General features: G+C 39.2%; 4 protein-coding genes, 1 long non-coding RNA gene and 1 other non-coding gene across 11 annotated transcripts; 3 read left to right on the forward strand and 3 right to left on the reverse strand.

The window, feature by feature from the left end:
• Positions 1–5,259: 5,259 nt before the first annotated feature.
• JAKMIP2 (janus kinase and microtubule interacting protein 2) lies at positions 5,260–193,021 on the reverse strand. Of its 5 annotated transcripts, none has more exons than XM_043913185.1 (22): positions 192,755–193,021; positions 70,205–70,480; positions 57,814–58,311; positions 54,178–54,387; positions 52,231–52,329; positions 50,590–50,736; positions 49,522–49,662; positions 47,387–47,443; positions 46,005–46,124; positions 44,677–44,805; positions 42,165–42,248; positions 41,425–41,487; positions 38,832–38,930; positions 37,534–37,632; positions 35,306–35,359; positions 34,179–34,244; positions 30,645–30,713; positions 27,993–28,070; positions 25,868–26,071; positions 16,325–16,390; positions 12,826–12,896; positions 5,260–5,794 (listed from the first exon to the last, which is right to left on the reverse strand). In XM_043913185.1, the coding sequence occupies exons 2-21, from the start codon at positions 70,331–70,333 to the stop codon at positions 12,846–12,848; spliced, it is 2,463 nt and encodes an 820-aa protein (XP_043769120.1). In that variant the 5' UTR covers positions 70,334–70,480; positions 192,755–193,021; the 3' UTR covers positions 5,260–5,794; positions 12,826–12,845. The 5 variants fall into 5 exon arrangements, with proteins under 5 accessions (XP_043769120.1, XP_043769122.1, XP_043769121.1 ...); XM_043913187.1 differs by lacking the exon at positions 192,755–193,021 and adding an exon at positions 87,192–87,316; XM_043913186.1 differs by lacking the exon at positions 192,755–193,021 and adding an exon at positions 72,027–72,039.
• Positions 22,774–23,928, reverse strand: LOC122700353 (zinc finger Ran-binding domain-containing protein 2-like). Its single transcript, XM_043913190.1, has 2 exons — positions 22,966–23,928; positions 22,774–22,891 (listed from the first exon to the last, which is right to left on the reverse strand). Exons 1-2 carry the CDS (start codon positions 23,890–23,892, stop codon positions 22,826–22,828), a joined length of 993 nt encoding a protein of 330 aa, XP_043769125.1. The 5' UTR covers positions 23,893–23,928; the 3' UTR covers positions 22,774–22,825.
• On the forward strand, positions 66,643–66,714 carry TRNAA-AGC. Its single transcript has one exon. It is a non-coding gene; the product is annotated as a tRNA-Ala (tRNA).
• A 156-nt stretch (positions 193,022–193,177) lies between the features above and the next one.
• Positions 193,178–196,001, forward strand: LOC122700997. Of its 2 annotated transcripts, XR_006342893.1 has the most exons (4): positions 193,178–193,265; positions 193,493–193,597; positions 195,365–195,497; positions 195,946–196,001. It is a non-coding gene; the product is annotated as an uncharacterized LOC122700997 (long non-coding RNA). The 2 variants fall into 2 exon arrangements; XR_006342892.1 differs by lacking the exon at positions 195,946–196,001 and having other exon boundaries at positions 195,365–195,732.
• A 31,958-nt stretch (positions 196,002–227,959) lies between these two features.
• SPINK1 (serine peptidase inhibitor Kazal type 1) lies at positions 227,960–234,885 on the reverse strand. The gene is made up of 4 exons (XM_043914021.1): positions 234,728–234,885; positions 232,866–232,897; positions 231,229–231,335; positions 227,960–228,082 (listed from the first exon to the last, which is right to left on the reverse strand). Exons 1-4 carry the CDS (start codon positions 234,780–234,782, stop codon positions 228,037–228,039), a joined length of 240 nt encoding a protein of 79 aa, XP_043769956.1. The 5' UTR covers positions 234,783–234,885; the 3' UTR covers positions 227,960–228,036.
• A 49,708-nt stretch (positions 234,886–284,593) lies between these two features.
• On the forward strand, positions 284,594–287,888 carry SCGB3A2 (secretoglobin family 3A member 2). Its single transcript, XM_043914022.1, has 3 exons — positions 284,594–284,745; positions 287,175–287,374; positions 287,765–287,888. The coding sequence occupies exons 1-3, from the start codon at positions 284,691–284,693 to the stop codon at positions 287,786–287,788; spliced, it is 279 nt and encodes a 92-aa protein (XP_043769957.1). The 5' UTR covers positions 284,594–284,690; the 3' UTR covers positions 287,789–287,888.
• Positions 287,889–288,358: the final 470 nt, after the last annotated feature.

Here is a 288,358-nt window from a genome sequence, read left to right on the forward strand (position 1 = left end):
ACTGAGCACGCACACACACACACACATAAAATGAAAACGTATGGACAATGAAGGTAAAGTTTTTAAAAATGCAGTTTTTTTATTTTTATATAAACTAAAACACCAGAGCTTATTGATTCCTATATTAAATACATAAATTATAAAATAACCATTCATAAAACTTTACATACAATAAGTTGGTTCCAATCTCTACGGTAATACATACAGTACATGTACATGTTCAGTGTACTTCAAAGGGTCATTCTGGTGAAACTCAGTTTATATTTTTCTTCCATTAATAAACAAGCACTGAAACAATCAATGGAGTCATGCTAATGAGATGGAGAGAAAGAACCCCAACTGAAGCAGATGATTGAATGAAAGCTCTGAGAAATCGACTCCCCTGGCTGTATTAACGCAGTAGATATCCGGGGAATTACGTATTCCTGTGCATGGTTGTACCACACCCTACTACCTAAGTCCTACTGAGTCCCTGCAAAATTGGATCTTGAAAGTTCAAGTGGGCATGAACCCTTTTTGGAATGAGATTGTTAGTGGATACAAATATGGGACTTTGGACTAATGTTAATACTGTAGATTGTGCTGGATTCTGTTGCTCTTTCCAGAAGACCACTGGCATTATTAGAAGGCTAGTTGGCAGGTCTGAGTAATTGGAAAGCCAAGGAGTAGTTCTTTGCTTCAGTCAGAAACAGGGAATAGTAGTAATGGACAGAAGGTGGAAAAAAGGGAGGAGAGACAAGCAAGGAGGGGAAGAACACAGATATCAGACGCTGAACAAAAAATGAGTTACCCAGCAGCCTCAGAAAACCACTTCCCAATTCCTCAGTCCTAGGACAGAAGTACACATTCTGTGAGCACTCACACCATCATACTATATACAGACTATATATGTGTATATGTCTACATCACATATTTATAAAAGTGTTTGGGTTGTGATCTGCCTCATTGTGGGAAGTTATGGTTAAGGGGGGAAAATAGGCACATTTTGTGACTTATCAATCAAATATAAGTGACTGCTATTACCACTGGATGCTGGGGACCTTGTTTTGGGAAACTGCTTCATCCACACTACAGTGAGATCATGGAGGCTTGACTGTAAGCAAATTTAGACTCCAAGTTGTTCATCTACAGCACTCTCACCATACAGAACTTTGATATCACAAGGATGGAAATATAAGCATGGGAAGAAAGACCTCAATGCAAAACTACAAAGATAAAAAGAGGGAACTTCACCCAACCAACTACCTGTACTTCTGAGTTTGGTATACTAGGTTGAATATAGCAAATTACAATCCTTCTATTTTTGCCACATTGCCCCTTGAAGTTTATCTTTAGCGATTTTGGCTAAACATTGGACTTAAACTCTCAATAATAAAAGACTTGTTTAGAAAGAACTAAACTGCCAAACTAAAGGCAGTAAAAGAATGCGAATCTGCTCTGCCCAGGATTAAAATGGGATCACAGAGAATGTTAACTCCAGCTTCTATTATGTCTGAATCCTCTTGCCACAATGCCTGAGGCTCAGTCTTAAGACAGTATATTATATAGAAATGACAAGGCAGGTGAACAGGATGGAAGTGTTTGGTGCTCAAGACCTTGTGCCCTACTTTCTTCCTTTTAGAAAGGGGGAGTCCACTTAAGGGGAGGATTGGGCCATCCTGGAAACATCAGCTCACGACAGTCATCCAAGACTTGCTCTGATGACTGATCTCTCAAGTTATACTGAACTATTTCAGTATAGTAGATAAGTATATATATACACATTCATATATATATATATGAATATATATATATGCTGTGCCATTCTTTGACAGATCAAGAAATACCATTAAATATTTAAAAAACAAAATGTCTATGCTGCCAATCTATTTTGACAGATAAAAAATGCAATTAAATATTTTTTTAAAATGTCTATGCTGTGCATCTATTTTGATGTAATATAACACACAAGATCCAGTTATTTTGCATCAGCACAGAACTGATGAATATTATTTTTACAATTTCCATGAAAACCTAGGAAGGTTAAAAAGACATGCTTCATTTTTAAAACAATGAACTTACGAATTAAGTTGAAGACATTGAATACATGAATTACACAATGGGCTTACAAAAAAAGTTGACAATCAATAGGCAAAAAAGAACAAGTTGGCCAGAGATTTATTTTAAACTAAAAATCACCAAAGTAAGTTGAAATAAAATACTGTAGCAAAAATCAGTTGGCAAAAGTTTATTTGTTCTATTACTAATGGAGAATACACTTGTTCTACTTCAGTGATGACCCATGAGCCCTACATCATCTCTGTCCTCCTGAAGATACACGCTGCCTATATGGGCAGTGTTTTTTTTTTTTTTTTTTAATACAAAGCAAGATTTATTCTTCTACCACTAAAACTTCACTATTGGCAAAAATTTCATTTATATGACATAAATTAAAAGGGATTTTGTAGCTTATTTTAGCAAATTCTAGTGTTACCTAAAACAAAACTTGGGTGGTGTTAAAAAAAAAATTAGACAGCCAATTCAGCATCTGTTGATACTTTCTGGTTTTATAGTCAAATATAGTCTTCAATTTATTTTTCCTTTCTTGTGAAACTTTTCCTGTTCTGAATAGTTATGCTAAATTGGGGCTTTCATTTTATCTCAAACTATTTTTTAATATTTTCAGTTATGTTTATTTTCCAAGAAATGAAGGCTTTAGGAAAAGTTAAGTAAAATGAACCCTGAAGAATGCTGTTCTGATTGTTCCTCATTCATTGGCCAAATATGTCAGGATAGCTAAGATGAAGAAATTAGGTATTGAAGATTGGAGTGGGGATCATCTGATCTCTGTAAGAAGTAGAGCCACAGTCAACCTCTCAACTGTTGAGACACTTTTTACTCTTGCTGATCATGACATGCAAGGGAAGCATTCATCTGGATATGGTCCATTTCCTTGGATCTACAAGTGACTGGAAAATACATGTACAATTTTGCTGATGGTTTTTATAATTGTGGAAACGCATTAACAAAATATTTAGCCTTACTCAAAGATTTGTTAATTTTGAAGGTCATGAGTAAAGTGTGGTAAAAATATCATCTGTTAGCTTAAAATCTTAGAGAAATTTATTAACCTCCTCGATCTTAAGCAAAAAGAAAGAATTCTTTTTTTTCCCTTGCATTTTCCCTAAACATATCTAAAGCTGCTTAGATGGTCATACTCATGGGGATTGCTCTTGTATGACTTTGTGTATGTGACACAATCCAATTTATAGCAGATAAGGTACCTGACTAAGCTACATTATTTCAATAAGTATTTCTGATCACCCGAACCATAATCAGTGCTTGAATATAAAATTTAACCTACAAGTTTCTTGGTGGGAAAGGCAAGATTAAGAGGAAGGAAGTAGGTTTGGTGGAGCAGATGGAGTCTGAATTTACTCAGATGCACCCTGGGATGGCCAATGGAAGAGAAAAGTCATCTAAAATATGGGAGAGTAATTTATCCTCTTCCATACATTCTGAGATTTGAAAGTGTTGGGTCACAAACTGTAGTAGTACCCTTTTTTACATTGCTTGCACAGTGAACGTACTCTTCATACTTCATATGGAAACTACCTATTGAACAGAGAATCCAGCAGAAGGATGGTTACACTGTACATCCCCAGTAGGACATTTACAAGACCTCCCCCCAGATGAAAGGGATATCCATCAGACTAATTATGTGATACTCTCAGTTCACTCCAAACCTTAATTTCATGGCTGGCTCTCTTATGATGAGGGAGGACTTCTGTATTTTGGCATGCATATGCAGTAAGGGGAGCTAGAAGATGCTTCTCGCTGAAATGACACATTCTTCTATCTTGTTAAATAGCATGAAAATGATTTATTTACTATAGGTGATTAGAGCTCCTAGTTCTGGATCGCTCAATCTTTATTGCTAGTAATTGACTGGAAAGCTTCAGTACCGCGGTGCTTAGAGTGAATGAAACTGAAGCACTATTTTATTACACAGGGGACTCTTTTTCTCAACAACCACAAGAAAGTCAGATATAGCAGTCATCATAATTACAAAGCACTTTGTGCTACTTTAAGCACCTCTTGTTCCAGAATTGCAAAAAAGAAAGAAAGAAAAACCTTATGAAAAAGCATTTTAACCTCATTTTGCAGATGAGGAAACTGAGGCACAGAGAGGTTAAGTGACTGGGCCAAAGATACCTGGGTCAGCAGTAAATATAAGAACAAAAAGTGGGACCCCTGCATTGTAGCTTTAATTGTACTTTTTTCAGTTACTGTTCTGGCTTTAAAAATGCCAGCGCCAAAACTGAAGAGTAAGATACTGAATCCACGTGTGGAAGGACTTGTGTAGCATTTCATAGAAAGAGTTTCTGGCTCCCTACACACATTCTTAATGCATGGGAATGCTAGCCCTGTAAATAAAATCTTGACAATTTGAAAAATTGAGGCTGTTTTGTTATCTACAGTAAATGAGGCTAAAATTAGCTTTTCAGGAACTTTTATTTGCTCTCAGAGCTGAATCTAAGACTCAGTATTACATAACTTAGGAAAAGTACCAGTCTTCTAATTGTCTATGGTAGAAAATGACCTTATCAGTAACACAACGTTACTTTTATATAAAAAAGTAGAGCTACCTTGTTGCTGTCATATCTCTGGGAAAAAAAATTATCAGTCTAAATGACAAGAGGTCAGAATGCTCTAAGCATATCAGGATACTTCTAAAAATAATCATATTTTCACTTAATAGTCACATCTCTGTGGAAAACTCATTTGTTGATAGAAGTTTACTTATCGCCTCTATTTGTATCAAATCACATGTTATTTGCAGGCAATTTTAAGCAGCCATTTGAAGACCAGTATTTTGGAAATGGAAAGATTCAGAGATGCCTCTGGCCCTATAGTCGGTGGCATTCTTAGACAGAACTAAGTCAGGGAGCTTGTGATCTAGAGCATCATCTTCTTAATTTTCAATAAGAATGAGATCACTTTGTTGTTCTTGGAGGACCACAGAAGGCCAAGGAAGCATCTGCTTTTATGCATCTTATGTTGCATTCGCCTGGATCCTTCACATTGGTTGCCAGTTTAGTCGGGGTCACTGTGATCCACTTCTCATCTGTCATGTGTGGAATGCATTCCACAAGCTCCACTGTTTGCAGAAAAACCGGACACTGTTTTTCTTCTCACTCACATTGCAGATGTCTCTGTTCCTGAGGTTTAAACAATAATAAAGACAGAAAAGCAAATCCCTGTAGTAAGAAACCAGACTTTTCAAATCAAACATTTTATTGTAAACAGCTCCTCATAGGTATTCCTCGTGCTTCGATCCCCACCCCCCCTTATCTTTCTGTTTTGATTTTTTTTTTAATGATGTTTATTTCAGGACTAGTATTTCCATGGGGTGTGGTGTTACATTAAAATGACCCCCCCTGCACAGCAGGGGTAGAATGTTTCTTTGTAACTTTGGTTCCATGCCCAAGACACATCTTTGCTTGATCTGCTGAAACTGTTTCCCTTGCTGAATTGTTTCTTTCACACAATATATGTCTATAGTTCTTTCCTTCTGGTTTGACATATACATGTTTCGTTAAATGCAGCATATATTGTAGATTTTCAACAGGGTCATGTAGGAACTGTCAAGTAAGAAACCTTGAATAATGGCTTTAAAATACACAGGTGTAGTCCTGGCTACAGGATGGGTCTTAGCTTTTGATCTCCCTTTCACTGCTGTAAGCATTTCTGCCATCTTTGAAGGTTTAGAAGTATTTGCTTTTCTGCGGTCTTATCCGTGTTTTCGGTTTCTCTGTAAAACAGAGGGAGAAATTCTTTAATCGTCATTTCAGTCAATAGCGGAAACAGGAAAAAAAGCACAAAATCTTTTTTTTTAAATTAAAAAAAAAAAACCATTTTTTATTCTTTACCACGTCTTGAAACAGTATAATCTTGTGCGTGTTATGTAAAGAAAGTCTCTAAGCTTAATTTCTTTCCTTTAAAATGAGAGAATAGAAATGTCTATTTCAAGGGTTGCTGCAACGTAATGCATGTAAAGCAATTAACAGTTCTTGTCTCATATTAAGTGGCCTAAAATATTAGCTATTATCAATATTGTCTTTTTCTCTGGGACTTTCTAAGCCAATGCCTTCAGAAGTTCAACTAAGATATTACTTTAAATTTAATCTTTAAAAATGTTATTGAAGTATAGTTGATTTACAATGTTGTATTAATTTATTCTGTACAGCAAAGTGACTCAGATGTATGTGTATGTATATCTATAATATATACACACATATATTTTATGTTCTTTCCCATTATGTTTTGTCACAGGATATTAAATATTATTTCCTGTGCTATATAGTAGGATCTTGTTGCTTATCCATCTTATATATAATAGTTTGCCTCTGCTAATCCCAAACTCCCATTCCTTCCCTCCCCTAATTACCAATCCCCTTGGCAACCATAAGCCTGTTCTCTCTCTGAGTCTGTTTTTGTTCTGTAGATATGTTAATTTGATTTGTATTTTAGAACCCACATGTAAGTGATATTACATGGTATTTGTCTTTTTCTTTCTGACTTACTTTGCTTAGTATGAGAATCTCTAGGTCCATCCATGTTGCTGCAAATGGCATTATTTCATTCTTTTTGATGGCTGAGTAATATTCCATTGTGTATATATACCACATCTTCTTTATCCATTCATCTGTTGATGGACATTTACATTGCTTCCATATCTTGGCTATTGTAAATAGTGCTGCTATCAACACTGGGGTTCATATATCTTTTCGACTTATAATTTTGTCTGGGTACATGCCCAGGAGTGGGATTGTTGGATCATATGGCAACTCTATTTTTAGAGTTTTGAGAATATTTTTACTGTTTTCTATAGTGGCTGTACCTATTTAAATCCCCACTAATAGTGTAGGCATGAGTGCGTACTGTTGCTAAGTCATGTCCAACTCTTTGTGAACCCATGGACTGTAGCCCGCCAGGCTCCTCTGTCCATGGGATTATCCTGGCAGGAATATTGGAGTGGGTTGCCATTTCCTCCTTCAGGAATAGTGTAAGAGGGTTCCCTCTTTGCCACATCCTTTCCAAAATTTGTTATTTGTAGACTTTTAAATGATGGACATTCTCATGGGAAGGAGGTGGCACCCCACTGTAGTTTTGATTTGCATTTCTCTATTAATTAGTGATGCTAAGCATCTTTTCAAGTGCTTATTTGCCATTCATATGTCTTCTTCGCAGAATTGTCTATTTATGTCTTCCACCCATTCTCAATTTCTTTTTGGGGAGGCTATTGCTGTTAAGTTGTATGAGCTCTGTATATTTTGGAAATTAAGCCCTTGTTGGGAAAGAACTGAAGGCAGGAGGAGAAGGGGATGACAGAGGATGAGATGGTTGGATGGCATCACTGACTCAGTGGACATGAATTTGAGCAAGCTCCAGGAGTTGGTGATGGACAGGGAAGCCTGGAATGCTGCAGTCCATGGGGTCGCAAAGAGTCGGACACGACTGAGTGACTGAACTGAACGGAAGCCCTTGTTGCTCACATGAAATATTACTTTAAAAGCAGGTCTGTCTACACCTTTCACTGACTTACTTGTATATCAAAATTTCTCTCCAACAACATTGTTTAATGGCAGACAGTCTCTATCCCAAAGTCCTGATCTGAGGATTCCCTGGGAATTTTGCTACACAGGTTTCCTGTTTGACCCCAGAGTATCTCTGAAAAGACATTTCCCTGGACTGGGCCAGTCAATACTTCTAGGTCCATCCCTCTTTAATTCTATGTATCTGGGTTTTTGCTTGGGTAGAAGCTTAGGACATAATACACTCCTCTAAGAAAAACCAGAAAATGGCACAGAGGACATTTTATCATGTACTGCATAAGGACGTGACCTTTAGAGTCTGAATGGCATGGATGGAGAAAATGGAATTTCCATGTAAAAGCCATTTAAGTTCTCCAAGGCTTAATTTCCCCATCTATAAAGTAAAGATACTAATTCTGTAGCAGAATTTAATGGTACCCCAGAAATGGTGGCCAAGATCCAAACTGGTGGAAAAGGAGGCATGTAGTATCTTAAGGATGCTTCCAGTTCACATACAGAGGCAAATCAGAGATTCAAAGAAATTTCTGCCATAGGTGCAAGTCAAAAGTATTTGGAACTCATATTTGCAGAATCACTTGGTTCATTCCCAAAGGCCAGATCAGACTGAGATGAAAGAGTGACCGAGTCACAGGAAAGTGAGTAGGAAGGAAGTACAGAGACTGGGATGAGAGTATACTGTGGGAGGGAGGTGTAGGTACCAAAAAGGCATAGAGATGGGTGGTGCTGGCACAAAGGAGCGCACGCTCAGTCACTTCAGTCATGTCCGATGCTTTGCAACCCCATGGACTGTAGCCCCCAAGTTCCTCTCTCCATGGGATTTCCCAGGCAAGAATGCTGGAGTGGGCTTCCATTTCCTGCTCCAGGGGATCTTCCCTACCAGGGATTGAACCCAGATCTCCTACACTGCAGGCAGATTCTTTACTGCCTGAGCCACCAGTGCAGCCCTATAATATTCCCATTGTCCTCAGTAAAGAAGAGAACTAATCTGAATGTGTTGGATGAAAGTGAGAGTGAAAAAGTTGGCTTAAAACTCAACATTCAGAAAACTAAGATCATGGCATCTGGTCCCATCACCTCATGGCAAATAGATGGGGAAACAGTGGAAACAGTGTCAGACTTCATTTTTTTGGGCTCCAAAATCACTGCAGATGGTGACTGCAGCCATGAAATTAAAAGATGCTTACTCCTTGGAAGGAAAGTTATGACCAACCTAGACAGCATATTAAAAAGCAGAGACATTACTTTGCAAACAAAGGTCTGTCTAGTCAAGGCTATGGTTTTTCCAGTGGTCATGTATGGATGTGAGAGTTGGACTGTGAAGAAAGCTGAGCGCCAAAGAATGGATGCTTTTGAACTGTGGTGTAGGAGAAGACTCTTGAGAGTCCCTTGGACTGCAAGGAGATCCAACCAGTCCATCCTAAAAGAGATCAGTCCTGGGTGTTCGTTGGAAGGACTAATGCTGAAGCCGAAACTCCAATACTTTGGCCACCTCATGCGAAAAGTTGACTCTCTGGAAAAGACCTGGGGGCAGGAGGAGGAGGGGATGACAGAGGATGAGATGGCTGGATGGCATCACCGACTGGATGGACATGAGTTTGAGTAAACTCCGGGAGTTTGTGATGGACAGGGAGGCCTGGCGTGCTGCGATTCACGAGGTCGCAAAGAGTCGGACACGACTGAGAGACTGAACTGATCTGAACTGAATCTGAATGTGTATAAAGATGCATTAGGTGTGCGCACCTCTCTTCTCTATAAACAAACTCATAGAGAAAGAGACTGGATTTGAGGTTACCTGAGGTGAGGAGTAGAGGGAAGGGATACTGGATGAATAGTCAAAAGCTATTATACAGACTACCAGTCATAAGATAAATAAGTACTAGGGATATTACAAACAACACGATAAATATAATTAATGTAATTATATATAAAAGTTGTTAAGAGAGCAAGTCCTAATAATTTTCATTGCAATAAAAACATTTTCTATTTCTTTAATTTTGTAGATGTTCACTAAATTTACTGTGGTAGTTATTTCAAAATGTATGTAAATCAAATCATCATGCCATACACCTTAAACTTATACAATGTTGTATGTCAATTATATCACAATAAAACTGGAAGGAAAAAATGAATGCATGAGCACATGGTATCTCCTGAAACTATGTGGGGTTCCCCTTTGCTGTGCTTAGTCACTCAGTCGTGTCTGACTCTTTGCGTCCTCATAGACTAGCCCGCCAGGCTATGGGGGTTCTCTGTCCACGGGGATTCTCCAGGCAAGAATACTGTAGTGAGTTGCCATGCCTTCCTCCAGGGGATCTTCCTGACCCAGGGATTGAACCCAGGTCTCCCTCTTTGCAGGCAGATTTTTTACCAACTGAGCCACCAGGGAAGCCCAAGAATACTGGAGTGGGTAGTCTATCCCTTCTCCAGGGGAACTTCCTGACCCAGGAATCGAACCGGGTTCTCCTGCATTGCAGGCGGACTCTTTACCAGCTGAGCTACCAGGGAAGCCCTTAAGGTAGAAGTCCCAACTAATGCATGGGACTGAGCTATTTAGTCAGCAACCACTGAAAGCAGTAAGGGTACCTTCTTGGGAGCCTGCAACAGCTTCTAGACCATCCCGGACAAAAATGACTTAGGTAATTGCTAAAAGGAAAGAAGCATAAGTCATTTCATTTTAAGGTAGCTATCTTTATGTATTATTTAAGTTAGTCTTTGGTTTAAGAACAGGATAGAATATAAATCATTAATAGGACAAATATTTGTATGGTTATTTACAGTATGCTTTTGCTACCTGCTAATAAGTGAAGCCCTTTTCTTCCTTACTTCCTCCTTCCTCTGTCTCGCCTGCTTTGGGCATATAAGTAGAATTAATCACTTGCCAGTAATGTCTTATTCACTTGTATTATTTAAAGCCAGATTATTCTCTGAAGAGAAAGATGAAAAGGTAACTATTCATTTTGGTTTAGTTCCTAAATTATTGTACTTGGCAGTACTAGAGGTTTTATTCTCAAACTTGTAAATCTGCAAACTCAGTACATGTGATAGCCAACTTTTTCATAATAATAGCTAAGAGTTGCTGATTACTGAAACATGTGCCAGTCAATGTGGCAAATCCTTTATAAGGATAATCTTATTTAATTCTTTCAACACAATACCATGATGTAGTTAATACAGTCACAATCATTTCATGGAACAGGAAACCTAATTTTGGTCTAAACCTACCATGACACGCTAGTATATGGCAGGATTAAAATTTAATAGTATATTTAACTTCAAAGCCATACATGTTAAACTACTCAGACTTTTTCCTGTATGAATTTTATATTATCCAGATTCATGATACCAGGAATTTGTTATACTATTATTATTAATTATAATTATATTTTTTTTTCATTTGATCATTACAAAGCATCAATTATGTGCTACTCTGGAGGAAAAGCAAATCAAATTTTGTATATCCCTCAAAAAAATTGGGAAAAGGTATGGGGGATGAGCATACAGCAATTTTAAATCCCAAGAACTATGTAGTAGTTAGTATACAGATCATAGAAGACACCTCTGATTGCTGCTATATATAAACCCAAGTGATGCTCAGAATGTGAGAGAAAGGCCTCTTTCACGTGTCAGGCACAACACGGTTAAAAGTGGTCTCTGGCATGTGGCTGCCTGGGTACAAATCCTACACCTGTCCACTGTAGCTATATGGTCCTAGGAAAGTCACATGCTGCAGTTTTCCAATTGCAAAAAAAAAAAAAAAAAGAAAGAAAAGCAATACCTACTTGCTAAGAGGGATTTGTGAGGATTAACGTATCTATTACTTAGAACAGCATCTAGCACGTAGCTGTTAGCCATTACTGATATTAATGTCCAAATTTACTCCTTTTCTAGCTAGTATTTACGAGTTTACGAGGTTTGATTTTTCTTCCCAACACCACGTAGTACTTGTGCCTCACTGAACTTCATTTGCCTCGTTGATTGATTGTTATTTGGGGGTGGGAACTGCTTGTTTGCTGATGCTCTGGCCATTTTGATCCTTTTCTAGAGAACCTTGCCCATTTTTCTTTAGATATTCTCATTCAGTTTAGGAGACTAAGTCCTCTTCTTTACGTGCTGCAAGGCTACTACTCTTTTTGTCAGACAAAGGATGATTTTCAGTCTTAAAAGAAAATCTTTTGGAGTAAGGAACAAGGCCAGGGAGTTGGTTCTATAAGGACACAACCTGCTGGGCACTTCTGCTTTACTTTTTCCTTGTGTCAGATCATGCTTTCCTGCTCCACATCCAGGTAACAAAGTTGATACCCAGAGACAGAAAGCATCTCTCTTCCATTTTTCAACTTGTTATAGAAAATGTTAAGTAACACGGGGTGGGAAAAGATCCTTGCATAATATAACTTAATAAGATAACCAAAGTAGACACAGACCATGGTAAATGGACTTAGAACAGCAGGTAGCCCTTCTTTATTTTTAAGTAATGGTGTTAAGGTTTGTGCTTTCTGTACCTGGGTAGATATTAGAATCACCTGGTTAGCTTCTTAAAAATATAGATCAATCTTATTTTCCACTTCTCTCATCCTCTGTCTCATCTCCATGTCCAATAATCTGTTTCATTAAATTGGTAGTAAGGCTTTAAATTCTGTATTTTTACAAGAATTGGGAATCACTCTCTAAGATTCTTTTTACTTACAAGAAATAGATTTGATAATATATTAATAGTGAGTCTTCATTTTTTTTCTAAATTGACATTGAAAATTATCTTATTTGAAAACAAGATCCAATTTTCCTCAATATCCTGTTTCCTGAATTCTGATGAAAATGAACTAGGAGAAAGGGTTAAAAAAAAATCAGTCATTTTAACTTGTTAGATTTATAGGAGCAGAATTTTCAAGCTGGAGGAGACACTGAAAACATACTCCTGTTTCTTCACTTTGTAGATACAGAAGTGACTCTTTGAGTGTAATGAGAGGCTACAATGAGAATTCAGAGATCCACAGACATCATGACTTTCCAAAGCAAGACACTTAGCTAGAAAAAGATTCTTGACTTTCACCATGCTTCATTTCTTTAATAATCACCCAAATGGACTGGATTGATTTCTCATTTTATGGTATTTAGGACTGGCATTTAAATACCAAATGTATTTTTTTTTTAAACATGAACATAGTAACATGCTAGCATTCTCATCAAATAAGTCTTAGAAGCACATTTTGAGAATTAAATGGAATCTTACCTGTAAGAGGCACCTTGACATCAAGGCCATAGAATAAAGGCAAGAGAGAAGAACAAGAATAGAAACAGAAACTGCAGAAGAAAAAGAAGAGGATTATGTAAATCTGAATTTCTGTAGTGCCATTCAGGTTGTACAAAACCTCAGCTTTTCCATATTGCTCAAATCTGATCATTTCTCACATACACACAAAGTACCTTTTATTTAAAAAAACCATACCTTTTATTTGTTCACTAGTAAAGCAATACAATGAATAACTGTTGTTCAACTAACATTGACTGATACATTTTAGAATTCTGAGAGGGTCTTACAGGTAATTGGTCTAAGCTCTGAATTTTATAAGTGAGAAAAATAAACACAGAGCAGTTCATCAACAGACTAATTGTATATAATTTGATGGTACAGTGAAGCCTAGAGCTTAGACCTCCCAAGTCCTACTCTGTGTTATTATCTCTATTTTTAATGTGTGAGAGTATAATTAAAAAATTAAAAAATGATCAAAGTGTATGCTTTATCACTCAATGCTATCATTATTTGGTTACTATGACAGAGCAGGAAGAATATTAATTTGCAGGGTAAACATATGATTGCTTATCCACGTTGGGCACTCCTGAGAGGGAAATGGAACAATTTTAGTAATTACATTGGGGTACCAGGTATAACCACAGTTTGTCCTGGGTGAGTGAGGGTATGTGGTCCTCCTACTGGTATGAACTGTGCTTCTACATCAGAGATAGCTTCAGATAGTAAATGTATGCTGTTGCTCCAGCTTGTCATGCTTCTGAGATAGATGTCTCCTTGTTTGACTCAAAGAAGTTAAACGGAGTCTGAGCTGTCTCTCTTTACCAAGAACCTTCACCAGAGAAGCAACAACTTGGATGGAAAACATGCTTTGTGTAGCACTGGTAGAAAACCAACTGTATACTAATTATAAAATCTTATAGGTCAGATCAGTTTTCTCAAATACTGATTTCCTTGGGGATTTACTCTTACAGAGTCATGAAGTCTTTTGAGTTGTTATAACCCTTCAGGAGCATTCTGTTGGATTTGATAGTTTTGAATAGGTCCTGTATGGCAGTCTCATATTAGGCATATTATTTGCCTATTTCCTTTAATGGAACTACTTACAAGGCTCTTGCTTCATGGTGGCAAAATTGCATGAACAAGTTATAAACATGGTGTGAAGAGCTAGGTATTAGTGATCAGGCTACTAGAATGAAAAGCAGAAACTCTCTTTTCTTTTTCCCATTCCTTGAAGATGGGTAGTGATAGGATGTCACCTGTAGTGAGAGTGGATGAAGGAGGGGAATGGAAGCCTTCCACTATTCCCACGATATGGTCAGGTGTCAGGGCTACCTCTCTGGGCATAATAGGTGCTCATCACTTGATTTACGATGAGAGTCAAAATTCCGTGCCACATGGTGGGCAGGCTGTGGGCCTCAGGGTCAGACACCTGACCTCTGCTTTTGATTTGCCATAGATGGGTTATATGATTTTGTGAAAGTTGTTTAATGTCTCTGAGCCATTGTTCCATTATCTGTATCAAAGAGGAACATAATATCTGCTGTGTCTGTCTCAATAATCAGGAGAATCAAATGAGATGATGACTTTGGCAGTGCTTTGGATAAAGTGAAGAGCAGCATGTGGGAAGCAATTCTGCTATGTTTGTTGCTATCCCCTGATTTACACTGTGCGTGGGAACTGGGACAAAGAAGGAATATTATATGTGTCCTGAGGGGGTGATCGTGTATCCCACAGGAAAGAATGAAGACTATCTCTGACATGAGTGATCGTTAGCCTTTTTACTATGCTTGTGGATAAGCAGTATTGAGGTCAAGTGAACAGAAGTCGCTTTATAAAGCATCTCTCATCCAAACCTCTAATCAGAAACCAACTGGATTGCCCTTGAAGTGGCTTAGTTTAGTACTACATATGGAATTTGCTGATTTAATAGCTAAATAATCCTCATTTTCTGTTAAGTACGTTAACCTATTATAAATATTTAGGAAGTTCAGACCTGTAGAATGAAAAGTACACTCACTTCAGCTAGGGTGGTGACATAACTAGATATAAAAAAAATTCCTTTTTCTGTTTTCTGTAAGTTATATGGGACTGAACTGAGTGAAGTTACTGGGGCAGAGCTGTCTTCTCTGCAATTTCCTCCCAGAACCACTCCAGGATTGTATAAGAATTAGCAGAGAGAGTGACTAGGACAAGGGTAGCCATTCAAAAACATGGAAATGGAAGGCATCAGTGGTGTCCTTTGATAACCACGGAAACTGTGGCCAATCCCTGCCTTCTGTGGGTCTTTCTGCCAAACACCAGGAAACTAGACTCAGCTTTCAGTTTATTACACTTTACCTTTGCCTCATTTAATCCCACAGAACTAAATAGAACACTTCAGAAATGAGGAAAATTCAAACTTACAAGCTTACATAAGATATGCACTTCACATTTAGAAATTCTAAAAATTATACTTTAATTTGAGTTATACTTTCTTAGTGTTTCCTAATTTTCATGTAAGTGACTTCATTTTTTCCCTCATGGAACAGATGAGAGGAGGTGAACGAGAGTGTTACCACCCCTATTTTGTAGATACAGCTTAGACATGGTGGGTAAAGTCACTTACCCAAGCTTAAATAAGTACATGAAGACTCAGCCTACAAAAGAATCTAGGGTCTGATTGTTTGGCTACTGGACCTTCCCAACTTCCTCTGAGAAGGACAACTATAAAAGCAATTTGGGATGAACCAAATTCTAATCGTTATCTTGGAAATAGCGGGTGGTTTACTATTTGCTCCTCTGGTGCCCATGGAAGATACTGGAAAACAACCATGATTTTTTGCAACACAGGGGTTCAGCAACTACTTCCAGTCAATGAGATCAGAACTCCAGAGAATGCCTCTTGCCATCTCTGCTGTGTCCCTCCTCAGGCCTAGGGGGCTCCTGGCATCCTAGGCAGGACAATTCTGTGTTAATTATGCAAGACTGCCGAACTCACTGCAGCCAATCAGTATCCCCGTGTTAGTCCTCTCCCTTCTTCCAGAGCACACACATTTCCAAATGCCATCTTTACTCCCCAAGAGTGTTGGCTGACTAGGAAAAAGCAGTTCTTCTCTCAGACCACTGGGGAAATGACATGAGGGCCAAATTTTCAAGTGTCAATCTAAATTTCTGAAGACATTATCTCAAAAAGGAAGAGGAAAGCAGAATAATGAAACTAGGAGAAACTTTTGGAAAAGAAGTGAAAATGGAAAAGGGAAAACTGAGGAAAGAAAACACTTACAGAAAAGAACAGGAATCAAAACAAAAGGCAGAAATGGATAACTGAAAGCAGATGCTTTGCCAGAACCCTGGTGCCTGACTACAGGGAGAGCTTAACTCTACCTGCCTACACACAACACACAATAGCTGAGAAGAAAGAAAACACAGTGAGTGAAACCAACACTACTGTCTGATCTAAAAAACAAAGATTGAAATACACGCTGAACTTCACACATACCTTTTCTTCTAGGTCCTTTATCTGTCTTTTCTGGATGTCTGTTTTATCTTCTAAGTCACGAATTCTCTGAAAAAAGGGGGAAAAAAACCTGAATGCTTTACAAGGTGTTAAGTTAAACAAGGTCATTCACCAACCTAAAACACAGAACTTCCCATAAAAACATTAGCATCTGGAAATGTCATGTATACATTTTTCTACACCCGGAGGGTTATTGCATATTTCAAAAATTGCCTGTACTCATATTCAAAATGATTGTCATTGACTGTATTTTAAAAATATTTGCCATCCTTTTTCTTCTGGGTCAATCTATCTCTGCAGACCTCTTCCCTGTGAGAGAGGTATGGTTCTCACCCCACTATCCTTGAGCTTGGTCAGCAGACCTGTTTTGGCCAGTGGAACATGAGTTGGGAGTGAGATGTGGGAAAGTCACCTCTTTGTGGAGACAGCTGTGTGTCCCAGAGCTAGAGAAAAAGGGACACACTTTGTTGTAACCCATTTGGATTAAGGTTTTTGATTGTTTTTTGCCTCATTAAAAAGTGGCTAAAAGTGGCTCACACAAATGCCATTAGTTGCTGTTCTACTTTTTTTTCTTCAATCTTATTTCAAATTTGTTTCAGGGTATGATCTTCTCATAAAGCCAGACAGATCAATTTTCATAAAACAAAGGTAGAGATTACACTTCAAAAAAAATCCAAAGAAGGAACTGATAACTTAGGGGGAGAAACAAACATTACAAGAATAGCACAAGCAATCCTGAAGATAAAAAAAGCTCAGAAATATCTTTGAAATTACCTGTAAACTATAACAAAATTTCAGTAATTTGAATAGCACAGATTTGAAATCAACATTACAGAGACACTAATTTGAAAGTGACAGAGAAGAGTGAAAATGTTGGCATAAAGCTCAACATTCAGAAAACTAAGATCATGGCATCTAGTCCCATCACTTCATGGCAAATAGATGGAGAAACAGTGGAAACAGTGACAGACTTAATTTGGGGGGGGGGCTCCAAAATCACTGCAGATGGTGACTGCAGCCATGAAATAAAAAGACACTTACTCTTTGGAAGGAAAGTTATGACCAACCTAGACCACATATTAAAAAGCAGAGATATTACTTTGCCAACAAAAGTCTGTCTAGTCAAGGCTATAGTTTTTCCAGTGGTCATGTATGGATGTGAGAGTTGGACTATAAAGAAAGCTGAGCACAGAAGAATGGATGCTTTTGAACTGTGGTGTTGGAGAAGACTCTTGAGAGTCCCTTGGACTGCAAGGAGATCCAACCAGTCCATCCTAAAGGAAATCAGTCCTGAATGTTCACTGGAAGGACTGATGTTGAAGCTGAAACTCCAATACTTTGGCCACCTGATGCGAAGAGCTGACTCATTGGAAAAGATCCTGATGCTGGGAAAGATTGAGGGCAGGAGAAGGGGATGACAGAGGATAAGATGGTTGGATGGCATCACTGACTCAGCGGACGTGAGTTTGAGTAAACTCTGGGAGTTGGTGATGGACAGGGAGGCCTGGAGTGCTGCAGTCCCTGGGGTCGCAAAGAGTCAGACACGACTGAGCGACTAAACTAAATTGAACTGAATTTGTAAGTGAATAAAAGTTTTCAAATTTCCTTCTGGCAAATTAAAGGCCTTATATGTTCATGGCTTAGGGTTACACAGTGTAGGCTTGTATTTTACTGCCTCTTTTGGGAATAATTAGAAAATGGAGAACGGGAGTCCAAGAAGAAAACAATGGGAGCTAAACGATGTGATAACATGAAAGACCAGGTTTTACAGTGCATTGTGGGGAGACAAAACCGTAAGCCGGAACAAACAACAGCTGAGCTTGGAAACTATATCCCCTCTCTGAACAGTGGTTCTCAACTAGGGGTGATTTTGCACCCCAGATGACATTTGGCAATACCTGGGCATTTAAAAAAGTTAAAGTGATTTTAGTATATTCACAAAGTTATGCAACCATCACCACTAATTATCCAGACAGTTTCAAATCACATGTGATCACCAGTCACAACTAGCATCTAAGGGGCAGAGGCCAGGAATGCTCTAAATATCCTGCAGTACACAGATCACTCCTCGCCAACTTCCACGAAGAAGAATCATCAGACCCAAAATGTCAGCCAGGCAGAGATTGAGAAATCCTCCTTTAAACGAAAGGGGGTGAGGTTTCTGCAGGAGAGGAGGGTGTGTGTTGTTAGAAGGACTGTGAAATTATGAGACAGTGAATGTTGATGTGTGTGACAATGATAAATAAATGTGTGTGATGTGTGTGCTTGCGTGTATTTCCACAGTGCTGCTTATGCTCCAAGGCTACACAGGGAAAGAATAAATTTGTTAGACATTTCTACCTCGAGTGTGCAAGTATTTCCTTGATACAGTCTGTTGGATGTGGAGACAAGCCTTACATCAATTAAATCATGGGCATGAGAGATGAGTGTAGTGTCTACTCAGCCTCCAGGTCTGTGCTTGCTGGGCGCCTGCAAGGATTGTGCTGGATGTAATGGCGAACACAGGCAAGGTGTCACTTAGTTACTGATCTCAAAGAACCATCACATCCAGATGGGGAGATAAAAATGGAAAATACAGGAAAAAAACCGATTATGTAGAAAGGGAAAACAGGGCAAAGCTAAGCAAATTCCATCACCAATCTCTAATACCTCGTACAGTGCTTAGTTGTACAAAGGAGCTGCCTATACATATTTATTAAGTGAGTTATGTATGCTCATTGAGTGCTGTGGGCTTCATTTCTTTCTCCTTCCCAGCTTTTCCCAGACTGCCATCTGATCTAACAGGAAACCCTGTAGAGTCCAAAGCAGACCTCTTTTCTACCAAGTAGGAAAGTTTCTACTGCTCCCAAGTGCACCAAGTTCCCATCAGAACTGTGAGAGGTTATTGCCTGCTCTTCCCGCTTCTGATCGTCTGCATCCTACAGCCATCTACAGCAGCCAGTGGGAACTCTTAGAACGTGAAATGGTAGGCTTCCTTGGTAGTCCAGTGGTTAAGATTCTGTGCTTCCAATGCAATGTGGGTTCGATCCCTGGTCAAGGAACTAAGATCCCACATGCCATGTGCCACAGCCAAGAAAATATCACACACACACAAAACAAAGAATGTGAAATGATCACAGCAGTCCTTGAGCTTTAAGGGGCAAGGAAGAGGAAGAACGGAGAGTCGGCCGAGTTGCTCTTAGAATAAAACCCAAACTTCTTCAGGCCCAGCATGATCTAGCCCTGTCTTACCTTTACAGATTTACCTCGCAGTCACCTTTCCTCAGCTCCACGTGCTCCTCCTGCCATGTTGGCCTTCTCTCTGCTCCTTGAATATCCCAAACATTCCCACAATAGAGACTTAGCCCCTGCTGATCCTAACTTCTGGCCACCTTGCCAAGATCTCTGTGCGGCTGATTCTTTGGGATTTCAACATCTTCAGACCAGCCAGTTTAGAGTGGTTAATCCTACTCCCAAGCTCTCTCTCTCACACACAACACACACACAGAGACAGATGCATGTATCTTCAGAGCACTCTCTGAAACTGCCTTGGCCATTGCTTGTTTGCCTTGCCTCTTTGCCCCTCTTCACCTGCAGGACACATGAGAGAAGTGACCTTTACGTCTTTGCCCGGCATCACATTCCCAGCACCCAGCACAGGCAGGCCCTCAGTAACTGGTCTTGAACGAGTGTATAAAAGGGTATGGGATATATATATTTTTTCAGTAGTAAGTGATCCATTGTCTTCATCTGGAAGAGCATCCTGCAGGAGGTAGAGCTTACACTGGGATTAGAAAAATGAGAACATTTGGACAAATGCAGCAGACTTTGAAGGACATTTGGGGGTCAGTAGTTAGGCAAACGAAGGCTTAGAAGTGGAAAATCATGGCCTCAAGAGTAAAGGAAGAGTTCTACACAAATAGAGGAACATAAGCTCTGGAGAGATTGTCTTAAATCCAATTTTTAGGGGAGGGGTAGCCAGCTACTGAAGGACCTGGAGATTTCTGCATGACTAGACTCAGCTGGAAAGTGGGATCATGGAAGCCTTTGAGGAAGAAGGTACCATCAGAAAAGGTGAGAAGGACAAGGAAGACCCCAGCGTTTTCAGTCTGATGCTTTGAGATACGGCAGTTCCACTAAACAAGACAGGCAGATGGGGAGAGAAGAGAGAAGCAAAGACAAGAACGTATGTTCAGGTGTGTTTTGCATGAGTTCACTTTGAAACATTCAAACAGAAATGTCTAATAAGTGGTTAGTGATAGGTTCTATAATTTAGACTGCCTTATAAACTTGCTGCTGCTAAGTCGCTTCAGTCGTGTCCAACTCTGTGCGACCCCATAGACGGCAGCCTACCAGGCTCTACCATCCCTGGGATTCTCCAGGCAAGAACACTGGAGTGGGCTGCCATTTCCTTCTCCAAGTATGTATAAACTTACATATGACAAATCCTGTCCAATGTCTTCTGGAATAACTCTCTCAAATCAAAGCTACTGATAGAAAGGGAAAAAAAAGTAAGAAGTAACTGGAAAGGCATATTCTAATGAACAGCTCTTTGAGAGACAGAAAATGTCAATGAAATTATGAGACTTAAAAATGTGTTGTTGTTCAGTTGCTCAGATGTGTCTGACTCTTTGTGACCCCACAGACTGCAGCATGCCAGGCTTCCCTGCACTTCACCATATCCTGGAGTTTGTTCAAGCTCAAGTTCATTGAGTTGGTGATGCCTTCCAACGATCTCGTCCACTGTCATCCTCTTCTCCTCCTGCCTTCTCTCTTTCCCAGCGTCAGGGTCTTTTCAAATGAGTCAGTTCTTTGCATCAGGTGGCAAAAGTATTGAGCTTCAGCTTCAGCATCAGTCTTTCCAATGAATATTCAAGACTTATTTCCTTTAGGATTGACTGGTTGGATCTCCTTGCAGTCCAAGGGACTCTCAAGAGTTCTCTCCAACACCACAGTTCAAAAGCATCAATTCTTTGGTGCTCAGCCTTCTTTATGGTCCATACATGACTACTGGAAAAACCACTGCTTTGACTATACAGATCTTTGTTGGCAAAGTAATGTCTCTGCTTTTTAATACCCTGTCTAAGTTTGTCACAGCTTTTCTTCCGAGAAGCAAGCATCTTTAATTCCATGGCTGAAGTCACCATCTGACTTTGATCACCATCTTTGAACACCATCTGATATTGTAACCCAAGATAATAAAGTCTGTCACTGTTTCCATTATTTCCCCATCTATATGCCATGAAGTGATGGGACCGGATGCCATGATCTTTGTTTTTTGAATGCTGAGTTTTAAGCCAGCTTTTCACTCTCCTCTTTCACCTTCATCAAGAGGCTCTTTCGTTCCTTTTCACTTTCTGCCATAAGGGTGGTGTCATCTGTATATCTGAGGTTATTGACATTTCTCTCAGCAATCTTGATTCTAGCTTATGATTCATACAGCCTGGCATTTCATGTGATGCACTCTACATATAAGTTAAATAAGCAGGGTGACAATATACAGCCTTGACTCACTCCCTTCCCAGTTTTGAACCAGTCTGTTTTTCCATGTTCAGTTCTAACTGTTGCTTCTTTATCTGCATACAAGTTTCTCAGGAGGCAGGTAGGGTGGTCTGGTATTTCCATCTCTTTAAGAATTTTCCACAGTTTGAGGTGACCTACACCGTCAAAGGCTTTAGTGTAGTCAATGAAGTAGAAGTAGATGTTTATCTGGAATTCTCCTGGCTTTTCTATGATCCAGTGAAAGTGAAAGTTGCTCAGTCGTGTTCAGCTCTTTGCAACCGCACAGACTGCTCCTCTGTCCATGGGATTTTACAGGCAAGAATATTGGAGTGGGTAGCCATTTCCTTCTCCAGGGGATCTATCCAACCCAGGAATGGAACCTGGGTCTCCTGCACTGCAGGCAGAGTATTTACCATCTGAGACACCAGGGAGGCCCTATGGTCCCATGGATGTTGGCAATTTGATCCCTGTTTCTTCTGCCTTTTCTAAATCCAGCTTGTATATATGGAAGTTCTTGGTTCATGTACTATTGAAGCCTAGCTTGGAGGATTTTGAGCATTACTTTGCTAGCATGTGAAATGAGTACAACTGTGCAGTAGTTTGAACATTCTTTGGCGTTACCCTTCTTTGGGACTGGAATGAAAACTGAGCTTCTCCAGTCCTGTGGCCACCGCTGAGTTTTCCAAATTTGTTGGCAAACTGAGTGCAGCACTTTAATAGCATCATCTTTTAGGATTTGAAATAGCTCAGCTGGAATTCCATCACCTCTACTAGCTTTGTTCGTGATGATGCTTTCTTTTTTTTTTTTTGGTACATCATGGCTTAAAATACTATTTACTTTTAATTTCACAAATAAACAGCTGTATTGTTCTGAAAAGCAATGAAAGGCATGCACCTCTACTAGCAGATTTAGCACTTCTGACCAAGTAAGACACCAACTTCTTACAAAATATGCTTCATGCATTATATTGGACTTTTTTTTAAGATGTAAATTTTAATACATTATTTCTTTTTTGAACTTGAACGGGAACCAGAATGGGATGATCCAGAAGGTGACCTGTGGTGCCTGGGTAAAGTAGTGGTGTTCCGAGGGGTTGGCCCTGGGCTCAGGGTTGTTTAGTGTTTTCACCAATCACCTGGCTTTCAGGTGACCGTGATCTTGTTCGTCTTTTTTTGCGATCACCAGATGAAGAAGATCTAGAACGACTTCTCTTTCTGTTCCTCTCAGGAGATGATGATGAACTTGAGTAAGATCTTTTTCGTGGGGAAGAAGAACCCCTGTGGGACCTGGAGCTGGATCTTGATTTCGACCCACGAGATCTCGAACGTTCTCTGGAACTGGAACGAGATCTTGACTGTGAACTGGAAGAACTTCTTGAACGCGACCTGGACCTAGACCTTGAACTGGAGGGGGAGGATGAGCGTGATGAAGATCGTGAATGTGAAGACCGAGACTTTGAGCGACTTCGTCTGTTAGATTTCTTTTTATTACTATCTTCTTCTTCACTGGCATCAAGATTATATTTTGAGAGATCAGCATCATCTTCATCCTCATCCTCATCTAATTTATATTTAGAAAGATCTTCATCCTCATCCTCTTCTTCTCCCTCAGATTCTTTATCTTCAACTTCCTTTAAAATAGATGCAGGACCAACTGCCTTCCCTCTGTATTTTTTCTTCTTACGTCCAAACTCATCATATTCACCATCAGACTCTTCTCTTTCTATGTATTCAACATTTTCTCTTTCATTAAAACCTCCACCATATCCTGTTCTTTCTTCCAATTTAGCATACTTCGGAGTATTACACATGTTACACTCTGATCTTCTGGCCCAATTCACATTACTGCAAGTTTTACACTGCCAGTCATTAGCACTAAATAAGCCTCGGCTCTTTTCTGCGAGTGTCTTTCCTATTTCAGTGCCCCCTGCTTTCATCATCTTAGCCTCAGTTGTTTTCTCTCGACCACATCTATTACAGCTAGTTCTTCTAGCAAAGTTTACATTTCCACATTTTTTGTCCGGGCAAATCCAGTCACCGTCACTGACTCTGAAATTCTTGGTCGACATCTTGGACGCCGCCACCACAACCACCCGCAGCTACGTCTTCCCGTGATGATGCTTTCTAAGGTCCATTTGATTTCATACTCCAATATGTCTGGCTCTAGGTTAGTGATCACACCATTGTGGTTATCCGGGTCATGAAGATCTTTTTTGTATAGCTCTTCTGTGTATTCTTACCACCTCTTCTTAATATCTTCTGCTTCTTTAGGTCCAGACCATTTCTGTCCTTTATTGTGCCCATCTTTGCATGAAATGTTACCTTGGTATCTCTAATTTTCCTGAAGGGATCTCTAATCTTTCCCATTCTATCGTTTTCCTCTATTTCTTTGCACTGTTCACTTAGGAAGGCATTCTTATCTCTCCTTGCTATTCTTTAGAACTCTGCATTCAGATGGATATATCTTTCCTTTTCTCCTTTGTGAAAGGCAGTGGGAACTTAAAAATATAATGCAAATAACAGCTCAGACCAGATTAAACAGAACCTTTGCTTTTGGGAGTAAAGTACCTTAGCTGATTGAAGATACACTTAAAAGCACTGACAAAATTTTAGTCATAAATAAATTTAGATAACTATTTGTCAATCTTAAAAATAAACACTTCTACAGTTCTATGATACACCTCCCACTTTGCTGAAATTAAATGCTATTGCATTCAAAGAAATACTTACCAAGAGGACAAGTTCATTCTCTTAGAGAAGCAATGATTCTGTTGAGTCTATTATTAAATCCTTTAAAAACTCTCTTCAGAGTTGAAATCCAAAATTTTATGATGGGATCTCAAGAAACCAATGCATGTGTTTATTATCTTTGGAACAAAATGGCTTCAGAGTTTCCTGTTAACTTGGGTAATTTATTAGTCTATAAAGATCCACAAAATTCTTGGCTACAACTGAAGTGTGATAAATGTCATGTTCCCCATAAACCATTCTTACCGGTGTCATAAAATAACCCCTGTTCCTTTTCCACTCACCTTGATCCCTAATGACCACATGATTCTCACCTCTTGTATAGCCCATCTGGATTTCATACCAGTTACTTATTACAGCTTATGAGTACCAAGTGCACTAGCCTGGAACTCTCAATTCTGGAATTATTACAGAATCTGCTTTTTGACCAGGACCCTAGTCTTTGCCTGCCAAGGAATGATATGAACAAATAGTTGAAATTAAGAATGCTGGCTATAAGTTAATCTGGGTATTTATTTTGAGCCTTGCTGGTCTAGGAAAGTCATATAAATGATAGATGACTCAAGCTGTAGAAGACAGTATAGTGCAACGTTTATGTGCACTAGCCTTGGAGTTGGGCTGATCTGGGTTGTAATTCTTGCTCTGTAGCTTACTATCTGTCATCTTGGGCAAATGACTTAAGCACTTTTTTCTTCAGTATCATGATCTCTTTAAGTTGCAATTATAAGAATACTTACAGCAGTGGGCTGTGGTGAAGATTAAATAAAATGATGGAAGGAGAAGCCCTTAATTTAGTTTCTGACCTACAGCAAATGCCAGTAAATCAGAGGTGGCTTCCAGGCTTTGTTGTTGCTGCCGCTGTTTATTCTGGGAATAAAGAGAAAGGCCCTTGTTCCCTTTTACCCTCTTCTGATGATTCCATCAGGCTTGGTTATGGACTGGGGTGAAAAACAGCATGATCTCTGTCCTGGAAAAAGTCCCAAAGAGTCCCTTCCCAGGAAAAGGGACATGGTCAGGTTCCATGAAATTCAAAGGGTATTATTTCATGACAAAGTTGTTGCAAAAAACAGGAGCATGACACAGTGCTTCTGAACTGCCAATTTTCTTCAGATTAATTCATTAAGAAACCATCACCCTGTTTCTGAGTGTCGGTGTGAAACAGCAGCTATTTATTTTACTCTCTGAAAATGGCTTCTAGCTCTCAGGATCCTTCATACCCCCATCAACACTCCGTGCCAAGCACCAGGTCCCAGGTGCTCCGCACCACCCACACTGATGTGGTACCTCCATCCTCACCTGGTGGGCCTGCTGTAGGAGCTCCATCCTCTCCTGGAGAATCTGACAGTCATACTCTCTGCTCTTCCTCAGCATCTGCCGCCGTAACTTCTCCACTGCTGTCCTCAGCTCCTCCTGCTGCTTTTCACTTAATAATTCACCAAATTTAATAACAGTTTCTTGCTGCAGAGCATTGTACAAAGTTGCTTCTAGTTCCTGGATTCTCTGGCAAATAGAAGTAGAAAACTTTGGAGTTTAGTATCTTACAGGTGGTGTATAAACATACACATGTGTGTATACGGGGAGGGATGTATTATTTTACCCTCACAGGACCATAGCAACAAAATAAATGTCAAAGCTTGTCCAGCTTAAATATCCTTTTGATGATTCCCTTTATAAGATGCCATAAGGGTCATCTAGCCAATATGTAAATTTCCCTGATGGAGGGGAATTTGTTCTTTTTCCTGGATCCTGTCTATTTCACATACTTTTCCTCTTTAGGAAGTCCTTACCTTGTTATAACTGTATATCCTTCTATTCTCAAACGTAGCTGAGAATAAATTTGTTCTCTCTTTCATTTGACAGATATTTAAAGATATCTATTGTGGCAGTATATTATTTAGAAATAAGCATTGCAAAGTGGTCCATGTTAGAATACTGGAAATTGGAGGTATTTCACACACACGTACACAGTGCCACCTCTCTCCACATGACACACCTCTGATGATGGCTTTATAGTCTCCATTTTTTTTCTTAGAAATTGGGAAATAGAGCCTAAGACCCTTTGGAATTGGACTGTTTTTTAATACTCTGAGATTTGTAGTTGCTGTAGCTGTAAAATGCCTCCTTGAGGCTCTTCTTTTTTAGATGAAGAGTCTACTGCTTTGTACAGCCCAGTTTTCTTTTCTTTCACATGCTTCATTCAGATACATTTACCACAATCTATAATCTTATCCCCATGACTCTGACAGAGGTGAAAGGACATGACCTGGAGAGGGATGTCCTCCAAGCTCCTGTTCTGGACTAAGTGGGCTGACTTACCTTTTAAAAGTTAATGATCAGAATGAGTCTTCAGTCCTGGGACTCACACACATCGTCTAACATTATCATGTGTAGGTAGAGGAGGTAAGGTTGAAAGGGTAGGAAGGGAGGGAAAAATCCCCTCCTTCTTTATTCTCTAAGCAGAGGGCAACTCTCCTTCCCCATCAGGCGGTGCTCAGAATCTCTTACTCAACTTGGAGGGGGAGTACCAATTCATCTTTGTTAATAGCTGGGGCTAAGTGCCTCACTCTTTTCCCAAAAGCAATTCAGGTTGCTTCCAGGAAAGCATTACAAAAACTTTTAAGTTTCCTCTTTTTGTCTTGAGTCAATACACTGCGCGGTGGGGGGCGGGGCAGCGGGGGCAGGGGGGGGGTGGGCTTGCTGGGCGGGGTGGTGCCCACCCAGAGAGAAGAAATCCAAGCTGCAGTCCAACATTAAGAATGATGCTTTATGAATTTGGTGCAGGGGAGTGGATCAAATGTGCTCCTGAGTCAGCATAATCTGGAGGAGAGAGAAAGGTACAGCCCATTTCCCTCATATAGTCTCACTCACTGTGGCTGGATTATGGTAGTTATGGCCACAATGTCTGGAGTCAAACCTAAGCATTACGTACTCACTTAGCAAGCTGGGTCAAGGTCTTCCTCTCTCTAAGTCTTCATTTTCTCATATGAAATATAGAAATAATAATATTCCCTATATCTCATAGGGTTGTTGTAAGAAATAAATGAATTGAAAATACGTATCATGTTACATACAGTATTATTCTACCCCGAGATTAGGATCCCCAACAATCAGATTTAATAAAATTTCTCTGTACTCAACACTGTCATCCAGTCTGTCTTTCATTTAAATATTATTTAACAACATAAGTAAACTGTTTGAAAAATGAATTACAATGAAATATTTATTAACTATTATAGTAGCATTACAACAGCAAGGAGCTAGAGATGTACATTTGTTCTAAAATGAGAACTGGAAGCCACTGGATAAGTGAGCTGCATGTTGTGGTCTATTCAGACACATGACATGACAAATTATACAGGATGCTTTACTACAGAGCATTTAACCATCAACACTCAGAGTCTTGAATGTCTCTTGTACCTACCATATATGCTTGGTCGAGGGCTTGTTTCCTGTAGTCTAGCTCTTCCTCCAGATAGCCTTTGATTTTGCAGAATTGTTCCTAGAAAAAATGGCCATGTTAGTAGATCGAGTCAGCTTAGTTAACAAGAAAGTGATATCTAAATTGTATTGATTAATGTTTTCTCTAATTCCACTGTAAGACAAATCACTAGTCTTTGTAGGGTCAGAGATCTTGTCTTTTAGGGAAATAGTTCAACTTTTACAATTTCACATAGGGAATGTAAAAATCAGTGGAAAGAAGCATAAAACGACAACACAGAATGTCTTAAAGGATTTTCTAATCAACTTAAGAGTATGCCACTAAGGATAGATTTTTTTGTTTGTTATGGCTTCACTGCATGACATGTAGGATCTTGCTTCCCTGACCAGGGATTGAACAGGAGACCCCTGCAGTGGAAGTCGAGTCTTAACCAACAGACTGCCAGGGAAGTCCCTAAGGACAGATTTTGGACAAAATAAATGCTATAGATGCTAACTAATAAGCATATCTGTGTAAATATACTATGATAGCATATTTTTTATAAGAATGTTATGAAATGTAATAGAGCAGAGTTGCATAATAAGAAAATTTATTCAAACTCAACTGTGTATCATTAGCAAACGCAAAGCTAGATAGTAATTCAGAGAGTGGGAGCGACTCTACCCACGCTGCTACTTAATGAGTGTCTGCTCTTGCTATAAAGCCAGGGTGATCCAGGAGATGTAAATCTGATGCTACCTTGCTTGTCCTCAGTCTGCGTGTGGTTCTCACACTGCAAGCATCCTGTCATTTGCAGTAAATAATATATCTTTGTACAGAACATAGCCCTAAGCATAAGTTAATTCTTTCTTTGTATGCTTAACCAGGAACAAGGATCTCTTCCCACGCTGAAGGTAAACTTGATTGCACCGACTTTTTTTTTCCTGTTTTTATTTTTGGCTGTGCTGGGTCTTCATTGCTGGGTCACCTGGACTTTCTCTAGTTGCGGTGAGCGCGAGCTACCCTTCATTGTGGCACACGGGCTTCTCGTTGAGGTGGCTTCCCTTGTTGTGGAGCACAGGCTCTAGGGCACACGGGCTTCAGCAGCTGCGGCTCTTGGACTCCAGAGCACAGACTCAGTAGTTGTGGCGCATGGGCGTACTTGCTCAGCAGTATGTGTAGAGTTCCTGGACCAGGGATCAAGCCTGTGTCCTCTGCATTGGCAGGGATTCTTATATTCTTATCCACTGCGCCACCACGGAAGTCCTGCATTGATTTTGAGAGAGGCTATGTCTGTATGCAATTTTGCTGTTGACTTCCAGCTGATTACATCTGAGCTCCAGTGCTTAGAACAGTGCTTGTTAACAATCTGATTGCCTAATTAAAATTTTTGTATTTAAAGTGTTCAAGGGTATTTTGAATATAGACAAGTTCTTATTAAATCTTTTGACTTTAGAGCCTAACCTGTTGGTAAAATGTAAGTTCTGTGTAAAATATAAGCAAATTGTACAAATTTGTAAGCTGTCACATGCTATAGAAATTCAAGTTGTTTTTATTATAAGATTCTCTGACCTCACAGGAATCACTACCTAGTTTTTAGTAATAGTGACAACAGTAATGACAGTACTATTATCAAATTCTATGCATTGCTCTTTGTTAATAAGGACCAATTCCCAGGCTGGGGGCTTTAAACAAAAGTTAACTGTGGCAAAATACATATAATATAAACTTTATAATCGTAACCATTCTAAGTGTATAGTTCACTAGGATGAAGTATATTCACAAGGTTATGAGACCAACCTCCTGGATTCTTTTTATCTGCAAAATTGAAACTCTGTACCTATTAAACACCAAGTGCCCATTTCTTCCTCTTAGCTCCTGACAATCATTATTGTGTCTTCTGTTTCTATGAATCAGACTACTCCAGGTATCTTATATAAGTAGAATCACACAGTATTTGTCTTTGTGTGATTGACTTATTTCACTTGGCTTATGTCCTCAAAGTTTAGTCATGCTGTAGCATGTAGGAGCATGTCCTTCCTTTTTAAAGGCTGAATCATATTCCATGGGTGTACATACCACATTTTGCTTATCCATTCATCCACTGATACAGAATCTTGGGGTGCTTCCATGTTTAAGTTATAGTGAATAATGCTGCTTTGAACACGGATATACAAAAATCTCAAGAGCCCACTTTCAAATATTATGGGTATATACCCAGAAGTGGTGTTGTATCACGTGGTGATTCCATTTTGAATTGTGTGAGCAATCACGAAGCATACTGCTTTTCATAGCAGCTGTACCATTTTATACATCCAGCAATACTGCATAGGGTTCCAATTTCTCCACATTTTCATCACTGTATGTTACTATTTTGTTTTGTTTTGCTTTTAGTAGCAGCCATCTTAACGGGAGCCAGATGGCTTGGAGATTTTTAATATCAAAGTCATACCCATCATTTCTGTAATGTTTACTATAATTATATATGGTAGAAAATTTATTTAGCCTAAGAAAAAAAACATCAAACTGGATTTTCTTTAGCATTAGTCTTGGAAATACTACAAAATTACAATGTGACATTTTTAGAGAATATAACTTGAAATTGAGGGGTATTTCAATTTTTCTTTGTTTTTATGATACTTCATCTTTACTCACCATGTCACTTTCCAATTCCATCATTTTCTGGTGCAGGGCAGCCTCTGCTCCTTCAATTTGCTGGATCCACTATGGAGTAAAGCAGACACAGGGTTTGACATGACTGCTTGATGTGGTCTAGATGGTACCTTCTCCTGAGCTGCTGTCTTTTCTGCTATCTCAGAAAGTAGACTAAGAACTGAAGTTCTTAGTGCATTTTATCTCTTAGCTCAGAAACAAGTTTATAATTTTCCACTCATCCATTAATTCACTCTTCATTCAACAAATGCCTTCATTGTTATCTACCATGTGTCAGGCAATGTGCTAGGTACCAGGGATGTGAGGGTGAATAAGAAACATATAATTTGCCCTCATTGGAGATTGCCATGAGAGGCTTTCTTGGAAATGACATTGCACTGAACTGTAAAAAATGAGTCAGAGATGACCAGGCAAAAGTGAGGGGCAAGTTCCAAGCTGAAGGTATGTCTAAATCTCCATGATTGGAGGGAGCACAAAGAAAGAAAGAACAAAAGGTGAGATGGAGAAGGGGCAATTTTTCAGTATACGAAACTGATTACAGCTACATGTTGAAGAATCACTTTGTTGAGTAGAGACACAATTTAAATCACACAGAGAATTTACTTTCTTAATAGTTAGAATATATTGTTCTGAGTATTAGATCATTAACATTAGATGGCACTAATATTAGCACTGATCAACACCCTGAATAAATTCAGATTTCGGATAATATAGTGTGAGCCTACCACATATATGGTTTCAGATAATAAATTATTATAATGGGTCTCTACGAAGTTAACCAACAGCTTATCCCCCAGGGAGGCAACTGGGCAAAATAATTAAGTGTATAGGTCCTAGAGGTCAACTTCGTTGTTGCTCAGTCGCTAAGTCATGACAGACGCTTTGCAACCCCATGAACTGCTGGGCCTCCCTGTCCTTCACCATCTCCCGGGAGTTTGCTCAAACTCATGTCCACTGAGTTGGTGATGCCATCTAACCACCTCATTCTCTGTCATCTCCTTCTCCTGACTTCAATCTTTCCCAGCTACCTTAGGTCTTATCCCAATCTTAGCTTTTCACAGCTGTGTGGGCTTGAAACATTACCTGGTTACTCTTAGGTCTCAACTTTCTTATCTGTGAAATGGGATTAATAATGATGTGAAGAGTAAAGAAGGTAATTAACCTAAGGCCCTATGCACAGTGTATTGCATCTACTAGGTACTCAACAGGATTTTAGTTTTTTTGGTTAACATTCATTGTTGTACTTCTGCACTGTTAGAAATTTGCCTCACTACTAGCTATTTTTTCTTGGTTTGTGATAAATTATGCAGTGTACTGAACATTTTTCTATATATTAAAGCCTTGATTTATGCAAGGGGCTGTCACATCTAACAGCTGTTTGGCTGTAAGGAACATGGGGAAATACAAAAAGACATGATGCTAGTCCTGGAGAGATGCTAGTCTCTCAACTCTTGAACATACACAGAACTTCCCTCATGAAACAAATTTCAGTCCAAAGTCATGGGTTTCTGGGCACAGCCTCATATTGCAATTGTGTACCACCCAGTTTTATTAAAATGCTTCCTCCGGCTTGCTGTCCACTTACCATTGAGAAACAAATTCTCTTGTACATCATGTTTTTAAGAGAACTGTCAAATCAAGTAGTCTCTGCCTTTCGTAGAAACTGTCCCAAGTTTTCTTTGTAGTCCTAAACTAAAGTGACTTCCTGCAATAAGGAAAAGCCCTTTACGACCCCAACTGGATGAGATGCTCTGGCTATCACTGCCAAATAAATGTAGCAGAACTGGTGGTAAGACTGTGTTTTCTCTATTATTGTATCACTGGAAGAGTGTCTTCATGAGTTCACTCATTCAGTAAATGCTGATTGATCTCTTACTAAATATGCTGGGCTGGAAAACTAGGAAAACAAAGAGTGAAAAACAGAATCCAGATTTGCCCTCATGGAACTCATAATCTAGTGAACAACAGCATAAATTTTAAAAAAAAGGTGTTTGTGTTATAGTTGTCAGAGAAAGAAGACCTAATTAGACCTGGGTGAGTAGGAAGGCTTCCCCATGTATGGGAGGGTCTGATGATTAATATTTAGCCAGACAAAGGTAAAAAAGGGAAGAAGGAAAAAAAAAACAAAAAAAAAAAAAAAAAAAGGGAAGAAGGGAAAATCTTGACAAAAGCAATGGTATAAAGGACCAAGGGGTAGAAATATGTACAGGCAGACAGAAAGAGTTAAAGAACAAATCCCAGATATTTCCCATTAAATACTTCAGGATGTATCCCTAATGCTTCAGGTCTTAAAAAAGAACACAACCACAAGGCCATTTCCACACTGCAAACTTAACGTTAATTCCTTCCATCATCTGATACCTGGTTCATATTGAAACTTCCCTAGTTGTCAGCAAAATGTTGCTTTCTTCACACTTGGTTTGCTTGAATCAAGATGTAAAGAACGATCGTTTCACTATTTCTTAAGTACCTTTTCACGTTATAGAAATCTTTCTACCTCTGCCATTTTTTTCTTGATGTCATTATTTTGTTTGAGTCACTAAACTAGGTTGGAGCAAGGTGAATGCTTGCTCATGGTTTCACTTAATTTACAACATGCTTTTTATGCATTTATGGAAAAAAAAAGTCTCAAGGAACTTATACTAGTTCTCACTTCATCCAACTGTGTGCACCAGTTAACTATGTGCCGATTTTCTTTTTTTTTTTTTTACCTTTAGATATTTTATTATATTTTCCTTAAAGGGAAAGAAAGTTGAATATAAATTTTCCTACATAAACACATGTTCATTATCATGCAAATTATAATGAATATTAGTTCTTATTATAATTTAATTAAAACTTCCAACTCATAGTCCTCCCAATTCCCCTAAACTACACAAATGATTTGCCTTTCTTGAGTCAGAATTTATCTAAAACAGACCCACAATTTTCATGACAATGATTTGTTGAAAACTAGGTCAGTATTTTCCTACAGCCGATTTTCAAGGTGCCCAGAATACAGCCAGTTACCAGGCTTCTTCACTTGGGTCTTTCCTTTTTTCTCTCCCTTGCATTTACCAGATTTAAACACAAGGGGGCGAGAGAACACTCAGCGTTGCCCTTCTGACAGTCCTCAAGTTAGGCTTTCTGAATGAGTCTGCAGGGAGCCACCACCAAGTTACAAAATCAGTTGGAACGCATCCAAGGAAAAACCCGTAGAAAGAGCCATGCTGCTCCAACTTTCCACCTCTTAACGGAAACGTCTTCCTTATTGGTTTCCCAGGTTTTAAAACAGTGACTTCAGTAATGTAATCCAGGTTTTGCAAGTTTACAGAAGTACATTTTTAAGAGGCTTCAAAGTACTCACCCCAAATCAGGGTGTAGACCTTATTTTGTATATTCTCATTCTAGCTGGGTTAAGACTAAAATATTTATTAGGTATTCAATAATGTAAAATCAGGTGCGAAGAGAATGTCCTTCAACCCCAGGTGTTAAGTCAGACACTGAGATGATTTGAATGTTAGTACAATTTATTACCTTTTCTGCCAGGGACAGCACAGTGCTGGCCTGAATTATAGCCACTTGCTCTTCATTTCTTAAATTCTGTGTGGGGTAAGGGGGAGAGAAAGAAAATAAGCTGAAGACACTTTGGACATTTACACTGTTAGAAAATACGACCTAACTTGCCTGCCACATGTACATGCATGGAACATTTACAGTCTATCCTATTTAGTAATAATTCTGAGAAAGAGTTCATTCAAAACCTGTAGAAAGTACATTAAATGTGATGCTTTTATATCTCTCTAGTTCTGACTTGATTTTATGTTTCACTGTAAACATACTTCATTAACAGTCATAAGAAAAGCAGAAACCAAAATGAAATAAAAAGTAATCTCTTCATAGCAGTTTGATACAATTTAATTGATTTTGTTCTCTGCTTTGATAATTTTTCAAGGGAAAAAATAGCATGACTACTTCAACCTACATGCATCATTCACCGAGTATCTCAATGAATGGTCCTCCCACTGAATTAATATGCCTTGACCCTGTCAGGAAGGTGTTTTAGAAAGAAAAAGGATTATAGTTTCCTGGTTCATTTTTATGGGGCTGCCACCAACCCTACTATTTAGCAGTATTTGCAACTGCATGACTGATTAATTTTATGCCGAATGCCTCCCAGCAACAGTTAGAAGGTAATTAGCTTTAATCACCGCTGATGTGGTCGGCATACAAACCTGAAACGTGCCCAAGAAAAGCACCTTCCGCTTTCCCACTTCTGCCACTACCTTGCAGAGACCCTTATAATCCTTAAACCGAGTGGCCTGATAAATTGTTGATTCTCTTCCAGAATCTGTAAGCTTAAGTGAACCTGGAGTCTCACTTGTCATTATTTTTTAAGTTTTTTTCAATTTAGGTATGTACGTAAGTATGTATGTATTCCAAGTCTAGTGGATTTACAATGTTGTGTTAGTTTCAGGTGCATAGCACAGTGACTTAGTTATACACATATATATTCTTTCAGATTCTCTTCCCTTTTAGGTTACTACAAATACTGAATAGAGTTCCCTTCACTTGATCTTATTTTACACATGTTACATTGGCAAGTATTTCTTGCTTCTCTTTAGACAAATTCATATTTATACAGCACTTTTTTCATTACTTACCCCATTATCACCTAAGATATCAAGCTGCTTTATGAGATCAGGGATATTCACATCCTGCAAAATCAAGGAGTTGCATTCAAGTCAAAGGCGCAAGAGTGGCTTAACCATTCTATCAGTGCTCTTACCTCAAATGAGAGAGGACATTTTAAGACCTGTACCTTCTTGAGCTGTTTTCAATCAATCACAACTGGTTTTACATTTCCATTCTGCTTTTTATGAGCTGTGTGAACCTGGCAAAACTCCTTAACAATGCATTTTCAATTCCGCCAATTACAAAATGGAGGTAATAAACACCTCTTTCACAGGCTGATTTGAGGATAAAGAGATAGTATATAAAAGGTCTAGGACGTATAAGAACTCAAAATTTTCTCAGTAGATTTTTTTTCTCATGATTATTGAAAATTTGTTCCGACTGTGGTAGATTTCAAGTATAAAGAAAAGTAACAGTAATAAATTTAAATAACCAGCCAGTTTCACTCTAATTAATGGGATCTGACCTGGTTGAGATTTTGACAGCTGCATAGAAAACTATAGTGCACTTTCATTTTTTGGGTATTTAGTATTAATTCCACTTATGGAAGACAGCTTATTTTTATTATATTGCCCTACCCCCGTCAGTTTGAAGCAACTGCACCATTTAAAGTGCTGCTGGGTATAAATTACATACATTGAATTAGGTTGTCTGTGATTTATTTAAAAACAAAACATCTAAGGAAAAGACAAGGTGATGTGCTTCTCATTTAGAGCTGAATCAAAAAATTGCTTTGGTTTACAAATTTTCATGCAGCCCAGGAAGGCCAGAAGTTTAAACAACATGAGAATGGTTTACAATGAAGTCAAGGAAGCACAATTTTCTACCCAATTTCCCCATTAGTACCACTTTCTCCTCTTACTTATGTTCAGATAACAGTGTGTGTATGTGTGTGTGTGTGTGTGTGTGTGTGTCAGATAACAGTGTGTGTGTGTGTGTGTGTGTGTGTGTGCGCGCGCGCTAAGCCGCTTCAGTCATGTCGGACTCTTTGCGACCCTATAGACCGAAGGCTACCAGGCTGCTCTGTCCATGGGATTCTCCAGGCAAGAGTACTGGAGTGGGTTGCCATGTCCTCCTACAGGGGATCTTCCCAACCCAGGGATCAAATCCAAGTCTCTTTAAGTCTCCTGCATTGGCAGACGGGTTTTTACACTACCTGGGGAAGCCCATAGAAAACAGTATAGCAGATCCCTGTTGCCAGAAATACAAAGTCTAGCTCAGTCTCAGAGGTAAAGAGGAGGCAACTAAAGCAGGTATATTTGGCAGTCAGAGTGGGAGCAGGAGGGGCCATGCAGAAGGCACGGGCAGGAGGATTCCGAGCCTTACATCTGGAACAGACAGTTGCTATGTGATTTTGTCACATGCAAGGACAATATATTTTCCAAGAGATGGAGCCACTTCCACTAGACCTTAACATTTAAAATGTATTCCAATATCACTAAAAATAAAATTATATACTATGTCTAAGTGGACAACATGTTATAATCCCTAAAGCCTTCTGAAAGGGAGTGTGTCAGCTGGTCAGTCATGTCTGACTCTTTGTGACCCCCCATGGATTGCAGCCCACCAGGCTCCTCTGTCAGTGGGATTTCCCAGGCAAGAATCCTGGAATGGGTAGTCATTCCCTTCTCTGGGGGATCTTCCCACCCAGGGCTCAAACCTGGGTCTCCTGCATTGCAGGCACATTCTTTCTGTCTGAGTCACCAGGGAAGCCCAAAAGGGAAATCCTACCTAAAACACTCACAACAAAAGAGATGGTGGTGAGATGATTTCTAGATTTCTTCTAATACTGAAATTCCAAGATGATGAATTCCACAGCCATCAGAGCAGCACAACAAATACCTTTTTATCTGGCATCCTTGAAATATGTTTCTATAAGTAGTGAATTTATTTAATATTTCTGCTACATGATCAAGGGTAATTATCTTTACACATATTTTGATTCTGTATTACTCTCTTTTAAATAATCATTGCTTCCTTTTTTTTTTTTTGCTGTTACCATTCATATATCTGTCACACATTTATTTGTGTACATCCTGTTAATTCTCCCATAGACGTGACTATTTTCAGCTCCTACATGGTTTGTATCAAAACGACACCCAGTGACTGAAAGACCAAACAGTGACCAGTAACCTCCCCTTTTCCAATTCCCAGCTCTTCTACTGTCTACAACACACACAAGGAAACATGTGCCTACCTTGACACCTTCTTTCATACAGTAGATCTGGAGAGCACTCACACCATCTGAGAATGGGTGAATTTGCAGATTAAATGGAGGGGATCGTCTCTCTCTTTCCTTGAAATACAGTGAAGAATACATAGGAATTGGAAAAAAAAAGCAACAACTGATTAATCACTAAACCAGTTGTCTATGTTCTCTATGCTATTTCAGCAGTTTATCAATATGCCATTTGGCAAAAAAAAAAAAAAAAAAGAAAATTGAACTCAAGATATTCAAGCTTGAATGTAATGGAAAAGAACTGATTAGTCAACTGAGAGTTGTGGGAGAAGAATTTATCACCGTGTCATCCAGGTTTGCAAATTTTTTGATCAGGGAAATTTGGGAAGTGGAGTTCCATTTTAAACTGCATGAATATTTAGAGCTTTCAGGTGTCACAAAGAATCTTCTTCTGACCATGAAGCTTTATGGCAGCTCAGGGCCTTTTGCATATTCAATTCACTCAAGCTTGATGAGTAAGATAAGTGGGCTACCAAAATGACTTACTTCTTCACTGAAGCATACCAACTGCAAACTCTATTCAAACCTAATGTTTGATATTATTCAAACCTAATGTGAAATATCTTCAAGAAGAAAATTGCTGGCAAAATAACAAATAAGTCAAATGGGAAATTTTCTTATCCTTTACATATCAGCATATTTAAACCAGACCCTAAGCCAGATTCTGCATGATACAATCAGAATCTGATTTGATTATGTTTTACTTTAAAAATATAGACTCTGAAACTTAGGTTAACCAGAGTATTTCCTAAAACAAATTACCTTGCTTTTTAGCCTTTTGCATAATGCACTACAGAATAAAAAGTTTACTTACAAATTCAAGAGTCTAACAATAAAATACTTTTGTAATATAGTACATTTTGAAATATAATTTTAAATATATAAAAGAAATTTTTCTGAGTCAGAAATGGAGGATGGAAATGCTTATGTAAAGGAAATGAAATATTTATGAAGTTTGAAATCTACTTAGCTATTTAAAAATTATTCATTAGCCTTGTTCATAAAGGCAACCATGTTGTAAAGTACAGTATCTGAGCAGACAATTCTGAGTTGCTTCAATGCTTCACCACTGACTAGTCACACGAGTTGGACAAGTTATTTAACCTCAGTTGCCTCATCAATCAAATCTTGGTTGTGGCTATGAGGTCTAGTGAGTGTATGTATCTGAAATGCTTAATTTGGTACCTCACACATAGAGTAGGATCAGTGTATGTTAATTGTTATGATTATTTTTATCATCATCATCATTTCCTTACTTCTAGTTCTAGGTTTCGAAACTCCAGCAGCTCATTCTGGTCTCTGGCATCCTGTAGTTCCTGTTGGAGCCGGTGATTTTCTGCCTCTTGTTTTTCTATCTAATAAAGTAAATCCTCAAGTTAGGTGGACATTGCACAAAAGCATCTACAACTTTGCAAAGCAAGCACGGACAGCATTCATTTACTCAGTGAATAAATCTTCCAGATCATGAAGAAAAAAATCCCAAGTACATGTGAATAAAATAAATCTTTGGCTTTCCTTCTAGTTATCCTTTGGTTGAATTGTTTGGGTCATAGAGGAAAATGCTGGAGGATACTCCATTCATTGGGACCAGGTCTAGGGACCCTGTGAAAAATGAATTTGTCCCATGTGGTCAGGGACAGTGTCCAAGAACTAGATTAAACGGTGCAAACAATGGAGACTGACACCTCTTATTTCTGGAGTTACAAGTTGCTGAAGAAATATTTTTTATAAAACAGCTCTGATCCTACACAAAACTTTGTTGAATTCTAGTTACCTTCAGAATAAAGTCAAAGTCTCAATATGGAAATAAAAAACTTTAATAATCTGCTCATCATATTTAGGTGTTATCACTGTCATGTCTACATACACACACTCACTCACATGCAATCACATGCACTTGGATCTAGAAACCCAGATCTACCCTATATTCTGAATATTCCAGGAGCTCTGTCGGCTCATCTTGGTCTGAAAAGGGCTCTTCCTTTTCCTTTTCTACGTGAGGAAATCCTACATTTCCATGACATCTCCTACCATAAGAGGCTTCCCCTGGCTTCTCAATTCAAAATGACACCACTCCTTTCTGTTTTCCCATAGGGTTTTCCTGTAGGATGTCTAGTATGCCATTAAGTTTGTTGTGTACAAACTTGCCTTGCCCTGTATATATACTGTATATATACACAGAACCCATGTCCACAAGGCCTCAGAACATTTCCATGATCGGCAATCGGTTTGGCGCTGCCTTCAATATTAGCTGTGTGAGTGGGCCTTCTGTACAGTAACTGTTTAAAATCTTGAATTTAGAAATAAAAAATCAAGGGCTTATTAATCTAAAGTAAATCTTACTTTCTCGAGTGTAAACACTTGAAGTAGAATGTTTAGTTTTATTGTTGCTTTGGTTTTCTTTTACTCTTAGAAGGCTGGGCTCAAAAATTCCCTTTATAGACCAAAGGAAATCAGACAGAGACATAATGGGAGTTATTTTTTTAGATGATAAACAGTGTGATAACACTTATTACTGGGCAGCTCGGAGACTACTAAAATTCTCTTTTCACTTAGCCTCTTGATATAGAAAAATAAATATAGGAGGAAGTGAGATACTATATGACATTAATTTATGTAGTCAACCAAGTTTTTTACACTAGATTTTTGTGGTTTAGTAAATGTTCGAAAGTTTTTATAAGTTGACTATTTCCTAGAATCTTGGATTGAGATCAGAGATGGGATATCTGGGGAGATTCCTGGATCTAGTGCTTAGCACTAGCCATCATATTAATGGTTCACAGGTGGCTGCAATACAAAAACCAGGGTCAGTGTCCATAAAGTTTCTTTATAGGGACCATTAACCTTTCTGAGAGTACCAGTCCTCAGTCCTGGAACACCTACCCTGCTTCTATACATCAGCTTTGTCTCTCATCATGCAGAAAGTAAGACACGACCAGCAGGAAGGGAGACGACCATCTTCTTTCCCCTTCCATGCTTACCAGGGTGTTGCAGTTAATTTTTATTACTTGTCAAGACCAGTGAATATTGGTATAAACAACCCTAAAATAATTTTTACATAACTCTGTGTCACCCTTCAGAATAACTTCCCTTACTCACATGCTCTTTCAAATTCTCTTTTTGTCAAGAATAATATAAGATTATTTTGTAATCATTTCACATAACCAAAGGCAAATATTAATACCAAAAGAAAAGCCATGCTTGAATGTAAAATGATCTCTGTTGTATCTCACTGTCCCCAGTCAAAAGCCTACATTCAGCTAACCTAAATTAATTCTATCTATTGGGCCAAAACCATGCCTCTGTATCTTGATTTGTTGAACAACTTCTGGGACATGCTCTTTTGTGCTTTGGATGTATCTTTTGAAACGTTCTTTCATAAAACAAATACATAAATAAGCAGCCAATATTAGCAAAAAATTAACAGTGAGAACCCAGTCAATGCTAGGTTGCAGCATCTCTTAGAGTCACTTCCTTGTACAAAATCATCAGTCCTATTCATAAGTGTTCTTATAGATGGACAACCACATAGGATGTGTGCACATATGGGTATATATATATGTACAGTAAATATACAGTATATATATATATGCAACAAATCAATAGGTTTCAGGGATCACATCTTTCCAATCGGCACGATGCCCAGCACAGAGCCATGCATACCACGGGCCACTCAACTGATGGTGATGGCGGTGACAGAGATGCGGCTGGGCGCGCAGCAGAGGGGAGCACAGCCGGAAGAGCCTCCCCGTCCCCGCGCCCCTGTGCCACTCCTGAGCGGACCCCTGCTGCTCCTGGATCTCTCATCAGTCTCTCCTCTGCCCCATTAGGGTGTTGCGCCCCACATACCTTTTCTAAAAGCTCCTGGTTTCTCTTAATGAAAAGCTGTTTATCTTCTACCCAGTGTGAATCCTGTTTGACAAAGAATATCGCGCAGTCAGCATTTCAGAGTGGCACGAAAGAGCATGTATTGTCAAACCACTTTGCCAGAGCTGTCTTCTCTCCACCCGGTCTGTTTGCCTGCCAGCGACCGGTAAACGTCACTCACCCCAGCCAGCTCCTCACTCTAAGATGTTGGGGCCAAAGTTGCCAGGAAAATTTAACCCCCCTTTTCATTGTCGCTCGCTATCCCTATCTTTTTCAGTCTGAATAATCCAGGACCAGCCTTCTGGGGACTCAGAAGTGACCACACAGGCAAAAAGTGAAAGGGGTCAGAATGCACACAGGCTAGATACGTATGGATGGAAAACATTAAAATGCAGAACCATCAATGTAGCATAGAGGCAAAGAATGCAGCTTGAGGGGTGGGTCTTGGTCTTAGCAGCTCATGATCACTCTAGGCTAAGGGTGCAGTGCTCCTCTTCCCTGGGCATTCTCTCTGTTGCCCAGCCTCATCCGCTCTTGTAGCTGGGTTCACGCTCTGGCCAGCAAAACACCAGGGACAGAAACAGACAGCTCAACATTCGGACACAGTTTGAGGAGATCACTGTGGACAGCCAAGCCGTGTCCTGAATGGGCACAGGGTGATCTAGTGGAAGGTCAGATTGAATCGTCTGCAGCTGCAGAAGTGAGAGCAACCAGATGCCTACCTGCCCTTTCTGAGCCAGAGTCGCTTCCAGATCTTCTATTTTGGCTTTATACCTTAGCACCTCGGCCTGGAGTTGTTCTTGAGCCTAGCGAAATCAAAATTCCAGAACTCAATAAGTAAAATGGTAGTTCTACAATTTTTCTTCCCACCATCTTCCCCGATTAGAACTCAACAAGTGAGAGAGAGGAAAAAATAATTTTCTACCATCGAAGAAACTTTTAAATCTATTTTTACATTCTAAACTCTCTGCATATAACTTTCAGTGGCTCCCTTTACCATCAGGTTAAAATTCACTGTACTTCTACACTTAGTTTGGTCTTATACTTCCAGTCTTTCCCCACCATCCATCAGGGCAGGGTCCACTCCTTACCGCCTGGTGATCTCCTTGTTTCCTAAATATGCCTTGTACTTCTCCATTTCTTTCTTTCTTTGAACAAGTGCCCTTCTGGAAAGTCTTCTCCCATTTGCCTCTCCAGAACATTTCCATTCTTTCAAAGCCAATTTTGTGCCTTATATGTAAGTCTAAATCCAAATCTATGTAAGTATTTATTTATGTATCTATCACCTGCTTTCTCTGTGTGTGTGTGTGTGCGTGTGTGTGCATGTGTGTGATGTGTGTGCACACACATGCACATCAGCAGTTTGGGACACTGATTTGTATGGAATGACCTTATCTCATTTGGTCCAGTTGTTTTTAAGATTCTCTTCTATTCTCTCTATATATGATCCTATTATCTGTTTTTATTTTCTGGCCATACACATATTACTTTCTTCATTGTCTTATGATCCAGATGGGTTCTTTGGTACAAAGTTGAACAAAATCAGCGATGGGAAGTATTATTCTCTTATTGTTCACTGTGAGGAGAATATTTCTTTGAACTGTTAAATATTATATTTACCTTTATCAGGTTAAAAATTTCAAACTTAGCTTGCTGAGAATTATTTTAACTTTGAATGAATTATTTTAACTAATAATTTTGTTAACTTTAACCTATTTATTTCTTGTATTGAAACGATTGTCTTCTGTTTTCATTGATAATTTTTCATTTTTATTAACTATTTTTGTATTTCTATTTTCTTTGAATTTATTACTCTTTTTCCCACATGTTGATTTGTTTTAGACTATTTTGCTCAGAATAGTAAGTTTTCTTACTTTAATGGCCATAAACAGTTCTAGACCTGTATTTCGATAGGAGAGTGAGACTAAAGAGAGAACTGGTTTCTACATCATCACCTCTCCAAAAAACAAGGCATAAGTTATTATTTTCATTGACTAGTCCTATGCTTATAAGAATGGGTAGTAAATGCTGATAAAAGAATCCACAACTCTTACAGTATTAGGGCATAGACATGAAAGCACACACACATCCTTTCCTAATGATTGCTTATCTATTTATTTCAGTTCACCATGGGTTTTTAAAAAATGTTTGCTCTTTTAGGTATGTGTGTGTGCATGTATGTATGTATGAATGCTACCCTTTAAACATATATAGTTATAATATCTATCCTTTCCCACTAACCAACTTAACGTAGTTTCCACAGCACTCCCCAGTACACTGTAGACCTTCTAATAAGGAAGTAAGATAAAATCACTGGATGGTCACATTCATTTTTGACCCATGTAAACTAACATATGAGGCAGTGATGGCATGGTGGTGATGATTGAACTCAGGAGGACTAGGTTCGTATCCTAGCTTTCCTGTAAGCTACATATCCTGGCTTTAATATAACTAAGCTACACTTAACTTCTACTAAGCTACTATTTCCTCCCCTCTAGAAAGGAGTTAATAATAGCATCTAACTTATAGAGTTGTTTTAGGATTATATAAGATAATGCATATAAAATACTCAGAACAATGCTTGAAATACAGCACGGACTCAGTAAATGTCAAGTTTAGTACTGTGTGCGGTTTTTTAAAAAGGCAGTTGCAAGATAATGGAAAAAAATAACTGACCTAGTAAAATATGACTTGGAATCAACAGTTTTCCATTTATTAGCTGTGTGATCTTGAGCAATTCAATTAACCTCTCTGAGCCTCAAATTCCTCTTTTATGAAATACCTACCTTAGAGGGCTGGCACAAGGGTTAAGTGAGATATTATCAGTGATAATTCTCAGTAAGCTGTCAATCTAATGCTGGGCACTTACGAACTAAGAAAAGGAACTGGCTACCACTGCTTTTGAAAGATGAGTTTTTTTTTTTCAAGCAAGAAACTAAAAAAAAAGGATTATCAAAATTCAACATTTTCTAACTTTGAAAGTGCAAGCTTTCAAATAGCATAAATGAGAACTAGGCACTCAACTGTCTTTAAAGGAACAAAAGCATTGATCTAAGCTGGTTCTAATGTCTCCAGATCCAACGTTTGTTGACATAAAAGATAAAGCAGTTCAAAAGCTGCATTGGAGAGAAGGGTACAAGGGAAGCTATCCTATTGATACTTTTATGTCCATGGTACTTTTATGCTGTGGCTGTTGCAAGCCCATTCGGGGCACTCTCGCAGATGTACACTAACCTTGGCTTCTCTTTCAGCATCAATGATGCCTCCAGTCTGCTCCTGCAGGAGGGCATATGCTCTTTGGAGAGCCTGGTATTCTTTTGTTAATTGTCGGAATCTTAGCTCAGATTCTTCAGCTGCCAAACTCTTGAGGTTAAAAAAAAAAGCCAAAAAATAATTATGTTATGTTCACATCCTGTGTCCATGTAAATTGTTTAAAGACAAATAAAAGTTTGCATGATTTTGGATTCTATGTAATTCTTAATTTTAAAGGATGTTACAGGCACAAACACTATAACACTTTTAAGATGCAAATTGCAGAAATATTTAAGTATTTATTAATAAAAGAAGCATTTACTTATTTATATATTTCTGGTTATTGCCCATTTGGGATTGGATTACAGAAAATTTTGGATTCAAATGATAAAAACTTATACCCAGATTTTGGATGCAAATTTGAGGAGATGATAATCAGAATTTTAGTCCCAGTTCCTTTCAATATATTCATATCTAACAACTTCTTCCTCAGGTAAATTACAAAAACACAGTTTTACAGCTTCAGGCCTCAAACTTGGGAACATAACACAATCATCAGAGAAGTTTGGGGATTCCACCCTCAAGATCTGAGTCAGGAGTTGTGTGGTCCAGGAACTTCCACAGTAACTGAACATCCCAGATAGTTCCAATGAAGGTGGCCTACAGAGCACACTTTGCTAAACACTGTCTTAGACTTGAATTTAAAAGTTTGTCTTCTTATGGTTGTTGGAGGGAAGGGAGAGGGAAAGGAATAGTTAGGGAATTTGGGATGTTCATGTACACACTGCTCTATTTTAAATGGATAACCAACAAGGACCAGTATATAGCACATAGAACTCTGCCTGGATGAAAGAGGAGTTTGGGGGAGAACAGGTACATATACATATGGCTGAGTCTCTTTTCTGTCCACCTAAAACTATTACAACAGTATTAATGAGCTATATCCCAATATAAAATAAAAAGTTTAAATAAAAAATAAATAAAAATAAATCAGAAAAAAAAGCTTGTTCTACGCTTGTCATTTGGTTCACACTTTCTCTGGATGAAGACTTTGGGAGAGTAATTATATATATCTTGAAAAAAATCTTCAAGCTACAGAGCTGAACTTCAGAGAAGTTTCTATAAGGGCTACATAACATAGGTGAAGCTCTTTTCCGAGAGGTAACAAAGCCAGGCAAGATCTCAAAACTGGTCACTGTTATGAGATTATGTGCTTTTCATAAAGGAGACAAAAAGTGAAACGCTTTTTCTCTCCCTTCAAGGAAAGCTGTGACAATATCAGAAAAGATAAGAAAAGTAAAAAAGCCTACCTCATCCAAGTCATCATCAGGAGTAGCTGGTGTCCGGTCTGTTCTAAATGAGGCCATGGATGATGTTTCTGAATCCATGGAGTCCTCATCATAGCCAATAAATGGGTCCAAAACAGGCCTCTAATGGAGGGACAGTACACATTTATCAAAAAAACTAAGGGGGGAAAGTCAACATATTATCAACACACTGTCAACTGCAGACATGCAAATGAACAGAGAACACATAGCTCCTTTAATGTTCCTTTGATAAAATAAACATATTAGGCATGAACACAATGATTCCAATAAATGTTTCTACTATGTTATTTCACTTCTGATATTTTGGAGGAAGATTCATTAATATTTGGCTCTGTTCATAAAAACCCTGGATCCTCTCTTATGTTACGTTTTATATCACGCTGATTTTATGTGATTTTTCTGTTGGGTATTTAAGCTACAATCAAGAAATTCTGAAAGTTCAGGTATCTATGGGAAGGGGATTATCAAATCCTATCATCTAATTCCACATTCAAATCAAATGAGGTAACTGTTTTCTGTGTTTTTAAGTATTATAAACATTTTCCCATATCTTTATTATTCAATGGCATCATTTTAAGTGGCTTTATAATTTTTACTTAATTACTATTTTTTATTTTTTAAAGTATAAATAATGTGATTAATATCTACTACATATATTTTGCAACGTCTATAATTAATTTTTTAGAAGACTTTATGATTAAAAAAATGTGTATTTGGGCTTTGGATACATCTCGTCATTCTATCTTTCTAGAAAGTAGGAAACATTTGTACATTTTACTAGTAGTAGATTCAAGCCCCCCATTTTTTTGCACCTCAATGTGTGTTATCAAATGAGGCAACTGTTAAAAAAAATCAAACAAATTGACAAATTAAATAGCAAAACTTTGTGGATTATAATAGGCTATACAGATATGAGAATTGGCATTATCAATAATATTGCCCAAGTGAATAATGAAAATATAATTTAATCAATTATAGGATGGGTATCAGATGCTAATATTATTCATGGGAGACATCAAATCATGTGTATCTCTTGCATGTTCTTGAAGCATGACTCTCCAGCTTGTCAGATAACCCTTTCTACTTCAAATCTAGTGGGTTCTTCACTCAGAAAACCTGTATTAAAGCAAACACTTTCAGCTTAAAATCCACAACACAATTATTTTTTCAACAACACAATCATTTTTGGACTTCTAAGAACTGTCAAGAGGAAAGATTTTCTTCTGGCAAATAAACCCCATGCTCTGCTGCAGCTCAGGAACATCTGATTTATCATGTCTTTGCAGGAAGATGCCTTGGCAAGCTTCACTCCTCTGGCTGTGCTTGTGTGTGGCAAAAGCCTGATAACCTAGTTTCCTCATTACCTTAATTGGTTTGGAACTTCTTCTATGCTTTCTTCTACGAATGAGCTTTTCCCGGTCCTGGAAAACAGATGAAAGGCTTTTCAGCTCTTGAGTTGGTACATATTTTCCTATAGCTTTTTTGTTTGTTTGTTTTGAAAGACAGAGTTGTTTTTTTCCCTGAGGCATAGACATATTTCTATTTAAAATAAGATTATGTTTTGTAAAATTTGGCAACTTTGGATTTGATACTTAGGTATTTTCAAAGGAAGAATATTTTACAACTTTTCATGATAATCTGTGTGGATCTGAGAGCCTCACAGTCAGGAAGTACACTGTGCTCCTAATGGGCATTCTTTGTTTTATACTTGAAATGAAGTACAAAGGAGCTATTCATTGTTCTCCTAAAGTAGGATTCTTCAGTTTCCTCAGATCCCTCCAGGCCAGAATACTGGAGTGGATAGCCTTGCCTTCCTCCAAGGGATCTTCCCAACCCAGGGATCAAATCCACGTCTCCCACATTGCAGGTGGATTCTTTACCAGTTGAGCCACAAGCGAAGCCCAAGAATACTGGAGTGGTTAGCCTATCTCTTCTCCAGTGGATCTTCCCAATCCAGGAATCAGACGGAGTCTCCTGCATTGCAGGTGGATTCTTTACCAACTGAGCTATCAGGGAAGCCCAGATATAATGACTGATTTCTTAATTCATTCTTTTTGTGAAAGGAGATACTCTGGGAATTTGGTGTCCACCTGCTAAGTATTTCATATGGTTATTATACACATTCAAAAGTAGAAGAAATAAGTAACACTTATGTCTGTCTGAAAGTCTGGTAGAAATGCCTCAACATCTCAAAATTCTGTAAGAAACTTAGCTTAAACTGAGGATACTCAAAGTCAAGCAAATTCTTAGACTAGTGAATCTGTGAGATTTATGAGTTATTAAGGATGTGGAACTGAAGTGAGGGGCATAGAGATTTGAAGGGCATGTTTAACAAATAACCTAGATTAAGCCAGTAGTATTAATTTCCCCCCACCTTTATAAACAAAAATAACTTGATCATCCAATCTCAATATATTTAAAACTTTAAAAATTTATACTTAGATGACTCTTCTAATGTGGCATATGCATTATAACAAACACTCAATATAGAAAATTTTAAAAGGGTAAACCATAAATAATTATAAGCTGAATTTATAATCCTTTTTTTCCTCAATAGCAGTAAATCATGTTGTTCACTCTACTCTGGAGACTACCGTCTGAAGTTCTCCCATCACTAGTTCACCTCTGTAAGCCTTGGCTGGTTGTGAAGTTAGAGTGATCACAGATGTCACTTGCAGAATAAAGACAGAGAGGCAAAGGGGAAAACCCAAGTGCAGATACAGGTCTCAGTCCAAAGCTGCTGGTAACACAGACTTCCCTTGTGGCTCAGCTGGTAAAGAATCTGCCTGCAATGCAGCAGACCTGGGTTCAATCCCTAGGTTGGGAAGATCCCCTGGAGAAGGGAAAGGCTACCCACTTCACTATTCTAGCCTGGAGAATTCCACGGACTGTACAGTCCATGGGGTCGCAAAGAGTTGGACATGACTGAGTGACTTTCACGTAACACAGGTCTCAGCCAGGTGCAGATGGGAGTAACAACTGCCTGACCTACTTCAGCAGGTACTGAAGTCCTCAGAACATCTGGACTGGAATTTCAGCTGTCATGTCATTGTGACATTGCTGTTCATTTGACAAATATTTATTAAACTATCAGACACTGAATCAGGTGTTGGGAAATAAGAGGCCTATAGTCTTGTTATTGTAGGCAAAATATTTAATCTCTGAGCCTCAGAATCTTGATACTAGAAGGTAATTATAAGATACAGCACACCATCAATCTACTCACATATAATACATTTCGGAATTCTTTTATTGTGCTCTGTAGCTATTATTTGAGTTAACAAATTAGTTAACAAAGGATTATAACTGAAAAGATATAAAACAGTTAAAGGATATAAAGGAGTTTTGGAATAGTCTCTTGAACCTATTTACATATTAATCACATGAACTTGGTCCTTTGCAGCTAATCCAAAATTATTAAGTGTTTCTAGCATATGTTGATTTCTTGCCTACTTGTCCTTGAGGACAGCTTAGAGTTTACAGATTAATCAAGACCTACCCTTGTGAGCTCATCAATAATGTTCTGTTGCTCAATGACCTGAAGTTTTAGAAACTCTGTCTCTTGTTCTTCATTAGCTTGATCGAGGTCATTTAGAGATTTTAATTTCTTCAAGGGTGGATGGGATGTGATTTTTTCTCTCTGGGTTAAAGAAAAAAAAAAAAAGAAAGTATAGGTGGAAACTTTAAAAATCCCAAACTTCAGTGGCTAATATAAACTGCCTGTAGAAATTTTATGAAGTTCCAGCTAAAGGTGAAAACTGTTTAGCTTCAATACATAGACACACACACCGACTAACACCCTCACATCTATTTTGTCTGCTATAATAGGTGGAAATCATTGGGAATGTCTGAAGATCTCTACAACTGGACTAGAAGTCTGTGAAAGAGGACATTAGTACATCACCTCTCTATATAAAGCAAATGATGGCATCTATTTCCAGTTATTATGCAAGATCTTAGAAGATGCGGGTATACTTACTACACTGTTCTATAAAGAACCCATCAGTAAAACTCTTGGAAGAGGGCCTTTTTTTAAAACATTTTATTTTTAAAAAATTTTAGTGAATTATATTTGATTTACAAAGTGTTAATTTCTTCTGTAGAGCAAAGTAAATCAGTTATACATATGTATACATATGTATTCTTTTTTAATATTCTTTTCCATTCTGGTTTATCACAGGATAATTGTGATATCATAGGATATTGAATACAGTCCCCTGTGCTGTAGTAGGGCCTTGTTGTTGATCCTGGAAGCAGGCTTCTATGGCTGAGGAGACAGGTTGGAACTCTGCTTCTCTATTTTGGAGCTTTTGGAGAGTGTGCAGATTTCTGGAAGTGCTCCTATCGTTCTGCAAAATTGAGAAACTCCATAAAATTCAGAGCCAGCAGCCTTCTTTTGATTTCTTCCTTGTGGGTTCTTCCTTGCTTACATAAGGGGAAAAAATCTAAATTTTCACAAAGAGCACTGTATAATATTTTAAAAATAAACTGGGAAAGACCAGGAAGTCAGGTTAGTGGCATAATAAAAACAAGGAAGCTGCACTTTTGCAGAGTCTGTGATACATACCATTTCTGAATTTTCCTTGGTAACGGCTTTTAGTTTATCTTCCATGCGCTGCAAAGACACCATCAGTTCATCATTTCTCTTGGCGAGGCACTTGTTCCTTTCCAGAAGAGGTTTACATTGTTTTTCAGCTTCCCGCACACGCTTTAACTGGGAAGACATAAAACAATGTGTCCCTTCTGTTTAGAGTCTGAAAATAACTGCATTATAGCAACAGCCACCAAAAAAAGTGTAAAATATATGGCAGGATATTTTAAACATAAACATCTAAAAATTATGTAAAAAATTCCTACTACTAATAAGCATATGAAAGTAGCACAAAAGGAAATAGGCAAAAGACAAAGGGTAAATCACACAGTATATCAAAAAGGCCACTAGATATTTGGAAAGTTATTCTGCCTCATTAGTAAGAAGGAAAATAAAAATGAAAATTCTATAATAAGAATACATCTCACACCCACCAAAATGACTAAAATGATCTATAATATTATTTTTACATGCTTACAAAGACAAGGAGAAAATGTAACTCATATATTATTGGAGGGGGTTTAATTGTCATAACAACTGTGGAAAACTGTTTGGTAACAAGTGCTAAAACTGACTGCATGCATACTCTATGATCCAGTAATTCTGCTCCTTGGTATAGTCCACCCAGACATGAACATATTTTCTCAACAGGGCATGTAGCAGCACCATTAACAACTTTAAACTATCATGGAACAACATATATGTCCATTAACAACAGATGAATATATACATTTACTTATCACATATAATTGTATATACATATTGCATCATATATTTTTATAATAAAATATATATATACCATATACTTTTATAATAAATGTATAATAATCATATAATTGAATAGGATGGAGTCGTGAACATGAATGAATTCTATATGCAACACAATGAATGACTCTCATCAATGTAACACTGAGCAAAAAGCCAGACGCAAAAGGATAATTATTGTATGATTCCATTTACAACACATTTTTTTGGTGGTTATTGGTCATACTGCGCAGCTTGTGGTATCTTAGTTTCCTGATCAGAGATTGAACTTGGGCCCTGGCCATGAAAGCGCTGAGTCCTAAGCATTGGAACTCCAGGTAATTCCCTACAACACATTTTTAAAATGGCGATAGACATCCATAGTAAGAGAATTCAGTACAATGGTTAACTTTAGAAGGCTGGTGATTGAGAGAGGTCTCAAGAAGGGGAAGTTTGGAGACGCTGGTAGTCTTCCACTTATTCATCCGGCTAGTAAGTTATATGAGTACTACACGTTGGGCATATTTACTGAATTGTACCTTTATTATTTGTACACTTTTCTTTATGATTCTGTACTATAACATCATATATACTACTATAGGGGCTTTCCAAGTGACTCGGTGGTAAAGAATCCACCTGGCAGTGCAGGAGACAAGGATTTGATCCCTGGGTCAGGAAGATCCCTGGAGTAGGAAATGACAACCCACTCCAGACTTCTTGCCTGGAAAGTTCCATGGACAGAGCAACCTGGTGGGCTATAGGCTATGGGGTTGCAAAGAGTTGGACACAACTGAGCGAATGAACATGGATATGCTACTGTGACAAAATGCCTAAAAAGTAATAAAATTTGAAAAAAATCTGCTTAGAACTCACCAGTTCATTTCGTTCATCTCCAAGCAAGGTATTCCTGTCTTCTAATTTTCTTATCGTGGCGTTCAACTCAGCTATTCTCTTCTGATTTCTTCGCAAATCCTACACATGAAAATTAAAATGGGAATTTCTTCAATAAAACTTTTCACAAAGTTTTAGAATGCTGCTCTTAAAAGTAATAGGCTTAGTTCCTTTCATCTGGTTTATGAGTTGAGAGTAAAATGTCCTCTTACTCAGAGGAGAGTAAATATTTACCTTATTCCAAACCCCCAAATTCACTGCTTGCGTTTAAGATCACACCTGGTTGAAACTGCAAATGAATTCTATGTGGCAGATACTCCCTGGGGCCCTGACTCCTGACAAAGAAAGTGGTAGAAAGCTGGATCAGTTTATGAGACCTGTGAGCTGTGAGATCAGGGTCATGCTGTGATTACATGAGGTTCAAGGAGCGTCCCTTATGTCATGGCTGCACAGTGCTTCCCACAGTTAGGTAGGTGTCCTGCTATTACATTTAGCCAAAGAGAGTGTAGAATAGGGATGGGATCTGCAAATTCCTGCATAACTTTGGAGAAAAAGGTCAGATTCAGAAGACTGGTGCATTACCTCCATATATGGGACACAGTAGATTAATGAACAGACTTTGGTGGTAGATTTTGCCCAGATCAGCTGGCTTCCACACTGGTGTAATAGTCATGGAATCACTTCACACATAGCAATCATAGATTAATTCTGTGCTCTGGAGTTCACAGGACCATTACACACTTACATGTCCATTATCATTTTACATTTTGATAGTGCTCTACTGTTGACAAAGCAGTTCCACACACATTATATCTCTAGATTCATAGTATTCTGGAAGATTTTGCAGAACCAAGAAGATTTAGTGAGGTCTAAGTTGTTCAAGGTCTCTATCGGTAGCTCAATAACTACCATGTATTGGATGCTATGCACCAGACACTATGCTCAATATTTTGCATATCTTTTCTCCTAACCTCAGACTAGCTCTATGGAGTACCACTACTGCCTCTGTTTTACAGATAGGGAACTCTGAGCTGTCAAAGGATCTGCGAAAGTCACACGACAAACAGCAGATCCAGAATTTAAACTAAAGGGTATGACTTCAGAACATATTCTCTTGACAATTTTGCTACACTACAGGTAGGTGTCAGTGATAGAACTAAAACTTACATCTGCTAAAATCTAGTTCAGTATTCTTTCTGCCACCTACTAGGATATATATATATATATATATGTATATATATATATATCTCAATTCATAAATTATTCATTACTGAGTTCTAAGTATTAGCAATACTTTGAAATCTATCTTTGTTCCTAAATAATACATTGTCATCTTTTTAGCAGATAAATACTTTGAGAGATAAAACATATGAAAGTAAACTATATACAAGCTGATTTCTATCACTAAATGTCTAAAAATAATTTCTCATATAGAATGACGAAAATACAGGAAAATAAGTGTCAAACTCAACCAGACTTGAAGTTTTCAGATGATGGTTACAAATGGTTTAGTCTTTTACACAGTCATACATTTTGACCTCTGTACATGATAACCGTTTTTACCAGTTTCCAATTCAATTGTTCATACAAGGGAAAATTCCCAGTCTTGGCAAGGGGCAAAGTATTTTCATCTAATTGGTGATTCTTAAAATACGCTGATGTCTGGACAGGTATCATTTGGCTAGAAAAATTCTATGAAGAATTTTAAAAGATCTGTAATTCTCTTGTGATCAGCTAAGAGCAGTGCAGATCACTTTGTTGTCTATGAGTATAGAAAACCCTGCTCCCAAGGTACTCCCTGGTTTTATAGCAGGAGATAGAATTGATTTCTCTGTAGTAAACAGGAAAAGAGCTTAAGTGAAAAGTAAAACTTAGGTACTAAATAAAAGATGACTCCTGAGTCTTTAACTTCAACTTGAACAGACTTACTGGACTGCTGCAGTGTTCAGAGCCGTCTCCTGCCCTTCCTGGGATTTCTCGTTTTGGACTGCTCATGTTACATTCAGCCTCCTTGACCAGAAAGAGCTGTTCATCCAAAGCCTCCTTCTGGAGTTGGAGCTTCTGTACATAGCCTGTTTGGGTCTCCAGTTCCTTTTCCAGAGAAAAGATGATCCTGTCCTTGGCTTTGATCTCATCCATCTGAATTAAATGACACCCAGGACATTTTGTTTAACAATGCTGCAAAGAAATGCATCTTCACAATGGTATGAGCTTAACTTCTTTCTGCTCATTGAAACAGGAAAAAAAAAATCATGAATACGACAAGTATATTTAATTCAGGAATAAGGCAAACTGGTGTCAAGGAGGGTAATTTTTTTTTCTCTTTAGTATACCCTGTGTAGATGCTGTGATTCAGTATATTGTTTGAAATAGTCTGGGTTGGTTGAATATAGAAAGCAAAAGTTAACTCGAAGACAGGTTATTAGTGTTAATTAAAGACAGATACTAAATATTCTACTACAATGTTTCCCAGGACAACGTGTGATGTTACTTCCTATTTGGGGGAACCATCTTTGAATTCCTTTTAAAAAGCAGTAACAACAATGAACAGGTCATTGAACCTGAAAAAGCTTCAGTATTTCTAGTAGCTTCATCATTTTCTAAGGCCAGTATGTTTGCATTCAGGTGATGAGTTTGTCCTTCCATGGTTCATATTATATGGCTCCTTTCATTCCTATCCATTTTCCAGGGCAGCTAGTTCTTAGCAACCATTTTATTATTACCATCAGAAAATCATGGTTGGGACAAGAACAGGAACAGAAAATACCTGGCAATATTAGCCACTGTTTTCCCACCTGTATCTGTGGGATATATTTATTGTTAAGTCTGAGCATGGTTTCAGAAATACTTCTCAACTAAAGGCCAAAAGCATTTGGTACCTGTTGATCAGATTTCCATCAGACTAAAAACTTTCTGCCATCCCTGGGTGAGGGCTAGTGAAATTATTGTCTATAAACAATCTTTGAAGAAAGCAAGCCTTTCTTCTCATTTTATTATATTCTATGAGAATATTAAAAATGAAAACAGGGTAGGTAAGTAGACACATTTAATATAAATAATATTATACTGTTCTCCTCTTTATAAGAATGTCTCCTTACACATAACAAATCACTTTGTATAAATATTTCGTTGCTGTGTTCCTAAGACCAAAATACATTTTTGAGTATATTTGGGACAGAAATTGTGTTATACAATCACATTTCCCCACATGTAACTATTTGTGAGCTACTGCCTCCAAGTCACACGATTAACTTTTAGATCATTTTGGGGAGGTCATGGTCCTGGGATATCATCTGATAACTTGGCAAGTAATCAAACACTGCCCTGTTAATTTGGGAGTAAACACATTGTCTTTATTTTTATTTCCTTGTAGGAGACTTGAGTCTAGTGTTATTCTTATCTAAGTAGCATGTTCATTTGCTAGATCTGTTATCTATGGTTTATTTACAGTTTACCGGCGCTATAGATCTGCATGTTCCTACTTGGTTTTGATGTACCCTACATAAATAAACCTGCTGGGAAATCACCTCATCACACCCATATAATCATTCTCATCATCATAACTGAAATTTATTGATCTTTTAATACATTCAATGCATTCAGGGTCTTACATATCTTATCTCATTTTAAAACAATCCTATTATGTAGTTCTGTTATCACCGCTTCACAGGTGATGACTGAGGACCCAAAGGGTAAAGAGCTTGATCATCGTCATATGGCTAATAAATGATGAAGCCTGATTTAAAATACAGACTTATGACCCTAGAGCCCATTCTATTAGGCACTGTGCTATACTTCTGCCAAGATTATCCTTCCAGCATTTTCTCAAAATGGTTTTCGGTAGAATATCAAGTAACTAGTGTCAAGGAGTCTCAATTGCATACTGGTTATAAGCATGGACTCTGGTTTCAGAATACTGAAAATCCTCCAAATTCCTAGTTCTTAAGTAGGGAGGGGGTACATACCAGAATTCCCTGGGGAGATTTTCTACACAAGATCACTCTGATTTCTCTCCCTTTCTGTTCCACAAATGGAACTGGGTATTGGGGTAAGAACAAGATTCGAAGGAAAAAATGAAGACCAGTACATCTGTATTACTGAAAAGTATCCCATTTTTCTGTTTGCACTCAATTTTTGAACTAATATTCAGAGAAACTAGATTTTACACTGTTACTCAGAGAGATATCATGTCTGTCTCTGCAATGTGCCAGTGAAAAGAAGTCATGAAAAAGTTATAACCATGGATGGGTGGATATATTTCTAGACTTATTCTGAAACCATTGACAAACAAAAATATTTAATGTAAAGCTTCCTTTTTATTTACCTACCTGCTGACTCCAGAGTTCACATCCTGATTCTTTCTTCATCAGCCACTGGTGTTTTAAAAACCAAAGGCAGGGCAGAGAACAATATTTCTGACCTGCCTTTGGTCTTTATTGTCAACCAATACAATAGCATGAATTGCAGATAAAAAAATTTGTAAAGTGTGGCAAAGGCAACATTTACAGTCACACTGTATTGCAGTACAAAGAAAATTACAAATTTAATTTTTTTCTAATATGTCCTCTGATAACCACTTTTTACATAAAATCGAAATCCTAGCGAGATCATCCAAGGGACATAATTAGAATTCTCAGAATATAAATGGCTAGAATCAGCAGATACAAGAAGGAAAGTGTTTCTTAAATTCTTTTCTAAGAAAATATTTTTAGAGAAGCACAAAGTATACTTGAACAGGTGATAGTTAATTTGATAATATATAACCCAGATATAACTGATGCTAAACATTCTGAATACAGATGCAAATAAACACTTCTAAGACAAGGTCAATCTGCAACATGATAGCTTTCACACAGTAATTCTATTTGTTTTACTTTTAAGCATAGTGAAAAGACTGATGTGGCTTTTGGTTATACATATTAAAAAAAAGCTTCAACTCAGTAGGGGCTGAAGTAAGTCTTAGAAATTGGTAATAGCAAGTAAGCTAGGTAGGAATGACAACCAGTTTAAGAATTATAATGGCCTCTATTTTGAATTGCCTCCATTTACTTTGGGAAAGAAGGAGATCTATTTGTAAAATGACTAGGGGTTTTATAGCTCTACTTCTTGCCTTCAGACATGGTTCCTGGGGAGAAAACACGTGAATCCCTCAGTATGTTCCCACTGGCTGCCACTTTCAGACACCTTGAAAGCCAGACAAAATTCCCCTGCCCCTGTAAAAACATTTTATAAATGGAAAGCCTACAACACATGCCGATGTTGGAAGAGTATATCATTCAGAAAATTTCTATATACACCCAAGGAAACAGGAGCCATTAAATAGATAACTCTCCATACGTGTGAGGCTAGAAAAATCCACCTTTTATGAGAAAGTTGACTTCAAAATCTTTTACCTTTTACAATGTCAATTTTGGCCTGGGTGCATCTATTTACCTGTCGACTTATTTTGTACTAGACAGAAGGAGGGCACTGTTTATAATCGACTCATGAAAAAACACCCAAAAAAGCAAGCCCCACGGCGCTCGGAAGCCTGGAAAGAGAACGGTTCTGCCCTGGGTTACTAACCAGCCTCCGAATATCCCGCTCCGACTCCCACTTGATCTTGGAGATGGCTTCCTGGTGGGACTGATGCTCACTCCTGAGGTCCCCAGCCTTGATTTTATCCGCTTGGATCATGTTGCTCAGCGCCTCGTCCACCTGCTTCTTGGCCGTTTTCAGGTCCGCAATCTCCTGCAAGAGCTTAAGGCGCTCGGCGTCGAAGAGCTTCCGGGCCTCCTCGCGGGCCTCGATGGTGAGCGCTGTCCTTACTTTGTCGCTGCTGCCGTCCCGCAGCGCGCACAGCGCCGACTTGAGCCTCTGGATCTCGCCGTCCCGCACCTTCACTGTCCGGGCCATCTCCTGCTCGTGCTGCTTGATGAGGTTCTCCCGCACGGCCTGCAGCTCCTTCATCTTTTCCTCGTGGAGCTTGGCTTTGAGCTCCGTCACCAGGACCGTGTGCTTCCGCTGCTCCAGCTCGCGGATCCGCTTGGCTTCTTGAGTCTTCTCTCGCTCGAGTTTAGATACCTGAGAGGCGAAGGGAGGCAGAGAGGTGAGCCTCGTCAGAAAGATGTGCTCCTAGGCAGGACTGGCAGCTCGGATCCCTGGGATCTCCTAATGCCTCACCTCTTTTCAAATTCCAGCCTACAGTGGAAGGAGGGAGCGAGGAGGGGGCCCGCGGGAAACCACAGGCCTTTTTATGCTGGGAGGACAGCATGGGAGGGCTTCCCTGACAGCTCAGTTGGTAAAGAATCCACCTGCAATGCAGCAGAATCCGGTTTGATTCCCGGGTCGGGAAGATCCCCTGGAGAAGGGATAGGCTTCCCAACTCCAGTATTCTTGGACTTCCCTTGTGGTTCAGCTGGTAAAGGCTCTGCCCGCAAAGCGGGAGACCTGGGTTCCATCCCTGGCTTGGGAAGATCCCCTGGAGAAGGGAAAGGCTACCCACTCTAGTATTCTGGCCTGGAGAATTCCATGGACTGTACAGTCCATGGGGTCACAGAGAGTCTGACAAGGCTGAGCCACTTTAACTTTCACTGTATGTGAAAGCAGGACGTATCTGAGGATGCTTCCAATACTTTGTTCAGACAAATATTTGATGTTCTGGGGCTTTACTATTTTGTACAGTCTTCAGGCAAGCAGCACAGGCATTACCCAGAGGCTTATCAGAAATGCAGGGGATCCATCCCAGACCTATGAATGAGAGCCTGTGTTTAACACATCCCCCAGTGACAGACATACACATTAAAATTAGGAAGTTGTGCTCTAATGTTTCTCATCTTGGTGAGGAGTTCAAAATAGATCATCTGGAGATCATTCTAGACTACATATCCCTAGTGAGGTCTAAACTGATAACTGTGCATGACCTAGAACACCCAGGATAGTCCATAGTTCAATATTTTGATCCGACTAAAAAGTTGTGCCTAAAGTGATAGCATAAAACATTTTCCTTTCTTTTTCTTCTTCTTCTTTTTTTTTTTTTTTTTCTTTTTTGAAGAGAAGATAACTGCTGCTAAGGGGGAGGTAAGGAATGAAGATGGTTGATACGTCCTCAACTTCACCTTCCTTACCATAGCAACTTGGTTCCACCCCCCCAAATTTTCACAGATACACACACCAGCAAAAACCCCTGCAGTACAAGGACCTCTGTGTTACAGGAGGTCAGTGGCTGTTATTTTGGCTACATGGGTGTCTGTCTGCATTCTTCACTATCTGAACTCTTATCTCCCTCTCTTCCCCATCTATGTCAACACTCTGGGGAATTTAATAAAGTATTGCTTCTAATCTTTTTAACTGCAAGGAGAAAAGAAAAAATTCTCCTGTGTTTTTTACTATTTCCAATGGTAATACAGATCTCTTTATAGATAAGCAATAGCACTGCCTTAATTTGGCTGTGAGTTCGTCTCTGGTTTAGTAGATGAGTGTGTGGCCTGGCATCTGTAGCTTAAAAAAGCCTCTCTAGGCTCTTGTACTGTCCTCCTCCTACTGTCATCTCTGCTGCCTTTCTTTGTTCCTCTGTCTCAGTCTTTTGCACACAATCACACACAGGCAGTAACCTAGAAAAAGGGAAAAACCGGGCAGCCCCAGGAGTAATATCTAGGTGAGTGATACGGAGTCTCTGCCAATTGTAAAATTAGAACAGTTTGCAAAATAATTGCTGAGCCTTTCCAGCTGAAAAATGGTAAGATCCAAATTCCTTATTGAAACAATTGTAATTATGACATAAAGTGTCTGAGATTTTACTTACCTTAATGGTTTACCTACCTTTAGCTAGAACAGGATTTTCTAAGTCCACATGTCATTCTATGAATATTTGATTTTAAAGGTACAACAATTATTCCCACGTAGGTTATTCTAAAAGGACTCGGGACACAAGGAGATTTGGCGAAATAAACAGTCAGGCATCCCCAAACAACTGTTCTCGGGTCTTGCCTCCAGCCCAGCCCCAGGTCCCCTCCCAAATGTCTGTTAGCTCACAGGTTCTAGAGCAGCGCTGTCCCACACGGTGGCCACTAGCCACAGCGAGCACTTGTCATACTGGAAAGTCTGAACTGAGCCTGGCCCCAGGTACAAAATACTCATCCCATTTCTAAGACTTAGTATGAAGTAAACATTAATATATCATTAATAATTTTTATATTGGTTGAAACTATAATATTTTGAAGTTTTTTTTGGCCTTGTGGCATGTGGGATCTTCCTCAAGCAGGGATCAAACCCATGCTCCCTGCATTGGAAGTGTGGAGTCTTAAACAATGGACTGCCAGGGAAGTGCAAAACTATATATAGTATTTTGGATAAATTAGGTAAAATAAAGTATACTATTAAAATTAATTTGGTTTATTGTTACTTTTTAAAATTGTAGTTACAAGAAGTTTTAAAATCACATATATGGCTTGCATTTGTGGCTTGCATTATATTTCTTTTGGACAGCATTACTCCAGAGTTCTTGGAGGTTCATTTACCAAACTGAGCTTTCATCACACTGCTGCGGACATTCTCTGAGCAAAATCCTGTTATGATCTATGTGCCGGGGCTTCTTCCTGTTGGGGAATAGAATCCCAACACTTCAACTGCCCCTTTCAGCTCTCAGAAGACTTGGCTGGACTTTCAGCCCCTATTTTAACTCCTCACTCGACATCTCAGGCATAGCGCAGTATTCTATTTTCTGCACACACCCTGAATCTCTACACCTCTGTGCCTGCCTCAGTTTCTTCTTCCCGATCTGCCCTTCCCTCAGCTCCTTTTGGGATCGTCTCATTCCTCCTGACCCAGCTAGATGCTACCCTTTCTGGTCATAACACCCTGATCACCCAGGACCAAGCTCATTTCTTCTGCATTTGTCTTCTCAGTGCAGTTTGTTAACACCTCCTTGCTGGTCTCTTCCACATTTTTCTTTATGCTGTATATATATATATATAATTTTTTTTTTTTTTTTGGTACACTTGTCTGTCCTCACTATCTCCTCTCCTACCTCACCTTGGTTGGAAACTCCTGGAAGGCTGCCAGTGAGCCTTGTTCATCACTGTCTACCCAGTGGTTGTCAGCATAACACAGAAGACAAAAGAGCATGCGTGAAATTAAAGAATGTAAGCCAATATGTTTCCCTGGCTAGCCTCGTAACCAGAGGCAGGAATAATGTATCCTGTCATACATTTTAGAGAACATAGGCTTGCACTGTTACCCAGAGCAGCCCTTATCCATCCCTTCCCTGTATAAAACAATAAAAGAAAAATACCCCCAACATATAATGTCTGCCTGTGCTCTGTTTGATATTTCTCCCAATGCTTCAGTAATGACTGCCTAAATCTTACTTCCCATTTTTTCTACAATGAACTGAAGACAGGCTTTCTAGACTATGAGTGGGCAAACAGTACCCCATGAGCCAAATCATTCCCGCCCCCTCCCCCTTTGTGAATAAAGTTTTATTGGAACACAGCCAGGCCCATCCATTTCCATGTTGCCTATGGCTGCTTTCACACTACAATGAAGTTGAGTAGTTTCACAGAACCTCTCTGGCCCACAAAGCCTAAAATATTTACTCTTTTGTACTTCACAGAAAATGTTTGCTGATTCTTCTTTAATATAATGTAATTTTTGAAAAGAGGGGCCTTATTTTTCACTGAGTTAGAATCTCTGATAATTTACCTTCCATCTAATTTATCTTGGGGAAATTAACTCAAGTGATAGGAAACTATCATCTTCAATTGAAGATGAAATTGATCATCTTCAATTTCAGCAGGATGTATTTACATTCCTTAGGCATTTGGAACAGTATCATGACCATAAGAGCAGATAGGTAATGGGTTATAAGGGGAATTTTAGCAGCTTTCCCTAAAACAATGAAAAGCTGTAGTAAAAATGGATAAAGGGTAATGAATTCTGGGTTTGTATTTTGATTTCACCATCTACTGTCTTTAAGAAAGTTGCTTTATCCTGAGGATCTTTGATTACACATTAAAAAATACCTGTAAAAGACATATTTTTAGGATTAAATTAGATAACAAATGGGAAAGTAGCTTAAATTGTAAAGTACTGTAAAATGTAAGGTAATATTATATTGAAGATAAGAGGAAATACTCATGACCTAAAATTATTTATGTGAAGTTCTCTGCAGATGTATTAGATTATACCAGTTTGCGATTCTGTAATTTCTCTCAAGTTATAAACACTAATCTTTTATGTGTAGACTCGAAAAGAGATGAATGAAAAAGAAAAAAAAAGTGAAAATACAGGTGTATGGAAAATATACTCCAGCATGAAGACAAAACAAATAGGAACACACACTGGCGTTTTTGTCCATCACTTAAAGGAATCCACAGAATTCAAAAAAAGAAAAAGAAAAGATATTGAATTACTTTTAACACTTTTTAATGTCTACTTATTTGGTTGTCATGGAAACTTTCATTTTTGGCAGTATTTCTAGGTACGGTTTTTTTTTTTTAAACTTGAAAAGAGTTTCACTGTGAAGGAGATACAAAGAGTGTGAGTGACATCTGGGAGGAAAAAAGAGTCAATAAAAATTTTGTAGTAAAAACATTTTCTGAAAATTATTTAAAGCTTAAATTGTACCACTAAGAAATAGATTTTATTATCTTAATGTAAAAAAAAATCTTAATGTAAATCATGAAAATGAGCATACAAAAAGATGAAGAACTACTCCTGAGTAATATGAAAAAATGTGAAGATAATACTTTGAACGGTAAAAGTTAATTAGTTGATTGAAGAGAGAATCAATTTTTACTTGTGGAAATGTTATATGGACAAAAATTTCAGCTCCACCACAAAAAATAGTAGGCATTTATCGGGGGCTTAACTTACTACGTATGAATTAGGCACTTTTTTAAAGGCTTTACACGTATCAAAACACTTAACTTCCTAGGTGGTTCTACGATGTAAGTAGTATTTATTACATCTGAATTTCTGATGAGAAAAGTGGGGAACAGGCTCTACAGAAGCACAACATAAAGAAGGCTGATCGGGGTCCAGGTGGGCCAGCACCCAGGTCAGGGCAGATCCCAGATCTAGTTTGCTCTGAAAGCTTTGGCAAGCTGGGGCCCCAGACTCAGCCTCAGTTTACTCATGTGTAAACTAGGATTGGTGATATCTTTCTCATATGATTGTTGCAAGGACTGACTTCCATAATCCAGCAAAGTCCTTTGGATAGGCTGGAAGACATGGGTGATTATTAACTATTAATACATGGTAGATATTAAATATTAATTTGATGAGCATTATTGCACATTAATATTTTATCATGCAATGTATACTAATACCATGAACAACATAAACCTAAATACCCATATTATGGTGGTAAGATGAGTGCTACTATTATTATATTATAAGACCTTAGCAACTATTTTCCTAATAGAGATGTTCAAAGATAAAATTGGGTTTCCTCAAGATGTCCTGAGTTTCTTGGTGGTATCTCATCTTAACTTGGAAGACACCTGTCTAATGTATACAAAGAAGTTATAGGGGGTAGGGTGGGACAGGGCCCGAGGGTGAGCACTGAATAGAGATTTGAATAAAAGACTTCCTATATCCCTTTTACTCCAGAGGTTTTATAAAAAAAAAAAAATCATTAGGAAAATTTAATGCTGCTTCCACTATGATAGAAGGAAGAAAATTCATGACTAGCTTCCCAGGCTTCCCATTATATTTTCTTCTTTTGTCCTAATTCTAGTTTTGCCATTGAAAAATGCCACTGTAAATTCTGCTAAGATAAAGAGGGTGATGTTTGAGCTTTAATGTGATCTTAGAAATCTAGGATTAAACATTGGACTGCCTATCAAAGGTAAGGAGGGTTGAGAGGTTATCAAGACAAGACAAGCCAGCAAAATGTTCAGCTTGGATTATCTGCATCAGATGTAGCCAGAGATCTAAACGCACAGTGGGCTGGCAGTGGTTTTCATGGGCACTAAGTAATTCTCCGACAGGAGATGTGAAGAGGGAAAGGCTGCCGCCATAGGAATGGGGCTCATAAGGGCTTCCCTGGTAGCTCAGCTGGTAAAGAATCCGCCTGCAATGCAGGAGTTCCCAGTTCAATTCCTGGGTTGGGAAGATCCCCTGGAGAAGGGATAGGCTACCCACTCCAGTATCCTTTGGCTTCCATGGTGGCTCAGTTGGTAGGATCCACATGCAATGCGGGAGACCTGGGTTCGATCCCTGGGTTGGAAAGATCCCCTGTAGGAGTGCATGGCAACCCATTCCAATATTCTTGCCTGGAGAATCCTGAAGGACAGAGGAGCCTGGCGGGCTACAATCCATGGGGTTCCAAAGAGTTGGACACAAACAAGCAACTAAGCACAACACAGCATAAGGGAGATTTTATACAACCTGGGGAAGTAGTAAAAGCTTCTCTCTTTTCATTTGTTGCTTTTAGCTACTTAGGTTTCCTGAAAACAAAACTAAATTTGCACAAAGCAAGAAGTACTGGATGCCCAGTGTGGGCCCTGAACCTGCAAACTCTAGAGCACTAGCCTGAGGAGAGAGAAGGTTGGCTGGCTTTCTGAGAGCACCCTGGAGGCAACAGAGTGCAGTGGCGTAAGAAAGCGCCACCTTGATCACAGCCTTAGAGAAGATGGGAATTCCCATTTTGGCTCCTCCTCTAGCTGTGTCACTGGGAGCACATGAATTACATAGAACTTGTGTTCTTTCTCAGCGAAATCAGAATAGTAATCAGATGCTGTCTTTGTCCCAGGCTCTCAGTGAGGACTGCTTTGCAGTCTAAAGGGCTGTTCTAAGGGTGGAAACTCCTTTCTGGAGCTGACTCTGCCCAAAGCAAGCATCCCAGGCCTGCCACCCTGCAAACTTGACCCTTAGAGGCCTGTCCTCTGCTGCTGCTTCATCCCCTCTGTGACTGTGGGCTTCACTGTAGCTGCAGGCTGCCTCTGAGGGAGAGGATGAAAGCCTGGGGAACTGGGTGGGTGGATTTCACATCGCACAGCAATCCCTGGTATGCTTACACACCCTGAGCAGCAGATCAGTGTCCACGGAGGAGACACACAGGAAAACAGCATGGCTTAATGGCTCAGTGCTGGTCCAAGAAGGACAGATCTGGTGGAAATATTTCCTCCACCCGAGTCTGGGGTGGCCCTCCTCAATCAATACTATAATATACTTATGCCATGGGGTTTTGGGAAATGTTTTAAAAAGAATCATGATAATTCACTCAACAAGTAGGAAATGTCTCCTACATGTCAGGCAGCACTGTGAACACTGGGGATCCCTTACTTAGGGGGTCCCTGAAGCAGACAAGGAAGCATACATTTCAATAGAGCAGGGACAGCAGGCAAGAAACCAGCAAACAAACAAATGACATAACTTCAGACAGTACAGAGTCCTGTGATTAAAGCACTACAGGGCGATGTGCTAGATAGAGTACATGGAATGAAGGGACAGTGGCATGTAACTTGGTGATCAGGGAAGGGTCCTGAAGAGCTAGAGCAGATTCCTTTCCCGACTATTTTGAAAGGACCTTAGCTCTTTTATGTTATCCATAATCTGCTCATTTCATAGATGCACAAATGCAGGCCCAGAAAGGTCATCCAGCAGAGAGACCTCACCTGTGTTCTTTCCTCTCCACCATAGGCCCCCATAGTTACATCCTTTTGGCCCCTATGATTGGAGTCCAGTCAAAATGACCTACCTATCTCCATGTTTTTTCCTATCAGTGCTTTACAAATCTTTCAGATAATTTCTACTCACCAGAAGTTGGCTGTGTCTAATATTTTAGTTTCATTTCCCTGCAGTGGAAATGCAGGCATCTATGGAAGAAGGATAGGGGCATATCCCCAACCCCTCCCCACCCCCACACACACTTCATTTCTTCATTTGAAATTTGCATAATAGTATAAAGAAAAGTTCTGACATTGTCTCTTCCTCTGTCTATGGTTTTCAGTATTTTCCAGACATTCACATGTTTTAAGTATTGCACTGGCCCTGCAAAACATGTAAACAACCTAAATGCCCACTGATAAATAAATAGATGAAGAAAATGTCATATATCACCTCCTATACACACACAATGAAATATTCAGCCATAGAAAGGAAGGAAATTCTGTCATTTGCAACACTATGCCAAGTGAAATAAGCCAGATAAAGACAAACACTGTATGATCACACTTACATGTGGAATTAAAAAAAAAAAAAATAGAGCTTATATATAGGGAATGGATTGGTGGTTACCAGAGGCAGAATGTAGGAGATGGCTAAGGTGGTTAAAAGGTACAAACTTCCAGTTACATGGTTAGTTCTGAGGATGTAATGTACAGCATGGTGATTATAGTTAACAGTCCTCTTAACAGTATCTGAAGATTGCAAAAAGAGTATATCTTAACAGTTCTCATCACAGCAGCTGGGGGTATAGCTCAGTGGTAGAGCGCATGCTTAGCATGCATGAGGCCCTGGGTTCAATCCCCAGTATCTCCATCTTCAGGGCTTCCCTTATGGCTCAGCTGGTAAAGAATCTGCTCACAAAGCGGGAGACCTGGGTTCAATCCCTGGGTTGGGAAGATCCCCTGGTGAAGGGAAAGGCTACCCACTCCAGTATTCTGGCCTGGAGAATTCCATGGACTGTATAGTCCATGGGGTCGCAAAGAGTCGGACACAACTGAGAGACTGTCACTTTCACTTCACTTTCACTTTCATCACAAGAACAAAAACTTTGTAACTCTGTGAGGTGATGGCTCTTGACTAAACTTATTGTGATAATCATTTCACAATTTATACATATATCAAATCATTATGTTGCACACATAAAATGAACACAATGTTATACATCAATTATATCTCAGTAAAACTAGGGGAAAACACATTCGAAAAAAGAGTGCAGATGTGGGAGGAGAGGGAAGGGGAGTTGAAGACCTAGCTCTGTCACCAACAAGCACGTGACTCTGAGTGAACTGCTTTATCTCACTGAGCCTCAGTTTCCACATTTGTAAAATGTGGATAATGACAGTGCCCGCCTCAGAGAATGGTAGTGAGGATGAAATGTGATAACTGAATTATAACACAACATGTTTGATGATATCTGCTCAAAAAATACACACACATAACTTAGGAGGTCAACACAACTATTACCCCATGCAACAAAGGAAGACATAGGTATTTCATAACCTGCTCAGGGTCACTCAGGTGCTAAGGGAAAGAGCTGGGGTTATGTGAAGAAGAAAAGCAGTTCTTACCATGTGTGACAGATAGTAAACATTCAATAAGGTCCAGCATGTGTGACCCTGCTCTATCTGCAATATTTTCTGCAAATGTCAATGGGATGATTTGTCTTTCTGGAAAAATGAGTAATATCCCATCACTCCAAAGGTTTCCACTCTTTAACTGGTCCATTCCCCTGAGGTTAAATTGTCATTTTATCATCCTAGCCTTGGAGTCAAACTGAGAGTGTGAATTCACATGTCGGCATTGTTCATGTTCTCTCTCTTAAAGCCTGGGCCTTTGGTAACACAACCGTATTTATTTTAATAAAACTGCTTTATGACTTGCTTGCCCTCTAAATTCCCTTTGCTCTTTGGGGAATGCTGCTGACAGGCGGTGAGGCTTTGCTGTCGTCCCTGTGCTAGGATTATAATTAACTGCCACGGAGAGGGAGTCTGGGGGAGGGGCAGAGGGTGGACGACAAGGGCAGTGCTTTCATTTCAGAGTCTGGCTTCTAGTCTCCTGTCAGAGGAGACTGAAGATCTCCTCTTGTCTGACCTGCTGGCTTAGACACCAGTGCCCAGCCCTGGTAAACAGGCAAGATAAACAGTTCTGTCCACAGTCAAGAGTTACCCCTTTTAAAAGGCTAGCACATGTGGGAAATGGCAGGGTTGGGATCTGCAGGGCCTCTGCCTCTTTAAAATCTCATGAGCTTGCTCTCTGTAAACCAGCGGCAGGTTATGGCTCCCAGTATCCAGACGGATAGCCTTCTTCCCATGAAGGTAGTTTGTCATTCTGTTGTTACTACAATTAAAGCTGCCTGCCTCCCTTGAAATGTTATGTTGCCCCAGGGAAAGTTAAAACCAATGAAATGTTCATAGCTTGTCGACCTGGAAGGAACTGTGGAGTGGAGTGTTTGTCAACATGAAGTCAAAGAACCACCTCCATGGGGACTGTCTGGACTGTGTGCTGGAATTGCAGTCCTGATCCTCATCACTCCTACTTTATCAGAATCTTTGGACTCTGGGCCCAGAGATCTCAATTTTTAATAAGTTCCCTCAGGTTATTCTAATTTCCAGTGACTCTTGAGAGACAAGGAGATGGAGAAACAGATTCAGTCATCTGAATTACAGATCAATACATTGAGAAATTGAAATTTGTCCCTGAGGAGAGAGAAAGGCAATATTCTGATTTTCTGACTCTTACACAAACATTTTGACTTTGTTTTTGTTTGTTTTGTTTTATGACACCACATTCTTTTTAACTTTATGGAAACTGAAAAATACCCTTCACAAACTTTACACTGGGGCATGCTCATCCAAGGTCAAGGCTTAGCTGAGACAGGGGGCCAGGAGCTTTGGCCAATTCAAGCTTTATTATTGTTCAAACCAGGAGAAATACATCTGGGAGAAAAGAACTAATTAAAATGTAACGGTAAAGTCAAAGAAGAAGAGGCAGTAAAAAAGAGTAAGGATATAAGTTGTTTGTGACTTGATCAAGAACATTTCCTTACTACACAAAGAGTTATCTCTTTAAGGCAATTTTACACTGACATGATTGTCTCTAGATTGTCTCTAGTCTCTAGCAAAAATGTCTTACGCCAGTCACGTATTTCAAAATGATTTCCTGTCCACGACTCTGTTTGATATCCATACTGCACTAATAAGAGAAGCATTAGCATATTCATTTAATGGATGAGACTCAGAAGCAAAGACACTTTCTTAAGTCTAATTAGCAACTGACTCAAGCATACCAGATATAAGAAGGGATATTACTATGAATTTTCTTTTCAGAAGTTACTATGTGCCAAGCAGCTCTCTGAGCATCTGACATGAATTTTCTCATATACCCCTCATCACTCCTTTATGTAAGTGTCTAATTTAAACCTCCCCCCAGCTCTACAGGATAATAGTAAAGTATAAGGATAGAAATCACCTTTCAGTCATTCATCTACTCATTCAACAAATACATGTTGAGCTTTTCAGTCCTGGACATTTATTTAAGCTCCACTGATAGGTAAGTGAGACTGCTGTCACAGTGATTACACTTGACTGGGGAGAGAGAAGCATTAAACAAGTAGTCAATACATAAATACAAAAACTGCGCGCTGAGATGAACCAGGAAAAGGCAAGCCTTAGGGAGTGTGTGGACCCAGGAAGTGCTCTGTTTTGGAGATTGTAGTCAGATGCTTGACTAGAGCTGACACTTGCAGGAGGCGTGGAAGGAGCATGCTGCTGGCTGGGGAAGAACAAGGGCAAAGGCCCAAATGTGATGGGCGTGTGTCCCCTGGTCCAGCGAAGAGGCTGGAGCAGAGTGATCTGGGGACAGCAGTGGTAGGAGACGAGTCAGATGATGGAGAGCTGGAGAGGGAGGTCCTGATGTGATGGGCAAATTTCTATGACTGAGAGAGACGGGCAGCCTTGGAGGGTTCTGAGCAGTGGAATGACACAATGGACATGCTTTACAAAGATTTCTCTAAATGCCTCATGGGGAATAACTGCAGAAGGCAAGGGTGGGACCTGATCCAGGCCACACGCTTATTCATTTATCCAGAGGTGGTGGCGATGGGGAGTATGGTCTGAATTTTTACATCTGGCTTCCTGGGCAGGCAGAGCTCATGAGGAGGGTTTTCTCATTTTGGGTGCTCACATCCCTTCTGCCACACACAGGGAATCTCCCCATGTCCAGGGGTTGGTGCCCCCTCTGGCAACCGGCAGACAAGAGCCCACTGAGGCAGGGTGGCAGGCGGGCCGCAGGAAGCCACACTCACCTTGGACTTCTCCTGATGCAGCTCTATCTGGATGTCTGTGAGCTTGGTCCTGAGGTCTTCGTTGGCAGCTTGAAGGGCGACAATGAGCGCCTCGGGCTTCTCGCCCTTATTTCGCCCTTTCTTGGACATTATTCCTTTCTGAATGGAGTCTGTTGGTGTTGAATTCCTCTCAAGCAGGGGCTGCCATGTTCCTGCGGCTTCTCCTGGGTGCCACGGCTCAGCAGCTACTGCGTGTTGCCCCTCGGGAAGGTCTCCTCAGCCACTGCCCTGGAAGCCCTGGGGGAGGCAGAGACAGTGGTTACTGCCACGACCCCGTCAGGCACTCAACCTGAGCTGCTGCGAGAGCCCCCTCCTAAGGGCTCCCAACCACTTGGTACATGAATTTAGGGCTGTCTTCCCAATGGGCTAGTCTGATCACGTCAGTGTCCCACTTAAAATCTTTCAAAGACCTATGAGTCCGTATACGAGTGTATCTTTCACATCTCAGAGTGCTCTTTACACCTGAATCTGCCCATTCTCCTAGGCTTACTTCCTCCACATCACTCACGTATATTCTGGGCGTAAAGATTCTTTCTCTCTTCCCATTAGGACTTTTCATTTCCCCCCATCCTTTGCCCTGCCTCCTCACACGGTCCTCAGCCTCACACGCTGCCACACAGACAGTTTAGTCTGACCAACCTTCATGACTCCGTCAGGTCTTAGCTGGCAAGTCAGTTCCTCCTGGAAGCCCCCCAGCTGACCCCACCCCGGGTGAATACAGGTCCCTGTTTTTTAAGTGTGGTCACCTCCGTGAGCCTGTAAGCCTTGTGATGGTGATGATGATGAAGATATATAGGTAGGGATAAAGGTTTGCTGTTTTTGCCTTGGAAAACTAACATTTTCAATTTCAACATATTGTACTGAGCATAACATATAGAAGCCTATAGGGATTTCCCTGATGGTCCAGTGGCCAAGACCCCTTGTTCCCAATACAGGGGTCCCGGGTTTGATCCTTGGTCAAGGAACTAGATCCCACATACCACATGAAGAGTTAGCATCCCACAACAAAGGTTGACAATTCTGCATGTTGCAATTAAGTCCTGGCAACCAACAAATTGAAAATCAAATTAAAAAAAAAGAAGTTTATAGTTTATAGTCTAATTAGTCAATAGTCTATACTGACTAAATAAATGAGTGACTCAATTAACCAACTATAGTAAATCTCCATGTCTCACAGTTTATCTATTGTATAATTCTAGGTCTTTTTATATATTGGATTTTCTTAAAGTCAAGTCTGTCTATGAGGAAACCATAAATCATCACATAGGTGACTTCCTTTCACAAATACTAAATTAAATAGCTGGAATCTTTTTTTTTTCCCCTAGTAGGTAACAAGGAAGCTATTGAAGCTCTTGGATGGTAGGTGCCCTAACAGAGCAGTGCTTTGGTGTGGTTGTTCTGGTGGCATAGCAGGGAGAGAATGAGGAAGGGAGACCAGATGGGCCACTAAACTTCCAAGGTGAAGGATGACGTAGACCCAACCAGAACAGCAGTGAGAAGAAAGAAATAAAAAAAAAATGATGTGTCTTGATTTACAAATCTTTAAATGTGTCATAGGAACAAGGAGGTAAGAAAAATATAAATCCTAAACTGTTAAAGTCAGTGTAAAAAGCACGGCTAGATAAAGAAGATACTAGAGAGTTTCCCATGCAACCTTTCAGAAAATTGAGCGTTTTGTATCTCTAGGTGCTTCAGTCCAGAACTAAGGGTAATTCCTACTGATGATCCATATGTTCCAGTAGCTGCTGCTCTATCGAGATCCGTGGTATTCAGCCTTGGGGACCATGCTGGGATCCTGGGCTTTCTGCCATCCACCCATGACCACTGGGGTTATGCCCTTTAGAGATTGTCTCTAGGGAAAGGGGATAGGGAAAAGTTAGGAAGTTAGATCAGTCTGTTGCCAGCAGTCATGGAACTGTCCACCATATTGTACCCTAGGCTAGATGTTGGAGTGGTCCTTCATACTTATTTTGCAAATGTTGCAAAATAATTAAAGTGTATGGCTGAGAGACTTCTAAGTGGTTACAATTCATTGCTTCTAGAATTGAAATGAATTCAACAAGCATTTATTGAAAATTTGTATGACAAATACCACTAGGCACAAAGATAAGTAAGATAGTATTTAACTCCAAGCAGATTTTGGGTGAGAAAACTCACATATATACAGTTAACAGTATCTCCTCTAGTTTGTTCTCTAGATGTTGCTGGTCCCCAAGGCTTTGTCCAGGTTTTCTCTACTGGCCCCATCTATAGGTTTTATGACCCCCTGTGTTATATTCATAGCCCTGACCATCCCCCAAACCCCAGACTTATATATTCAACTCCTTCTACCAAATCCACCCCGATATCCTATTGGTATTTCAAACCTAACCCAACAAATACAGATGCCCTTTTTGAACTAGTCCCTCAAAAACCTTATCCTCCCCAAGTTTTCTCATATCAATAAATGGCATGATCACATGTCCAGTTGTTTCAGATCTTAGCTTAGAAGTCATCCTTTCTTTTTTTTTATCCCCTATTTACCTTATCCAGTCTGCTAGGAAGTCTGGTTTCTTTTACCTATAAAATATGACTCACTTTATAGTCAACTTCTATCAGACCTTTATAGTGTTGTCACAGCACAGAGGAAAAAGCCATTTGGGAAAAGCTTCCTAGCCATATTGTTGTCTTGAATGAAGAATAGGCTTTTCATTTTCTCTTTTTTCCCCCATGCAAACAAACCTTTATTAGCATCTACAATTTACCTGCTATAGTAAACAGTGCTGAGGGCTCAGAGATTTATCATATAGCCCTGGAGGAGCTCACAGCTGATTGGCTTCATCAGTTAGAGTTGCAGCAGAAAAACGTAATCCTGCTCAACTGAGAATTTAATAATGGGACTATCTACCAAAGGGTGAGCAAAACTAAGGAAGCCTAAAAGGGCTGCAGAGGTATATATCAACTTTAAAAGGAATGAGCCATCTCAAAATGGCTCTATGTAGGTTAAAAGGGTAAGTGAAAGACAGGTATGTCCCACAAACATGTCTTGTCTTGAAGCTTAAAGTGACTGAGATTTATCGGTTAGTTTGTTTAGCATCATCAGTTGGAGGGGTCTCTCCCTTGTACCTGAATGAAACCATACTCTGTTAACCTTTCCAACATAACCTCAAGAATTCTGACCTCAGTGATCCTTAATTTCCTCTCATCATTGTGCTACCTGCAGACATCACTGTGATGAATCTTCCAATACTTTCCACCGTGGTTGACTTCATGGTAGGTGTTGGAGTGCATGTATATTGTGTGGGCCTGGGACTCTCTTCTCTTTCGAGCTAGCCCTCTTCAACTGCGCCTCAGCCCAGTAGATGTCCCAACTTTTGGAAGCCAGACGATCACCACTCCAGATTCCCTGAGCCAAGAATGGGCTGTTCCAATTGGAGATACTCAAATGGGGGCTACCAGGTGGCTCAGTTGTAAAGAATCCACCTGACAATGCAGGAAACTCAGGAGATGTGGGTTCAATTCCTGGGTCAGGAAGATACCCTGGAGGAGAAAATGACAACCCACTCCAGTATTCTTGCCTAGAAAGCTCCATGGATAGAGGAGCCTGGCAGGCTACAGCCCACAGGGTCGCAAAGAATTGGACATGACTAAGCGACTAAACAACAACAATAACAACATACTCAAACGACAGAGGCAGAAGCTTGAGAGAAACTTTGGAGTCACACAATTGATGTATGTAGAGAAGGTTGTAAAACTAGGAGAAAAAACTCCAGGGTTAGATTGTACAGGCTCTTGCATAATCGATGATTAAATTTAATTTAAAACGATTTCATTATGTAGAAATGGAGAAACATGGCAGTATGTGAATGTAAGTGCAATAATAATAATAACTTACACTGACCAATTGCTATAAGCCCATCATTGAATTCAGCACTTAAAGTACTGCTCAATTCTAATGCACACTAAAGATGGAGGTGGGGGGAATAAAACTATTTACAGAAAGATTAAGTAACTTGCCTAGGATGACTGAGTGGATAGCCAGTGGGGCTGAGATTCAAATCCAGGCAGTTTGAAACTGAGACCCAAGGTGTATACCCTGGACTACCCTGCCTCATGTTTGCATTTTAGAAAGGTAACTCTGGCAGTGTGATGGAGAATGAGTTACTAAGGAAGGAGAGAGACTGGAAGCAGGAAATCAGTGAGTTTGCTTCAATGGTCCAGGCGACAGATAATGCAGTTCTAAACGGGGCCACGGCCAAGGGGATGAAAAAGGAAGTGGCAACTCTGACACTGGAGACTTTGATGGAATCACATCCTACCTTTAGACATTACATTCTTCTCTCCTGTTGTAAATAACGAGAACCAGGTCTCTGTCATTGCTTGCAGCAAAAATGTGAGAAGCAACAGCCATATTTTACATTTTAATTTTCAATCCTTTCCCCAAAATATAAAATATGTGCCTGACTTAATACATTTTTAGTCTGGAAATTATTGTGAACTTAAGTCCCATAAGAGCTGGATAAAAGAATAGGATTAATAAATTAGACATGTTCAGGAGAGAAAAAAACGTCATAGGAAGTTGAGGATGGGATCAACTTATAGACATCTACCTTAATGTAAATTGCTGTTCATATAAGTATGGCCCTATATAACCCTCTACTGGAGGGCAATTTTCCAAAGTCTTTTCCAGTTGTGATGAGTGCCTGGAAGTCTTGTGATTCTCATACGTAATTTCACTAAAATGTTTCTGTTGCTTTGTGCTCCCCCTTCCCCTTTTTGGACAGTTTTATTGAGATATAATTCACATATCATAAAACTCATCTGTTTTTTAGCATATTCACAAGACTGCAAAACCAGTACCATAGTTGATTTTAGTACTTTTCATCATGCCAAAGAGAAAGCCCATACTTGTTAGTAGTCATTTCCCATTCCCACCAAACTCTCCCAGCCCAGGCAGTCATTAACCTACTTTTTGTCTCTATAGATTTGTCTATTCTGGATATTTGTGTAAGCAGAATCATAAAATATGTGGTTTTTTTTTTTTTAGTAACTGGTTTCTTCTACTTTAAAAGATTCATCCATAATATAGCCTGTATCAATATTTTATTTCTTCTTATTGCTGAATAACATTCCATTGCATAACTAAAACTAGATTTTATTTATTCCTCTGTCAGTTGATGGGCACTTGTGCTGCCTTTGCTTAAGCAGTTTGAGGTCAACCTTCCAGAGAGGCTGCCACATGCAGAGAGACACGGCCTCTCAAAGGAGTGTGCTCCAGAGCACAACGGAGAGATTGAAGACATCCCTGCAGACGCGTGGAATGTTTCTGGACCACTCTCAGAGCCTCTGCCATTGATAACATCTGATGCAACAGAAGATCTGGAGGAGGGACAGAAGTATTGTTCAATGATGGGCCGATCTGATCATGAAGGAGGGGGAGATGGCTTCTCCACTTCAAACCATTTGAAGGCATTTTAAATGAGCCCTAGGTTTCCAGCTTTTAGCTGCTGATGGCAATGCTGGCCCCAGGGATCATTGTGAGATATCAAAGGTGAGAATTTGAGCTTATACTCTGGTCCTACCCTGTCATTAATCAGGTACCTCCCATAGCCACCAAGGCTAAGTTTCCTTGTAACCAAGTTTCAGATAAAGATATTGGAAAATTTAGAGACAGGCTCCTATGAGCAGTTGCATTTTAAAATAAGGATCACTGCTTGAGAGCAAACCTTAATGAAGGAATATATTGTCAATGGAAGAGTTATGGCCATCATTCATTCATTCATTCACTCACTCCATAGACATTTATTGAGGAGGAAATACAGTGTAGTGTTTGAGAGTAAAGCTTCCCAAATTTTTGGTCTGGTTTTATTAAAATCTATTGGAGAACTTTAGTGATTGGAACTCCACTCTGGAGATTCTGATATAGTAGTTGCTGGGTGATTCTGACGCACAGGAATCTTTGAGAACTCCTGGTTAAGAGTTATGGACTATGGAGTCAGACAGACTTAATTTTAAATTTCACCTGTGTAGTAGATGTGGATCTTGGATAAATCATTAGTTCTCTGGTTCTCAATATCCCTCATCTCCAAAATGGGGGCGAGAGGTGCAGGAATATGTAGAACTATGGCATTGGATTGTTTGACAATTACATGAAAGAATGTAAAAGATGCTCTCACACAGCTCATGATGCATGAGAGGTAACATTTATTGGGTGTTTTCAATTTCAACTATTGGTTAAGGTGGTGGAAACAAAATAGCCAATAGGTGCTTTTCTCAAGATGCTTAATTTGAATAAAAATGACAGGGGATATTAAAAATAATGATAATTTAAGTGCCACACTTATGGAAGGCCTCATATATTAAAAAGCCATTCTTATTCTTGGTCCTCTACAGACTTATTTAGGCATTGGTACAAAACCCCTGAGAAAGAAACCACAGAGAGGGGGAGAGTGACAATAACATGAGTAGATGAAACTTTTTCTTTCCTCCCCATGGTTTTTCCTCAGGTACCACTTCTGGAGAGTAAAAGTGGGATGCAGCATTTGAAATAATCTTGGGATCATCTGCTCACAGCTTTAGCCTTTTTATGTCTTTTAGAGTTTAGGGAACCTCAATATCTATTTTTTATAACAAGATGTCCAGATTTTAAAATGCCCATTCAGCTGATTAGGACAGATGTAGTACATATACGCAATGGAATACTACTCAGCCATAAAAATAATGAAATAATGCCATTTACAGCAACATGGATGGACCTAGAGATTATCACAAGTAGAGTAAGTCAGAAAGAGAAAGGCAAATACCAATATGATATCACTTGTATGTCAAATCTAAAATATGACAAAAACAGACTCACAGACATAGGGAACAGATTTGTGATTGCCGAGGGGAGGGGTAGGGAGAGATGGATTGAGAGTTTGGAATTAGCATAAGCAAGCTATTATATATAAAATGGATAAATGACAAGGACCCACTTTGTAGCACAGGGAAATATATTCAATATCCTGTGATAAACCATAATGGAAAATAATGTATAACTGAATCCCTCTGCTGTACAACAGAAATTAACAGAACATTGTAAATCAACTATATTTCAATAAAAATGGATTTTTAAAAATCTCTATTTGGAGCATCATTGTTTTTAAAAACACACATTTCAAGATTAAAATCAAGAAATTGGAAACATTTATTGATATTAAATCAGTTCATCAATACTTAAATATGTTGAATCTGTGCTATTTCTCTTTGGTTATAATCCTGGTGACACAGTCTGTCCAAGAAAATAAAAATATCCTGGAAATCCCAATATGATGTCCAACTACATTTTCTATTGTCTCTCACATCCTAAAATACCACATAATTCTTTATCAGAAATGTGGTCCAGAAAGCATGGCCACTATTTATTGAGCACTGTTCCTGGTTTTTCATAGATGCAAACAATTGCAAGGATCATTCATTCCCACCTGCCAGTGGCTTCTGGATGGTATGGGGAGGCAAACATCTGTCGAGAGGAAACAAATTCTAGAAAGCAGTGAATGATACAGTTGGTAAATGCTACGGGAGCAGCTTAGAGCAGACTTCAAAAGCATGAAGACAACAGAGAAGGTGAGCTGAGCCTGATGATGAAGGTGAGCAGACAAGAATGATGCTGATGTTGAATACTGCTGCCTAATTTACTGAGTTCTGACTCTGGGCCAGGCACTGTGCTTAGGTACACTCATCTTAGGTACAGGAATTTATCCCAGTCAACCTCTTCAGATATTTATTCTTATTACTTTTTTTTAGGTAAGAAAACTGAGGCTTAGAGAAGTTAGTTAACTTGAAAAAATTTACACACCTAATGAAATGGCAAAGCTGCAACTCAAACACACATCTGTCAATCTCCAAAGCCTCTTAGCTATTATAATACGTACTTGGAGAAAGGGCTGGATTCTTCTGCTCTGGTTGTGAGTAGGCTCAAGAGATGGCAAAGGCATGAAAATATCAGTGGGCACTAACAAAATAGAATTGTGGGATGTAGTGGTTAGGAGCTTGGGATCTGAAATCACACAAACTGGTTTTGAGTCACACTTCCTAAATGTCTATACTTGAGAAATTAAACTCTCTGAACTTCTGTTACTGTAAAATGAGGAAACAAATATATCTACCTCACTGAGCTCTTGCAAGGAGTAAATGAACTAAAGTGTGTAAAATGATTAAAAATTATTATCATTGTTATCATTTTTTCCAGGACTGAACTACCCAGGAAAAGCCAGCTTAGATTTTAAGGGAAGAAGAAACAATTTATCATTCCTTTGTGCTAAAAAAGACAGACCAGGAAAGGCACAGAGATCCCTGAAAAGACTAAAGCAATTCATGCTTATGCTTTTGGCAAAATAAGATTTGCACTGGCAAGGTCAGTATTCCCAGGAGTCTTGGCTTTGCAGATGGTTCTGCCCTAAGCTATAAACTGAATAAGGTTGTTATTAATCTTAAGAGTTTCCAATAAGGCTGTTGCCTCTGAGTTATGATTTGAAAAGCAACTGTAATATAAAATTAACTAGAGTTCATGTGTATGCAACACTTCTCCATAATTAACATTTTGATACATCTACTGCACCAAAGCCTTGCTGGTTTGGCTATGCCCCTCCCCCACTTCTTTTCCAAAGATGATGTTTTAGAATTAAATGTCATAAGTATTTAAAACGGATGAGTTAAACTTACTTATTTTATTCCTAGTGACCTGCAGAGACATGTTAAGCCCTTGTTTATGCAGGAAAATACATTCATGAACTGTGCACTCATGAGCCTAGCACAGAAATTTAATATAAAGGAGGGGAACTGCTATATTTAAAATGGGTAATCAACAAGGACCGACTGTACAGCACAGGCAAACTCTGCTCAATGTTGGTACGTGGCAGCCTGGATGGGAGGAGGTATATGAATGGCTGAGTCCCTTTGCTCTCCACCTGAAAACTGTCACAACATTGTTTATTGGCTATGCCCAATATAAAATAAACAGTTTTTTAAAAGAAGGGGACTACTGTAAGTTATTCCAAACTTGGAGTTCTAGTTTCTTTTATAAAGGGAATGTGGTGGTGTGGCTATGGGGTCAAAATATTTTAACCCTTTATACATCTGTTAGAAGAAAATGAATCTAAAATGCTAACATTCAACATAGTATCAGTTAAGCATCTTTAGGACTGCAAGGTGTCAGGCTTGTATGGTTCTTTGTGTTAGTTTTTCTCTCTCCTGTTTTTCTGCCAATTTACCCTCTTTATCACTTATAATAATAGCAATTATTTTATTACTACAAATTATTTAGTCAACACATAAATTTTTCATATGAAAGAATGTAATAGAACCAAAAATCTATTGTTCCTGATGCATTTATTTTTTAGATCTCAGGTTTAAATCTTCATATTAGAAATATACCTCCTGAAATGCAGTAAAATCATTCTCAGCACACATACAAGAGATGTCTAATCTCTTTCAGGGGGGTTCAGGAAAGCTTGGTAGAAGTGATGTCTAAATTTAACAGCAAAGCAGGTAGGAGAATCCTTCCAGAACTAATCTACTCTGCAAACTCTGCTAATGCAGTTCCTTGTTTGGCTTCCTTTCTCCTCCTCAACTCTCTGGTGAACTCCATCCTACTCATCTTTTAGGGGTCAGATCCAGTATCATCACATATCACTTTCCCTCACACCTCTGCACCATTCCCTGGGTGGAATAAATTACTCCCTCATCTGGGTTTCCATTTGTACATTAAAGACACTTCTTAGAGCATTCATCACTCTTCCTTTAATTTAATGATTCATCAATTCATAAGTATTTATGAAACATCCAGGGGGGGAGTGTCTGCTAAGCAAGAGAGATAGGGTCCCTGTTTTTACCAGAGGAGGAATCAGCAATTTCATGCAGTCTGATAACTGCACTTTTTCCAGTGGTCATGTATAGATGTGAGAGTTGGACTGTGAAGAAGGCTGAGCACTGAAGAATTGATGCTTTTGAACTGTGGTGTTGGAGAAGACTCTTTCGACATCCAACCAGTAGTCCATCCTAAAGGAGATCAGTCCTGGGTGTTCACTGGAAGGACTGATGCTGAAGCGGAAACTCCAATACTTTGGCCACCTCATGCGAAGAGTTGACTCGTTGGAAAAGACCCTGATGCTGGGAGGGATTGGGGGCAGGAGGAGAAGGGGACGACAGAGGATGAGATGACTGGATGGCATCACCGACTCGATGGACATGAGTTTGGGTAAACTCTGGGAGTTTGTGATGGACAGGGAGGCCTGGCATGCTGCGATTCATGGGGTCGCAAAGAGTCGGACACGACTGAGCACCTGAACTGATAACTGCACACAAGATAAGAGATGGGAATCAGGAAAGACTTAGGCAAAGTAACAAAGGTCTGTAAGATGAGAAAGAGTCAGCTAGCTAAGAGAGTACAAAAAAAGCATGTTCTAGGTAGAGGGAGTACTGAGTAGGAAGGTCCAGGGGTAAAAAAAGAATATAAACGATGCTCTGGAGAAAAACATAGGCAAGATCTTGGTGAAAAATATGGGAAAACTTCAAAGATGAACTTAGAGAGGTAGACAGGGAACAGTTGGTAGAAAACAGTATAGATTATGTTAAAGGGTTTGGACTTCATTCCCACAGTAATGTGTAGTCACCAGAGTTTCATACAAGGGAGTGACTTATCACATTTTGGTTTTAGCGACAGAGGATGAGATGGTTGGATGGCATCATCGACTCAATGGACATGAGTTTGAGAAAACTCTGAGAGATAGAGAAGGACAGGGAAGTCTGGCATGCTTGCAGTCCATGGGGTTGCAAAGAGTCAGATACGACTGAGCGATTGAGCAACAAATAGTCCTTTGGCAATTGAGAATGGAATGGACTACAGGGGTCAACACAGACACTGAAAGAACATTTAGCAGGGGATAGCCATGACTCATTTACAGCAGTTATTCTTCAGGTGACTGAGCCCACATGAGGGTAAAACTGCCTCATTCATCTTTGCACTCACAATACCTGTCCCGAGGACCACCACGAAGTTCAGTTTAATTAACACTGGCCCAGATCCAAGGAAAACACTGAGAATGAGGAACACATTTCACAATTTCAACAAAGATGATTTATAATAGGAGTTCTTATGGAAAATTTCTTTTGCTTTGTGAAAGCGCCTGAATGACTGTTTTGATTTCAGGCAAAAGTAAAAGTTTGGTGCAACAGTTAAGTAAACAATAAAGTTAAGTAAGTTTTCATTTAAGCCATGCTCTGAGATTTCATGATCCTTGGTGCTATTCATCATATTCAAATAAAATCAAGTTTAATATCATTCAGCACTGAGTAAGTTATCTTGCATTGTACTACTGTGACTGGATTTAGAGGACTTTGAAGGATGAGTTCAGCAAAGTAAGTTACTCAGTGCCATACACTCTTATACGCAGTGTTCTTTCTTTCTGGATTGAAAGTGTTTTACAGCTACTGTAGAATGAGGAGTACCAATATCATTGGACATGGGGGAGAAATATCAAGCCAGCAGGAAATCACTGAGTTTTCAAGGTCAGACAGAGAAACCTCTGCCTAAAGTAGGCACTTGCTTCATCTGTACAGTATTAAAAAAAACTGGTATGCAAAATTAAAGAAAAATACCCAGATCACTAGAGGGAGTGAGCTTCAGAGAAAGTGTATTTATAACTGAGAGCAAGCCTATTTATACCTTATGCTATCGTTTCCTTGGTGACTGCTCTCAAAGGCCACGAATTTTAAAAAAACTATCATAAAAGCACCTTGCAAAGTATCAAACATGAGCAGAAATTTCTGTATATAGGATAAGAAATGAATAACCTGCTATTTAAAAAGAGGCAGGACAATTTCTGTATTAAGAGTTATTCAGACTAATATTACTTGAGTAAAAGCATGTAAAGTTTGAATATAATAAATTTTAGATATACAGTACAGTTCTGCTATAATATCTTCCCTATGTTATAATATGGTATCATGTATCAATAGTATAATAAACTACAGAATAGAAAAATGATTGTTTTTTTATCATTTAGATTCCTATTTTGAGTTCTGTTCCTGAGGTCAATGTCTAACTACATTTTTAAAATTGGTAAGGTCTTGGAAGCAAGACAGTGAAGTTGGCTAATGGAAATTAGTCAATCTAGCCCCAATGTGTAGCCATATGCTATAGGTAAATCACTGTAAACACAGATCAGCAACTATTTCTTGAACCACAACCATGTGCAAGCTATTCTATTAACATTGAAGACAGTACAATATGTATCTGTCAAGCAAGGCTGCGTATGCCACGTGCCAAAGGAGTAAACACGTGCGCGCGCACACACACACACACACACACACAGACGCAGGAGAATAAAAGGGACAGTAGCACGGGGGCAAGGACTAGGTCCGTCTGGCTCCTTGTTGAATCTCAGTGCCGAGTACAGTGGTGCCAGGCACAAAACACTCTGAATAAATATTTCTGATTAAATAAATGACTTCACCAGAAGAAAAGGCATTATGATGAGGCTGGAACATGAAGGATGAATAGGAGGGATTAAGAAAAGGCAGAAAGGTAGGACAAGTGAAGGAATAAATTGCAGACTACAATATCTGGTCTGGAAGGTTTATTCTGGGGAACAAATGAATGCAAAGGGATGGTGAATCATGATGTCTTGACTGCCTAGATACTGATTTTGCATTTTGTTAAAAACTTACTAGGAATCTGAGAAATATTTTTAAGAGAAGAGGCATGATACAATTTAAAAAAAAAGATTAATCTTGTCATTATATGTAAGGCAGAATGAAGTAAAGAAACTAGAGGTTAAAGGTCCAGATATGGATCCATTATCAATGTTCAGATACAAAGAGATGAGGTTTGGATTAGAATGAAAGAATAGAAGTGCCTTTTTCTTTCCTATGCAAAGAAAGGAAAGATGGGAAAGAATATCTTTCCCATCATCATTTTCTTCATCATCACGCAATGTCTTCTCTTTATTGAGCATTTAGTATGTGCCAACGGTAAGGAGTCTGCCTGCAGTGCAGGAGACTCAGGTTCAATCCTTGGGTCAGGTAGATCCCCTGGAGAAGAGAACAGCAACCCACTCGAGTATTCTTGCCTGGAGAATCCCATGGACAGAGGAGCCTGGAGGACTACAGTCCATAGGGTCACAAAGAGGTGGACACAGCTGACTGACTAACACTTTCACTTTTAAAGTGCTTTACAATGCAGTGTTTTACATGCATCCTTCCATTTCAGACTTAAAACAGGACTATGAGATATTCATATTTATTATTCCTTATTTATAGATGAGAGAATTGAGGTGATAGGAGGTCAAGCTTCTCACTCAAAGTCACAGAGCTAGGTAGGTGACATGGTCAAGATGTACTTGAGCCTGGAGTTTCTCATGGACTGAAACCACTACACTTCTCTCCAGCTGCTCTGTGATGTGTGAAGAGTCCCCACAGTGCTGATTGCTGAGAAGCAGTGAGAGAGAGAAGGGGAGGTTGAAGATGACACCCAATCCTTGTGCATGGGATGTCAGAAGAATGTCAGTATCATCAACAAACTCACTGGGATGAAAGGAATCACACGTGTACCCAAATATGCAGGTGTGCTGTTCTAAGTCGCGTCAGTTGTGTCCAACTCTTTGCGACCACATGGACTGTAGCCCGCCAATCTCCTCTGTCCATGAGATCCTCCAGGCAAGAATACTGGAGTGGATTGCCATGCCCTCTTCCAGGGGATCTTCCTGACTCAGGGATTGAACCTGCGTCTCTCATGCTTTCTGCATTGACAGGTGGGCTCCTTACCACTGTGCCACCTAGTAAGCCCCGTGCTTAGATATAACAAGAGTTAATATTTTCAGGTCCTTGGTATAACCCAGGCACTATGTTAAATGATACTCATTTTCTTATTTAATCTACAACATTATAAGTATTACAGAAAAGGAAAAAGAATCTCAGAAAAGAACTATGAATTGTGTGATATTATATAGGTAGTAAAAAGGCAAGTTAGGACATAACACAGATAGTCACATCCTAGAGTCTATAAATCCAGCAATGATTCTATAGCAGAAACACTCCAGTTTGTTTTTAGAGAAATCACACTTGAGGGACAGCAGTACTGTCTTTTTATTACTGACTGGTTGATTGACTTATCTATCTTTAAAATTTACTATACAACTTCTTTGAAAACAATTTCCAAGCACTTTATAGAAACAATAGACTTCAACAAAATAAGATTTAAGACATTTAAAATTAAGTAAATAGTACTTGTGTTAAAGTGTTAGTCACTTAGTGGTATCAGACTCCTTTCGATCCCATGGACTATAACCTGCCAGGCTCCTCTGTCCATGGGATTCTCCAGGCAAGAATACTGGAGTGAGTGGCCATTCCCTTCTCCAAGGGATCTTCCTGACCCAAAGATTGAACAGGGTCTCCTGCATTGCAGGCAGATTCTTTACCATATGAGCCACTTGCATACACATATATAAAGATAGGTGCTCAAAAGGCAATAGTTTAAGTAAATAGTAATGATGTACACATACATAGAGACTGATGTTCAAATGGCGTTAGTTTTCTTTGTGTGGTACATGGTAAGAGGTCTTAATTTAGACTTAAGTATGGTTTTTCTTCTTATTATTATTAATTGCTTTAATATACAATTAGTTGTATGTTCAGTTACACAATATAATATTTATTGAATACTTAATATAATCCAAATGAAATAATACTCCTGAGGAAAAAATGAAGAAGAATTCAGTGAGGAAAGTGCAGCAAAGAGAAATTAAGGGTAAATAACCAGCTGAAGCTAGGGGTGAAGCTGGAATACATTGTCATGCTTTCAACACACATCATGAAAAGCTGGAATTAATTCAAGCATAGAGATCTCATTTCTAAATCTGAAATGCTTCAAACTCAAACGCCCCCTCCTCTCCACTGAAGAGATAACCAGCCATTAGGCACTAAGAGTCACAGCACAATTTTCCACTCTGCAAATCCTGACAATGGTAATCAAACAGAAGGGGAACAAACTGTATGTAGGGCCCTCTCTTGTGAAGAACTCTTTAAACTCACAAAGTCTTAATGTTATTCTTCCAAAATATGAACTATTATAGGAGGAAGTGTAATTTATCATTGACTCAATAACAAAGTTATTTTTACCCCATATTAAACTCTGCAGCATATTAACAGTATCTAAATACTTAGAAATTTAAGCAAGATAATTTCACGTGTAAGCAATTTACATCTGAGAAACACACTTTTTCCCAGTATTTTCTTTGGCTTACAACCTACCCCATGGCACAGAAAGGAGCTACAATTTCTCACTTAACATTTCAAAGTATTTCAATATACGACTTTGTTAGGAAAAGCAAACTCAGCGCTCAAATTGTTTTTCTGCACACAGACCCACAAGGAAGGTTCTGAGATACAGTATTTCCTCTCTGTATGGTAAGCAATCTTTGATATTTTAAATCCTTGGAGTGCTGGCCTATAATATTCTAGGTCATCATAGATTTTGTACAGATAATTATTATAGTTCATCCACTTACTCACTTCATGCTGTGACAGATGAGTACTACTAAGACTACTAACCATCCTTCTCCTCATTACTGCTGACCATTTAACTAGGCTGGCTACTGTGCTAGGCTATTTACATGCATTTTATTTTTATGCTCTGAGGTGGGTGTAGAAGTCATCTAGCCCAGCCTCAAATGTGTGACTTATTAATTCTCTTTACAACTCTCCCCACTGGGAGGGACTGCCACGTGGATAATGAACTGCAGGCTTGAAAATGTAACGAGGTATAGGAGGAAAGCCGGGCACTGCCAGAGCGCAGAGAAGGAGATCTAATTCCCTGGGGAGGGCCAGCACTGCCAACAGAAGGGACGGCTGCGCAGAGTCTGGAAAGAAAGATGACAGAGGATTTGTCATGTGGTTGAAGAAGTGAGGAAGAGCTGAATAAATGTCATACGAGAAGATTTAGTAAGAATTACAGATATGCCAAGATTATTGCTTAACTGGAGTTAGGGGGAGGATGGAGGGGGAAGAGAGAATTTGGAAAGGGCTCATTTTTGTATCTTTACTGAGTTCATCTCTATTCTTACACCTCATTAAAACATTAAATTTTGGGGAGAAGGGTTCCACATGCTAAGCTATAGACTAAAAAACTGTTTAACAATAATTCTATTGAAATCTTTCTACAGGTCAAGCACAGTATGACCATTGCACATATAGTCTCCCTCTAAAACACACTCATGATGTTGATATAATTTTCCCATTGCACAAGAGGAGAAATTAAAAACTGAAAATTTGCCCAACTGTACAAAGTTTGTATGTCTATACCATTCATTGACTCAGTTGTTTCTCTAGAACCTACAATGTGTCTGACAGAATTTAAAATTAGGTCAGCCTGATTCAACAACACTCATTGTAACTAATACACAGCACTTGTCTTTCCTTTAGAATCAGAAAGGGAATATCTTTTTTTTTTTCCTTTTCTATAACTATTATTAGCTTTAAAATTCTCAAATGAATCAAAAACAAGTCCTGCTCTATAGAAATCAAAACATAAGGTTGCAAACATATTCCTTACCCAGAGCATTTAAAAGATTTAACAGGCGGTTGTGTATCATTATTGCAGCAACAGATAAATCTCATTTTTCAGGGCGCTTATAACCTAGCAGTTAACATTTTTCCTGTGTGAAATAGGGTAAGACAAGGGAGTACTTTACTCCTGGCAAACAGTGCACACAAAGTAGCTATTAAGTCTTAAATGATCACATGAGATAGGTAATTAAATAAGATGATATTGGAAGCCTGAATCTAGGGCTGTGGTTGAAAAACTTCTTATAATGTTGATCTGATTACTTCAGACAGAATCTGACAAGAAACAACCAATGGTAGTAATCAGTAATATTTCCCTTGTATTCATTCAGATGGACTAACGGTGACTTAGTGAAGATGAATGACTGACCTTCATTCAGCTCTGAGCTGGCAAGTACTGACGGGGGAAGATTTATTCCAAGATGTTTGACTGCAGAGCCCATGTCTTCACTCTATGATTCAGGCCTCCCTTGGAGGGCGGTAGTGAAAATTCCACAGAATAACGCAGGTGAAGTGTTTAGCAATGTATACATCAAGTAAGAGCTCTTTCTAAAAGTTGGTTTCTTCAACAAATGTCTATTGAACACATAATAGCTGCTGAACACTGGTCTTGGCACTGAGTAAATAAATGAAAACAGACACATGTCTCCAGGTCATGGAGGTAATGTATTAGTTGGGAGAGACACACAATAAGCATAATAAGGAAGTACTCTGCTAGATTATGACAAAGTTTTACGGGAAACAATAAAAGCATGGAAGGTGATGGGAAGTGTTCAGGTGGGTTGTGACTTTAGGTAACAGAAAGCCTAGACAAGTAGGTGCTATCTGGCTGAAGACTGGATGGGGTGAGCCACTCAGACGCCTGGGCAGAAGTGTTTCAGGAGTGCAGAGCAAGTACAGGAGCTCTGAGTGGGCACAGACATCCAAGTTCCAGGAACTGCGGGAGGCCAGCCGGGCTGGAGGGGATGAGCAGACTAGGCCAGCAGCCAAGTTGAGCGCCAGCATTAATGGGAGGGCAGTGTGTGCAAACCACACTGTACTTTTTAGGCCATTTTACATCGACTTGGGCTTTTACTCAGAGTGAGGTCCCACTGTAGGATTTGACAGGAGGGGTGCCCTCATCTGACTTCAGTTTTTAGCATCTCACTGACTCCAGTGGTTAGAGGAGAAGAATTTGCATAAGAGTGGAAGTAAGGAGACTGCCTCGGAAGCCTCTGCAAAAATCCGGCTTAAAGATGGTGGTGATTTAGGTCAGGGTGGGAGCTGTAGAGTTAGTTAGAGGGACCAGATGTAAACTGCTGTTAATCCTTTCTAAATTGGTGTTTGCTCAAAATTACAACCAATCAATTGCTAAGCTGAGTTGCAAAGTCACACAGGGTTGACTCAAGTATTAAAGAGTGCACTATATTATTTGTCTGTGAAATTTATTAAGCTCCCACTGGACTGGGAAGATCCCCTGGAGAAGGAAATGGTAACTCACTCCAGTAATTCTTGCCTGGAAAATTCCATGGACAGAGGAGCCTGGTGAGCTATAGTCTATGGGGTTGCAAGGAATCTGAAGTGACTGAGTAAGCACCCTAAGAAATGCATTATGCTAGGCACTGCAGCTATCCCCACCACTTGGAGAGCTTAAATCTATTAAGAGGACAGTACACCACAACTATAAAGTGAAAGCAGGGACAGATTTTATTTTCTTGGGCTCCAAAATCACTGTGGACAGTGACTGCAGCCATGAAATTAAAAGATGCTTGCTCTCTGGAAAGGAAGTTATGACAAACCTAGATAGCATAATAAAAAACAGAGATATCACTTGCCTGACAAAGGTCCGTATAGGCAAAGCTATAGTTCTTCCAGTAGTCATGTACGGATGTAAGAATTGGATCACAAAGAAGGCTGAGTGCTGAAGAATTAATGCTTTCAAATTGTGGTGCTGGAAAAGACTTTTGAGAGTCCTTGGACTGCAAGTAGATCAAACCAGTCAATCCTAAAGAAAATCAACCCTGAATGTTCATTCGAAGGACTGATGCTTAAATTGAAACTCCAATACTCCGACCACCTGATGGGAAGAGCTGACTCATTGGAAAAGACCCTGATACTGGGAAAGATTGCAGGCAAAAGGAGAAGAGGGTGGGAGAGTATGAGATGGTTAGACAGCATCACCAACTCAATGGATATGAATTTGAGCAAACTCTGGGAGAGAGTGAAGGACAGAGGAGACTGGTGTGCTGCAGTCTATGGGGTCGCAAGAGACAGACATGACTCAGAGACTAAACAACAACATATCTAGTCTATAAGCTAGTATGCAATAGTTATAACATACATATCTAGATATAATGACCAATGAGACTAGTTGCACTTTAAGATGTATCACTGAGTCAAAAAAGCAAGATGAATGAAACACAAAGTATAATTTTTAATAAACACACACATACACTTCTATGTGCACGTGTATGCATATGAAATCACAACACATTTTGGAAAGATATGGGTGAAGGGTTCCACCTTGTTTAGGAATCAACATGGCTTCCGATGGAACTAACTCCTTGGCCATCCAATGTTCAGGACTCTGTGCTCTCACTGCTGAGAGCCTGGGTTTAATCCCTGGTTGGGGAAGTAAAATCACACAAGCCATGTGGTATGGCCAGCCCCCACAAAAAGAACAAACAAAGACAAAAAGGTGTCCTACATGCTTCACATCATTTACTCCAAACCTTCTGGGCAAGTCACTCAACCCTTCCCTTCTCAAATGTGGGTTAGTCTGCAGGCCATTCCCCAGAGCTGTGTGGCAGTTTGGCCACTGCAAGAAATACTGTGTCATCCTCTGTGTGACAAGCCCCACCCTGGCGACAGCTCAGACAATGACATGCTTTAATCTGTCTCTGGGAAAGCTGAGACCCTGAGAGTGGACAGGTCAATCCTGGGTGAAAAAAAATCTCTTCTGTTTCTTTCCTGTCTCCTAGGATTTTCTGGGGGCGGGGGGGTTGGGGGTGGCTGAAGCCTCCTTCTGGCCTCTCTTCTCTCACTCCTTTGTCACCATCTTCTGGCCCAGTGCTTCACTCCACTCAGCATTCCCAAGAAGATAAACATGATGAACCACTCCTGCCAACATGCTAGCAGATAGTTTGTGTTTACAGACACTCCCATCCCCTATACATGAGTGTTATTTTGAAAAGGGGTTTAGGAGATGCAAGCATTGAGGGAGATTTTATAGGAAAAAGCTAGTGTTACCCATAAACCACTGTACATAAACTCAGTTATCAAAATGATTAATATTAACTCTCATTTATTCCTTTGTTTGCTTTTCCTACTGTTCTTTTTCCCTTGCAGTTAATCTTTAATGTATATAAATCTTTATCTATCTCTATTTAATTTTGAATATCTATTCTTTCTTTCCTTTCCCCTTAACATATTTGTTAGTTTTATTTTCATTGCTTTATTCCCCAACTGGCACCTTGCTTTAGTTTTGTTTTACAGTTTATGCTTTAGTTAGTTTTGTTCTGGTAGATATAATTTTTGGTTTCCTTTGTTCACTGGGTCGATCTGTTGTACTCTATTTTTGTTGGACTGTTCTGATTTTGCTTATGGGTATATATGTATTTGTGTACATTCTATTATTTTAATTATTATTTGCCTGATATTGTAATTGCCATTTGTCTGGGGTTCACCTTTGGTTTCTCATTTTTGGATATTTGTTTTAATCTCACTTAACACCATAACAAACCACTTGTTGAATCTTCATTCCTGACTAGAGGTCAAGCCCTGAACCTTTGGAGTGGGAGCACTGACCTAGACTACCAGAGAACTAACCCTAGGGAGTTTCAAATAGTGAGAACTCACACAAGGGAAACCACTTGAATAGAAGATCCCACATCACCCAACCACCAGTAGCACCCTGTGCGGGATGCCTCATCTAAACAACAAACAAAACAAAAATACAAACCCAATCATCAGCAGACAGGATTACCACCTCACTCAGCCTTGCCCATCAGACGAAAAACAAACAAAAACTCAGCACAATCTCACCCTATAGGAAGCTTACACAAACCACTGGACCAACCTTAGGAGGGCAGAATCCAAAAGGAAGAAAAAATTCAACCTTGTAGCCTGGGGAAAGGAGACCTCAAACACAACAGGTTAAAAAAAAAAAATAATGAAAAGGCAGAGAAATACTACGCAAATGAAGGAACAAACTAGACACACAGAAGTTTATATAAATGAAGAGGAAATAGGCAAACTACCTGAAAAAGAATTCAGGATAATGATAGTAAAGATGATCAAAAACCTTGAAAACAAAATGGAGAAAATGAAAGAATCAATTAACAAAGACCTAGAAGAATTAAAGAATAAACATAGAGACAAACAACATGATTACTGAAATTATAAATACTCTAGAAGGAATCAATAGCAGAATATCTGAAGCAGAAGAATGAATCAGTGAGCTGGAAGATAAAATGGTGGCAATAACTTCTGAACAGCAGAATAAAGTAAAAAGAATGAAAAGAACTGAGGATGGTCTCAGACCTCTGGGACAATATCAAATGCACCAACATTTGAATTATAGGAGTCCCAGAAGAAGAGAAAAAGAAAGAGTATGAGAAAATTTTTGAAGAGATAATAGTTGAAAATTTCCCCAACATAGAAAAGGAAATAGTCAATCAAGTCCAAGAGGCACAAAGAGTCCCATATAGGATAAACCAAGGAGAAGCACACCAAGACACATATTAACCAAACTAACAATGACTAAACACAAAGAAAGAATATTAAAAGCAGCAAGGGAAAAGCAACAAGTAACATACAAGGGAAACCCCATATGCATGAGAGCTGATCTTTCAGCAGAACCTCTGCAGGCCAGAAGGGAATGGCAGGATTTATTTAAAGTACTGAAAGGGGAAAATCTACAACCAAGATCGCTATACCTGGCAAGGATCTCATTCAAAATTGATGGAGAAAACAAAAGCTTTTCAGAAAAACAAAAGTTAAGAGAAGTGAGTACCACCAAACCAACTTTACAACAAATATTAAAGGGACTTATATAGTCAAGAAATACAAGAGAAAGAAAAAGAGCTACAAAATAAACCCCAAACAATTATAGTAACATATATATCAATAATTATTTTAAATGTAAATGGATTAAATGCTCCAACCAAAAGACACAGACTGGCTGAATAGATGCACCATACACATGCTGTCTACAAGAAACTCACTTCAGACCTCAACACATACAGACTAAAAGTGAGAGGATGGAAAAATATATTTCATGCAAATGGAAAGCAAAAGAAAGCTGGAGTAGCAATCCTCATATCAGACAAAATAGATCTTAAAATAAAGAAGATTACAAGAGATAGGAAGGACACTACATAATGATCAAGGGATCAATCCAAAAGGAAGACATATCAATTGTAAATACCTATGCACCCAACAGGGGAGCACCTCAATACGTAAGATAAACACTAACAGACATAAAAGGAGAAATTGACAGTAACACAATAATAGTAGGAGACTTTAACAGCCCACTCACACCAATGGACAGATCATCAAAACAGAAAATTAATAAGGAAACACGGGTCTTAAATGATACATTAGATGAGATGGTATCTCATTGGTATCTTCAGGACATTCCATCCAAAGGCAGAAGAATACACCTTCTTCTCAAGTACAACATTCTCCAGGATAGACCACATCTTGGGTCACAAATCAAACCTTAGTAAACTTAAGAAAATTGAAATCGTATCAAGCATCTTTTTCAACCACAACGCTATGAGACCAGATATCAATTATAAGAAAAAACTGTAAGAAACACAAACACATGGAGATTAAACAACACATTTCTAAATAACTAACAGGCTACTGAAGGAATCAAAAGGGAAATAAAAAAATTTCTAGAAACAAATGACAATGAAAACATGACAACTCAAAACCTATGGGATGCAGCAAAAGCAGTTCTAAGAGGGAAGTTTATAGCAATACAATCCTACCTCAAGAAACAAGAAAAACATTGAATAGACAACCTAACTTTTATACCTAAAACAACTGGAAAAAGAAGAACAAAATTCTTCCCCCCACCCCCACCAAAATAAGTAGAAGGAAAGAAATCATAAAGAAATAAATGAAAAAGAAATGAAAGAAACAATAGTAAAGATTAATAAAACTAAAAGCTGGTTCTTTGAGAAGATAAACAAAATTGACAAACATTCAGCCAGACTCATCAAGAAAAATAGAGAGAAGAATCAAATCAACCAAATTAGAAATGAAAAAGGAGAGGTTACAACAGACAGTGCAGAAATACAAAGGATTATAAGAGACTATTATGAAAAACTATATGACAATAAAATGGATAACCTGGAAGAAATGGACAGATTCTTAGAAAAGTTTAATCTTCCAAGACTGAACCAAGAAGAAATAGAAATTATGAACAACCCAATTACAAGCACTGAAATTGAAGCTTTGATCAAGAATCTCCCAAAAAACAAAAGCCCAGGACCAGATAGCATCACAGGAGAATTCTATCAAACATCTAGAGAAGAGTTAATGCCTATCCTTCTAAAACTCTTTCAAAAAACTGCAGAGGAAGGAACACTTCCAAACTTATTCTATAAGGCTACCATCACCCTGATACCAAAACCAGACAAAGACAACACACACAAAAAAAACTACAGGCCAATATCACTGATGAACATGGATGCAAAAATCCTCAACAAAATTTTAGCAAACAGAATTCAGCAACACATCAAGAAGCTCATACACCAAGATCAAGTTGGGTTTATTCCAGGGATGCAAGGATTCTTCAATATATGCAAATCAATCAATGTGATATACCATATTAACAAACTGAATGATAAAAACCATATAATAATCTCAATAGATGAAGAAAAAGCCTCTGACAAAATTCAGCAGCCATTTATGATTAAAATTCTTCAAAAAATGGGCATAGAAGGAAACTACCTCAACAGAGTAAAGGCCATATATGATAAGCCTACAGCAAACATTATTCTGTAATGTATAATAGTGAAATACTGAAGTGAAATAGTGAAAAACTGAAAGCATTCCCCCTAAGATCAGGAGCAAGACAGGGTATCCACTTTCACCACTATTAGTCAACATAGTTCTGGAAGTCCTACCTATAGCATTCAGAGAAGAAAAATAAATAAAGTGAATCCAGATGGGAAAAAAGAAGTAAAGCTCTGACTGTTTGCAGATAACATGATACTGTACATAGAAAACTCTAAAGATAGTATCACCTTACTTATAGTTTCCTTTGTTGTGCAAAAGCTTGTAAGTTTCATTAGGTCCCATTTGTTTATTTTTGCTTTTATTTCCAATATTCTGGGAGGTGGGTCATAGAGGATCTTGCTGTGATTTATGTAGGAGAGTGTTTTGCCTATGTCCTCCTCTAGGAGTTTTATAGTTTCTGGTCTTACATTTAGATCTTTAATCCATTTTGAGTTTATTTTTGTGTCTGGTGTTAGAAAGTGTTCTAGTTTCATTCTTTTACAAGTGGTTGACCAGTTTTCCCAGCACCACTTGTTAAAGAGGTTGTCTTTTTTCCATTATATATCCTTGCCTCCTTTGTCAAAGATAAGGTGTCCATAGGTTCATGGATTTATCTCTGGGCTTTCTATTCTGTTTCATTGATCTATATTTCTGTCTTTGTGCCAGTACCATACTGTCTTGATGACTGTGGCTTTGTAGTAGAGTCTGAAGTCAGGCAGGTTGATTCCTCCAGTTCCATTCTTCTTTCTCAAGATTACTTTGGCTATTCGAGGTTTTTTGTATTTCCATACAAATTGCGAAATTATTTGTTCTAGTTCTGTGAAAAATACCGTTGGTAGCTTGATAGGGATTGCATTGAATCTATAGATTGCTTTGGGTAGAATAGCCATTTTGACAATATTATATATAAAGATAGTATCAGAAAATTACTAGAACTAATCAGTGAATTTAGCAAATTTGCAGGATACAAAATCAATACACAGAAATCACTTGGATTTCCATACAATAACAATGAAAAATCAGAAAGAGAAATTAAAGAATAAATCCCATTCACCATTGCAACAAAAAGAATTAAGTATCTTGGAATAAACCTACCTAAGGAGACAAAAGAACTGTACATGGAAAATTACAAGATGCTAATGAAAGAAATCAAAGATGACATAAGCAGATGGAGAGATATTATATGTTCCTGGGTAGGAAGAATCAATATTGTGAAAATGACTATACTACCAAACATAATCTGCAGATTCAATGTGATCCCTATCAAACTACCAATGGCATTTTTCACAGTACTAGAACAAAATGTTCACAATTCATATGGAAACACAAAAGACCCCGAATTGCCAAAGCAGTCTTGAGAAAAGAACGGAGCTGGAGGAATCAACTTTCCTGACTTCAGATTAACTACAAAGCTACGGTCATCATGACGGTATGGCACTGGCTCAGAAACAGAAATACAGACCAGTAGAACAAGATAGAAGCCCCAGAAAAAAACCCATGCACCTATGGGTACCTTATTTTTGACAAAGGAGGCAAGAATATACAATGAAGCAAAGAAAGCCTCTTCAATAAATGGTACTGGGAAAACTGGGCAGCTACATGTAAAAGAAAGAAATTAGGACACTTCCTAACACCATACACAAAGATAAACTCAAAATGGATTAAAGACCTAAATGTAAGACCAGAAACTATAAAACTCTTAGAGGAAAACATAGGCAGAACACTCAGTGACATAAATCAAAGCAAGACAGTCTATGACCCACCTCCTAGAGTAACAGAAATAAAAAGAAAAATAAAACAAGTGGGACCTGATTAAACTTAAAAGCTTTTGAACAGCAAAGGAAACTGTAAGCAAGGTGAAACGGCAACCCTTAGCATGGGAGAAAATAACAGTAAATGAAACAACAGACAAAGGATTAATTTCCAAAATATACAAGGAGCTCATACAACTCAATGCCAGGGAAACAAACAACCCAATCAGAAAGTGGTAAAAAGACCTGAACAGACATTTCTCCAAAGAAGACATACAGATGGCTAACAAACACATGAAAAGATGCTCAACATTGTTCATTATTAGAGAAATGCAAGTTAAAACTATAATGAGATATCACCTCACACCAGTCAGAATAGCCATTATCAAAAAGTCTACAAACAATAAATGCTGGAGAGGATGTGGAGAAATGGGAACGCTCTTGCACTGTTGATGGGAATGCAAATTGATACAGTCACTATGGAAGATGGTATAGAGATTCCTTAAAAAACTAGGAATAAAACAAACATATGACCCACTGATCCCCCTCCTAGGCATATACCCTGAGGAAACCAAACTTGAAAAAGACACATGTATCCCATTGTTAATTGCAGCATGATTTACAATGGCTAGAACATGGAAGCAACCTAGATGTCCATTGACAAATGAATGGATAAAGAAGTTGTGGTACATATACACAATGGAAAATTACTCAGCCATAAAAAGGAACGCATTTGAGTCAGTTCTGATGAGATGGATGAACCTAGGACCTATAATACAGAGTGAAGTAAGTCAGAAAGAGAAAGATAAATATCGTATTCTAACATATATATACGGAATCAAGAAGAATGGTACTGAAGAACGTATTGACAGGGCAACAATGGAGAAACAGACACAGAGAACAGACTATGGACATGGGGAGAGGGGAGGAGAGGGTGAGATATATGGAAAGAGTAACATGGAAACTCACATTACCATATGTAAAATAGCGAATGGGAATTTGCTGTCTGGCTCAGGAAACTCAAAGGAGGCTCTGTATCAACCTAGAGGGGTGGGATGGGGAGGGAGATGGGAGGGAGGCTCAAAAGGGAGGGGATATATGTATACCTATGGTTGATTCATGTTGAGGTTTAACAGAAAACAACAAAATTCTGTAACGCAATTATCTTTCAATTAAAAAAAAAAAAAACTCTCGACCTTCTCCACTGTACACAGATTAAATGTTACTGTTATTATTAACCTTCTCACCTCCTCCATGGTATACAGACTAGGAAATGCTATTAATAAACCCCCCTTTCTCCAGCCCTGCTCATTCTGTCACTGGGAAGATATTTGCGTGAACTGCGCTAGGCTTAAAAGGCCAAGGACTTTTAATTGTCCTTGTTCCTGGCACTGCCTAGCATTCTTTCTTTTTCTCTTCTTCTTCTTCTTTTTTTTTTTTTTTTTACAAGTTTATAAGCTTACAAAGTGCTTGAACATGCTTTATTTCATTTAACTTCACAATGAGACTCTGAGATAGATACTATGCTCCCCACTTTACAGATGACAACACTGAGGCTAGGAAGCATGAAGTTGGTGCTACAAAGCTGGAATGTAACCTGAGTTGTCCTCTTCTAAACTCTGTGTTCCTGTATCACAACCCAAGCCAAGGCTTTCTCTCCTACAGCCTCTCCCAGAAGAGGGGAGTGTTTTCCCTCTTTCTGCTCAAGGATACTGGAGGCAGTGATTGAACAAGAGTGTGCAGGGGAAGAAGCACTGGAACTGCAGAAAAGATGGCCAGGCTGGGACTGTTCACACCTGTGGGAGGGGACTCCGCTTGGGAGGCTGTGTGCACCTGTGCCTCTTGAGTGAGGCACTGAGCCAGAAGATGGTGACAAAGGAGGGAGAGAAAAGAGGCCCGAAGGAGGCTCCCGTCACCCTCAAACCCCCTGTACATACACCTGTTTCTGTGTCCTTCTCTCAAGTAGAATTCTTCTTCTCCAAATAGAAAGCCCTTCCTGCATTAGGGCCTTTACACCTCCATTCCCTCTGTTAAGGTCCTCTCTTCTTTAGAGTCTAATGATATCAAGTCAAATGTAACTGACTCAAGGATGCTGCTGTAGGTTGAATTGTGCTCCCTAAGAAAGATATCATTTCAGTTCAGTTCAGTTCAGTCGCTCAGTCGTGTCTGACTCTTTGTGACCCCGTGAATCACAGCACACCAGGCCTCCCTGTCCACCACCAACTCCCAGAGTTTACCCAAACTCATGTCCATCGAGTCGGTGATGCCATCCAGCCATCTCATCCTCTGTCGTCCCCTTCTCCTCCTGCCCCCAATCCCTCCCAGCATCAGGGTCTTTTCCAATGAGTCAGCTCTCTGCATGAGGTGGCCAAAGTATTGGAGTTTCAGCTTCAGCATCAGTCCTTCCAGTGAACACCCAGGACTGATCTCCTTTAGGATGGACTGGTTGGATCTCCTTGCAGTCCAAGAAAGATATAGTCAAGTCCAAATGCCCCAGTACCTATGACTATGACCTTTCTTATGAAATAGCATCACTGCAGATGTAATCAATGAGGTCATGAGGGATTAGGGTGAGCCCAATTCAAGGACTAATGTCCTTTTCAAGAAAAGAAAAATTTACCCACAAACACACACATGCACACAAAGGAGAGAAGGCCTGGGCAATGGAAGCTGAGACTGGCGTGACTCCTCTACAAGCTAAGGAACCCCAAGTATTGGCAGCAACCCCCTGAAACTAGAGGAGACAGAGCCTCCAGAAAGAGCCAACTCTATTGATAACTTGGTTTCTGATTGCTGGCCCCTAGAACTGTAGGAGGATACATGTCTATCATCTTTGTCACCAAGTTTGTGGCCATCACAGCTGCCTTAGGAAATTACAACAGAAGCAGTCTTGGCTTTTCCAGAACAGGCCAGGCTCATCTAGTGCAGGTTTTCACAGCATCAGCTATTTTCTTCGAAATAGAATTGTATCACAGCTTGTGGTTATTTATTTGCTTGTTTGTTTTTTGATACAATATTTATACCTTACTAAAATGGAAGCCCTATGAAAACAGATAGTGTTGGGTTTTGATCACTAGTGAGGCAAAAAAAAAAAAAAAAAGCCAGTAGTGACTAGCATAAAAACAGCACAGTATACAATGAACATTTTTTAAATGAAAGAAAGACTCAATAAATGGATTGAGGGTCAACTAGAAGAGAGAACGGCACTTGTAGTTTTGGCCTGGGAGTGTAGAAAAAGCATCCATCTGAAAACAAAATGAAGCTAAAATCTCCCTAACTCTCTCTTATTTTGCTCTCTCAATCTTCATCTGATTTCTTGCTTTTGTCAAGTTAGATTCACAACATTTGTCTTTTTAAAAGTCTGTGGGGACTGATAAGACTGACAAAATAGTTCATGATAACAGGGAAAACTGTCAACATCAACGCTGATGATAAATACAGTAAAACTGTGAAAAAATGAAAACAAGTGACTTCTTTCTGTAAGTTAGAGAGTGGATGCTTTTCTTTCACTGTCTTATTAAACAGTATAATAACAATTATTTGTACCATCAACTTTGTATACAATTGAAAATGGTAGATGATTTTGATTTAATGAAAATACAAGTCATATACATTTTTTCCTATCCTTAGTGTTATTTATAAACATCATCACATACTCATATATCTTAAAAAGTACAGGAAAATGATGCTGCATAATGGTTAAGGGCAAGAACTCTGCAGTTAGATTCCAAGCTTGATAACCAGCTCTAACCACTTAGTGGGTGACCTAGGACACATTACATAACTCCTCTACTTCCCAGCTTTTAATTTCTGTCTCAAAGGGCTGTTGCATAGATGAAATAAGCTAATATATGCAAAAACATAAAATAGTAATTGGCACACAGTAAAACTCAATACATTTTAGCATTATTATTACTATTAGACATCTGACAGTTGATGAGGCCATGGAAAGTAGTCACTGAAATAATCTCATCTATTTATGTCACAGCTACAAATTACAAATCATTTTCCTTGTTCATCTTCCAGAATTAAAAAGCAATGAATAAAATAGACTGGTGAATGATGCGTGGGGTTAGGGATGGCAAAGAGATTTTGCAAACACATTTCTTTGTAATAAGAAGCGCTGAAAGCTTAATTAATCTTTTTATTTTTGGCGAGGGGGTTGGGGACATAAAATGTCAAAGAAATAGAACTAAAATTAATATGCCCTATTTGCATTCTTTTAAAGACATTAATTTATTTTGACGGTAATTTTTAAGTTCAAATTTTTGCACTTTAGTTTTAGCCCTGTCAAGGCAAAATTTCAAAGGACTGTTAAAAACTCAGGTTAGCAGAATGATTTAAATGGTTTAAAGACTGAGAATTACAATTAATTTCACACAAATCAGATTTCAGTAGAAAATCAAATCCATCAAGCATATCTGTGGTGTTTGTTCCTTCTCAAAGAAATAATGACTTCTATCAACATTTTCAATAACTAGTTTATTAAAGAATTTTATGGCCAATTAATTAACATATTTAAACTGATAATCAGAATAGCCACATTAGAACTTAGCTTTTCTCTTGGTGTCAAATCGGATCACTCTCATTTGATCTCAGATTTAATGTTGAGTTGTCTGCAGGCAGTTGCTAAAACTGTACTGGAAAAATACTGAGCTTAAAAACTTCCTTTAAAGTTCTATTTTGGCGAGAGAAGATTAAGTTCATTTGCGAGGGATGCCAGCAGCTTGTTTTCTTTTAGGGTGCTTCCTATCTTGACTTTGTGGCTAATTTTGGGATCACATTCAGATTATGGGCAACTGAAATAGAAATGACTCCTTGGTGGGCTGCCTACAACACACGTAGTCATTACCTCAGGCCAGAAGTTCCTGAGAGAAGGAGAGACCACAGAACAAAATGAGCCACCTCAACAAGATTCCTACAGATCCCACCACTGTCTAGAAAACGGACAGGCTATGCTTGTCAAAGCCACTGTTTGTCATTCTCCCCCTCTCCCTCTTTGTGGTTGACGATTTCCATCTGCAGCTTTTGCAGTCTGACGTGTAATTCAGTCTCTCCTGCCTCCCTGAATGTGCCTTCATGTTACATCTCCTTCTGAGACTGCATCTTTCTCAAGCCTTTCTTATCTCTTAGAAATTGTTCAGATTCATCCTTTTTTGTTGCTGAGAGTCAGAGTTCAACTTTGAAAAAATACAGTAAAGATGGAAACAACTGATACATGAAAGAAAATAAAATATAGAGAACTAAACTCTTTTGACAGGCAAAGAAGTCAAGTTTTATGTCCTTTTGGCCTTCTGACCAGAATAATACATGAATATGTGACTCAGAGCTTATTGAATTATGACAAAGGTTGTGTTTGTTTAAGGTTCTACAACAGAGGCTAACTTGAAGGCCTAACAGAATAATTGGCAAGGAAGCCAATTTGTTTTACTAGGTGACCATTTTTAGATACAGGATCAGAAGGATTTTCTCCCCTCATTCTCAAATTTAGAGTGAAGATGAGTATTCATGATCAAATTTAGAATCATACCAAGCTGATGTTCAGTATTAACACTCAGAACTCTTCTTTAAAATTATAGTTGCATTACAAAATAATATTAATTTCAGGTATACAACATAGTGATTCAGTATTTTTATAGATTAGACTCCATCAAAGTTATTACAAAATAATGGCTATATTTCCCTGTGCTGTACAATATATTATTTATTTTATACATAGTAGTTTATACCTCTTAATCCCCTACCCTATCTTGCTCCCCCGCTTCCCTCTCTCCACTGGTAACCACTGGTTTCTATCTGTAAGTATCTTTCTGTTTTATAAATAAATTCATTTCTATTATTTTTTAGATTCCACATGTAAGTAATATCATATGATATTTGTCTTTATATGGTTTACTTCACTTAGTATGGTAATCTCTAGGTCCACTCATGTTGCCGCAAATGGCATTATTTAATTTTTTATGGTTGAGCAGTATTCCATTATGTGTGCATGTGTATATATGTGTATTTTATATATATCAATATATGTGTATATATATGTGCTATACATATATCAGTATATACATATATATATCACATCTTTATTCATTAATCTGTTAATTGATTATTTCCACATCTGGACTATTATAAAAAATGCTGCTATGAGCTCTATTTACAATAGCTAGGACATGAAAGCAACCTAAATGTCCATCGACAGATGAATGGATATAGACGCTGAGGTACATATATATAATGCAGGAGACAGTGGAATATTACTCAGCCATAAAAAGGAATGCATTTACGTCAGCCCTAATGAGGTGGATGAACCTAGAGCCTATTATACAGAGTGAAGTAAGTCAGAGAAGAAGTATATACTCAGAGCTTACTGAATTATGACAAATGTTGTGCTTTTTTAAGGTTCTACAACAGAGGCTAACTTGAAGGCATAGAATAAAATATTTGTATACTAACACAAAATTCTCCAAGCCAGGCTTCAGCAATATGTGAACCAAGAACTTCCAGATGTTCAAGCTGGTTTTAGGAAAGGCAGAGGAACCAGAGATCAAATTGCCAACATCTGCTGGATCATCGAAAAAGCAAGGAAGTTCCAGAAAAACACCTGTTTCTGCTTTACTGACTATGTCAAAGCCTTTGACTGTGTGGATCACAATAAATTATGGAAAATTCTGAAAGAGATGGGAATACCAGACCACCTGACCTGCCTCTTGAGAAACCTGTATGCAGGTCAGGAAGGAACAGTTAGAACTGGACATGGAACAACAGACTGGTTCCAAATAGGAAAAGGAGTACGTCAAGGTTGTATATTGTCACCCTGCTTATTTAACTTATATGCAGAGTACATCATGAGAAACGTTGGGCTGGAAGAAGCACAAGCTGGAATCAAGATTGCTGGGAAAAATATCAATAATCTCACATATGCAGATGACACCACCCTTATGGCAGAAAGTGAAGACGAACTAAAAAGCCTCTTGATGTAAGTAAAAGAGGAGAGTGAAAAAGTTGGCTTAAAGCTTAACATTCATAAAACTAAGATCAAGGCATCTGGTCCCATCACTTCATGGCAAACAGATGGGGAAACAGTGGAAACAGTGGCTGACTTTGTTTCTCTGGGTTCCAAAATCACTGCAGATGGTGATTGCAGCCATGAAATAAAAAGATGCTTACTCTTTGGAAGGAAAGTTATGACCAACCTAGATAGCATATTAAAAAGCAGAGACATTACTTTGCCAACAAAGGTCCATCTAGTCAAAGCTATGGTTTTTCCAGTAGTCATGTATGGATGTGAGAGTTGGACTCTAAAGAAAGCTGAGTGCCAAAGAATTGATGCTTTTGAACTGTGGTGTTGGAGAAGACTCTTGAGAGTCCCTTGGACTGCAAGGAGATCCAACCAGTCCATCCTAAAGGAGATCAGTCCTGAGTGTTCACTGGAAGGACTGATGTTGAAGCTGAAACTCCAGTACTTTGACCACCTGATGCGAAGAGCTGACTCATTTGAAAAGACCCTGATGCTGGGAAAGATTGAAGGCAGGAGGAGAAGGTGACAACAGAGGATGAGATGGCATCATCAACTCAATGCACATGAATTTGGGTAAATGCTGGGAGCTGGTGATGGACAGGGAGGCCTGGCGTGCTGCGGTCCACGGGGTCTCAAAGAGTTGGACATGACTGAGAGACTGAACTGAATTGAACTGAACACATATATGTGGGATCTAGAAAGGTGGTACTGATGAACCTATTTGCAGAGCAGCAATTAAGACACAGACATAGAGAAGCGACTTATGGACATGGCTTGGCAGGGATGAAGAAGAGGGTAGGATGTATGGAGAGAGTAACATGGAAACATACATTACCATATGTAAAATAGATAGCCAATGGGAATTTGCTGTATGTCAGGGAACTCAACCCAGGGCCCGGTAACAACCTAGAGGGGTGGGATAGGGAGCGAGGTGGGAGGGATGTTCAAGTGGGAGGGGACATGGACAAACCTACGGCTGATTCATGCTGATGTCTGGTAGAAACCAACACAACACTGCAAAGCAATTATCCTTCAATTAAAAATAAATTAGTTAAAAAAATAACGCTGCTATGAACACTGAGGTGCGTGTATTTTTTCAAATTATAGTTTTGTCTGGGTATATGCCCAGGAGTAAGATTGCAGGATCGTATGGTAAACTTTTTATTTAGTTTTTCTGAAGAATTTCCATACTGTTCTCCATTGTGGCTGCATTCCATTGTCCAATTTGCATTCCCACCAACAGTGTACAAGGGTTCTCTTTTCTCCACATCAGCACTCTGGACTTACATAGAATAATTTTTATACTAAATTTGGCAGTTTATAGACAGCTACTAATCCAATAAATCAAATGCTCTTTAACACAAGCTTAAACAAAGAAAAGCCTATACAATTGCTTGAGAGAAGAAAAAAGAAAAGCAAAATGGCACCAATTGCCAAGTTTTCTCAATACTTATGGAATGAACAGAACACTGTAGGGCCCCCACCAAGCAGTTAATGATTAGGACAAGTGAGATAGACACTCAGTGTCTGGTGCACACTCTTGAGTTGTTTTACAAATACTATAATTAATACCAGACGAAAAGCTAACTTTTAACCAGACTGCTGCCATGACATAAGCTGCTTCATCTTGGGCAGTACTGAATCTATGGCTAGCACAATTCTAAGAACTGGCCTCAAGAAAGTAGGATTAAGATCACTGCTCACAATAATCTATATCTTTGTGGGTATCAAAATAATTGCAGCTTGCTCTGCCCATAATGTAAGTGGGCAGCTAGAGGTCAGGAAAGAGATGTGACCGACCCATGTCAATACCTTCCACTCTGAGCTTCCCTGGTGATCCAGTGGTTAAGAATCCATCTGCCACTGCAGGGAAACAAGTTTGATCCCCAGTCCAGGAAGACTCCACATGCCACGGGGCAACTAAGCCTGTGTGCTACAACTACTGAAGCCTGTAGGCCCGAGAACTCATGCTCCTCAACAAGAGCAGCCATCGCAGTTAGAGGCCTAAACACCTCAGCTTGAAAGCAGCTGCCACTCACTGCAACTATAGAAAACCTGCATGCAGCAATGAAGATCGAGCGCAGCCAAAAATAAAATAAAGAGCCCTATGTCAGTGTAAAGAAGTTACAGAAGATAGACCTTGCCCCTAATTCCATGGAAATGGATTGATGTTCTGACAAGTGGGGATTTCTCCACAGCACTTAGCAGGAAACTACCTTCAGCAAGAAGCTCCTTTCCTTGTCACTTTAGCAAAGCTTTATTGTAACTAACTTTTAACCAGGCACTCCCATGCTCTACTCATCTCCAGCCAAGCACACTTTTCAAATCTTTTAATCACACAATATCTGCCTAACTTGTCAGTTCTTTCCATAGACCAAAGAAGTAGGTATGAAGAATAAGTAATTAACAGATGACCAGATGTCTTCCTTAGCTTCCCTTTCAGTGATCTCCCAAACAAAGTGTGTGACCAAGATAATATCTAGGGGAATATCACAAGATGTCGACATGCCTGCAGGCAATGGAGGGATGACGATGACTGTGACCCCCATCTCAATGGTTAACTGAGATTATTTCCCTGTTTCCCTTTAAAAGTTTCATGGCTGAGCAGAATCTTCAGCGTTTTTAGGGTACGCTGAATCCACCATCTCTCCAGATTGCTGGCATTCTAACTAAAGGCGCCTTTCCTTTCTATTGACATTTTGAGGATGTTTTAATAATTGATTTTGTAAGCAGTGAGCAGCAGGACCCCCACTTGATAAGACTCCACAAGGAAGAAGACACTCAAGGATGCAGGTTTTTTCCCCTTAGATTCGAGGTAGGTGAAATTTATGGTGGTTTCTCATAGTCTGCAGTTTGGCTACAGTGGTTCCTGTATTTCCTCTCCAGACTAGAGTACTAGAGGCACTGGAATCCCTCCTGTGGCATTATCTAGTGGAAACAGCACCTACCAACTGCAGCAGCCCTGGCCTGTGGCCTGGCCCAGGTGTGTATGCGCCTCCCTAGCTTCTGACCTGCAAAGCAAGGCTTGTTCCTCTCTTCCCCTATGTTATAGAAGTGGAAGGTCTATCTTTGTAGGGGCAGAGGGAGAGGGAGGGGAAAGAGAGAGAAAGCTCAGGGAATTTTTTTTCTCCATTTATACTCATATAACGCACACTGATTTATAGGAATTGAGGACTTCCTAGGCTTTGAGACATAAATTATATAAAATCAAAACTCTTTTTCTGGAAAAGTTATGCTGAATAATACATAATTATACTGTATATTTTAAAGTCACAATGGATCAGTACCTAAAATCTGAATATAATATTATGTTAATTTGCTTCCATTTTAAAGGAGAAACAAAAATGAAACAATATTCTATGGCTATCTTCCCAATATACAGACTGTTATCTGTCTTAACTTTTCTTATCTCAATAAAGGTTAGGTAATTACAAAAACAATGTTAAGACAAATGCCTGTGGAAGTTAGACAAAATTTAGTAAGCAGATAATGAATGCCAACCATGCTTAAGACTTGCTTCTACATGAAATGAGGTTTATTGAGACTGACATGCTGCCTAGCTTCAGGAGATGTCACTGGTGTGTGACATCCAGTGACATTTGCACAATGCTATGCAAAGTGGTGATACAAAAATGTATGCAGCGTGGTCTTTCATTGGTGCATTGTGGTCCACAGAATAATGACTACATTTCATCATTAAAAGCTCTTTGCAAACTGGCCCAAACCTCATTTATAAACATCTGTGTAATCTAACATGTGGCTGTAAAAGACCTATTTGCTACTTATCTCATCTTTTGCTGTAACTGTCCTGCCCCTCCTGTCTTTGCTCACGGTGGTGTGATGCCCATATAACACAGCAGATAATACATACGTACCCAACTAAGACATATGGTAGGAAAAACACTAAGGCACATCAAGTTTGGGTATTGGTAAAGGAAATTAAAAGAGAATAGAGCTGGAAAGCTAATTTAGGCCAAAGCCCTTATTTAGTAGGATTTGCTAATGGTTTGAATAGGTGCATGATGTGAGCAGAGTTGTATATTAGCAAGACAAATGGATTTGCTACGAAAATTATTATAATTGTTAAATAAGACAGAATCAGGATCTAGTCACACTGGTTATGGAGAAAAATAGATGTAGCGAGTTAGGAAAGGTAATTGACAGACACATTCTAGGAAGATGTCTACACTGGTAAAAAGACAATTAGAGAAAGAGTCTTTTAAGAATAAAACTATGATTATAGAGAGTGGGTAGAAAGACAAGTGAGGCGGGAATAGGGCTGAGGGGCTTGGGTAATAGAAATTAAGGAGAATTTCTTTTTCATCCACACAGTGAGCTAGTTTTCTTGGAAGTTTTACCCACACAAAAATTACCTAAAATTTACAGCTCAACAACAATAGCAGCAGCCAACAACAGAATAAAAACGGGATGCCAGAAATGTAAATAAATACCACAGATGGCTTTATCCTAGGAACATCTGCCAAAATGTGGTGACTGTTGGGCACTGGGGACCAGAAATAAACCCTAGTGCTTGCCACGAGTAAGGTCTTACTCTTTATGAAGGCACCTGTGTAAAATTTCCAAAGAAAACTAAAAATCAAGCTCCTCTACCAGAAGAACACGAAGGCAAACATGCCTGTTTCAAACTTAACAATTCCCTGAGACAGAATCAGATGTCATCCTACATGGGGATGTGTGGCCTGAATGTACACTATCTCTGTCTAACTACTTGTGTTAGGTAAAAACATGTTGGGTGAAAAATCAGTGGTCTAAGTGAGCAGAGAGAAGCAAACTCAAAAACACTTTGGAGAGACATACCTATAACATAAACTTCAAAGAATTACCCCAAATAAAGTTACAAGTTTACTGAGGAGGCACAGACAACAAAATCAGAAGAACAAAGATTCAAGTGCTGAAATTCTCAGGCATACTACATAAATTATGTACGCTAAAAATCCTTAAAACTAAGGTAAGGGGTTAAGAATACTAAGTGCTAGTTATAAAAATAGAACATTTTTATAAAATAATGAAAATAACCATACAAACAAGATTTATAAAATAACCAAAATTTAACTTAAAAAATGATTTTTAAAAAATATTTTATTGGCTGCGCTGGGTCTTTGTTGCCGTGCACAGGCTTCCTCTAGTTGCAGTAAGTGGGAGCTACTCTCTAGTTGCGGTTCACAAGCTTCTCATTGTTGCAGAGCGTGGGCTCCAGGGTGCACAGGCTTCAGTACTTGCCGCACACAGGCTCAGTAGTTGTGGCTAGCAGCTTTAGAGTGTGGGCTCAGTAGCTGTGGCACAGGGGCTTCGCTGCCCAGCAGCATGTGGAAACTTCCCAGACCAGCGATCAAACCCATGTGCTCTGCGTTGGCAGATTGATTCCTAACCATTGGACCACCAGGGAAGTTCCAAAATTGAACTTTTATAAATAAAAATAACTCAAACCTTTCCACAGAAAAGAATATAGCTGAAAATTAAATTGGTGGTGAATATCAGGTTAAATACAAATGAAGAAACATTTAGCAAATTGGAAGGTAGAACTGAAGAAAGTTTTCAGTAGTATGAACAAAAAGTGATTGAAAAAACATATATGAGGTTAAGACAAGTGGAAACTATAGTAAGGAAGTCTAGTATATATTACATGATATCTCCAAAGCAAAGTGAAGTCGCTCAGTCGTGTCCGACTCTTTGCAACCCCATGGACTGTAACCTACCAGGTTTCACTGTCCATGGGATTTTCTAGGCAAGAATACTAGAGTGGGTTGCCATTTCCTTCTCCAGGAGATCTTCCCAACCCAGGGATTGAACCTGGGTTTCCCACACTGTAGGCAGACGCTTTACCGTCTGAGACATGACATCTCCAGGAGGAGAAAATAGACAAATCTGGGGAGAAGTAATATTTGAAGAAACAATGGTAGTTTGAGAACTTAGCAAGAGTCTAGTGAGGGAAATTCAGCTGTGTGCTTGTGTTTCCTCGTTGAGTCACTGCTAAAACCTCTGATCAGGACCAAACCGAGATTCTAAGCCTATAGCCAGAACCAAGAATTAGCAACTTTCCAAGGGAAAAAAGCAGCTGCTGATCTTCAGATAACCTCTGTGGAATTTTAGTTCCTCTAGTCTTCCTTGTTTATGCAGTTCTCTAGAGGCTTTAAAATGTGACTTCTGTAACATATCTGGTTTTCCCAGTTATTTTCTGTGGGAGTATAAACCTATCACGAACTACTTCATTCTAGCAGGAAGGCAGAATTATGGAGGCTTTTTGCATATTTACACATATTCAGCTGGTTAGGGCATTATGAAGGGCCCTTTGTAGCTAAAGAAATAGAGAAAGAAGTTGGTAGCTGGGAGTAAGAATATGTAGAACCTTGTAGGCTATAATAAGGATGCAGTTTTATAAGAACTGTAGGGACAAAATATGTTAAGGACCAATATCACGAATGAAAACAATTCTAAGAATAGAGCCAAAACAGAGAAGGAATATGATCCTGGGTGTAAGGAGAGTATATCCTGGGATTATATTGAAGAAGAAAGCTTGGATCCAAAGACAGAGGAACAAGTTAATTCACTTTGCCATTAGACACTGTTTTCTTGTTGAATGATAAAGGCAGAGTATTTTAAAGATAAAGAGAATACCAGTTCTTTATTCTTATCCCCATGATTAGTGCAAGTAAGATGAAAAGCAGTCTACTGGTAAAGTAAGGAGAGAATCCTCTTGTTAGCAAAAGTTAGACTTTAGTGATTCTAAAACCCACTCCCACTCATTTTGCTTGTTCATCATCTCTGCAGTCTTCTGACAACAGAATCTCCTTCAAGGAAGCATCCCTCTTTCACCCCCAGTTAATGTGATTTCCCTGGTGGCTCAGAAGGTAAAAGCGTCTGTTTACAATGCAGGATACCCGGGTTCGATCCCTGGGTTGGGAAGATCCCCCGGAGAAGGAAATGGGAACCCACTCCAGTACTCTTGCCTGGAAAATCCCATGGATGGAGGAGCCTGGTAAGCTATAGTCCATGGGGTCTCAAAGAGTCGGACACGACTGAGCGACTTCACTTTCTTTAATGTGATTTCAGTAGAGTCAATTGCTTTCCCCTTCTACTGTTCTACCTGCCTGGAAAACTACTGGTACATGATCCAGAACTGACCACAGCAACTGACTCTAGGATAAACACAAAAACTCAATTCCAGGACTTTTGATGGAATCATTTTGTTTGAGTTGACGGAATGTTGATCTGGATCAGGTAGTGGCTACCTTGCACAAGAGTTAACAGAGTGCGGTAGAACCTAAGAGGGAAGAATACTGGGATCGGAAGACAGAACACTGACAGGGAAAACAGCGCTAACAACATGCCTGTGTATAGCTCTCTCCAGACTCTCCATTTACATGACATAATAAGTCACCTTTACTGCTTACATCATTCTGAGTTGTGTTGCTGTTGCTTGTCAAAGAATAACTCCTGACAAATGCACTTGGAGAAATCTGAAATGGATGGAACTTATTTGCAGTAAAATAGGAGCTTTAGGGGCATAAAAAAAGCCAATCTTAGAATTTCAAACTAGTATAGAACCTCAGAGATAAAGAAGATACCCAGGAAAATGTTTTGCCTTGCTTTAAGTTCTGTAGTCAGTTCATGGTATATCTACTACTAAAATCCATGTCTCCCACACTGTCCTCTTTTAAGAAGAGATGGGGCTTCCCTGGTGGTCCAGTGGTTAAGAATCCACCTGCCAATGCTGGGGACATGGTTTGATCCCTGGTCCTGGAAGATCCCAGATGCTGTGGGGCAACTAAGCCTGGGTGCCTTAGAGCCTGTGCTCCACAAGAGAAGCCACAGCAGTGAGAAACATTGGTTTGATCCCTGTCTGGTAGGATCCCACATGCCAGGGGGCAACTAGGCCCATGTGCCACAACTACTGAAGCCCTCATTCTCTAGAGTCCATGCTCCACAATAAGAGAAGCCACCACAATGAGAAGCCCCAGCACTTCAATGAAGAGTAGTGCCCCCCATCACAGCAACTACAGAAACCCCGAGTGCAGCACCGAAGACCCCAAATACATACACAGATAAGAAGAGATGGAGTTGTACTTGCCCCTCTCTCCTTGCCTCCCCCTACTCAAGTTTTTGGTGCTAGAGAGGACAGAGGAAGAGTCTCCCACATCAGCGGTGGAACAAAGTAAGAGGAAAGGCAAGCAGGGAGGAAGGATTCACTCTTCCCTGGGGACTAAATTATCTGTTAATAATCCATTAGCTTCTCCATGGAAAATCAACTGGATTCTCCATGATAACTAACAAGGTCATTTCTCAATAAAGGAGCCTGGCAGAGGTTTAGTTTCCTTAACTTCTAAACATCTTTGGCTATCAATAATCATTTGTGCTTGATATTGCTGATGACCCTGACTTTGGAGAAAGGTTCTGGGGTGGAGTTAGGAAGCTTCCCTGAAGAAACAGCATCTCACTGCATTGTGTGTGCAGGCAGTCAGAGGCCCGCTGGAGCTGTGTGTGTTCACTTCTCCAAAAAACACAGCATTTATTGGACAGAACCAGAGAGAGAAAATAGCACTGACAACATAACAGAGTGTGAATAGCAAGGTACAGGCAAACATCTGCATACACACAAATCAGCTGGGATAATTTTATCTCATCATCTGCTAGGCCCAAGATGCAAGAGTGAAATCTCTTTAAAATCCACTCTGGTGCTGCAAGAGAAAATATGCTTTGCTCTAAAAGATAATTGTCCTCTGATTTCTTGATTCCTTGGAATGTCTTTTGCATCAGTTAAGCCCATTGTGAATGTACAGAAAAACATATCTTGCTCAGTTCAGTTCAGTTCAGTCGCTCAGTCATGTCTGACTCTTTGCGACCCCATGGACTGCAGCACGCCAGGCCTCCCTGTCCATCACCAACTCCCAGAGTTCACTCAAACTCATGTCCATCGAGTCGGTAATGCCATCCAACCATCTCATCCTCTGTCGTCCCGTTCTCCTCCTGCCTTCAATCTTTCCCAGAAGCACAGTCTTTTCAAATGAGTCAGTTCTTCACATCAGGTGGCCAAAGTATTGGAGTTTCAGCTTCAGCATCAGTCCTTCCAATGAATATTCAGGACTGATTTCCTTTAGATGGACTGGTTGTCTTACTCAAGCTGTGTTTAAACCTCAGAGTTTTATATGAGTTTGCTATATGTGACATCTGTTCTGCAACATAAGCAGTGGATTGCTAGATCTAGAAGGGAATTCAAAGAGGACTGAACTCAGAGACAGTGAGTGGTTGCTTGGTAAGTAAGAATATGTTTGAGGTACTATGTGACACTTGGCAGATTCCTCTTCACAATGGGCCTCAACTCTCAGGTATGAAGAGTGAGGGAGCTGGAATAAGTGAAACCTATGGTCAATTCCAGAGCAGAAATGGTCTGACTCTAACCTCAGGACAGTGTGTGGTTGGGAGGTTGGTCATTAGGTTAGATAGATATAAAGCATTGGAAGAGAGCAGAAGCTCAACCTTATGCATGATTAAGGACTTCCAATTTAAAAAGACAATTCCTCTTTTTTACCTATCAGAAGACAACATTTTTTAAATGTGCTGTTTGGGCACAAATGTGGGCACCCCTAGTTTGTATTAGGGGTGTAAATCAGCACCTTTCTGAACAGCAATAGGGCAACATAATTAATAACTGCAAATACATACACCATTTGATTTAGACATTCTATTTCTAGGAATTTATGCTATATATATACTTACATATGTGAAATTATGTTTGTATGAAGGTAATCATTATAGCTTTGTTTGTAGAAGCAGAATGCTAGAAACAACCTAAACACAAGCATCTATGAGAAAAAAATCTACAGCAAAATATCATGCACCTTTTACAAATAAAAGGTAACTCTGGAAGAAAAATCTTAAAATATGTTAATAAGCAAAGACTTGCAGAAGTGAATGACCTTAGCTGACTGATTTAAGAAAAGATCACAATTGATGCTAGCTTTTTAAATTTTCCTTAAAACTTGAGTATCAGGAATCATTCTAAGGCCAGCAAGCATTAATACATTTCAATGGAGAATTGAGCAGCAAACTCTTTGGTCAGCATTGGCAAGGATGGAACCTGGGGACTCTGACTGCAGTATCCATTCATGATGTCACCCCCTGTCTTACCCCTCTTCTTCCAGTTGTTCCCCTACACTGATGTCCATGTGTTAATATTTTCTATCAGAAATACTTGCAATTCTTTTTCCTAACACATTCTAGTCACCTGATAAATGATAAAAATTTATGAAGCTTTTAATAAAATCTCTTAAGAAAACATAACAATTATAATATTGAGTAACTACAATGTGCCATGCAGTGTGACAGGAAATTTATATAGATCCAAAAACCATTTATCAAAAAAACTGCAGTCTACCTAAATGTTTTCTCCATTTATCGCATGAGAAAACTCAGCCTCCAATTACTTAAATAATTTACTCAGAGAATGACAGTTAATGAGGGGTTGAAATTAGTGCTTCATCCATTCTGCTGTGAATGCTAACATGTATGTGTTCACCTATATGTTGGACCCCTAGGCCTTCTTTGAGGTCCTGTGTACGTTTTTCATACAAGAAGTGAAACAGTTTATACAAAGTGTGCATGCTTGTGTGAGTGCTAAGTTGCTTCAGTCACGTCCAGCTCTTTGTGATCCTATGAACTGTGGCCTGCCTGGCTCCTCCATCCATGAGATTCTCCAGGCAAGAATACCGGAAGGAATGGGTTGCCATGCTCTCCTCTAGGGGATCATCCTGATCCAGAGATCGAACCCGCGTCTTATGTTTCCTGCCTTGGCAGGTGGGCTCTTTACCATTAGTGCCACCTGTGAAGCCCTTATACAAAGCATTGTCATTTAATTTATATTAATCCTCTATTCCATGCACAGTACTAAGTCCCAGGGAAGTAAGTGTAGAGTCTTAGGACAGAAAGGGGCACATTCTCTAAGTGATGCTGGCTGCCCTTGATAGACAAACAATTAGTATTGATAAATGCAGTGCTTCCCCAATGTCATGTATTTTCTTCTTCTCTCATGGTTTTCACTATATCTACACACATACTATGATATTATTTCATTATTTTTTCTTTAAATCAATTCATTTTTTCCCTTAAATTCTAATGATTTTCACCTCAATCCAAGTAAAACCAAAGCTGTAGTAAGCTGGTAATATTTTTTTAGTGTATGATACAATATACAGTCAGCAAAAACAAGACAAGGAGCTGACTGTGGCTCAGATCATGAACTCCTTATTGCCAAATTCAGACTTAAATTGAAGAAAGTAGGGAAAACCACTAGACCATTCAGGGTATGACCTAAATCAAATCCCTTATGATTATACAGTGGAAATGAGAAATAGATTTAAGGAACTAGATCTGATAGAGTGCCTGATGAACTATGGACGGAGGTTCGTGACATTGTACAGGAGTCAGGGATCATGACCATCCCCAAGAAAAAGAAATGCAAAAAACCAAAATGGCTGTCTGAGGAGGCCTTACAAATACCTGTGAAAAGAAGAGAAGCAAAAAACAAAAGAGAAAAGGAAAGATATACCCATTTGAATGCAGAGTTCCAAATAGTAGCAAGGAGAGATAAGAAAGCCTTTCTCAGTGATCAGTGCAAAGAAATAGAGGAAAACAACAGAATGGGAAAGACCAGAGATCTCTTCAAGAAAATCAGAGATTCCAAGGGAACACTTCATGCAAAGATGGGCTCAATAAAGGACAGAAATGTTATGGACTTAACAGAAGCAGAAGATATTAAGAAGAGGTGGCAAGAATACACAGAAGAACTATACAAAACAGATCTTCATGACCCAGATAATCACAATGGTATGATCACTCACCTAGAGCCAGACATCCCGGAATGTGAAGGCAAGTGGGCCTTAGAAAGCATCACTACAAACAAAGCTAGTGGAGGTGATGGATTTTCAGTTGAGCTATTTCAAGTCTTAAAAGATAATGCTGTGTGAAAGTTCTGCACTCAATATGCCAGCAGATTTGGAAAACACAGCAGTGGCCACAGGACTGGAAGAGGTCCATTTTCATTCCAATCGCAAAGAAAGGCAATGCCAAAGAATGCTCAAACTACCGCACAATTGCACTCATCTCACACGCTAGTAAAGTGATGCTCAAAATTCTCCAAGCCAGGCTCAGCAATACGTGAACCGTGAACTTCAGGATGTTCAAGCTGGTTTTAGAAAAGGCAGAGGAGCCAGAGATAAAATTGCAAACACCTGCTGGATCACCGAAAAAGCAAGAGAGTTCCAAAAAAACATCTATTTCTGCTTATTGACTATGCCAAAGCCTTTGACTGTGTGGATCACAATAAATTATGGAAAATTCTGAAAGAGATGGGAATACCAGACCACCTGACCTGCCTCTTGAGAAACCTGTATGCAGGTCAGGAAGCAACAGTTAGAACTGGACATGGAACAACAGACTGGTTCCAAATAGGAAAAGGAGTACGTCAAGGTTGTATATTGTCACCCTGCTTATTTAACTTATATGCAGAGTACATCATGAGAAACGCTGGGCTGGAAGAAGCACAAGCTGGAATCAAGATTGCTGGGAGAAATATCAATAACTTCAGATATGCAGATGACACCACCCTTATGGCAGAAAGTGAAGACGAACTAAAAAGCCTCTTGATGAAAGCAAAAGAGGAGAGTGAAAAAGTTGGCTTAAAGCTCAACATTCATAAAACTAAGATCAAGGCCTCTGGTCCCATCACTTCATGGCAAATAGATAGGGAAACAAAGTGCCTGACTTTGTTTTTCTGGGCTCCAAAATCACTGCAGATGGTGATTGCAGCCATGAAATTAAAAGACGCTTACTCCTTGGAAGGAAAGTTATGACCAACCTAAACAGCATATTAAAAAGCAGAGACATTACTTTGTCAACAAAGTCTGTCTAGTCAAGGCTATGGTTTTTCCAGTGGTCATGTATGGACGTGAGAGTTGGACTATAAAGAAAGCTGAGTGCCAAAGAATTGATGCTTTTGAACTGTGGTGTTGGAGAAGACTCTTGAGAGTCCCTTGGACTGCAAGGAGATCCAACCAGTTCATCCTAAAGGAGATCAGTCCTGGGTGTTCATTGGAAGGACTGATGTTGAAGCTGAAACTCCAACACTTTGGCCGTCTGACGTGAAGAGCTGACTCACTGGAAAAGACCCTGATGCTGGGAAAGATTGAGGGCAGGAGGAGAAGGGGACGACAGAAGATGAGGGTTGGATGGTATCACCGACTCAATGGACAAGAGTTTGGGTAAACTCCGGGAGTTGGTGATGGACAGGGAGGCCTGGCATGCTTCAGTCCTTGGGGTTGCAAAGACTCAGAGACGACTGAGGGACTGAATTGAACTGAGCTGAACAATAACTCCAGGCTTTCTCAGGTGGCTCAGTAGTAAAGAATTCACCTACCAATGCAGAAGACATGTGTTTGATCTCTGATTCAGGAAGATCCCGTGGAGAAGGAAATGGCAACCCACTCCAGTATTTTTGCAGGGAAAATCCCATGGACAGAGATGCCTGGCGGGCTACAGCCCATGGGGTCACAAAAGAGTCAAACACAACTTAGCAACAAAACAACAACAACAATAAATACATTGCTTAAAAAAAAAAATCAGTGCATGTCTCATGTAACCATACACCTAGGGAATGACTGGATTAATGCTAGATTAAGGCAGAGTGACAGGGTCCCTCCTTTGCCCCATGAAATTCTCTCACTCAATTTTATGATGCTGCTGCTCACAGAAACGCAATATGTAGCTACCAGAGTTTGGCTAGCAATGGTGCTTATTCCCTGGTGACATATTTCACTCCAAAATAGATAGACATTTACATGCTCCATCATGCACTCTCCTTTAAAAAAATGTTCGACTCAGTCTGTTGATGTGATATGTAACAGTGGGTTTGTGATACTGAATCTGTGGTGAGTCAATGTTTGATATGAAAATCAGGTCAGAAATAGTAAGAGTCTTCTTTAGAAAAATGGAATTGGATCACGATGTTGCTGGCAAGGAGCTGTTATCTGCACCAAATGCTTCCACAGAACAGAACTTCGGCTGTTATGATGTAGGCTACATTGACTGGTCTGAGGAAAGTCAGAAAAAAAGCTTAAGCTTTTTATGGATGATTTCTGAGTAAGGTTTCCTAAGACTTTAAGTCAGAGAGAAGGGAAGCTTTAAATATATATTATATGAATGTATGCTAAGTCTCATCAGTCGTGTCGAACTCTTTGTGATCCTATGGATGGTAGACGAACAAGCTTCTCTGTCCATGGGATTTTCCAAGCAAGAATGCTGGAGTGGGTTGCCATGACCTCCTCCGGGAGATCTCCCTGACACAGAGATCCAACCTGCATCTCTTATTATATCTCCTGCATTGGCAGGCGGGTTCTTTACCTAGTGCCACCTGGGAAGCCCATATATTATTATACACATATCAATAAATATTTCCTTAGGAGACATTTTTGGGAGTATGCAATTATTGAGTCAAAAATATGAAAATATTTTACACATTTTAATACACATGGTGAAATGTGTATCTATAATAGCAAGCGGAGCCCAGCAACAAATGAGGGTTCAAGTGACAATGGAAGGATGCTGTCAATTTGAAAACAATAAAACAAAGAAACAAAAGAAATAAGGAATGTGGACCAAAGAAAGATTCACATTTCTCTCAACACTTGGTTTTAGACACTGATTCTCAAAACTTGAAAAGAATTAGTGTCTTCTGGGGGGTGGCTGGACATTCAGAAGTTAGGTTCCACCACTATAAATCCTGAAGTAGGAGCTCTCCGCTGAGATCGGGGAGTCTCATCTCCAATGAGCTCTCAGATGGTTCAGATGTGCGGTTCATTCCAAAACTCTGACTTAATTGATAGCTAGTTATGTGCGAGGTGGGACAAGCCAGAATTGTGATTACCAACACACAGATTAATTATTATAAATTTAGTAACCAATCTGCAGAATAAATTGCTCTTGAAACTTATTTTCATTCACACTTTTAACTCCTGTTCCTTCCATTGTAATATGAACTCCCCTCACCCTCACATTACTATGTTCCTGAAACTAAGATACTTCTTACAATTGACATTGCTTTTTTCATAAAAAGATCAATGTCACATAATACAGTCAACTGTATCTTAATCAAAGGACATTCGGTTAAACTTTTGATTAAACATTTGCAGTGACCTCAAAGGTCCACACCAGAGGCCATCGACAGTGTTGTGGATTCCTGGGTTTGACCTGTGAGTACCTTGAAAGCAGAGTGTAGCCGAGGTGACTGGTGATTGGTGACTCAGGCAACTGCCTAAGATCCCAGGTATCCCTTTTCTTTACCAACACAGTGCTTCTTCTAAAGCAATGAAGCCCATCACCACTCCAAAAATAGCCCATTTTGCTTCCTTATGAAAATCAGCCGCCAAATATGGCCAATGGTTGGTATTGGTGATGGGCGTAGAAAGGTCCAAGAATAATATTTGAATCTAAAAAGAGGTATTTTGAAGAAATCAAGGCGCTTAACTGTGGCAGCAAATAAGATCTACCAAATGAATGATATAAATAGTTCAGACTCATGGAACTGTTCAATGTTTAAATGATACTTTAAGACTGTGTTATGAAAATTTAATTATCTTAGGAGAGTTGAGATGACTTTAGCTTTTTGTTGAGAATGTTAAGGACATACATAATGAAACTATTATATGTACTTGCATGTATATATTTGTGTATGAAAATACATTTGTGTATGAAAATACAAGAGACAAAAGAAAGATAAATACTGTTATGACCTTACTTTTGGGGAATCTACAAAACCCAAACTCACAGAAACAGAGATCACAATGATGGCTGCCAGAGGTGAGGGGTGTGGAGGATGGAAGGTGGATGGAACAGGTGATGGTGGTCAAGAGGAACAGACTTTCAGATATAAGATATAATATAGAGCATGTTGACTATCATTAACAAGACTGTAATGCATAGTTGGATGCTGCCAAGAGAATAGATCTTAAAAGTTCTCATCACAAGGGAAAAAATTGTACCTCTGTGAGTGATGGAATCTGACTAAAGTTAATGTGATAATTACTTTGCAATACATGCACATATCAAATCACATTGTTCACCTTAAACTTATACAATGTTACATGTCAATTCTATCCCTATAAAACAGGAAAATTTAAATTGTACACAGAAGAAAATGTACATATGAACAACCCCTCAAATGTTTATGTACACAGCTTTGATTATATATATACACATGCATGCAATTGTGCTGTACTGTGCCTAGTCACTCAGTCATGTTCAACTTTTGAGACCCCGTGGACTGCAGCCTGCCAGGCTCCTCTGTCCACGGGGATTCTCCAGGAAAGAATACTGGAGATGGCTGCCATGCCCTCCTCCTCCAGGGGATCTTCCCAACCCAGGGATCGAACCCAGGCCTCCTGCACTGCAGGCAGATTCTTTACCATCTGAGCCACCAGGGAAGGCCAATTACACATATATATATATTTCCATACTTATGCACATGGATCTATATAAGTATCTCTACATAAATAGGTCCTATATCCTGATGTATATAGTATGCATTATAAGATATTTTAAAGATGCAATTAAATATTTTCTGTAGTCTATCCTAAATGAGCAAGTCACATATTAATGACTTACTCTGAAATCAATAAAAGTAAATAGGAGGTGAATATATTATTCTAGTCTTTCATTTCTTATTCTCTTTTTGCACTTTTTTCTTAAGAACAAATCATAATCTGCTTTGCACTTTATTTATAAGTGTGCCTGCCACACTCTCCATTGGACTACAAATAATCTAAATTCTACGAATCTTTGAATCCTTCAGGGCCTAATAGAGTGAACTGCATGTAACAGAGGCTTAATAAACTCAGAAGTACTAAATGAATAGACGAGTCAGGAAACACAAGCTCCATTCTGAGCTCTTTTATTAATTACCTTCTTAATCTTGAGCAAGTCATTTAATTTCCTTGGAATCCAGTTTATTCACCCTTAAGTTACAGAATTGGCTTAGTTAGCCTCCAAGGGTCTTTGAGATTTTTTGTTGGACATATTTTTAAAAATATAAATAAATATTTATATTTACTTTAAAAATAGTGTTCTAAAACACTATGAAGATATATAGATTCTTCTGTGACACACAACTCTATCATTTGTTCCATTATATATATGCAGTTCAAATCAGTTCAGTTGCCCAGTCGTGTCTGACTCTTTGCAACCCCATGGACTGCAGCATGCCAGGCTTCCCTGTCCATCATCAATTCCTGGAGCTTGCTCAAACTCATGTCCATCGAGTCGGTAATGCCATCCTACCATCTCATCCTCTGTCATCCCCTTCTCCTCCTGCCTTTAATCTTTCCCAGCATCAGGGTCTTTTCAAATGAGTCGTTCTTCACATCAGGTGGCCAAAGGATTGGAGTTTCAGCTTTAGCATCAGTCCTTCCAATGAATATTCAGGACTGATTTCATTTAGGATTGACTGGTTGAATTTCCTTGCATTCCAAGGGACTCTCAAGAGTCTTCTCCAGCACCACAGTTCAAAAGAATAATTCTTTGGCATTCAGCTTTCTTTATAGTTCAACTCTCACATATATATATATATGACTACTGGAAAAACCATAGCTTTGACTAGACAGACCTTTGTTGGCAATTAAATATATTAGCTATCAACAAAAGAAAATTGAAAGAAAATATCTAAAACTAACAGGTATGCATTATACATACAGTGAAGGGTCAAGAAAAAGTAGAAAATATAATTTGTGAATAGTTTTTTGTGAATAGTTTATTTCATTTAAAAGTCAAAAATCCTCAAATCTAGTCTGGCTTTTGCCATTACTAGTTGGGTGGCCTTCAGAAACAAGTCAATTGACTTCTGAGGCTCCATTTCCTGGTAAAATAAAGATTACGATGCCGACATTATCTCATTCTTAGGGTTGTTGAGAGGTCCGTTAAGATAAGATAAGTGAAAGCAGTTTATATAGGGCTGTATAAACAAAGGCTGTTGCTTCATCCCTCAATACCAACGTTTTAATGGTATTCAGCTATATATTATTATGGCACAATAATTCAAAATGCACCAAGGCTCTGCTAAAGAGAAACATAAAACAAAATGATAGATGTGATGGGAAGCAGCTCTGAAAGCTTAATTATATTATGCAAATGTAAGGTAATATTATTGTCTTATATCTTGATTCAGATTTCTGAATCAATTTGAGGGATACATTCCAAGTAGTAAATGTCTAACTAACAAATTAATGTATCTGAACAGAGAGGAATAGAAATCTTTATATTATTTCTTAAAAAGTCTTAATTATGTTAAGTCTTTCTAAAAATTAGTCCCTAATGTTGAAAAGATAACAAATTAAATGACATGCTGTGACAGTATAGACATAAATGGATCTACCTTTAAAAATATCACTTTTTACTTTTATTTTCAGAGAGACTTTGAGAACATGGGTTTCATGGCAAAATAGAATATGACTATTACTGCTAAGAAATAGATGTCTGTGCCTATTATAAGGAGAAGCATACATCAAACCCAGAGCTGCAGTTTCCTAGAATCATAATGAGGTAGTTCCTAGTCTGATGTGGTTTGTAGAGTGATGATAAAATGGTATATATTCTATCATTTATTCACTTATTAGTTCACTCAACAAGTATTTATTTTGCTCTGAGTACTGAGCTTAGATGTAGAGACTGAGTAGTAAATAAAAAGGATTGGTTTCTTTCCTTCCGAGACTTTTCAGTCAGGCAGAGAAAACAAATGTTTAAAGAACATGGACTAGGGCAGCATGTTGGTGAGAAGGCAGACAGCTTAAAGACAGAGATACTTATGGCGGTCAACCAGTCAATCCTAAAGGAAATTAACCTCAAATATTCATTGGAAGAACTGATGCTGAAGCTGAAACACCAGTATTTTGGCCACCTGATGTGAAGAGCCAACTTATCAGAAACGACTCTAATGCTGGGAAAGATTAAGGGCAGGTGGAGAAGGGGGCTAAAAAGGAAGAGGTGGTTGGATGGCATCACTGACTCAATGGACAGGAATTTGAGCAAACTCCTGGAGATAGTGAAGGACAGGGAAGCCTGGTGTGCTAAAGTGGGGTCACAGAGTCAGGCACGACTTAGCAAGTGAACAACAACAACAATTTTTAGTAAGCTTCAGTATCCTCATGGATAAAAATGGAATAGAGCTATCACTGATGTCATGAATATTTTAGAAGATTAAATGGAACGATGGAGATAAATCATAGTGTGTGATACACAGTAAATTCTTACTACATGGTAGACCAGTTGAACACACTTTATTTATGCCATGTTAGAGCCTATGAAGAAACATGTTTTATTCATAATTCAGATCTCTAAAATGTATGCCATGCTGCACTTGGAACTCAGTTTTCTGATCCAAGTTTCTGAGTTCTGACCTTTGGCTTTGTTTCAGGTCTCTAACTTCACACCTACCTTGAGACCTATGTTTGAAACTGCTCCTCCTACTCTGGACTTTCCTTCTTGGCCATAATCCACACTCAGCTACAGAGGCCATGTTTTCCACCTACTCTGATGATAACAGCTGGGCTCATCAGATCAAGAGTCCCACCTGGTCTGCCCCATCTTGACAAAGGTACTTAGCCAATTTTATTTGTAATAAAGAAAATTATGCTCCCTAGCTCTCATTTTGTACATGTTGTTAAATGACAAGATTTGACTAGAAAATGCCTTTGTATCCATCATTTTATAAATTCCTGTTTCTTTTTTTTTTATTTTGGTGTGAAAATGATCATATTTTGCATACAGTCCTTTGTAAAATCCTGTGAAATCTACTGAAACAGTAGGAACACACTAGCCAGGGAGGAAAATTTTGGAGTATCTTTCCACTAATAATGCTGACACAGGGCTTTCTTCTCCTCTCTTTGTGTGGCTTTCTCACATTATAAAATTGCTCTGCCAATATCAGTTAGTGGAGGGGAGATGGGACATTCTAAAGCTAGGAACTGGATGTTTCACTCAGTTGCTCCCTCATCCATCTTAATTTAGACATCATGACCACACAGCACCTAGCACCCACTGTTTCCACTCTGATGGCAATAGTGGCCATGCCTATGAATGTTTAAAAGCAAAAATGGAAGGGCACACATTTCAGCTTCAAACACAGACACTTTCCATTCTCCTTCTTAAGTCAAAGCTTAAGCAGTAACTCCTTTGAGAAAGTGAAGGGTTGAAATAAAGTCTTTGCTATGCTGAGTTCATAAGTCCAAGTAATTCTCATTAGGCAGGGCTCCTTCAAGGAATGTGGCTAACAATTTAGATATGTGTACAAGAAGGGGAGACGAGTGAGAGTAAAGGAAACTGTCAAAACTGTCAATCTCCAAAAGTAAACCACATCCTAAAGATTAATAATCCATTGTATAAATTTAATTTATTACATTTTATATCGCTGGCTACATATTTCAGATTTGTTTTCACTTCAAGGACTGTAGATTGTAGAATTAGTATGTCTTTATTATACTAACAAAAACTGCTTAACATTCATTTAATTTTTTGACAGTTGACTGTCTTTTTGCAAATATGAGCCTTCCTTAATATCAGGTTTTCATTTTTCACATGAGATATTTTTAACAAATAGCAATAATGTTAGGGAAAATAATATAAGCTAAATTTTACTGAACATTCACTAAGTACCATATATTATTCTGGGGGCATTACATGCATCAATTCACTTAAAACAGTTTAAAGGAGCAGGGAACTCCTTTTGTATTTTGATTGCCAGTTTTGACAGTTTCCTTTACTCTCACTCTTCTCCTCTCCTTGTACACATATCTAAATTGTTAGCCACATTCCTTAAAGGAGCCCTCCCTAACTAGAATTACTTGGATTTATGAACTCAGCATAACATAGACTATTTATTTCAATCTTTTGTTTTCTCAAAGGAGTTACTGCTTAAGCTTTGACTTAAGAAGGAGAATGGGAAGTGTCTGAGGAAATTAGTCATAGGAAAAATGGTAAATTTATAAGTACATTGAAGATTCTACTTAATTAATGCCAGACCGGATAATTCTGACCAACTCTCAACCAATAAACACAATTTAAAAGGCTGGGGGAAAATCCCACTTTTTGAAAAGCATTAAAAAACAAGTAAGATTTAAAAGAATTAGTGGTCTGAGATTTGGGGAATGGCAACCCACTCCAGTACTCTTGCCTAGAAAATCCCATGGACAGAGTAGCCTGGTGTAGGCTACTCTGTCCATGGGGTCACAAAGAGTCGGACACGACTGAGCAACTTCACTTTCACTTAGTACTCAGAGAAAAGAACATAGAGCACCCTGAGGCTTTTGGTCTGCCTATATTTGCTGATTCAGGAGAAAATGGCTAAGAGGCTGAACTGAGTTTTTGATATACTAGTAAGTCTAGAAGGAAAAAGCTGGAGTCCAGGTAAACTGTCCGTGCTTTGGGTTGAGACCTCAAAGTGCTGCACACTAAAAAAAAAGATGAAATACAAGCAATTGAATACTCACAAAGACTCCAGGCTGGCTGTGAGTCATCTGGATGACCTAGAAAATCTCAAACCCCAAATATAGATGTCGGTAAACCCAAATTGCTATTATCCTCAGGAATTTGGGAAAGGCAAAGGGAAACTGACTTGGAAAGCTCAAATAATTTCTATTAACAATTACTGAAATACCATGCTCAGCATACAATCATAGTTGACCAAACATATTAGGAGACAAAATAGCATATGTAAGAGACAACAGAAACACACAAAGACTTCAAATATGGTGATATTATTAGAAAGGCCCTGTAAAGCATACTTAATTCAAAGAGATAAAAATCAATTTAAAAAATTTTGAAAGGCAACCTGAAATTATAAAAAGTGATATAGGAGATCTGGGAAAGAATAAACTAGAAAGTATTAAAACTGAAAAAAACAAATAACCAAAACTAAGAAACCAGTAGATAAGCCCATTGATCTTTTAGGTGCAACAGAAGAGAGAATCAGTAAATGAAAGGTAGGTCAAAAGCACTGAGAGATCGAAAGATGGAAAATGACTCAAGAGATAAAAGAAGACACAGGATTTTGAGCAAAAGTCTGGCACATTCAACAGAGTCATGGAAAGATCCAAAAAACAGAATGGGACAGAGGTAACATTAAAAGAGATGATCGCTAAGTTTTTTCCAGAATTGTTGAAACATACCAATCCACAGACTCAATAATTGCCAACAAAAATCAAAGATAAGGAAGAAATCTCAAAAGCTGTTGGAGAAAAAGAGAAATGGCTAGCATACAAAAGAACAGTGGTCCAGACAGCTAACTTCTCAACAGTAGCATGGAAAGCAGAAGACAGTAGAAAGATGTTTTCAACAAGGTGAAGGGAAGTGCCAAATGAGAACACTGTATCCACTTAAAATATCCTTTAAGAATAAAGGTAGAATAAAGACATTTTTGGTGCATACTAAAGAAAATTTCAAGGCTTCCATGGAGGCTCAGTGGTAAAGAATCTGCCTGAAATGTAGGAGACATGGGTTCAATGCCCAGGTCCAGAAGATCCCCTGGAAAAAGAAACGGCAACCCACTCCAGTATTCTTGCCTGGGAAATCCCATGGACGGAGGAGCCTGGAGGGCTGCAGTCCACAGGGTCGCAATGAGCTGGACATGAACCTAGAGCCTATTATACAGAGTGAAGCAAGTCAGAAAGAGAAATATAAATATCATATCAGTTCATTCAGTTGCTCAGTTGTGTCCAACTCTTTGTGACCCCATGAATCACAGCACGCCAGGCCTCCCTGTCTATCACCAACTCCAGAAGTTTACTCAAACTCACGTCCATCGAGTTGGTGATGCCATCCAACCATCTCATCCTCTGTCATCCCCTTCTCCTCCTGCCTTCTATCTTTCCCAGCATCAGGGTCTTTTCAAATGAGTCAACTCTTCACATCAGGTGGCCAAAGTATTGGAGATTCAGCTTCAACATCAGTCCTTTCAATGAACACCCAGGATTGATCTCCTTTAGGATGGACTGGATGGATCTCCTTGCAGTCCAAGGGACTCTCAAGAGTCCTCTCCAACATCACAGTTTAAAAGCATCAATTCTTCGGCACTCAGCTTTCTTTAGAGTCCAACTCTCACATCCATACATGACTACCGGAAAAACCATAGCTTTGACTAGATGGACCTTTGTTGGCAAGGTAATGTCTCTGCTTTTTAATAAGCTGTCTAAGTTGGTCATAACTTTTCTTCCAAGGAGCAAGCGTCTTTTTATTTCATGGCTGCAGTCACCAACTGCAGTGATTCTGGAGCCCAAAAAAAATAAAGTCTGTCACTGTTTCTACTGTTTCCCCATCTATTGGCCGTGAAGGGATGGGACCAGATGCCAAAATATCTGAAGCATATATGAGGAATCTAGAAAGATGGTACTGATGAATTTATTTTCAGAGCAGCAATGGAGAAACAGGCATAGAGAACAGACCTAAGGACACAGGAGAAGAGGAGAAGGGAGAGGGTGAGATGTATAGAGAAAGTAACAGAAATTTATAATACCATATATAAATAGATAGCCAATGGGAATTTGTTGTATGAGTCAGGAAACTCAAACAGGGGCTCTGTGATAATCTAGAAAGGTGGGATGGGGAGGGAGATGGGAAGGGAGGTTCGAGAGGCAGTGGACATGGTTGGACCTATGGCTGATCCTTGTTGATGTACGACAGAAAACCACAAGATTCTGTAAAGCAAATATCCTTCAATTTAAAAAATAAAGTGGCAAAAAAAATTGGACACCACCTAGCAATTATTCCACTGCCACCACCAAAGAAAATTTCAAAGGGTATTCTACAGGCAAAATGAAAATGACACAAGAAGGAATAAGGAACAGAAAAAGTGATAGACGTCTAAGCAAATTCTAAATGAACACTGACTATTTTAAAATATGAATATGCTTGTGATAAATCTATATAATCATAATTCACAAAAAAGCATATAATTCTATAATTCAAGAACAGTAAGTACAGTTTTAAGGATGAGAAGGAAGTTAAGATATACAGATTAAAATCAGATTTTGATAAGTCAAAAATATGTTATAATTACTAGGGTGAGAACTAAAAGAACAGAATAAACAATCTATAACTTCTAAATTAATAAAAAAGAAGAAATTCAATGATCACAAAATCTCCTATCAGTACAAAATAAATTTAAAATAGAGAAGGAAAAAAACTAATATAGAATTCCTGGGGCAAACACAAAACATTTAATGAAGGAATAGATGTAAATCCAAATATCAGTAAACATTAAATTTGGATGAATAAAATATATCAGTTAAAAGATAAAATTGGCACACTGGGAAAAACAAAAAAACAAAAAATCCAAAATCATATGTGAATTTAAAAAGTCCTATCTATAAGAAAGTAAAATAGTCTTAAAAAATTGTATATTTATGTGAATTTATTTTATGTAAGATAAAAACAAAATAGAAAAAGTTGTGGTGGCTATATTCACACTAGAAAAATACATTTTACTAGAGATAAGTAGGGTACATTTTTAATGGTAAAATTCAAATTCCCCAGGAAGATTTAAGAACCCTACATTTGTGTGTATATATCCACATAGCCTCAAAAAAGCACAAAGCAAAATTTGACTAAAGTATAAAGAGAAATGGAAAAAACCAAATCACAGTGGGAGTCTTTTTTTTCCCTTTTTAAAAATATTCGTCTCCAAGTAAAAGATAGCCCCTTCAGGGCAAAAATAATAGTGATACAATTTTAAAATCCTATTTCTTCCATACCAAACTGTGGGAGGAAATGGATGTCACTTTTCTTATTTTTCCCCATGGCTTGTACCTCTAGGAAGGATTTCCCCTACAAATGATAGGTATTTGTCATTATGGAACATCATATTTTACCATACTTTCAATGGGTCCTATTTATCCTAGGTATTCACAAATAGTTTACAGTACAAAAGTATTTGAAAGTGCACCATTTTAAAAAAAAACATGGAAAGTATCTGCATTTATTTGAATATGCAAATCTACAAAATCCGATTTAGAATGATCCTAGATTGCCAAGTCTCTCAAAGCTACCTTTTTTTAGATCTTTCTTTTTTAAAATTGAAGTATGTGCTGTGCTGTCACTTCAGCCGTGTCTGACTGGTTGCGACCCTATGGACTGTAGCCCGCCAGGCTCCTCTGTCCATGGGATTCTCCAGGCAAGAACACTGGAGTGGGTTACCATGCCCTCCTCCAGGGGATCTTGCTGATCCTGGGATAGAATCCATGTCTCTTATGTCTCCTGCATTGGCAGGCGAGTTCTTTATCACTAGCGCCACCCAATTAACATATATCTAAAAGTGCAATTGTTTAAAGCCAATGAACTAAGTGACTTCTAAAGGGTCCTCCATTGCTTAACATTTTAATTTCTAATTGCTACTTTTACTCTCTATCCAACTTTGCTGCAAATGACTAATCTTAGTATTTTGCTGTTTGTTGACGTTATCACACTGAACTGAATATATCTGCAATCTTTCAAGGATGCTGTTATAACTTGCTCTCACATATTTCGGGGTTGCCTTCTTGCTCTCTTTATTTATCTCTCTCATCTTTTTCTTTCTCTTTCTTCTCTTCTCTCGCCTTTTCCCTCCTACCTCTTTCTTGTTTTTTTCTTTGTTTTTGATTATGTGCTTTGCATACGGCAGGTTATTTGAGTAAGGAGAGGCTGCTCCTGGAACACTCCTCTCTATGATTTCCCAAATTTCTAAATCCTTGAGGATTTGCATCAGTAAGCTCCAGAATATCATAGAAGGAAATTTCTTATTTCTTTTTTATCTTATAGAATAAAGAGAATTTGACTTGAGTTTTTTTAAAGTATGTGACCAGCCCCAGCAAAGTATAGCTAATGAAAGGGTAACATCTTAGTAATAGGAGAATGGTGACAATATTTAGGCTAGATTAGAAGTGAAATAAATAAGAAACTAAATCATCTGACGCTGAAGATATCAAGTCCGTCGTTTTGTCTGATAAAACAAATCTAGCTGTAACTTATGGTTCTTTAATGCCACACTAGCTAATTTTCTCAAAGAATTATCTACTTTGAAAAATTAAAAGTAGAAAATATGGTTCATTTCCATTTGTACTCTTCTTTTCTTGTCTTTCCCCTGCAATCTCATTTCATGTTGTTATTATAGGAGAGAATTCATTCCTTTTACAGTGCTAGGATACTTAGTTACACAGCTTCAGCAAAGCATTTCTGGGAGAGGAAAAATATGAATACTATGTGACTGATTAAATTTTGAATTTTGAAAAATTTAATCATGCATCATTAGCATAATATTGAATCTACAGAAAAAAGTGGGAATTCACACTCCACAAATTTTATACTTCAATAGGGTTGACTTTTCTAAGCTACTCAGGCTTTATGCCTTGTTACTTTCATTTTGTGGTTTTTTTTGGTTTGTTTTTTTGACTGAAGTAGTTGATTTATAATGTTGTGTTAGTTTCTGGTGTGCAGCAAAGTGTCTCAGGTGTATTTATGTACATACATATATTCTTTTCCATTATGGTTTATTACAAAGTACTGACTATGGTTCCCTGTGCTATAAAGTGGACCCTGTTGTTTATTTTTATACATAGTTGTTTGTATCTACTAATCCCAAACTCCTAATTTACCCCTCCCTGACCTCCTTTCCCCTTTGGTACCCCTAAGTTTGTTTTCTATGTCTATCAGTCTGTTTCTGTTTTGTAAATCAGTTCGTTTGTATTATATTTTAGATTCTCCATGTAAGTGATATCATGTAGTACCTTTCTCTGTTTTGACTTATTTCACTTAGTATAGCAATCTCTAGGACCATCCATGTTGCTGCAAATGGCATTATTTCATTGTTCTTCATGGTTGAGTAGTATCCTATTATATATGTATATACCACAACTTCTTTATCCATTCATCTATTGATGGACATTTAGGTTGCTCCCACATCTTGGCTATTATTAAGTATTGCTGCTATGAACATTGGGGCACATGTATCTTTTTGAATTAGTTTTATCCAGATACATGCCCAGGAGTGGGATTGCTGGGTAATATGGCAACTCTATTTTTAGTTTTTTAAAGAATGTCTATATTGTTTTCCACAGTGGCTGCACCAATTTATATTCCCACCAATGTAAAAGGGTTCCCTTTTCTCCACACCCTCTCCACCATTATGTTACTTCCACTTTAGTATCATACATAGGGAAAAATATTATACATATTACATAATCACATACAGAAATATGTGTATTTTATACACTGAATTATATGACACTGAGTATCCTAACTAAATATTCTATAAACCAGCATATAATACTGTGATTTTAATACCCACTTTCTAGGTTACATAATTCTTAAAGAAATAAAACAGTTTCATATCTGTACTTAATTTGTGACAGAAGATCTCATTTTAGGAAATAAAATACAATTAAATTCAACAAATTAGCAGACTCTCACATATGTTAACTGGAATATAGAGATCATGTAAAATGGCTCTTCCAAAAGTAGGAAACATGAGTGATTTTTTTAAAAAAATTATTCAATTGAATAGGGGAATAATTTAACACAATGACTTTATATATTCTAGGTGGTATGGTCTCTTACAAACTACCCCTTTGGATTATTAATATTAATTTTGGGCAGTGCCATGGGATGAAGCTTGGCCACTGTTTTTAAAACAAAACAAAATTTATTTTCTCTCAATGTTGGGTATTCAATCATAGGGAATTTTTATAAAATAGGTAATTATTAATCCAAATATATAAAAAGTTGATACTCCTTAATATTCACAAGATGATTCTCTATTACTCTTCTAAGCCTTTTGCCATAGTTATTTTTAGCAATTACAGCTCTGCATGTGTCTCATTCATTATGCAGTCATAACCATCATTAGACATTACAGGAAAGAAGAGCACATGGCTTAAAAAGTCCTCATTCTATCTTATCCACCAGCTATGGCTGTCTGGGGATAACAATCTCACATTAACTCTCTAAAACATGTGATAAATGGTCTAAACCCCAAAGAAGATGCATAATATATCTGGGAGATGCTGTGTTAAAATGATCGTGTAATTTCCCACTACCTGTGGGAAGGTATTTTCATTTTTCCAAAGGGGCTTCAATCAAATTTGATCCAATATATAATAATAGAAGATGTTATTTATTATAAAGAACAATCCATTTTACTATACTTAATTAAAACCTGATTTTGTAGCAGGCTTGCTGGAAGATAATAGGGTTAAAAAACAAATGAGAAGTTAATTAAACAAACTATCCCTTTATTCATAATTCTACATTTTTAAAAAACACTATTTGTCAAGCATTGAGCTAAGTCCTGAGAATACAAGACACTTAACCTCAATTGCATTTTTTACAAATTCTAGAATACTTACAATGCAAGGCAGTTTCCTTTTACTATCTAATGTACCATATGCTCATAAATGAAGGCCCCCTGTAAACATGTCAAATATGTATTTTCTAGCAATGTTATTTTTGTCGTCTTCCTCTTGTTACCACACCTGCTGCTTAAGATAATGAGACAAGGTGTTATAGACAAGTATTTTTAATACTTGTCTATCTTTTAAAACCTTTTTGGCTTTTTAGTAACAATAACAACAATAACAAGAAAACCATCTAATGCACTGTGTCCTTACTGTGTGCCTGACACTCTGTATATGCTGTATAGGCATCATTGCTTTAAATCCATCTGAAAAACTCTATTAGGTTCATCACTTGAATTTAATGAGAAGAAATGAGATTCAGGGTGATTTACTAAATACCTTGAGTTAACCAGGTACTAAGAAGCTCAGCTCAAACTCAAACTCAGCTCTGCTACATGAAATAGTGATAAAGAAGGAAGATTTTCTGGTGCCCACTCCATCTTCATGATGTTTTCACAAGCTGAAGCAGTTTAAACTGATTTGTAAAAGAGCTAGATCAGCAGTTTTTCTTTTTAAATCATTGTCTAGATAGATAATTGCACTCCTATATGATAACAAAGGGTATCCCTGAATTAAGAGTTGGTCAACATAAGTTTTAGTCACAGATGCATGACCTTGACAACATATTTAGCAGGTCTACATTTGCTTGCTCATCTGTAATGTCTTAATTCCATCCTGCCTAGCTTACCTCCTCACTTTCAGGAAGATAAAGTGAGAGAATGTTTTGAGACAGCACTTTGGAAACCAAAAGGATATGCTCAAATATCATCAATAATCCCCCACCCAAATCAGAAAGGCTTACCCCTCTAAAGTGTTATAATTTCAAAAGGCTAAGGAGGGCTCAAATGGCCAACATCTGCTGGATCATCGAAAGAGCAAAAGAGTTCCAAAAAAACATCTATTTCTGCTTATTGACTATGCCAAAGCCTTTGACTGTGCAGATCACAATAAATTATGGAATATTCTGAAAGAGATGGGCATACCAGACCACCTGACCTGCCTCTTGAGAAACCTATATGCAGGTCGGGAAGCAACAGTTAGAACTGGACATGGAAAAACAGACTGGTTCCAAGTAGGAAAAGGAGTATGTCAAGGCTGTATATTGTCACCCTGCTTATTTAACTTATATGCAGAGTACATCATGAGAAATGCTGGGCTTGATGAAGCACAACTGGAATCAAGATTGCTGAGAGAAATATCAATAACCTCAGATATGCAGATGACACCATCCTTATGGCAGATAGTGAAGAAGAACTAAAGAGCCTCTTGATGAAAGTGAAAGAGGAGAGTGAAAAAGTTAGCTTAAAGCTCAACATTCAGAAAACTAATATCATGGCATCTGGTCCCATCACTTCATGGCAAATAGATGGGGAAACAGTGGAAACAGTGCCTGACTTTATTTTTCTGGGCTTCAAAATCACTGCAGATGGTGATTGCAGCCATGAAATTAAAGGATGCTTACTCCTTGGAAGGAAAGTCATGACCAACCTAGACAGCATATTAAAAAGCAGAGACATTACTTTGTCAACAAAGTCTGTCTAGTCAAGGCTATGGTTTTTCCACTGGTCATGTATGGATGTGAGAGTTGGACTATAAAGAAAGCTGAGTGCCAAAGAATTGATGCTTTTGAACTGTGGTGTTGGAGAAGACTCTTGAGAGTCCCTTAGAATGCAAGGAGATTCAACCAGTCCATCCTAAAGGAGATTAGTCCTGGGTGTTCATTGGAAGGACTGATGTTGAAGCTGAAACTCCAATACTTTGGCCACCTGATGGGAAGAGCTGACTCATTTGAAAAGACCCTGATGCTGGGAAAGATTGAGAGCAGGAGGAGAAGGGGATGACAGAAGATGAGATGGTTGGATGGCATCATCGACTAGATGGACATGAGTTTGGGTAAACCCAGGGAGTTGGTGATGGACAGTGACGCCTGGCGTGCTGCAGTCCATGGGGTCACAGAGAGTCGGACACGACTGAGTGACTGAACTGAACTGAAGGCAGGGCTGGATGCTGTCAAATAAAAAGCTTTGTTCTTTGAAATGTTTATTCCCTGAAAAACCTTCCCAACAGAGACAGAAACACAAGAATTTCTCCTTAGTGAGGAAGCAGCAAGTTCAAGGGTTAGGGAAGGGGAACTTGGGTCAGCTGTACATGGTTTGGGGCTTCCCAGGTGGCTTAGTGGGAAAGAATCTACCTGACAATGGAGACACGGGTTTGATCCCTGGGTAGAGCAGATCTCCTGAAGGAGGGAATGGAAACACACTCCAGTATTCTTGCCTGGAGAATCCCATGAACAGAGGAACCTGGTGGGCTACAGTCCATGGGTTCACAAAAGAGCTGGACATGATTTAGTGACTGAACATGCATGCACATATGTGGTTTGAAATGGGTTTGGCCATTTTTATCATCTACAAGACTGTCGAAGTTGTTTAACTTCCCTCAGCCCCACTTTCTTGTCTATAAAATAGCCACTTTAGGGGCTTCCCTGGTAGTCCAGTGGCTAAGACTACATTCTCCTAATGCAGGGGGCCCAGGTTTGATCCCTGGTCAGGGAACTAGTTCTCACATGCCACAAGTAAACATCCTGCATGCCACAACTAAGACCTCATACAAATACATAAATAGATATTAAAATAAATAAATTAAATAGCAATAATAACATAACAACAGCTGCCTGAAAATATGGCAGCAAAAATTAATACAAGTAATGTATATATAATGTATGGCTTTGTGTTTGGCAGTGAGCCTGGCACATAGGAACGCTCAATAAATGGTCTCTGCAGAGTGGTAGCTTGGGTGCTTTCCTACCAATACGCTTGTGTTTGTTTTCCTAACTGTGGGCCAAGCCTGAGTGATTTCAGGTCATTTTAAGTTAACAGAAAATGCAAACAGATAGAGATGCTGGGAAGAACAGAAACGCGTTTGTTAGACTGGAACAAAGTGAATGAACAGGGAAGGAAGGTAAAGGTTTCAGACCAGATGCACAGGGCAATGTGATGCAGAAACAAGAACTGTTATCAGTTTCATTCTGAATGGTCTAGGGGAGAGACATCAATAAAGCCACAAAGATCTAGTCTGGCAGCAAAGGGCATTGTTTGAAATTTTTAGGGGGAAAGAAATCATTAAAGATAAAATAAGTCCTTTGGGGATGTGAGATAATTTCAACTTCTGAGTGAAGCAATGGTAGTATTCCAGTTTTCTTGAGACAGACCTGCTTCATAGCTACTCTCTGGTGTAACTATTAACAGCACTCTAAAAGTATCCAGGTCTGGACAAGGAATTATACACACTTTCCTCTTCTGAAGGCCTGACACACTTCTGAGGCCTGACACTACTCGGGGCTTATTTAGATGGATTCTGGATGAGGTTTTCACAGGAGTTGTGAAAACAGCAGATCCTTGAACAGCATGCTGTATGTTAGAGGTTTTTTCTTAAATTCATGCTCATGCTTACCCAGGAAAAAGAGCCTCAGAGTTAGAATTAACTACCCAGTTAACTAACTAACTAGTTAAAGCCTCAGAGAACACAGCAGTGCTTCCCTCATCCTTTTATCTAGATTATTTTGCTTCAAGATAATCACAACAATAGTTTTGAAAAATAGGTCACCTAAATTTTAAAACTATTTTGTTTCAAGCCATCTGGGATGGTTTTGAAACAAGCCGTTCTTGGTATCATGGCTGAAACCTGACATGCCACATCTGTCTGCACATCCGCCAGTGTTGCAGCATCGTTCTGGGTGTTTGCTATTCAGAAGATGTGTCAAGAATTTGAACCTCGGAGAAACAAACTACTCAGCATTTCAATTAGGATCAGTGTGTCGTGCAGACAAAGCATCACTACAGAAAATCTTGGAACATGTTGGAATATGAGAGTTTTAAAAACTAAATGCTGCTGAGCAGTTGCAAATTAGATGATTATTCTGTATGGACAACCTCCTTCCTTGTCCCTGAGTTGTTCTAAGAAAGGTGATTAATATAGACCCTTGATTTGCATCTCCAAATTCCAGTCACCTTAGCTTTCTAGTCCATGTTTAGTACGTTATTTTCAGCACATTTAATTGACTCTGTATAAAGCTCTGATTAAATGGCAGCTAAGATAATAGGTCATGTGACTCCATGTATTTCCCATAACACCCAACGTAACTATAAAAAAGATTAGTGGCTTCATTTGGAATCATTGCCATTTTTACGTCCTTCCCTGTCTTGCTGGTGTAGTTCTTAACATCCTTCTCTTTTACCATGTGTTTGTGGGGCTTCCAGAGTTCTATTCTAAGCTGCTATTATCATCACAGAAAAAAAAAGATGGCTCCATTTCTGATAAAAAGTAGAGTGTGTTAGAATTTAAATATGGCTGTTTCTCCCTATCTGCCTCCATGGTGGATATAGGAGAAAACATAGGGTTTAATGTTATCTTTCAAAATGAATGCATGATACTGCTATTACTGCTGCTGCCACTACTACTAGCAAATGTGTATTGAACATATACTAGGTGCCAAAGATCTTACTTGCATCTTGTCATTAATCCTCACAAAAAGCTGAAGAGGTAAACACTATCAGTCTTGTTGTGTTTTTTTTTTTTTTAATTGACGGATAACTGCTTTACAAGGCTGCCTTGGTTTCTGCTCTACACCAGCGTGAATCTGCCGTTAAGTATACACATATCCCCTCTCTCTTGCACCTCTCCTCCCGCCTCCATCCCACCACTCTAGGTTGTCACAGAGTACAGAGTTGAGCTCCCAGTGTTAGACAACAACTTTCCACTGGCTATCTATTTTACATATGGTAATACATCTGTTTCAATGCTACTCCCTCAATTTGCCCCACCTCTCCTTCCCCCACACAAACCTAGTAGTATTATCTGAGAAAGGAGACTAAGGCTTAGATAGGTTAAGTAGCTTGCCAATGTCACACAGCTGGTACTTTTTCATGAGCTGGGGATTTAAACTCAGATCTGCTTGAGTTTTGAATTTGCTCTTAATCTCATGCTAGGATATTTCTTCTATAATATGAACTTCTGACACACCTAACACCATCCTGTCATTTGATCTTGCAATGTTATATTCGAATTCTTCTGTCTTCCCAGCACCTTCAAGGAAATATCGAAAATTAAAATCTTTATGATGCTTACAGAATTTAAAATTGATAAGAGATCACTCATAATTAAACCATGGTTTAGGTGAGAATTTTTTTTAATCCATTAAACTCTGAGGTTCTTAAGGGGAGAGATGCTATCAATCATTTCATTCCCACTGTGGAGCACAATACTTGACAGGTAGTTGTTACCAGGTAATGCTTATTGAATAAATGTGAATTAAAAAGAAAAAAACCTTACTCACGATAATATCACTCACTGTGATTGTAACAGCATCTCTGTATAGAAAAACTAAAATTGCGGTTTCAGTCCATGCTGGACTCTGTCTGACCAGAGAAGGAAGAAACAAAGGAGAAAATCTGTCTTTGTGTTTCTGCTGTTACCGTACAACCTCATTCGTGCCTTTTCTAATTACTATCCTTTTGTGTTGGTATTTTCCATTTTGATCTCTATGCCCTTTTGTTTTCCTATTTATTCTTGATATGCTTTCCATCCTTCCATTTGCTGTTGCTGTTTCAGCATCTTTGTAAGTAAGGTTATTGACAAAACAAATTGCTTTCCAAGAAGAAGAATAACAGAAATTGATTTGGGGGTAAGATTTACAAACTACATGCAGATCATAACAAACTGCTAATAAACTGCTTTCTGTTTCTAATGAGTGTGAACAGAGTCTGATTTATCCTCTGTGTAAGAGGAGGCGGTGCGGGGGGTGCCCCAAGGGCCCTTGCAGACGTCCGTACAAGCAGGCAATGCTCTATTACAAGAAACAGCAAACAGCCTTCTCCCAGGCAGAATTCCTACCAGCTTGTCAAGGGGGTCAGAGTGCAGGGGGCCAGAGTGGAAGTCCTCTGAAAATGGACTCTTGTGGATCTGCATATGCTGGTGTCAGCTCTCGGGAGATCCTTGCTTAAATAATTCAAGGTCAAGTCTTCAGGTGTCTCTATTTGCATGTGTTTTTCACCTGCCAGACCTCAGTTTGAAGGCTAGCTCTGCCAACAATGCCATTGCGATCAAATTACCAAAAGTGTCTTGGTTCCGTTGTCTGAAAAAGATGGATAATAAGAAACTCAAATCATACATATGATTACAGAGTATGAAAGTAATTTTTAAACAGTAAAGCCCACTTCAAGTGTTGCTTGTTATTATTACAGGAATCATCTCCCAAGTATTTTCACAAATTGAATTCTTATATTTGTTAATGATAAGCACTAGTTAATAACTGGCTATCTCAAACTTCCATTTGTTAAGCATGGTACTAAATGTTTCTAGCTATCATACTTTCTAAGAAACATTGTTGTTGGTAACTTGGGTACCACTTGTGTGAAATAAAGTCACAACAGTGAACTAGAATGAGCACTGGTTGAGAAGTAAAGAGTCTGATGGTTCTGGTCTCAGTCTGCAGTCCAACGTATTACCACTCTGGGCAAGTCACTCTCTCTGAGCCTCAGGGCAGATTAAATGAGACAGTTCCTATAAACTAATGCTTTTTTCCACCTCCTATTCCTTATCTTGATTTAAGAAAGAAACATAGTAAACTGCTTCTCATCTATCATTTTTAATAGATGTGGTCTTCTAGTTCATTTAATTTCTTGACTAATTAAAATTAAAATTTTGTTTCAGTTATCACTCAGAATAGCCTAGGAAGATTAATCCATTTGATTTAAAGAGCATTTAGCTATTAAGGCATATCTTAAAGTTCATTTCATTGAAACCCTAGATTTTAAAGGTTTCTGATATTGAGTATATGGATCTTTTACACAGATCCATGTAAGCCTTCTATTGTTTCAGTGTTAAAATTTTGAAGAGATTCTGGTAACTGTCAATAATTCAAAGAATTCAAGGTCAAGTCTTCACATACATCTGCTGAGAATTATTATTCCCCAGCTGAGCTCCAAGGGAAGAAAGAAGTTGACTAGAAGAGATACTGAGCCTGAGGGAGATTTGAGGTGCCCATAGCTACTATTATCACATGAGATTGTGAGTGAAATATCACATCCTATCATGCCATATCAGTAAAAAAAGGATGTTGCAGCCATGAAGCCATCACATTATGGCCGCCTCAAGAGTGAGCCCTTAGGGAACGCAGGATAGAAAAATGCCGCCTGCCCTAGTCATCAGCCACCGCAGCCACCCCTCAACGAAGCCCCAGAGGAGACTCTGGATGAGGAGCACAGTATACTCGCCCCAGACAGCTGAGATGCATATCAAAGAAGTGACTTCAGTGAGCCCAGACTCTTGGATCTTCCCATAGACAGAAAAGTGCTAAATTCCTTAACTTGAGGTGTCTGGCTTTCTTTAGTAAACAATATTTTGATGTTTTGACCACCTTGCCTTTGTTATAAAAACTCCTGTATATCCTGGCTCCTCCCTTGTTTCTTTGGAGCAGCTTCTCAGAGTTTGTGCCCTCGCCTTAAGTCTGCACTTTTGTCTGCTCTATTAAATAAATCATAATTCTCAGCTTTCAGGTTGTGCATTTTTTTCCCCATTGACAAGATACATGATTTCTAAGACCTTATAAGTATTAATTTGCCTTTCTTACTACTGGGATGAGCATCTGCCCTTTCAGGTAATATTTGCCAATTACCTGAAGGCAGGCCCAGTAATCTGTGCTAAAGAACACAGATTTAGGGGAAAAGCCAGAAAATTTCCAGAAATATGTATTATACTAACAGACATTTGGAAAGATGTATTTAATTTTAATGTCTTAGATTTAAATATTGTCTGATTTTGCAAAATGAAAATACTTCCCACTTCAATGTCAAAACATCTCCTAATAAAATTAATTATAGAGCAGAAGGCATATGATTATCACCAAGTCTTTTCCTTGTGTTCTGTTTGCTCTTCTGGTGTTATAAATCAGGACTATAAATAAAGAAGGTTGTAACATTTTATCTTTTCATTTTTAGATCAAGACATTCAAGTATTCTTTTCTGGAGATAGGAAGAAATAAAGAAGAAAGTACTTACTATTAATAATAAACAGCACTGAGATTTTAATTTCCCTTAACAGAGATGGTAATGATACAAATTTAGAAGTGAAGCCATCGAAGGTGGGAAATATCACTCTGAACAAGCTCTTCCCACAATTCTCCTACTTTTGCAAAAGTAAAGTAAGTCATCTTTAGGGCAAACATTCTGACTAAGAATACATTTAAGCTGTGATAGATCTCCAATTTTAGCTTTCTAAAGATTATACAGGAATTGATTCCAACAGCTGCTGCTTGGTTTTAAGATTCCACTCATGAAATATGCTCATTCTTCCACTGGAGAATAACATTCTCATTAAAAGCAGTCAGAATTCTCCTTGGCTAAGCTGAGTGACTTTAAAGTCTCAGTTAACACAAGTGATGGAATGTATATACATATATACACACACACACTCAATTTTTAAAATGTTAATATGAAGGACTTAAATAGCAATGCCTTGAAGATGAGAATTTTAGGTTGGGTGTTTTATAAGAAAAGTCATTGTATGGAAAATTAATGTATAGGTCAGGTGATTATTTAGCACTAAAAACACTATTTTAGCTCTTCCTTTACAGAACCATTAGATTTATAAGTGTGTTAATCAACATGAAGTTGACGATTAACAGCTTGGCTTTGTAGTGAGAAAAACTTCGGATCAATTACTGGTTCTGCCACTTACCAGGTGTGCGACCTTGAGGCAGGTACTTTTCTATTAATAAGTTTTAATCTTTAAAATGGAAAAAAAAAAGATAATACCAGCCACCTCACATGACTGTTACTGGGATTTAATAACATCATGAGATGACCATGAGGAGAACATTAATGTTAACATATTGACAAAGGCTGAAGATATAATAGGTGTTGCAAGCCAAAGAAAGCTACCAGTTCAAAATACAATACACTTTCAGCGTTATCCTGAGAACCAGTTCCACGGTCCTTGGGTCTTCCACCCAAGTATCTTAAAATGTAGGATATAAAATATTGGAGGGTAGGAAAGAGGAGGGCTTGGTTAACTGATTTTGGAAAAGAGGCTTCAGAGGATGGTAGGTCACACCTGCTCCTTAACCTTCCCAAAGGGGAAGGGATGTGAGTACCCATCCTCACCACTGAAACCTAGTGAGGGGCTTTAATGTGCCCACTAGAAGGCCTGATATGGCTCTCCAGGACCCTTAAAGGCAATGGAGTCAAGCTTGACGCCTACCAAGGAAATGTGGAAGGCAGCAGAGAGGCTGGTAAGTTGCTTTACTGGGACAGAAAAAACAGTTCCTCCTGCAACTGTATTCCTTCTAATAGTAGAGAAAAGAAAGTGTAAGTTTACCCTCAAATTTAAGCCACATTAGAGAAGAAGCTGGCCTTGGAGTGTTTCACTTATGCCCAAGAGTGCCACCTGGAAGGGGCAATGGGATTTTATCCATGAGAGTCTATTTGGAGTGTCCCTCCAGAGAACTGGCAGTGCAATGAATGGGTGGCCAGCCAGAGGGGCAACACTGCCTGGTTCATGACAGTAACAGCTCCAGGGACCACAGAATAGCCTCTGAAGAATGCTTAAAAATGTCTACAAGAATCAGCTTTGAACTCTTCTCTTGTGGAGGAAAAAGAAAAAAACAATTCCACAGTGAAAGAGAAACATCTTGAAACAGTACCAACTAAAAGCTTCCACATGCTCCCTTGCCCTTCCTTTTCTCAATGTTCCAAACGTCCTGGAGAGTGAGAGAAAGACGAGGACACCCCCCTCCACACATACCCCCACACCACCACACACACAGGCACACACCCCCCCCACACACACATTACCCCACCACATACACACATACCCCACCACACACACACACATTCACCCTACCATGTACACCCAAAACCCACCGCACACACACACATTCACCCCACCACATACACACACACACCCCACCACATATACCCAAACCCCACCACACACACCCCACCACATATACACACAGCCCACCACATACACACACATTCACCCTACCACATACACCCAAACCCCACTATACACACACACCCCCCCACCACACACACCCAAACCCCACCACACACACCCCACCACATGTATACACAGCCCACCACATATACACACATTCACCGCACCACATACACCCACACCCCACCACATACACCCAAAACCCACCACACCACACACACACATTCACCCCACCACACACACCCAAACCCCACCACACACACCCCACCACATGTATACACAGCCCACCACATATACACACATTCACCGCACCACATACACCCACACCCCACCACATACACCCAAAACCCACCACACCACACACATTCACCCCACCACACACACCCAAACCCCACCACACACACCCCACCACATGTATACACGCGCACCACATACATACACATTCACCGCACCACATACACCCACACCCCCCACATACACCCAAAACCCACCATACCACACACACACATTCACCCCACTACATACACCCAAACCCCACCACACACACCCCACCACATGTGTACACAGCGCACCACATACATACACATCCACCACACCACATACACCCACACCCCACCACATACACCCAAACCCCACCACACCACACACACATTCACCCCACCACGTACACCCAAACCCCACCACACACACCCCACACACAGCCCACCACATACACACACGCACCCCACCACATACACACACACACAGCCTACCACACAGATACCCCACCACACATCTCACACACACTGCAAGATGCTTGTTTCCAATATTGGTCAGAGAAAATCTACCATCATATCAAGTTCAGAGTTGTGATCACCCTCTGGGACTAGACAGTCTAATTTCTAAAATAAGACTGTGTGATTTAAAGAGATCACAGGACTTTCTATTACCTAAGAGTGAGCAGAAAAATCACAGCCCTGCCCATTTTCCACTCACAGTCACAGAAAGACAGAGACTAGAATGTAAGTTTTAAAGGGCACAACGGAAAATAAGAATATAGTGTTTTGAATGTGTTCCATGAGCCATGCTTGTTCAAAGTACAATTGATTAAGGGTATAAATAGCTCTCTCTCTCTCTTTTAAACAACTGGAAAACCTTATTTCCTGAACATTAGACCCTTATCCATGCAATCACATGGCACTTTCTCTTCAGTCACACTCTTAACTGGCTATACTGGCTTTGGCCAAAGGCCACCATGGAGAAGGTGTTCTTCTCACACATAAGCCTTCACAAGATCACATAAGGGCAAATAAAATGTAAGGTAGGGTAGGGATGTAGGTATTGCTAAGATCCAATGCCTAATTACAGAATCAGAATGGAAGACACATATTAATCACTCAGAGATAGAGAGGAAATTAAAGACTGATCGCCATGACATATGTAAATATATAGTCAGAACACTCTGAAGCCAGACTGAACTTTGTTGGGGGTTACAGAACTAATCATGGCAGCTGGGACAAATAGGTCTGGTCATAGTCTTATCCCTAAAGGATAAGCCACTCTCAGATGACTGAAAGCCTTTCCCAGGCAAGAACCCAGGGTTTGTCCCAGTGACCTTTATTTTCAATGACCCTTCTCTTTCCCCATCAATGCTCAGCACATCTGCATTTCCAAAAACTTTTGGACAATTCAGAAGTAGTACGGGATGGTAACAATAATCTTGTAATCTTATCTTGCAGAGTCATCTCTCATCTTCCAGGAATCATGTGGCATAATGAACAAGCTAGAGTCAAAGCTGTGATAGTAGGCTTTGTCTCCACAACCAGAGCTTAGCACAGTGAATGAAACTCAGGATGTGCTTGATAAATGACAGCTGGAAAATAAAGTGCTTGTTAGCATGACTGCAATCCATCCTGAAGAGCAAATGTCACATATAAGGCTGGTGAAGAGAAACACTCCTTCGTATAAGAGAAGCACTGGAATAAAATCATAAATTGATTGAGCGAGTAGACCGTGCACTGCAAGGAAGAGTAGCCACACTCAAAACTAGAGAAAGCAATGAAGACCCAGTGCAGCCAAAATTAAATACATACATGTATATACACATTTTCCAGCTTCAGCATGTGACTGCCAAAATGCTATTTCTTAGGGAATATGACTGCGAGTGGCACTTATTATGTATCTAGTCCTCTGAATTTTATTATTTTGTTTTATAAATTTTCTAAAATGAACACACAATTTAATATATAAGAAAGTAAAAGTTATAAATATATGTATATACCTTTTTTCTGGAAGCAAGGATGTCTGTTCACTTCTTTCACCAGAAGATTAAGAAATCTTTGTTTTACTTTACAATCATCTGTAGAGTTTGATAATATGTGTTACTCCAAGAAAGAAGACACTTATACAGAAAACTGACAGAGGTGGGCAGTACTCAGTCTAGATTTTAACTGTAGGAAAATAATTTCAGCAATGCACATGAAAGTGTTTTCTTTCTACCTTCAGGGAAAGCCTGTGAGCTGTAATTAAGTATTGAATTAATGCTACTGGTGTACAATCAATGGTCAGTACAATCAATACCTGAGCCTGAATGAAACATGAGTGTGGGCATCAGCAAAACTGTTGAAAAGAAACAACACTCAAGATGAACTCCGGCTGTGGTTCCAGGTCACCCAACCATAACAATCAAGGTGACAATTCCATGAATGATGACCAAATTATAAGGCCCAGATTAAGGTTTCATTTGAATGCACACATACACAGGCACAGAATATTAAAAGACAACAGCTCTTCCACTATCAAACCGCAATGCCAAACTATAGCCTGTGACTTTAATATTGCCTTATCTGTGACTGTCTTTCTTGGTTCCCCACAAGCCAAGTGTATCATATGTATTTTCACACTATTGTACATGTTAGTGGATTTTTTGCAAGACTCTGGTAGGATTGCAACATGTTCCTTAAGGTAATTAGAAACATCCTAAGCTGTCACAAAAGCAGGGCTAGTAAGTGCTGAACTACTAGCTCAGCAGTGTGTGTTGGGTTCGACAAAAATTTCATTCAGGTGTTTCTCCTGAACAAACTTTTTAGCAAACACAATATCATATCTCAACTAAGGTGCAGAGAAGCCCCCTCTGAACCCCAGACTCCTGGGATTATGCCCTTTGAGATCTTGCTGTCTTCATAAGTCAGCTCATTCTTGCTCATTCTTGCTCTTGCTGTGTTGAGCAGCAAGTTTGTTTCCATTCATTTGTTCCTTCATTTATTCAAGAAGTACTGATTGAGAACTTCCTATGTGCCAGGGGTAGGGGAAACAACCCCTGAAGTTTGACTCTCAGGGAACTTATAGACTTAAAACGGAAGACAGACAATAACAAAACAAAATCAAGTATGCAGTATGGCAGGTGAGGATAAGTGCTGAGAAGACAAAATAAAGAAGGGTAAGAGAGGGAGAGATGGGGTTTACTCACACAGCATTATCAAGAAAGTGCATTGGTGGCACTCAGTAAATGCTTTTTGAGCAAGTGGAGGAACACGGCTATGCACAACCCTACCTTTGTTCAGTTAGATGGTCATCAAGAAATAATGACCTGTACTTAACTCTGTTACCCATCCATACCACATGCATTCCCTTTTAAATTTATTGAGTTGATAATCATCCCTACCCTATTTTTGTCTTAGGAGCAAATTAATTACTGAAGTACAGCCTGGGTAACCATGATAGTGTGGTCACTCACCTAGAGTCAGATATCCTGGAGTGTGAAGTCAAGTGGGCCTTAGGAAGCATTACTACAAACAAAGCTAGTGGAAGTGACAGAATTCCAACTGAGCTATTTCAAATCCTAAAAGATGATATTGTTAAAGTGTTAAACTCTGTATGTCAGCAAATTTGGAAAACTCAGCAGTGGCCACAGGACTGGAAAAATGTCAGTTTTCATTCCAATCCCAAAGAAGGGCAATGCCAAAGAATGCTCAAACTGCCATACAATTGCACTCATTTCACATGCTAGCAAGGTAATGCTCAAAATTCATCAAGCTAGGCTTCAGCACTACTTAAACCGAGAACTTCCAAATGTACAAGGTGGGTTTCGAAGAGGCAGAGAGACCAGAGATAAGCTGACATTTGTTGGATCATAGAGAAAGCAAGGGAATTTCAGAAAAACATCTACTTCTGCTTCTGACTATGCTAAAGCCTTCGACTGTATGAATCACAACAAACTATGGAAAATTTTTAGAGAAGGGAATACCAGACAACCATACCTGTCTCTTGAGAAACCTGTATGCAGGTCAAGAAGAAACAGTTAGACCTAGACATGGAACAACAGACTAGTTCCAAATAGGGAAAGGAGTACGTCAAGGCTGTATATTGTCACCCTGCTTATTTTACTTATATTCGTAGTACATCATGCAAAATGCTGGACTGGATGAAGCACAAGCTGGAATCAAGATTGCCGAGAGAAATATCAACAACCTCAGATATGCAGATGACACCACCCTTATGGCAGAAAGCAAAGAACTAAAGAGCCTCTTGATGAAAGTGAAAGAGGAGAATGAAAGAGTTGGCTTAAAACTCAACATTCAGAAAACTAAGATCATGGCATTTGATCCCATTACTTCATGGCAAGTAGATGGGCAAACATTGGAAACAGTGACAGACTTTATTTTCTTGGACTCCAAAATCACTGCAGATGGTGACTGCAGCCATGAAATTAAAAGATACTTGCTCCTTGGAAGAAAAGTTATGGCCAATCTAGACAGCATATTAAAAAGAAGAGACATTACTTTGTCGACAAAGGTCCCTTGAGTCAAAGCTATGATTTTTCCAGTAGTCATGTATAGATGTCAGAGTTGGACCATAAAGAAAACTGAGCACCAAAGAATTGATACTTTTGAACTGTGGTGCTGGAGAAGATGCTTGAGAGGCCCTTAGACTGCAAGGAGATCAAACCAGTCAATCCTAAAGGAAACCAACCCTGAATATTCATTGGAAGGACTAATGCTGAAGCTGAAGCTCCAATACTTTGGCCAATCTGATGTGAATAGCTGACTCCTTGGAAAAGATTCTGATGCTGGGAAAGACTGAAGGCAGAAGGAGAAGGGGGTGGCAGAGGATGAAATGGTTAGATAGCATCATCGACTCTATAAACATGAATCTGAGCTCCAGGAGATAGTGAAGGACAGGGGAGGCTGGTGTGCTGCAGTCCACGGGGTCACCGAGACTTAGCAACTAAACAACAACAACGGATATTAATGGCTTAGAAAAATGTCTAGCACAATAATTGGCACAGAGTTGGTGTATTACAAAGCTTGTTGACTTACAGCACTGAAAATCTTAAATAGAACTAGTTTTGACCCTCTTAGAGTTCCACACATTATCCTGGTCCTCAGTGTTTGGCTTTCCTTTTGTGAGAAAACTTTCCATTAATAACCAAAATCATAATCCACTTTATTGAGTGCTTGCTGTGACAAATAAATGTGTTGCTGTGTTATTTGCTTAGATGACCATTTTGTAAATCTTTATACCCACACTAAAAGGAAAGTACTCACTGAGCCTTCCTGCAATGAAAGGAAACACGCTCAGAGAGGTTACATGGCTGCTCTGCATCACACAGCTTATAGGAGGTAGGACATGCTTGGAGCCAAGGTTATCTGATTTGAGCTGATCAGTGCTTGTCATTACTCTCACGCACATAGATAATACAGCTCAGTTCAGCTGCTCAGTTGTGTTTGACTCTGCAACCCCATGGACTGCAGCACACCAGGATTCCCTGTCCATCACCAACTGTGAGAGCTTGCTCAAACTCATGTCCATTGAGTCAGTGATGCCATCCAACCATCTCATCCTCTGTTGTCCCCTTCTCCTTCTGCCTTCAATCTTGCCTAGCATCAGCGTCTTTTCTAACGAGTCAGTTCTTCGTATCAGGTGACCAAAATATTGGAGATTCACGTTCAGCATCAGTTCCCCCAATGAATACTCAGGACTGATTTCATTTAGGATTGCCTGGTTTGATCTCTTTGCAGTCCAAGGGACTCTCAAGAATCTTCTCCATCATTACAGTTCAAAAGCATCAATTCTTTGGTACTCCGCTTTCTTTATGGTTCAGCTTTCACATCCATACATGACTACAGGAGAAACCATAGCTTTGACTAGACAGATCTTTGTTGACAAGGTAATGTCTCCACTGTTTAATATGCTGTCTAGGTTTGTCATAGTTTTTCTTCCAAGGAGCAAGCATCTTTTAATTTCATGGTTGCAGTCACCATGAAATTTGGGCCCAGTGATTTCAGAGCCCAAGAAAATAAAGTCTATCACTGTTTCCATTGTTTCCCCATCTATATGCCATGAAGTGATGGGACTGGATGCCATGATCTTTGTTTTTTGTATGTTGAGTTTTAAGTCAGCTTTTTCACTCTCTTTCTTTTTTATTTTTTTTAATTTATTTTTTTAAATTTACTTTTATTAGTTGGAGGCTAGTTTACAATATTGTAGTGGTTTCCAAGAGGCTCTTTAGTTCCTCTTCGCTTTCTGACATAAGGGTGGTGTCATCTGCGTATCTGAGGTTATTGATATTTCTCCTGGCAATCTTGATTCTAGCTTGTGCTTCATCCAGTCCAGCATTTTGCATGATGTACTTATATTATCCACTTAATTTTAAAATAGCTTTTATGTAGAAGGCTGGTTAATCAAAGTACAAAAATCATTTATCAAATACTACTACTTGAGTGGGTGTGTATGTGGAGGAGGAAAGCTTTCTAACCTTAATCTGTGTATTCCTCACAATAAAATCCAGGCATCAGACTTTATCTCAAAGAAAACTTACATCCCAGATAATTTAAAAGTCCTTCTATTCATTTATGAGATGAAGCTGGGCAAAACAAACCAGAAGTAGTAGATTATCCTTAATGTCATTCCATGATCTGAGAAAATAATTATTGGATGAGCCACCTCATTGGACAGTCCAAAGCTACTCTCAGTGTTTATCTGAGAATGTTCTATAGCACCTATTATCGTACTGAATGTAGAGAGGCTGTTTATAGGATTTGCTTTCCTTCTCCTGTTTTTGGTCTAGCCAACCTCTACGTTGACTCCAATTTCCTTGCAAATTCTCCAGAGTTAGCAGAAGGTGCTTGAAGCCTTTAACCTCATAGAGATGTTTTTCCCCAAGAGACTCAGCCTCGCAAAAGAGAACAAACATGTATAATCTTCTTTTTCAAAGATTAATCAAAGACTGAGTTCAATATCCCTTCCCTCTACTGCCTAGCCCTTTTCCCTTCCTTCCTTCCTTCCTTTTTTCTTTCTTCCTTCCTTTCTTTCCTTCCTTGCTTTCACCTTTCTTCCTTTCTTTCTCTCTGCAAGTTGCCTGTTTTGTTTTTAGAAGAAAAAAAAAAAAAGATAAATAAATTAGCCAATACAGGCAGCTGGCCTGTCTCCAAAAGATAACTGGAGATATCAAGGACCTAGAATGGTCAATGAAATTTTTTCCCAATTACTCTTGGAAAAGGAAAACAAGTCTTCTCCAGCTTGTCAAGTCATATTTTGTGATGACGTTATGTCTACAATAAGGAGCCATCAGGTTCCAACTTGACCTTTTCTATGACATTATTAAGAACCTAAGGTGGCTCAGATAGTAAAGAATCTTCCTGCAATGCAGGAGACCTGGGTTCAATCCCTGGGTCAGGAAGACCCCTGGAGAAGGGATTGACTACCCATTCCAGTATCTTGCCTGGAGAACTCCATGGACAGAGGAGCCTGATAGGTTATAGTCCATGGGGTCGCAGAGCCAGACATGTATGGGCAACTAACACTTTCACTTTCAAAATTCTTTTAAAAAGTGTACTAGAGAAACATTCTATGATTACAAATAAATTACCAAAGACTCTCAAAGGCCAGCTGTCTTAAAAAAAAGTCCAAAACAATTCTTCAAAAGTTGTTGCATATATTAAACCTATCAATACTGTTTTAAAGCAAAATATACAAAGTATTATAACTGTGTTCCTCACAAAAATAATCACAGCATTTATTATATAAAATAAATTATAGCTCACTAAAGGCTGTAAGGTCTTGCAATTGGACAAAAATTTTAGATTTTATGATGGGCCACTTTTCAAACCTGTCAATGTAGCTCTGTGCACACAGATTCTCAAGAGGACACAGCATCAAAGTTTAAATGTAAGGCTCTCTTTGGAAATGAGCTCTACTCCCAGCCCCTACTATAGACCCACTGAGTGCTCTCTGAACAACCTATCCTATGGGAAAGCACAGGCAGACAAATCTGGAGGGTTAAACATAGATGCACACTAACAAACACTGACTGGTGACCTAAGGGTAGTACATCAGCAAAATATTTACTAGTGCAGGAAAATGAAGACTAAAACTGTTTTGCAATGATTTGGACAATCCAAGACCTACTTTCTTAGATTCCCAAAGTTTTGTATTTTGTTAGATTCTGCTTGATCACCCCACTCCTTGCTTTATTTAACAGAGACTCCCAAGATTAACAAAGTCTTGGCTTACAGTCTTTGCATTATCACTGCAATGATTAGTGATTGTCTTTGCTGTGGCCATGTTATCCTCTTAGCATCCACCCAGGAGGACAAGAATACACACTTTTGCCTCATCACTCCAGACTGAGGTTTTGTCTCTTAGGTTTGATTTTTGTGGCCCTTTTATTGTTAATAATTATATTTCTCAACTGCTACTGAGCTTGTAAACAATAAACTCTCCTCTGACCTATATTTTCTGTTTTCCAAAGAGCTTAAAGACTAAAGAACCAACTCTGGTCTGTGTTTAAAACCAAAATAAAAATACAAACAGCCTTGGGGTGATGCTATTATGAATTCAAGATACAAGTCATAAACTTTAGTACCTGAACTTTTGTGAATTTATTTTTCTTCTTTTGCTTGTTTGGAGACTTTCTAAGCCTCAGGTTCATCATCCATAAAATTACAGTGTAATAAAAAATGTTATGTGCTTATAATAATATAGACAAGCATTTATAGTCATTGTTTCTGATTATTACTTGTGTCAAAGGCAAATGAGGGTTATAGAAAGATGAATGCTGGGGAGATAAAATGAAATTTTTAAATTCAGAGAATATAGGATCCAAGCAGAGAAAATCCAAAGTAAATATAGGGTTAGAAAGACATGGACTTTTGCATGCATCACACTCAGCCATAGGGAACAGATAACCTTCTCAGGATTCTCTGGAGTGTCCAAGTCATGCAGGGTTTCACCAGGCCCCAAGCACTGCTTAATAGCCTGTCATTCACAAGTCCTTCATAGAGGTATTTCCTCATCTAATCCTCCCTAGAAAAAGCCTAAAGACCTAAGTTGTATCCATGGATAAAATAAATAGTACTAGAATTAACACAAGATAGACCTATAATCTGTCAGAACAATTTTCTGGAGTCCATTGCTCTCCTAAGAGTTTAGGTGTGCTTATAACTTATAAACTATTAATAAATATTTGAATATGTGTAAGTCAAATAAATATAGGAAACATATATGATAAATGTATTAAATAAATATATCATTTTTATATATATTGTATATATATATGCAAAGTATTATCATGAAGTCTAAAACATGTAAAGTACTCAAGAATTATCTAATTCCGTTACTGCAGAATTAAATACCTGCCAGAACACCAGTCAATTATATAACTCTATATTTTTCTCTATTTTTATACATACATCTTCATTTGTCCATCCATTAGTTAAAAATACACACTTTGTGGTTTACTAAATATGATGCTTATTCAGAAATTCTCAGTTACATACATTTTAAGCACTACTGCTGTTCACATATTTAACTTAATAATTGGTAACCTGGTAGTCCACTGGTTTGCTTTACCATGATCTTAGAACATGATTGCCAGGAGAAATATCAATGATCTCAGATATGCAGATGACACCACCCTTATGGCAGAAAGTGAAGATGAACTAAAGAGCCTCTTGATGAAAGTGAAAGAGGAGAGTGAAAAAGCTGGCTTAAAACTCAACATTCAAAAAACAAAGATCATGGTATCCATCACTTCATGGCAAATAGACAGGGGAACAATGGAAACAGTGAAAGACTTTACTTTTTTGGGCTCCAAAATCACTGCAGATGGTGACTGCAGTCACGAAATTAAAAGACGCTTGCTCCTTGGAAGAAAAGCTATGACCAACCTAGACAGCATATTAAAAAGCAGAGACATTACTTTGCCAACAAAGGTCCGTCTAGTCAAAGCTGTGGTTTTTTTCAGTAGTCATGTATGGGTATGAGAGGTGGACCATAAAGATAGCTGAGTGCCAAAAGATTGATGCTTTTGAACTGTGGTACCAGAGAAGACTCTTGAGAGTCCCTTGGACTGCAAGGAGATCTATCCATTCAATCCTAAAGGAAGTCAATCCTGAATATTCATTGGGGGGACTGATGCGGAAGCTGAAACTCCAATACTTTGGCCACCTGATGAAAAGAGCTGACTCATTAGAAAAGACTCTGATGCTGGAAAAGACTGAAGGCAGGAGGAAAAGGGGATGACAGAGGATGAGATGGTTGAATGGTATCATCAACTCGATGGACATAAATTTGAACAAGCTCTGGAAGATGGTGAAGAACAGGGAAGCCTGTTGTACTGTATTCCATGGGGTTGCAAAGAGTCGGACACGACTGAGCAACTGAATAACAGCAATAGGAACAAATATAGGGATTCCCTGGTAGCTCAGCTGGTAAAGAATCCGCCTGCAATGCAGGAGACCCCAGCTTGATTCCTGGGTCAGGAAGATCCCCTGGAGAAGGGATCGGCTACCCACTCCCGTCCTCACGGGCTTCCCTGGTGGCTCAGACAGTAAAGGATCTGCCTGCAATGTGGGAGACCCGGGTTCGATCCTTGGGTCAGGCAGATCCCCTGGAGGAAGGCATGGCAACCCACTCCAGTGTTCTTTCCTGGAGAATCCAGTGAGCCAATGCCCCTAAGTTAGTACTCTAAGGCAGGAGATTGAATTGTTCTTCTAACAGTCTTCACTAGAACCAAGGCTGCATGTAGAAAAAACTGTCTGTTTTCAAGGCTTACTAATGATTCGGCAGTGTCACAAGTCATAGGACATTAAAAACACTCAGTGTAATGTAAATGCAAATGCCCCCTTCTTGCTCACATGTCACAGTACCTGGATTTTTTCACCCAGTAGAGTCATTAGGAACTCTTTTTAAAAAACAAGGTTCTTTTAGATCTTGATGATGCCGTGGTATATTCAAAGGAGGCTATTTAATCAAGCACAGGGAAATGAACTGCTCTCCATTTCTCTGCTGAGGATAAAGGCTGGAAGCATTAAACATATAAAGGTCCCTGCAAGAAAAATTGCTTAAAACACTTCTGCCCAACTACCAAGAGTTTTTGTCCTGAGGGTAAATTAAACAAGTTGAAGAACAAAAATTACAACCCTGGACACAGCTGGCTTGAAAACACAACAACTCTAGCAATAAAAATTGGTAATTACCAAAGATGTAAATAAACAGAGAGAGGCTGACATTCTGCTCTGAGGTGGTTTCATTGTCACTTGGCCCACCTCAGTACACCATCATACGGCACATGAACTAATTCAGTACCCATTTACCAGCCTCCTCTTTTCCAGGCTCTGCCTCCTGCACCCATCTTCAAGGTGCATCAGGGTTCTGCTGAGAGTGTCTCTTTCTACTCAAAATCAGATCCCTTTTATTCCATTTAAGCCACTCCAAAGTTTAGCCCCAGCTGACATTTTTCAGATTCATTGTCCAAGACCTCCTCCCTTACTCCATGTTCCAGTCAAATCAAACTCTCACTATTTTCCATATATATGCTATGTCTTCCTGCCTTTGTATCTCTGCAAAAGCTATTTATTCTGTCTAGAATGTCCAAATGAAAAAATTCCCCCAAGGCCAGGGTTTGCTTAACTCTTTACTTTCTGACATATATTCTTCAAAGTGCATCTTGTAGGCTATCTCTTCTGAGGAACCACTTTCCCATTGTTATTATTTATACCAATTGTTGTTGTTGTTGTTTGGTTGCTAAGTTGTGTCCAACTCTTCTCAATCCCATGGACTGCAACACGCCAGGCTTCCCTGTCCTTTACTATCTCCTGGAGCTTGTTCAAACACGTCTATTGAGTCAGTGATGCCATCCAACCAATCTCATCCTCTGTTGTACCATTTATAAAAATAACTTGGAAGATTTCCTAAACCCTATGAGGAACTTTGCTGAAGGTTTCCCAGATTTGTGTAATATGTGAGAAAAGTACAACACAGTGGTAAAGAGTGGAGAATGCCAGGGTTCAGATAATTGGCTCTACAACCAATCTGTGATAAACTTAAGAATATATTTACCTTCTGGAGAAGGAAATGGCAACCCACTCCAGTGTTCTTGCCTGGAGAATCCCAGGGACAGAGGAGCCTGGTGGGCTGCTGTCTATGGGGTCGCACAGAGTCGGACACGACTGAAGTGACTTAGCAGCAGCAGCATACTTACCTTCTGTGTGTTAAGTACCATCACAAGTAAAATGGGCATGGTTATAATACAGCTAAGACCTAACAAAGTTATTGTGGGGATTATGTGAAATAATATATTCCCATTTAAGAGATGAAGAAACTGAGACTTAGAAAAGTTGAAAATATGTCCAAAGTCATGGGGCAAATATGTGCCAGATCCAGACCAAACACATAAAACCTATCAACTCTAAAGCTATAATTTCATTTTCTGTAATAAGGGTAGACTAGTGGTCTTTGTTTCAATTTAGTGATTTTCCTGAAGGTAAATAATAACAACAACAACCATATGTACTAATGTTTGTTGAATATATGCCTGTGCCAGGCATGGTACTGAACACCATCCATGCATTATCTTATTAATCTTCACAGCAGATGTTATAACTGAGGACCACCTTTATCTCATTTTATAGAGGAGGAAACTACTTTAGAGAAACTTACGCAGTCACACCACTTATAAGTGACAGAACTAGGACTCAAACCCAGATTCATATCTGAAATGGTGGTATCTTGCCTTACTTTTAGCTAAATTTATTCTCTTATTCTTCTGTTCCTCCAGCACTCTTAGCAAAAGCTAGTTCTATGTCACTGGGCACTTTGTTAGCTGTGCTTCTGTCAGACACCTCTGTCAACCTGTCAATCACTGGAAAAGCAGAACTCCGTCCTATTCATATTGCTTACCTACCAGTGTCTTCCAAGTAGTAGATGCCTAATAAATCTTGGACTGAATTGAATTTCATATTGGAAGCTGGATCATGAACAATCAAATGTTGCACAGAAAATGTTTTGCATATACACTGACACTGAGTTATAATGACAAAGGGCTTGAGTCCAGTTCTTCTAAGAATGGCTAATGAATAAGAACTTTCACATTAGTGAAGAGGCTCATCCTGGAAATTGGACTGATCTGGAATCAGGGCCCAAGCTCACTGACTTTTTTGTTAATTTTATTTATCCATTCTAAATCTCAGTTTCTTCAGATACAAATAAAAGACAAGAATAATACTGCCTCTTAGAGTTTTTTTTTTACAGGATTCAATATAAATATTCATAAAGCTGCTTAGCATTGTGACTCCGACATGGTAAGCACTCAGCAAAGTTTGCTTCATAAATAAAAACTTATCATATTTTTAAAAGTCAAAAAAATTAAAGAACAGTTCCTTGATCATTCAAGAAACTGCTTTTGTCCAGATTTACAATCTTCCTGCAGAAAGACCCCAACTATTGTGAAATAAATTTGAGCAAAGATGAATGAACAAAAAATAAATAACTCTCTAGGGAGAACTGCCCTGAAAGGGCCAAGAATGTGAGAACTAGCAGGAAGGGGGACCATTTTGTGGTAAACAGCTCCATTCTTAACCCAAGGGACACAATCCCCACTGGTGCCTTTGTGCTGTTACAATGTGTGATAAAGGCCCTACAGTGAAGGTTTTCCTTTGTTCTCCAGTCTCACTGAGAGAGTGAATTTCACATGTAGAACTCATTTATTAGGAAACTCTGATGCCTAATATATTAAGAGTTGCAAAATTAAGACTGGGTGTAAAATATTAGAGTTGATAAAATAGAGTGAGCACATAAATGTCTCAAGGAATATATTACTCAGGTTTTCACCAAATACTTTATTATAGATAGATAGATAGACAGATAGATAGATAGATAGATAGATAGATATAGATATAGATTTCACAATTAATCAAAAAAGAAATCTACATCACATGAAACTGCAGCACTTGAAGGTTCCTGACTATTAGGGACTGAATTATGTGCTCTTCAATTCATATGTTGAAGCACTAAGCCCAGCGTGACTATATTGGAGATAGAGATTGTAAGAAGTTGTGAAAGTCGCTGGTCGAGTATGACTCTTTGTGACCACATGGACTATACAGTCCATGAAATTCTCCAGGCCAGAATACTGGAGTGGGCAGCCTTTCCCTTCTCCAGGGGATCTTTCCTATTTACTATTCAGTGATCGAACCCAGGTTTCCTGCATTGCAGGCGGATTCTTTACCAGCTGAGCCACAAGGGAAGCTGAAGAGTACTGGAGTGGGTAGCCTATCCTTTCCCCAGCGGATTTTCCCCATCCAGGAATCAAACTGGGGTCTCCTGCATTGCAGGTGGATTCTTTACCAACTGAGCAGCTAATTATAAGTTAGATTATAAAAATGGAGCCTTAGTCTGATAGGAATCATGGCCTTATCTGGAGAGGACACATCAGATGAACATGCACAGAGACCAAAGTGAGAATGAAGACTTTTATAGGCCAGAAAGAAAAGTTCTCAACTCTGCCTGCACCTTGATTTTGGACTACCAGCCTCCAGAACCGTGAGAAAGTGATTTTTCTGTTATTTAAGCCTCTTCAGTTCAGTTCAGTTCAGTTCAGTAGCTCAGCCATGCTCGACTGTTTGCAATCCCATGGACTGCAGTACGCCAGGATTCCCTGTCCATCATCAACTCCTGGAGCTTATTCAAACTCATGTCCATCGAGTAGGTGACACCATCCAACTATCTCATCCTCTGTTCTCCCCTTCTCCTCCTGCCTTCAATCTTTCCCAGAATCAGGGTCTTCTCTAATGAGTCAATTCTTCGCATCAGGTGGCCAAAGTATTGGAGCTTCAGCTTCCGCATCAGTTCTTCCGATGAATATTCAGGACTGATTTCCTTTAGGATTGAATGGATAGATCTCCTTGCAGTCCAAGGGACTCTCAAGAGTCTTCTCTGGTACCGCAGTTCAAAAGCAACAATTCTTTGGTGCTCAGCTTTCTTTATAGTTCAACTCTCACAACCATACATGACTACTGAAAAAAACCATAGCTTTGACTAGATGGACGTTTGTTGACAAAGGAATGTCTCTGCTTTTTAATATGCTGTCTAGGTTGGTCATAGCTTTTCTTCCAAGGAGCAAGCATCTTTTAATTTCATGACTGCAGTCACTATCTGCAGTGATTTTGGAGCCCAAAAAAGTAAAGTCTTTCACTGTTTCCATTGTTTCCCCATCTATTGGCCATGAAGTGATGGGACTATATGCTATGATATTCGTTTTCTGAATGTTGAGCTTTAAGCCAGCGTTTTCACTCTTCTCTTTCACTCTCATCAAGAGGCTCTTTAGTTCCTCTTCACTTTCTGCCATAAGGGTGGTGTCATCTGCATATTTGAGGTTATTGATATTTCTCCTGGCAATCTTGATTCCAGCTTGTGCTTCATACAGCCCAGCATTTCGCATGATGTACTCTGCATATAAGTTAAGTAAAAAGGGTGACAATATGCAGCCTCGACGTACTCCTTTTCCTATTTGGAACCAGTCTGTTGTTCCATGTCCAGTTCTAACTGTTGCTTCTTGACCTGCATACAGATTTCTCAGGAGGTAGGTCAGGTGGTCTGGTAACCCCATCTCTTGAAGAATTTTCCACAGTTTGTGTGATCCACATAGTCAAAGTCTTTGGCACAGTCAATAAAGCAGAAGTAGATGTTTTTCTGGAACTCTCTTGCTTTTTCGATGATCCAACGGATGTTGGCAATTGATGTCTGGTTCCTCTGCCTTTTCTAAATCCAGCTTGAAAATCTGGAAGTTCTGGAAAATCATGAAGCCTGGCTTGGAGAATTTTGAGCATTATCCTGCTAGCATGTGAGATGAGTGCGATCGTGCAGTAGTTTGAGCATTCTTTGGCATTGCCTTTCTTTGGGATTGGAATGAAAACGGACCTTTTCCAGTGCTGTGGCCACTGCTGAGTTTTCCAAATTTTCTGGCATATTGAGTGCAGCACTTTCACAGCATCATCTTTTAGGATTTGAAATAGCTCAACTGGAATTCCATCACCTCCACTAGCTTTGTTCATACTGATGGTTCCTAAGGCCGACTTGACTTCTCATTTTTTTCAGGATGTCTGACTCTAGGTGGGTGATCACACCATTGTGGTTATCTCCATCATGAAGATCGTTTTTGTATCATTCTTCTGTGTATTCTTGCCACCTCTTATTAATATCTTCTGCTTCGGTTAGGACCATACCATTTCTGACATTTATTGTGCCCATCTTTGCACGAAATGTTCCCTTGGTATCTCTGATATTCTTGAGGAGATCTCTAGTCTTTCCCACTTTATTAAGCCTCTTAGTCTGTGGTGTTCCAATAGAACAGCTGGAACAGACTAATACACTGACTAACATTTGTATTAAATTATTTTCTGCCTTCCCATAACAATCCAGTTATATTTTTCCAACAAAGAATCAGGGTGGCTTATTGGACAAAGGACTTTTGTGTCTCTTTCAAGTCAAGGAATCCATTGGGAAATGGAGTTTGGATCTCCTGGTTTTTATACTTCAGACAAAAAGAAAAAAATATCAACATCCTCCCACATAACACTTGTTTTATAAAGTATCTTTTTATTAGGGATGTCTACTCTAAGTACTTCCCTGCAGACATCAAGCGTGGGCAAAGGGCCATGGGGAGACAAAGACCAGCCACACAGCAGGAACAGCATAAACTTAGCAATGTTATGGGTTCTTTGTTACATGGACTTAACTCATTGTCCTTCTGAAATTTAAATTCTTTCTGGTTGAAAGGGATGTCAAAATTCCATTTTTTTGGCCAGCCATGCTTGATGATTGTTGGTCAAGAGGGCAGAATAAAACCTTGGCCAGATAAGGCTCTGTAGGCTTAGTGGTACTGTGGTTTAAATTGATTAAGGCTGTTCATTTTCTTACTTTTCTTCCAAATGTATTTTTTGAGATCTGCTCTGTTGCCTGGGGAATTCCATGGACAGAGGGGCCTGATGGGCTACAGTCCATGGAGTTGCAAAGAGTCAGACATGACTGAGCAACTAACACTTTTGAGGCTCTGTGGTTAGAGCAGAGAAGCAACAGCCTGAATGTCTATCTTCAGCTTCAAAAGAGCAGTCAAGTATAGACCACTATATGCAATTAACCATATTAATAAAGAAAATATTTTCTGATCATAGTAAGTACAGAAAAGATCATAAAAGAGAGTAATGGATAACTTTACATTATAATTTGGATAGAGTCTGAACTATGATCAGACTATGCTAACATGGAGGAGCAGATAATCAGGGCAATTAGTGCAAAGGCCCTGTGGCAGGAACCAGCTTGGTGTGTCTGAAAATCAGAATGAAGGATGGCATAACTATGGTAAAGAGGGAGACTAAAGCAAGAGGGCCACACAGAACATGATCAGGAGAGCTTGGGGATTCTTCGAGCTTTGACCAACTGTTAGGGGTTTAAGCTAAGTCAATATAACTACAAACAATGATCTGCAGGCCAAATCAGCCTACAGCCTGTTTTGTAAACAAAGTTTGATTGGGGCACAGTCAAGCCCAGTCATGTAATTATTGTCTCTGCGTATGTGTGTGCTCAGTCACTTTAGTCATGTCCAACTTGGCAATCCCATGGATTGTAGCCCACGAGACTCCTCTGTCCACTGGATTATCCTCAAAGGAATATTGGAGTGGGTTGCCATTTCCTCCTCCAGGGGATCTTCCTGACCCAGTGATCGAACTCATGTCTCCTGTGTCTCCTGCATTGGCAGGTGGATTCTTTACCCCTGAGCCACCTGGGAAGCTTCTTATTGTCTATGGCTCCTTTTGTGCTACAAGGGCAGAACTGAGCACTTGTGACAGACTATATGGACCACAGACCTAAAATACTAACTAACCGGCCCTTTGTAGAAAGAGTTTGCTGGAGGGGAAGCGGTGGGCAGGAAGGGGGCGGGGGGATCAGGGGTTAGTTATGAGTTTCTGTAGTCATCCAATGGAGAGGTGAGGGTGACTTGGACCAGAGTGCTTGATAGCAGTACAGATGCCAGCAGGTGAACTAGGGCATTCTTTGCAAGAAGAGCTGGCACAATATCTTGAAGTTTTTCAATATGGTGGGGGAGAGGCGAGGTAAAGAGGAATCAACATATTTCTAGCGTTTTGCCTTGAGCAACTGAGTAGATAACAAAGTTCTGTATCGAGACAGGGAATTCTTAGAGAGGAGCAGCTTTGTGGAAACAGTAAGAATGAAGAGCTGTTAGAAATGTTCAGTTTGAAATGCCTTTTTCTAAAGCCTCTCTGTTTTTTTTTTTTTTTGTCTCAGTGCAGTGATTCCCAAAGCAACCCAATGACTTATTTTCCCTCTTTGGTGCATAACACAACAAAACCCATGTGGCCAGTAGAATGGTACTCGACACTTCCCTGGACACTAAACCATCAACATTCTGAAGGCAGGGGCCATGCCTGCATTGCACCCCACTGTATCTCCACGGCCAGCCCAGCACTGATGCAGAGAAGAAGCTCCATAAATAAAAGTTTGAAAGTGAACTGAAGAATTAGTAACCATTCACAGTGAACTTATTATGACATTAGGAACTCAGTGAGGCACTGTACATGAATTACATTATTTAGTCCTTAGAAAAATCCTGCAAGCTAGTTACTGCTATATCAGTTGTACAGATTTGGAGACTGAGGCTTAGAGCAAGGGATCAAAAGCACAACTGCCTGCTCTACAGACCTGAGTCAGATAGAAATGGGTAAAGAGGAGGCAGGTATCAACGAATGGGATGTAGCAGTCAAAAGTACTGTAAGATAACTGCCCTCCTTAAGTCGGCAGTTGCTTCTTGGCTGCTACTGAAGCTCGTCCTATGAAAAAGCAATATTACCAGGTCTGACATTTCAACTGAAGCTAAAAATCCAGTTTTTTAAATAACTGTGAAAACTCTCAATTAAAAAAAAAAAGACATTGTCCTAGAGCAATCAGTAGAGATTCCAATCCTGGCAGGCACCTCTCATACTTTTCTCTGTGTACTAACTGCCCTTCTAGTGGGGAGAAAAACTAATCTACTCCTTAGTAAATGTTACTGGTGAATCTGGTATAACACACTGTCCCTGTGTGTTCAGTCAAACGTACTTTTTGTTAAAGATGCTTCTTACAATGGCTAAGGGTTTCGCTAGGCACTTGCCTTTTGTGTCTAGAACACTGTAACCATTCTCTGAGGTTTGAACATCTGCCTGATGCCTAGAGTGAACCCCCCCCATCATCCTGTCTGAGTGGCTAATGAATTCGTGTAGTCCTTCTAATGTGATGATGCAACATGCTGACCTTACTGTGCCAACAATTCCTACAGTTTTAGGATTGTAAGATATTTAAAGATTTCAAATTCTTCCTTTTAAAAAAATGATTCACTTCTTGTTATTAAATCTATATTTTAAAGACTGGATATTATATTGGTGGTTTCAACTTAAGTTAATTTCATAAAAAAAGATTAGAAATGCTCTCACTGGCTTATCATTTCAATTTTAAGCAACAACTACCACTAAAAAGTGTAATGAGGAAAGTAGGATGCTGAAAGTATTTAATAAATTGAATTTGGTACAAAGTTACAGAAAGTCTATTATATGCCAGGATCTGTGCTAGGTCCCAGGATACAAAATGAATAAGCCATTGTCCTGCACTCCATTTCCAGGGAGGGAAACAGATCAATAAATAATAATAGATTGAGATCCATGCTGTAATAGAAGGATTACAAAAGGCTCTGGGAACTTAGATAAAAGGATAATTAATAGTGATTTCATGTGGGCAGAGCTGGGAGAAGTCTAGGGTAAGGAATGCTCTATAGGAAAGGCTACCACTTAGCTCTAACTTTAAGGATGGCTGGAGTTTCAGAATTCAGGTGTAACTAATACAAGGTGCATTCTGGGTAACACAAGCAATTATCTATGAATAAAGAAATGTACTATGAGTAAGATACTGTATTGAGCACTTATACTCCATTCTTCATAACAATCCAGTGAGCTAACATATCTAAAAATGATCATCTTCCAGATTAAGAAACAGAGGCCAAAAAAAAAAAAGAAAGAAAGAAAGAGAGGCCCACAAAGGTTAAGTAATTTATCCAGGGCTTTACAGCTGGTCATTAGCAAAATATGTATTTTATTCCAAAGTTTGGGCTATTAAACACTATATCACCAGGTAGGGTAAGAAGAATGTAGATATGTATTACTTTGGTTTGAGGATTAGAGCTTAGTCTATTATGAATAAAGGTAACTTGCATTGATGTGTGCTGCAATAGGCGGTACAGGTAGGGATCAGCTGTGAATACTGTGATGTAAGACTTGTAAACTGGATCCATATTTTAAGACTGAAGAGCTGAAGCTTTGCTTCATAGACATCAAGGATTCTTTGGATGATTGTAAAATTCATGACCAAGAATGAGCTCATTAGATAAATCCAGGGGCTTTGAAGCAGCTCTGGAGAAATCAAATGCTAGAAAACCTGCTAACAGATTATTGAAATAATGCAGACAAAAGACAGTGATGGTCCAAACTCAGGGACCAGCAGTGAGGACAAAAAAGATAAGGATGCAAAATGACGTTGTGGAGGGAAAGATCAACATGATTTCAGAATGAATTTATGGAAGGGATGAGGAGAGGTATCACTGGTGATGCTAGCGATTCTGGCTTGAATAATTGAGTAGGTGTTGATGTGAAAGGGAGAGCGTAACAGAAAGGTCTAGGGATGCTCAAATTGATAACTCTAAGAAATAACTGGGAATATGGAAATGTGTCTTGAAAATGTAGATTTAGGAACCACAAAAAAGGGGGAGATCATCTACACCCAGGCACATTGTGGAAATGAGAGGAAATGAGGACCTGAGACATAACAGCAATACCAGTAACAGTTACACAAGAATGTTAGCAAGGCTTAACCTGATAGTAAGCACAAATCTCTCCCTCTGCAATTTTAGTTAATTGTTTAAAATTAACCAAAGTACAGTAACTTCTCTTTCTTTTTTACAGATATTCCACCTACAAGTATTTAAGGGTTAGGGGGTCAAAGCATTCACTAGTACCAGGCTATCAGAGAATTGGACATATTACAGTTGGGGATCCATAATGATAATTGAGATAATTTACTTTAATATACTTTAATAAAGTAAATATAATTTACTTTAATAGGTATGTATATCCTATAGGGCCTTAACAAAAAGGAACACAACTTACAAACATTCATGTAAATCATATAAAAGTATCATAAATAGATCAGTGCAAAAAGAAAGGTCCAACATAAAAATTTAAATGTTTTTTAAGAAGGAATAGTTACTGTGATTACTAATGTCCCAATTGTAATGGACTAAAAGAAAGTACAATGCTTTGAAAGAATTGCTTTTCAAAGCACCTTATATTTCTAGGTAGGGACGAAAGCATCAGAACAAAGCAGTCTATCAAAGACAATTTGCATTCATTTTGTCTCTATAGGAGAAATAATTTGTCAGTGAAGGTCAACAGAATCCAACAGGGAGGCTGTTGCCCTCCCTCCTTACCCTGGTACGTGCAGAGGTTAGAACAGTCTAACTATTTAGCCTTGGAATTACTACATACTCCACCTTCCCAGCTATTCAGAAAGGCTTTGTTCATGAAAAGTTCTCATGGTTATAAAACACTAAGCAAAAAAAAAAACACTTGTTCTCCCATGATGTGCTGTATTACATTTCTTTTTGTTTGAGGAATTGAAAAAGCTTTACAAACAAGACCTAATAAATCTTTTTAAGACAGCTGTGTGTGGGAACTCTTCCCCATTCAATGGAGACTGGGGACAGGTAAGGGGAGAAGAGAGGCTGAGAGAAAAGGAAGGCGGACAGGCACCGTCTGTCATGTAAAGTCACCAAAGAAGTTCAGGGTTGCACACATTTGTCCTCCGACTGGCCTTGTCTAGCTAAACAGTTAGCACTTTACCCTTCCCAGCTGGGAGCTGCTGTTTCTAGAGCTTGCCATCTGTTAACACAGGTGAGCCACAGCAAGCAAAACACCAGAAGTCCAGAGGGTAGGAGATAAAAGAAGGAAGTTGAGAAAAATAAACAATTCCAGGTGCTTTTTTGTGTTTAAGAAACTGTTAGTTAGATGCTGTCACATTTCCAGTAAGCACTCAATAAAGACTTAGCTTCTTGCCTTTCACATAATTTATGCTATCTGATTAAAGGAAACAAAAGAATCCCTGTGAATTAAAACTGCTGGTCATGAAGTAAGCCAATTTATGTATCACAGTGCAGAAGCATGAAGGAAAGGATGGGTGCAGAGCTGGGTCAAGGTCAGCTTGTATGCTCTGCTTAGTGATTACACCGGGTAGGACCCATTCCATTCACACATAACATTACTACCAAAAATGAAGAATCCAAGGAACAAGGGATGGAAGGAGCCACTGGGACAAAGAATACAAATTATCTACCATCTTTACTCTAGCAGAGAACTCTTCACAAATGAAGTCGCTGCCTGGGTTTTTTACTTTGTTAACAGAGCAGAGACTGTGATGGGGCACTGGGAGACATGTTTTTACTCGGGGTGTGTGTGTGTGTGTTTAGTTGCTCAGCCATGTCCAACTCATTTCGACCTCATGGACTGTAGCCTGCCAGGTTCCTCTGTCCATGGGGATTCTCTAGGCAAGAAGACTGGAGTGTGTTGCCACGCCCTCCTTCAGCGGATCTTCCCAACCCAGGGATCAAACCCAGGTCTCCCACATTGCAGGTGGATTCTTTACTGTCTGAGCCACTGTGGAAGCCCAAGAATACTGGAGTGGGTAGCCTATCCCCTCTCCATGGGGAACTTCCCTATGGATTGAACCAGGGTCTCCTGCATTGCAAGTGGATTCTTTACCAGCTGAACTATCTGGGAAGCCCTTACTCTCTCTACCCACAGGATTAAACTTGGTCCTGAAATTTTTGTAAAAATCAAGAGGAGGTCTTTGAAAAGCTATAGCTATAGCTTCCATAGGCCAAGAGAGCTACTCAAAGCAAGTCAGGCATAGTATCCCAGTGGCTCCGGAGTCAGATGGGCTTGACTGTGAATCCAGCTTTTGCCATTTAACTTAGGCCTAGTTATAGAATCTCTATGGAGAAAGAAATGGCAACCCACTCCAGTATTCTTGCCTGGAGAATTCCATGGACAGAGGAGTCTGGTGGCCTCCGGTCTAAGGGGTTGCAAAGAGTCGGACACGACTGAGCAACTAACATTTTCATGCAATCACTTGATCCTGGTTTCATTTTCTATGAAATGAGTGAAAACAATAATATCTATCCTATCTGCCACTCAGGGCAATTGTCATAATGAAATGAGATAAGGCATGTAGACATTTAGCACAGTGCCAGACATGTGGTAAGAATTCAATACATACTAATTTTATGCAGGTAGCATTTAAAAAAAAACCCTGAGATGATAATACTCATGAGACAATAAAAATATACACCATTTTTAGAGCATTCTGAAGATTTCTGATAAAGACATATGATGAAAAATTTCATGTAAGTACTTATCTATATCTGTCAATATAAAACTTTATACATATACATCAATCCACAAGATTGGCTTCTTTTTTCTTTTCTGGAATGTAACAAGTATGAATGTTGATCACTTGGTTTTCATCTCAAAATATGAGCCATAAATATTTTTAAAATAACACCTACCCTACAGCATATGCCATTTAACTTTTAAAGGACAAATTTATCTCTTAAAAGGCTATTCATCATCAACTTATTTTAGGTAAGACAGTCAGATGCAGTAACAAACAGTTTACTAAAAATTCAGAAAATAATATGGGTCACTAAAGCTTGATCCTCTGGTTAAAGTGTGAAGACAATAATGAGAACAAAGAAGCACAGAGGTAATCAAAATATCCACTTTTTCCTAATTTTACAGCTTAATCTAAACAATTATAGAAATGTAGATGGCATTGTAACAAATAATGTAAATAATTTCTGTTGGCAATGGAAAAACTTAATGATTAACTGCTCAAATACAAATGAAAGCCAATTTTAGGAAAGGTATAAGTAACTTATTTGAAAAAAATGTAATACTACATGGAGCAAAGAAAAAATCAGCATTTTCAAAAGACTAAGATAATCTACAGTTTATCAGTTCAGTTCAGTTCAGTTCAGTCACTCAGTTGTGTCCAACTCTTTGCGACCCCATGGACTGCAGCATACTAGGCCTCCCTGTCCATCACCAACTTCCGGAGTTTACCCAAACTCATGTCTGTTGAGTCGGTGATGCTATTCAAGCATTTCATCCTCTGTCGTCCCCTTCTCCTCCTGCCTTCAATCTTTCCCAGCATCAGGGTCTTTTCCAATGAGTCAATTCTTCACATGAGGTAGCCAAAGTATTGGAGTTTCAGCTTCAGCACCAGTCCTTCCAATGAACACCCAGGACTGATCTCCTTTAGGATAGACTGGTTGGATCTCCTTGCAGTCCAAGGGACTCTCAAGAGTCTTCTCCAACACCACAGTTCAAAAGCATCAATTTTTTTGCACTCAGCTTTCTTTACAGTCCAGCTCTCACATCCATACATGACCACTGGAAAAACCATAGCCTTGACCAGACAGACCTTTGTTGGCAAAGTAATGTCTCTGTTTTTTAATATGCTATCTAGGTTGGTCATAACTTTCCTTCCAACTAGATGGATCTTTTTTGGCAAAGTAATGTCTTTGCTGTTTTAATATGCTGTCTAGGTTGGTCACAACTTTCCTTCCAAGGAGTAAGTATCTTTTAATTTCATGGCTGCAGTCACCATCTGCAGTGATTTTGGAGCCCCCCAAAATAAAGTCAGCCACTGTTTCCACTGTTTCCCTATCTATTTGCCAAGAAGTGATGGGACCAGACGCCATAATCTTAGTATTCTGAATGTTGAACTTTAAGCCAACTTTTTCACTCTCCTCTTTCACTTTCATCAAGAGGCTCTTTAGTTCTTCTTCACTTTCTGCCATAAGGGTGGTGTCATCTACATATCTGAGGTTACTGACATTTCTCCCAGCAATCTTGATTCCAGTTTATGCTTCATCCAGCCCAGCATTTCTCATGATGTACTCTGCATATAAGTTAAATAAGCAGGGTGACAATATACAACCTTGACATACTCCTTTTCCTATTTGGAACCAGTCTGTTGTTCCATGTCCCATTCTAACGGTTGCTTCCTGACCTGCATACAGATTTCTCAAGAGGCAGGTCAGGTGGTCTGGTATTCCCATCTCTTTCAGAATTTTCCAGAGTTTATTGTGATCCACACAGTCAAAGGCTCTGGTATAGTCAGTAAAGCAGAAATAGATGTTTTTCTGGAACTCTCTTGCTTTTTCAATGATCCAGTGGATGTTGGCCATTTGATCTCTGGTCCCTCTGCCTTTTCTAAAACCAGCTTGAACATCTGGAAGTTCACGGTTCACGTATTGCTGAAGCCTGACTTGGAGAATTTTGAGCATTACTTTACTAGCGTGTGAGATGAGTGCAACTGTGCTATAGTTTGAGCATTCTTTGGCATCTACAATTTATATCATATATCAAAATAAGCTTTAAGTTGCTTACTAAGTTAACTGTGACTTTCAAATCATAGAAAAACTAGCTAATAATGGACTATTAATTTTCAAAGGTGCAATAACTTTCTAAAGCTTGAAAAAATAGAAACTGTATTTTATAAAGAAAAAGTTCAAAAGAATTCAATATAATGGTTTTAGAGTTTTATGCAATGAAAATTCCAGTAGAACACAGAGAAAGATAATATATATGCATGCAAAAACTAAACAAAACAACAACAACAAAAAAGGAAAACAAAGGTCCAAAGACTGTAATTCATGAGGCTATGGGTAGTTCAGGGGCATCACTTAAGGGTCTTTCACATACTGACTAATTCTCTGACTACTTACTAGAAAGCATTCACTGTCCACTCTATACTCTTGGAAACCCATCTCCTCATTCCAATGTGCCTTCTTTCATTTTTGGTGATGAAAGACTCAAGGGTTGGAGAGATAGGTAAGAGATTTCAAAGACACTTTGATATGATTTCCATTCCTCAGCAAATTATTCCCAGAAAATAATTGAAAGGAAGAATAAAAGCACATGCCTAAAGGAGAGTGATGGGAATGGAAGCCCATCTAGAGTATGTTAAGGAGAAAGTGTTGGTGATAGGTATAGACAGTATGAGAAAGAGCTTTTTCAACAGGTGCTGCTGTGAAGAGCAGAATATAAATGGGGCAATGATTAAAGAGAATGTTGAGATCAAAGAGGAATTTTTTTAAGAGTTGAGATTGCTCAGTCACCAAGTTGTGTCCAGATCTTCAGGACTCCACGGACTATAGCACACGAGGCTTCCCTTTTCCTCATCATCTCCTGGAGTCTGCCCAAGTTCATGTCCATTGCATCAGTGATGCTATCCAACCATCTCATCCTCTGTCACCCTCTTCTCCTTCTGCCTTCAATCTTTCCCAAGATTAAGGTCTTTTCCAATAAGGTGGCTGTTCATATCAGGTGGCCAAAGTATTGGAGTTTCAGCTTGAGAGTTGGACTGTGAAGAAAGCTGAGCACTGAAGAATTGATGTTTTTGAACTGTGGTGTTGGAGAAGACTCTTGGGAGTCCCTTGGACTGCAAGGAGATCCAACCAGTCCATCCTAAAGGAGATCAGTCCTGGGTGTTCATTGGAAGGACTGATGCTGAAGCTGAAACTCCAATACTTTGGCCACCTCATGCGAAGAGTTGACTCATTGCAAAAGACCCTGATACTGGGAGGGATTGGGGGCAGGAGGAGAAGGGGACGACGGAGGGTGAGATGGCTGGATGGCATCACTGACTCGATGGACATGAGTTTGAGTAAACTCTGGAAGTTGGTGATGGATAGGGAGGCCTGGCGTGCTGCGATTCACGGGTTCACAAAGAGTCGGACACAACTGAGCAACTGAACTGAACTGAAGATGCAAGCAATAGAACTGAGAGGAAAAAGTGGATGATTCAGGAAAGCGTATGTAGAAGGAGAAAAGATCTTGAGAGGTGAGAGGGGATAGGATCCAGAACTAACAGGCTCCTCTCTGACCTTGACAGATTTAGGGAGTCTCTTCCACGGAGAAATGCATGAGATCCACAGGCAAAAATAAACACTTTAACTACAACCTTGTATACATATTAGCCAGGCTGGAAGGAAATAGGAGTGTTTGAAGAGTTGAATGAGGGTACTAAGTGGATTTTCCTTCTTCTTATATCCTTTAATACCTGTTTCCATAATGAATAGACAGAAATTTTTAAAGTAACACATTTTCAAAAAAGCTCCTAACTCAAGGTGTTTTCAGAATGTTATACAGCAAGAAAAGAGCTGACAAATATACAGTTGTTTTGATACATTAAAAACACCTGGACTATTATTTTTGACAATGTAGTGCTTTTGATGGTAAATACTATATATAACCCTATATTAATTCTTCATAGAGTTAATAAATGCCCATATAGTTTTACTATGGGTCATACTATTTAAAGAACTTTATAAATATCAACACATCTAATACTCAATATATATTATGTAGGTAGCATCATTTTTCCCATACAAGGAGTCTGTGGTACAGAGAGATTCTTGTCCAGAATCATAGAGCTAAAAAGTCAGGGAGCTGAGATTCAAACTCCAGTACTCTGATACCAGAATCCTTGCCCTGAACCTCTCTGCTGTGTTTTCAATGTTATCTCACTTCATCTTAACAAATTTTAAGAGAAGTATATTATTACTGAACAGAGAAGAAAGGTGAGACTTTGAAAGGTTAGATAACTTTCTCAGGATTACATTGTTTAAGTGCCTGGACCTGGATCTTTCTTTCTCAGCACTTAACACTATATAAGTTTTAGAAACAGAAAAGGTAAAAAGTTTACATGTCTTATCACTCAAAAATGCTGAATAAAGATGACAAGTGGTTTAGAAAGGAAATTTTTTAATCAAGGGAATGAAACAGATTAAATGATGAAGGTCATTATTTAATGATATTATATGCCTTGATTTATAAGATAGTTGCCGAGTTCAAGAATTGTACAACTTGGACATAATTTATTCCATATAAAAGCCATTTTTAAGACTTGGTATGGACAGGAATAAAAATATATATGTCTAAGTTATATATATAGAAATACATATAGGAATACACATTGTTAAAAATTATTCATGTTATTTGGAAAAAATAGGCTTTACAAACAAGCAAAAGAAGAAATAAGTGAGAGAAAAGAGGATGAGAGGGAAGGAGGAAGAAAACCATATCTGGAAAGGATAAGAGGGTTTGCTGCATATAATTCTAGACATCACACACACACACACATACAGATAAACACATTTTTATATAAATGGTATCATACTATGTTTTTGTCTTTTGGTCTTTTTCCTATTACCTCCTTTTCTAACTAAAACCATACTGGGAGAACAGTCTTTATCAATATGCCTGTATGCTCAGTTGCTCAGTTGTGTCTGACTCTGCGACTCCACGGACTATAGCCCACTGGGCTCCTCTGTCCATGTGACTTTCCAGGCAAGAATACTGGAGTGGGTTGTCATTCTCTTCTTCAGGGGATCTTCCCGACCCAGAGATCAAACCCATGTCTCTTGTGTCTCCTGCTTGACAGGCAAATTCTTCAGCACTGTGCCACCTAATAAGCAGGTGTTAATTATTATTTTTATGATTGTGTCATATTCTGTTGTTGGGATTGTACTCTAACTCATGTAGTCTTCTATTACTGGATGATTAGGTTGTGTATTAGTTTGATAGGGGTGTCATAACAAAACACCAGAGGCTGAGTGGCTTAAACAACACAACTTTATTTTCTCATAGTTCTGATGGCTGGCAGTCCAAGATCAAGGTGCTAGCAAAGCTGGTTTCTGGTGAGACCTTTCCTCACGGCTTACAGATAACTGCCTTCTCATTTTGTCCTTAGAAGGCCTTTTCTCTGTGCGTGCACATTCCTGGAATAACCTATTTCTTCTTCTTCTAAGGACACCAGTCATACCGAATTAGGGTCACACTCTTATGACCTCATTTAACCTTAATTACCTCCTTAAAGGCCCTATCTCCAAATACAGTCACATTGAGGGTTAGGGTTTCAACATATGAATTTGTGGGGGAAACAATGCAGACCATAGCAGGTTGTTTCCAATTTTTTAGTAGTACAAATCATATTGATGATAAATGATAAGGTGATTTTTATTCAATCATTCTTCCCCTAGAATATAATCCTAATAGCATAATTTCTAGGTCAAACAGTCTGCCATTTTAAGGCTTTTGGTATGAATTGCCAAGCTGTTTTCTGGAAACAACTTCTTTTCTTTCAAACTTCTGCCAGTAGACAATGAGAATGAAAGCACAGCCATTTTAAAGAACAATATACATGTGTAATATTCTCTTGACTGTCTATGATATGGAATGTGTGGCCCTAGACTACAACAGTTTCAGTCCCATTTGAATCTGGAGAGAACTTCATGAGAAAGACAGAGTCAGAAGAGCCTGGATTGACGCATTCAAAGAGTTTCCTTTAGCATCTCTGTGGGCGCTATTTTAAGTTACTCTTCTTAGTTCTATACATTGCATTGAGAAGATAAAACCCAGGCCTCTCTGACAAACAGAACCACGGTGGGACAAAAAGAGTGCAGGCACATATTAATTTGGGGAAGGCTCTGAGGCTGTCTTTTCTAGCTTCCTGTAAGTTAACACACTTGAAAGGGAGCCTTTTCCTACTCAGCATTCTCTCTGTAAGTATTCCCTTCTGCTGTCTCCTGCAGAGGTCAGGTTACTACAGGCTTTTGAATATCCTAGAGATTCTGCAGGGAATTAAGTTCAGAATCACTGCTTCCTCTTCATTGTCTTTTGTCTCAAGTGTGCTGACTCTACTATTGGGAGAATAATTTACAGGGGGAGAGGAATCTCAAACTGAAATAGAGAGAAGGTAGCTTCTTTCATGCAGGGAATAGAGCCAATCCATGTATTCATGTCTTTAATATTGTTTGTGGAATAGAGGAGGAGTTCAATGAATTAGGCACCTTGAAGTTTTTAATGTAGTTTTGGTGAATGGAAACAATATCATGGGGAACACACCAAGAGAGGAGGAAAGACTTGGCATGAATAGGGGAAGAGCATTTAAAAGCAAATCACCAAGAGTTGATATTATCTAGTGTTTCCACCATGACATTTTACCTCAGTTAAGTTAAACACACAGCAAGAATACGGAGAAGTAGAAAATTAAATAACATGATCAATGAGCTATCATGTGAAAGCGACCTGTTATCAACTAGTAAGACAATAAAGTGGAATGGAAAACCTTTAGAGACCCAGATTAAGACAGCTGGGACACTAACCAGCTGTGTGGTCTCAGGAAAGTATGCAACCTCTCGGAGTTAAGTTTCCTTCCAGGACTTATGAGGATATTAATACCAAGTTAAGAGAAGAGTTAACAGGCTTAAGTGAGGTGACAAGCAAAATACTCAGCATAGTATACAGCATACAGAATGCACTCATAAAATAGAGGCTTCCTTCCACTTCTGGAAAATGGAGGAGGACTAATTTAAATTCTTCAAGAGCCTTTCAATACAGATATGGAGACAAAATGAGAACATTTAAACAAGGAGAACAGTTTGGTAGTAATCACAAGCATGATAGAAGTTCAGACAAAAGGAGAACTAAAAGCCCAGGACCACTCTGCCAGTGAAAGATACGTCAAACTCTTGGGTCTTACATACTAGGTATCTGGGATGAGTAACAGAGACGCTAACTGAGGAAAGAAGATGTTGAAAAGCGGTGGATGGGGTAGGGGATGCTCGAGCCGACACAATAAAATGGTAGGGGCACAGAATAAAATTAAGCAAAAGTGGGCTTCTCTGGTGGCTCAGACAGTAAAGAATCTGCCTACAATGCGGGAGACCTGGGTTCAATTCCTGGGTTGGGAAGATACCCTGGAGAATGGAACGGCTACCCCCTCCAGTATTCTTGCCTGGAGAATTCCATGAACAGAGGAGCCTGGCAGGCTACAGTCCATGAGGCCGCAAAGAGTCAGACACAACTAAGAGACTAACACTTTCACTTTTAAGCAAAAGTGACAAATAAAACTCTTCACGACATACAGTTTATGGAAAAAGCAATTCATTCTCATAATAGATACATTAAAATATAGCTAGAATGACTAAGAAGGATTATACAATGAGTATCTACTGAATAAATACTAATAATTAATAATACTGGTTTGTTATAATTCATTTTGTAAATTAAGAAAAAGATCCATGAATAAAAACCAAATGGTCATATTTCTCAAAAAAGAAATGACCCCCATTATTAATTTGCACAACTATTAGGTGATGGTATAATCACTCTGGTTTGCTTAACCTGATCTTATGACTTTCACTTCAGTATTGCAACAGCTAAAAACTGGCAGGAGAGCATTGCTGGTCTTCATTTGGCTTGTCTAAATTCTATGGCTTTCATTTCCTACCTATACTTATGATTGATAATTATTTTAATTCATTTTTTTAAAGAAAGAGAACAACAAAATAATTTATCTTAGTGGTAAAAGAATATGAGATTGTTTTTCCTTCCCTAAGACCCACCAGAAACTTTCTAAAATGTTCAGGTAGAGGCAACTTAAAAAGTCCTTTCTGGAAGAACAAAGCTAGAGGCATAACAGGTATAACCCTTGCAGACTTCAGACTGTACTATAAAGCTACAATAATTGAAACAGTGTGAGACTGGCATTAAAAGAGACATATGGATCAATGGAACAGAATAGAGAGCCAAGAAATAAATCCACACATCTATGGTCAATTAATCTATAAATATACAATGGAGAAAAGACAGTCTCTTCAGAAAGTGGTGTTGGGAAAGCTAGATAGTTACATGTAAATCAATGAAGCTAGAACACTCTCTCATATCATATACAAAAATAAACTCAAAATGGCTTGAAGACCTAAATATAAGACATGACACCCTATAACTCCTAGATGAGAACACAGGCAAAACATTCTCTGACACAGATTGTAGCAATATTTTCTTAGAGCAGTCCACCAAGGCAAAAGAAATAAGAGCAAAAATAAACAAATGGGACCTAATTAAAATTAAAAGCTTTTGCACAGCAAAGGAAATCATAGATAAAATGAAAAAGCAGCCTATGTAATGGGATAAATATTTACAAACAACTCATACAACTCAACATCAAAAAAACAAACAACCCAACGCAGAAGACTTAACAGACATTTTTCCAAAGAAGACACAGATGACTGACAGGCACATGAAGGGATGCTCAACATCACTAGTTATTCGGGAAATAAAAATCAAAACTACAATGATGGTCAGAATGGCCATCATCAAAAAATCTACAAACAATAAATGCTGGAGAAGGTGTGGGAAAAAGGGAAGCCTCGTGTATTGTTGGTAGGAATGTTAACTGGTACAGCCACTATGGAGAACTGTATGGAGGTTCCTTAAAAATCTAAAAATAGAACTATTATGTAACAATCCCACTCCTGGGTTTGTATCTGGAAAAGGTGAACCCTAATTCAAAAAGATACATCTGATTGTTTACAGCAGCACTACTTACAATACCCAAGACATGGAGACAACCCAAGCGCCCGCTGATAGATGACTGACTTGAGAAAATATTGCATATATATACATACACACACATGCACAATGGAATATTAGCCATAAAAGAAATACTGCCATTTGCAGCATCATGGCTGGACCTAGAGAATATTATTCTCAGTGAAGTAAGTAAGATAAAGGTGAATAATTATATCACTTATACGTGAAATCAAAAAAATACAAATGCATTTATATACAAAACAAAAACATACTGAAAGACATAGAAAACAAACTTATAGTTACCAAAGGGGGAAGGCAGGGGGCAGGGATAAACTAGAAGTATCATACTAACAGATACAAAGTACTACATAGAAGAGGCTTCCTAGGTGGCACTAGTGGCAAATGCAGGAGATGTAAGAGATACAGATTGGATCCCTGGGTGGGGAAGATCCCTTGAAGAGGAAATGGCAACCCACTCCAGTATTCTTGCCTGGAGAATCCCGTGGACAGAGGAGCCTGGTGGGTTACAGTCCATGGGGTCTCAAAGAGTTGGATATGACTGAAGCGACTTAGCACGCACACACACATTACTACAGCTAGGCCCTGAGCAACTGAGCATGCATACGCATATATATATACATAACTGAATCACTTGGCTGTATACCTGAAACTAACACAACATTAGAAATCAACCATATCTCAATAAGAAAAGAGAAAGGTCCTGAATCTGTCACTGGAGCTTTCACATTAGGAAACTAGGAAAAGAAAAACAAATAAAACCAAAGAACACAAAACAAAAACAAAAAAGTTATTTTTGTTTGCTTCTCATTAGCCAAGCAATGTGTTCACTGGAAAAAACCTAGGAAACCTTATCAACAAAAATTCAAAAATAAAAAATAAAATTCATTTACACTTCTACTGCCTAAATACTTTTTGCATTTTTATATTTCTTTCATGTCTCTTTTCCTATGCATGTGTGAACATATTTTCAACATAGTGTTTTTAAATCTAGATTTTCGCTAAATACATTCTAAATATCTTTCCACATCATTAAAATTTTTTATCTGTAATGTTGTTTAAAATGTTTATAGCACATGCCTTCTGCAATGGTTTTTCCCTGTATTTTCACTATATTCCAACCAGTCAAGGCAATTTTATGCAGCTTTACTTTTTATAGCTGTATGTTATAAATTTAAGTATTATGTTAAAATGCATTTTTGAGCCATCTGCAATTCTATTCCTTTTCTTAGATTTTATTTCTCCCTCTTTTTCTCCCCTTCTCCTTACTTCATTTCCCTTGTCTTCCTTTGTCTCCTTGGAGGCTAAAGGGAGAAAAAAGCCAGGTCCATAAATAACTGTAATCACTACCACAGGCAAATAAAAGGACTCTGGATTTCAAAAGAGAATTCCTTCATCAGTTTGCAAATATGCCTACATATCTAAAGGCAAAGACCCTTCTGAACACTTAGCTATTTTTCTTTCAAGAGGAGCAACAAGAAAATAAGAGGCAATATTTTTTTCTCTTTTCATAGTTGAAAAAATAAAAATCAAGAATGGACAGAAAAAAAAAAAAAAAAGAATGGACAGGATGCCCGCTCATGTCATACAGTTGGTTGGTGGCTGAACAAAGATTAAACCCAGGATTTCTGAATCCCAGTTTTGTGTTTTCACACTGTGGCACACAGCCTTACCCTAAAAAAAAATTATAGCTGGGATATGTGAACTTTGTATCAAGACCAAGACTGTAAGAAGAGAGTACTTTTCAAGTGAAGGAATTCTCTGATTTTGTGAGAAATTCTACTGACCTGATATACAACAGTAAAATTGTCCTGAGAAATGGGAGGGAATGAAAAGGACAATCCTGTATCCATTCATTTGGTGTTTTTCTATCAAGCAGAGCTATGTTCATGTGTGTGTGCGTGATAGTCGCTTCAGTTGGGTCTGACTCTTCTCGACCCTATGGACTGTAGTCTGCCAGGCTCCTCTGTCCATGGGATGCTCCAGGTAAAAATACTGGAGTGGGTTGCCATGTCCCCTTCCAGGGGATCCTCTTGACCCAGGGATCAAACCCATGTCTCTCATGTCTTCTGCACTGGCAGGCATGTTCTTTACCGCTAGCGCCATCTGGGAAGTCCCAGCTATGTTCATACTTTGATTAAAACATCACACATATGGCAAGCTGGCTTCCCCTAGGGGAACTCTAGAAAGTGACTTCCCGAATGAATAAGAGCAAATATTCTGTGGGACAGAGAATGCTCCTGCCCTGAGGGTCTGCTTCGACAGGTTCAAAATGTTGAGTGGAAAGAATCCTTGAATATAATCTAATACAGCGCCTTAAAAACCTAGGAAACCTCTTAATAATACCTCTGTCAGTCAGTCATTCACCTTGTGCTTGAACATCAGACTCACGGAGGATACAGACTCTGGGCTGAAGCCAAGAAAAAGTCAAGTCAGTACTTTTATTCATTGGGCTATCCAATTGGCCCTGCATATACTACGCTGTTCTGGAGAAGGAAATGGCAACCCACTCCAGTACGCTTGCCTGGAAAATCCCATGGACGGAGAAGCCTGGTAGGCTACAAGTCCATGGGGTTGCAAAGAGTCGGACACGACTGAGCCACTTCACTTCACTTCACATACTATGCTGTATGCCTTTTTATTTGTATGACTTGTTTTTAATGACCTTTTTGCTAAACTGAAAGGCAACATCACACACACAAACATACACAGTGAAATAGAAAAATAACAAAAAGCCAATATTGTTTTATTACCTTGGGAAGCATTTATTATGACACAGGGTGGATGGAAAATATGATGAACACTCAGAGGGTCATAAACATATTACAACTAGAAGGGTCCTTCTTATAGATAAACTAGTGCAAGACTTTCCTTTTACTTAAAAAGAAATAAGGTTTAAGAGATTTGCTAGGCTTTTACAGGTCTCTGCCTCAGTGGCATTTGACTACATAGAGAGAGAGAGAGTTTACAGATTATTTAACATAGAGGTTGGAGTACTGATAATCACAGCTCAAAGAAGGAAAAACACCAAAGGCAGGTGGATCAGGATCAATACTCTCATTAAACACTCAGTTATCGTTCCCCTTCTGGATTTATGTTTTCCCTCACTTTCTCAGTGATGTTTTTCTGTATTAAATACAGAAAGAATAATCAGGAAAGAGTTCCTTGACTGTAGCTGAAATCAATGTATCTAACATGTTTTCCAGTACTTACTGTGCATGTGGCCTCATTACATTCACATGCCAGGAAAGGTTCAAAGGGGAAAAAAACTGTAGGAAGCCATTCGTGATTTTCTCTTCAGGATCTAATAGTCATTCTTACCTCAGTCTTACACTGCTTTCTAATACATCCCAAGTGATAAAGTTAGTATATTAAAATTCAGAACACAGCAAATTATTCATGGGGCAAAGTGATTGTTTATGTGATTTTGTTTTATTTTAAAAATTCATAGTCTGCACTATTCTCTGGAAAGGGGTCACTATATATAGATATTCTATGTAAAGGGGTCACCATATATATAGTGATATTCCATGTCACCATAACATTCCTTTTGAAAAGGCAGGTTACAATGCCTCTCCTCCACTTTCAGATGAATAAATTCAATCGTAAATTCAATCTTTAATCATCATGAATTTACTCATTTCCTTCATTTATGTTCCTTGACGGATGTTTCTCAGTTTTCTTGTATAGATTTTTACATGTTTGATACCCAGTTTCAAATGTTCTGAAAAGGCTCTGAGTCTCTCAGCATAATTTTAGTGCCTAAATGCTTACTGCTTACTGTACCTTTGGGATTAAGTCTTACTCATCTTTGTATGTTCCCCACTCTGCACTCCTCCACACATATACATTAGAAGAATACATCGTAGGTGTCAGATTTATTTTTAAACATGATTTTCCTTTGGATTAAAATTACGGCTGCAAATTCAAAGAATATTCATTTGTATTTGGTTTGAAGAGTATATTAAAGTTCTAATTCAAAATGTTCTAATACATCCCTAGTTTCTAATTATACAGGTTGACCAGATAATTTCATGACGAGAAAACTTTAACTCTGTTTAGTAATTCACAGAAGAAATAAGATCTTAAGTTATCTTAAGACATCAATTAGATGGGTTTGGTCAGGTAGTGTTAAAGTATATGATCAAAGGTAAGCATTACTATGTGTAACACAAAGCAACAGGAAATAGTCACTAAAAAGTCATTCACATTCTCTTTTTATCTCTTTAGTAAAGATCAAATAGAGTTCAGCTAAAATAAGACTCTCTATCTACATGGCAAATGTTAAGGTATTCCTTTTTCTTTTTTTTCTTTTGGAGGCTATGTCCTTTGGTGACTGAATAGGAAAGCCATACCATTACAACTGTTAACTCTTATTTTACTGATAACTCTTGTTTATAGATCTATCTCCTTAACTACTTTATAAGCCTTTTGAGAATAAGAACCTGATCTTTATCCCATATACCTAGTATAAAGACAAGTACTTAGGAACCATTCAGAAAATCATCTGTTAGCTGGTTGAACATTTCTCTGTCTTAGTTTCCTCAACTACAGGCGTAAGAAAGGGGTACAATAGTACCCACAGCCGAGGTGTCATATCTGCAAAGTGCTCAGAACCTCACAGGGCACACAACAGGTGCTCACTCAGTCCTGCTCCCCTGCACAACTCTGGGAGGCATCATTCACGGTGCTCCCTGGAGCTGTGCAACTCCAGACTCCCACCCTCCAAGTGGGAACTGCCATCAGCAGCAGCAGCATTCCAGCATTATTATTAGACCAAAGAATAGAAAAATTTCGCTTCATCTAAATTACAGAGGGGGCAGCAAAAGTGTAATCAGGTCCTTCATGGTGGAGGTAACTGTGTTTACTTCCTAAAGGGAAAAAGGTCAAAATTCTGAAGAATCTGTGTGCATTTATGCTCTCTCATCATATAAACCTTATTTGAGGTCTTCAGTGAAAATGAATCAGATGGTGTTAAGCTTGAAGTTTTGTCTGATTCAAGTAAACACTGTGAACTAAAACCACTGGAGGCTGATGAAAGTAAGATGATGAATATCCAAGTGAAAATTTAAAAAAAAATTAGTTTTTAAAGAAATTAGATATTTTGGCACATATAATATTAATTATATCATGGGGTTCTCAAACAGTTTTGTGAAAGGATCTTTTCCTCAAAACTTTAGGATGACATACAGTGGGTATCTGTGTTTGGGTGTATATGAGTGCGTGCCTAAAATGCCAGACGACCCCATCCTCCCAGCCTTTCCTTTATGTCTCTGGCTCACCAGGGACATTGTGGTTGTCCACAGAAGCCAGTTTGGAGCCTCTGATCCAGAGAGAGCAGAACTTCTATCTGTCAGAAGCCCCACAAAGTCACTCTGGACAGTTAATTATTTGGATTTGTGGATGATTTAGAAATTTAGATGACCAAATTTTTCTTTTAAAAATATTCATCACATTTTACTAAATAAATAAGTAAATTTTATTTTAGTGAATTTGGAAATCATAAAAAAAAACCAACAAAGAAATTTCTCATAAAGTTCAGTTCAGTTCAGTCACTCAGTTGTGTCCGGCTCATTGCGACCCCATGGACTGCAGCACGCCAGGCCTCCCTGTCCCCATCACTAACTCCCAGAGCTTACTCAAACTCATATCCATGGAGTTGGTAACACCATCCAGCCATCTCATCCTCTGTTGTCCCCTTCTCCTCCTGCCTTCAATCTTTCCCAGCATCAGGGTCTTTTCCAATGAGTCAGTCCTTTGCATGAGGTGGCCAAAGTATTGGAGTTTCAGCTTCAGCATCAGTCCTTCCGATGAATATTCAGGACTGATTTCCTTTACGATGGACTGGTTGGATCTCCTTGCAGTCCAAGGGACTCTCAAGAGTCTTCTCCAACATCATAGTTCAAAAACATCAGTTCTTTGGCGCTCAGCTTTCTTTATAGTCCAACTGTCACATCTATACATGACTACTGGAAAGACCATAGCTTTGACTAGACAGACCTATGTTGACAAAGTAATGTCTTTGCTTTTTAATATGCTGTCTAGGTTGGTTATAACTTTTCTTCCAAGGAGCGAGTGTCTTTTAATTTCATGGCTGTAATCACTATCTGCAGTTACTAGAGTGCTAAGTTGCTTCAGTTGTGTAGTCTGACTTTTTGCAACCCTATGGGCTGTAGCCTGTCAAGCTCCTCTGTCCACAGAAGACTTCCTACGCAAGAATACTGGAGTGGGTTGCCATGCCCACGTCCAGGGGATCTTCCCAATCCAGGAATCGAACCCACACCTCTTTATGTCTCTTGCATCGGCAGGCGGATTCTTTACCACTAGCAACTCCTGGGAAGCCCCAAAGTTACTAGCCAGGTTTAATTCCTGTTACTATTTTGAGTTGCACTTACGAAATAAATATATGTTTATATGTTTATGTAATTTTTTTCTCTTTTCACAAAACTGTTATTAAATTCCATCTTTTGATTTTTGAAATCTTTTTTTCTTCTAATTTAAAAGACATATCTTACATGTTTTCCTAAGTCACTGAACCTTTTCCTACAACATACTGCTTAGAGAGTTTCATTACATTCAGTGGTTGGCATAGGCCACAAATAATTTATCATATATATCTCACCTATATACAGGGACAGGCAAATCAAGGTTTCAACCTTTTTTCATCCAAACCTACTCTTGTCAAAACTCCTGCTATTCAGTACAAGCAAAAAAACTGAAACAAAAGAAGTCTTAAGTTGCATGAATTTATAACCACGGAAGCTATAACAGCACAGGAATATGCTCTTCATAGTATTAAATTCTGGGATTCGTACTGCTCAGTCCTTTTCACAATTGAGGACTTTTTCCAGAAATGAAATTCTTGTAAAACTGCTCTCTGAATCTCTTTAGAGAAAAAGAAATTTTCACAGTTTACAGAATTGTGAAAAACACAGCATACAAGGTTTTCTGGGGTTTTTATTGCTTCAAAAAAGTAGAAAGGAAAACTAGAGAATATTCTTCTATTAAAATATATTTAATACCTATTTAAATATTTGTTTTAAAGAGAGAATCCCAGATTATGTTGTCAAATACACATAACTCACAAATGATCTCCTAAGAGTTATTAAAACAACAACTCCAAATGGTTTTAGGACTGGAGTTCATTCAACCCTTTGTTTTCATTCCTCACTGAGGAAACTTTGGTTATGGGGACCTTGTTCTCGAGTGTCGATTTTAACAGAGTGTTACTATCCTTACTTAGCAAGAATGGGGTCTCAATTAACATTTAACAATAACAATAACATTAAAATATATTTGCCTTTTCTTTATTTAATTTTCAGGAGCACAATCAAGTTTTCACTGCAAGAAGGAAGAGGTTTAGCTCATTAGGTAATATGACATTGGAGTCAGGAAGACTTGAGTTCAGAATCTAGTTCCATCTGTTATTAGTTAGATAATCTTAAGTATTAAATTACTTTACATCAATAAACCTTAGTTGAGGGATGAATAAAATAGGGATACTATTACCTTCTTCAAAGCATGTTGCTGTATGCATGCAACAACTTTTGGGCAATTCTTGGCATCCAGGAAGCATAGTAAAACAAACACAAACCAACAACGCAACAACAACTAACATTAAAGTCAAATGTGTTTTGAAAGAAATTTCTTAGTGGTTTTTTTTAACCTGAATTTTTTTCATAAAGTAGATTAATGTGCCTCATAACCTCTATGTAATAAGCTAAACACTATATTTGGCTTATCGAATGAAACACTTATCTTCAGAGAAGAAAGATAGGATCGAATACTGATTCAAAACCATCCTCACCAACATGTGCGTTAACAATTTCAGGCCAATTAGCTAGAAGCCACTGTGGTCATTTCACAAAAACAAAGACTTGTGCTGAAAATAGCGGTGCTATTTATGTATTCCATCTAAGCGTTACATGTACTAATATTCTATTAAATTTGGCCCCTTTTCCTTATAAAAAACAGAAGTTACTTTTGGACAGGGACCAGGGATAACAATTGGAAGTCTATGAATGCTTTCTATTTTGGGGACCTTCAATTAGGCTTTTGTGGCATTGGTGATGATGGTAATGATACATGTGGAAACTTGTCATCCCCCATCCCTCTAAAACCCCTGCCCAAAGTTCTTTTCATATACAGATACACACCCGCTGATTATGTATGAAAGGAAGGACTCAGTGAGGATAACCAAGTGACCTAAATTTCCTTAGCACCTGAGTTAGGACTTAGAGTGCAGGTCAGATCATGTCATAGTTCTTGGGCTCTGATTCACATTACTGATGAATCATTTGGTTTGTATAGGGCCACATCTCGTAGAACAAAAGAATTCTGAAGTAAGGAAATCTGGATTTGCATCTCATAGTTTCACTTAGTGGTGAGGTTATGCTGGACACAGGTAGACAATCTGAACTTTATCCTGAGGATGATTATAAATGATATAACATAAAATAATGTAACATAATATAATACAATGTAACATAATATGTACTATCTTATTATCTTACATGCTTGTGAAAATTTAAAGTATGAAAAGTCCTTTGTAACTTGTAAAATAAAGTATTAAATATATATTAGTTATTGTGAAAAATGCCTTTGCTAACTAATTATGTAAGAGATAAAACAAATAATTGATGGAGTAGGGAGGAAACACTTGAAACTACAAATTATGTGGTTGAAATATCACTGTGACTGCCCCCAAACCAGATCAATAGCATTAGATTTCATATAGCTAGTTCATTTTTATCAAAAGGTCACCTACTGGGTTAAACTCATTTCAGCTTCCATAGTAATGAAAACTGAATGTTTCTCTAAAGAACAAAAACCAGACTTAACTGGGAAATAACTAGGTATAGTGGAATAAAAGCTGCTTCTCAAGTTGGCACAGTGGTAAAGAATCTGCCTGCCAATGCAGAGATGCAGGTTTGATTCCTGGATCAAGAAGATCCCCTGGAGAAGGAAGTGGCAACCCACTCCAGTATTTTGGCCTGAGAAATCTGATGGACAGTGAAGCCTGGCAGGCTACGGTCCGTGAGGGTCACAAAGAGTTGGACATGACAGCATCTGAACACACACACACAATCTAGATATAGTACATAATCCTCACCTGAACTAGGAATGAGCCTTCATAGTGAAAGGGAAAGTTGCTCACTTGTGTCCGACTCTTTACGACCCTGTGGGTTGTAGCCTACCAGTCTCCTCTGTTCATGGGATTCTCCAAGCAAGACTACTGGAGTGGGTAGCTATTCCCTTCTCCGGGGGATCTTCCCAATCTAGGGATTGAACCCAGGTCTCCTGCAGGCAGACTGCAGGCATATGCTTTACCATACTGTGGGACAAACCAATCACAAAATGTCTACCAAACCTTAGTAGAATTTATGACCAAAAGATAACAAGCTCTAAACAAAAAGAACAAAGAATGTCCTCATTATCTCCTTATACAAAGGGACTGTAATTCACCAGGCTCCTCTGTCCATGGGATTCTCCAGGCCAGAATACTGGAGAGGGTTGTCATGCCCTCCTCCAGGGGATCTTCCCAACCCAGGTATCAAACCCAGGTCTCCTGCATTGCAGGTAGATTCTTTGCCATCTGAGCCACCAGGAAAGCCCCAAAATACTGGAGTGGGTAGCCTATCCCTTCTGCAGGGGATCTTCCCATCTCAGGAATTGAACCAGGGTCTCCTGCATTGCAGGCAGATTCTTTACCATCTGAGCTACCAGGGAAGCCCATAATAAATACATAATAGGTACTCAAAGAATTTAGTTCTTTTCTGGATAATTTTGAAAGTAAGTTGTAAAAGTAAGTTTTCTTTTTATACTTGTTATAGCCTGACTATTTTAGATATTTTTGTTATTAAGAGGGTCAAGACCATTCCATTTGTTGCTGGAATAAACTGGTTTACTTGAATTATAAAGGAAACTCGATAACGACGGATGTCCTTAATTCTTCTAAAGAACAGAACTGAGTCAGCATCAAGTCTGAAAAAAAACTCAGATTGACCCAAGGGAAAGGGCTCTTTTGCAAAATGACTATCTCCTAAACAAAATGCTTTTCTACTATTTCATCAGCTATTCTCTGTCATAAAGATCCTCTTGTTAGGAAAACAACATTTGAGGACATCAAGAATGTGGTTAGCGACAGCACTATGTGAACCAAGAATGGATCAATGCCACTTACATTACAGTTGACTATACAGCCAAAGATCAATGTTTCAAAGCAAGTGGATTATATAAATTTGGACAGTTAATGTTTTCAAACCATACGAATGTCTGTGGAAGTACAGTAAGCAAATGGCCAGTGACTAGCAGACCACCCTACCTGCCTCCTGAGACATGTGTATGCAGGTCAAGAAGCAACAGTTAGAACTGGACATGGAACAACAGACTGGTTCCAAATTGGGAAAGGAGTGCGTCAAGGCTGTATATTGTCACTCTGCTTCTTTAACTTATATGCAGAGTACATCATGTGAAATGCCGGGCTGGATGAAGCACAAGCTGGAATCAAGATTGCCGGGAGAAATATCAATAACCTCAGATATGAAGATGACACCACCTTTACGGCAGAATGTGAAGAAAAACTAAAAAGCCTCTTGATGAAAGTGAAAGAGGTGAGTGAAAAAGCCAGCTTAAAACTAAACATTCAAAACACAAAGATTAATGCATCTGGTCCCATCACTTCATGGCAAATAGATGGGGAAACAATGACAGACTTTATTTTTGGGGGCTCCAAAATCACTGCAAATGGTGACTGCAGCCATGAAATTAAAAGACGCTTGCTCCTTGGAAGAAAAACTATGACCAACCTAGACAGCATATTAAAAAGCAGCGACATTACTTTGCTGACAAAGGTCTGCATAGTCAAAGCTTTGGTTTTTCTAGTAGTCATATATGGATGTGAGAGTTGTATCATAAAGAAAGCTGTGCACTGAAGAATTGATGCTTTTGAACTGTGATGTTGGAGAAGACACTTGAGAGTCCCTTGGACTGCAAGAAGATCCAACTAGTTAATCCTAAAGGAAATCAATCCTGAATATTCAAAGAAAGGACTGATGCTGAAGCTGAGGCTCCAATACTTTGGCCACCCGATGCGAAGAGCCAACTCATTGGAAAAGACCCTGATACTGGGAAAGATATAAGGCAGGAGAAGGGGGTGACAGAGGATGAGATGGTTGGATGGCATCACCACCTCCACAGACATGAGTTTGAGCAAGCTCCGGGAATTGGTAATGAACAGGTAAGCCTGGTGTGCTGCAGTCCATGGGGTTGCAAAGAGTCAGAGATGACTGAGTGACTGAACTGAAATGAGCTAGAAATATTAATCTTGTCTCTTTACTACCATCAAGCGGTCTTGGCTAAGTCATTTAGGTTTGATTTCAAAAACTGCAAATAGAGTGAAAAATATAAAATATAAAATCATACACCATACTTAAAAAAGATTGGACACTGGCTTCTCTGGTGGCTCTGCGTGGTAAAGAACCTGCCTGCCAACGTAGGAGACATAACTTCCATCCCTGGTCGGGTAAGATCCCACGTGCGACGGAACAGCTAAGCTAGCGCACCACAACTAGTGAGCCCGCGCTACTGAGCCCACATGCTACAATTACTTAAGCACACGAGCCCTAGAGCCTGTCTTCCACAGGAGAAGCCACCACAGTGAGAAGCCTGCTCACTGCAACTAGAGAGTAGCCCCTACTCTTCATAACTAGAAAAAAATGTCCCCCTGGCAAAGACCCTGCACACCAAAAAAAAAAAAAAAAGATTGGACAATGTGTAGCTACACCTGTCCAGATAAGAGCATTCATGCGAATCAGGCATGTTTAAGCATGCTTTTTGAGACTGGGCTCCTTTCAATCCATAGAATAAAAAAACCTGAAGGTTGCACAGTGGTGGAAGAATCAATTTCCCTTGTAGCAGGCTATTTTCCTCTCTTGTTTCAAAGTGTGGTATTGCATCGTAAGGAGCCTCAAATGTGGCCAGTCTAGCTAAGAAGAGAGCAAGATGGCTCAAATCCTCCTTCCATGTACAATTAACTAGGGGTAAGGCGTCCTTTTTACTTCATTTTTTTTTTTAAAGCTACGGTTTATTTTTAATGACTGCTAATTATGTCTCAGGCATCTGGCTCAAAATACTGTAAATTCTAAACTTTGTAGATACTTTTTATTAAACGAAGTGCTTTTAAAATAAAACTAGGTCATAATTCAAAGGTCTTCCTTAATACAACAAAAAAATCATATGTTCTCTGAAATGAAAATTCCACTTTATGGTTAGTTAACAACCACTTAAATTCCTACTTAAGAGATGCAGGAGACAAAGACTAACCAGTGGAATAGGAGAAATTTTTCCTCCAGGTCTAGGTAACCCGAGGGAGCAGATGATGGAGAAGAAACTCCAGTAATTCCAGAGTTCCCATTTTTACAAACTGAAATATCTAAGAAATTCATGAGAAAACAACTCTGGGATCTATAACATTTTCAAAACACCTAAGTCCCTCTCTCCGTCTCCTCAGTGCCAATTAGCAGAATTACCATCATGTGGACTCTCATGTGAATTCAGAGTGCTGGTTTTTAATATAAACTCTCCAGACGGGTTACTGTTTTATATAAAATTACCAGCTCAATGGACATGAGTTTGAGCATGCTCCAGGAGATGGTGAAGGACAGGGAAACCTGGCGTGCTGCAGTCCATAGGGTCTCAGAGAGTCTGACACGACTGAGCGACTGAGCGACTGAACTATTGTCTTTTATATAAAATTATTGTCTTGCTATTCTTTTACTGGTAGAATGACACAATACTTTAGCTTTCACAGAATGGGACTCATTTAAAACAGTCCATCTAGCTGTTTTCATTAGTGTTATTGCATTTAAAAAAACAGTTTTTGTTTTGGAAAATATACTAAAGTTAGGTATATTTGACCTGTGAATAGTTTACAGGCCTTAAATACGGGTCAGTACTTTCATGGAAGGTACCACTCCATGAAATGTTTATTTTTGGAAGGTATCTCTCTGCACAAGGAAGAACCAGATAAGGGACGTGGGTGAGAAACACTTGCTCGGTTTACATTTTCACTGTGGTTATGCTGGGTAGCATTTTCCAAGGGAACGTTTCCAGTTTGGATCAGAGGCATAATGACAACATCACCCTCTTTTCCGAAGCACAAGCTCAGAAGGCTTTTTCAGAGTTATAACGATCTCAGCAAAATTTCCTTCTTGAAAATAACACCAAGGGTTAGTCTTCTAAACAGACACTGTCAACTAAACCTAGTCACATTTGGTTTTCCATCTCTGTTTTAATTGCAGTTGACTCCAGGATTAAAGCACTGCAGTAAATGATCTTAATTTCGATGCCAAACAAAGAAAGGGAACAAAGACTTTTCCCTCATACTTAGGTTTCACTGTAGCTGTATCTTTACAACTTTGATAAATGCTACAAAGGAAGCAGAGAGGGTACAAGAGTAATAGCAGAGACTTAAGATATACTAAAGGAAACCTCTCCAAGGAGTTACATTTTTTTAACCAGTTTTTAAAGAATTTTTTTGATGTGGACCATTTTTTTAAGTCTTTATTGAATTTGTTTCAATACTGCTTTTGTTTTATGTCAGGTTTTTGGCTGTGAGGTACGTGAGATCTTAGCTCCCTGATCAGAGATTGAACCCTCACCCCCTGAATTGGAAGACTAAGTCTTAACTACTGGACCACCAGGGAAGTCCCCAAAAGTTACATTTAAAGCTCCAACCTAAACTATAAGAAGAATCCAACCACCATTCATATTCTAAAAGGGGAAGAGCCAGAAGATTGGGCTTTCATTTAAAAACTATATATAGGTTTAAGAAAAATGCAGATGTCAGAAAGATATCTGAGTTTAGTGTAAGTCATGTGATAGCTAATGTATGTTGTTTAAATGATTTTTATGAAGGATTTAAGTTGGTCACAGAGGTTAGGACTATAGGATGCCCCTACCATACTGAGGAAAAATAACACAAGTCTGGAAGAGGTTTTTGTTTCTGTACTTATTGTTTATGCATGCACCTGGTGAAATTCTTAGCAATTCAAACTGGGATTTCTCTGACTTGGGCCCAAAACTTATTCTTTATCAGCAGATAAAAGAAGACCAAGGTCAATTTAATATCCATTGTGAGATGCAATGGCAAGTCAGAATAACAGATCTCATATTTCCTGAAAAACAATGCTTGAAGCACAGCTGCTGTAAATGAAGTAGGAGTTACCTGTATTTAAAAGCAAAGTATGAAGACCCCAAAATCGAGGAAAATATCTTGAGTCATCAAGATAAATGCACACAGAGATTAAAAATTTACTAGAGACATATTTCATTAACATGGAAAGATGACCACTTTAAATAAAATTTTAAAAATTATAAAACAGTGCTCAGAGTATGGCCCCATTTATGAAATTATATACCTGAGTGTGTTTATAGAAAAAAAATCTATATGCCACATATAGAAAAAATCTAGAAGGAAGTACTAACAGTAATTATTTCTTGATGGTAGATTATGGGTGATTTTCTTACACATTTCTGCATTATCTTTTTTTATTCTAACAATGAAGATATTATATTTAAAATGTAAGAAAAGAAAGTCTTTAAAAGGACATTTAACTGTATTGGTGAATACTGATTTAAAGCAAAATGCCTTTAATATGATAGATCTCACTGGTACTGCAAGCCAATTAATTATAAAGGATGTTTCGCAACTGTGGAATGACAGTTCAGATGGCATATTTTGTTCTTTGGCCAGCACTGAATTACTAAACAGACAAAGTACACCCCTACAATGTTAGCAAAGAAAGGGAGATAGCAAATAATTAGAATATTCTGGAGAAAAGTAATTTTTGATGGCTCAGAAAAGCATAAACATGAATATCCAGAAAATATCATAAAGTTGTTAAACTTATATACATGTATTTATGATTGAAAATCATTTTAATTTTTAAGAACATGGAAGTTGAGAGATGCTTAACATAGATAGGTGGACATATAGGTAGGAGGTGTGGCTAAGTTTCTTCAAATTAATTTCTATAGGATTAATTTGGTCCTAAGCACAGAAAAGGACTTCCTTGACGTCTCAGTGGGTAAAGCCATCGCATTCCACTTGCAATGCAAGAGACACAGGAGACATGGGTTCGATCACTGGGTCAGGAAGATCCCCTGAAGGAGGAAGACGGCAACACACTCCAGTATCCTTGCCTGAGAAATCCTGTGGACAGAGGAACCTGGTGGGCTACAGTCGCTGGGGTCACAAAGAGTCAGACATGACTGAGCGACTAAGCGCACACACACAGCACAGCAAGAAATTGTTACTCCCCCCAACTTGTATGTCATTAAAAACAAAAACAAAAACAATACTCAGCCATAAAATAAGTCCACATCAGTCCAACAAAGTTCTAATTTTTTCCCAGACAAATGTTTCTATGCCTTATGAAATATCATGAATCCCAGGTTTTCTCCAAAATAATTTCTGTGTCTACCTTTTTTTTTTTTTTTTGGCTGATGTCTAAAGAATGCACTTAGTCTATCCGGAAATCCAATGTGACCAAAGAACATACCATGACCTCTGAAATATTCAAATAAAATGAGTTACATTTAATGCAGATTTTATTATATTTGACATTTTAAAATTCAAATCAGCAAGATAATTTGTTAAATTTTCTAATACGGTAGATTTGGCTTCATGAGTGTGGAATTTGGGCCCACTTAGACTGTTTACCAAACCCAAAATTAAACAAGCCTAATCTCCCAAGCCTCTTTCCACTTACGTAAAATAATTATTATGGCACTACCTTTACTGATATGATAGAATTTGGGGGGGGGTATAAGATGACAGATAAAGAATGTAAAATGACTTTAAGAATTATAAAAGAGTATATTAAGAAAAGGTGTAATGATGGTGTTAATTATAACTATATTATTTTCATCATTAACTATTTAATGCATGTACAGCTTATATACCCCCTAAGGAAATTCTATATTGCTAGAATATGCAAATTGTGCTAGTCATATAAGAGCTCTACAAACAGTTGTTTTTCAATTAATTAATTCATCATGTTTGGAAAAACATTTTCACGTGGTAAGAAATTAATCGGGATGTGCAAACACAGGGAATTATAACTGACCTCTCAGAGTAACACTCAAGTATACACCTAGTTTACTTATTCCAGTAAAAACCAACTGAGTGATTTATGTTAAAACTTTAAAGATAAATTTTGTTTTCTTTTAGGTACCAACACTATGAAAAACATTGTAGTAATTTTTCTATGAACCCATGAGAAATGTAGAAAACAGTTTTGACTCTCCAGATATTTTCTAAGTACCCCAATGGAACTTGAAGTATGTATGCAAAACTGAAATATGTTCTGAGGTCACTTGAAGAAACAGGAATATCCTATCCCAAGAAATTAGATAATATGTGTTTTATCCCACATAAAGCAAGCTTTATGAAAGTTTAAATACCAGTCAAGATATTTAACATTACAACAAGAATGGAATTTTCAAGACAGTATCTGAGAAAAAGGTAATTAACTTTGCTTGCTAAATAAACAGCACATTTAAATAAAAACATGTATATATCTTCCATATATTTTGTATTATCTGACATCAAATTGACTCTTGAATTATTTTATATCTAGATCCCACTAAACTAAAAATAGTTCACTTTTCTGTGGCCCTCAGCAAAGGTCATATAATCATCCAAGGTTGTAGGATCAAAATCTACACATGTGTTCCCATGAGGTCTGACCACACAGCTGAAACGCTGCTGAGAGCTGCATGTCCATGACTTACAGTGATTTGCTTCTGCTCAAACTGTGCCAACTTCACCTATAAAACCACATCCCAATGAAAATTCGAAACAAAGGAAATAAAACAATGCCCAAGATAACTGTTTTCATTGCATGAAACAGGGTCAACTACAACATATCTTAATTTTTTTTAAAGCTTACTGAAATTTTCTTACAAGTCAAAAGTTATCATTAAAGATTCAGGATGCAGCGTGTTATACAATTTTTGTTATGACATACAAGTCCAGCACCTCTTTCACTGCTCTACTTTACGCGTAGTTGTGATAAGGCCCACAGTAGCATGACTTGATGGAGGTGCGAATCTATATATGACATGCCATGAGCATATTAAATCCATTCTTCCCACTAAGTTGCTGAAGAGCCTTCCACTATATAAAAGGAACAGGACATTTATTCCCAGAGAAATTAAATTATAAACCTGATTCAAATGCATGTAAAAATTGTAAATAAAGGCGAGCAGTGTGTAAAATAAAATGCAGGATTAAAACAAATGTTTTTTTACATTGTAAAAAATGTTTGCACTGACGATGATATTGTTAGAGAAGAGGGAGGTGGATAAAAAATAGTCCACATGCTAAATGTAATGTTACTAATACAGTTTTACTTGCAAGGATTTTTCTGGCTTTAATTCAACAAAATCCATTATCCTGGGTGGTAATGGAGCCTTGTGCCCTACTCATCTCAGGCATCTTTAGTATCCTGAGCTGCCTTAAAGCTGTGATACAGTAAAATGTCAAGCAGATCCCACTAAGCATTTGTAAACTACAATAGCCCCCCATTTTGCCTACAAATCACAAGCTCTCAAGCTGAGCTTTGCTCACTCGCTTGTTTCATTCGTTGCACAAGCAGGCTAATTTGGAAATGGCTAGTTTACTTGGGAACACCTAGATGTTCAAAACAATCCCACTTTCTTACTTGACCACCCAAAGAAGTAGAACCATAATACAACACTTGAGGGAACTGTAAAATGGTGCCTGGATACTGAAGGAATGAACAGCAAATAGCAGCACTAGTAAATAAAATGAATGCATTTCGCCTTCCAGCTCATCTGTGCTTCCTGGGACACAACACGCAAACATGAAAGGGTTGGGGTAGAATATCAAGAAAACTGATGTCTTTCAACATTCACTTGGCAAGATGCTAGACACAAAATAATACCACAAGCCACCTCCCTTTCCCATCAGTGTAAATTCGGGGCTCTCAAATCACCCCCCACAAACCCCAATTAAAAATAAAGGAAAAAGGCAGGCTATAACACAGATTGTCCTAAGTGGTCACAATGAAACTAAGGGACAATAACAAGAATAAATCTTGCATTAATCCAAATGAAGTCAGTGAATAATAATACAAACCAGAAGCATAGTCTCAAAAATAAGCAATTATCCCCAAGCATGCAAGGGCATTTAAAACCCATAAAAATCATTGCAAAGCACACTCTGCATATAAATATGTTTCATAAATGCTAAGTAACATGTGTATAGATGATATGCATATCCACAGGGCATCCATTTGTGTGATCACAATCAAATCTGTATACTAAAAATTACACTCTATCTGGCAAATGGTTTCTCAGCAAGAGTACATCAGAATATGAAATAAAAGGCTAAATTCTGGGGCTACCTTTTCCTGGCAATGAAGGAAATAAGCAAAATCACCTTATAATTGGGCCTGCAAGCTTAGGAGGCACCAAATGTGTTCTTGAAGGAAGGCCCGACCCTATATGTGAGAGCTGCAAATGAAATGATTCCTTTCAATAACATCTATTTCTTGGGAGCTCTTTTTCCACCCCCTGATTCTGTTGCTAAGCTTGGAAGGAAAGGAACCAAGTGGCTCAGTCTGCATTCTGAGCCAGTTCAAGATAAAATCAGAACACCATATATACATTTTTTTAAAACACAAGCAGATGCCTCCTTACTTCTCTCTCCCTGGCAACCTTCCTCTCTCCCAGCCCCATCACTGTCTCCACATCTTCCTCCCCATCTCTGAGGGAGTCATTGTTCAATGCAGGCCACAAATGTATACCCAGGTCATTTAATAGCCAGCTAAATCAAGAAGCTAACCTCGCTCCCTGCTACTTACCATGCTGAGATCCGGAGAAGCTGTTGAAAGGAAGGAGAGATGCAAACTGAATCCATTTTCCTTGAGACCGAGTCGGATGCAGCCTCCGAACCCAACATCAGCAGCGGCTGCCGGGATTTCTTCCCCTCCCTCTCTGGTTGGCGACGGTGCTAATAGGAACCACCCTTCCAGCCCTCACTGGAGTATCAGCAGTCGAAGCGGCAGAAGCAGCAGCATCACCACTTGGCCTCCTCCCTCTCGGAGGATGGGGTGAGCTCAGAAGCAGCCAGGAACTTGCAGCAGACACCTCCTCTGGCTCCTCCTCTCCTGCCCCCTCCTCCGAAACCCCACCCCTGCTGCGGTAGAGGCTGCCTGCCCTGGCAGCTGCCGGTTGTCATGGCAACCACCAATGGCAAGCGACCAGGCTAAGGGGGAGGGGAGATGGGCGAAAGGAGCTGCGGGGGCTGGAGGGGAGTGAATTCGTGCCGCTGCCCTCCGGGATGCTCTTGGTCTCTCCTACCCTGGACTTCAGGTCTTTAAAATTGGGGCAAGGGTGTATAGCCATGGGAAGAGATTAATTTAAATTTAATCGAAATCTAGACTGAATCATACAAGACAGCTTAACTGTTTTTTTCATTTTCTGTGGTTTTCCAATAAATGTTATTAAATTTGCCATTGAATAAATAATAGCCAATATGGAGAAAGTTATATTATGTAATAGGAGATTATTATCACTCCAAATACACTTGTCTTTTATAGCATCTTTTACTGAAAGGCAGTCAAGAACAAGGAAAATGAGTGACTGGAATTTGCAATTTGTAAGAGTCTGATTCCTTGTCACAGCTCTCTGCTTGTTCCTCTCAGGTGAGTCACTGGTCTTACTGTTTTTCCAGCTCCCTCTCATAAGAGGAACTGGAGCTGTTTGGCATCCCCTGTGGCAAAGGAAGTTAGAACAGAGGAAACAGAAATTCCTTGAGCAACCAGTGCTGTCAGACAGTGGATATTCCAAACCCTTTTAGTGTTAGACTCCTGAAGTGTTCCATTTCCTGCAGGAAATTCCATGCTATTTCTAGGATGCCCTTTTGGAGGTCCCAAGCCAGCTGGTGGTCTGGGTGGTCGGTTGGTAGAAAGGATGTGAAAGCAGCAGTGCTGTGTTCTAGATGAATTCTGTTTCTAACTATAAATTATAAATGACACTAGTATTTATCTCAGGCAGTAGTTGTAAAGATCGAATGAGATAATGCACTAAAAGCCCTTGGCGTGTAGTAAGCATACAATAAATGTTTACTCTTATTACTATTATTAGTAGTGGTGGTAGAATATTGTAGCCACTCCTTGATCCAAGAGGTTGAAGGAATAGCATGGCAATTTCAGAATGGGAAAATATTAAGGCGAGAAAACAGTGTATGATAGCTGTGATGTTGATGTTGATGGTTATGGTGACAACGACGATGGCAAAGACAGTAAGGCTCTGAGAGATTAAAAGTTCTCTAAAACGTGACAATTTAGGATGTTGTAAGTCTTAAAAGAGTTCAATAAATTTCCCAAATCCACATGGCTAATACACAGCAGAGCCAGAATTAAAACTCTGACACTTCTATCACTGGCATTTGCTCTTCCAACTATTACATTTTCTGCCACTCCTCCATGGAACAGAGATACTCTTTTAAAAAATTTTTAAATTATTTTTATTTTTTGGCCGTGCTGGATCTTGGTTGCTATGTAGGCTTTTCCTAGTTGTGGTGAGTGGGGGCTACTCTCTAGTTGGGAAGCACGGGCTTCTCATTGCTGTGGCTTCTCTTGTTGTGGAGCATAGGCTCTAGGGTGCCAGGCTTTATTCAGTAGTTGCAGCACGCGGACTCAGTAGTTGCAGCTCCCAGGCCCTAGAGCACAGATTCAATAGTTGTGGTACACAGGCTTAGTTGCTGCATGGCATGTGGGATCTTCCCTGATCAGGGATCAAACCCATGTCTCCTGCATTGGCAAGCAGATTCTTTACCACTGAGCTACCAGGGAAACCCTGGAGATACCCTTTGTTCTTAACCCATAGGGTTATTTACAGATTCACATAGGATTAGTACCAATTTCAGCCAGACAATCTGGGCTTGACTGACTTTTGATATAATTTGGAACATGTTAATTAACTTCCCTGAACCTATGTTTCTTCACCTGTGAGATGGAAATCATCATAGAACCTTATCATGGGAATCAAATAGGGTGATGCATGTGGAGCATTAGCACATGTCTAGCAGCAGCAGCAGCACATAGTAAATGTTCAATAAATGTTAATTATGATTATTTGTTACTCATTCTTAAGTAATTAATGTTAAAATAGGAGAGGACTTTTTCCTGCTTGGGTTCACACTAAATATCAGGGCCTTATTCTAACAAAACTGACTTGAAGATAATTAGGTGGTTGCCGAAAAGGTTGCAACTCATCCTTAATACTTGGCATTGCCTTCCCCTCGAGGGAACGCCGGCATCCTGCTCCCATTAGAGCCTCGACAGTCACACAGTCTACACACACTTGGACATCATCATCACGTAGGTATAGTTGTGTAGCATAAAATAATGGGTTGTTATAGTCTAGCTTTTGTATTCTTCTCTGTATTTTATCTGCTATCTCCGCAGAAATGATCATGTAAGTAAGCAGAGAAAAAGCTGCAGACTGTAGAAGCTCAGATGTGTTTAGGTGATGAAATTGTCCCCATAGGCCTTGTGAGGAAGTATTTCATCTTGAGTATCAAGAGCTGACTTGGGTGTGGTGAGTGACTCTAGTTTTCTCTCTCCCTATCAATACAGAATCAATTGGAGGGGAAAAGTGTTTGGTGTTCCCTATTTAAATAAGTCCATAATTTAACGACTCAAGCAGTTTTTGTTTAGTTGTGTCCAACTCTTTTGAGAACCCTTGGACTGTAGCCCACCAGGCTCCTCTGTCCATGGTTTTCCCAGGCCAGAATACTGGAGTGAGTTGCCATTTCATTCTCCAGGGGAACCTTCCCAAACCAGAGATGGAACACACATGTACTGCATTGGCAAGTGGATTCTTTTCCACTGAGTCACCAGGGAAGCCCACTCAAATAGTATTCTTCCCTTTTTTCCTTTTGCCATATCCATGCTACACTGTTACTGTTAGGGGAAGCACACTGATTGAAACTGCCCACCCTGGCCAGGCACCATAGTAACCATTTGCATGAGTTGTTTTATGACAGGAGATCCTGATAAGGAATACAGAACTAATAAGCCACCACCAACCGAAAGAGTTCGGGAAAGGTCAAAAGGAGACACCGCGTGTCCGTCCACTTCCCAGAATCCCTCTCGATAGCATTCATCTTGGCTGAGCGATGCGACTGGTCAAAGACCACCGGAAACTAATCCCATCACCATAAAGCCCAAGACTTCGAGCCACGCGGCAGAGCAGTTCTCCTGGGTTCCCTCACCCTACGGCTCTCCACCTGGGTGCCCTTTCCCAATAAAGTCTCTTGCTTTGTCAGCACATGTGTCTCCTCGGGCAATTCATTTCTAAGTGTTAGACAAAAGCCCAGTTTCAGGCCCTGGAAGGGGTCCCCCTTCCTGCAACATTACCATTATTTAATAATACTTTTCTTTAGATGTTTAATTATGTGATATTTATTTTTGTCAACTTTAATTATTTGTTATTTATTTACTTTAAAAGAAAATTTGTCTCTGGCTTCAGCAGAACATTAATAAAATTAGGCATAGTAAAGAGAATGTTCCCAGAGAAAGGCATGTAATGTAAAACAATATTTTTTAAAACAGAGATTTCAGCTTCATTTGTAATAATTTTTGGTTAAAACAAAAAAATTTTAAATTTCATTCCTTCTCTCCATTGGCATTTCCTCTGTTACTGTGTTCTATTTTCCCATGGTATCTATCATCTTTTAATATACTATGTTATTTATTTGTGTTTTAAAATTTTCATCTGTTTTTCCCCACTAGAATGCTAGCTATGAAATAGCAGTGATATTTGTTAGTTTATTTGCGAACAGCACCTGACCCATATTATATGCTCAATAAATATTTGTTGAATGAACAAGCCAGTAAATAAATGAACTATCAAAATTCTGCATTTAATTATGGATAAATAAGTTATTATAACATTATTTGTCCAGTTAAATATTTTTGATATTTCTAAAAATTTAAAAGTAATTACAGTAATGATCCTTTTAGTATACATACATATCAGCATAATGTGTATCTAATACATATTTTTAAAGTATATATCTATTAAAATGGAAGTGTTGGCTCACACAAATTCAGAGTCATCTAGCATATTGCTGGCAGTCTTTGGGAAACACTTGTTTTGTTCTAAGAGCATTTTCTCCAGAAGTACTAAATGTGACCAGACTGTCTGCCTCTCCTTAAACCTGTCTTAAGTTTGACTCTGAATTCTATGTCTGAAAAAAAGATGGCATGAATGTCTGAAAAAGTAGACGGTGTGTGTGGATTTTGGCTCCAAAAGCGGCATTAAATTTTCAGGAGAAACCACAGCATAATGGGAGGAAGCTGCAAAGTTTGAGCTCAGGAGACAGACTACCTGGACTGAGTCCACACTTCACTATTTTCTTTTCTGAATGACCTTGGGCAAGTTGCTTAATTTCTCTGTGCCTCAGTTTCTTTTGAAAATCAAAGTTCATGTGTGGCAAGAGCCAACATGTATTTGGCATGTAATAAATAAGTAATTATTAATAAATAATTTGCTTATTAATAAATATATATTATTAGTAGTATAATTTTTAATAACTGTGGTTATACACAGCACTTTTTTCTAGGTGTTTACAGAACACTCAGATCACTCCAAGCTATTCTAAGAACTTGCCGTTATGACTGCAGATCAACTGCCAGCAGACTGGAGATGTTTATCTCAGAGATAGGCCAAGGTCCTGATTCCCACCCCCCTGCCCCTGGCAAAAGGGGCAACAAGCTAGGGATCACAGATGTGACTGTTGTTTATTCCCTGTCTATTCTGTAGGAGGTTCTTAACATATTATCTGTTTACAGAGAACATTAAATGGAAGCTTCCAGGATCTTCTTGAGGTCATTAAGGTATCATTCTGACCTCACTGCATGTCCTTTATCAATACTACCAGCAAGCAAGTGTATCAGAAGCACTCTCCCATGAACTCCACACTCCTATGGCCAACCACCTTATGGATGACTCTACACTGCAGGTGAACACTTTTGCCTTTGCTCACCCTATATCCTCTGAAAGTCCCTTCTCTGCCCTAATTCTTCAGCCTTCAAGATTTATCCATCACCTCCTTCAGGGACTCTTCACTGATACCAGATTAGCATGAGATTAGCATTAGAAATGAGATCCCCCCTCCCCCGCCTTGTCACATCTTTATTAATATGCTAATGATATTGGGTAAAGAATCCACCTGCAATGCAGGAGACACAGGAAACAGGGGGTTGATCCCTGGGTCAGGAAGATCCCTGGGAAGAGGGCATGGCAATCCACTCCAGTATTCTTAACTGAAAAAGCCCATGGATGGAGAAGCCTTGTAGGCTACAGTCCAAAAGGTCACAGAGTCTGACACAACTGAGTATGCATACACAGGTAGGTAATGATGTTGAACTGTAAATATTTCTTGGTCTTTCCTATTTGATTGTAAGCACTTTGAGGTCAGAAATACTGCTCATTCATTCATTTACTGATATATTAATGCTGTACTAGGTACCAGCAACACAGCTATGCACATTTTTCAAAGAACTTTGTTTTCTCTGCTTTAGCTCCTCTCTGAAGTACCTAGATGCTAGGAAAAGACTCTGACGCTGGGAAAGATTGAAAGAAGGAGGAGAAGGGGACAACAGAGGATGAGATGGTTGGATGGTATCACCAACTCAATGGACATGAGTGTGATCCAATTCCACAAGATGGTGAAAGACAGGGTTACCTGGCATGCTGCAGTCCATGGGGTCATGAAGAGTCAGGCACAACCAAGCGACTGAACAACGACAATAACAACAGTATTGGATGCAAATTTCCTATGGCCACCCACCTGCAGGGAGACTCACTCATAACGTGGTTGGCCATAGGAGTGTGGCGATAGGAGTTGTTTGCAGGTATGAACCTTTTCCACAGCCACACACACACACACAAATGAAGGAACTAATGGATGACCATGACGTAGCCCCAGGCCTCCTGGAGACTAAGGACTGATAATGTTAACCCCCCTGTGACACCGCTCTTCTGCCTCAGGGTTCAGTTCAGTTCAGTTCAGTCTCTCAGTCATGTCTGATTCCTTGCGACCCAAAGTTAGTGCAGCACGCCAGGCTTACCTGTCCATCACCAGCTCCCGGAGCTTACTCAAACTCGTGTCCATCAAGTCGGTGATGCCATCCAACCATCTCAGCCTCTGTTGTCCCCTTCTCCTCCCTCCTTCAATCTTTCCCAGTGTCAGGGTCTTTTCCAGTAAGTCAGCTCTTCGCATCAGGTGGCCAAAGTATTGGAGCTTCAGCTTCAGCATCAGTCCTTCCAATGAATATTCAGGATTGATTTCCTTTAGGATTGGCTGGTTAGATCTCCTTGCTGTCCAAGGGGCTCTCAAGAGTCTTCTCCAACACCACAGTTCAAAAGCATCAATTCTTCAGCGCTCAGCTTTCTTTATGTAAGCTCCAGCTTTATGTAAGCACTTGATGTAAGCGCCAGCTCTTATATCCTTACATGACTACAGGAAAAACCATAGCTTTGACTAGGTGGACCTTTGTCGGGAAAGTAATGTCTCTGCTTTTTAATATGTTGTCTAGGTTTGTCATAGCTTTTCTTCTAAGGAGCAAGTGTCTTTTAATTTCATGGCTGCAGTCACCATCTGCAGTGATTTTGGAGCCCAAGAAAATAAAGTCTGTTGTTGTTTCCATTGTTTCCCCATCTATTTGTCATAAAGTGTGATGTCATTCAAAGAATGTGCATAAACTGATCAAGTGCCCTGAAACCCCTGCCCCCAACCAACATATTAAAAATGCTTGGCCAAAACCCTTCAGGGAAATCGAGGCTTTTCAGGGCTTGAACCACCTGTCTCCTTGCACGGCCTGGTAATAAGCCTTTCTCTGCTCCAAAAAGAAAAAAATACTACAAAATTCTTTAAAAATAAATGATATTGAGGGCTAAAACAGAGAACTACAAGAAACTCTGATGGCATATAAAGGGAGAACATAACATATAAATGTGTCTGAGAGCCTTGAAAGACATTCCTGGAGGGATTGTGGAGTGTGGTGGGGGCAGATGGCTTCAGACAAAATAAAGTGCATGCTGGTCCTGAGGTGTAGAAGAACATAGCATATTACTCGGTTTTTGTTCTATGCGAGTACCTAGCATAATACCTGTGCACATTATGTGCCCTATATGTGTTTGTTTAAAGAATCTGCCGCCTTTCTCCCCTAACGCATAGACACAAAGTTCTTTCCTCTAGGTTTTCCTTCTGTTAATTTATTTGAGGGAGTAGAGTTTGTCAGAGCTAGGGAGTTGACAGGCTGTGTGGGCTAAGAAAGCTTGGAGAGCGGTCAAAAGATTCATTGTTGTTCCTACAGTAGAAGAAAAGATATAATACTAACAGTGACCACTGCTCTATTACAGATTTATCAAGTTAGATTTACGCCATAAGACAACCTTTCCACTGATGTTGAAAGGAGACAGTTTTTTCCTTTCAGTTCCTGGGTAGTTGTGTATTACACAAAGCAGACAACACATGGGCTTAGGTTACCAGCAAGTCAGAGACACCAAAGAAATGGGAAAAGATCCACTTCAATGAACTTTCCCAAACTCTTGTGATTAGAAAATCTACAAATAATTGAAAGATTGGGATTGACATATACACATAATAGATAACTATTAAGAACCTGCTGTATAGCACTGAGGAACTCTACTCAATACTCCGTAATAGTCTATATGGGAAAAGAATCTTAAAAAAAACCAAACAGAGCTGTTGTTTAGTCGCTCAGTTATGTCCAACTCTTTTGTGACCCCATGGACTGTATGTAGCCCACCAGGCTCCCCTATTCATGGGATTTTCCAGACAAAGTTACTGGAGTGGGTTGCTGTTTCCTCCTCCAGGTGCGTTTCCTGACCCAGGGATCAAATCTGTGTCTCTGAGACTTCTGCCTTGCAGGTGGTTTTTAACCACTAAGCCACAGGGGAATCCCCTCAAAAAAGAGTGGCTATGTGTATATGTATAACCGACTCACTTTGCTGTATACCAGAAACTATCACAACATAGTAAATCAACTATTGTTGTTATTGTTTAGTTGCTAAGTCATGTCCAACTCTTGTGATCCCGTGGACTATAGCCTGCCAGGCTCCTCTGTCCATGGGATTTCCCAGGCAAGAATATTGGAGCAAGTTGCCATTTCCTTTTCCAGAAGATCTTGCTGAACCAGAGATCGAATCCACCTCTCCCGCTTGGCAGGCAGATTCTTTTACTGCTAAGCCACCTATACCCCAATAAAAATTTTAAAAATTTACAAGTTTCATTTCAGTACATGTACAGTTTTATTTTAGTTTTTCTCTAATTTTTACTATGGGAGCCACCATAATTGTCAGAATTTTTACAGTGCTTAGGAACTCAAAATGTCATTACTTACTACCCTAACAATAAGCACCTGTTTGCCACTGTGAACAAAACAGTCTTAGTTCCTGTCCTGGTAGAACTTAAAGAGTCTGATAAGTGGTGCAGTCAAAGAATAAGAAAACCAACCACTAAACAAACAGTGAAATTTCACAAGCACTATGAAGTAATGAACGACCTAGGGGAAGATATGGATGGTGAAGGAGAGAGTGGGAATGACTCACTGTGGGATGACATTTAAACTTAGAAATGAAGTATGGATTATGCCAGCCCAGTAAAATCTAAGAAAAGAGAGGTTCCAGTGGAAAGATGAGCTCTTTGGAGAGGAAAAGCCACAGAGGAGAAATATTTTTGATGGTCACCATAGTTGGATGGGCTTCCCAGGTGGCTCAGTGGTAAAGAATCTGTCTGCCAATGCAGGTGACCCAGAAGACACAGGTTCAATCCCTGGGCCAGGAAGATCCCTTGCAGAAGGAAATGGCAACCCACTATAGTATTCTTGCTGGCGAAATCCCATGGACAGAGGAAACTGGTGGTCTGCAGTCCATGGGGTTGCAAAGAGTTGGATGTGACTGAGCACTCACACACATGCATAGGTGGATATGGTGACCTTGAGGGAATGTGCCATGCGGGGAAGTTGGAAAGGCAGACAGGAACCAAAGTATGCAGTGTCTTGTAACCCACTGTCAGGCAATTGGAGTTTTTCTTAAATGCAAGGAAGAATCATTGAAGACTTTAAACTTGGTTTGAAGCACTGTTGGAAGTGACATTTTTCTGGGCAACAGTGTAGTTAGGATGTAGTTAGGATGCTGTGGTCATCTAGGCTGGAGATGAGACTAGTTAGATTAGGGTGATGGTAGTAGATATGTGTTTCCCTGGTAGCTCAGCTGGTAAAGAATCCACCTGCAATACAGGAAACCTTGGTTCAATTTCTGGGTCTGGAAGATCCCCTGGAGAAGAAATAAGCTACCCACTCCAGTATTCATGGGCTTTCCTGATGGCTCAGACAGTAAAGACTCTGCCTGCAATGCGGGAGACCTGGGTTTGATCCCTGGGTTGGGAAGATGCCCTGATGGAGGGCATGGCAACCCCCTCCAGTATTCTTGCCTGGAGAATCCCCATGGGCAGAGGAGCCTGGAGGGCTACAGTCCATGGGGTCTCAAGGAGTCAGACACGACTGAGTGACTAAGCACAGCACAGTGGATATGGAGAAAATTGGACTATATCAGATAAGTACATTTTAGACGTGGCATTGCAAAGACTTGCAGATGCTCTGGAAGCTGAGGCTGAAGAAGAGGTAAATATCAAGGATAACACCTAAGTAGACAACAAAGTCCCCATTTTGAAGAAATGGAAGAGGTTTGGTTTTTACCTTCTGTGGTAGGGAAAGGCCTCAAGGCTCAGGCTCTGAAAAAGTGTGGAGAAACTTGAAGGGGTTCTGAGTGCCTGACTGCCAGGGGTCCCTCCTCACTCCCTCCTCAGACCTGATGTCCTTGAAAATTAAGCATTAACGACCAGGTGGTATGTTGGGTAAATCATCACTGAGTGTAGGCAACTGTAGTGGAAGCAGGCTAGCTGGAATGGGATAGATGAGGACTGGAAGAAACAATGTTTCTGACTCAGATAATCCTCAAACCTTGAGAATGGAATTGCCAATACGAAATGGGCTTCCTCTACTCTGAACCTCCCAAACCACATTCTTTTCCACAACAATTTGACTTCTACCTGGGTTACAGACCTCATCCAGCCACCTTCTAATCATGAGACCTGAAAATCATATCTTCGCTTAACTCCATTGCCTTATATACAAAGCCAGGGTGAAAACTGCCCTTGCTTAACTAAATGCGAAGAAATAGAGGAAAACAATGGAATAGGAAACACTAGAGATCTCTTCAAGAAAATTAAAGATACCAAGAGAACATTTCATGAAATGATGGGCACAATAAAGGCCAGAAATGGTATGGATCTAGCAGAAGATATTAAGAAGAGGTGGCAAGAATACACAGAAGAACTATACAAAAAAGATCTTAATGACCCAGATAACCTTGATGATGTGATCACTCACCTAGAACCAGACATCCTGGAATGCAAAGTCAAGTGGGCCTTAGGAAGCATCAGTACAAACAAAGCTAGTGAAGGTAACGGAATTCCAGTTGAGCTATTTCAAATAATTTCTTTGGCTCCAGAATCACTGCAGATGGTGACTGCAGCAATGAAATTAAAAGACGCTTGCTCCTTGGGAGAAAAACTATGACCGACCCAGACAGCACATTAAAAAGCAGAGACATTACCTTCCCAACAAAGGTCCATCTAGTCAAAGCTATGGTTTTTCCAGTGGTCATGTAAGGATGTGAGAGTTGAACCATAAACAAAGCTGAGCACCAAAGGATTGATGCTTTTGAACTGTGGTGCTGGAGAAGAGTCTTGAGAGTCCCTTGGACTGCAAGGAGATCAAACCAGTCAATTCTAAAGGAAATCAATCCTGAATATTCATTGGAAGGACTGATGCTGAAGCTGAAACTCCAATACTTCGACCACCTGATGGGAAGAACTGACTTACTGGAAAAGACCCTGATGCTGGGAAAGGTTGAAGGCAGAAGGAGAAGGGGATGACAGAAGGTGAGATGGTTGGATGGCATCACTGACTCTATGGACATGAACTTGAGGAAGCTCCAGGAGTTGGTGATGGACAGGGAAGCCTGGCATATTGCAGTCCATGGGGTCACAAAGAGTCAGAAATGACTGAGCAACTGAACTGAACTGAACTGAAAAAATGATGCTGTGAAAGTGCTATACTCAATATGCCAGCAAATTTGGAAAACTCAGCAGTGGTCACAGGACTTGAAACAGTCAGTTTTCATTCCAATCTCAAGGAAAGGCAATGCCAAAGAATGTTCAAACTACCACACAATTGCACCCATCTCACATGCTAGCAAAGTAATACTGAAAATTCTCCAAGTGAGGCTCCAACAGTATGTGAACTGTGAACTTCCAGATGTTCAAGCTGGATTTAGAAAAGGCAAAGGAACCAGAGATCAAATTGCTAACATCTGTTGGATCATTGAAAAAGCCAAAGAGTTTCAAAAAAAATCTACTTCTGCTTCATTGACTATGCCAAAGCCTTTGACTGTGTGGATCACAACAAACTGTAGAAAATTCTTAAAAGATAGGAATACCAGACCACCTTACCTGCCTCTTGAGAAATCTGTATGCAGGTCAAGAAGCAACAGTTAGAACCGGATATGGAACAACAGACTGGTTTTAAACTGGGAAAGGTGTATGTCAAGGCTGTATGTTGTCACTCTGCTTATGTAACTTCTATGCAGGGTACATTATGCGAAATGCTGGACTGGATAAAGCACAGCTGGAATCAAGGTTGCCAGGAGAAATGTCAATAATCTCAGATATGCAGATGACACCACCCTTATGGCAGAAAGTGAAGAGGAACTGAAGAGCCTCTTGATGAAAGTGAAAGAGGAGAGTGAAAACGCTGGCTTAAAACTCAACTTTCAAAAAACAAAGATCATGGCACTGGTCCCATCACTTCATGGCAAATAGATGGGGAAACAATGGAAACAGTGACAGACTTTATTTTCTTGGGCTCCAAAATAACTGCAAATGGTGACTGCAACCATGAAATTAAAAGGCGCTTGCTCCTTGGAAGAAAAGCTATGACCAACCTAGACAGCACATTAAAAAGCAGAGACATTACTTTCCCGACAAAGGTCCATCTAGTCAAAGCTATGGTTTTACCAGTAGTCATGTTTGGATGTGAGAATTGGACCATAAAGAAAGCTGAACGTGGAAGAATTGATGCTTTTGAACTGTGGTGCTGGAGAAGAGTCTTGAGAGTCCCTTGGACTGCAAGGAGATCAAACCAGTCAATTTTAAAAGAACTCAGTCCTAAATATTCATTGGAAGGATTGATGCTGAAGCTGAAGCTCCAATATTTGGGCCACCTGATGGGAAGAACGGACTCATTGGAAAAGACCCTGATGCTGGGAAAGATTGATGGCAGGTGGAGATGGGGATGAAAGAGGATGAGGTGGTTGGATATCATCACTGACTCAATGGACATGAGTTTGACTAAGCTCTGGGAATTGGTGATGGACAGGGAAGCCTGGCATGCTGCAGTTCATGGTGTCCCAAAGAGTCAGACACAACTGAGTGACTGAACCTACTGACTTACTGAATGAAGGTCATATGAATTATGTTTGTAAAAACCTTAGCCATGCCTGACAGATGGAAAGATCTTTACAAGTCCCAGTTGTTCTATTATCTCCTCCTCCACATTTGAACCTTTCTTATTAAAGCCCCAATCTTTTCCTCCCAGCCCCCAAATTCTTGGACAGTTTCTCTAATGCTTCCCACCTCATGACCCCCGTACTGTTCCTTAGACCCCTTAAATGGCCAGGTACTTATTTTCCTCTGACAGGGAAGGGGCAGAGGGACCAAAAGGAGAAAAAGGCTGTCTAAAAGTGAAACTTACAGAATTCATGCTCCATCTCACATATTTATGAGCCAACTTTCTTTAAATATTTACACCTTGTGTTTACATCTTATTACTTTTTGATTTGTTTCTTATAGCTTATCTGAAGTGTGAAATTGGAAACTTGAAGCTTGCTAACACTTCCGTGCTAGAGAAATGCACAGTGAAGAAATCTGAGTTTCATGGGTTTTTTCCTCCCCACCCCAAAAACGAGATTTTGCAAGGAAATCATTGAGATTGCTTACATCTGCTCCCTGCACCAGCCCCATGTAGTTCTCTTCTTTAATGTGTCCCTGGCTCTAGCACCTGCTACAAGCTGAAGGCTCTTTCCTGAGGAGTCAAAGATGACTGCTGGGAACCAAATGGGTTTGATTCTGAATGGGGATGGCAAAACTAAGGCAGGAGCAAACCCAAAGAGGGGAGTTAAATTTCAAGAAAGCAGCTTTCTTCTATTTAACTCTACTAAAACCTATTTTCTTTTGCCCTAAGTCCAAGTTCCTTCTTTTTTCTCAGCATCTATTTCTCCTTCTGATATATTTCTCAGATCTTAACAAAATCCCAATCAATCTCTAAAATAAATCTGTAAACTCTTATCTCTTATTGAAGTATAATTTTCATAATGGTAAATCAAGATCCTTAGGCAAATGCAAAATGTACACATCAGTGATTTTATGTGTTTATTATTTATTAAATCAGAGATCCTGTAATATGCTAAAACTGGCCCAAAGAGCATTTGAGAAGCTAAATATTTATAGGCAATATACAAATTAAAGGAAAAGAGTAGTTTTTACTATGCTGTCAACAGACGCATCAGTTGAGATGCACATTTTATGCACAGGAGTGATCTTTATGACCTTGAATAAACTAAGCTAATGGTTAGATCTGTTTTAGTAGCCAACTCTTGTATCAACTGAATCAACAGATGGAACGAATATTAATCTCTTCTCTTGTTCATGGGAGAAACCTCACACAGTATAAGGGTGCAATGGTCTGATACTGAACTTGGAAAAATGGAATTTCATATCCTTCTTCCTAACATTTCTTGGTGTTGCCAGATAATTTTTTAACCTCATCCACTGACTCACAACATGCCCAGAGTTAAATTTAGGGGTTCTCACTTCAAACAATGTCTTTGTCTCTCACAATATCCTCCCATTTTACAGCTCTATTTATGGCAGAGAGATAAGTAACTGAAAGTAGAGAATGAAAAAGAAGAATGGATGACAGCAATGTTTCCAGGTAGAATATGGCACAGGTGCTTGAACTGGTCTTGACCTATCACAGATGTGATATGCTCTGTGTGGAAACTGAAAGATCCCTCCTTCTCACACTTTCACACACTGGGGCCCAAGTATTCCTGCCTGAACAACTCTTGTGAAAAGCAGAGAGAATTGTTCTCAACTCACTAAAAAAGCTTTGCACAAAGGGAAAAAGCTTTTTCCTTCCCTAAAAGGCAGAGGTGAGAGTGAATTTTCCTTACCTTGAAAGGTGCTAAACATTTCTGCCTGACAAGGATCCAGGGCATCTTTGGGCAACCATTGTGTGTGGAGGAGGAGACCTGTGCAGGGTGGTAGAAGCTCAACAGACCATGCGCGCAGGGCATCTGGAAGCAGCATGGTCTCCATCTTCATGGGCTCTGATGAAGACCTGGTTCTGAGAAGTAAAGACCAGAGGCTGTGGCACCGATTCTTGAGCTCATATAATAATCTCTTTGAGAGCTTTTGGCAGGAATGTGACCTTTCAGGGTGAGTAGGTTGGGGCTCATTCATTCACCCAGGCAAATCAGAGGTCAGGATAATTTGGTTATGCAACAAATAGTAATTTTTAGGTCCCTTCTCCGATCTCTCACATCTCCTTTTCAGTTGGATAAACTGAGAGTGAGCCACAGAAATGCAATGCAGCCTCATGCTACACCCCTATCATCCGTCTGGCTTTTCATGCGTCACGGTCTCCACATTAGAGTAGGGCAGCAGTAGAAAATACAGACATTTTGATTTGTATAATTTTTTCATGCCCCAAATTCCTATTAATCTCACTGTTTGTCTTCATAAAAGAGAGTTTCCTGAAGGGCACAAGAAGAGAGGAAATTTTGTGTCACTAGTTTCCCTTGATTTATTTAGAATGTCTGGCAGGGGCCTTCCTAGCTCGGTATGAGAAATCCAGCCTGGGGAAAGGACTTCATGCCTCTGCTTTTCAATAGAACTATAAACTCTGTGGACCTTACTTCTTTAGCATCCTTTTCAAAAGAAAGCTCCTCTTAGAAAGCTTAACACCATGTAGCCGCAATTCCCTATAGAGTTATTATAGCTGTGCTTCTGGGCAATGCAGAGAGTCAATGAATTTTACACCACAGAAGTCTCCTTAGGGGTCACTTACATCATGCCAACACCAGGCAGATTTAGATTTTATGTTATAGTAAGGGAAACTGGGCCAGGGACTTATCCAGAGTTTGGGGTGTTTTGCCTTCAATATGAGAGCAGAGTATCAGTGGTAGAATTCAAGACTGTTCTTTTACTAGATCATCGTCTTATCTCCTGAAAGGTCTGACACATAAGAATGCCTTGAGTGTGGAACTTAACCTTTTCCTTGAGGCTACTCTACTGCCCTAGGGGAGGCTTTACAAGTCCTTGCATTAGGAGCAAATTAACACTGAGTGAGAAAAATGTCCATTCTTTCTATCTCCAAACATCTCAGCTTCCAAGCCTTCTTTTTTTTAATCTTTAGTCACGCTATAACTGGACACTCAGGCAAGGAGGAGTAGGTCACATTGCTTTGTGATTATGTCCCTAGATTCCCAGCCTCTGTAACCGGGAACAATTTTTACATACAAATGCAAAAGGAGAAGTTGCATATTGTGCTTCATGCAAATTCCTCTCTAATTCTTCAGATTTCTTCTTCTTCTTTTTTTTTTTTGATACACGGAATGTCTATTGACTATCTGATTTTAAGAAAATTAGTAGGATTAAAGAGCCTACAGTGAATCAGAGGTGATGGAGTCTCTAATATTTCCTCCATTTTCCCCATCATTTCTATTTTGGCTCTAAAACACAATAGCACTGGACATAAACCTGAGCAATCTCTAGGAGACAGTGGAGGGCGGGGGAGCCTGGCGTGCTGCAGTCCGTGGTGCCGTGAAGAGTCAGACACAACTGAGTGACTGAACGACAACACCCAGCAGCCGGAGGATGTCAAGGAGGAAGAGCAAAGTGCTTTGGATCATGCAATGTCCTAATTTTCCTCTGGAAAATGTCCTGGGTCTGACATTATATGGAGATCGGTAAATGCAGATATTACAGAACAAGAGTAGGTTTATTTCATGTACCAAACCTCGGTATAGGATATCAAGCCCAGAAAGAACACTTAGGCCTTACGGTGGCTTCTGTGACCTAAATCAGATGAAATCAAAGTCCTGGTCTCTTATAGGTGATAATGACAATCCTTTTTATCTCTTGAACCAAAGCTTGTAACAGATACTAAATTTAGTCTCTGAGCCTCAGTTTCTCAGATCAATGTGGGTAAGGCTCTATAAATTGGATTTTAGAAGCAGATGGGATGAGATAAAGAAAAAGGAGCTTCATACTTTGGTTGCCAGCATCTCCTGGGATTTCCAGGTTTCTTTAGTCTAAACTTTAGCTAATATACCACAAAACTGAATGAAGCAATATCCTCAGTCCTCATATTTTCCTCCATTTGACATCCTATTTTCAAGTCAGACACATTCATGTATAAAATAGAGGATGAAAAAATGAAGAGGACTGAAACTAACAATTCTAAGTACGTGCATGCATGCTAAGTTGCTTCAGTCGTTTCTGACTCTTTGCGACCCTATGGACTATAGCCCACCAGGCTCGCTGTCCATGGGATTCTGCAGGCAAGAATATTGGAGTGGGTTGCTATGCCCTTCTCCAGGAGATCTTCTCAACCCAGGGTTCGAAGCCAAGTCTCTTGTGTCTCCTGCATTGCAGGCAATTTCTTTACCATTGAGCTACCAGGAAAGCCCAATTCTAAGTACATGATATGTTTTCTTCTTAGTTCAGAGTCTAGTCTGAGAGACCAAAACGTGAAGAAGAATCCTGATATTGTTTCTTTTCATTTCCTTTAACAAATATTTGAGTGACATGTCACCAGCATTTCTAGTGTCCTTTTAGTATGGACATTTCCCCTCTACCTTCACCTCTCAATGGAAGAGTGATTCTATGATTGTCCCTGCAAAATCCTCAGTCTTTGTAATTGTGCATGCAAGCTACAATTGGAAACTACTTTCCTTCCCCTGTAAAAGGCCTTTAGAATACATCTCACTTCACTTTTCCTCCAGTCTTGGTTTCATTAAAAATTCATCAATAGAACACTGACTCTCACTCCTCCCAGGACCATCCCCAGAAGTTGTTGAGTCTAAGATCAAGATCTTTCCAGTCATGCCTATGGCAGGACCTCATCTAGACTGTAGGGCAATCATGGGTATATCCTATGTCTTATGTTATTAAACAGCCTGAGACTGGTTTTCACGTGTATACTTTGGTGAACAAATTTGCTATAGGAGAATCACCTGAGACAGAGCTTCATGCTAACTCTTTTATCCTATTCCTGTCTTCAGTCACCTTCTGTCATGGCCAAGAATGTTAGCACTGAGCGCAGGCCAAAGAGCAGGCATAGAATGCTTTGCTTCATGTCTTATACTTATCTCCCCAATACTCCTTTCTACTCATAATTGAGAATAAAGAAGTATTCAAAGAATGATGGAGATACTTAGAAAGTCAAAGGAGCCAACTTGAAAGAACCCCCACTAGCAAAATCTGGAAAAGTTTCAGCATAAAAATGAATAATTGTAGTAATGGAATATAACATACAGAATAAAATTAGAATCTCTTGAGTCCATGCCATCATAAATAAACAAATAAATAAAATGGAATAAATAGGAGAGAAGGGAAAGCCCCCTTCTATAGTAGGATGCCAGTTAATAACTGTAAAAGGAATCACTCATCACTTGGCAAACCATCATTTAGTCAACATCATAGTAATGTTTTTAGGTGTGAATCATCAATGGATGCTGAAAGTAATGAGTCAAAGTTTGATAAGGAAGAGGACATTTACAGAACCTCAAACTGTGTCGCCACAGAGTCCCTATTTAATTACAAAGACAAACATAATAACTTGATAGTGATGAAAGTTGGTTGATATCTCTTTAACCAAGTGATTACAGCACTGAGAACAGGACAAATAGGTCTCACGTGCCTCCTTAACATGAGGCACTGAAAAGATCACAACATCCCTTCCAAGAAATCTCTGTCAGACGCATGATATAGCAATTTTAATCCTCGAGGAAACACTGGATAAACCCAAATTGAGGGATCTTCTGCAAAATAAGGCCTACATGTTTCAAAAATGTCAAGGTAATAAAAGACAAAGTAAGACTGAGAAAATCTAGATTAGAGAAGACTAGAGACATGATTATTAAATGCTTTGGAATCTTGGATTGGATCCTGGGGAATCAAAAGAAAATAAAGCAACTCGCCATGAAGGACATTAAGGAGATAATTAGCACTATTTGAATGAAGTATATAGATTAGAATTTATCATTGTTAATTTCCTGATTTTGATAATTGAATCCTTGTTGTGAAAGAAATTGTCCTTGCTTTTAGAAAATATACATGGTACTTAGGTGAAAAAACATAATGTCTGAGTTTTTCTCTATAAGTTCTCTTTTTTCCTCCCTTCTTCCCCACATTTCTTTCTTTCTCCCTTGCCCTCCCTTCTCCTCCCAGGATTGCTGCAGTGATGCTCACAGGAACCTCAAGTACACAGGGTGCAAATGGGAGAGAACCAGTCCCTTTTTATGACAATCTTCCAGTCTCCCTCTGTCACTGGCTATTGGCAGAGTTTACTGACCAAGTAGCAGGGGTGTTTGCATAGTCCCAGCCCTAATACCACAAAGCAAAGTAGTGAAGGGTGAAATGGAAGCTGAGAGACAATGTTCTCTTGTCTCTCAACCCTTCAGAGCTTTCTAGGAGATGCTTTCACGACATGCTTCAGGATAAGAGACTCAGCGCTGGAGAGGAAACTTCATGTTGCCTCTTAGGTGGGCAGGATGCTGGCCCATGAGTACTCATGTCTCCTGGTGTCATTTTCTTAAAGGGGGCACTTTTATTCCACAGGAAGTAAGTTATATACTTTATTCTTGTGGTCAGAAGTTTCTATAAAATTCTCAGCAAATTTTTCACTAGTGTTGGGATCTTCAGTGAGAATCAATTATTACGAGCTCCTTCTCCAGGGAAGAACATTTACAGATAATCTACCTCTCTCCTCCAACCTTTATGAGATATAAGATCCCTACATTGCATACTGAGCATCTTTCCCACCCAAGAGCATAACCAGATCTCTCTAAATTTGACCTTCAGGCTATGTTTATTTACTTATTTTTTAAAATATGCCTTCTGGAAGAATTCCATCAAGTTTTAGATCAGTAAACTGTGTGATATGCTTTATGTTTAGTACCATAGAACTGGGATTGGGCTTTTAAAAAATTATTTAGTTATTTACTTATTTTTGGCTGCACCACATGCAGCTTGTGGGATCTTAGTTCCCCAACCAGAAATCAAACCTGGGCCATGGCAGTGAAAGTGCTGAGTTCTAACCACTGGACAGACCACAAATGAACTCTCTGGGAGCGGGCTTTTATAGCTAGAGTTTGGGGACAAATTCATTGTTGCAGAATTAGGAGGAGTAAAACTTTAAACTGCATCTTCTATTATGCCTCCTGAATTTCCAGGTTTTGTTCTCCATTATTTTAAGCCCTGACATATAGAGAAGATCCTCAAGGGAAGAAAAAAACAGGATTCTGTGCCTCAACTAATGTCCTCATTCCTTGAGATTCTTGTCTACTTTACACTCATGCTTAAAGGCAGAGTCATGAGGCAGGGAAGGGCTTGCTTCTTACAGCCTCCTCTAAACCCATCAGAGCTATCTATGAGCGTCTTCATGAACCAGTTCTTAGCATGAGAGACCCAGTTTGTGAAGACTTTAAGAAGCTATATGCATCCAGGTTTCCCACTGCTAAATTAAAGGAGGCAAATTGTCCTGTCAGACCCCTGGGCCTCAGGCACCATCACTGTGGTTGTCATTATCTGCCATATTTTCACTCAGGCATCACCACTGTGGTATGGGTGGCCATGGCAAGTCAGAGCCTCCTCAGTTACATATGGACACTTAGAGTGTGAATAATTTTATCCCTTCCTCCTGGGTGGGCTAGTTCTAACGTCTTAGCATGAATGCAAAGTCTTTTCAATGAAAACCTTGGAGATGCTTTAATAGTCAGAATGATGGGAAAAGATTAGCTGAAATAAGGAGAAATGAAAATTCAAGATGTATATCCCAAGCTATTCTACCTTCTCCCAGACTACTCACTCAAGCTCAAGTCATGGGACACAGTGAAAAAGAAAGAACCAAAGGAAGGAGCTTTCTCTTTTTTCAGAGTTTCCTGTTCTTTGGTTTCATGGCAGAGGACCACAGATAAGCATAAGAGGATGCCATCGAATGACAATTTTAAGCAGTCTTTTCTTATTCCCCAAGAATCGTCTAAGAATAGTCTTTTTGATCCAGAGAAAAGAATAACTCTGAAGAGAGATCTTCATTTCTTGTACCCAGAAGTATGTGAGCCCTCTATGGTCTCTGCTCTACTGTCTCTCATAAGGGCCTCAGCTACTGAGCAGTAACTGTAGATCACAGGCTCCCAAGGACAACAAGTCAACTCAAGTAGAATGAGAAGGCATGCAGCCTCCTAGGCACCTCCAGTACTTGTTCTCTTCTCCTGTAGCTCTGAGTCCCAGCATGTATGGAGGCATAGAGAGGTATACCAGAAGGCTGGGTTTTATTGCAGACCCTTTCTTTGTTATAGGGATTTGGTGTAGGTGGGTATAGAAAGACAGTGAAAGGAGATACTTTGTGAAGCCTCTCTGGAGCTCCCCACACTGCCCAGGCATTGTCTTTGGGACCCAGAGCCTACTTGAGAAATCAAGGCTGATGGTGGGACTTGAGTCCAATGAGACACTCACTTCTGTGCCCCTCTCTGGATACTTCTCTAGTGTTCCTTCAAGGAACAAATATTACAGTTATTTCTTCATTAATTTGTGGAGGGATAATAGTGTGTCAGGTAACTGAGATGTATAACAAACCAAACAATATACAACTAAAATTCAAGCTGAATCCTTATAATCAGTGGCAATTATTGATTATCTTTTTCTCCTTAGTCTTCACTGCTGAACTGCTTGAAGCGTCCTTTATACTTAAGTCCAGAGTTAATGGCTGTCCCAGCAAGAGGTTTACAACAATGGTCTTGGGCTCTGCCTCCAGTCCTCTAAAGTAAATCAAAACCCACCTTCCGAAGAGCTGCCTTGCTCTCTTTTCTTTGCCTCTCAAGGTTCTGGATTAAAGAGGTTCCAAAATATCAATGAACTGTCCCTTCTTCAGTGTTTCTTTCCTCTAATTGGTTGAGTCCCCTAAGATAATGAAGCCAAAGAACAAGTGAGTGAATAAAGAAAATGCACGCTTGGTTTATAGTAAATGAGTAAAGCAGAAGCTAGAAGAGGTAGGAAATGAAAGAGAGCCTTCTGTCACCTCCCTCTGACTCCTGAGGTCTTGCTCTATGGCTCTCCCTGACAGGAATGCTCCTTGAGGTTTTGAATGGCTAAGGGATGATCTTAGCCTGTACTTGGTCTAGTAGCAATTTTCATTGTTGACCAGTTTTATGGTATACAAAATTATTCTTCAAGGAAGTACAGTTCAAACACTCTACAGAGCCTACTTCGGTAAGAGAGTTTAAAAACAGCCAAACTCTGCCTTTTCCAGCCTCCTTGCTCCCAAACCTCACTGCATTGGCACTGATGTAATTTTCTGCCAGTCTACAATAAAAGGAAATGCCTCAAGTATGGTGCAATAAAGAGCATTAGAAATATATACTCTGGAATGGGAAAGAGTTCCTTGCAGTTAAGCATTTGGGAAGGGAACCACAGGTGAAAAAAGCAGTGAGAGTAAAACTAATCAGAAGTCAATGTAAGCAGACATGGCAAGAGCAAGTTAAACATGAAGGAACTATTTGCTGCAGAATCTGGGTAATCATACACAAATGCCATAAGACTCTTTAGAAAGAAGCTTTTTAGCTGGAATCTCCCATTAGCATTTATAATAGTCTCATAGGCCAGCGAATCAGTATATCTGACTTTAAAAAGCCTCGTGTCCTTTAATATATAGATCATTCTTGGTTTAAGTGCTGAAAGTTAGTAATTTTGTATTTACTTAATGACTTTAAAATCACCAGTTTACCATTTGTGGTCTAACATTAATTAATACTAAAATAAAGGAGGACACTTAAACAGCTCTGTCTTGCTCCAATATATTTTCCATTGACTACATATTGAGATATAGCAACACTGAATACAGACTCTTTGTGTTACACATATGGTATAACGCAAACCTTAGCCCATCAGTAATTCTTTCCCACTGGCTTTGAGTAAATAAATGCAGTACTTCTTTCTTAGGAGAATGTCTCCTTCCCAGTTTTCTAGAAACATCAACAAATGCCCTCTTGTTTGCAACAACAAGGATATGCTCATCTAAATTAAGTTGATCTCTGGAGACAGATGGACATGACTTACACTAAGCCTGCCCTGGGCAGTAGATACATCCAGGCGAGAACAGTAGGATAAACAGGTAAAGATTAAGATTTAGAAGCTGGGTCAGATGATGGCCTAGGTCTACCTGAGACTTAGCAGAGAGAACTGAAAAGCTTAGCTGGGATGAAGGGAAAGGAACCCTAAAAATCATTTGGCTATTAATATGATATAGGCGTAATTTGATCCCTGGGAAATTCTATTCTAATGCCTGATTTGGTTTTGCTCTGTTTCTTACTTTATACAATTTGGTCAGTCTTGTCCTCAATGTCCCTTATAGCTGTTTTCCCCCTTCTTTTGCATTTAATGTGCTCTCCCAGTTCAGGGGTAACAACTGACCCTTGCAAACCTTGCCCACTCTGAACTAATTTCTTTCTTTCTTTCTTTAGTTTTTTCAAATGATTGTCCTAGAGCACACTTCAGTGGCTTCTATAACATGGATGCATCATAGAGGGGATACTGACTTATACACTATCTATACTCTCTGTTTTTAAAAGGGAATAAGGTGGGAATTTGATGACTATTTAATGGTAGCAATCAGAAATCAAGGCATACAGAGGCAGATGTTTCCATCTGATGCCCAACCCACTGTTTTCCTTTTTGAGAAATGACCTCTGAAAGTGACCCCTGAAATTCCCTTTGTTCTGAAAGGAACTTCATTGGCAAGTGTCAGGGCCACACTGGGAGTCATAACTAGCACGAGGTCTTCCCGTCTCAGTTTTCTGGGTTCTAAGAGGAACATCACTTCAGCACAGGACTGTCAAGGACACACAGATCAGAGAGCAGAGCGCAGAGTCACCTCTTCCGGCTTTCTCCTTTCATCCCTTCTAGGGAAGTTCACAATTTTCTCTCCTGGGACCAAAGCACAGATCTCTCACTGCTAAAAGGATTCTGTTACAGTAGTGAGTTTTCTCACAGTGGTGAGTTTTAGTTCCTTGCCTACCACTTGAAACTGACTTCCAGCCAATGCTATCTTGAGGAAGCGGGTGCAGGCTGTTAGGGGACTTTGCTCTGTCCCAGGCTCGTTCTCTTTCTGCTCCAGTGACATTCAAATAGAGTATTTCACCCAGATTCCTTAGAATGAACCAAATTATCCCTCTTCTCTCTTTCAGAACTTAACATCATTGATACCAGTCTCTCTCAATTATGTTTGCTTGCAAGTGGTTTTTATCAGGTAAGTAACTTCTGGCTTTGAGTTTTTGAATGTCTGAGAGGAAAAGTCTGTCTCACTTTCCAAAATTATCAATTAGTAAGGCTCCTTCTTCCTAGTCAGGTGTGCAAAATGCCCATTTTTGTTCCCATAGACCCAATTTGTAAGCATGATGCACTTCACTGTCTTCCAATAGAACTCTAACTAAATGTGATAAAGATAGGTAAAGGCAGGAACAAGATATGAGAGCATCATTTGCCCTGGGCAGGGGTTTGGGAGAGTGTTGGCGTGAAACACTCTGCCCTGGGCAGGGGTTTGGGAGAGTGTTGGCGTGACAAATCAAGCATGGGGATGACACTCTCGAGAGCAGTGATCATCTTTTCCTTGAAGATGAGCCTTCTTGATGCTTACGTCCATTTCCCTGTGCTTCACAGTTTCCTTTCCTCTCATCGCTAAGAAGCCTTGTTCTCACTGCCTCCTACACTGGAAGCAGAGAAAGGAGGGCAGTAGGCATAAAACCCCCAGTCCTTTAGTCTTACCTCCTGAAGGTCTTGCTTTCTTTTTCCATGGATAGTGGCCCTTTCTGCCATCCTAAATGTGCAGGATTTTATCTACTGAGCAGAAGCAACAGCTCATCCAGAGATCTAGGCAACTTCTGGGAGATAAGACTGCTGTAATCCCCTCTCTGGGGCAGTTCTACAGGGAAAAGAAAGAAGAGTAAACCTATAGTAAATGAAAATCAGTCACTGAAGAAGAGAGAAGGACCATTCCCACCAGCATAGACAAACATCACACACTTTTTCATCTTCTGCTCTGCTAAAAACCCATTTGTGTCTCTTTGTTCTTCCCATAGAAGCCTTTTCTTCTTCCTCCTTTTCCCCTGCTGAGTTAGGCATATATACGTCTAAGTTAAACTATTTATTAAACTAGTGACTTTTTTGTTAGCTTTTATATGGATATGAGTCAGTCATTTTTCTTCTGTCAATCTGTTATAGATCATTTTAATTTGTAGACTCCAGTTACTGAATATAACTGGGTAAAGAAAAATTGTCTTTCTCCACATGTCAATTTTTAAACCTCAATTTTCATATAATATGAAAGCAGGAACCCCAACTCTTTAAAAATTTTGGCCACCACAACATTCTTGATATAAATTAACTTTCATTTATTAGAGAAAGTGCTGTGTTTGTATAATACAGAACACAGAAATACTTAGGCCTCAATTACTCCCCCTAGAAAACTCCAACAAACACATAAAGATTAGCATACTTTCTTATAATTCAAGATTGACTGTGGTTATAATAAGAGAGGAACCAACACATTTTTTGGGAATTTGGAAGAGAACAGTTTGGGAGAGCAGGAAAAAACTCATGGGAGGCTTAACAACTGAGGTAGATGAGGAATCAGGGGGATCCACCCCAGCTCCACTGATCTGAAATATCTGCAAGGTGAGGTTAGGCCACTGAAATTGTAAAGAAACTCTCCAGGGGGTTCTCATTGAGTCTAAAATTTGAGAACCAATATCTTAAGTGATGTTTATTAAATAGGTAAAAGTGACAGATAAAAAAGGAATGCATGAAGACATTAAGGGCTTATAACCACCAGGCTAATTTAGTAGACAATGTGTAGCCATTACAGCTTTTTCATTAAAGTATTACTTTAATTATTTTGTGGTCTAGAAGCAAGGGTTCCTAGGTGGCACAGTGGTAAAGAATCTGCCTGCCAATGAAGGAGATGCAGGAGACACAGGTTCAGTCAGTCCCTCGGTTGGGAAGATTCCCTGGAGGAGGAAATGGCAACTGACTCCGGTATTCTTGCCAGGAAAATCCCATGGACAGAGGAGCCTGGTGGGCTACAGTCCAGGAGATCGCGGAGAGTTGGACACGACTGAAATGACTAAGCACATATGTTTGCATGAAGTGTATAGAGTAGGAGGATATATTGGAAGGAAGACAGGCTGAATAACCTTGGGCAGGTAGAGCATCTAGTGAGTTATATTAAGTCATATCAGCAGTAATGCTGGGCTTTGAGAGGGCAGTATTTGGGGAAATGGAGAAGAGGGGTTAGACTTGAGAGAGTGTTTTAGGGATGGATTCCATTGTCCAAATTCCATGGAAAATTTTATTGGTCCTCACGTGTTACCTCTACTAGATACCATTGATTTTTTTGAGTGAGCCTGCACTGGGGAAGGAGATGTGTGTTTGGCTATGAAACAGGTTTACTGACCTGACTCAAATACCTGAGAGTGCTTTAGATGCCTAGAAAATCAAGAAAAGAGGAAAGGTTAGAAGACTTTGGAGAGATCAGGGCAGTGGCAGAGATCTTGAAAAAATGTTTGAAAAATTGGCAAACACATAAAAGGAGCAAAAAGAGGGGACACTTAAGAAGAGTTGTATGAAGAAAGAATTCTCAGAGGTCATACCTTCATCTGATAAGCCAAGAAAAAATGAGACGGATGGAGGGTGTGGGAATAATATGTGTGTGTGTGAGAGAGAGAAATAGAATGGTGGTGGTGGTGGTGGGGAGTTGAGCAGTAAGGATAATTCAGAGACATAATGCAGAGGCTAGAGAGCATGGTAGGTTCAGGGAAACTGGAGTAATTATTTTTAAAGAAGGGGAGGCTATAAATGCTGATATAGATCAAGGCAGTAGCAGTTATAAGTGAGAGATGGACAGAGAGTGTAACGTGACAGATAAGCCAAGGAACTCTGCAGTTTTACTAGTTATAACCCTGTGTGAAGGAGAATCTCAGTTTTCTCATTCCTAAAATGAGGCTCTGGGGGGTGGGTTGGGGAGATGGGGGGTGGTTCTTGTGAGAATTCAATGGAACAATGCAAGGGAAGCATTTAACATAGGGTCTGGGACATAGGATTATTACTCAGTACAAGTTAGCTCCTATTATCTTTATTAATTTCCATTAACTTTATAAGATATTAAGGGCTAATTTACATTGTTAAGATTTGAAAGTTGATTTCTATTCAGCCATTTTTTGAGTATTTTAAAGTTCTTCAGAAATAAAAAATTACTTGAAACATATAGCTGTTAGTTTTAAAGAAAAACACATATATCTCAGTAAATAAAAGTTTTAAAAAGCCCTGATATTTAGCATAAGCAGTTCAAAATATAATAACTTACTTTGAATATGGCCTTAAAAAATTACATTCACTATGAAACTTCCTAAATTTTCACTGTCTTTCTCTCCGCTTCTCATTCTCTTTCTATTTAGGTACTTATCTCTTTTATTATTATTATTATTGTTTTTATACTACACACATCTCCTTCTGCTTTTTGCTCCTCTGATTTCCACAGGTATGCATTTTTCTTATTTTCCCAGTTGTTTTCTTTGTGTTTATTTTTGTTTTTAACACAACTGTTTGACAACACAACTAGATTCCTAATCTGCCACTTTCTGTTAGTCCTTTTCTTCCTTCAACAGGGAACAATAAAAAGCCCCCCCAGTAGTATTAAATTTATTTTACATGCCTTGTTCATGACTACACATACAATAAGTAGAGCAGTCATCTATAATGTTAGGGGAAGCACACTGACCGAAACTGCCCATCCTGGCCAGGCACCATAGTAACCATTTGCATGAGTTGTTTTACGACAGGCGGTCCTGGTAAGGAACACGGAACTAATCAGCCACCATCAACCGGAAGAGTTCAGGAAAGGTCAAAAGGAGACACCACGAGTCCAACCACCTCCCAGAATCCTTCTCTCTGGCATCCATCTTGGCTGAATAAGGCATGCACCACCAGGAAGGACTCTGAGTCAGAAGAAGAAGTGAAGTCACTCAGTCGTGTCTGACCCTTTGCAACCGCCATGGACTGTAGCCTGCCAGGCTCCTCCATTCATTGGATTTTCCAGGTAAGAATACTGGAGTGGGTTGCCATTTCCTTCTCCAGAGGATCTTCCCGACCCAGGGATTGAACTGGGGTCTCCCGCGTTACAGGCAGACTCAAAGTCTGAGCCACCAGGGATGTCCCATATGGGAATCCAGTGCAGCAGCTACGCTCTCCAGCCCTCTGAGTCAGAATGATTGGCTAAAGACAACCCGGAAACTAATCCCGTCACCATAAGACTGCAAGCCACGTGGCAGAGCTGTTCTGGGTTCCCTTACCCTATGCTTTCCACCCGGATGCCCTTTTCCAATAGTCTCTTGCTTTGTCAGCACGTGTGTCTCCTTGGACAATTCATTTCCGAGTGTTAGACAAGAGCCCAGTTTCAGGCCCTGGAAGGTGTCCCCCTCCCTGCAACATATAATGTTACCATCTTTTAAAAAAAATGCATGGCTACAAATGGCACTCCTCCAAACAGTGTTTTTTGACCTGATCTCCAACTAGCCTTTTTTATTTTTGATGTTTGTTGGCTTTCCAGTGAGTGTCTATTTGCTGAAAAGCAAAAATCTGTATTACTCCTTTTTCATGAACATCATTTTATTACCTCCATTTTTCACATTTTTAGCTAAAAGTTAGGTACTGCTTACATAATGAATGAAAACAAAGGAAATTGTTGGCAGTGTAGAGTTTAGGACATTTTAATGTAATTGCCCCTTTGTTACGCAAATATGTTTTATTTTAACTTAGTTGGAATAAGCAAAGGTTTTTAGGGGCTAAACTGGGTAAGAGAAATGGAAATAAAAGGTTCAATGTTCTTCATGTTCCTATTCTTCAGGAGGCTCCATAAACTATAAAAAATCATCGTCTATAAAAAAATATACTCCAAAAAAGCTTAATTTCAAACAAGTTTACTTCTCCAATGGACAAAAGTATTTTTTTGTATACTATTTTTGTCTGACAGCTTTAAATTTCAAATACTCTGAAACCAGTAAGGGAAATCGTCCTGCATTCCTTATTTCTCCAGAGAAGAAATGTTATAACAGTGGAAGTTGGGTTTACCACCTTATCTTCTACAAGGGCCACAAAAACCTTCTCCTTCCACAGAACTTATTCCCAGCCACTACTCTAGAGTTCTTGTTTTGGGGGTGTGGTTTATAGTTCTGGAATTTTTCTACAGTTAAAAGCAGAGAGATTTTAGCCTGACCTTGTATCCAGTTAAAGAATCTCTTCTGTAAGATAACAATTTAATAATGTAGTGAATTGTTTCTCCTCCTATCAGGGACATGTTCATGTACCAGGAGACCTTTTTAGTGAGCTCAAAGGGTTATGAGATGAATAACAACAACAACAACAATAGTTAATCCTTCTTGAGCACCTAACAATAAGGCAGGCACAGTGCTGACTGCCCTAAGAGGGACTTGTTATTATTAACCCTATACAATAGATTAAGGAATTGAGACATTGAGAAATTCTCTGCCTTTTCCTAGGACACATGGTTAAACAGTGGTAAAACTAGATTCCACCCCAGGACTCTAACCCAGAGTCCTTGATTTTAACCATAATACTATTTGATTTTCTACTGAACCCAGATCAAACTCCCTTTAATCCCTACTCAATTAGTCTAAATTCTACCCTTTGGGGCCAAAAAGAACATGTTAATTTCTCTTCTTCATTCATTTATGTAGCAAAAAGAATATTAATCAGGCACCTTCTAGATGTTAGATACTGTCTTCCAGCCTGTAATACAGCACTGAGAAGAGAGTTTTTGCTTTCATGGTGTTAACACTCTCTCCCTTAAATTGTTTGAAAAAAGCCACCAGATTTCTAAAGGTTTTCCTTTCCTCAGACCAAAGTTTCCTATTCTTTCAACCATCTGTTATAGCACAAAGTTGCAAATTCTTACCTATCATGGTAGCCTCTCTCCTCTAAACACATTTCAGTTGTAAATTTCTTTTTTTAATTGGCATATAATTGCTTTGCCATGTTGTATTAGTTTCTGCTATAGGAAAACTGTGAATCAGCAAAACATATACATGTATCCCCTCCTTCTTGAGTCTCCCTGCCTGAGCTGCTGAACCAACCAGACATGAAACAGCAAATGAAACAGCAATCTACATGCTTTCTGATGGTTCTGTTAAAAATAAGGCAACCTGCCCGAAATGGAGTTTCTCAGGCTAAGACTCATGTCACCAAACTGAATTAACTTCATTTTAGTTTCCATTCCCAGAAATAGAATCTTAAACTAGTGACCAGAAATTGCCTAATCAGCATCAGTTAAGTAATTTGCCTGATAGACCTCCCGCCATCCCCTAAAGAAAAGGGACCCTACAACACTCAATCTGCTTTTTGTCCAGTAACTTCTCGTCCTGCCTCCTTTGTGAATGTAAATGCCACTTTGCACTGACCCTTGGGGCTCCTTCCTAACTGCTAATTTGGATGCTGCACAATTTGAATGCATTTTTGCTCAAACAGAATTTTTAATATGCCTCAGTTTATCTTATCACAGGTCTGGTGACTGAACAGGAACCAAGGAAACCTTTGACGGCCCTCAGCGGCAACGAGCAACAACAGCGAAGGTACCTGAGGAGCCCCTTGAGTCGCTGCTTCCTCACTGCCTCTGGAGGTGGTGGGTAAGTTTCCTCTAATCCTCCATCCATAGCTTGTGTGTTAGGAGTGTTCACTGTTTTGAGCATTTTTTTGCGTTTTGAGCATTTTTTCCCCCCACAGCCTGGATCCCCAAACTGGCCTGAGTAGGGTGGCGTGGGACATAGAGATAGGACTGTTTCCAGTGACAGACGTGGTCTGACCCCTAAACCAGACCCAGTGGAGGATCAGACCAGGTCCGACTTATGCTGGATTGGGTCCAGAGTAAGGCCTCCAGCAAGTGAAATTTTGTTTGAAGGCTGAACGAGCAAGTTAAGCTTACCAAAAATAATCATGGATTACAATGGCCACAGTGGAGAACTTGTAAGCTAGATAAGCTTATCCATGTGTGATGTGCCTTGGAGAAGATATGTCCTGAAGAAAATGGGGTCTTCTCAGCCAACACTCACCATAAAGTATAGACAGAAAATTCTTTTTCCTTCTTTAAAGTTCCTGGTGACCACTGGGACACACTACTCTCTCCAGAACCTGCAGAGAGGATCCAGGGAAATCCGGCAGGAGCCGGCCAAAGATAAGAATACTTGTGTGGTGCTTCCCTTCTGCTAACCCTGGGGTTCTTCATTTCTTCCTTCTCTAATTGCTTTAGGTGTAGAGTTAGGTTATTTATTTGGCTTTTTTCTTGTTTCTTGATGTAAGCCTGTAATGCTATGAACCTTCCCCTTAGCACTGCTTTTACAGTGTCCCATAGGTTTTGGGTTGTTGTGTTTTCATTTTCATTCATTTCTATACATATTTTGATTTCTTTTTTGATTTCTTCTATGATTTGTTGGTTATTCAGAAGCGTGTTATTTAGCCTCCAGGTGTTCGAATTTTTAACAATTTTTTTCCTGTAATTGAGATCTAATCTTACTGCACTGTGGTCAGAAAAGATGACTGGAATGATTTCAATTTTTTTGAATTTTCCAAGACCAGATTTATGGCCCAGGATGTGATCTATTCTGGAGAAGGTTCCGTGTGCACTTGAGAAAAAGGTGAAGTTGATTGTTTTGGGGTGAAATGTCCTATAGATATCAATTAGGTCTAGCTGGTCCATTGTGTCATTTAAAGTTTGTGTTTCCTTGTTAATTTTCTGTTTAGTTGATCTATCCATAGTTGTGAGTGGGGTATTAAAGTCTCCCACTATTATTGTGTTACTATTAATTTCCTCTTTCATACTCGTTAGTGTTTGCCGTACATATTGCGGTGCTCCTATGTTGGGTGCATATATATTTATAATTGTTATATCTTCTTCTTGGATTGATCCTTTGATCATTATGTAGTGTCCTTCTTTGTCTCTTTTCACAGCTTTTATTTGAAAGTCTATTTTATCTGATATGAGTATTGCGACTCCTGCTTTCTTTTGGTCTCCAATGCTAATTTGCTTCAGTCATATCCAACTCTTTGCAACCCTATGGACTGTAGCCCACCAGTCTCTTCTGTCTATGGGATTCTCCAGACAAGAATACTGGAGTGAGTTGCCATGCCCTCCCTCCAGGGGATCTTCCCTGATCAGATCTCAAACTGCTGTCTGTCTCCTGCATTGGCAGGCGGGTTTTTTTCTTTTTTCTTTTTTTTTACCACTAGCAGCATGGGAAGCCTATAATAGTTATGTGGACTTAAAAAAAAAAAAAAGGTATGATGTGAGAGTTGCAAATTAAGTTTTATTTGGGGCAGAATGAGGACTGCAGCCCAGGAGACAGCATCTCAGACAGCTCTGAGAAACTGTTCCAAAGAGGTGGTGGGGGGAAAGGTCAGTATAAACGTGGTTTTTGGTGAAGGGGGAATACATGCAATCAAGCACATATTTTTACAGGTTTCTACTAGTCTTGTGAAGCCTTTGCTAGTTATAGGGAACAGTCATTACCATGAAGGATTTTAGTGCTTTTCTAGATATGGGGAGATACAAGAACTGGGTTCCTGAAATTATCTATCTGAAAGACCTGTCCTGCCATCCCCCACCCTTGCAACTGAGCGCTTCATTTCTGATCTTCACCCTGAACTCCTTTCAGGGGATGTTGAAGGTCAGCACCTGTAGCAGCATATGACTTAATCCTTGCAACGGTAGATAGGTAGATGGCAAGCGCCAATTTGTAGTTGACACTGAAGTCAGCTGGCTCATCACTGTCTCTATCTGTAGTGCCTGCTCCAGAGAGGATGGTAGGTTTAATTTTGTCCGTTCCTTTCCAAATCCAGATTGGCAGGAGAAAATCATTTGTAAGAAATCAGTCTGTTACTGAACGTAAGTTCATGTGCCCATTGCACAGTGAGGCCAAACGACCAAAACGTCAGAGTGTGGAGCAGAGACTTATTGGAGGACCAAGCAATGGGCATGAGGTGGCTTATGCTCAAAAACCCCAATTCTCTGATGCCGTTCCAGGATAAATTTTTATAGGTAAAATTTGGGGTGAGAGCTATAGTGTGTGTGATTCTCTTCTGATGGGTTGGTGGGTGAGATAACAGAGTGGTTCCGGGAACTTTGTGCTCAGCCTGAAGTTACCACCCTCCACCTGGGTGTGGGCCTTAGTTCCTGCAGAAGAACTCAAAGATATCATTAAGTGTATCCCTTGGAAAAGACCCTGGTGCTGGGAAAGACTGAGGGCAAGAGAAGTGGGTGATGAGATGGTTAGATAGCATCACCGAGTCAATAGACATGAGTTTGAGCAAGCTCCAGGAGACAGTGAAGGACAGGGAAGCCTGGCATACTGCAGTCCATGGGTTTGCAGAGTCAGACATGACTTAGCAACTGAACAGCAACAACACCCCTTGAGGAGGAACCAGGACTCGGCTTTAATCACTGCGTTTTAGTTTCCTGATCACTCTTCCTTTGTTTCTGCATTCTCTTACTTTCCTGATTGAAGGTGCTATTTGGAACTCAGGGAAGGCCTAGGAAGCTGAAGCCCTTTTTCTGCAAATGAGAAATATGGGACAGGGAAAGGATTCCTACCCAGGAGGGCCTTCCAGGATCCTGCTCAGTTTCAGATTCTTCAATCATGTGACTCATAAATTTGCTTTCAGGTGCCATTGGTTGCCCTTTCTTTCTTTCCAGGGGTAGCTGTTTCCTCTTGTTTGTCTTGTTTTGTGTCCCAAGAACTTTGCCTGGCAACAGTTAGGTTGGAGGCCTCAAAAATATGGCCAGGCAGAAATGTGGGTTGCCTAAATATATTTTTTAACCAGTCAGAAAGTGAGCAGAACCATTAAAGGTAGACAATCTAGGTTTGTGTATTGCCTCTGCCTGTAATCTCCAAATCTCTTCTCTCCAGACTGCGACAATTTCTAGCATTCAATGTTTAAATCTGTTTACTAAAGCAAACTTCCTTAAGCTTAGCATTGCCCTTCAAATGTCCTCTAGCATCACAGACAAGATGCTGGAAGCCATCTTGCATCCGTAACTTAACTTGGTGAGCTGGGAGGTGTGTGTTTGGCTGAGTCACTTAGTAGACCACAGCATCCCCTAGTGGTCAGATTTAAACCTCAAGCCGTGTGTATTCTGAATACCACAAGATTTAACCCAAACCTTAAGTGTCATGCAACCGTGTTTTGCAAGTGTGAGACAGATTTTATTGGCTACTTTCGGTTCAATGCATGATGAATTCTTCACTATTTATCAGGGAACCTGATGCATCTCAGGGTCATCTCACCCTCTATCCACTTCTCCATTCTGGGCTACTTCTTTGTCTGAGCTTGGAATTCAAGCTGCTTTTCCTTCTCTATTTTTGTGATTATAGATATCTTTTTCCTTTTGAGGCACTTCTTATTTCTACATAGGCCATTTAATGTGAGCATGTTACCTAATAAAGTTCCTGTAGAAGAAATCAGGAAGGGATAGTCTACCTGGGGTGATTGTGGTTTAGACTAAAATGCATTAGATTTGGAGTCTGTCCTGAATTAAAAGCCTAGTTTTGCCACCTTATTTGGTGGTGATATTAGTCAGGTTATCTAACTTTGCTAAGTTTACTCATGAGATAAGGTTAACCACACAGGGTTATTGTGGCTCATAGGTAAAGCAAAGTGAACTACACAGAGGCCTCATGATCATTTCATCTGTAGTCTGTAGGTCTGTAGTCCCTTCTTTTCACAGCAGATCATCTCTTGGGGGTGCTTTGGTGGCAAAAGTTAAATCAGAATCAGGTCTTAGTTCCTCTTTGTTCATCTCAGCGCAAATCCGTGAGACCCAAAAAAGCAGATCTCCAAGTCAAGCCAGAGATACAGTCCTCAGGTTGCCAGCGAAAATGGGGAGCTCTACATCACTAGTGGGGAATGGCCTCTGCTGGGGGAGAATTAAGGCTGAATGCAAAGGCTCCTCCACTGCACAGTTGAGAAAATGTAACTCTTTTGGTTTCCGAAATGATTCAGAGCCTCTCTGAGAAAGTCGTGCCTAACCTCAAATCTACTGTGAGATATATGGACAATCTTAAGACTAAACTCTATTCCACTGGACAGGCAGCATTTCAGAATCATATGCCTCTGTGCCTAGACCAGTGCCAGGCACAATAGATGCTCAGTTAAATTCCAAGGAACCCTAAAGAAATTATTTCAGTCAGTGAATGGTGTGAGGCACCATGTTTCTGGACAGTTTTCCAATTGTTTCTTAAAATGCTTGTCTAATCCCCATGGGGCTATGATATTTGTGATCAACTGAATCCTGTCATTTAATGTCTGCAATCACATTTCCTGGGACAGAGTCCTCAGAATGTGAGGAGGATGGGGAAGGGAAAAGCATCCTCAAAGAAATCCTGTCCAAAATTATAGGATTGCTGTATTTTGTAAAACTCAGTTTATTCTGAGCTTGCCTCCATCCTCTGTTCTCGGTATAATCAAACATGCCTTTGAGGAAAAAGCATATGGGAGCAACAGGACGTACTTAGATGCACTTTATTCAGCAATCAGGCCAGCCACGCATTGTAGTGTACTTATGGGATTTCAGAACTTTGGTTCTCAGCAAGGCCCAGATTTTTGAATGAGGACAGGAGTCTGACGTTCCCTGTAGAAGAGATTGGAAAAAAAAAATTAGTTTAAACTTTGCTGAGAAAATGTGACTATGGGGGGAAAACAAGGGAAAAAATTCAGCTTTATTTAAAATGAGAGGTTTGAGATTTCCTTCCATTTCTGTTTCTCTTATTCATATACTCATTCATTTATTAAGTCATCAAATACTGATTGAGAACTACTACCTATATTGAGGATACAACAGAAGGGAAAAATGTTTATCCTAAGAGAGTTGACAGATCTAACAGGGCATCATTAAAAGCCTCGGAATTAATCTTTAATCCATTGTTGCTTTTCCTGCTGACGTCATTGTCCTAGCCAGCAGATTTCCAGCTTAGCAGGTGCCCAGGCTACTTTCGGACCTTTGCCTTAGGACTCTGGGGATTCCCATCTGTGAGATTTTGCAAAAGGAAATCATATCGCTATCTCATAGGATAGTTGCTTAAGTTAGCATCTAGACAGAGCCCATGGTTTGACTTATTTTCCATAGCTAAGCTGTCCATGACAGCTGACATGATCTCATGTAGCTGCTTAAATTTAAATCAGTTTAATAATGTTAAAAGTCCAGCTTTTTGGTTACGGTAGCCACGTATTAAGTGCTGGTGCCATGCCTAGAGGCCTCCATATTGGACAGCATTTCTGTCATTGCAAAAAGTTCTTACAGGAGAATGCTAGTTTATAGAAAAGAATTTGCCAGTGTAGGTTGCCTGAAAAGATATAGAGTAATTAGAGAAAAAGTTCTTACTGAATATTATCTGCCAGGAGCATAATGACCAAGGAGATGCAAGCCCTTGTTCATCTACTCATCTCAAAACTCAACAACTAGTGTCAGAACCTGGATCTAGTTACCATACAGTATATTAACACTTGTTTGGGGGTTTTAATGGGCAGTAGAAAGAAAAGCAAAATGATACATGAGTAGCGTTGAAACATATATATTACCATATGTAAAATAGATATCTAATAGAAAGTTGCTCTACAACACAGGGAGTTGAACGCAGTGCTCTGCGACAGCCTGGAGGGATGGGCCAAGGTGGAGGCAGTTCAAGAGGGAGGAGACGTATGTATACTTATGGCTGATTCACACTGTTGTATAAATATTGTGAAACAATTATCCTCCAACTAAAAATATTTTTTAAAAAATGGTACTTTTGAAAAAGCCACATTTCCCTCCCCTGCTTTCTTATCACAGAAATATAGGAAGAGAAATTACTTTTTCAGGCATTCAAATATTGCTCCCATATTTACATATTTTTAAAAGAACAGAAAAAGCAGGTAGGACTGATAGATTAAGTCTGAAGAAACAGGGTTTCCCAGCCCTATGCTCGTATTTTTCCAGTGTTTCACTCTAGATATTAGGCCATTTGATCTTGGCACCTGGACCCAAGTCTCAAGGCTGTTGTACTGCTTTCCCCTCCCCTAGGACGGAAATATGATGTTTGACTTTAACATCAATAACATAGGCCATGAGAAAACTAACAGGTGGTTTCAACTTTCTTTTACAAGTCTTTAATGTGGGATTTTTTTTAAAAGCAGAGCATCTAATGTTTTCAGCCTAAAACTTTAGGATATTAAATATTTCTCCCTGGGAACCCAATTCCACAATCCTTGTTAAATAGCAAGAATTTTCTGAAATGATTTAAAGCAGATCAAAAAGAGGGTTCACGGTACAATGAATTAGAGCAGTGGAATGATGGAAGTGCATGCGGTCATCTGAGTCTAAATCAAAGTCTTAACACCACATCAGTTCCAAAATAACAGTTTTCTAGGTTCCTTGCGAAATCTCTTTTGTTTGACCATTCTACATCTTTATTTAGCCTGGAAGGCCCTTGTGATACTATGAAAACAGACCACTGTTTAAATGACTTCCTTTTCATGAATCCTTTCTTGACCCTTTCAGTAAGAGGCAATCTGTCTCTCTCCTTCATTCCTGTAGCACATTGCTAACACCCATTTAATGGCGTTTGTCACAAATTAGAAGAAGCTACCTTATTTGTGCTATTTTCTCTTAGTTATATCCACAAGGAAAGCGGAGGAGACTAGCACAATGCTTGGCAGAAAGTGTTCCATAGCAAAGACAGAACATCTGTGGCAAATTTATTTCTCTGAGCTCGTGAATCTGATTCCCATCACCTACCCACCTGCAGTCAGTTCAGAATCTCCACTGAGGCTGGTTCTCACATGCATTAAAAAAAGTGTTACCAAAATATGTTTCTGGTCACCTAATCTATATAATTCACATTTGCATATTTTAGGATTTTAGTAAACACGATGATTACTATTTCAAAGAATTTTTTTTTTTAAGTATAATGGAATTTGGAGCATATTGTGAGCTTTAAAAAATCCATACTATCTCGTTTGCTATAAAAGCTTGAGTTTTTATCATAGAACTGATTTTTTTAAAAATTAATTGAAAGAAGCATTCAAACACTTCCCCTCCTCTATGATTGGTAATTTCTTAAACACCTTTTATACTCACTATATTATCACTTACTTTCTGGCTTTTGTTCAGTTTTTTCTTCATATTGGAATGCTTTTCTCTCCTTCTTTAGAATGTCCTAGAGCAAGCCTCCAAATGTCTCAAAATCCTGGCGGGCATAATTAATTCTTTTTGATTTTGTGCTCTCAGATCACTTTGCTTACACTACCACTGACCACACTGTGTTAGCATTGAGCGTAAGCAAACAGGAGACAAAACCTGTAGGACCTTCTTCTGTATCTCACACGTACTTAGGCTGGTACCTGACTTTATCGTGGAAAGAGCAAGGATTTCGTACCAGATCTGCCACTTACTGCTGAGCATTATTTAAACTAACTAAACCTTAATTTTCTCATGGGCACAATAAGCTTAGTATTATTTACCTCATAGAGTCATTGTGAATATTAAATGCCTTGCACAATGCTTGACACAATGTATACTATTTTCTATCTTAATGCACACACACACTTCTATATAATCTTTACAGACATATAATAAGGAAAAAAAGAGATCAAGAATGTTTTGGGGGAAAACTAGGTACTTTGTTTTTCACATGGTGAAATTCATGTTATTGGCATATTCATTGAGTCTTAGATATATAAAAATCTGAAGACATCTAGCTTAAAATATATATTTTAAAAGAAATTCAAGCTTGTACTCACTTATTTTCCACACATAACAAGCATTCATTAGAATAAGTAACTCCATCTGTCCCACAGACAGGGTTATAGATCCTGGGACATCCGTTCACTCCATTTGTACACTTGGCCTATAAATGGAATAAAAAAGAATCATTTCCCATCATTTTTCATTCTTTGAATTTATAGCAAAGTCTCTAAAATCTCCCTGAGTTGATCACCTTAAAAATGGATTGGAAGGATGATACTAAGTGTTCTAAAGGGAAGAATCCAACATTTGCATTCAGAAAACCTGGTTTTAAATAATGCCTCTGCTACTCACAGGCTGTGTGACATTGGTAAATCTCTTGGTGTCTCTGAACCACAGTCACTTCATTTGCAAAACAAGAATGATGTTGTCCTTTTTCCTACCTGTCTCATCATGGTGTTGTGAGGTTAGAATAAGGTAAGTGAGATAATGTTCAAATTTACAATCACTACAAGTGCTAGCTTCTCTCAGATCAGCCACACCTTGAAGCATGTTCTTCCTTAAACACAGTAGTCCTGTTACCCTGGTCTTATCCAAGTCACTTAAAGACATGCAGTGCCTTCTACCTTTGGAGTTTTTGCACAGCCTGTTTTCTCTATCATCAGTGAGAACTAGTAATTATGAAATGACTTTCACAGGGCAGACACTGTCCTAAATGCTTTTTATGTATTATTATATTTAAACTTCACAACTAGCCTATGAACTTTTTATCATGCTTTTCATCTAGTAAGGATAATGAAGTACAAAGAGAGTAAATCATCCCAGGTCACACACCTAATAATTACTGGTTCCTGGATTTAAACCCTGTCAATCTAGGTCCTGAACTTTAGCTCGTCACCACTTCACTCTATTATTCATTTATTTATTTATTTTTGGCTGCGCTGGGTCTTTGTTGCTGCACAGACTTTCTCTAGTTTCAGTGAGCACAGACTACTCTCTAGTTATGGTGTGTGGGCTTCTCATTGCAGTGGCTTCTCCTGTTGTGGAGCATGAGGCTAGTGGCCCATGGGCTTCAGTCGTTGCAGCTAGAGGGCTCAGTAGTTGTGGTTCCTGGGCTCTAGAGCACAAAACCCATTTGCCAATGGCTTTGGCAAACATGTTTTTTTGCTCCGCAGCATTTGGGATCCTCTCCAACCATGGATCGAACCCGCGTTCTTGCACTGGTAGGATTCTTTATCACTGAGCCACCAGGGAAACTCTAGGGTAAGTTGCTAATGGAATCAGAACTTCTTTATAATACATCACAAATGTAATAATTTATTTGCTCATGCACTTTTGGTTTGTCATTGGCCTTCTCACTATATATAAATGTAATGAGAAGAGGACACTTTTTCTGCTGGTCTCCACTGAAAATTCTTATCCTACAAGATAGCCCTACTACATATAAAAACCCCTTTACAGCAAACATAATATGACTACACAGAAATTGCCGTATATCTGAGAATTTGTCCTTCAGCATAAGCACTTGTGGGGAACTACAATTACTACCCACGTTTAGTAGGTTAAGCCTTGCCAGCGTTCATACTCCTTGTATTAACTTGAGGCTAAATTGAAAGGCAAGTTAGACTATGCTTTGGTTGGGACAAACAGTTCTAGCCCCAGAGGTAAAAAAAAATTACAAAATTGTCTTTACCTCTCTTCCCAGGATGTTAGCTCCACTGTTACCTGGAAAACATAAATCAGACATGTGAAGTTGAGTCTTGAATGGGAGGACAGATGTGTTCTCATTCATAAGTTTCTGCTTCCATTTAAGTCTATGTCTTCTCTGCTGGCCTCTTTCACCACCTAGCCTTTCTTATTTCCATCTTTTTTCCTCAAGGACATCTCACTGCTGTTCACTCACAGCCTGCCTACTGAAACCTCAAAAAAATTAAGCAAAAGTTTGATTAGGACAGAAGTATTGTATATTTAAGACAAGTTGACTTATTTCCTTGAAAATAAAAATGATGTACTTACTGCTTAAGATGTCTCAGGCACAGAGCAAATACCTTCTGAATACTCACTGACATTCTAGTTAACAACTTGTTTATTGATGTAGGAAATGTAATATCTACCTCAAGTTTATAGGTAAAGATATGGAGAGTCTCTATAACTTGTTTCTATAACCAGTAAAACAGTTAACACTAGCAATAACCAGGTCTTGTGATGCAAAACTAGCTTGTATATTTACATATAAGTCTTCTTTTGTAAGTGATTCTAAAAAAAGTGGAGCTCTTCTGACAACTCAAACTTTGGTTCCCAAAGACCTCTTTTCTTTCATTGCGTTGTGCTATTAGTTTAATTCACATTTTTTGAATTTACAGGTAGATACTTAAAATTGTCATGCTGCATTCTCCAGAAAATAGCAGGTCTTGATGACATCATGTTTACGTAGGAGATGGTGACTGTGGGTGAGCTCATTGTAGGGAAAAGGGACTAATTTGATAGTATTAGTCACTTCTTCTAAAGGAAGAAATGTTGGTCAGATTTGATTTTGCTATTAGTAATCTCTGAGGTCAGCTAGGTAAGGAGGTAGTTCTCCCTAGATATTTCAGGGAAGGGGGACTAATCAGATAGTATCTAAAGGAAGAAATGTTGGTTAGATTTGATTTTGTTATTAACAGTCTCTGAGGTCAACTAGGTGAGGAGGTAGTTCTCCCAAGCTAAATGTTTTGAAAAGTCATAAGACACTCACGGGCTTGGAGCAGAAGTTCCCTGGAATAGTCAGAACTTGATGTGGTGAGAGTCCCACTGGATTTTAGAATCTAATTGAGTCTAAGATTTAATGAGCAGGTGATCACCACACAAGCATCTATCTGTATTAATTGATATGCATGAGAAATGGAAAAGGGACCACCGCTCCCATAAATATTTAGTGAATACAACAAACAGCATTGTTCCTTTCTTCATAAAGTGTTGATTTGGTTTCTTTGCTAGATCTGATAAAAAATTTAACACGTTAACCATTTCCAGAGACAAAAAGGAAGCTGATGCCGATTCTAGGGGTTCAGATCGTCTCTCAGCATTATCAGGACAGTTTGAAGATATACATACACCATCTATTCAAGAAGAATATTTTTTACAAAAATATTCTGTAGGTCAAAAGTCAAATTCTTAAACTCTGCCCTGTACACTGAATAACTGGAAACCATTGTTACCTATTTTTGCAATTCCATGAGAACATAAAATTTGTAAATTGGCCTTAAACATGTACAGAGCTAGAAGGGTACTTGATGTTGAAATAATCCCTTCATTTTTCTACCATATCTCTGATGAAGAGTCAGCTTCATTACCTGAGGAAAAAAACATTTCATGTCTGAGCACTAGTAAAATTGTTTTCCTGTGTTATGTTAAAATCCATCTTTATATAATTCTCATCCACTGATCTTATTTCACCTCCCTAGAATCAAAAGATCTGTCCAAGAGTAGACTCTAAGTATTGAAAGTAATGTGCTCAATAAAGCAACAGGTCAAAAAGATTTTACTCAAATCAGAAAAATACCCAAAGACACGTACCAGATAAACTCATCAGGACCAATGCAGTGAGGAGAAAGATGCTTGCCACCTTCATGGCTGAAGTGCTGGTTCTAGAGCTGAGTCGAAAACTGCACTCAACTTACCACTTCGCTCTGGAGCCCTGGGACGGGAAGGGTCATATAGGCAGCATGGGCTCCCAGTCTCCACCTCCTGCTCTGTGTCACAGATCTCCTTGGTTATTGATTGACTCCACAGCATAGCCCGTCCTCCAGGTTTGGGGCACACCACCAGTGTAAGAAAGGTGTAAGAGAGGAATGCCCTAGGCCTGAAATGTGCCAGGTAAAGCCTGTCAGGAAGAGATTACTAGTGGTTAGTTGGTTCTTGCCCTTACTTCCTCTGACTGTGGAGAGAAAGCCCATAGACAAGTCCTGATTTTCTTATCTGTAAGGTGAACTCAAAAGTTCTTGTCTTCTGTAATTCTGGGTGTATGAAGAGGTTTGAATATCTAAAAAACTCCATTCTTGCTTCTTTTTCTTCAGCTTTTAAAATTCATTCTCTCTTTTCTGTCTTTTTCGGCCACCCATTCACAAAGCCTAAAGTAGCTGCCAGAGGGCCAGGTTAGAGGTAAGGAGGACTCTCTTTCCTAAGCTGTGTGTACTCCAAGGTAGAGCGGGCTCACCAGAGACTCTTACCAGCTCTATGTCCTTGGAAAAGCAGGTCACCTGGGGGTGGAAATAATAACAGCACCTACCTCAAAGAATTGATCTTTCATCCCCAAATATGCCTTGTGTTTATTTTGGAATCATGTGTGGTTTGGGGAGATAATTCTCAATTCTTTCTCATCTTTCTGCATGTCTTACAGGTACAGACATTGACTGCATGTGTTTCAAACAATCTTTTCAAGAGTGTTTGTATGGGAAACAGCCTTGGAATGTAGAATAGTCTCTCTCTCTGGTGTAAAGGGGAGGTTTGTTTGCCATTGGGTATAAGATAGTATCTTTCACTAGGGCAAAGTTTAGGCAGGTACAATGCTTTTTTTGTGTATCTGCATCACATGGCTTGTGGTATCTTGGTTTCCCAATCAGGGATTGAACCTGGGCCATGGCAGTGAAAGCATCAAGTCCTAACTGTTGGACCACTGGGGAATTCCCAGGCATAGTGCCCTTGAGAAAAATTAGGGATTTTTAAAAGCTTGGCATCCTTCCCTGTAACACACGGTGCTTTCTCTGTATGTCTCCTTGGCCCTCTTCATGTCGTGCTATGGAGGCTGGGCCTGGGGAACCAGAGCAAACGCAGGCACTCTGGCTATTGCTATTGAGTAATTACATCTCTTATCTCTGAGTCAGGAGTCTTCTCTCAGACTGCCTTTAACTATGGCAGAATAACGTGTCAGCTTCCAACCAGGGTGAAATCTTAGACCCTCCCAGGTCTTGATGTATGTTAATTGTATTCAAAAGAAAAAAAAGAACTGTACTAATCTATGGGGATGGATCACTGTCCTCACGAAGCTTCCATGACATTTCAGTTTGGGAGAGATAGGCAATAAAAAAGTAATCAAATAATTATAAAGTATATCAGATTATACTAAAGGTTACAGAGAAAAAGAAGATATTAAGCAGAGGTGGCAAGAGGAAGCAGAAGATATTAAGAAGAGGTGGCAAAAATACACAGAAGAACTATACAAAAAAGATCTTCATGACCCAGATAACCACGATGATGTGATCACTCACCTAGAGCCAGACATCCTAGAATGTGAAGTCAAGTGGGCCTTAGGAAGCATCACTATGAACAAAGCTAGTGGAGGTGGTGGAATTCCAATTGAGCTATTTCAAATCTTAAAAGATGATGCTATGACAGTGCTGCACTTTCATAATATGCCAGCAAATTTGGAAAACTCAGCAGTGGCCACTGGATTAGAAAAGGTCAGTTTTCATTCCAACCCCAAAGAAAGGCAATGCCAAAGAATGCTCAAACTACTGCACAGTTGCACTCATCTCACACACTAGCGAAGTAATGCTCAAAATTCTCCAAGCCAGGCTTCAACAGTACGTGAATGGTGAACATCCAGATGTTCAAGCTGGGTTTAGAAAAGGCAGAGGAACCAGAGATCAAATTGCCAACATCTGTTGGATCAATGAGAAAGCAACAGAGTTCCAGAAAATACCTATTTCTGTTTTATTGACTACACCAAATCCTTTGACTGTGTGTATCACAAGAAACTGTGGAAAATTCTGAAAGAGATGGGAATACCAGACCACCTGACCTGCAACTTCTGAGTTGGAGTATGCAGGTCAAGAAGCAACAGTTAGAACTGGACATGGAACAACGGACTGGCTCCAAATTGGGAAAGGAGTACGTCAAGGCTGTATATTGTCACCCTGCTTATTTAACTTGTATGCAGAGTACATCATGCGAAATGATGGAGTGGATGAAGCACAAGCTGGAATCAAGATTGCCAGGAGAAATGTCAATAACCTTAGATATGCAGATGACCCCACCCTTATGGCAGAAAGCTAAGAAGAACTAAAGAGCCTCTTGATGAAAGTGAAAGAGGAGAGAAAGTTGGCTTAGAACTCAACATTCAGAAAACAAAGATCATGGCATCCAGTCCAATTATTTCATGGCAAATACATGGGGAAACAGAAAACGGTGAGAGACTATTTTTTGGGGCTCCAAAATCACTGCAGATGGTGACTGCAGCCATGAAATTAAAAGATGCTTGCTGCTTGAAAGGAAAGCTATGATCAATCTAGACAGCATATTAAAAAGCAGACACATTACTTTGCCAACAAAGATCCGTCTAGTCAAAGCTGTGGTTTTTTCAGTAGTCATGTATGGACATGAGAGTTGGATTATAAAGAAAGCTGGAAAAAAAAAAAAAAGAAAGCTGAGCACCAAAGAATTGATGCTTTTGAACTGTGGTGTTGGAAAAGACTCTTGAGAGTCCCTTGGACTGCAAGGAGATCCAATTAGTCTATCCTAAAGGAAATCCGTCCTCAATATTCGTTGGAAGGACTAATGTTGAAGCTGAAACTCCAATACCTTGGCCACCTGATGAGAAGAGCTGACTCATTTGAAAAGACCCTGATGGTGGGAAAGATTGAAGGTGGGAGGAGAAGGGGACGACAGAGGATGAGGTGGTTGGATGGCATCACTGACTCAATGGACATGAGTCTGAGTAAGCTCCAGGAGTTGGTGATGGACAGGGAAGCATGGCGTGCTGTGGTCCGTGGGGTCACAAAGAGTCAGACACAACTGAGTGACTGAATTGAACTGAACTGAGCTGAGGTGAGCACATTTATATACATTATTTAAATTACATATGTAAAATTGTGTATATTTCTCATATATGTATCTCTTTGCTAGATCTCTCCTCTGGTCTTCATACCTGATATTAAGTACCTTCCTGAAAATTTTGAACATCCTATTGACACTTCAAATTTAATGTTATACTACTGTTTTAATAATTTACCATAAACATTTGTCTCTTCAGCCTCCCAATTACTTCTCTTTCTTCCAGTTTGTTGGTCAAGTCAAGACCTAAGTGTTCTCCTTGATGCCTTCCTCTGCCCTTACCATGTACCATCTTCCACTCTTAATTCCTCACCAAGGTCTCTTCTTGACTTCGTGTCCAAAATAACCTCAATTCTGGACACTTCTCATTCCCTTACATGGTTATATCTAAGATGATGCAATCATTTCCACTTTGACATTTCTTTCAGGTAGTTTCCCAACAACATCTACTGTTATTTCATCTTCAAAGCTACCCTCCATGGAATAATTCAGTGATCTTTATAGAGTGTACATGTGATCATGCAGCTCTTCAGTTTCCCATGATTCAACATCCTTAGGAAAGGCTGATTTGAATGACTTGGCTCCTATCTACGTCTCTTACTTTATTCCCCATCAGTTTCCTGCTAGCTCAGTCTGTCAGTCTACACTGGTCTTTTCTCTGTTCTCTCTTGAAGGGGCACAGCGTGGGGGAGCATCTAGCTTTTAACCCTCAGATTCAGGCTACATTTGCTCATGGAGCTGCTTTTCTGAGCATTTCCTAATTCTCTTCTGCGTCTATATTAAGTTTTGTTATTTGACTATTTCCTGATACCCTGAATAGTACTTAACTTCCACTCTATAGCTGTTTTTTTGATTATTATGTAATATTCTCTTCACCTTTAGGGAGCAAATTTTGTTGTTTTGTTTATTGTAGTAGCTAGCAAAGTACCTGGAAAAGAGTAGGTTCTAAATAAATATTTACTAAAAACTTAAGTTAAGTAGTACATGTATATATCTGATTTTCTTAAAGACTCAGTTTTATGCCTTGTTCATTTTTACTCCAGTGCCTGCAATAGAGTAGTCATTCACTGGCTTCTTTAGTCTTTTATTTGCTCAACCATTGTTATAATGGAATATTCATAGAGCCTTGCTATTTAAAAAATCTGGCTTGAGTGCAAGGGAAATCCATATGATTTCTGCTCTCATGGAGTTTAGGCTAAGCATTTATAAATATCAGCTGAATGAGTAAAGTTTTGTTCATCTCAAATCATAATTTAAATATTAGTTTTGTTGTCAATAAGAAGTTTCCAATAGCCACTATAAAGGGCTGGGGCTGTTAATATTTGAATTTTAATAGAAAAGGAATTTTTCTTTGGTTTCACAAGTAGTCTGAGGAGAGAGGATTGACTTGGGACAGGAACTCTTTTTTCTTTTTTTAAAATTTATTTTAATTGGAGACTAATTACTTTATAATATTGTGGGGGGTTTTGCCATATATTCACATGAATTACCATGGGTGTACATGTGTTCCCCATCCTGACCCTCCCTCCCACCTCCCTCACCATCCCATCCCTCAGGGTTATCCCAGGGCACCAGCCCTGAGCGCCCTGGAACAGGAACACTTTAGATATTAATAGCAGTAGTAAAACACTGAGATTTAGACTCATCTGATGCCAAAGCCCAGGCTCTTTCCAAAACAGTGATTATTAGACATTTTGACTCTGGACCCAAAGTAAAACATAGCTTTTGTGTTATGGCCTAGTATATACATACACACATATGTATGTCATAGACAAGTAAGACTGTTAAGAAATAAAACATAATCTTATGATACACAATGATTCTTGGTACATTTTATTCTGTCCTATTTCATAGTTCACCAGTCCTGACTTGCAATTTGAAAAACATTTCGCTACAATGAAATCCCATGGACTCCAGTCAATCTTATTTTCTTATTCACTATAGAATCTGGATAAAATTCTAGTCAGAAACTGCCCTAAATTATAACAGGAGACGGCTCTTTGGAGGCACAAATTGAAGAGGACATGAAGAGACAAACCTGGCTCTAATTACAATACTGCTGTTTCAACTGTGATAGAACTCTGGGGAAATTACTTTCTTTAACTATAAAAATGCATTTCATAATATATTTGCTTTGAGTAAAAATAAACCTAGAAAAATAAATATTGTGCAAAAATATTCTTTTATCTCCCTTGGAATAGTAATTGCTAGCTGGTAATAACATCACTCTTCCTTTCATGGATTGGAATAATGGTAAAACATTTAGGCTTCTTATGATCAATATTTAGACAGAATAAATACTGTTAGAATAAATACTATGTGCCCTAGAGGATGGGATGAGCACTGGTTGGAGCAATTCGGCTACTGCTGTAGACTATTAGTCATAGTTAATGTGTTTACCTCTCTGTGTGCATATCCATCAGTATCAGGAACTCAGTCAAATGTATTATGACCTACTGTCCTTTGCGTCAAGGACTAACTATTCACCTGAATAAAGAATAATGACAAACCTTAAGAGAACTGTTGTAATGGGTGCTGACAGTGTTGGCTGGAATGGGGAAATTGGTTGAGCACCTGTTAATTTTCACATCCTGTTCTCAAGATTTGACTGGTATAAAAATTACAGAAATTGGAGAGACTCAGCCTCATATATTTAACCTGACATTTGAAGACTTCTTTGACTTAGCTGCATCTTAACTCTTAAATCTCATTTTTCATTATTCATGGACCTTTCTGATTTTTCTTAAAAAAAAATCTCTTCTTTTCCTTATACTGCCTACTCTCTTAAAAGGTACCAATGATTTTGTACCCATCCTCTAAAGCTTGGCTAAAATATCTATGGTCCTTTATTCAATTAGTTATGATTCCCCCTCCTCCTTAATCTCTCATAGAAGTTCATAAACCTATCACTTAATAATACTTAAAAAAATTAGATCATCATCATTACTATAACTATGGTCCCTATAGCTAAAAAATTTCAAAACTTTATGCCAGGCACTGTGGTACTTTATTTCCATCATTTAAAGACCCTATAGCATTATTATTTCCATTTTACAAGTAAGGAAACTAAGGCACAAAGATTTCAATTGTCATGTTTCTGATCACAGAGATCAAATACTAACATACACATATTTTCCTATAGTCACATGTGGATGTGAGAACTGGACCATAAGGAAGGCTGAGCACCAAAGAATTGATGCTTTTGAACTGTGGTGCTAGAGAAGACTCTTGAGAGTTCCTTGGACTGCAAGGAGATCCAACCAGTCAATCCTAAAGGAAATCAACCCTGAGTATTCACTGGAAGAACTGATGCTGAAGCTGAAGCTCCAATACTTTGGCTGCCTGACGCAAAGAACTGACTCCTTGGGAAAGACCCTGGTGCTAGAAAAGATTGAAGGCAGGAGGAGAAGGGGATGACAGAGGATGAGATGGTTGGATGGCATCACCAACTCAATGGACATGGGTTTGAGCAAGCTCTGGGAGTTGGTGATGGACAGGGAGGCCTGGCATGCTTCAGTCCAGGGGGTCCCAAAGAGTCAGACATGACTGAGTGACTGAACTGATATATATACACATGTGTATGTGTATATACGTTTATATGTCTATGTGTGTGTATACATATGTATATTTATATAATGTATATCTGGAGCTTCCCCAGTGGTTCAGTGGTAAGGCATCTCCCTGCAACACAGGAAATGTGGGTTTGATCCCTGGGTTGGGAAGATCCCTTGGAGGAAATGGCAACCCACTCCAGTATTTTTGCTATGGACAGAGGAGACTAGCAGGCTACAGTCCGTGGGGTTGCAAAGAGTAGGACAATGAGCAACCGAGCACACACACAATGCATATCTGACATCTGACCTCAAATCTCTTGTTTGTTCTTTCGGATGCATGAAACAGCTACTTGAGCATTTGAGTTTAGTGACATGGTTAGCACTAGCTTAAGCTTTAGGAGGCCTGGGTTCCTGATTTAATATTGCCACTGACAACCGCTCAAGTTTCTTTACTCCTCCAGCTTCAGCTTCCTTTTGATCTATGTATTACAAATATGTTCTTCTATTGAGTGGCTTACATTTTCATTTTTTCAGTGATATCTTTTGATGAACAAAGGTCCTTAATCTTAACAGGTTCCAATTTAGCAATCTTTTTCTTTATCATTAATGTTCTTTTTTGGGGGAGAGTCTCCTGTTTAAGAAAGTTTTGCCTGCTGCAAAATTATGAAGATATTCTATATAATTCTAGAAGTTCTACAATCCCCTGTAATTAATTTTTATAGATGATGTAGCTAGGTGTCAAGATTCAATCTTTTTAAACATAGATTTGTGGATAATCAATCCATTTTCAATTATTGAAACTACCACTTTCCCCTATCACAATGCAGTATCACTCTTGTCGGAAACCATTGCCCAGAAACCCCTGTAAGTTTCTGGTCCCTATTATCTTCTGTCTATTCTTGCTTAGATACCATACTGGAATTTTTATCTAATATGCTCTCTCTCTACAATACCTACTTGCCCCTCACAGATGCACACCTTTGTTCACTGTGGTGGGCAGTAGATGGCAGCCTTCCCCTCTTATCTCTGCTATTGCCTAATGTTTCATGACTTTATAAAGGGCCATCCTGTGGCCATGGAAAATCCACCCTGGGCTATTTCTCAAGTTACTTTGGTCTCACTGAAATAGGTTTTTATCTGTTACCACTAAGAATCTAACTGGAGTTAAAATATTCTTCTCTTTCTTGGGCTTCTTTTTTTGTAGTCAAGAATGTTGAAGGCAGTGGGGATGCACCCTTGTTTTATAGGTGTCAACAGGGTACTGAGCTCACATATTCCTCAGAATTCCAATCAACTGAGTATTTTAACATCATCATAAGACACACACCATAAAAGTCTCATAGTTAAATGTAGGGAAACTGAATGCTGTTTTTTAACAATACAGTTGTAGGGCAAACTAAATGTCAGCTAGCCATCACAACATAACTTTCCAGGGTTTGTCACTGTTCTCTAGAATAACCATGTTCTCCATGGGATTGGGGAAGACAAGAATCCATCTGTTCTAACTCTTTATCTGATGTTTAAATCTCATCTGTCTGCCAGGGGGCATGTGCCAATGTTTAAACACTTCAGGTGACAAATAGGGATTGGCAGTTTCTTCTATGGAGTTGAAACCTTTTCTGGAATTTCCATCTATTTATCCTACTGCTTGACCTCAGGTCAATTCTGTTTTACCACATCCTGATCCTCCAAATGTTTGTTAATAATGACTATTGTTCACTTTGGATATCCTTTTCTGTGAGACAACCCAGTCTGTCAACTATGCTCATTTGGTATTGCTTCAAGTTTTTCTTCCTCAGGGTGGTTCCATTTTGTCTTTGTGCTTTTAAAAGGGAATTATCTGGAATGCTACTGCAGGATGGTTTAATCACTGCAGTGGACTAGAGGATTGTTACCTTTCTCTCACTCCAAGTGTTAAATTCTAATAATGATGTCTAAAATCTTGTTAATTATCTTCCAACTCAAAGTTATACTCTTACTTACTCTGCCACACAAAATTTACCTATGTCTTATTCCCCCATCATGAGATGTTCCAAAGTTTCTTTAAAAAAAAAAATCTGTTCTCACACACTTACACACTTAGAAAATTTACACACTTAGAAAACTTACACACACAGTTATGCACTAACACACACACTTACTCACACACTTAGAAAACAAACCTATTACCCAAGAGGAAATGTAGGGGGAGGGATAACTTAGAAGTTTGGGATTAACAGATACGTACTACTATATATAAAATAGATAACTAATGAGCACCTACTGTACAGCACGAGGAATTCTATTCAATGTTCTGTAATAACCCCTGTGGGAAAAGAATCTGAAAAAAGAATAGATACATGTATATGTATAACTGGGGCTTCCCAGATAGCACTGGTGGTAAAGAACCTGCCTGCCAATGCAGGAGACCTAAGAGACCCAGGTTTGATTCCTAGGTCGGGAAGATCCCTTGGAGGAGGGCATGGCAACCAACTCCAGTATTCTTGCCTGGAGAACCCCATGGACAGCGTAGCCTGGTGGGTTACAGCCTGAGGGACTGCAAAGAGCTGGAGATGACTGAAGTGACTTAGCATGCAAGTCACTGTATGTGTAACGGGATCGCTTTGCTGTACCTGTCCTTTAGCTGACACTCAGCGTATCAGTCCACGTGGGATGAACCAGATGGGGAAGTGCCTCAAGCTCACCACTTCCTTAGTACACTGAAGTTTCATAACCGATGTACTTTTTCATTCACCAAATACTTATGCAGAATTATTATGTGTTCGGTGCTGGTAGGTGGGATTATATAAATCCCATTCAGAGAAAGTTAGAAAGTGAAGAGAATGTGAGAAAACGGAAACAAAGAGAATGACATATATTTGAAGAACTTTTGCTCTAAAGAGAGTAGGAAATAGGGGCTGTTCCTGAAAGGAGACATGCGTTCAAAAAGGGTTTTAAGATTGGAAATAATGTGCTTCAAATATAGATGTTTGAAGACAACTATCAGGCTCAATCTAAACACTCTTTTCTTGTGCTTGCTTCGGCAGCACATATACTAAACACTCTTTTCTTGTTAAATTGAAGGACAGTTAAATTACAGTGCTGTGTTAGTTTTAGGTGGACAGCAAAGTGATTCAGTTATACATTTAAATATTTATTCTCTTTCAGATTCTTTCCATTTTATAAGATATTGAGTATAGCTCCCTGTGCTATACAGTAGTTTGTTGTTTATTTTATATATGGTAGTGTGTAGATATTTGTGTATATTTAATCCCAAACTCCTAATTTATTTCTCCCCTCTCCACCCTATCCTCTTTGGTAACCATAAGTTTGTTTTCTATATCTGTGAGTCTATTTCTTAAACACTCATTTCTTCAAACTCAAAATTCCTAGTTCTTTTAATCATTTACCAGAGTAGCAAGAAAATAATGTCATAAACCCTCTATAGAGCCTTTCTGTATTCAACGCATGAAAGGCAAGTGATAAGTATTTACCGTTGGGGTAATAAAGGAAAAAAATCAATCGAGATGATTTTTTTCTACTGAAGTATAATTGGCATACAACATTATATTGGTTTCAGGTGTAGAACTTAGTGATTTGACACTTTATATGTTGCAAAATGATCACTGCAGTAAGTCGGGTTACCATGTGTCACTATACGAAGTTGCACATATTTTTCTTTGTAATAGAACTTTTTAAGATTTATGCTTTTAGCAACTTTCTAGACAATCATACTTTTGAATAAAATACTTCTTAAAGAGATCAAAAAGCACTCTGGAACCCAATAAGGAAATCACTTTAAGCATTGGGAACCCTGGTAGTGTATTTCCCAATAACAGTTATTAAAGATGACCTTTCAGTGCTGCGTACATGTGGTCTTCCCTGCTCTGGCTGCCCCTGTGTATACACGGCTAGAATAATGGTGCCCTGCTAGGCAGGAGGAGATCCTCACTTACAAACCCTGCACTTGGGCATCCCTTCTATTATAGAACATTAAACTGTGAATTCTTTTTTTTTTAATTTTTCTGATCTCTTCCACTAGGCTGAACTCTTCAAGGTCATGACTTTTTCTTTTAATCTCCAGAGCCAAGCACACTGTTCAGTCTAGAGGTACCTGATAAGATGGGAAGAATATTCAAGACTTTGTGGGCATAGTAGACTTTAGTAACTTTGCAGAGGAATGGTGGTGGAAATCATATCACACACCAGACAACGAAATGCTATAAAGTAGCACATGAGGATGGTTTTGGTCACCAACTCCAGTACAATGCTATGAACTTCTGTCCATAGTTCTTCAGGCACTCTCTCAGATCTAACTCCTTGAATCTATTTGTCACTTTCACTGTATAGTCGGAAGGGATTTGTTTTAGGTCATACCTGAATGGTCTAGTGGTTTCCCTTACTTTCTTCAATTTAAGCCTGAATTTGGCCATAAGGAGTTCATGATATGAACCACAGTCAGCTCCTGGTCTTGTTTTTGCTGACTGTATAGAGCTTCACCATTTTCCGCTGCAAAGACTATAATCAATCTGATTTTGGTGTTGACCATCTGGTGATGTCCATGTGTAGAGTCACCTCTTGTGTTGTTGGAAGTCTCAAGTCTCAAGAACAAAACAACCTGCTTCTAAAGCAGGACCAAATGACACCTAGATCCTTAAGATATCATATCTAACAAATTATTTTCCCAATGGAAACAATTCTTCCCCCAAGATCAATTGTGGTGACAGCTCTTAAAATAATAACATTTTCAGTATATCATTTAATGATGAAAGCCCAGTGTTTGTAGAATGACAGACCTCATTTCAAATCTCTGCCTGTGTGTCTTGGAGCTAAACCTCACATTTATCACCCTCGGTTTTCACAGTTTCTTCTCTGAAACCTCTGGTTGCCAGAAGAATTTTGGAATTCAGAGTTTTTGTTTAATGTTAGAAATGTCAGATGATGCATTATAGAAAGCGTGGTGGTGTCTAGAGCAACATCCTCTAGAAAAGCACACTCGTAATTCTGCAGCAAAACATGTAAAGAAAATAAATAGTCTTACATGATCTCTTGATAGATTTTTCTGTCTAATGAGTTACAAAATAAAACAACAGTTTAATAAAACAGTTCTGGTTTTCAGAGCTCTGCATGGTTTGGTATTATGAATTAGGGACTGAGGACCTATACCTACTTCATGGAGTTGTCATGAGAAATAAAGAAGATGATGCATGTAAAGCTCATGGCTCAGCCCAGGACACTAAGGGCTTAGTACATGGTTACTGTTACAACTACTGCCACACTATAGCTTATGATAGATTTGGGATCAACCTCCTGCTCTTTCTCTTTTCTCTGATTGGTAAAATCTTTCTTTACTGTGTATTTAATTAATAGGAAACTTCTGAGCTGCTCTTGCATTAATTTTTTTTTTTAAAAAGGGGGGTGGTTCTTGTGTCCCAAGCCAAATAAAAAATTATATATAAAAAAGGGGGCAAGCCATCAGTGTTGGAGACCATCCCTTCTATCTTTCCTTGTTGACAGAGACCTGAGTCTCATTTTCAGCAGCTTTGCTCTTTTCTCAACCTGGCAGTGATTCCTCTCCAGCAGTGATTAACTAAATGCTCAAATAGGGGAGAAGGAAACAGTCTAGTTGAGACATGTAAATGTTTACTGGAAGAAAACAGAATGGTTTTGTGGTGTATGGAAACCAAGAAAAATTCGATTGCTAAAGGTAGAAGCATTTATTTAAGGTTGAAAGATCAATAAATGACTAACCACATTTCAAATAAGGAAATGTAGATGGGTGTGGAACAAGCACAGCTAGAGAGAGAGAATGAAGAAAACGAAAACAATTGGAGTAGATTCTGGCTTCTAGTCCTACTACTCTTAAACTAACCTCTTGCATTTTAATAATGAATTCATTCTTGCCAATTCAAATGATCTTTTCTTAGTCTTTCTCACATCTCTAGATTTATGGTTTATGTCTCCAGACTCTATGTGGCTTCATTCTACCTTGGAGAATTTCCAGTGATGCCCTGACATCATTTTCAAACACTTCTGTTGTTGTTCAGTCACTTAGTCATGTTCAACTCTTTGTGATCTCATGGACTGCAACACACCAGGCTTTCCTCTCCATCACTATCTCCCAGAGTTTGCTCAAACTCACGTTCTTTGAGTCGATGATGCCATGCAACCATCTCACCTCTGTCCTCCCATTCTCCTGCCTTGGATCTTTCCCAGCATCAGAGTCTTTTCCAAGGAGTCAGTTCTTTGCATCAGGTGGCCAAAGTATTGGAGTTTCAGCTTCAGCATCAGTCTTTCCAATGAATATTCAGTGTTGATTTCCTTTAGGATTGGCTAGTTTGATCTCCTTGCAGTCCAAGGGACTCTCAAGAGTCTTCTCCAGCACCACAGTTCAAAAGCATCACTTCTTCGGCACTCAGTCTTCTTTATAGTCCAATTCTCACATCCGTGCATGACTACTGGAAAAGCCATAGCTTTGACTATATGGATCTTTGTTGGCAAAATGGTGTCTCTGCTTTTTAATATGCTGTCTAGGTTTGTCATAACTTTTCTTCCAAGGAGCAAGCGTCTTTTAAGTTCATGGCTGCAGTCACCGTCCACAGTGATTTCAGAGCCCAGGAAAATAAAGTGAGTCACTGTTTCCATTGTTTCCCCATGTATTTGCCATGAAGTGATGGCACTGGATGCTATGATCTTTGTTTCTTGAATGTTGCGTTTTAAGTCAGTTTTTTCACTCTCCTCTTTCACCTTCATTAAGAGTCTTTTTAGTTCCTCTATGCTTTCTGCCAAACACTTTACCAAACAAATACGATTATCTTTCTTGTCAGTCTTCCTTTTCTAAACTTTTCTTATTCTCTTGAGAGTGTCATCCTCATTTCAGATCTTAGGCTTAAAACCATCTCTTTGGTCCTTACTTATCCATGGTACTCAATCTAATCAACTGCAAGGTTCCTAGTTCATCTTTTATCCTGCTGTTTCTTTAAGGGAGCTTCTTATTTTAGGATAGTTTTAGATTTACAGAAATATTGAGAAGATAGTACAAAGTCTGTGTATACTCCTCACCTCATTTTCCACATTGTTACATTATCTTGGTAGCTTAGTCAAAACTAAGGAACCAACACTGGAACATTTCTATTAACTGAACTTCAGATTTTATTCAGATTGTACTACTTTTCCCACTGCTGCCCCCCCCCCCCCTTTTTTTTTGGTCCCAGAATCCCATCCAGGATATGACATCACATTTAGTAGTCGTGTTTCATTAGTCTCCTCTGACCTGAGGTGGCTCCTCAGGGATATCCCTTGTTACTATACTTTGCCTGTTCCTGTCTAAGTTTTGTAAAGTACTAATCATGTGTTTTTTAGCATGTCCCTCAATTTGGGTTTGTTTGTGTTTTTTGTTTTTCTCATGATCAGACTGGGGTTATGGATTTGGGGAAAAACATCACAGAGATAATTAGATACCCTTCTCATCGGATGTCATGGAAACATGCTACTAACATGACTTGCCACTGATGATGTTAAACTTGGTCACCTGGCTCAGGTAGTGTAGGCCAATTTCCTCAACTACAAAGTTATGTTTTACCCCCCTTTTCACAGTCTATTACAGAGAATAGTGGGCAATGGCAACCCACTCCAGTACTCTTGCCAGGAAAATCCCATGGATGGAGGAGCCTGGTAGGCTGCAGTCCATGGGGTCACTAAGAGTCGGACACGACTGAGTGACTTCACTTTCACTTTTCACTTTCATTCATTGGAGAAGGAAATGGCAACCCACTCCAGTGTTCTTTCCTGGAGAATCCCAGGGGTGGCGGAGCCTCGTGGTCTGCCATCTATGGGGTCGCACAGAGTCAGACATGACTGAAGCAACTTAGCAGCAGCAGCCGCACAGTCTATTAGTAAGAACAAAGTCATTAAGTGTGGCCGACATCAGGGATAAAAGAAGTTAAGTTAATGGAGAAGGAAGTGGCAACCCATTCCAGTATTCTTGCCAGAAGAATCCCATGGGCAGAGGAGCCTAGCAGCCTACAGTCCATGGGGTCACTAAGACCCCATGTACTATGACTGAAGTGACTTAGCATGCATGCACGAGACTCCATGTATTAGCACCAGCCTGTGTTTATGGACTATAGCAATAGCATTTAAAAATGAGCAGAAAAACTCATGAGATCTGCCACAGTTCTCATCAAGCATTGGGAAAAATTATTCTCCCTAAGGAAGTTTAAAACAATGTCAAAAAACAAAAATGAAGTTGCATGTTGGTAATGTCCAAAAAGAAAAAGAAGCTCAATATTTTTGAAAAGAGATAATCTATATAAATTATTTTTGATTCCTAAGAGATGCTTGCCTCTTCTCCCTTATTCATTTGTTTTTGTGTCCAATAATTAATTTATATTAGTATTCTCAGGGAGGGAGAAATTTCCCCCTCTACCCTTCTTGAGTTCTTTTGGTTGGACCAGTAATAAAATTAACACAAGAATGATAAATGCGAGAAAAGGAAACAGGTTTAATTTGTGTGCATGAAGTTCTCATAGAAGTGGAACCTAACAGGTAGCCAAAGCAAGAAATTTTATACTTTTTAAAGAAAGAAACAATAAATTTATGAGCAATTGACAGGACAAAGAAACTTAGGTTTTGGGTGCTCAATTAGTGAATCTTCTAAAGAGTCTGGGCTTTGGGTAGTAAATTAAAGAAGTGACAAGTTTTCTTTATACAAGCATTTTGGTGCCAATTCTCTGTCTCTGGTGATAAGGCCATATGGGTGTCCTTACATTTCCAGATGCAGGGAGGGAAATTTCACATGGGAGGGTTATTTCCTACTTTCAGGGAGACAGAGAGTAGGATCAAACTATTCTTGCTACATTGGGCATTTCTTAAGTCACTTTAATTCAAAATAACCACTGTGATGGCTTACCCGAACCCCAACAGTTTAGATTTTGACATAAGTAAGTACAAAGTCTAATGAATGAACATAAATGAATATTCATTTTAAAATATGAATGTTTATTTTTAAAATAAGCCAATACTACGCTATTTATTTTGTGGGTCAGAAACCCTTCTAGCTTTGCCGTCGGGAGTAATTTCCACTTGGTTCCTATAGCACTATGTATATGCCTGCATGCTCAGTCGTGTCCAACTCTTTGCAACCCCATGGACTGGAGCCTGGCAGGCTCCTCTGTCCATGGGATTTCCCAGGCAAGAATACTGGAGTGGGTTGCCATTTCCTTCTCCAGGGGATCTTCCTATCCAGGGATCAAACCTGTATCTCCTGCATCGGCAGGCAGATTCTTTACCACTGAGCCACCTGGGCATGCTCCTTTTCTTTTTTTTTTTTTGAGTATTTACTTAATTTCAATCACTACAAAATGCATGAAACTCACCTTGTATTTTTGCTGCCTCAGTCCTAGAATCAATTATTTTTCTCCAGCCAGTTTTTAAGTCATCTAATCTATTCTTCACTTGGAAGCAGAATGATAATGTATCTCCCTTAATTAAAATTTTTCATTGACTCCATTTTCACAATTATGATAAAATGAAAATTCCTCAGCATGGCATAATCAGTCCTTTAGGATTTGTCCTGCTTTTGTGGACCAAATTCACCCACATCTCAGTTTAGATTTCACTTCTTCTGGGAAACCATTCTTCATCAGTGCCCCGCTCCCCAAACCTGGATTAAGAAAACCTTTCTGTGTGCTTCCTTAGTGCTCTGACTGTGTAGTTAGAGGCTGTGAATAAACTGTGTTGAATGAGTAATACTGTAATTTTATAACAGCAACAAACCACTGTGTCCTCATTTGAAAAATGGACAGGCTGGCTTCTCAATATTAGTTTGAGTGTAATGAAATAGGTTTATGAAATTTTTATGTGAATTTTAGTCAACTTACAGATATGAATTAGGCTAGAAAATAGGGGTAAAGTATTAAATAATGAACCCACATGAACCTTCTCTCCTCGAAACCCTCCCCTCCCCTTACCAATACAGATTCTAAGACAAGAAGTTCACTTGGTAGGAAGCAGGAGGAAAGGAACTGAATGCGTAAGACAAAAAATGTAGAAAAGGGATGCATTATTGGCCTGATTACCATAGAGGGCAATCAGTGCTCTATCCCCACTGAAGGGTCTCTGAGGACATATATAAAATCAGAAGCCAGAGTATTTATCTATGGAGCTCTGATTCCCATTGCTTAAGGGTTGGTTCCAGAAGAGTGGACTTTCCTGCCTTTGCTTTTAAGCTCCTTAGAGGAAGGAAAAGATTCTGAGGGAGAAAGACCGAGAGGAACAATATTGTTCTAAGGTGAGATGTTGTCAGTGTGCACGAAACTGGTCGTTTCAGCTGTTCATACTGAAATCAAACATGGACTGAGTCGTTGTGTTGGAAAACATACAAATCACTTGCGATGAACCATATTCAAGGGTCCGCAGGGCAGATAAAGTCACATAAGACTTAGACCGAGAAATGATATGTTAGAAGAAAACGAAGAACTGTGTTGAATAATATAACTATTAGTTTGTATGAATGATCAGCACAGTGTAGAAATTAATACTTGCCAGAGTTTTTTTTTTTTTTTGAGACATCATTTAAAGAGTTCTTGAGGTAAGCTTTGAAAGGCACTTAAGATTTGGATTAACAGAGGAAGGAGGAAACTTCACTTCAATCTTATTATTAAGACTGCCTGGGATGTGACCATTTGAGTGTGTTGTTTGACAAAACTTGACAGGTGTTGCACCTACCCTTTCTCAGACTTTTATTACTAATGCCTTGGATTATCAGGCTCCGGTTACACAGGGAAACTTAACTAGCAGTTTCTTCTACTGTTGTGAAAAGTGCACATCAGTATTCAGAGTGTGATATGGGTCAGTAGAAACTGTAGAGGAGTCCTTAACCTTATTCAAAAGAAAGCTTTTTGTTGGAGGAAGTAAAAATTTTTCCTCTACCATTTTTTATTAAAAAAATTTTTATTGGAGTATAGTTGCTTTACACTGTTAAGCTAGTTTTCACCGTATAGCACAGTCAATCAGCTATATGTACACATATATCTCCCCTTTTTTGGATTTCCTTCCTATTCAGATCACACAAAGCATTAATTCCCTGTGCTATACAATAGGTTCTTATTAGTTATTTATTTTATACACAGAATCAATAGTGTATATATGTCAATTCCAATCTCCCAATTCATCCCATACCCTCCTTTCCCCTTGGTCTCCATAGATTTGTTCTCTACATCTGTGTCTCTATTTCTGCTTTTAGATAAGATTGTGTATACCTCTACCCTTTTGAATTCCTCTGTCTGGTCTGAGAATTAAGTTACAGGAGAAAATCAAACAGATATTTAATAGCATGTAGGGGAGATTTTCAGGAGAAAATCGAACAAATATTTAATAGTGTGTATGGGACTGCAAGGAGATCCAACCGGTCCATCCTAACCCACCCTAGGAAGTGGGTTGCCATTTCCTCCTCCAGGGATCTTCCTGATCCAGGGATCAAACCTGCATCTCCTGTGCCTCCTGCATTGCAGGAGGGTTCTTTACCTGCTGAGCCATTGGAAAAGCCCCTATATCTAGATTAGGCTTTGTTAATAACTTGTAAATTCTCTGGATCATATGTCTTACTAGTTTATATGATCCAGAAAATGTTTTCCCTGTTGCTTCTTCCCATATCTAGAGTTACATCATAGAATTGATTTTCTTTTTCTTTTTCACTGCACTACATGGCATGTGGGATCTTAGTTCCCAACCAGAGATTGAACTCAAGCTCCCTGCAGTCGAAGCACAGAGTCCTAACCACTCTACTGCCTGGGGAAGTCCCCAGTGCAATTAATTTTATGTAGAGCTATATATGTGATCAATTGCCTCAAGATATTTAGTGATCATTAATTTTGTCAGAGTCTTAGTTACACATGCAAAAACAAATGACAATCTAATAAAATAAATAGGATTATGAGTAATATAGCTAATAGCATTAATAAAGTCATAAGTAGGGATTTAAGCCATGAGCTTCCAGAATTAAATAAACTTTTTAGAAGATGACCAATATTAGGAAGTGGATCACTTAAGGCAGAAATCTGATTTTTCATATAGGTCATAAAATGTTTTATATTAGAAGATTCATCTGATATAAAAACACAGCATTCAGTTTGAATTATGGTGCAGGTGCCTCCTTGAGATGCTAGGAGGATATTGAGGGCTGTATCATCTTGTAAGACCACTTTTATTGTCAAAGTGACCTCAGAATTCAGTAGGCTGATAGCCTGATGACTATTTAAGGCCTGTTGGGTGAATTTTGTAAAGGCTTCAGTATGGGCAATTACATCTTCCAACCTTAGCGAAGGCACAAAAACGGGTGCTAAATGGCCATATCAATGGTATGACTTAACGGTATATTTCCCAGTGTGTATTCAGTCACTTCAGTCGTGTCTGACTCTTTGTGATCCCATGCACTGTAAGCCCACCAGTGTCCTCTGTCCATGGTATTCTCCAGGCAAGAATACTGAAGTGGTTAGCCATTCCCTTCTCCAGGAGATCTTCCCAATCTAGGGATCTAACCCACATCTCCTGTGTCCTCTGCACTGGCCAGCAGATTCTTTACCACTGCGCCAGAGTTATATCTAAATTGGCACTCTTGTGGCCTTGAGACAAAAGGAATCCTAAGGGATATCTTCCTTTCCATCTTGGAGGAAGCTAGGGCCATAGATTGATGCTGAAAGCCATTGAGTTCCATTAGGTGTGACCTGGTATATTTCTGGTTGCCTGATCCAGTTTGTTCCATATCAGTCTCTCTCTTTAGGGGAAACACGTTGGCATTTTTCATAAGGCACACAGCCTAGTTTTCTAGTGCTATTATGCTGAGTATCTCAGTATGACTGAATTATTCCCAACGTAGGGGAACCTTAAACTTAACTGACTATAGCTTGGTGTTAGCCATATAAATCCATCCCATAACTGAAGGTGGGTCCCTCCTGATAATTGGTTAGTTATATTCTTTGACTGAAATTTAACTGGTTGCTCTGACTAAGCTTGAGTAACTTTAAAGAAAATTATTATTTATGGACAGGGTCAGAACAAGTATCATTGATTGGACAAATGAGGGAATCCCATTTAGCAATATCAATAGCAGCCTGAACAAAACTACAATTTCTTTCTTCTAAAATAAATTTTCTTAGGGTCATCCAATCAGAGCTTTTGCAATAAGAAATCCACCAGAGTAAACCAGAAGTACTGGATGTAAGTAATTAACTACAAACCTGATGTTTGAATTGATTTCTCAAATTTGCACAGGATTATATTCATGATGGAAAAACATTTTTATTCATATGCAGAAGTCCATGAAATAAAGAAAACATTCTGAATAATCATGCTGGTCATGTCTGGCATCTTGGGATAGCTGTCTCCTTCTAATATCATCTTCTTCTCATCCTGATGTTGGTGTCTTTTCTCTGAGTATTGTTTTAAGATGAGTTCAAGATCAGCAGTTCTGTCTATAGAGCAGTCCGACGTAGGAGTCCTTTTTAAGTGAAAAATATGAATTTGTGAGTTAATTCCCCTCAGTTTCGTTACTCATGAGTTAGTTAAGAGTACCTGATAAGGAGTCAACTATCTGTTAATAGTTGGAAGACAGTCCTTTAAGTGATGCTTTTTCCAGTGAACATAATCTCCCGGTTTCAGTTCAGGGAGCATCTGATCTTCATTCAAAAATATATTAGTGTGATAAGCTTCAGGAAGAAGCTTAGGGTATCTTTTAATGATTCAATTAAACTTTATAATAATGCAACATAGTAACAAGGAGCCATCTATTAATAGAAAGTGAAGTTTAGAATAAATACAAAACCTCAAATTTTTCTCTCTTAAATTACCACCTTCATTTCTACCAAATATAGCCAACTTAAGACTCATTTGTTTGCAAAATAATTCTAGCTTTTAATAAACTTGGCCTGATGATATATGTAAGTGTAAGTGATCATATAGCCTCTTTTATTTATTTTTGTTTGTGTTTTGCTTTTTGTTTGTTTTGTTTTTGACAGTCTTAACCACTGGACTCTGAGGGAAGTCTCGATATAGGCTCTTTTAAGTTGACTTTGCTGGAACTTTTCATAAGATATTTCAGACTGAACTTTTAAAAGATCTCTCAAGGCATGGAGAAGCATATCAAGGACTTGTCATCAGATTTCACCTACAATATCCACAGATTTGTAATCAGTTCCTCTCTTCTTGGGGTTCTCAAAATATTTTGAGGTTTGTGTACTTGCCAGAAAGTGATCTTCATTATTTACTTCAATCATTACATAATTTATTACTCAGGTTCTGGGAACCCTGTAAGCAAGGTACCAGGTTGTTTTTCCAAGGGTCTTTATGGCTTCATAAAGTTTAGGCGGTAGAGTCCAACTGCAATGCAGGAGACCTGGGTTCGAGCCCTGGGTAGGGAAGATCCCCTGGAGAAGGGAATGGTAACCCATTCCAGTATTCTTGCCTGGAGAATCTCATGGTCAGAGGAGTCTGGTGGGTCACAAAGAGTCAGACACGACTGAGCAACTAACACACATGAAGTTCACCTTGGTTCTTTAAAGCTTTCTGGTCTTATCTGATTCTATGTGCATTCTCAAAAACGACATTCCAGTCAAAGTCATGGTAATATGACCAGAATTTCTAATTATACCCTATTACAAGAAAAACAGATTCTCATTAAATTTATACAAATAATTATATTGTCATGAAAATAAGAATCTCACTAAGAATTTCTAGATTGTGGAGGAATCAGAGAGAAAAGATAAATGTTTTAGTTCTGCTCACAGAGGTATAATTTATCAAATTGCTGTAAACCATAATTAGCTTAAGGAGAAAGGTTTCCTTGTATCTGGAAAACAAAGATTAAAGCCAGTAATATTTCAGGAAAAAAGTCATAAAAATTATCATTTAGCCCTATGTAACTAATTTTTGTTGATGTTGATCTTCTGTTAACAGTTTTATGAAGTCATCAGGTTTTCTATTGGAATTATTTAATTTATTACTCAGTTTATTGGTATGATCTGAAAGTTATCAGAAACCTGTGCTTGTCAAAAAGTCCTTTCTATGGTTCTTCTTGAAGATGAGGGTTTTTTGTAAAAGTATCATAGTAAAAGAATAACTGTCTACAATTAATAAGAGACTCAAAAAGTCACAGTTAAAGGCCTGATTACAATGTAATTGTCAAAGACTTTTGGTTATTTTGGTAACATACATTATTGAAATATTAACTAGAATTATGACTGACAACATTATACCAGTATATATTCAGTTATTAGAAATTCCATATAATTTTTAGAACATTTATATTAATGGAATTTACTCATACAATATAACCTAAAATGGTTTATCATGACTCATTTGACAATGTTTCCCATGTAATTTAACATACTAAATAAGCCTAATTAGGTTAATATCTGTCTGGGATGTTCCAGGGCCTTCTGAAGCATGCCAAAGTTAGCTACAGGTCAAAAAGAACTTCATTTATTTGATTTAAGGATAGTTATCAGATATCAAAAGTTATAAAACACTTGGTCAAACAAGATCATAGGTCACTGTGAAACAATACATATTCATTTAGCCTAGTGACAATAAAAGATTTCAAAGGCACATACAGAGAGTTGCAAAAGATTACCTAAAAGATAAAGAGATTTTATAATCTGTTCTCAAAAGCAGATCACTAAGACACCATTGTAAATCAACTATACTTCGATAAAAAGTAAAAAAACAAAAAAACCAATAGTCCAAGAATACTTTGTCCTCTTAACAGAGAAAAAACCAAATTATAATTTTGTAACTACCTTACCCTTAATATTAAAATTCATTCCCAGCTATACTAGTTCTGATCACATGTAAAACTCCATTCTCAGGGTTTCTTTTCCACAAAACTTCTACAGATTCTCTCTTTACCTTCAGAGTCCATCCTTTTCTCTTTTTTCACCTCTTTTTAGTATAAAATTATTCTTTTCCCTTAACAAATGCACTTCTACCCCTTATACCTTCTTTCTTTTGCATACAATGAAGTTTTCCCTATTTTTAGTAGTTTTAATTTCATATTTTAATTAGAATTCTTAACCTTTAAAAATCATAACTTCTAGTAAAAACCAAGAAGTAAATTATAAACTATCCTTTACATTAGCATTTTGTAGAATGACAGTCTTATAAATACTATTTAGAATTTCTAGAAACATGTGCTTTTTTATAGAAAGTGTCTCATTGTGGCACCAAACATTTATTATTAATAGCCTTAAAATTTTTTAGTTTTCCTGTCAAAAGAAGCCTATTTTCAGTAATGTTTCAGTATCTTATTTTGTTTGGTAATGACCTAGATGTTCAGTAAACTTCCATCATTTCTGTCTATGTTGTCACAAATGGGAGAATTCCCTTCTTTCTCATGGCTGAATAGTATCTATCCATTATTTATCCATGGATAATATCCATTCATTTATTATTGATGGATACTTAGGCTGTTTCCACGTCTTGGCTATTGTGAATGACATGGTATTGAACTTGGGGATATAGACATCTCCTCAAGATTCAAATTTTCATTTCCTTTGGATATATATCCAGAAGTGGTATTGCTAGATCATATGGTGGTTCTATTTTTAAACTTTTGAAAAATCTCCATACTGTTCTCCATAGTGGCTGCACCAATTTACATTATACACCACCACCTGGTCACCAGACTTCTCTTATTTCCCCATCCTTACCAACACTTGTTATCCCTTGTCCTTTTGATCACAACCATCCTAACAGGTATGAGGTCATATCTCATTGTGATTTTGTTTGCATTTCCCTGATGATTATTAATGTTGTGTAACTTTTCATGCAACTGTTGGTCATCTGGATGTCTTCTTTGGAAAAATGTCTACTCGATCCTTTGCCCAATTTTTAGTTGCGTTGTTAGCTTTTTGCTGTTGAGTTGAAAAAAAGCTAAGGAGAAATTTTGACCTGGAAAAAACACTTAATGTTAGCATAAATGTCAAAAGGTCAAGGACTGCATCATTTTCCTTCCTGTTTAAGTCCCCTAGTGCCAAGTGCAGCTTCTGATGGACTAATAAGTAAAATTTCTTTTCTGAATTAATTGAATAATAAGTAATAACTTAAAACATGATGGTGGTTTAGTTGCTAAGTCATGTCTGACTCTTGTGACCCCAAGACTATAGCCCACCAGGCTCCTCTGTTCATGCAATTTCCCAGGCAAGAATACTGAAGTGGGTTGCCAATTTTCTTCTCTAGGAATTTAAAATATATGATATGAAGGAAAGATATGAAGGGATATAAGATATATCTGAAGTGTTGAGTAAAATGGGAAACGATGTTCCTTTATGGCACCCAAAGGTAGAAATAGAAGCAATAAATAAAAGAACACAGATTATTAGGCAAATATTTTAAATTTCTTGCCATTAGTTAGTATTGCCCAAACATATAATGAATTGCCTGAGATATTTGAGAGGGGATGGGTGGCCACAGGACAGAAATAATTTTACAGAGTAATGGGACATCAGATTAAATCATAAGCTTCTTTAACCACTGTTTTTGTTTGTTTATTTTGTTTTGGCTGCATAGAATCTTCATTGCAGTGTATGGGCTCTTCATTGAGGTGCACAGGCTTTCTCTAACTGTACCATGTGAGCTTAGTTGCCCTGCATCTTGTGGGATTTTAGTTCCCAACCAGGAATTGAACCCATGTCCTCTGAATTGGAAGACAGATTCTTAACCACTGCACCACCAGGGATGTTCTAGGGCTTAAGACTCTTTCCAACAGAATATCTCCCTTGTGAACTGTGGAAACATGCAGAGGAAAGGATGTACCTAGAAATGTAAAAATAAATCTTTTTTTGCATTAAATATTATTTTATATTGGAGTGTAATCGACATAAAGTGTTGTGTTAGTTTCAGGTGTCCAGCAAGTGACTTATTTATACACATCTCTACTCTTTTTCGGATTCTTTTCCCTAATAGGTTATTACAGAGTATTGAGTAGAGTTCCCTGTGCTATACAGTAAATCCTTATTGAAGCGTAAGACTTGAAAGGTTTTGGAGTTACTTTATATGTGTTTAACCTTGGTTCTTAATTAGCTTCTCCCCTAAATTTGGGCTTTATCAGAGTTGAGGCTTTATCAAACTCCTTTGATATTTTAAAACACACTAAGGCTTGTTTAACAGACATTTAACAGACAAGAAATCTAAGGTTACATGGGTTAAGAATCCTGCTTGCCATGCTTGAGGCCAGACTGTCAGGAGTGGCAGCTAAAAGCAGATCCTAGTGAATCCACATCATGTTTTTACACACACTAGAAACCATCTTCTACACCTACATACTCCATTAAAGAAGCTGGTGCAGAAGAAATATTTCTGTGTGTCTCTGGAAAGTAGGTTATGCCTTAAACATGTGAGCAAGTCATCCCTTTTTTGTATTAGAAGGGATTAAAGAGGAAATTGCTAAAGAACAGTATGTTGAGTTTCAGGTTGCAATTTGAGTGCTCAGGAAGTTGTGAAACACTACATTGCCTATTCAATTCAGACAGAGACTGTGGCAATTAAGAATCTTAAAATCCTGTAAGTCATCTGGTAAACTGTACATTAAGACTTTTAACAAATACTGGCTGCTAATACAGTGTGTGTACTCAGTCACTCTGTTGTTTCTGACTCTTTGCAACCCCATGGACTGTAGCCCGCCAGGCTCCTCTGTCCATGGAATCTTCCAGGCAAGAATACTGGAATGGGTTACCATTTCCTACTCCAGGGGACCTTTCTAACCCAAGGATTGAACCCAGTTCTCCTATGTCTCCTGCATTGCGGGTGGGTTCTTTACCACTGCACCTCTTGGAAAGCCCTAATACATTGTTTAGCAAAGTACATTTTTTGCTCTAAAGTTCACAGGAAAGATCCAATGTTTAAAAACATTGAAAAAATAGGTTTTAATTTTAAACTGTGAAACATGCTCATGATAAACTTTGGTAAAAGAAAAGCATATACCCTGAAAAACCATAATTTAAAAAGGCACATGTACCCCATGTTCATTGCAGCACTATTTACAATAACCAGGACGTGGAAGCAACCTAAATGTCCATCGACAGATGAGTGGATAAAGAGGATGTGATACCTATACACAATGGAATATTACTCAGCCAAAAAAGGAACGAAACTTGGTCATTTGTAGAGATGTGGATGGACCTGGAGTCTGTCATACGTACTAAAGTAAGTCAGAAAGAGAAGAATAAATATTACATATTAATACATATATGTGGAATATAGAAAAATGGTAAAGCTGAACCTATTTGCAGGGCAGGAATAGAGATGCAGATGTAGAAAATGGACATGTGGACATGGGGGAATGGGGAAGGTGGGATGAATTGGGAGATTAGGATTGACATATATACTGCCATGTGTAAAATAGGTAGCAAGTAGGAAGTTACTGTAAAACCCAGGGAGCTCAGTGCAGTGATCTGTGATGACCTAGAGGGATGGGATGGGAGGGGTCCAAAAGGGAGGAGATGTATGTATACATGTGACAGATTTACTTCTCTGTATGGCAGAAACTAACACAACATTGTAAATCAATTACACTCCAATCAAATACATAGAAGGAGTGAAAAGAGTAAGAAATAGAGTGAACAGTGTACAATATATGTACTCAGTTGTTAATGAAAATAACCAATAAGCAATAAGAATAAAAAAGGAAAAAAGCAGTATAAAAGGAAATCTTGCTGTTAGAAAAGATCTCCTTCTTAAGCCCTCATGGGTCATATAGCTTCTATGTATTTGTTCTGACACAGGCTTTTGGAGACATATGGTCCAATTCCCCTCTCTTTTCTCTGTGATAGCCCATCATGTAACTAGGTTGTCATACCCAGTTATGCTTTCCTACTCTCCTGCCAGGCTGGATCTTCTTCCTAGTCTAAGTGTGGTAATAAAGAAAATGTATTGAGTTGAGCATTTGGCTTTAAAGGAACAGGAACCCACTCAAGAGAAAAGGTCATTCATTAGAAGAGATTGAAATTGATGCTAGAAAGCTATCAGAAGCTGCAATTGCTTTAGGGGTCAGATTCTCTTTCCCCTCTTGTGGGTCACAGGTTGCCATCATTTAAGGCAACTCTGCATCTTCTCTGCTCTATTCTTCTCTCTCGATAGCAGCTTCTCTATCTTTTACTTTCTCTAAGTTTCTGCTTCCTTATAATTTCACCTTGCCATGACCCCTCTTGACTCAAAGCAGTCTTTAGGCTTCAGCGTCTACCACCTCCTACTTCGTTTTCTTGCATTAACACTTTTTGTTTCTAAAATGCAAATTCTGACCTAGCCCAGTGTGTGTGTGTGTGTGTGTGTGTGTACATACCAGGTCATACCATAGTTCACAATCTTCAATCCAGCTTGTAGCTTGTCTCCTCTGGAGCTAGATGCTTAGTCCCTGGATAAATCCATTAGAGCCTCTGAATTTGGGTCTGGTGGTAAACTTCATGGCTATCTAGTAAACAGGGGCTATGGGAGAGGCAGCTTCCTTCTGTCAGCAAGGAAGGCATCCTGAGGGTCAGCCTATCCAGCGGAATCATAACCCTTACATTGCCTTAAAGATATTTAAGTACAAAGTGTTCTCATGTAATCCACATTATTCATGTAATACTCACCAACACAGCAAGGCTCTACTTTTCCAATTTTAGAGAATAAAAAGCAGCTAAATGAAGTATCAGGCCCCAAGCCATCATTATTAACAAGAGTTGTCTAGCATTATGGTCTATTTGATCTTAAGACAAGTGTTCTTTCTTCTATATCAGAGGTTCTCAAACTTTAACATACATCAGAATTTTGACATACATCAGACTTTGTCTCAAAGTCTGACATACATCAGAATTCCTTGGAGGGCTTGTTAAACCTCACCTTGTTGGACTACAGCCCCAGAGTTTCTAATGCAGTGGGTTTAAGAGCGAGTCAGAGAATTGGTTGACAAGTTTCTAGGAGAGGTTCTTGATAGTAATCTGATATTATACTTTCAGAATCACTGTTGTATACAAGTGACCATTTGAATCTCCCATTGATAAGCAGTTATATCAATAAGATGCAATTATTATTATTATTTTTTTCTGAATAAGCTGGGACCAGGTGACAGGAGAATGTAATTGTACTTACCTTCATAGTTATCTGGGACCTCATAATGTTTTGATTTTCCTGGAAGAGGTTGGGAATAAATCCAGTCATTTGCAAGGCTGGATCAGGACCGTGGGTACCTCCTTGAATATCATTTTTATTTGACAGATCTGATCAAACGCCTACAGCTGTGTAGGTCACTCACATTTGAGGATGGTCATAGACCACCAGAAAAATAACCACACGATGAGCCCTGAGTTTGGCTCAGTGGGTAGCAGGAGAAGATTTAGAGTAAGATGCAGATGATCTGGATTCTAATCCTAATTAACAGCTCATGGTATGACATTGGGACCATTTCAAATAAACTCAAACCTGTTAATTTTTCTGTGTAATAGAGATATTAATACTTGCCAAATTCCTATATTTTGTGGATATTACATGAAATTATGCTTCAAATATATATGCTTTATAGTTTACAAAAAGTACTTTGTAAACTATAAAACCTAATCCATGATACTGATTATGATGATGGTGATGATAGTGTTGGCCTTTGAGAGCATCTACTCTGTCCTGTTAATAGAGGTGTTGAATACAAGTTAGAGATAAAAAGGAAGTTCAGACTTCACACCTATTGGAAGGGCTATTTAAAAAAAAAAAGGAAGAATATAACAAGTATTGGCCAGGATGTGGAAGGATTGGTACACTTGCTCATTACTGATGGAAGTGTAAAATGGTGCAGGCTCTGTGGAAGACAGTGTGAAGTATCTTCAAAATAATTAAGCCTAGAATTACTGTATGATATAGCAACTCTATTTCTGGGTAATACTCAGAAAGAAGGCACAGGAAGCTCAGCTCGGTGCTCTGTGGTAACCTAGATGGGTGGGATGAGGGGTAGGAAAGAGGCTCAAGAGGAAGGGGACATACGTATTGTTGTTCAGTCGCTCAGTTGTATCCGACTCTTTGAGACCCCATGGACTGCAGCACAGCAGGCTTCCTTGTCTTTCACTATCTCCCAGAGTTTGCTCAAACTCATGTCCATTGAGTCCATGATGCTATTCAACCATTTCATCCTCTGGTGCCCTCTTTTCCTCCTGCCCTCAATCTTTCCCAGCAGCAAAGTCTTTTCCAATGAGTTGGCTCTTTGCATCAGGCGGCCAAAGTATTAGAGTTCAGCTTCAGCATCAGTCTTTCTGGTGAATATTCAGGATTGATTTCCTTTAGGATTGACTGGTTTGATCTCCTTGCTATCCAAGGGACTCTCAAGTCTTCTCCAGCACCACAGTTCAAAAGCATCAATTCTTTGGCCCTCAGACTTCTTTATGGTCCAACTTTCACATCCGTACATGACTACTGGAAAAGCCATATCTTGGACTATATGGACTTTGGTCAGCAAAGTAATGTCTCCGCTTTTTTAATATGCTCTTTAGGTTTGTCATAGCTTTTCTTCCAAGGAGCAAGCATCTTTTAATTTTATGGCTGTGGTCACTGTCTGCCATGATTTCAGAGCCCAAGAAAATAGAGTGTGTCACTGTTTCCATTGTTGTCCCATATATTTGCCACGAAGTGATGGGACTGGATGCCATGATCTTAGTGTTTTGAATGTTGAGTTTTAAGCCAGCTTTTTCGCTCTGCTCTTTCACCTTCATCAAGAGGCTCTTTAGTTACTCTTCCCTTTCTGCCATAAGGGTGGTGTCATCTGCATATCTGATGTTGTTAATATTTCTCCTGGCTATCTTGATTCCAGCTTGATTTATGTATACATACGGCTGCTTCATTTCATTGTACAGCAGAAAGTAACACAACATTGTAAAGCAATTATACTCCAATAAAAGAAAAAGAACTGAAAGTGAGGGCTCAGATGTTCATACACCTAATACATATTTGTATTGTGAACCATAACAGCATTATTTACAGTAGCAAAAAGATGAAAAGAACCTAAGTGTCCATTGAAAAGTGAATGAATAAGCAGAAGGTAGTACATACATTCAACAGAATATTATTTGGCATTAAAGAGGAAGGAAATTCTAATAATTCTAATGTATTAGAATTCATAGATAAGTCTGAGGCTAGTCCAGAGAGGTTTCTGGGAGAAGCCAGCTATTGAAATCTAATGAATGGAACTGAGAATTTCTTGTTACAATACTGTTTGTTTATTTGCTTGGTCATATCCTTGTATCTAAGAGGACATCAAAATAAACAATAAAAGCAAAAAAAAAAAAACATGAATGAACCTTGAAGGCATTATGCTGTGAAATAAACCAGTCACAAAAGGATATGTACTGTATGATTCCATTTACATGAACCTAGAGTAATCAGATACACAGATACTCAGATACACAGATGACACCACTCTTATGGCAGAAAGCAAAGAAGAACTAAAGAGCCTCTTGATGAAAGTGAAAGAGGAGAGTGAAAAATTTGGCTTAAAACTCAACATTCAGAAAACTAAGATCATGGCATCTGGTCCCATCACTTCATGACAAATAGATGGGGAAACAATGGCAAAAATGAGAAACTTTATTTTGGGGGGCTCCAAAATTGCTGCAGATGATGACTGCAGCCATGAAATTAAAAGACACTTGCTCCTTGGAAGAAAAGCCATGACCAACCTAGACAGCATATTAAGAAGCAGAGACATTACTTTGTCAACAAAGATCCATCTAGTCAAAGCTATGGTTTTTCCAGCAGTCATGTATGGATGTGAGAGTTGGACTATAAAGAAAGGTGAGCACCGAACAATTGATGCTTTTGAACTGTGGTGCTAGAGAAGACTCTTGAGAGTCCCTTGGACTGCAAGGAGATCCAACCAGTCCATCCTAAAGGAAATCAGTCCTGAATATTCATTGGAAGGACTGAAGGTGAAGCTGAAACTCCAATACTTTGGCCACCTGATGCAAAGAAATGACTCAATGAAAAAGACCCTGATGCTGGGAAAGATTGAGGGCAGGAGGAGAAGGGGAGGAAAGAGGATGAGATGGCTGGATGGCATCACCGACTCGATGGACATGAGTTTGAGTAAGCTCCAGGAGTTGGTGACGGACAGGGAAGCCTGGCGTGCTGCAGTCCATGGGGTTGCAAAGAGTCGGACACAACTGAGCCACTAAAGTGAACTGAACTTAGTCAAATTTGTAGAGACAGAAAGTAGCATAGTGGTTGCGAGGGACTTGGTGTGGGGAGAAGCAATTGGGGAATTACTGTGTGGGAACAAGTTTCAGTTTGGGAAGATTAAAAAGTTCTGGAATAGATGGTGATGATAGTTACCCAGCAGTGTATGTGTACTTAATGCCACTGAACTATATATAATGATATATATATAAATTTTATGCTATGTATATGATAATGATAAATTATCATTTATGATAAAATGATAAATTTTATGCTATGTATATATTGCCACAAGGAAATTCGAGCAGTTGGTCAATTCCGAGCAACTGTGAGGGTTTAGGGAGTAGCCTGGCTGCTCTTGTTGAATTAGGAAAAATTTATTCTAGAAATCCTATAGGCATGTCAGCCTTGATATCTATGGCTTATGAAATAGCAGGTCTCACTGGGGAAGATTTGAGCAGGGCAGCTGATCCTGGAGGAAGTAACTAGAAGAAAAGCTGATAGGAACGTAGAAATTAGCAGTTACCTGTCACAAGGCTTCGGTGGCTGTTGGCTCTCTGCCTTTTCAGACACCACTCACTCTTTTGAGAGACATTCAATCTTTTTTTTCCCAAAGGAACAGCTCAGAAGGAGTGCTGGGTCAGGGGAGGCAGGTACCACTGTAGATATATGAAATATTAGAGCTGGAAGGAGACTTCGGATCATCAAACACAGAACCCCTCATTTAAAACCCTCTGCTCAGAAAGAATGCCTTGGCAAAGTTTACCCAGCCACTGTGAAGCAGAGCAGGGATTAGAATCCACATGCCCTGTTTCCTGGGTTCTTTCTACATCAGACTGCCTCATGAGTGCACAATACCTAAATCATCCAATTCCTGACTCAGAGGAATACTAAGATAGAAGTCATGAACATTTTTCCTATTGTGCTGTCTATTCTTATGCTTTCTCTAACCACCAGCACAAATTCACCCCACCCCACTGCAGGTCACATTGTTGCTAGAGTCAATTTTCTACAAACATGGCTTTCATCATACCGTTTACATCTAAATCCTTGCCCCTTATCGCCTCTAGGAAAACTATGTGAACTTCCTATTAAGACATTCAAAATTCAAAATCTAGCCCTTAATAATGAAACATCAATGTATTCTCACATTGGAAATACATACAACTGAAAAAAGGATGATGGAGAAACGCTGCATATTTAGGAAAAAGCTCTAGGTTATATTGCTAAAGTAGAGGAAAAAAGAGATGCCTATCATCATTTGGGTGTGAAATAAAGGTAATAAAATTGTTTATTTATATTCCTCATAATTACATAAATAAATGCTCAAAGGATAAATAAGACATATTTTCATATCATCCAAACCATGTATACCTGATGATTTTTTGAAAATAAAATCTGATCCTTGACTATCTCTTTTTCTCTCTTCTTCTCTACCAAAATCTTGAACTCCTATAATTTTAGAATTTTTAGTGTTTGTAATAATCTCAAATCTCTCATAAAGTCTCTCATAAAGAGTCCATTCCAATGCTTATCTTCTTCCCATTTTTTAAACTTACTAAGTTTCTGTAGAATTTTTTATTGGAGTATAATCACTTTGCAGTGTTGTATTCATTTCTGCTGCACAACAAGGTGAATCAGCTATAAGTGTACATATATCCCCTCCTTCTTGAGCCTCCCTCCTATCTGCCCCTCCATCCCATCCCTCTAGGTCGTCACAGAGCCCTGAGCTGGGCTCCTTGTTCTGTAGAACAGCTTCCCACTAGCTGTCTATCTTACACATGGTGGCGTATACATGTCAAGCTACTCTTTCAGTTTGTGCCCCCTCTCCTTCCCTCACTGTGTCCACAGGTCTGCTCTCCATCTGGGTCTCCATTCCTGCCCTGCAAATAGGTTCATCAGTCTCATTTTTCTAGATTCCATGTATGCGAGTTAATATGCGATGTTTGTTTTTCTCTTTTTGACTCATTCACTCTTTTTTTTTTCTCAATTATTTTTATTAGTTGGAGGCTAATTACTTCGCAACATTGCAGTGGGTTTTGTCATACCTTGACATGAATCAGCCATGGAGTTACATGTATTCCCCATCCCGATCCCCCCTCCCACCTCCCCTGCCACCCGATTCCCCTGGGTCCTCCCAGTGCACCTGGCCCGAGCACCTGTCTCATGCATCCCACCTGGGCCGGTGGTCTGTTTCACCATAGATAATATATATGCTGTTCTCTCGAAACATCCCACCCTCGCCTTCTCCCACAGAGTCCAAAAGTCTGTTCTGTATATTCACTCTTTATGACAGACTCTAGGTTCACCCACATCACTACAAGTGACCCAATTTAATTCCTTTTTATGGCTGAGTAATATTCCATTGTATATATGTACCACATCTTCTTTACCCATTCCTCTATCGATCAACATTTAGGTTGCTTCCATGTGGCTATTGTAAATAGTGCTGCAATGAACATTGGGTGGAATTTTTTATATCTTGCATAGATACACCTCTTCTGTGAAACCTTTCTTGCCTCCCCAGATGGAATTTATTGCCCCCTTCCCTGTGTCCTTAGCCCTTTGGCATTCTCACTATTACGCTCCCTCTGTGTTCAAAAGTTGGACATCTGCATACCAGATGGGAGTTACTGAAGGCAAGGACCACTGCCTCTGGTCCCTGGCACAGTGCTTGCCACAGTGCACAATGTCATGGCTTACAGCACTGGCTTTATCCAATGATTCTGTTGCAAAAGATATTATTAAGCATGTATTTTTTCACCATTAAAATTCTGTTTCTTAAATTTGAAATACACATGGCCTTTCAATGCTAGTTATCTCTTTTAATATTTTTATTTTTCAACTCTTATTGAAAAAGTATTTTTTAATTAATTAGTCTTGGCTCTATTTACTATACAGAGTCACATGAGCTTATTTTTCTCTTTCTTTTATGATGAAACACTAACCTATTGTTTAGAACCAGGGCCAGGGTGAGGGGAGTAAGTTCAAATCATCAAGTACAAAGTTTGATCCCGTCTTCATCTAAAATTTTGTATTTTGTTCATTATGGACTTTTAAAAAATATTTATTTATTTGGCTGCTGTGGGTCTTAGTTGCAGCACACGAGGTCTTCACTGGGTCATGGGAGGTCTTCAGTTGGCAGCGCCCAGGCTTAGTTGCCTGGTGGCATGTGGAATCTTAGTTGCCCAACAAGAGATTGAATCTGTGTTCTCTATTTGCAAGGCGAATTCTTAACCACTTCACCACCAGGGAAGTCCCCATCATGGACTTTTTTGTATTAATTTTGATTTGTAAAAAATTATTGCATCAAGGTATTATTTATCTTGAAGCTGAATTTTTTTGGTACTCCCTTAAATTTCGTACCTCAGGTGATTATCATATTAGATTCACCCTAGTATCAACTCTGCTAGTGTTGTGATTACCAAATACAATTATTCTAGTTGCTCAGGGCATTCTGGCGCAAATTTGACTAAATGTAGGGTCCCATTAGTACTTGAGTTTCTGAAGGTATTTCCATGGAAGCTTGTTGAGATAGTCTAGCTGGAATTTTTTTCTGCCTTACTTGCTTGTCTGTCATACCCTCTGCCCTCACCCACTTGTATGTTCTTAGGGTTTGCTCAACCCTAGGTCTGGCCTAAATTCGCACTCTCATGAAGACTTTCTCATACATATCAGTGTACCTCATTTGCCCAGCCTGTGAGCCACTTAACGCTAATTCCCATCCCAGCATCACAGTAATGTTGACAGGACTCTGACTCTGCTCCATGTCAAAGTTCTAGTTCTTCAGATTTAGTTATGTCTCTGCCACTTTGAATTACAAAGACATGGGGATCTGGGGTGAACCAGATGACAAGGCCATTGCCAGCCAAGCCTAGAAAGAAAGTTGTCAGGGAATGTTTGACGGGAGGATTCCTACGTGCTGTCTCTCATGAGTCCTTTGTCCCTCTTCAAGCGGAACAGCACGCTGCTCCCAGGGACTGAGGTCATTGTGTGAGGCAGGCTTGGGTCTCCTTTAGTAAACATTCTCTTTAGGACAAAACTGCTTAGTCTTGTTCCCCTTTCTTGAGATATGGATTGTCTCCTGACCTTGTGACTAACATTACCCCTTGTTCCCTTGGTAACGGTTGCTGTACGTTTGGTTTTCTGATCTCTATCATTCCCGAAAGAAGTTTCTTGTACCACAGCCTATATATACTCATAGAGAAATCATTAAAGCACCTTTCCTCCATCAGAGCTTAGGTCCCCGTGTCTTTTTTGTTTCTCTCTCTCTCTCTTTTTCTGGCTGATTCTCTGGAGCGTGGAAACCCGTCGTGTTCACTTTCCTGCCCGGGCTTCTAAGACCCCCTCGAGAGGGTGCCTGGTGCTTTCATGAGTGATGCAAGTCCTGTGTCAAGGGCTTTATTGGTCCTCTGCATAAACCAGGGAATATCAGCCTCTTTCTCTCTTTTACTTTCTTATCGTCGACTCTGTACCACCAGGTTCTGATCCATTAAAGGACCCCAATAGAAAGTCACCGAGTAGGCTATCATGGAAAAGATGTCAAGGACAGACTTGACTCTCCAAAGAAACAGCATAACTGACATAGGTTTGGAACTCCCCATGGTCAGCAGTTGCAACATAGATGTATCCTCCAAGGTACGGCTTAATTTCTACAACTACAAACACAGCTTAAATTTCTACTCTCTCTCTTGTAATAACTGAAGAGTATTTTCATGTTCCTGCTTCAGAATGAGTCTTTCTCTACTGCTGATATTCCTTCATCTCCCCTTCTAATCCTTCTCCTCCTTCTCCTCCTCTTCCTCATCTTATTCATATTCAGCTTCTCTACTACACTTTTTAACACTTATTCTGTGACAGCCACTATACTACTTACTGTCCGTATGATATTGCATACCATAAGTTATATACCTACTATGTGTCCAAGCTCTGCTCATATACTGCATTTAATTTATTTTTCATAGTAAATCTATGATGTAGAAAGAATTATTGCTGATGAGGAAAGTAAGGATCAGAGAAGTTAGTCAACTCTTGTAGTCAAATATTCTGTAGTTAAAAAGCAGAACTGAGTTTTAAGCCTAGTTCTACTCAATTGAAAATTTACATTCTTGACACTGTTCTTTAGTTCTCTCTGTATATTCTTCCCTCTACGGCATAAAGGGGGCCCATAGTTATATTCCCAGTTTAGTTTATTATTTAGAGTTTTTCTTTAATTCACAGTATTTAACAATTCCAAAGATGGAACACTAGGCAAAACGCCTTTTGTTATTGACTTCATTTTACATACATGAAACCAAAAACTCAAAGAAGCTGTTGTCTGGCAGCTCACTGCACTAGGAACTAGTACCCTTGCACTAAGACTTCCTAATGCCTAGTGCTGCATGTTCCCCATTTCATTACAAAGCTTCCTTACTATTCCTTATTGTGAAAAGTGTCTTGAAGTTGCTGTCCTGAGGTGTTGGACTCTGCCCGAGTGACCCTCCAAGTTCTCGTAAGGGAAGATGGTCACATCAGCTGCATATAGGAGGCAGGGACAAGGATAGCACAAATGTCTAACCTTATGAATTATGGTTGAGCTCAGTTGGTAAAGAATCTGCCTGCAATTCAGGATACCCAGGTTCGAGTCCTGGGTTGGGACAATCCACTGGAGAAGGGATAGGTTACCCACTCCAGTATTCTTGGGCTTCCCTTGTGGCTCAGCTGGTAAAGAATCCACCTGCAATGTGGGAGACCTGGGTTTGATCCCTGGATTGGTAAGATCCCCTGGAGAAGGTAAAGGCTACCCACTCCAGTATTCTGGCCTGGAGAATTCCATGGACTGTATAGTCCATGGGGTTGCAAAGAGTCAGACATGACTGAGTGGCTTTCACGTTCACTTTTCAATCTCTTGTGAGAAACCTAGTGACTTTTGTCTCACGTTGTTGGTATTGTTGACTGTTTCTGTTGCTTTTCTATTTTTGATATTTAAGCCCCTTAAGTTGTGGAGACAGTCCGTTAATGCCTATTCAGTCTATTAATACCTCCAGGTTTTTGCTTATTGTGTTCTTGCTGCTTAGAATGACTCCCCCACACCCTTTTCTATTGGTGAATTCCTGCCCATGCATATCCTAGTGGATTGAGTTGCTTCTTCCTCTTATTCTTCATAGTATATGATATAAGCTTAATTTCAGCAACAACGCATGTGTATCAGAAATCTTTGTCTCAGTATATGACTTAGATATCACATCTTTTTTTACTTACCCATCTAATACCTTAGACAAAAGATTTAATCTCCCTGAGCTTTATGTTCCTCCTTTATAACATAGATAAACAGTATGAATACTTCAGAGCAATGTTGCTAAGTTCTAAAGTAATAATCCTGTGAAATACTTGGAAATATGATCACAAGCTGGAATCAAGATTGCCAGGAGTAATATCAATAACTTCAGATATGCAGATGACACCACCCTAATGGCAGAAAGCGAAGAAGAATAAAGAGCCTCTTGATGAAAGTGAAAGAGGAGAGTGAAGAAACTGGCTTAAAACTCAACATTCAGAAGACTAAGATCATGGTATCCAGTCCCATCACTTCATGCCAAATAGATGGGGAAAGAATGGAAACAGCTACAGTTTATTTTCTTGGGTTCTAAAATCATGGCTGATGGAGACTGCAGACATGAAATTAAAAGATGCTTGCTCTTTGGAAGAAAAGCTATGACCAATCTAGAAAGCATATTAAAAAGTAGAGATACTTTGCTGTCAACGGTCCGTATAGTCCAAGTTAGGTTTTTCCAGTAGTCATGTATGGATGTGAGAGTTGGACCATAAAGAAGGCTGAGCGCCAAAGAATTGATGCTTTTGAACTGTGGTGTTGGAGAAGACTCTTGGGAATCCCTTGGACAGCACGGAGATCCAACCAGTCAATCCTAAAGGAAATCAGTCCTGAATATTCCTGGAAGGACCGATGCTGAAGCTGAAGCTCCAATACTTTGGCAAAGTATGCAAAGAACCAACCAACTTACTGGAAAAGACCCTGATGCTGGGAAAGATTGAGGGCAAAAGGGGAAGGGAACGACAGAGGATGAGATGGTTGGATGGCATCACTGACTCAATGGACATGAGTTTGGGTATACTCTGGGAGATGGTGAAGGACAGGGAAATCTGGTGTGCTGCAGTCCATGGGGTCACAAAGAGTCAGACACAACTTAGTGACTGAACAACTAGACTCTGATGTATTAATATTTCAAATTGATTCCTTTTCTTCCTTCCTCTGACGGAAGCCTAAGAGATTTTTCTGATATTTACCCTGGAAATCTTGTTGCGCTCCTGGAGATGTTGTGCCCTTCCCACTGCCACGACTGGGTCCCTCAGCTGTTTATAACTCTCAGAATTGTACACGCTGAGCTTCCACCATGTCATCAGTTATAATTAAGGTTTTTCCTCCTCCAGCGCTAGTTCCCCAGGTGGTTTCCGCTCATGAGTCTGTTCCAGTAAGCTGTGACTCCCTGCAATTGCCTGGCTTCCTCTCCTGTGTGGGGGCAGTTAACCCTGTGCCCTTATGTCTCTAGTGGATCCCACAGTAGCTGTTAATTTATTAGTCTTCCGAGCTTTTTATATGTTGTTAGAACAGAGCAGTACCTTTGAAGCTCCTTATATGTGGAATCAGAAAACAGTTCTAGACTTTGTAAACACTTTCTACTGTTGCTGATGACAGTATCTTGGAAGTCGTGGATTTGGCACCCATTGACTAGAGACCGCTGAGAGGACAGAATATTAATGCAGCTTCTATTTATCAGAGTGCCTGTTTGTTTATCCAGGTTCAGGCATGACAGAAGGACCCTAAGGGTGTTTCCCAACACTGTTAAATACTTAGGGGTGCTGTGAAAACCTCTGAGGACTAGAGGCTCTCAGGGCTTCCAAGGATATTAGTCTCTTCGCTTACTTGGCTATCCCTCTGTGCATCTTTCCACTCTCCCGCACATAAACACCCACTCAAATCAACACCTACCCTCCCAAATCAACTATAATAGTTTCCAAACCTTCTTCTGTGTTTTAGTGTTTCTTTTAGCTTGTCATTTGAGAAATAAAAATGAGGAAGCAAAAATAGTAATTCCCCATCCATCCTTTTAATTGTGTGATTCATTACTGCCCTGTAGCACAGACTTGCATTAAGAAATGTATTCACAAACCTCGTTTCTGTTGTTTTGCAGACCATCTCTGAACTGGCCACAAGGGGGCACTTTTGAACTGTTTCGAAAATTGATTTGCGTTCAACTTCAAATCTCACAAACCTGCATGGCTTCCCATAGTTTGGACTTATTCCTCTCTGAAAGAAATAAAACGCACAGTTAAGGGCTTCTAGAGCAGGGAGGCATATCAGACATAATCTCATTCAGCTTGTCAACCTGAAAGCCCCAGATCTCAGGACCTGTGATAGTGTTATTCTTTTAAGTATTGGTGCGGCATTGTGAGCTAAATATTTTAAAAAAGAAATATTTTAAGTATTTAAATTGGTATTGGGCATTAAGTTGTTCTGACTTTAAATCATTATAGCCTTACTGATTTGGTAGTCAAAACCTTAAAAAAATTGAGACCCATAGGGAAAAATAATTTGTGAATCAGCATTTACTGAGTTGGAGACTTCTGCTTGTGACAGAGTCCTAGAAATGGTGGTGAGGGAGCTTCACTAACTTCAAAGTGGCTTATTGCAATCTTGAGTGCTTTCTTCTTAAATTAAGATTCAGGTTAAGGAAGCTATTGGAATCTATGATAATAGAATTGGAAATGGTAATAAAGATAGTATAATCTATCCTGTTGTCTCTTATAAGAATCTTTTATATAGTAAGTGTGACATTAGCTCACTTCTATTTTTGGATTTTAATACTGATTTACTAAACTGTACAATCTTGTTATTTCTAATCATGTTTCAAAAGAACTCTTAAATTCTGTTTTACATCCAACTCTATTCTTCCTTCATTGTGATAGGTCCCCAAGTATTTGAACAATATCTTAAGGTCCCCTTGATTTGTCTTATCTCCAAGCTGGTGCTTCTATATTCATTAACTTTCTCTCATATGATCTTTCAAAAATCTGGACACCCGTCTTAATATGGATTTGTTGTGGATTTAATATGGATACGTGTTCTTTGCAGTTCCTCCCACCAAGAAGTAGTGTTTTTCCTCTCTGCTCAGATCTGGATTGGTCCTGTGGCTTGACTGGAATAATAGAATGTAGTTTAAAACAGTAGAACCCAGGAACCAGGGACCAATTGGCACCGGGGAAGTCCTAATTCTGGTATATTTTTATAGCTGTATTTTCAGAGCCTGTGGAGTTTGAAATGATTTTTGAGATTAAAACACTTTTTGCTCATACTGATGTTAAAGAAAAAAGATCATTGAAATTAGTTCGGTTTCATTTCTCAGTTCCCTCCTTTGTCAATAAAGGAATGAGTCCTAAATTTTTTTCTAGGTGTGATGGAATGATAACCTTCATTTTCATTATTGTAATACCTACCTGTAAACCAAGAACCTGAACATACACCATTTCAACTAATCCACGCAACCGTATATGGTTAATATTTGATTTTCCTTTACAGGTGAATGAGCTGATATTCAGAAAGGTGAAATGATTTCCTATGGGAATTAAGTGAAAGAAATGGAGTAAAGATTCTCTGACCCCAGTCAACTGTTCTTTCTGTTTCACCATCAATGTAAGCTGTCAAAGCTGGCAAACTGAGGCACAAACATAGGATAAGAACAGAAAATCTTTTTTCCACTGAAGGTCTGATTTAACTAAGAGAAGTGAGGGCAACTGGTATGGAGAGCCACGGCCCGAGTAGAGTAAGAAGAACATCCACTGAAGGGGCGCTGAATAGCAAGAGAGTCAAAGCCCTTGCAGAGAGAAGGGGTCATTTAAGTATATCTACATGTGTATACATATATTCTCTCTCTCTCTCCCTCTCCTTTTTTTTTACGTATATTCTCTAGTTCTGTCCACTGGGAGGACCTTGATGCCGGATATCCTGATTGACATGAGTAAACTGGTACCGGGATGATTCCACAATATTTTAATACCTTTCTTCTAAAAAGAACTAAGGGTCACTTTTTGGAGAAAGGTTTATTCCAGGGTTGGGGCAGAGGAAATTGAAGATGAACCTGGATCATCTTGGGATTCCCTGGTAGTTCAGGTGGTAGAGTCTGCCTGCAATGCAGGTAGACCCCAGTTCAATTCCTGGGTCGGGAAAATCTGCTGGAGAAGGGATAGGCTACCCACTCCAGTATTCTTGGGGTTCTTTTTTGGGTCAGTTGGTAAGGAATCCACCTGCCGTGCGGGAGACCTGGGTTCTATCCCTGGGTTGGGAAGATCCCCTGGAGAAGGGAATGGCTACCCACTCCAGTATTCTGGCCTGGAGAATTCCGTGGACTCTACAGTCCCTGGTGTCGCAAAGAATCGGACATGACTGAGTGACTTTCACTGGATCATCCTGTAGTACCAAGGCAAGCAAAAACAAGCAAATGCATGAAAAAAGACAGGAAACACACCAGAGGCAGAGACCAGCTTGCAGGGGCTTACACTGGCAATATTTGAGACATTTTGGTTATCAAATATAACATTACTATAACATTATAGTAAGGGCTGATACTCCATTTGGTAACTTAGGAAACCATGAATTGTTTCTGATATTTAAGCTGTAAATTGAATGTTTGCTTGGAAATGGGATATTTACAGAGTTTCAATATACATTCCCACAGAACATTTGTTATTTAAACAGGGAAATGAGTACAATGGAGAAGTCTGGCAGACTTCACCTTAATCAAGGAATCACGATGAATAATACATGCAGTAGAGGATAAACCCTGTGCCAAACTGATAGGATCCACTGAGAATATAGCCTGACTCCTTGCATAACTGGGACCTGGCAATGAGGAAACATTGGATGAAGCCAAATTGAGCAATAGTCTACACAAAAAAGGTGGGGGCCCCTGTGGCCTTTCAAAATGTTATGAAAGTCAAGGCAAGATGAAGCAACTTTTCCAGAGTGAATAGGACAAAAAAGACATAATGACTAAGTGTAACACACGATTCTGAACTGCATCTTTTGCTACAAAAGGACAGGATTCAGATAGTTGGTGAAACTTGAATTAGGTCTAAGTCCCAGTTGGTAGTATTGTATCAATGTTAATTTCTAACTATATTCAAGTAGGAGGATGTCTATCCTCAGAGTATGCACCGGTATTCCTTAAGTGATAGAGCACTGGATCAGCAATTCACTTTTTTTTTCTTTTAGCAATTCACTCTCGAATGGTTCCAGAAAAAATTTTTTGTACTCTACTCAGATCTTTTCTATAAGCATGAAGTTGTCTCAAATTGAAAACCTTATGCCAAAAAAACCTCCGTTCTTTGTTTCCTGGATACAGTGATTATTCATTCCCCTCCTTTTATTCTATATAGCAAGCCAAAAGAAATATGGAATTCTTTAAAGAGAAAATTTAGATAAAAATCCCCAAATATTCAAAATTAAATAATTGAGAAGTTGGTGTTCATGAACTTGTTGGTAATGGTGGCTGTTGTATTTGAGGTTATGGTTAGGAAGTTGGAAAACAAAAAGTGGAGAAGGAGAGAATGGTAATAATAATAATATCTGATATATAATGAATGCTCATCCTGCATGAGCATCCTTCATGAACCATTTTGTGTGTTCATTCCTTCTCCAGTTCATAATAGTCCTATAAGGAAGTCAATTTTGTTAGCCTCATTTTATAAGTTGATAAAACTGAGGTGCAGAGAGATAAGGTAACTTCCCTAATGGAGGAGCTAGGATGTGAATTCAGGCAAGCTGGCCCCAGGACCTGTGCTCTTAATTACTAAAGGAAGAATAAGGGCATTCAAGGGACAAAAGAGCAGTCTCAGCACTGGGAAGATTTGAAGAAGCCCGAGACGTTGTTGAGCAAACATTATCAACTATGCACATTAGTCTGAGGCTTGCCAGGAGCCCACTCATGTTAGTAAAAAGGCCTCTCTGTCCCTGTACTTCTGGTCAAGAGTCATAGTGTAAACATTTGGAAAGGGGGAAGTGATTTATAGCAGAGGCACTGATTGAGGACCTATAAGTAACTTGGCAAAGTGCAGCATGAACTTTTCATCTTCTTCTTTGAGTCACACCCACATGGTGAACGTGTAGTTTGCCTGTTTCTTGGAGGGTTGTTAACTCACATATTCAAGAGACAGCAAGGCTGAGGTCTTGACTGATTTAGTTGTTAAAGGTACAGTGAACCACTCTTAGATTTAGACAGTTTATCACTTTCCTGACAGAAAAGAGAAGACTAGACCAAAAGTGTCAGATCCCTATCATCTTTGTCCCATACATTAAAAAGGATAAAAGTGGGGGCTTCCCCGGTTGTCCAGTGGTTAAGAATCTGCCTTGCAATATAGGAGGCGTGGATTCAGTCTCTGGCTGGGGGAAGATTCCACCTGCCCGTGGAGCCACAGCTACCGAAGCCCAAGTGCCTAGAGCCCATGCCTGCAACAAGAGAAGTCTGCTGAGCACAGAGAAGAGTAGCCGTTGCTCACTGCCACCAGAGAAGGCCCTCGTGTAGCAATGAAGACTCACCACAGCCGAATAAAGAAATCTTTAAAAAAAAAAATAAAGGATGAACATGAAACAGAAGGGACTGGATGACTCCAAGGCCAGTTGTGGGGACCTAATTCTAGACTGCAGCTGAGAAGTTTGGTTTGAATTATTCTGCAGCTCTTGTTCCAAGGCAGGTAGGGCAGAAAGTCCCACGCTTTGTAGAACATGGGAGGCAATGTCTTATGCAAGCTACCCATGAGAGATGTGAAGGTGTGTGGGAGATGGTTCCTGTAGTCCTTCATCCTCTCAGGTTCCAGGAGGACCACAAGGTTTTCCCCTAAGACTCAGATAAGCTATGGTTCAACCCTTCACTTGTGTGGATCTCTGTAAGGTCACCAGGTGATATGGTATAGTCGTTCCCCTATAAAGAGCAGTTGAAAGGTAGGATTTAGAACATGATCTAGTCATGGAGAATGTCTGCTGGGCACTGGAGAGCTGCCTCTGGGAGTGTTGACATCTTTGCTGGAGGGAAGGTGTAGCAGATAGTATTCTGGTCCTCTAACAAGATGGTGACATTAGCTGTGAATGTGAGAATGGGCCATCTATTGGGAGCATGGGGTCATCAGAGCCCAGACTCTTCTTCACTGAAAGACCTTTCTTCTTCCCTTACACTAATCTGCTTTATAAACCCCTCTGACCAAATTCAACCCCTGCTCAAGAACCCATATATCTCACGACAGATCAAGTTTTGCCAGATCAAGTCTCAGTTCCAGGCCACCAGAAATTAGTTTTTTATAGCCATACCTTCTCACTAACTCATCTGACACAATCCATGGACTGTTTGATTGTAAACTAAAGATTTGTTTGAAATCTGCCATGGTCAGGGTCTGTGAACAAACAGGCTGGGCGGAGAAAGATGGAAGAGACTTTTCCCACACATCTTTCTTTTTAGTTTACTTATTTGTCTTAATCAGTTTCTTAAAACATTACAAATTCTAGTTTTAGCTCTCATTTTCTCTGCTTATCCAGATCTTTGAATTTAAGAACCACTTGAATTCGCGAAGTCATCTTTGAAAACTACAGCCTGGACAAATTCACTTTTTTCCATTTTTGAGACTTCCTAGATTTTTACTTCAATTTGGTCTTGATTTATGGGTCATTTCCTGTGTTTCTCCCTCATGGGCTCATATTCTATTTGGATTTCCCTGCAGTGTCTATAAAGAGGCTAAAAGTTAGCCTTAAACAATAATGGACTGATTTTCACTAGAAAATGTGAAAGTGTTAGTCATTCAGTCCTGTCCGACTCTTTGCTTTCCCATAGACTGTAGCCTGCCAGGCTCCTCTGTCCGTGGGATTTCTCAGGCAAGAATGCTGGAGTGGATTGCCGTTCCCTTCTTCAGGGGATCATCCCAACCCAGTGATTGAACCTGGGTCTCCTGCATTACAGGCATTACTGCCTGAGACAACAGGGAAGCCCTACTTTTCACTAAATAGGACTCAATCAATATGGTAGAGAGTCAGGAATAAATTTTTTTTTTTTTTTTGCTTTTCTCCAAACTCCATGCAGTTGGTATACAAAGCTGTGACATTTGATTGTTACATGCTTGTGGTTTTCAAGACAAATTTTGAGACTATTTCCCCTTATTTAGGCCTTAGCTTTAAGCCATTTTGACCATCCAGTTTACAGCAAGCAAAAGAGAAGATAATGAACTCTACTTCAACGTCTCCAGTGTGACTTCACAGTTACTGTCTCTTTTCACCTAGAAGGAAGATTGTGAGATGAAATCTCAGGCTGATTCTTTTATTTTTCTGATCTTGTCTTGAGTCTACATTTGGTTGGCTTCTTTAGAACTATCATTCTTCTCACAGAGACAAAAAGGACACGGCGTATCGTTCCATCTGTTTATGTCATCTTCAGTTTCTTTCATCAGCATCTTATTGTTTTTGCCTCCCTAGGTACATTTATTCGTAGGTATTTTATTCTTTTCTGTGAAATGGTAAGTGGGATTGTTTCCTTAATTTCTCTTTCTGATCTTTTGTTGTTAGTGTATAGAAATGCAACCTAATTTTATATCCTGCAGCTTGATCAAATTCATTGATGAGCTCTAGTAGTTTTTCTGGTGGTGTCTTTAGGATCTTCTATGTATAGTATCATGTCATCTGCAAGCAGTGATAATTTTATTTTTTTGTTTTTAATTTGGATTCCTTTTATTTTTTTCTCTGATTGCTATAGCTAGGACTTCCAAAACTATGTTGAATAAAATTGGCAAGAGTGGACATCCTAGATTCGTTCCTGATCTTAGAGGAAATGTTTTCAGCTTTTCACCATTGAGAACAATGTTACCTGTGGGTTTGTCATATATGGCCTTTATTATGTTGGACTTACTGACTTGCTTCTAACAGTTTCCTTTAATATAATTAAGAAGAGGCAGGAGTCATGCTATATTTCCAAAATCTACCACAGAAGCACATCAACCAAACATGCTCAATAAACACTTGTTGAATGACTAACTGAATGTCCATTCCCAATTATGAACTTAATCTCCACAAAAATTCACTCAAAAAACACACCCCAAATTAATTTAGAAACAGTGGCATTTGTTTCCTTTTCATTTCTTCTCATGAATTATTTATTAACAAATGCTTGCTGGAATAGCTTATTAGTTAAGTTTTTAAAGGTGAAGAAATACAAATCAGAAGAAAGGACTCAAATTCTGGCCATATTATATATATTTAAGTGACTTTGGCAATTAATTCATTGCTTTCAGCTTCAGACTTCCTTGTTTATAAAATGGGATTAAAGTTCCTTATCATCAGGGGTTTTACGAGAATGAAGTGGATACCATATGCAAAGTGTAGGGCCTGGCACTGATTGGTAGTTCCTAATAATATTATCAAGTGTGTAGGATTTTGTGTTAGGATCCAAACATGAACAAGAAAAAGTCCTTCAAGATGTTTACAAATTAGTCCTGGGAAAGAAGAATATGTTTTATATTTATGCAGGTCATCAGTTCAGGAGATGACTGCCATTTTGAAGATAGTTTGTTACAGAGATAGAGCCCCAGAAAAGGGGCCTGCCACACCACAGGGCAGTAGGGAGCATGGGAAACACTGGCTTCGTCAGGAAGGTGTGGTAGGGAGTGGGCAGGAGCCTTTACTCTGGTTTCTGTGGGAAGGGATGGGGAGACAGGGTAAGCAGGTTTAGGATAGGATAGTTTGAATCATTTCAGTGCACTCTGTCTGGGGTGTAGGCACTGTCCCTAGCTGTTTGGTACCTGCCTGGGCCTCAGGGGGTGATTGAGGCAGGCAGACAGTGGCCCAGTGTCAGGGCAACCCGAGGAGGTGATTGGCAGTGTGGGCTGTAGATTGGCTGGTTTGCTTAGGAAAGTACATTCCCAGGTGAGTCATTTGCTATCTAGGAATTAATTAGCCCTGGGAAGGGTAGTCCCTCCAAGATCAGCAAGGCCCCAGGATGTCAAAGAATCAGAAATATGGACTAAAAAGACACGAATGATACATGGACTCAGGACACAGGAAGCGTGGGAGTAGCCAAGCCTGAATCTCTTTCCAGGTCTGACTGTACCCCTAACCCTCCTTTTCTCTCTCAGTGCACCCCGTTAGCTTCATCATAGCACCTATGAGGAGTTCTTTATTTGTTTACATGTTTATTGTCTGTTTATCCCATTACATTGTCAGCTCCATGAAAGCAGGAAATTAGCTTGGCCTTGTTAACTGCTCCAGTCTCGGTTCCTGAGAGTGCTGGGCACAGAGACGATGCTTAATAACTATCTGTTGAATAAAAAAATGAAAACTGTTGTGTTTGATGGTTTTGTATGTGTGTCTGTTCACATGCACATGTTACTGTTCATGTAAGCATGAGAACGTTTGCATTTGTGAGAGAGTGTGTGAGTGTGTTGCATGGAGGAGGTTCCAGTCTTTAGTCTAAGCCATCTATGTTCACGACTAGGTTTTGGTGAAGACAATGTCTGGTCTACTGCTAGATGGGCTCACCAGAAATCTATTAGCATAGAGGCCTGAGGCGCTTCCTGGGACAGAGCTCACCTCCAGGACCAGTAGACCAGTTGGAAACAGTGCCACACACTTCAGAGGTGGAAAGGGAGAAGCATCTGTGTGTTTCTCCTGGATTAATCTAGCCTGTTGTGAACTTGTAACTTGGCACTTATGAGAGAGAGGTTGTTTCCAAACTGAAAGATCTGTTTTTACCAAAAGCTCTAGCTCTATTATATTTTAGTATATGCTGTGTTAGGCAGAGTCCAACCAAAAAATCAAAACCGTATCCAGTGACCAAACAGGAAAAATTTAACTTGAAGGATAATTTACAAGGTGCTAGAAAGGCAGTTGAAGCAACCAGGGGAAAGATGAGTCAACCCAGAGTTTAGAAGTTGCAGGAAGCTTCTACCACTTCGTGGCCAGGAAGGACAGGGAGAGCAAGTGTGGCCCAGGCGGGGGCTGCGCCATAGAAGCTGGGACAGTGGTGGGGCTCCCTGGCTTGTGTTGGACCACAGGTGAAAGGGCGTTTCTGGAAGGAGCCATAGAGACGTTGAGTCACTGCCTGAGATGTCTCCTGAAGCAGAGAGAGGGAGAAGCATCCTGTTTTCTCCCTTTGTCTCCCCTCCAATCTTGTCCCAGGGCCTCCTGTTTGCCCTCCCTAACCAAAATGCCATTGGCCAGGAATTCTGGAAACCACAGTTTGCAAAACTGAGTTTCCCATTGTGCAGGGCGGAGAGTGTGGATGTGCAGAGAGGCTTTGAGAGCAAAATGGAAACAACCAGCAGAGATAAGGGGAGTACTGGTTCCATATTCTGTCAAAATGTCATTAACATAAAAATAAAGGATGACTTTGACTTGCTACCACTTCACCACATACAGCCTTGGCCCTGTGAGAGTTCTGTCTTGGGATAATTCCCCAGGAATAGATGAAGCCTTCTCATGCAGAGAGAGCAGTAGAAGGGGCAGGATTGAGTATGTGTGGCAGTAATACATGATCTCCTCCGTGTAGTTTATAAGTAGCAGAAAAATAAAGAAATGGCAGTTGTAACTCAGCAATGTATGGAAATGAACAGCAGGTGACATTTATTAGGTGTTAACCTTGGGTTGGTACAGTTACATCCTGGGTCTACATAATTATATTAAATCCTCAAAATAGTACCACACACTCAAGTGGGGCCCCAACTCCTGGCCTTGCATCTAAAGTGGACTATGCTTTGATGTGTCTTCCTCAGAAGGTTCTGAGTACCCCTTCAGTGGTGGGGGTGGCTGAAGCCAGCAACGTCATTTGGTTAGGGAGCCCTGAGCTGGGACTGGGACCCACCTGGACTCTGATCTCTATTTCTCCCTTTCAAGGTTCATTCTTTCTCTTTCTTGCCCTAGAGGCCAAGGAGCTCTAGGGCTTGGGCTTACAGATAGAATCCTCCTGGGGCCCCTTAGCTGAGTCCTGTTTGCAGGAGGGCAGCCTTGTAAGCAGATTGTTCCCCTGGCCAGCAAGTATTTCATTTGCATAATTGCAAGGGACTGGACTGCCAAAAGGCTTCTGACATGCATGTTTTGGTGACCCAAGTTATTTATATGTATGGGATCTTGTAAAAAAATTTTTTTCCCCTCAGTGTCATACCCCTTTGGGACTGTCTTGCTGTTAGCTGTTAAATGTCCTATTTCAGATGAGGAGAACAACACCATGGAGTCACTATTGAATCCCAGGTCTTTAAAAAGGCATTTTTACTTTAGGTCCTGAACTAAATTAGAACATAGAGAAGGCGTGACCCTAGGTGTTCCCCCCAGATAGGTGGGAGGCACTAGAAGTGGTAAAATATCTGCCATGGTAGATATGTGACAAGGTTGGTGTGGGTAGAGGTAAATTCCAGAGAAACATGGTTACTAAATGCCATTAAGCTGAGTCTATATTATTTCAGGGCTGAAGAGACCTCAGAATTGTCAACATGGGCGTTCATCAGGTAATGTGTTTCTCTGAACTTTAAATGAATAGAAAACTGGAGGAAAACAACAGAGCCTTAATCCTTTCAATCCTGATACAAAACCTTCTTTTCAGAGTTCTTCCAGGGAAAGGACTCAGAGCGTTTTGCTTACCACCACCCCCTACGCCGCTCCGGGTCTCGTGTAAGAGCTTGTGGTGTGAGAGAGCCTTGAGGGTGCTTTAAGTTAGGGCTTTGTTTCTCATGGGAACATGAGGGAAAGTAGAAAAAACCTTCAATTTGTTTAGAGAGGAAACATGACCTTCACGCTGTTCTTCCCAGGGGCGAGTCAAGTGGTCGTGACTGAAATCCAAGTCCTTGGCATATAAATATGTGTGTGTGCAGAAGTCACTGCCGCACTTGGGTCAGCAAGGGGGACCACTGGCTCAGTGAGCTCCTTAGGTTTCCCAGTTTAATTTTAAACTCCAGGTAAATATCACAGGTAACCCACCATGAAGCTGGTCACTGTGTTCCTGCTGGTGACCATCGGCATTTGCAGTTACTCTGGTAAGTAGCCTGGAACACACGATCTCTCTCTTTCTTGATAACAGGAACACAACTAGTGAGCCGAGGCTCCTGGTGGCATATGGGGAAGGGAGTTTTAGAGCCACAGGTATTGGTAAGGTCAGAAGGGACATCAGATGCCTCCTGCTCCCAGCTCCAAGCTCTAATCCAACACAAGTTATCCCTGGTGTATCCTACAAAGAAATTAATCAGCTCGCATTGAGGGTCAACAAATGCATTTCATTACTGAACTTTGGCCACCATTGATTTTCCTCAATTTTGAATTAAGATTTGATTCTTTGTGTTTCTGAAATTATATGGAGTCATCCTTGCTCTCATCTCTAATTAGATTGCTGTGCTGCTTCTCTTGAGACATAGCTACTTTTATATGTTTATACAATCAACAGGCATTTGTTGAATGGCTATAATCTGTTGGGCACTGGGTAGGCTTTGGGAGATTCAGACCTGAATCAGACATGCATATTTCTATTAAGGTTCTTATACTCTGGCAGAGGAGTGAAGACTTCTACAGAAGTCACTATTGTACTGGTCTACTGTGATACACAATGAAAGTACAGATAGAGCTCTGTGGAAGGGGTGAGGGGTGAACAGTTCCATTTCTAGGTAAGGTGTAGAAGCTGGCTTCTTGGAGGAGGATGGCAACCAATCCTTTTTTTTTGGAGGGAGCCTTTAGCTACAGGAAGATACATTTGGGTGTATCTGCAGAATACATCATAACGGCTGCCGCTCATTTGGAGAACAGAAAGCTTTGAGGATCTCCCCTCTGAAATATATAGGTAAATACAGGGAAGACACTCACCAAAGTGCTGAAAGTAAGAAGTAGGGAGGTTAATCATAAGAAACTGTGTGATACCCATGCTACAGTGGTGACTTTGACTTGTGAATTTTTGAACTAATTTGTAACTTGACCTATTTGGGCTATTTTGTCATTCTTTAATGTCTAGGGGTAACTGAGGAGAGGTGGCAGCAGAAAGATGGGTGGGAAGCATATAAATATCCCCTTTCTGGAGGAGAACTTTGGGTGGGAAAATAGGCAGTAGAAAGTGAAGGGAAAATAGGTGTACAAGTTCCATTTTTTTTTTTTTTATTTGAATAAGAAAACAGAAAGGATTGCAAAGGAGGATGAAGTGTTGGCCAGCAGTACGGGGGGGGGGGGGGTGGTGGGAATGCCAGCAGGAAGATGTGTGTCTCATATATGTGCTTCTACATCTGTGTATTTACATACATGCACATGTATTTTGTAAAAATATGTATAGTATGCATTCCCCCCATTCTCTAACATCTTCTATGTGAAAGTTATCTTGCTGAAGATATAAAATGCAGTTGTTCCATGGAAGAGCCATGGTAGCTCCCCATTACCCTTGGGGGAAAAAAATCTCAGACTCATTCATATGACATTCAAGTCTGAAAATCTGACCTCACCCAGGTTGCAGCCTCACCTGCTTAGCACATCCAAGTGGAATTCTGAAGACTCACCATCCTGTGTATGGTCTTTAATCTTATTATCTTGGTGTCTTGGTCAATTATTTTCCTCTTTCAAACGCTGCTCCCCTTCTTTACCTGTCATCCCAATATTTGACTCAAGACACAATTATGGCAACATCTATTCTGGAAAAATTCCTGTAACACTCTCTTACATTAGAATGAATCATCACTTCTTTTGTGTTTCCATAGAACTTTGTCCCTAATCTTAGCATAGTACATACTGCAGTGTGGCATACACAGATCTCTACTGTCCATCAGATTGCATGGGTTCTCTAAGTCAGATATCTTATTTCATTCATCTGTGTATCTGCACCAACTGACTTAGAGTCCCTACTCAGTTATGTTTGTAGCACTGAGTTGAGTTGGTTGGGAGCAATTTCCTGGGCTCCGGTTAGGTCCATTCATATGTTCAAGTGGAAGGTCATTATAGCATCTTGCATTGGTTTCAAACTCATGGGCTGTGGAGACAGCCACATGCAAAGTATACCCCTGTCCAGTCAATCACTGCTATCTACTGAGTTCATACTGTATACCAGAGTCTGTTCTAGGCATGGGGTACAGTAGTGAATAAAACTCAATCCTTATTCTCGAGGAGCATACATTCTAGTGAGAGGATGAAGATAAAATAAATAAATAAATAAAGATTTAATATTTTAGGTAGTGGTAAGAAAAATAAAGAAGGAGGGTGACTGGTGATGCCATTTTAGATACATCTCTGAGAATGTAACATTTGAGGAGAGACCAAATAAGTGAAGAAGAAAGACATGTAACTATCTGGTGAAGGAAGGTTCTAGAGAGATAGAACAGTAGGTGCAGAGGTCCCGAAGCAGACGTTTTTTGGGAAATCAGGATGCTAGGGCTGGAATGGAGCCACCGATAGAGTGGAGGGTGGTCAGGTCTCACTTGGGATCTCTTCTGCTCTGCAGCCGCCGCCTTCCTCATCAACAGCTTGCCACATCCCGTGAACGGGGACTTGCCTTTGCCTCTGGATGCTCTCCCACTCCTGTACCCACTTAAGCTTCTTCTGAAAACTCTGGGCATTTCCGTTGAGCACCTTATGGAAGGGCTGAAGAATTGTGTCAATGAACTGACACCAGAGGCTTCCGAGTCCGTGAAGAAACTGCTGGTAACTACAGCTCTGGGGGCTAACTTGGTCAAAGGGCAGGGTTTACTCACCCTGAGTGCCCTCCCTCTCCACGCGACTCCCACCTGACCTGTTCTCATTTGTGAACCTGTGTTTCCCCCTCGTGGACTGTACCCACACACATTCAGCATGTCCTGGAATCTCAGGGCAAGTGCAGTATCCACATTCCTAGAAGGAATTTTTGAATGAGAAAGACTTGTGTTCTGGTTGTAAAATGTGTGCTGCTTCCCAGCTCTGTGATTCTGGGTGGGACTCAGTCACTCTTGAGCTTTTGTTTCCTTGTCAGGATAATGGTGGTGAAATAGGACATTGACTACTTGCTAATGACATGTAAACTGCTCTTATTTTTAATATTGTCCTTTTGACTTTCAGGAGGCGCTCTCATATTTGGTGTGATGGCAGAAAAAGCAAGAGTGGGGGAGGGAGGGAGGGAGATGATGCTCCCCTCTCCCTCCCCCTGCAGAAACTCTTTCCATCCTAAAATGTAGCAGCCCCCCAAAACAACGAATAAAGCATTGAAAAGACTTCAGTTTGTCCTGTTTTTGTTTGGGGAACTCTATTCAGAAGGGCCTAGTCAGATAGTTTTGTCCTTGGGTTATAAACTCTAGACAGTCTGTTGTTATAAAGACAACACACATTTCCTTTTCTTTTCTTTTTTTAAGAGGTCACTTTGTTTATTTTTGCACATTTATTTCAATATTCTTCACCTTTATTTTTTATTTTTTAAATTAATTTTATTGGAGTATAGTTGCTTTACAATATTATGTTAGTTGCTGTACAGGAGAAACTAGCTTAACATTGTAAAGACAAGTCGAATTTTCAGTAAGGTGTAATCATTCTTTCCCTCTCCTGTTTCTTATTATCTGATGATTTTCCAGACTCCTCATGTTCTTATTCCCCTACTTCTAAAGAAATTTTAAAAGATTTTTGTTGAAGTATAGTTGATGCACAATATTATAGATTACA

This window comes from Cervus elaphus, chromosome 9 (assembly GCF_910594005.1).
Source record: "Cervus elaphus chromosome 9, mCerEla1.1, whole genome shotgun sequence".
In the NCBI taxonomy this organism is placed as follows: Eukaryota; Metazoa; Chordata; class Mammalia; order Artiodactyla; family Cervidae; genus Cervus; species Cervus elaphus.

What these genes read in the sequence shown, in the direction of transcription:
- LOC122700353 (XM_043913190.1), bottom strand. Translation starts at nt 23,892, where the DNA reads ATGTCGACCAAGAATTTCAGAGTCAGTGACGGTGACTGGATTTGCCCG. An exon ending in CAAGATCACGGTCACCTGAA is followed by an intron (nt 22,892 to 22,965) that starts AGCCAGGTGATT and finishes ACTACTTTACCC; the next exon opens with AGGCACCACAGGTCACCTTC.
- JAKMIP2 (XM_043913185.1), bottom strand. Translation starts at nt 70,333, where the DNA reads ATGTCCAAGAAAGGGCGAAATAAGGGCGAGAAGCCCGAGGCGCTCATT. An exon ending in CCAAGGAAAATTCAGAAATG is followed by an intron (nt 49,663 to 50,589) that starts GTATGTATCACA and finishes TCTTTAACCCAG; the next exon opens with AGAGAAAAAATCACATCCCA. An exon ending in GAAGTTCCAAACCAATTAAG is followed by an intron (nt 46,125 to 47,386) that starts GTAATGAGGAAA and finishes TCCCTCCATTAG; the next exon opens with AGGCCTGTTTTGGACCCATT.
- SPINK1 (XM_043914021.1), bottom strand. Translation starts at nt 234,782, where the DNA reads ATGAAGGTGGCAAGCATCTTTCTCCTCACTGCATTGGTCCTGATGAGT. An exon ending in CTAACATCCTGGGAAGAGAG is followed by an intron (nt 231,336 to 232,865) that starts GTAAAGACAATT and finishes TTCCATTTATAG; the next exon opens with GCCAAGTGTACAAATGGAGT. An exon ending in TTGTTATGTGTGGAAAATAA is followed by an intron (nt 228,083 to 231,228) that starts GTGAGTACAAGC and finishes TCTCTTCTACAG; the next exon opens with GGAACGTCAGACTCCTGTCC.
- SCGB3A2 (XM_043914022.1), top strand. Translation starts at nt 284,691, where the DNA reads ATGAAGCTGGTCACTGTGTTCCTGCTGGTGACCATCGGCATTTGCAGT. An exon ending in CGGCATTTGCAGTTACTCTG is followed by an intron (nt 284,746 to 287,174) that starts GTAAGTAGCCTG and finishes TCTGCTCTGCAG; the next exon opens with CCGCCGCCTTCCTCATCAAC. An exon ending in AGTCCGTGAAGAAACTGCTG is followed by an intron (nt 287,375 to 287,764) that starts GTAACTACAGCT and finishes TTTGACTTTCAG; the next exon opens with GAGGCGCTCTCATATTTGGT.